Raw genomic sequence first — 243,793 nt, 5'->3', positions numbered from 1 at the left:
TGGGAGTCCTGATGCCAAGCCATGTCACCCCAGTGGGGCACCTTTGTAATTATTAGCACAAAGTCATCTTATGAGGTACATCAATTACTGTTCCCATTTCACAGATGTGACTTGCCTAAGGCCACACCCCTGCAGACGAGGCTCTGGGTGGAGATGCAAACTCGCCTTTAGGTTTCCGTAGAGGGGTGGGTCTGCACAGGCACAGGTACCGTGTCGCTGGGACAGCTCTCCCAGCGCCATTTTCCAGGTGGGAGGAGGGATCCCCAGAGGAATCAGGGCATCTGTCTGGAGTCACGCTGTATGTTGATGGCATGATTCCCATTTTAATACATTTTTTCAATAAATGCTCAGCTTTCCCCCCAGGCCTCTCCCCCCTCAGAAACCTCTCCCTTTGCCCGCGCACCTCTCTTCCTGGGCCTCTCAGGTGTGTTCTATACATGGCCCTTGGCACCCTTTCTTAGCACAGGAAGACAAGGGGTGCTGGGGCTGTTTTTTTCTATGGAGTTCTGCGGGTGCACGACTCTCCCTCACCTGTGACCTCACTCACACAATGGAGCCAATCGTTGTGCCTTGTTAACCTCGGTGTGTATGTGGGGGTGCTCTGAGTATCACGGGGCACTGGCAGAATGGAGAACCACGGCTACTCTCTGATGAAACTGCAGGTTAACCCAAATTCACCTGTTCCTTCCCTTCCTCTCGGACTCTTCCGCCCTTTGTGGAATGAGAGGTCCTGCCTAACGGCTCCTTCACCAGATCTCAAAAAAAAAGAAAAAAGGGGGGGAAAAAAAAAAGAGGCAGGGCCCCCACAGTCTGGAGTTGCATACATGTTTTAATTGAAAGAAGTCAGCCTCCTAAGTATTGCTTTTACAGGTTTATCAACATCAGGTATGCATACCACTCACATTTTCAAAAAATATTTCCGGCCGGAGGGCCGACGTGGCATTCCCCCGGCGTGATGTCTCAGTTCGGGCAACTTGATGAAGAAGCAGCAACTTGAAATGAATAAGTCACACCCGGCCCTCAGCCTCTGTCACCGTCTGTGGCTTCTTTTCCTTCTGACTTACTCCCTGAACTAGTCATTGCGTCTAAGACCAGCCTGGGGCCCAAACCGGCTGGGTTGCGGGCTCCGCGGCCTTCAGAAGGAGCTGGGAGTGGCTTCCGTGTGTGTCCGCGCTTTGAAGTATTCTCTAGGAAGATGAAGTGGGAGAAGCAGGTGCAGTCGGGGGTGAGGAGCGGCGAGGCGGGCTCTGGCTGGGTTCTTGTAAACATCCATCGCGACTGTGAAAGGTCATAAGCCAAGGCAAGGCCGTGTGTGCGACGCTGCGGGCGGGGGAGGTCTTCGGACGCCCTTGACTTTCCCCTCGGGCAGGGGCAAAGGCCTTCTGGGCTTCCGCTCTCAGTTTCAATCTCTCCGCCCCACCCTCCTGGGTCTGGACGGAAACCTCTCTGTTGGCACGGAGCTTTTGGGGGAAGCAGGCCTAAGCAAGAAGGGAAAAGGGGTGTTACCAGCACAGAAGCACCATCCCACTGTCACCCTATAGGGTGGCCTCAGCCTTCCTCCCTCCCATCAGAAACCCCAGACAGACGCAGGCTGGGCGTGTTGTCCTACAACTTTTATTAACTCTTTATAATGAATTTGGTGGATTTCTAAGGACCCTGGACTGGACAGCCAGTGCAACTGCATTTGGGAGAGGAAGGAGGGTCCATTCCTTGGAGGGAGGAGACGCATCCTGGTACCCGAGGAGGGAGGGCTTGCTCAGGGGTCAGGCAGGGTCTGCTGGCTGACCTGAGCCCCAGGGCAGCTGAGCAAGCTCGGGGCAGTGGGCAGGGCTTGGCAACACCTCCCAGCTTGCCCGGAAAATGCTTCGCAGGCTGTGGCCTCAGCCAAGCCATTCAGCAGCCCTGCTGCGCTGGTCCTTCCGGGACATGGCATCGTCCACACTGCCACGTTTCCCGGGCCCTTCACTTTCTGTGTCTAGCTGGGTGCCAGAGGCTCTGCAGTATCTTAAACTCCCAGGCCTAGCCACCTGCCCTAGCTCTTTGCCCCTCCATGGCCAACTCCGATTACACGTTCTGCAAACGTCATCGTGCACCAATTAAAACTTGTGTGTCAGATATGCAACATGCGCTATCATTCACGGGCCTTTGGGGCAGAACAGTTCTCCGGGGCAGGAGGCCATTCTGGGCACTGCAAGACTGGGAGCAGCATCCCTGGTCCCCGACCACTAATGCCAGTGGTGTTCCGGGGCACGGTGACAATGAAAAATGTACCCTCGCCCCACTTCCAAGGGGCGCATTGAGGGGGCAGAACAGCTTCTGTTGAGAACTGCTCATCTCCCCAAGGTTCAGAGAAGCCAAGTGACAGGCACAGCTGGTGCTGGAATGGTGACAATGGTAGAAACTGTTACTATCAGGTAGCCACCACCCCCTGCCCCAGTCCTCACCCCCATGAGGGCACGCTGATCGGGCGGCTTCCACCTGTGGGGGACCTGCCTCCAAAGCCCACCTGTCTCCCCAGAGCTGACTTCCAGCCAATGACGACCAGGAAGGTCAGCACCCCATCAGCTGCACCCCACAGCTGACTCCCCACCTGTCCCGGCCCCTGGAGTTCCGGATCAGGACTGAGCTCAGGGCTGCAGGGACCTACTGGATGACAGAACCCTTTCCTGTCTGTCTCACTGACCCACTCCCTCCTGGTAGTTCCTGGGATGACCTCCCCAATAAATGACTTGCATTTGAACCTTTGTCCCAGGGTCTGCTCCTGGGAGAGCAGACCTGAGAGGCAGCGTTACACACACCATGTCATTCTGCCCTCCTAAAACTCCTGGAATGACATACTATTAGGATTTTCATCTTACAAAGACATGAAGGCTCAGACACGGTAAGACGGGGCGAGATTTTCAGCACTACCTAATTTCATCCTTCCTGCGTGCCAGGCCTAAGCTGGGTGCTGGGGACCCCGTGATACATGCAGCCAAGCTTTTGAGACACAACCTGGTGGGCATTCGCAGCCCAAGGTAAGACACCCGACAGGGAGGAGCACAGGGGCGGAGGGAGCTCAGAGTGCGGGAAGACTGCATGAAGCTGGCAGGCTGGCAAAGAGGGCACAGCAGGCCCTAGTTTGGTACAGGGTGGGGGAAGGGAGCAAGACGGCAGGCCACGGTGGACACACCGCTGGAGAGAGGAGGAAGGACCAACTCAGCCAAATGTCTTGTGCTACCTGCCGGATTCACCTGCTTGAGGCCAGCTGGGAACACCCCCTCCCACTGCGGAGACCTTCCCTCACTTCCACTGATGACACGGGCCAAGTCCTTGGGTCCTGGGCCAGAGCACTGGTGAGCTATGCCCTTTAGAAAGGCATCCATGGCTTCCCCTTGCATCCCACTAGGCATCCACCTTCTGCTAATCGTCTGCTCCAAAGAACCCCTGGGGATCCCTGTGGGGGTTAGTGCTGGTACCCCTGAAAGCAGGGCTCACTCCAGACATCTCCAAGGCAGCGGTTCATACTTAAGCCCATTTCAGACTTGTGCAGACTGGGCGGGCATCAGAGAGGACAGAATCACCCCCAGCAGGGGGACCCACTCCTTACCCAGTCTTGGTGTCTGCCACCAGCACAAGCCGTCAGTCTGGCTGGAACGCGTTTCCGACATGCGCCAATCCCCGTCTGGCCAGGCCCAGGGCCCCACAGGCGCCGGCTCCAGCTGGCCCTGCTACCGCTGTCTCTTCTATGCCATCCGCGGGGTCACCTATTTATGGTGAGGCCAGCCTTCCACTTCTGAGAGTAGCACCAAGCCCCTGTCCTTTCAGGGCGCTACTTCGCTTTAAAAAGCTCCCGTTGAAAGAAAACAGTGACACAGATGGAAATTCAGACCACAGAGCCGAAATTGCTGGCAGTGTCACAGGGGCTTTGGGGAACCCTGATTAGGGTTCCGTCCCACTCCTTCTACAAAGCGCCCGGACAGGGTGGGGATCTTCCCTGAGTCATACAAGCAAGGAGAAGACAGCCCTGGTTTCTGCGTCTTTGGCTAGAGGATGTCCTGAGACCACTCACCTGTGCTGCCCACTCTGGCTGTTCATCACTCCCGTTGCTCCTTAACTTGCAAGTCTGGCCTCACAGCAACCCCTGCTCCCCACCCCACCAGGAGAATCCTGAGAATCTCAGAAACAGGCGGAATTTCCAAGCACTCTACGCTCGCCTTGTACTATCTGCTTTTACTCCTGTCCTAGCTCATGTATACCTCAGAACCCCGGGGGCGGGATGGGGGTGGGGTGGCAGGCTCATCATTGGGAACTTCAGATGGGGCTCAGAGAGGCTTCAGTCATTGTTGAAGGCCACACAGCTTGCAAAGGGCAGAGGCGGGATTTGAACCTCTGTGGTCTGATCTTAGGTTCATCTCTTTCCGTGCAGGCATCAAAAGCCTCGGGCTGAAAGCTTGCAGAATCCAAGGTTGGGTTCTCCAACCTTCTAACACCTTTAGAGCATGACTTACAATTCATCAGCCATTGGCTTTATTTCCCCCCACCCCCTTCCTCTTTCTTTGGGAAACTGTAACCTTTCATTCCAGGCTATTCCTGAGAGCTGGACAGGGGGAGTGGCCGGCTGACTCATTTCTGTCATTAAGAATGACAGCTGGGGCCCTCGATCCATTTTAAGAAGCAAAGTCTCAGCTCACTGCCTCTGGGGAGAGGCTGCCTCGTTTGGGATTGGCCCTTGTGTCTTAGGGGTTCTAGGGGCTGATGCTCTGGACAGGCGTCTTCCCACGGTCCTCCTCAGGGGCAGTCAGGGCAAGGCCTATCTGTGGGAATTCCGGTGCTGCCCCTTCTTAGCTGTGTGACCTCAGGCAAATGACCTCTCTGGGCCTACTTTCTTCATCCGAAAGAGGAGAACAGTGCCCACCTCATTAGGCTGTTGGGAGGACACGAAATCACGTCACGGGAGTGCCTACAATACACAAGGCATCAGTCCGCAGTGGCCCCTCGCCTCCTCCCAACCTGTTCCAGCCAGCGACCGTACCAGGCAGGGGGACTCCTCGGCGCTCGGGGCCTTCAGAAAACAGGAGCCCTGTTGCCCTCCAAAGACCTCGTGTGCTGGAAACCCATTGCTCGTTCCTCTTTCCCATCCACCAACCGACCAATGCAAGTGGCTAAAGACAGATGTCACCCAGAGCCAAATGGCCCCATGTGCCCACTGTTGTCTCAGTGATGGGCCGTGTGGCAGAAGGACCTCTGCCTCGGCCAGTCTGAGAGGTCACGGCCGGAGGGGGATGGGAAAGGAGCTGATGCCCGGCTACCTGGGTCCCTGATAGAAGTCAGTGTTCTGGAGAAACGAGGATTGGTTTCTCCAACCAGGATTCTGCTTTACATGTCAGCTGCTGACATGTACCAGCTACGGGTTTCGTGAAGATTCTCGGTCCAGAACGTGTCTCCAGCTGGTCCGGGGCCTCAGCCTTAGTGAGGCCCTTCTTAAAGATTTTGTTTATTTATTTGACAGACAGAGATCACAAGTAGGCAGAGAGGCAGGCAGAGAGAGAGAGAGGAGGAAGCAGACTCCCTGCTGAGCAGAGAGCCCGATGCGGGGCTCGATCCCAGGACCCTGGGATCATGACCTGAGCTGAAGGCAGAGGCTTAACCCACTGAGCCACCCAGGCATCCTAGTGAGGCCCTTCTGAAGGGCAGTGATTGCCCATGAGTCCTGCCACGTCTAAGAAATACCCAGATGATGGTTTATTCATTATTTTAAATCAAGGCACCTTTTTTTTTTTTAACTCCAAATTTTTAAAAGGGACCTTTATGTCACTATCATGCATAAAAAACAGAATCATCTGGGGTGTCTGGGTGGCTCCGTCGGTTAAGCGTCTGCCTTTGGCTCAGGTCATGATCTCAGGGTCCTGGGATCGAGTTCCGCATCGGGCTCCCTGCTTGCTTCTCCCTCTCCCTCTGCCCCTCCCCTCAGCTCATGATTGCTCTCTCTCAAATAAATAAAATCTTAAAAGACAACAGAATCATTGGTCATAAAGAGAAGGGAACGCTAAAAACAAGTATGATGAAAATGGCACCATTAGCTCTAGCCGGATACCCCTGGCCTGCAAAACTGAGCCTGGGCCTGGTTTCTCTGGTCAGAAGGGGAAGTAGCAGGTGCCCAGGAGCGACAGAGCATCAACAGTCTGTTTTAGCAGCCTCCCCTGTGGCGGAGGACCTCACTCCAGGAAGCCTTTGGAGCGGGGCTAGGAGGCCCAATGGGCCACGTCATAGCTGGGTATCCGGGGTGAGTCACTGAACGTCCCCAAGCCTCAGTTTCCCTCCCTGTGTAATGGAGCTAAGGAGCCCTGCCCCACCTGCCTCATGGATGGCGTGTAGGGGAAGCTAGGAGATGTGGGAGAGGCACTTATTTTTAACCACCTAGCCAACCCCCCCACCCCAGGAAGGAATCCCAGGAATGAAGCCTTCCCTTTCTGGGGGAGGGAGGGTGTGGAGCTAGAGCTCACTCCCCAGGCTGGGGGCAGGGGATGGCAACTGTGAGGGCCCCAGATCACCGGACTCACCGGGTACTAGTTATAGCCCTGGGCTGCTTCTAAAAGCAGAGCTGAGGGGCACCTGGGTGGCTCAGTGGGTTAAGCCACTGCCTTCGGCTCAGGTCATGATCTCAGGGTCCTGGGATTGAGTCCCGCATCGGGCTCTCTGCTCAGCAGGGAGCCTGCTTCCCTTCCTCTCTCTCTGCCTGCCTCTCCATCTACTTGTGATTTCTCTCTGTCAAGTAAATAAATAAAATCTTAAAAAAAAATAAAATAAAAGCAGAGCTGAGGTCCGAGATCCCATCCAGATCCCCCTTTGTCTTAAAGGCAGAGAGAGACACATCCTCCTTGGAAATGGGTCCCCAAGAGGAGGAGGCCAGCATCGGAGGAAAGGGGAGGCTTCTGGGGCTGAGTCCCCTCTGGGTCTGACACACCGTCAGACAGTGTCGTTTGTTAACGGCCACACGCCATTCTTTTTAAAAACAAATTCACATAAAAAAGTAGATTTTTGAAAAACAAAGTACTAAAACTAATGGATTTAATCGTAACTCCAAGTTATAAAGGGAGAAATAGTCACCTTTATAGCGGAGAGACCTGGCAGACACCACCTTAGCCAAACCATCCAAGTTCACATCACCAGCAGTGGGACAGACAGATGTCATGCGTCTCCCAGACGCCCTGCACTCCCTTCTCTGCCCTGCACTCCCTTCTCCGTGGGGTTCCTGCCAACAGTGCATCATCTGAGCCTAATCTCCAGAGTAAACATCAGATAAACCCAAACGGAGAGATAGTCCACCAGATGCCAGATTTGAACTCCTCCAAAACTTCAAGGTCATGAAAGATAACAATGAGATTGACGGCAGCTCAGGAGATAATTAAGGCAGAGGGTGATCTGGGTGGTGGGATCCGGGACCTCAACACTGCCCTTTTATTGTGAAAGGTGGCTTATTGGGACAACTGGTGAGATCTGCAGACGTCACAGATTAGGGTGGTTTGGGCTTGCATCAGTGTTAAAATTTGCTGATCTTGACCATTGTGCTACGGTTACGGAAACGAATGTCCTCCATCTAAGAAGCTATGCAGGGAAATATCTGGGAGTAAAGGAATGCAATGTCTGCAATCATTTTCAAATGGTTCAGAAAAACAAGCTATACATCGGTGTGTACGTACACACGCACGTACACGGCACGAGAACACACTGCCTACCTGCGCAGATATGGAAAAATGTCAATCCGTACAACTGGGGACCCTGGGTGAAGGGTGGGGGGACTTCTTTGCACTCTTCTTGCAACGTTTGTATACTTGTGAAGTTATTTCAAAATAGTTTTATTTAAGAAACTCAGCAAAAAGGAGTGAGCTCTGTGCAGCAGGCCTAGAAGAGCCGTGAGCAGTATTCTGAGATAGGATTTGGGGCCCCTTCCCGGAGGCCCCCTGTGGCTGGGTAAGCCCGGCACTAGGTTGGGGAGGGGGTCTCTGCTATCTCAGTCAGCTTTGCTTCCCTGGCCCCTCACTTCTCCTTTCTGGGCCTCGGCTTCTTTATTTGTGCGATGCGGATAATGCTGTCTGTCCCTTTAACTGTGATCTTGATTTCCCACAAACAGGCTAAGCTTTCAGAAGTTCCGGGGGAAAGACAGCAGATAAATCAGGAATGCGAATGGCCAAGTCGAAAGGAGGCCTTCATTTTTTTTTTTTTTTTTTTTTTTTTTGACACAAGGACTGTGAGGGTCCTTCTTGGATGAAACCTCCGGTTTGCATACCTTGGGGCCAAGGGAGCTGAACGGCTGGCATCCCTTGAGATCCCTAATGGGGCCTTCTCCTATCCACAGGGGCAGCCAGCACCCATGCGCCCTGTGCCCAGCAGGCTTCCAGGTGAGCCTTGCGTTAGGACAGAGCTAGAAAGTCAGCCAGGCCTGGGGTGCACCTGTCTCTCGTCTGGACCCCGGCTACGGGAGACCGCCTGACGTCCCCCAACTACCCTGACTGCTCTTCTTCCCCTCACTCCCCGCAGGAGCTCTACCAGCTGCCGGTGGGCTCTCCCAAGACTTCAATCCATGGCCCATGTCCCTGCAGAAGGTCTGGGTTTCTGAGTGGGGCAGTGACACGCCAGCCAGGGTATTCTGCTGCTGGCACAGGCTGCATTCTGGTACGGAGGGACCAGGGCAGCTGGATCAGAAACAGCAGCTGTGGCTCTGAGTCAGGACCGGGAAGCTGAGAGACCCTATAGTAAGCAGACTTGATGGGTCCGGTTACCCTAGCTCGGTATCTGAGCTACACCAGGCACCGCTGACGCAGGCGGCAACGTTCTGCAGGCTCTCGGTTTCCGGTGCACTCAGGCTCTCTCCCACAGCCCTCCCTCACTCTGTGCCAGGAGCAGGGACGGATCAATCCAGCTGCTCCGCCTCCGCATCGGAAGTGCTGGGATGTGAGGACGCTCCCTGGCTCCCAGGCCAGCCGCAGTGGCCCTCCTGGGAAGTGGCCTTCCCTCCTAGGAAGAGGGAGCTCCTGATTCCCCACTTCCTGCCCCCCAGGCAATGATTAAAACTCTAGGAGAACTGCAGGGCCGACAGGGCTCCAGAGCTGGTGGCCTTTGGAGACCACAGGCAGTGGGAAAGGTGCCCCGGGGGGTCCTGGGTCGAGAGGGCAGAGCGGTAGTCTTTCCCAGCCGTCCACACCTGAACCCGCCCAGCACTCAGGCAGGCAGTCCTCTTTGGCTCATCCGGGGATCTAAGTGTTCACTCGTGAGTGCACGTGCAGTTTTATATACTTGCAAGGACCCGAGTGTACACACTTTCCATTGTATCTGACTGTTTATGCCAGCAGTGGTATATTACTATATCACTTACTGTACATAGGAAGGTCTGCGAGCTTTATATGTATCTCACTCAATCTTCTCAATGAGGAACATGTCATTATCCCCATTTGGGGGAAGAGAACAGTGACACGGGGAGATATGGAACAAGCCCAAGGTCACAGCTGAGATTGGGATTTGAACCAGGTTCTTGCTTATGATCCCAACCCCAGTATCACCTCCTTTGGTAAGTGCTCAACAAACGTTGGGTGGACGGTACTGTGCGGGCACACACCAAGAGAAAAAAAGAGAGAGAGGGGGAAGTGAGTACACCCTGAGATCCACCTCAGTCCCCACGACCAAGCATGCCCCATACCCTCAGCCAGTGCCTCCATGACCTTCTGGTGTGTAACATGAGAATATGTCCACATGAGACCAAGCCAGAAATAATGAGATCTGACTACTGAGGTTCCTTCGCTTCCAGAAAGGGGCCCGGAGCTGAGGTACAGTCAGACCCTTTTTGGAGCTCTCCCAAAGGCTTTGCCTGCTGCTGGCCACCCTTCCCCTCCCCCAGCCTGGGCCTCCCTGGTTCTGGGACCACCCTGGCTTGGCTTTTGGATTGGGCGAGAAGGAATGCTGTGCGTGGCTTCCCCACTTCTTCAGGCTTGAGTGCCGTCCCCAGCCCGTGGCCTCCCTACCTCCCAGCTCGGGACCAGGCCCTCTGACAGCTTTGCAAGGGTGTCCCAGCTTTGCAAGGAAGGGTGTCCCTGAGACATACTGCCTGGCGTTTCTGTGCAAACAGCCTCTGCTGCAAAGTTTGTCGGAGCATTTGGGCTTCAGTTTTTGGTTCAGAGTCTGCCAATGTTTTCATTTGGAAGGGGAAGTGTTTCTGTTGATGTGGTGAAGAGATAAAATAAGACACCGACATACACTGTCTGAAAGTCAAACGCTTGGCTTGGAGGCAGGGATTCATTTTGGGATCTGCAAGGCCTAGCACAGGGCCTGGTAGAACAGCACGCAGAAGCGAAGTTTGCTGAACAGCTGACTGAGTAATACGCAAAGGGCCTAGAACAGGGCATGGGCGATGATCAATACTCAGTCCAGGTTTTGAATGGATTCCTCAGGTTCTGCCTTCAAAAGGTCTTCTCAGTCTGTGTTTCTCCATCTTTAGCAACCTTGCCCTATCCAGGCACCCGTTACCTCCAGCCTGAGCAACTGAATAGTTCCTAACTGGCTTCTCCGCTTCCATGCTTGTCCCAACAGCCGATTCTACCCACAATGGCCAAAGTCGGCTTTACAAATTGTGAATTGAAATTGTGTCACCTCCTGCTTCCCACTGCTCATGGCCATGGCCTTCTATGTCCTTTATGGTCTGCCCCACCCGCCCCACAGACCGCTTCCTGGGCTGCTCTTAGCCACACACTGGCCTCTTCTTGGTTGCTGCAAAAACCAACTCTCCCACCTCACAGCTTTGGCTCTAGATTCCCTCTGCCTCGACTGGTTTTCCCCAGATCTTAGATCTTCAGTCTGGCTCCTGCAACCAATTTAGGGCTCAGCGAACTGTGTCATCTCAAGGGACCTTCTCTGGCCCCCCTCCCCCTTTCTAAAGCAGCCCATCTTTATTCTTCTGCTTCGCTCATTCAACAGACATTTATTGAGTGTCTACTAGATGCCAGGCACTGCCCATGTCCTCGTGGCTCACAAAAGATCTCATCACCTTCTTTGGGAATTTGCTTGTCGTTTCTCACCAAGTGCCAGGAGGTCACACCTAAGTCTCTCTTGTTCACTGTGTTTATCTACTGGGCATAATAGGTACTCCATAAATATTTGTTCAATCAAAGAATGGATTTATGGATGGATGGATGGATGGATGGCAGGCAGACAGACAGGCAGACAGGCAGACAGGCAGGCAGGCAGACAGGCAGGCAGACAGGCAGGCAAGGAGACTGGGTAGGTATGCAGGGCAGCTGACCCACTCTCCATCTGGCACTTGGTTCTGGCTAAGGTCTCAGTGAGCTCAAATGAAGCTTTTATCAAAGAAATCTCACTGTCCACCTCTCAGGGGGAGCCCCCAGCCCTCAGCCTACCTCTAGCAGGTCCTGCCCCACCCTGCATTCCCTCTGACTATGGTCATTTTGGAAAGGGAAGGCCACAGAGGAGGGGCGTTAACTCAGCTTGCTTGGGGGAAGTGGCATTAGTGTCCGTCTTCTAGAAGGAGCCCTTGCCATCTCAATCCTCCCACTCAGGCCCTGTGCCTAGTGACACTGCACACTGTCCAGTGGAGGGGCTCAAAGAGTGCCTGCAAGTCCCATGAACCTCACCAGACCCAACAGCCTGCCTCTCTCTCTTTCTCTCATCTTGTTCAGCTGCCTCTCTTCCCAGCCCTGAGACTTTGGCCAAGTCCCTCTCCTTCCTGGACCTTCATTTCCCTCCCAGCAACACACAGGGTGGGGCAGAACACACAGCCGCCTGGTTGCAGCCTAGAACACCTCAGTGCAAAGATCCTGTGGTCCCTACTCCTGCTGGCCCAAGGGTTCCTTGAGGCCTCGCAAACACTGCAGGCAAAGCCAGCCCCCGCCTGCCTGGTCTGCGAAAGGAACCTGCAAAACTGGCAGTCCTTGCAGATGCAAGCTGCAGACCTGCCGAGCTGGGGCACTCTGAAACCCGACTCCCAAGAAGCAGCAAACCCAAGGCCAAAAGGAACTGCAGACTTTGCAGAAGGAGGTTTCTCCTCTCGCAGCTTCAGCCGGGGCCCTTACTCTTGAGTCTCTACCCCATCCCCTAGGGGCCACAGGACAAAGGTGGTCACTGCCTGGCTTGCTACCTCTTCTGACACTCCAAGTCTTTATCCTTCCAGGACTATGGGAATCCCCAGCAAGCCAAGGTCACCACCAAGCCAGACTGAGGCAGAAGGGAGAAGCTGAGAGCTCTGCCTCAAAGGGACCTGGGTGCAAAGGCTTTTCTACAAGCTGTGGCAGTAGGTACCGTACCATGGCTAACCCGAACACCCCTTGGGCTCTGCCTCTCTTCCCCTCTGCAACAACTGTCACCTTCATCAGGGGGAGCTTTCCAGCCCCAGCTAAGGGCCTGACAGGGGTCTGGCCATTCCTGGCATCTGAATGCACCTCCAGGAGCCTGGGGGAAGGGTGCGTGTCTGGTCTGCAGATGCCATCCTCTTCGCCAGCACCCCTAACCCACACTCATCTGGTGCAGAGAGGGCACTTACAGGTCTTGGAGGCCGGAGTCGGCCTCGTCCTGGGGATTCCATCCCTGGCCCGACGATGCCCCCAACCAGCAGCGGCGGCATGATTTGGGCGGCTGGTCCAGGCCGAGGGGTGCGGGTCGTTGGGGGGAGGGGAGGACGGTAGCCAAGCCTACTCCAAGTAACCATCGAAGACATCGAGCTCAGATTCGGCATCGTAGAGGCCGGAGCCGGGATCGGAGAGCACGCCCAGGTCCACCAGCGCCTGGTCCATGTCCTCGGGCAGGAAAACGAGGCCCACGTTGAGGACAATGTACTCCATGAGGAAGGCGTAGTACAGGATCAGCACATTGACGAAAAACAGGCCCACGTAGAACATAGAGGGCAGCAGCGACGGCGGCACGTAGGGGACCAGGGGGCCCAGCGCGTCCAGGTGGGCCGCGACCCGGGCGCCGGGCATGCAGGGGGCGGCGAGGGCGGCGGCCCGGCGATCCCAGCGATCTCAGCCGCTGCGGCGCCCGGGCGGCCGGCAAGGGGGCAGCTCAGCCATCCAGGGGCGCCCCGGGGGCTCGACCCAGGCGGCGCTGGGCCCCGGCGGTTGCCCCGCCGGTCTGCGGCGGCCTCTGAGGACGCGCCCCGGCCCCTGAAACGTACCCGGCGGGGTCCAGGCACTCCCAGATGTGCCCACAGGGTCCTCTCGATCCTCCCGGCGGCCAGGCAAGACCCCCCCACACTTGATGTGGCCGGGGACTGTCCGGCTCCTCCGTTGCGCCTCGCTCGAGCTCACAGGCCCTCGCAGCGCCGGCGGGGACCCCACCGCGGCTCAGCGTCGAGGGCCAGTCCCGGCGGCGGTCTCTCCAGCCCCGCCCGGCAGTTCCTCGAGCCCCCTCCGCGCCCCCGCAGGCCCAGCGCCCATGGCTGCGGCCGCCGCGTCGCCCTCCTGGTCGCGTTCCGAGCACCGCCTCCGGAGCCGCCCCGCGTTCATTGGCCCGCCGCCCCTTGCCCGCGCTCATTGGCCCACTCGACTCCCGCGCTCATTGGCCCGAGCCGTCCGGGGGCGGTACCGCTTCGCTCCGCCCCTCGGGGGCGCTGGCCTCTGAGCTGCTTCCCCGGTTCCGGGCTCCGCCCAGGTCTCAAATCCAATTGGCTCTGGGCATCCCCCATGGAGTAGCGGGAGGGGAACGACACAGAACACAGTTCAAAACTAGACAGATCCTGAAGGTTAAGGTAGCAGAAGGGAACCCCCCCGCACCCCGCTCCAAGCCTCTTCAGCAGCCTTCTCTGAACTTGGACATGGCGTCACGCCTCTTTGGAACTCAGTTTACCTGTCAAAAGGAGGCGGGGTAGGGGAGCGGTGAATTTACCGGTGAAAACCTAGGACTTTCCAAAGTGGCAATTTTCCATGGTGGGAAAGATTAATCAGGGCCTCCTTCGGCTCTCCAAATTCTGGGTGCCAGAAGGTCCTTAACAGGTGCATCGCGAGGAGGTGCATAACAGGGTTCAGGGACCCCCGAATAAAGAGATTCCCAGGCAAGTCAGACCTGTGGCAGTGGGGTTGCTTCCTGTTTTTGCTTTGTAAACCATGTTTGAAAGAGGACGTGGTTAAACATTGAAACAGCCAAGAATTACATAGAAAAGTGAGTCTCGCACTCGCTGATTCCCCTTTTCATGAGCAACTCTTGTATATCCTTCAGGAGACTGATCTTGCCCAAAGGGCCTTCCAGAACAGTTCCACAGATCGTCCATATTTTTCAAGGATTTGATTTTTCGAGTAATCTCTGCACCCAAAGCGGGGCTTAAACTCACAACTCCAACATCAAGTGTTGCATGCTCTGCTGACTGAGCCGGCCAGGAAAGACCTTTACATCTCGGGTCACACTGAGCTGGGTGTTTTACACACATCGCTTAATTGCAGCTAGACGTGGCTGTGTAGTGTGCTAGGCCTTTTTACAGATGAGGAGATCTGGGCCCAGAGAAAAGGGAAGGCCCCGGAAGGCAGAGGCTAAGTCTGTGTGTGTTTGGAGATCAGACCAGCCCTTTTTCCTCCATTACTGTCTCCTTGCCCATTTATTTATTTTTATTTTTTATTATTTTTTAAAGATTTTATTTATTTATTTATTTGACAGACAGAGATCACAAGAAGGCAGAGAGGCAGACAGAGATAGAGGAGGAAGCAGGCTCCCTGCGGAGCAGAGAGCCCGACGTGGGGCTCGATCCCAGGACTCTGGGATCATGACCTGAGCCGAAGGCAGAGGCTTTAACCCACTGAGCCACCCAGGCGCCCCTCCTTGCCCATTTAGATCAATTACAGCAAACCATTAATTCTCCAACTGCCTAAGGTGAAACAAACCTCCATTCTGTCAGTCATTCACATATGATGTGCCAAACTTTGTGCTAGGCACTGGGGGAAAACATGGGTCCTTAGCCCAACTCTGAGCACAGCTAATGAGACACAGTAGTCCTTAGATAACTCCGCGGTGCAGAAAGGAACGAATGAATGGTGAACAGGGCAGCCTTGCCTCCAGGGAGCTTCTCACTCCTCCTGCAGGACAGACATTTAGATACATCTTCCTGACTCATGTGGGGAGTTGGGTGTTTCTTTTCTTCTAATTCTAATTCTTCTCCTCAATGTGGTAGTTTTGGGAATTGCTTGGATTTAGGGTGAAGACTAGAGAAAATCCTCTGAAAGCACAGGATGTTCAGTTTCGGTACACTGTTGCCCGAAGACCTTCCAAAATCTATTTTTTTAAGTTGAAGTGGAAAAAGAAGAGCTGTAAAGACCGTCAAGACCATTACCGATTTGGTACAGATTAGTTTAGGGGGGCATAAAATGTAGGTGCCAGGGTCTGAACCATGCACTTACTAGCTGCATGACCTTCGGAAAGTCAGCTCCTCTGTGATTCAGTTTCCCCGTGGGTAGCGTGAGGATGATAGTACCCACCTCATAGGCTGGTTGTTAGCCTTAAATATCAGTCTATGTAAAGCGCTCAGGACGGTGGCACATAGTAAAAGCCATGCAATAGCTATTCCGATTCTTGTCATACAACCTAAAGATCGTGAACACTGCGGTTACTTTTAAGCACCCAGCCTCACCGATTCCCTTCCCAGGGGTGCGCGCATAGGTTTCCCATTCCCGCCCACCGTCCGGGATACTGCGGGCTCTCCTCCTCCTCTCGCTCCGCCTCTTCTCCGAGGCCGCAGGCCCGCAGTTGCGCAATGCACGCCGGGCCTTGTAGTTCGTTTGCCGAGTCCCGTCGGCAGGGGCCTCGCGGGCGAACTGCACTTCCCAGCGTTCCTCGTGGCGGCGGCCGTAAAGCGCGGCGGTCGAACGGCCGGTTCCGGCTGAATGTCAGTGCGGAGCTGTGGGCCGGGAAGGAAGGTGGTTGGCGGTCCCTCTACCACCTCCGCCGCTGCCTCCCCCGCTTGTGCTGCCACTGCGGGCGCCCGGCCGCTCGGCCGCTCGGGCATGAGACCGTGAGGCGGGCAACGGGTCGGGACCGCCGACATGTTTGGCCGCTCGCGGAGCTGGGTGGGCGGGGGCCATGGCAAGTCTTCCCGCAACATCCACTCCTTGGACCACCTCAAGTGAGTGTGCTGGGGGCTGAGGGGGGCAGGCCGCGGGGCTGGACTTGGGGATGGGGGCGAATAGCTCCGGGCCGGGGGCTCTGCGAGGTGTCAGAGCGAGGTGGAGGAAGGAGAGAGACGTCCGGGAGAGGCTGTACGATGGTTAAGAGCGAGGGCTCTGGAGTCAGGGTGCCTGGGTTCGAACCCTGACACCATCGCTCCTCGCTGTGTGACCTTGGGCAAGTGGCTTAGCTTCTCAGAGTCTCAGTATCCCGTTTGTAAAGTAAGGGGATAGATTTCAGCTTACGGATGCACCCTTCGTTGTTGCCGGGGAAGCGGTGGGCACCAAGCTTCCGGGGGTGGTACTTCTTCGGCTGGGCAGTTTAGGGGTCAGAGGTCAGGTCGGGGTTCGCATCTAGGTGTGTGAATTTAGACCTCAGTTTCCTCAGTTGTAAAGTGGATATAGTGACAGCATCTACTCCCCATGATTGTTTGGAGGGTTGGTGAAGGGAATGCACATAATAAAACTGGAAGCATGTGCTAGTGCTCAATAAAGGGCAGCCGTTTAAAAAATTTTTTTCCCCTGGGAGAGTTTAAGGAGGGGACTATCAGAAATAGAGTTCTGGGGGAGGGCAGGTGGCTAACGTGGTCCTGGGAAGCGGGAGTGCACAGAAAGGCCTTGCAGTCAGACCTGCATTCAGATCCTTGTTCTGCCGCTTCATGGCTGTGTGACCTTGGACAAATGACTCCTTGAGCCTCTGTTTCCTCATCTGCAAATGGGGTTGATGTACACTGTGTGAGAACTCAATAATGTCATGCATGGAAAGAGATAGATCCAGTGTCTCTTACACAGTAGGTGGCTAATGGTGGAAGCAGTGTTTATCAGCTAGGTAAGGCCTTTCCAGACCACCTTACCTAAAGTGCTTCCCCACTTCAATTCCTTTCTACCTGATCTTTTTCTGGATTTCATTCAATGCATATCTCCACTATCTGCATTTAGCCTCTTTGTTTTCACTCCTTTTCTATCTGCTCCTAAACTGGTACTTCCAGGAGAGCAGAAACTGATTTTTGCACTCACAGCTGCATTTCCAGCATCTAGCGCTGGGCCTGCACACAGTAGGAGTTCAGTGGGTACCAAAAGAGTAGGGGAAAAAAGTGAGTGAATTGGGAACAGATGCAGAGCGTGCTGACAGACCTAGGATTTTTGGGCGGGGGGTGATGGAAAAGAGACTTTTGTGGAGGAAATGACTGAAGGGAGGAAAATCTAGTGTGTGTGAGTGTGTGGCAGTTGGATGGGGAGTAGGCATTCCTTTGGTGGTAAGAAATAGGCTGGTTTCCAAAGGGAGCTCCCAAGATTACTAATGGGAAGGAAAAAGGATGGGGGTGGGGCAGGAGCAGTAGAAGGAAGACTGGGGCCCAGGGAGAGGATTGGTGGGAGGGAAATTAGATAGGGTTTCTCATTTGGCAAGGGGTCATGGTGTTGTGCCTCTCAGCTATGTCTTTTCTAGCACAGAGCAGGTGCTTCATAAATGTTGGTGGGTCTCAAAGAGCTGGAGGGGTAGGAGGGATCAGTATGTAGTGAGGAATGGTATTGGGGGGGTGATGAGAGAGGACACAGGGAGGAGGAGGCAGAGGACAGGATGGGGGTGTTTCAGGAGGTCAGGAATCTTAAATGGGAGGGCAGCCAGACTGGAAAGGGAGAGGCAGAAGGATTTCAGGAATTTAGAGAGTGGGTGGTTGTGGCTGAGAAGGGGAGGATGGTTGTTTAAAGGAGGCTGGGCCTCCTGCTAACGTCCAGGCACCTGCAGGCTCCCTGCCTGCCTCCAGTCCTTGTAAAGTACTTTAATCATTATTGAATGCATTTTTTGGTGCCAGGTACTTACTGAGGACTTCGTGTGTGCTATTTCCTTTAGTCCTCACAAGTCTGTGAGTTATGGGAACTGTTATTGTTTTCCATTTTATAGGGGTGGAAACTAAGGTCCATAGAGGTTAAGTCACTTGCCACAAGGTGACAACAACTGAAGCGGTCAAAGCCAGGGTCTGACTTCAGTGCTCGTACCCACTGCACTGTCTTTCTGAATGAAACTGCCTCCTAGTCAGTTTGGGAAGACTTTCAACTTGGTTGAGTCTCTCTGGCCGATGGGACATCTTTACCCACCAGCCAGCCAGGGAATGGTAAAGGTCCTCAGATTTCTTTGAAGTATCTGGGAACTGCCCTGGCTCATTGTTTAGGTTAAAAGGCCATTGGGTGCTTTTGGAAACCCGAGCTGCCTGTGTTGGAGCTGCCTGTCCTGGATCAGGCGGATCAACTTTAATCCATATTACAGTCTAAGGAACCTAGCAATTTGCAGACGGCTGTGGGGCTTAGAAGATCCCAAAATGACTTGGAAAAGATGCCATAAACACCTAGTGCTCACCCCAGCGCTTGTGATGTTCTTCATTTGGCTCTGATGGTTAGCATCTTGGGTCTTGGGTACAGAACAGCTCATTCCCCGAGGGAGTTCACAGGCTGGTGCAGGAGACAGCCATAAAGCCAGTGACTGTACAGCGTGACAAGTGCTGGGATCGGTGTAGGTTCAGGATTCTGTAGGAACCCTTGGAAGCCTTCTGGGGGAGGCAATGCCAGAGCAGAGGCTTTGAGCGCAGAGCATCATGTGGGTCTGCAGGAAGTGGGAGGGGCCCCTGGGGTTTGTGGAGTATTGAGATGGGGCTGGTGGTTGTGGGAAGTTAAGGCTGGAGGTAGAATGTAGCTTGGGCTTCATCTGACATGAAGGGTGACCAACCATCCCGGCGTGCCTGGGACAGAGAGATTTCCCAGGACGTGGGACTTTCAGTGCTAAAACTGGGAAAGTCCTGGTCACCCTAATAGATTCTTGGCTTGACCTAGGGCACTGTGAGTGGAGAGGAAAGAATAAATAAAAGAATTTAGAGTTGAAAAAAAAAAGGTGTTTTTTTTTTTTTTTGACATGCAAAGCATCTAAGAACCCTCCCCGTTTTAAAAATAGACCTTATTTTTAAGAACAGTTTGAGATTTAAAGAAAAATGGAGAAGATAGTACAGAGAGCGGGAATTGCTTTCGATCCACATTATTCTTCCTAACATTCTCAGCTTTCAAACTGGAAAGGAACCTTTGTGTTAGACAGGGTTGTACTTTTGCTAAATAATGGGAAACTACGTGCCTGTGGTCCTTGTGTGCTGAATCGAGTCAGGGATTCAGTGGAGACAGACTGAGATGGTGAGAGGTTATTGGCTACATGTCAGCGGTGGTTTATTGCCCAGACTAGTGGCAAGGCCGTGACATTGACTAACCAACGCCCACCAGCAAGCAGAACCTTTACTGATGGAGTTGTGTGATTGCTTCTGAAAGATCACCTTTCGCAGGAACTGCTAGTCCACAGACCGGTAGAATCACCTTTGTGTGTGGGTCAAGATTCTTGGTTGCAAGTGGCTGAAACCTGGCTGGAATTGCTTTCTGCCCCACATGGAATGATTGGCTCCTGTCCCTAAGCAGTCTGTCCTAGCTAAGCCATGGCCAAGTCCAGGTGTTCAGACAGAGGGGTCAGCACCTGTCTCTTTGCAGTCCTTGTCTCCGCTTTCTTCTGTGTTGGTGTCATTCTCAGCAGACTCCAGGCTTCTATCGAATCAGTCTAGCAATCCGTGGGGGAAAAGGTAGCTTCCTTTCTAAATATTGTCCAGGAGTGAGTACAGTTGGACCAACCTGGGATCTCTTGCCCGACCCTGAGCTAGTCACCATGGCCAGGGGCATGGCGGGCTCTCATTGACCCTTGCCTGGAACCAGGGTGGCATCAGTTCCCAAGCTAGTGAACAGGGAATGAAATAAAGAGGTGGTTTCCCCTGGGAAAATCCGGGTTTCTTACCCAAAGAGAAGGGGAATGTGTATCTCGCAGGCAGATGCTCTCCTGTTTCCACTTTAATCAACTTTGGCCTAAGATAACCCTGATTATTATTTTTTAAAAATATTTTATTTATTTATTAATAAATAGCACAGAGAGATAGATCACAAGTAGGCAGAGAGGCAGGCAGAGATGGGGGAAGCAGCCTCCCCGCTGAGCAGAGAGCCCGATGTGGGGCTCGATCCAGGACCCCAAGATCATGACCTGAGCCATAGGCAGAACCTTAACCCACTGAGCCACCTAGGCGTCCCAACACTGATTATTATTATTTTTTTATTTTTTTAGATTTTATTTATTAATTTGATAGAGAGAAATCACAAGTAGACGGAGAGGCAGCCAGAGAGAGAGAGAGAGAGAGGGAAGCAGGCTCCCTGCTGTGCAGAACCCGATGCGGGACTCGATCCCAGGACCCTGAGATCATGACCTGAGCCAAAGGCAGCGGCTTAGCCCACTGAGCCACCCAGGCTCCCCAACACTGATTATTTTTAAGGGTATAGTATTGCCAAATCGATTTTTGGGGGGATATCATATTCACCATATCACTTATAATGAGTCTGAGGCACCCATTATGTCAAGTCCAAGTTCTTCCAGGCCTTCTGAGTACTCTAGACTCTGTTGTCATCCACCTAGTTTTAGAGCACAGGTCAGGACCCTCTAATGCAGGCTAGGGAGTCAGGAGCATCCTTGTCAGGCAGACACCCATTTAAAGGGAGGTCTAAAGGATGAGAGGTGTGCCAGACTGTAGGGGGGTGGTTGAAAGGGAGGATCCTGTAGGCAGAGGAAGCTGTGATTGAGAGGCCTGAAGGAGAGAGAGGCTCAGGTCGTTCAGTGAGGGGGTGCATGTTGGGGGAAGGGAAAGTGTAGACCCCAGAGCAGATTGGTGAGGCAGGAGACGTCACAGACACCTCTCCTTAAACACATTAAGGAATTTGGACATCAGGCTGGAAATAGTGGGCAGCCATTGAAGGTGTTTTCTTGTTTTTTTTTTTAACCGGAGTGCTGTGGTCCAGCCGAAGTTTGGAGGGTGGGTTGGGGGAGGGCCCGGCAGGAGGTGGACATCCAGTTGGACTGCTGCCACCTTCTGGGAAGTGAAGGTGGCCCCTAATCCAGGGGTTCGCATTGGTGGTTCAGTGGTAGAATTCTCGCCTGCCTAATCCAGGGGTTCACCAAGATGGGTCTTCTGTCTCCCTCTCCGTGACACATACCTCACACGCCCATCTCCCTGCATCATTTCTCTCTCCACTTGAGCTGCCCTCCTCTTGCTGCCCATCCAAATGCCCACTGTATCATGGAAGTACCAGTTCTTCCATAAAAATTGCCCTGGTCACTTCAGCCAGCAGGAAGCTCTGTTGTTGTCTCTCATGTCACTTCTTGTTCCCACTCAGTTAACCCATTGTCATGTACAGTCTTCCTGTCACCAGAGATAGACCAGCTGTTAGATGCTCTGGGTTTTTCTAGCTTTATCCCAACTGTGAGTTAGAGCCCCAGGAAGCCGCCCAGGGTTCCTCAGGCTTGTCCTGTTGCTATCAGAAGTGGTCTTACTTGAGCATATGTTGTCTCTGCCAATTTGAGCACAAGCTTCCTAAGGACAGAGAGCTGGGTGGCTTGTTCACCTGGGAATTGTCAGATGCTGGCACAGGGCCTGGCACACCATATGTGTGTTTCAGTAACTATTTGTCACAGGATGAACAAAAGGGGCAAGTTTTGACCAGGCTTTTTTTTTTTTTTTTTTTTTTTAATATTTTATTTATTTATTTGACAGAGAGAGATCACAGCAGGCAGAGAGGCAGGCAGAGAGAGAGGAGGAAGCAGGCTCCCCGCTGAGCAGAGAGCCTGATGCGGGACTCGATCCCAGGACCCTGGGATCATGACCTGATCCGAAGGCAGAGGCTTAACCCACTGAGCCACCCAGGCGCCCCTGGCCAGGCTTTTCTTAACAACAACCTGCTCTGGCCAGTTTGGTCCCAGCATCCACACTGGAGCTGTGACTTTGTGTAGAGTGCCTACACCTCTGTGTGGTTGTCAGCATCCCAAATCACAGACCTGGTCTCACTGGCTGGCCCAGTTTGACATCTTTCTGGGCTGATTCATCAGAAGCACTGCCTGTCACACCTGTCCCCAATCCTCTGGTCTCCTTGCGCCCCATGGGGAGCTTCTCTTTGTCCTGCTGACCAGAGGGCCAGGTACTGACCACGTATGGTTCCCAAGGCGTGGAGTGGATGCTCAGACCAAACACACAAAGGCTCCTTGTCCCTCTGTCCCCCCAACATTGTTAATTTGGGATGTGTGCTTTTGCAGGGAGTGGACTTCTAGTCTCCTTAAGCCTCTGCCACTCCACTTACCCTTCTGCACACTTTAGCTTATGGCTAAGTTTCAGGATCTTCTGGTAGGAGCACCCTAAGAGGCATATTATGATGCAGGGTCATGAAACTTGTATGAACTTCGTGTGTCTGTCTCAGAAGTGGACATAGTGATTATTGACTGTAATGGTTTAACCTGTGAAATAAGGGACTCTTGAGAGAGCAGGGTCTGTGGGGGCAGAATTTATTTACAGTCCATCGTCCTTGGCGAGAAGCCGCTGTTGTCCACTGGCAACAGGCTATGGTTTTCTCTCCAGGCATTTCAGACTCTTTGGCTTATCGCTCAAGGAAGAGTTGGCGCGTGTGCTGGGGTCTGATACTGAAACCCTACGTTCTTCAGAGCTTGTGCTGGAGATAAGATGATGTTGCCTGTTTTCTGAAGAAATAGAGTAAGGGTCAGTTATAAGGACTGACTTTAAGATTGGGAATTTTCATGCCTTTTTGGTTCATTGTTTATCTGCTTGGTTTCCTTGCATGCTAGGCATTCATTCATAACTTCATGTAAATGTTTGGCTAATAATAGCGTTTACTTGGCTGTTTGCATTTCCTATCCTATCTTGGTTATAAGCAAGGGGTGTGGAGTCCGACTGCCTGGGTCCTCTGCATCGGGACTCCGGGCAGATCCTAGCCTCCCAGAGCCTCAGATTCCCGGGGTTATTTTAAGGGTTTACTGAGTGAAGGGTTTACATCTAGAGCACTCAGAAGAGGGCCTAGCTGCAACGGTTTTGAGGATGATAAAGTGTACACACAGAGTTTGAGAGAAAAATGTTTTCATTGTACCCGTGATCCTTGTAAGAGAAAACTCTGGCCTTCTGTCCTTGGAAACTTATCTGACATAGGGACACAGCCTTGCACACCAAGGGGGCCACGGTAACATTGTTGATCTTCTAAACAAGGAGGAATCCTCATGTCCAGCACAAGAGTTACCTTGTGCTTGTCCTGGTAGCTGTGTAGCCATTACAGATGCTTGCAAATAGCTGTCAGTAACAGAAGCGCTTTTATTACTGGAACATGAAACACGAACACCGAACTCGGGGTCGGAAAGATGGGCAGTGAAATGGATCTACAGCAAAATCTCAACAATGTGAAAACCCACCACAAAGAACAAGACCCAAGGAAGTACAGCACATTCCATCAGTGCTCATCTCTGGGCAGTGGCATAATTGGCATTTCTGTTTTGTTGTTGAAGCAGCCAACCTTCCTCAAATGAGTGTCGCCCTCAAAATCAGAAAGTTATTAAACTATATTAATATCTCTAGATAGTTGAATTACTTGATCTTCCAAAGCTCTGGAAATGGATACATTAAAATATTAAACCTTAATCTGTTTAGCGCCAGTGCATTGAAACAAACATGTATTGAGTACCTCTTCTTTCTTTCTAAAACATTACCTAAACGGTGTGCTAGGGCATTGTGGGCGTGAAAAGATGGGCAAAGTGCATGAACAATCATAGAAATTTGGAGGTTGAGGGGCGCCTGGGTGGCTCAGTGTGTTAAGCCTCTGCCTTCAGCTCTGGTCATGATCTCAGGGTCCTTTGATCAAGCCCTGTATTGGGCTCTCTGCTCAGCAGGGAGCCTGCTTCCTAACCCACCTCTGCCTGCTTCTCTACCTATTTGTGACCTCTCTCTGTTAAATAAGTAAAATCTTAAAAAAAAAAAAAAAGAAATTTGGAGGTTGAGATGTGGTGGGTATTTGCATCTACCAACAGCAAACATTTAGAAAATGAGTATTTCGGATGCTACAATTTACAACAGCATCAAAAAAACAAAAAACTATCAGTTACCCACAAATAAATCTAGTGAAAGATGTGCCAGACCCTATCCAGCCAACACTGAAAGAAATGTAAATGTCGTGTTACCTTATTGTAAAGATGTCAGTTCTCTCTATTTTTAGCTAGAGATTTAGGGCAATCTTAAAAGAAATCTTAGCACGTATTTTTGTGGAAGTTGAGAAGGTGATTTTAACATTCATATGGAACTGTAAAGGGCCAGGAATAGCCAATATAATAATGAAAAAACAGAGGGGGAAAAGTTCGAGGACTTCCATTATCACACAGCAGGATTTCTCAAAAATCTGCAATAATCAGTGTGATATCAGGAGAAAAGTACATGATCATTGGAACTAGAGCATTCAGAAAGAGTTTCCACACGTGCAGTCATCGAGAAATGACAGAGGTGACATTAGAGTGCATTGGAGAATTCAGGACCTTTTCATTAAATGATGCTGAATCAAGCAGATTTCCATATGGAGAAAGTGAATTTTGGCCAGTGTCTTACACCGTACACAGAAAGGTCAGTTCTAGATGTATGCTAAGTCAAAATTGCAAGGTGAAACAGACTTCACAGTAACAGGTGCTTGCTACCCTGCTGTCTGTCTCCTGCTCCCGTGACCAGGGCTGGAGAACTGCCCATCCTCTGGCTCATCGCCGGACCCCTGGCCCCCAGCTTCTGAGATTTGTAAGGAATAAATCTTGTGACTCTCCTTCCTTTGCATGGGTGTATTGAAACGACGCGTTTGATCAAAACGACCCCATGGGTTTCACTTCCTCGTGTTCCCGGAGGTGGGAGCGCCTGTATGAAGGGAGCTACCTGCTGCCCCCGTGTGGGTGGCTGGTGCCTCTTCATTCACCTGCATATCCTTAGTTCAGCACACCTGCCCCGCTTCTCAACACAGGCGTTCCCAAGAGATGCCAGGAATTGAAGTCAGGGCTGGTCCTAAAGACTTTTTTTTTTATTTATTTATTTGACAGACGGAAATCACAAGTAGGCAGAGAAGCAGGCAGAGAGAGAGGAGCAAGCAGGCTCCCTGCTGAGCAGAGAGCCCCATGCGGGGACTCAATCCCATGACCCTGAGATCATGACCTGAGCCAAAGGCAGAGGCTTAACCCACTGAGCCACCCAGGATGCCCTGTACAGGTCCTCCTGTAATTCATCCAGGTGCCCCTGGTCTTAAAGACTTTTAAGCCCTCCTATCCCTTTTTCGGGGGAGGGGGGTGTCTTCGGAGCCATAAAAGCCACCGCCTCTTCCACCGGGCCAGGAATGTGTTAGTGGGGTGCTGTAGATGCCATCATCTCCCCAGAAGGAAATGCTGGAGTGGGGAGGATCTGCCCTCCCCCTCCCCTCACCCCCGAGCTGCCAACGATGCCTGTCCAGCAGAGTAGGGGGCACACTGTGGGTCACATGCCGAGTGCCACTGACGGCCATGGGGTGAGGTGAGTGAATGCAGCGACGCTGAAACCTTAGTGGGAGCTGGTTCAGAATGCAGACTTGGGGCCCTGCGCCCAGGCATCGGCTTCGGTGGGTGTGTCTGGGGTGGGGAGTTAGAATCCGCAACTGAAAGGGGGATTCTGATGCAGGGGACCCTTGGAGCACAATTTGGGGAAAACTCCGCTCTTTGAACTTCTTGGGGAAAATGCATGGGAGGGGAGGTGGAGGCAGAGATTCACGAGTGGGTCCTCCTGTAATTCATCCAGGGTGCCTCGGCGCCGTGGAGGCGATTTCACACAGGGGGAAGCTGGCCGCCATGCCCGGGTGCAGCCCTGCTGGTGGATTTGGACACAGGTCCGGGAGATTTCTGTATTTGGAGAGCTGTGTGGAGTTACTGTGTTGAACGTTGCGTGAATCTTTGATTCAATCATTAAGGGACTCATTGTTTTGTCTTTAAAATATAACAAAGAGCAACAATTTTCAATAAAGCCCACCCCCCCCAAAAGCAGTTTAGGCCTGACTGTGCCATCTGCAAGGTTCTGTGTCTGTATACCCTACCCATTTTCAGAGATTTTCGATGGTAGGATCCTGTCTAGTCCCCTGCCTTGCTCTCATCAGCCCCACCTCCAAAGTGAAGGAAGCCATCAAACAAGTCAGAAGGTGACTCCTCTCCAGTCAGTCCCTCTTGGAGTCCCTCTTTTCCTCCCAAACCAGGACAGCTAAAGTCAGTCTGGGGACCCTGGAGATGCTTTTTATTTTATTATTTTTAATTGTTTCTTCAAGTTTTTATTTAAATTCCACTTGGTTAACAATGTAATTAGTTTCAGGTGTAGAATTTAGTGACATTGTTCATCCCCCGTGTCACCCCTCCCCCTCCACCGCCTCCCATCTCCCTCCTGCTAACCAGCAGCGTGTTCTCTAACGTTAAGTGTGTGTTTCTTTGTTTGCCTCTCTTTTTTCCCCCGGTTTGTTTTGTTTTTTAAATTTCATCTAGGAGTGAATTCCTATGGTATTTGTCTTTCTTTGACTGACCTAGTTCGCTTAGTGTTATACTCTCTAGCTTCATCCACATCAGACACAAAAATATTGAAGGGAGGGGGCGCCTGGCTGGCACAGTCGGTGAGATTCTTGATCTCAGGGTTGTGTGTTCGAACCCCATGTTGGTTTAGAGATGACTTAAACATAAAATCTTTAAAAAAAAAAAAAAAAAAGGGATGACCCTGAGGGAGGGGCGGCAGCACCTTTGGGAGCCGGGGTGTCCACATCCTCAAGTCTCCTTGGAAGGGATACATGCACCCCGAGATTTAGGGCAGCATTATCAACAACAGGCCAATTATGGAAAAGAGCTCAGGTGCCCGTCGCTAGATGAATGGTGTATAGACACAGTGGAACAGGACTGCGCCATAGAAAAGAGGGAAGTCTGGCCATTTTATAAGGACGCTCTTAAAGCTGTGTGCGTGGTACTCCTGGGGCATCTGGCCAGACTCTAGTCCCCACACCACCCAGGATGGGCCTCAGTGATTCTTCCGGTTGCGCTGACACCGGTAGAGGCTGGAGGGTGGGACCGGTCCACCTGCCTCTACCCCAGCAGTACAGGTCTGGAGCCGAAGAGGCCTCCCAGGAGAATGTGGGTGGGTGAGGCTCCGTGCTGTAGCCTCCCAGACCCACCTCATAGTGGGTACCCGGCAGGGGAGGTCAGTGCCTTGAACTGCGGGTAACCCACTCTGTTTGAGCTCTGAGTTCTGATGGGCATTCCAAGGGTTGTCTTTTTCTTTTCATTTTTTTAAGATTTTATTTGTGACAGAGAGACACAGCAAGAGAGGGAACACAAAGCAGGGGGAGTTGGAGGAGAAGCAGGTCTCCCGCTGAGCAGGGAGCTGGATGCAGGGCTCGATCCCAGGACCCTGGGATCATGTCCTGAGCTGAAGACAGACACTTAACGACTGAGCCACCCCAGATGCCCTATGATTTTTTTTTTTTTTTTAAGACTGACTGACTTAGAGAGAGACACTGTTGGCATGCGTAGTGGGGGGTAGGGCAGAGGGAGGGTAGAGTCTTAAGCAGACTCCTTGCTGAGCCCAGAGTGGGGAGATCATGACCTCCACTGAAACCCAGATTGAGATGCTTACCTGAGTGCCCTACCTGGTGCTGCTGCTGCTGCTGCTTCTTCTTCTTCTTCTTCTTCTGCAGAGGGAGAGGGCCAGACTCCGAACTAAGCACAGAGCCCAACATGTTTGAACATGGGGTTCAATCCCACAGCCCTGAGATCATGACCTGAGCTAAAATCAGGAGTTGGACGCTTAACTGACTGAGCCCCCCAGGGACCCCCCAAGGATCGTCTTGATTGTACGCAATCTTTGCCCCAACAACCGGCTTTGCGATCTCCTCTCCCTATCTGAGCCTCCGTCTCTCTAAACCTCTGCATCAGCCTGGCTGAGGGTTTTATACATGATGCTCAGCCTGGGCCATGTGTCTCCTGTGGCTGCTCCAGCATTAGAGAGTCCTGATGGTTCTGAGTCTCCGGGTGGGCTCCAGTAACCCACTTTATCCAACCATCTAGGTGATTATCTTGCACACTGACGCTTGAGGATGGCTGTCTTCAAGAGCTCAATGATTCTCTTACATCTGTTTGGGTCAGCGTGTGTCCAGTTAACATTTCCCAGCATTGTCTGCCTTTTTTTTTTTTTTTGGGTGGCGAGTTATTTCTCCTCTGGATGAGAGTTGGGCTAACCACATCCGAAAAGGCACAGCCAGATTATCCCCAAAAATCACTAGTAGTCGTTGAGCCTGGTGTGTATTTCGGTCAGTAATCCTTAATTTTCTTTGCTTTTTTTCAGGTATTTGTATCATGTCTTGACCAAAAACACCACAGTCACAGAACAGAACCGGAACCTACTAGTGGAGACCATCCGTTCCATCACTGAGATCCTGATCTGGGGAGATCAAAATGACAGCTCTGTATTTGAGTAAGAGTTTCCCATGTTTCTCGTTTTTTGCCTCTCCTTCCTTTGAATATTTTCCCAAATGTATGCCATGAGTCATTGCTGATGACGTCAGGATTTGACACCCGTTTGGGTCTTCTGCAGATTTCTATCTATATCTGTATAGAAAATGTCCTTGAAGCACTGGAGAAACGTAAGCTGACAGTGGGAACCTCAGGGAAATGAGTGTCCCAAAATCTGAAAACATGATGGATAATTTTCTCAATAGTGTCCTGACAGTCTTCCCAAGGGAAGGAGAAAAGTTAGCTTCTAAGTGAACTGGAGGGACCTTGCCCTGGAGAGACACGAAGAGCTCATCTTTATTGTGTTTACTACTGGGCCCAGTGCTGAGCTCTCCATGAGATAATCTAAATCTCCCTGCTGCCCCGGGGGTGGGGGCCTTCGTGTCCTGACTATCACCATTTCTGCTCAGGGTCGCACACTGGTAAGCCGCGAAGGGGCTTCTCCTCATTCGTGTACTTCCTCGGTGAGCAGTTGTAGGCCAGCCTCAGTTTCCTCATTTTTTTAAAGGGGGGAGGGGCAGAGAGAGAATCTTAAGCAGGCTCTATGCACAGGGTGAAGTCTGAACGCAGATTTGGGTCTCACCATCCTGAGATCGTGACCTGAGCTGAAATCAAGAGTCAGATGCTCAACCGACTGAGCCCCCCAGGCGCCCCTCTTCATCTTCATAGAGAAAGTTCCTGCCCAGTGCCTGGCACAGAGTAGGCAGTCAAGAATTGTTAGCCCATGATGATTTATAAAGAAATCTGCATTATGGGACAATTCAAAAGTCCAGGCTAGAAGCCGTGGACTGCTGCCCCAGCACACCTGTCTCTGTGTCTGAGTACAGAGGGATCTGGGTTATGACAGCCACCAAACACAGATTTTATTTTTATATCAAATAATCTCAACTCTCAGTATTGAGGCCACTTAAAAAACCCGACTAAAACAAATAAAGGTGTTCTGTCTCCCGCCTGGCTTCTTATTAGATATTCTGATTTTCCAGCTAGCTCTCTGTTTTCATCAGTAGGGTTATCTAAGATAAAGCTATTTTTGGGAAAATCAAACCTGTGACACTGGCCTTTTCCCCAAAGGAAAACACGAGTAAGGAGGGAGGTGTTGTGTTGCAAATGCCACTGGCTTCCTTTGCAGATGCACAGGGCATTGATTGGTTGGTTGGTGTGTGTTTTGGAAATGTGAATGACCTTTGGGTTAAAGATTAGAAACCGTGTTCCCCTTGACCAGCTTGGACTTTCTGAGCCCATCTGTTGTCTCAGAAAAACTGCTGAGCCCAGCAGTTCCTAAATGGTTCCCTGATAGGGTCCCCAGGAGAATTTATTTTTCTTTTCTTTTTTTTTTTTTAAGATTTTATTTATTAATTTGACAGAGAGAGAGAGAGATCACAAGTAGGCAAAGAGGCAGGCAGACGGGGAGGGGGAAGCAGGCTCCCTGCTGAGCAGAGAGCACCATGCGAGGCTTGATCCCAGGACCCTGAGATCATGACCTGAGCCAAAGGCAGAGGCTTAACCCTCTGAGCCATTCAGATGCCCCGAGAATTTATTTTTCATCCATTTCTTTATTTTAGAATAATTTTAGATTTATAGGAAGGTCACAAGGATGGTACAGGAAGTTTTCAAACAGCCCTCTCCTGTCTTCTGCCACTGTCCATGTTTTATCTGACTGGGGTGCATTTGTGGAAACAGAGAAGCTAGCCCTGACGTGTTCATGTTGAGTAAACTCCAGACTCGATTTGGATTTTGCCAGTTTTTCCATGCAGAGCCCCTTGCTGCTCTCGGAACACAGCCCAGCTCCCACAGTGCATCTCGTTGTCACATCTACCTGGCCTCTGCCAGCTGTGACAAATCTTCAGTCTTGTTTTCCTGACCTTGATGGTTTTGAGAAGTCCTGGCCAAGGGTCCTGTAGAAAGCCCCCTGCCCCCGTCTGGGTTTCTGTGATGCCTTTCTCAGGATTAGCCAGGGGGGTTGTGGGGGAGAAGACCACACAGAGGGGCAGTGCGCTTTTCATCCCATAGTATCAGCAGTCAAGATGTTCCCTTGCTCTCTGGTGAGGTTAATCTGATCTCTTGCTTAAGGTGGTATCCGGCTAGGTTTTTCTGCCCTAAAGCTACTCTTCTCCCCTTTCCCTGCACTGTTCTTTGAAAGAGAGTCCTTCAGTTTAGCCCACCTGGGGGTGGGGGGAATTTAGCTCTACCTTCTAGAAGGGGGTGGTGAGTATCTACATACATTATTTGAAATTCTTCTGCATGGAAGACTGGTCTCCTCTCCCTGTCTATTTTTCTAGTCATTTATTTGTATTAATATGGGCTTGTGGATGTTTGTTCTATGCTTTGGACTGAAGTAGACTGTGGATCCAGTACTGTTACTAAACATTGTGTTACTAATACTAAATTACAACACAATGCTGTGATAGACTTTGTGATCCCGTACTTTGCTATTTTTTGTGTTGTTCCAGGTCTGTCTCTGGGCACTTGGGGGCCCTTTGGGGTTCGGGTCCTGTGTTCCTTGCCACACCCCATCCTTCTGGTTTTTTTGAGCACTTCCTTACTTTCCGGCACTCTAAGATGCGGCACGCTCCTCTTGTGTTTTCCGTGCCCCAGATCTAGAATTAGCCATTTTTCCAAGGAACCCCTCCCTCCTCTAGGGAGTTTTAAAAATCCAGGCTCCTGGATTTCGCAATAGACCTGCAGAATCTGCCCGTGTGGGCCAGATCTCGATATAGACATTTTAACAAGTTCCCAGGTTGGTCACGGTGCCGCAGTGAGCCTGCTGGGGTGTGCTTGCGAGTCACTGATTTCTTCAGCCTGAAGCAAAGGAAGACAAAATAGGTCAAATGATAGCCATGTTCTGAGGGTCAGCGTGCATGGCTCTTTTAGGTAGGCAGGCTCCCAGAATCAGAATTGGAAAAGGTTTGCGTTCATGTTTTTCTGGTTTGCTTATTTGTTTACCTTTTCATGAATTCAAACAGAAGTTATGCAGCACTGAGCGAGAGCCAGGCCCATGATCCTGCCATTGTGGAGCTGACAGCCGACGGGGGAGAGAACCCCCCCACTGGAACCAAGTGACAGACACTTGTCACTGCAGGGACCTGTTCCCAGTCATCCAGATGAGCAGTTACCTGGTCTTAGCTAGCACACTGAGAACACATAACTAGAAAACACCATTTTCTGCCTTTCAAGAAAGGCATCAGGGTTCTGTCTCCATTGCAAGACTAAAAGAGCCAGCACGTACCCCCAGAAGTCCATGTCCCCAGGCTGCTTGTGGACAGATGTCCTGTCTAGAACAAGAGAGGCAGAAGCTGACCTGGGGGCTGGGTAGCCCCCCAACCCCTTCAATCCCTTCCAGTTCTTTCCCCCCAGATTTGGAAACTCTTATTAGCATTGTCTTGAGTCTTTGTAGGTAATTCTAGGTGGTGCTGTTTAACATGCAAAGATAGGAAAGTAAAGGAAGGAGACCTAGTAAGGAAAACTAAGAAAAGAGAATATTGGATGGGAAAAGCGGCCTGGCGGGTTTCTCAGCTCAGGTAGGTAACTGCGTCATCATTTAGCACGTAGAGATCTTCCCCTTTCTGCTTCCGCGGATCACTGCTGCGCTGTCATTGCAGGGAGAGAGTGCGAGAGCCCGTCTTTAGCTTGGGGGGATGATGGTGTCCCCCGGGAAGCCAGGGCCTTGCAGATGCCTCTGGGGGTCAGGGACGGTCCGCGCCGTGTGCGGCGCACGTGATCAGCAGATGATGTGTATTTGCACGTGTGGAAGCAGATCACTGACGCCTTCTTGTTCTCTCCCCAGCTTCTTCCTGGAGAAGAACATGTTTGTTTTCTTCCTGAACATCCTGCGGCAGAAGTCAGGCCGCTATGTGTGCGTTCAGCTGCTGCAGACCCTGAACATCCTCTTCGAGAATATCAGTCACGAGACCTCCCTGTGTAAGGACAAGCCCTTCCCCTCCCACCGCTGAGCTCTGGCAGCGTGGGGCCCGGCGTGGACTTCGTGTCGCCTTTTGCATGTTTGTGCTTCCTGTCCGTGTCTGTGTGCTTGGGCTCCTGTAACAAAATGTCCTAGACTGGGGGCCGAGACCACGGAAACTGACTTTGTCAGAGTTCCTGAGGTTTGAAGTCCAAGACCTAGGTGCCATTGGGGCGGTTTCTGGTGAGGCCTTTCTCTCCTGGTCTGTAGATGACTGTCGGTCGCCTTGTTACTGGTGTGGCCTATCTTTTCATGTGTGTGCATGGAGAGAAAGTTCTGGTGTCTTTTCCTATTCTTAGAAGGACAGGAGTCTTTGATCAGGGGCTCATCCTAGGACCTTGTTTAACCCTAATTACCTCCTTAAGGCCGCTCTCTCTAAATACACTCACAGTGGTAGGGCTTCCCAGCGTGAATGGTTATATCGTGCAGTTCGGTCCATAACACTGTTTATGCCTGTGAAGGGCTGGGGGTGCTCCCCTCTGCTCTGTGACTCTGGGCTGTTCGCATTTTTCTTTATAATTTGCTGGGATCGCTGAATCATTAGCCAATGGAGTAAGCTCTAGAAGAAGCAGGGCAAGGAAAGAATAGCCCAGGGCTTGCAGGGGGTGGGCTTTGGCAGCTGACTTGCCTGGGGGGCAAGGATGTGGCTCCTGAGCGGCTTCTCTGCCCTCACCAAGCCTGAGCTCTTTGTCTGAAACAGCCGCCCTTCCAGGCAGGTGCTGTCCGTTTGGTGCCCAGGGAGTTCCATTCCGCAGCCTGTGGGGACCGCTCTAGCCAGGCCAGAATCCAGAAGGGCCTCAGGCCAGCGGAGGTAGTTCAGTGGTCCACAGCTGGGCGTGATTGTGCCCCCGGAGGGCATTTGTCAGTGCCTGTGGACATTCTCGGTTGTGGTAGGGGGTGGAGGGGTGTTGGCATCTGGTGGGTAGAGCCCAGGGGTGCTGGTAAACATCAAACAGGACAGCTCCCCACAGTAAAGGATTATCTAGCCCCCAATGTCAGCAGAGCCAGGGGCAAGAAACCTGGTTAGCTCCTTTTCCTTGCTGCTTGACCTCGGCTTTATTACTCCAAGACGGCTACGCAGGTCCCAGGCCCTGCCCGCCGGTAGCAGGGAAAAGAAGACAAGTGACTGAATGTCTGTGTCAAAGGCAGGCTGTAGGTCCCCAAGACGGGTTTAGAAAAAGTTTCGGTGCAGGGGGTTGGGGGAGAGGAAGGAGGTAGAGATGGAGGTAGAAGTAGAGATGGCGGCATTCTCCCTCAGGAGGAAGCAGGGAGAGGCAGGGAAGGGCTGTGCACGCGGCTCCGGGAGCAGCCACTAGGTGGCGCTGCCGCCCCAGGAGTCTGCTCACGCTTCCCAACGAGCGAGAGTTGACACATGAGTTGACTCACTCTCCCTGAGTGGTTTCCCGCGTTAACAACTTTTGTTACCCTGGATATAAATTGTGTGCGGTTTCTGAGAACTCTGAGCGGGGAAGACCCAGCTCGGGGGTGCAGGCCCTGGACTCTGACCCACCAGGTCCCAGGCCCCACTCTGCCACATCGGCCTTGCATGTGCTCCGGGGGTGGACTCTCGGCTCTCAGCTGCAGCTTCTGTGAAGTGGAGATGATCTTGTATCTGGAGACTGTGGTGTTGTGAGGGTTCAGCGTGACAGTGGCTGTGCAGAACGGAGCCTGGGGTCTGGCAGGTGGAGGTGTATACTCGAGCTGCCTTTTTTTTTTTTTTTTTTAATATTTATTTATTGGACAGAGAGATCACAATCAGGCAGAGGCAGGTAGAGAGAGGGGGGGGGAGGCAGGCTCCCCGCTGAGCAGAGAGCCCAATGTGGGGCTTGATCCCAGGATCCTGGGATCATGACCCGAGCTGAAGGCAGAGGCTTTAACCCACTGAGCCACCCAGGCGCCCCTCGAGCTGCTTTTATCCTGAAATCCAGCGTTACCCCAAATGTCTGTTCTCGGGTAACCCTGTCTTAGCCCAGCTAGCTTCAGTAGTTGGGACGGTAGGATATGCTGGAGTTTCTGGATCATAGCTCTTTTTGAATTAGGACTGGACAAGGGGGCCGTGCTGTAAGAAACGCAGGCACACGCCGCTGTCTTTAGGGAAAACTCACCGGAGCACTTTCCTAAACCCTGCAGAAGCGGCACACACATCACCGCCTTTTACAGCACTTCGATCTGGGGCGGGTGAGGAGGACACGTGACTTTGGCTTTTATTTTTATCTTCCAGTCATAGGAAGAAAACGTCCTCATTCTAAAACAACAAAAAAAATCAAACGGTACGAGAATATAGAAAACAAAAGTTCTACCGAGCGTCTCCTTCACGGTTCAGTGGACACAGAGCATTTTGCCATTTGTTTTCCGTTTTCCCAACTTGCTGCTGTATCTTAGATTTTCATGCAGCCCGTTCACGTGCCCCCACTTAGTGGGGCTCCCCGGCTGCGTCTTGCTGAGCCCTGCGTTCTTCAGCCTGCCCACGGGCCTCAAGGTGGTTTCCGGGTTTTCATTATTACCAGCAGCCATTTCACGAGTGCACCTGTCGCCTGTCGATTTTGGTAACCTAAGTCACAGAGGGCCCGAGGGAGTGAGATTACTTAGAGACTCCTGGATTGAGAAAAGGATACCACAGAAAGTCGGCCACCCAGGGAGGGGGTAGGCAAAAAATCCCAGCCCAATAATAGAGGCACCTCGGCTGCCCCCACAGTGGCCCTCACCACCCACAGAGTCATCGCGTGGAGACCCTGGAAAAGTCCCCACCGGGGAATGATGGGAGTGCGCGGCTTTTCCAGCTCGAGTGCAGCCCGGAGGCTCGTGGTTGTAGTCTGAGCGTCTGTGCCTCTGGTGGCCCGGAAGCCACCAACCGGTCACAGTGGGGCTCCCCGTGACATCACCGTAGTCCGTCCTCCTGCCAGCTCATTCATCCCCAGCCACAGCCAGAAGGACAGAACAGGGAAGAAGGCCTCAGCATCACCTGGGCTACTTGTTACAAGCTAAAAGTCCAGGCGGATAGGTTGTGGACTGTGCAAACAATAGAGCACTGCATAGCCAAATGGAGGAAAGGAGTGAATTAGTGCCCTGCTGCGTGAGGCAATGCGGGTACCTCTCAGATGTGACTGGTGAGAGCAGCCAGACATGGGAAGCTTATCCGTGATGGTCCATGATTATGAAGCTATAGAGCCGGCAATACACGTCTGCGTGATCCCAGTCAAACGGGCTTGTGGGCAGGGGAGGGGATTGGCTAGCCTATCAGGGGGTTTCTGCGGAGCTAGACATGGGTTCTTTCTGATCTGGATGGTTCTTACGTGGTGTATATGTTTGCAGAAGTTCATCAAGACACCTAAGATCTGTAGTGTGTAAATGTGTGTGTTTGTATATACATATGTATACACATACATATATGTATTTATTTATGTGTGTATATGTACACAGACTGTATTTATATACATAAAAGTACTCAGGTATTTGGATTTAAGGTTCACCTTTCTGTACGTTTCCCCACATATCCAGCTGTACATGTAAGAGTTGTGATACGTGTAGTGTCATTTTTAAACAGTTAAGTCAATCAAGATTCTCAGGACTCCCAGCCCAGATCCACTGCCTCCTCTCTTAGAGCCCCATGATTTGCCTCAGGAATTGTCAGAATCAGGAGGTACTGAAAACCGTGCTAAGACGACAGACTGCAGGACCTGTCTAAAGCCAGGAACACCCAGCATGCTTTCCCGAAGGCAGTGGCTTTCCTGAGGGCTGGCTCTGAGGACACGACCCAGCGGTGGGCCCTGTTGGCCCCTCTCACCATGCCGGGCCTCTGGAAGGCTCCTCGGGGTGCATTAGGTGACGTCAGCCTTTTGAGCTGTACTTTGGTTTAGGTTGGATACCTCCTTGGGACCAAGTAACGGTCTGTTTCCTGCCCCCCACCCCGAGAGCAAGTGTGCTTAGTCCTGGGGGCCGGAGGGCCCGTGGTGGAAATTGGGAGCCTCCGCCCGGGAGCACTAAGACGAACGGTGGCAGCTGCCATCACGGTGTGCTTGCTTTGTGCCCCTCGCTGTCCTTAGTGCTCCGTCTTCTTTAGCTCTCACAGCAGACCAAGGAGAAGGTACTGTTACTCCTGTTTTTAGATAAGGGGACTGGAGAGTGGGGCGGGTGAGTGGCTTTTCCAGGGTCACCGGCTAGGAAGTGGCAGGGGTAGCGTGGATCTAAGTCCCCATCAAATGCGAGGCCTCTGAAATACGAGCGCACCCCCCCTTTTTTTGGTAAAGATTTTATTTATTTGAGAGAAAGCACGAGCTTGAACTTAAGTGGGGAGGAGAGGGAGAAGCAGGTTCCCCACTAAGCAGGGAGCCCGATGCAGGGCTCGATCCCAGGACCCTGGGATCACGATCTGAGCCAAAGGCAGAGGCTTTACTGACTGAGCCACCCAGGCGCCCCATGAGCAGAGCTCCTTAGCATGCGGAGTGTACTGAGTCCACCGCAGAGATCTGAGTCAGGGCATGGGGCTGGGGCCCAAGATGCCTTGTGTCTGACGAGCCCCATGTGATGCTAGGCCGTGGGTCAGTAGCCAGGCTCCCAGCCACCGAGCTGCACCGCTTTAACCCTGTGTGCCTGCAGGTACGGTTGTCGATCCCATTCTGTCTTTAACCATGGAGGGCAGCGAAGGTGGGATGGTGCAGAGCTCACGGGCTGGCAGCCCACAGTAGTGGGGAGCAGCGCCCGCTTTGCAGGGTGGCTGGGGAGGACTCCGAGGCTTGTTTGGAGAGGACCCAAGGCCCGGATCGTGAACTGCAGGCCCCTAGGTTCCAGCCCACTGTCCGGCACGAAAAACTAGCTGGTCCCGCGGCCACCATTGCAGTCGGGATGCAGCCTTCGGATGTCTTCCAGCTTCCCTTGCATAGCTGGAGGCTCCCCCGGTGCTGGGCCTGCATTTCTGCAGGGGCTGGGGATTTGGGGGGTGGGGGGGTGGCTGTTCTGTAGTTGGCCCCCGTACTTTAGGCCCTCACCACCCAATCTTCATTATTGGGCCCCATTAGTGCATGACATTGACACACGCTTTGAACTAGTACCTGACTTGCAATCCCAGCTCTGGGACTAACGGTCTGTGTGACCTCTGCAAAGTTAATCAACCTCTCTGAATTTTTTTTTTACTTCTCTGCAAAATGGGGAGAATGGGACCTGCTGGGCTGGATCGGATTGTTGTGGTGACCATGTAAAGCCCTGAGCCTGGTCCTGGGCGTGTGGGAGGGATTCTGCATCAAGCAGCTTTTAGGGAATCACCTTGCTGTATGGGGAGAAAAAAAAGTCCCATAGCCCTTTGTAGCATTCAGGGATGGCAGTGTGACTCTTGCTGCCAACATGGGGCAACTTTTCATCAAATACAGTGTTTTCCCCTCATCTGTGGGTGGTTTGTGAAAATACCCATACATCTTCCCTACCCCCGGCTCTATGCTGAACTTCATCAGGAAGGAAAAAAGTGTTCAGAGGTTTTTTCTATTTGGTGTAGGAGGGAGGGGTAGCCTGGGTCTTTCTCTCCCTTGGCTCTTGAACTTGCTTGAGGCTGCACCTAGTGGCTGCCTGATTTCTGTGTTGCCTAAGGGTAAGGCTGCTCCCAGTTGGCCTGTTAAAACCCCAGAGACCCAGAGGCTTGATGGCTTCGAGCACAGTCAGCCCTCTGTTAGCTGACTCTGTCTGCTTAGCTTTCCTCCAGCACGAATTAACCTGTTTTGCTTTGTGTTTTGTTTTTTTTTCCCCCTCCCTCCAGATTATTTGCTCTCTAATAACTATGTAAATTCTATCATTGTCCATAAGTTTGATTTTTCTGATGAAGAGATTATGGCATATTATATATCATTCCTGAAAACACTTTCGTTAAAACTCAACAACCACACCGTCCATTTCTTTTACAATGAGGTAAGTGAGTTCCAGAAAGGTACCGTGCATTTGGGGTGTCAAGCTAGCCGGTCAGAGTGGAACCTTTGGGCTGGGTGGCCTCAGTCTGTTTGACAAAGCACTTGTGTGCTCACCGTTACCTGATTTTCATAATGACACTGTTTGACCTTGACCTGCTTTAAAAAAAAAAAAATTTTTTTTTTTTTTTAATTTAGAAGTCCCCTCTCTGTTTTGAATGTAAAAATCAGTTTGTGCTACCCGAGAGCATTGCGTTCTCGGCAGGGAGAAGTGCCTGAAAGTTAACTTGGGGTTGTGCTGCCCCATGGGAAAAACCGGCACTGTGGTCAGCCCCGGCTTTGCCACATCCCTGCTGTGTGACCTCAGAGAGGTCTCCATCCTCTGAGCCTGAGTCTTCTCATCTGAGAAAGGGGATGGTCATCTACACTTTACAGGATTTTCCAGGGGTTGAATGAAATGAGATGATGTCTTCAAAGTCCCTAGTATAAACCAGACTCTTTAAAATCATACCCACTGTTGTCCTTCACAAGCTAACGTCCCTGGTATTCCTTGGGAGAATTACTAGCAATTTCAGCAAATTAATTGTTGCTGTTTTCACAGTGGAAAGGAACTTGATAAGGTCAGTTGATCTCACATACCAAAAGGTACTGATGCCGGCTCTCCTGGGGCTGGTTCATCCTGTGGCTCAACTGCTTCATTGAGGACGCAGGCTGTTGATCTATCTGCCTGTTCTGTTGACCATACAATTGGCAGCTATCCTCAGGGTCGACTCCTCATGGCTCCAGGATGGCTGCAGCAGCTCCGAACATCACATACACACCACTGCCACAAGTCCTGAGGAGATCACTTCCCTTCTTGTGTTCCTTTTTAACTTCCAAAAACACTTCTTTTCCAGAAGTACCCCCAGCAGACTTCCTCTTGTGTCTTCCTGGTCAGAATTAGGCCCCATCTCCCCTGTGGGGTGTCAGGAATTTGGGAGCAGCTTCGCAAGACAGCTCTGCTCAGTCTTTCACGAGACTGGATGTGAAGGCTGGATGGGGCAGGGGGATCTGCTTCCAAGGTGGCTCATTCCTATGGCTGTTGACAGGAGGCCTCGGTTCCATAGGCTTCTCCAGTGGCTGCTTGAGTGCCTTCATGGCACAGCAGCTGGCTTTTCCCAGAATAAGCAATCCAAGAGACCAAGACAAGCTTTTGTGACCCAGCCTCAGAGGCCACACACTATCTTTCCTGCCATATTATTTAGGTCACACTGGTGGGCCCTGACTGGGTGTGAGAGGGGATGACAGCACGTGAATACAGGCGGTGACAGTCACTGGGCCATCCTGGAAGTGGGCTGTGACATGGCCACATGCTGTCTGCATGGCAGCTGTCTTCTGATTGGTGGTCATGTATGCCGCACAGCCCTGCTCTAGAGTCAGACCTTCCTCTCAATCATACCGTTTAAGTGTGGGCGAAACCTGTCCAGCTGTCCCCGTGGGAGGAGGCGAGATCAGCCTGAACCTTGATCTTCTTTGTCTAGATTAGGAGTGGGGAAGACCTGGGCTCAGAGGGAGGAATTATTAGTCATCACCCACAACCACAAAATGTGTAGCATTTTGAAAAATGACCATCCCGTGGCCCAGTATCTGCCAGATGGTAGGTGCTCGGGTCCAGGGACATGTCGATGGTCTTTGCCAGAGGCTCTCCCAGGCAGATGAAATTCAGACCAGAGAGAGGTACTGCCACTCAGGGGCAGCCTGGGCTGGTGTACACTGGGTTGGGACCCTGAGATTCTGGGACCAGGGCAGTGCTTCTGGTAGAACATCCTGCTGGTCACCGGGAGTGGGCCCAGTTCCCTCTTGTATATTTCCAGTGCTGTAGCTGCCACTTTCTAAGGGCACCCATCTGGTGCTCCCAGTGGCATTGCCCTCATTAGACAGATGTCTCCTTGCTGGGGGTTGGCTGGTGCCTCTTCCCGACACCCTCAACTGCCCGTGGGTGCCCTTGGAGCACAGATGCAGAGCTGTGTGGGAAAACTGGCCAGGAGAGGGCAGCAGAGCTCGCCTCACGTGGCTCTAGGCCCAGAAGCCCTCCTGCTTTTTTCTCAAGGCCCCAACAGAGCAGTTCTCTGCTTCTGAACTGTTTTGATCCCTTCTGATGATATCTTTTTAATGCCAGCAGATTCCCCTAAATCCTTCTCCTCTATGGTAATGTGTCTACTTTTAGTGTTTCTAAATAGAGAAACATGTCCTAGCCAGAAGAGATTCCAAATGTCGTAAAACTTCACACTGGCACCTTCATTAGTTTAAGTGGCTTCTAATAGTAACAACCAGCCTCAGTGCTGAGCGCTTGTTAGGTGTAGGCTCTGGCCCCTGCGGTCATCTCGGGGATTCCTAGCAGCTGTGAACTGGGATTTGTTATCCCCATTTTGTAGGCGAAGGCTCAGAGGCTTAGAAATATTAGAACCCAGCGCGCAGCTGCAAAGTGGCAGGATGGACAAGCCCAGGCCCGGCGTTGTCAGGACCCTTTCTTCTGTTTCTTCTGGGATAGTCTTGCCTCCCCATTCCTTCCCGCATTCGCCACTGGGAATGAACCACTGGCTTAAGGTTCAAGGGGGATAATTTTTTTTCATTTTTTGCAGAAGTCTGTTAGGATTCAGGAAGCTGGGTGGGGGGAGTCCTGCCCTTTGGGTTTGTAACCTATTTTTGGTACTCCTTTTGTTTTAAGCACACCAATGACTTTGCCCTGTACACAGAAGCCATCAAGTTTTTCAATCATCCTGAAAGCATGGTTCGAATTGCTGTAAGAACCATAACTTTGAATGTCTACAAAGGTAAGCTTCCTTGGGCGCTCACACCTCATCTGATTCTAACTTGACAGCTGGGATTTGCTGTCATGAGTCCGTATACACAGTTCTCCGGTGGCGGCCAGGAGTTCATGTAGGACAGCTGGGGTTGCATGTCTCATGAAAGACTTACAGTCACGGAACATTTAATAGGCCCCTTCCGTGAAGTTTTGTGCCACTGCCTTTGCCTGTGCTCAGTTCTGCATGTCGAAGTCTCCGTACAGACACGCGGTAGCAGTAAGGTCCTAAGAAAGGTACATGTGGGGCTCCAAGCAGCCATGTGATACTTAGATAAAGCCTAGTTGTCTTCTAAATGTTATTGATATTTACATTTTTGTGTCGCAGGCTGTCAAATGTACTTAAATACAGCCGGGGGTTATGGGATCTTTAAATAATGTATAGAAGTATTTCATGTCACGAACGGCAGAGGGCAGCATTGTCTTCTCAACTGCAAAGCCCAGCAAATTCCCCTTTTGTCACGATGTACTTAGTTCCCAAAACTTCGCCTCCGGGAGAAAACCCTTGCACTGGTTCCCGCCCATCTTGGCACAAAGGCTGGCTGGACACAAGTTCCTGGCCTGGAACTGCCCTCCGAGGGCACGCCTTCTCTGCCTGACACTGGGGTTATTCCCTCCGGAGTCACCGCACTGGAGCTGGGACTCTATATTCTCAAGGACTAAAGGGTTTTGACCTTCACGGGTTATGAGTCATGATGTTATTACTTGCGATGACCCCTAATTGGGGTGAGGGGAACTCCTCAGGGACTCACTCCAGCCTGGTTCTGGGATTGCTTTAAATTGAGGAGCCTAAGAGCCAGGTGGACTCCCCCCCTCCCCCCTGCCGGGCCTGCACACCAGGGTTGCAAACTGAGGGCTGGAGAGCTGGATCCAGCCCTCAGATGTGTTTTGATTAGCTTAGGTATTCCGTGAAAAGATACAGAGTTGCCAGTATTTAAACAGGGGGAGATCTTGGGTCACTTTCTGGATTTCTGACTTGAAAGTAGAGACTTGGCTGCTCTGGGCCTACGGGCTTGTAAGGCAGTGGTGGGCCAGCACTGAGAAACAGCGCCTCTCCCTGGGGCTGAGGCCCAGGCTCCCTAGTTCACAAGCGGGGGAGGGTCGCCCTGCCTCACTCACTGAGTCACCAGCCCACCCAGCCGGCTGCTGAGTCTGTGCCCTGGTCTGAGCCCCAGTTCTGCTGCCCCTGCTCGCTCCTTTCTCTTGTTCTCTTCCAGCCCGTATCTTTAGATGCCTCCTGCCCTCGCCCTCTGTCCTTCTGAGCAACTGTCTCACCATCCCAGTTCCTAACCCTGTTAACTGTTGTCTGTTTTTTGCCTTTCCTTCAATGACGATTCCCGTGTTCCTTATTCCAGTGTCATGTAAGTTATTAACTTCTGGTTTTCCGCTTTCTTAACTTATCCTTATGTGTAAATAAAGGAAACTTGCCTGAGAATGGTGTAGTTTCCATTGTAGTCACTCTAAATGCACTGCTGATAAGTGGGCTTTCTGATTGCACTATTAATGTTTAGCCCAATTAATTCATTTTGTTAACTATAAAAATAGCATAAGCACTGCCTTGATGTGTATGGTTTCACGATTAAGATAACCATTTTTCTAGTGTTCCCAGGAAAGACAGAAACGGTTCAGATTATAGCAGAGAGCTTTTTCATTGTGGTTTTGGTATTTTTTTTTTTAATCTCCCCAGTTATTTTTGGTAGCTTGACTTTTTTTTTTTTTTCCCCCCTCCTTCTTCTTTTGTGGATTTTCTCAGTGGATAACCAGGCCATGCTGCATTATATCCGAGATAAAACTGCTGTTCCTTACTTCTCCAATTTGGTCTGGTTCATCGGGAGCCACGTGATCGAACTTGATAACTGTGTGCAGACCGATGAGGAGTAAGTAACTGCCTTAGGGCAAGGGGGGTGGGTGGGCTTCCCAGGCAGAGGGAGGAGTTCCAGGAGAATTCCATTTTCATTGAGGAAGAACAGAACACTAACGCAGAACCCCCCTGTGCGACAGCAGAATGTGGACTTACGTCCTCTGAAACGTTCCACCCACCCGTCCACTTTTTATAACTGTGGAAAGTTAGTAACGACTCTCATACCTCCTGGCGTGGAAGAGGGTCACTAACCTCACACCTGTAAATGGGGCGCCAGGCAACTGGTAAAAAGAGTGAGGTGATCCGCCACCTGGTGAGCAGTTAAACACAATGGTAGTCGGCAGTAAAAAGAAACAGCTGGCACGCTGTCCTTGGACCTTGAGAGCATCATAATCAGCGATGGAAGCCAGATGCAAAGGCCCACGCTCTTGTGACCCCATTTTACATGAAATGCCCAGAACAGGCAGGTCTGGAGAGCCTGAGTGTAGACTAGTGGTTTCCCAGGGCTGCTGGAGGGTGTGTGTTGAGGGGAAAAGGGAACACGGGGCTGTTTAGGGAGGAGGGGCTAAAAATATTCTAAAGTGGATCAGGAGGAGGGTTGGACAACTCTGCGAATGTATTAACAACCATGAAATTGTACCCGTTAAGTGGGTGAATTTTATGGTATGGGAATTATATCTCAGTGAAGCTGTTTAAAAAAGGCAAACAACATAGCAGATTAAGATGGTAATTTGGGCCCAGAATGATGAATCCAAGATTCATCAGAGCAAGATTCCTCCAAGTCGGCACTATTGATCTTTGGAACTAGGGAATTCTAGGTTCTGGGGGGCCCATCCTGTGCCCTGTAGGAGGTTTGGCAGCATTGCTGGCCCCCCCACTAGATACCAGCAGTGCCCCTCTTCCAGTGGTTTCAACCAAAAACGTCCCCAGACATCGCCAGATGTCTCCTTTGAGGCAAAATCGCCATCCGTGGAAAACCACTGCCCCAGAGTGACAGCTGAGTGGAGCCCTGGTGAGAGAGGCTCCCCTGGGCGGGCTCGGGACGATAAGGGCATCCAGGAAAGGGTCTCCTGGGGGACGGGGCTGAAGCCATAGAATAAGAGCCCTGATACTGGGAAGGAAGCAAGGAGAGGTGGGCGGCACATCCAGCAGGGCATTTGGGAAAACCGGGACCTTCGTGGAGATGAGTAGTCCTGGATGGGACACATAAAGTGGCACTGGATTCCAGAAAAGGCAAAAAGTTATTCCAGGAAGGAAGCGGACTTCTCATCGTCTGTGTGGCCCTCCGGTGAATGGCTGGGGTGATGTCAACACCGACTGTTGGTCACTATCAGGGGAGGTGCGGAGGGAACGTCTAGGGTTCCGGCAGAACAGGAGGTCGTTATATGATATCTAAAGGACTCTATTTGAAAACAGACGACCTTGCAGATTTTCTAGAGGTTATTGGGGTGGGGAAATGTCCACAGATACAACTCAAAAGTTAAAAGGTGCCTTCTCTGGAGAGCAGGCAGGGGTGGGGGAGGCTGGGCCAGGGCTGTTGTGTTTTATCATCAGCTTTTTGATACCTTTTAACTTTTAAACCCATCTACATATATTTTAATATATAATAAATATGTATATTTAATATATACTTTTAATATATAATTAGTGTGTAATGATTTAAAAAGTGAAGTGTGTGAACTGTCTTGCTGAAGAAAAACTTCCACAGTATCTAATTAAAATTAAGTGGAGGAAAAGGTTACAGAACACAGTCTCAGGTAGGTGGGTGGTGGGCTTATAGGTACTCACCATACTGTTAGCCTTTACAACATGTATTTGCTCTGTATATTCATTAAATAGCTTTTTAGAGTATAATAATTTTTAAAAATTATGTGAAAGAGGGATGTGTGGGTGGCTCAGTGGGTTAAAGTCTCTGCCTTCAGCTCAGGACTTGCATAGTCCCAGGGTCCCCGGATCGAGCCCCACGTCGGGCTCTCTGCTCAGTGGGGAGCCTGCTTCCCCCTCTCTCTCTGCCTGCCTCTCCGCCTACCTGAGATCTCAGTCTGTCAAATAAATAAATAAAATCTTAAAAAAAGAATTATGTGAAAGAAACAAAATCCTATTTTTACTTAAAAAACAACAACAACACCACATATGGTTAGAAGGAGAGATACATCCTTCCTACATTTAGATGTGGTTATAGGGGGACATAGAGATAGGAATAAGAAAACAGACTGTAGGGACACAAGTCCCAAAGTGTTATCTCTTAGTGGTTGGACAGGAGACCTTAATGTCTTTTGCTTTTTCTTCTTTAATTTCTTGTCTTCCGAAATGACCATCTGTTACTTGAGGAATAATTATAATACACACAAAATGTCTTACCACAGCTGCATGCTCTTTGCAAGAGACATGACTCCGGGGGTAGTGCAGGTATGCCTGCTGGCTGTTTTGGGGGTTCTGTTCTTGGAAAGTGTGACACTGATGAGCTGTGGGGCCCAAGCAGCATGCTTGTTGTTTTACTGGAAGGAGACAGAGACCTCCTAGGGCCTGAGGTCAAGTGTCACATCCTCGCGCTGTCCCTCCCCAACCCCCCCCCCCCGCACTCCCCCTCCCACCCCGCCATATGCTGGGGCCAGGGGATTGGATGTGGTCGCCGCCGAGATCTGCTTTTCTCTTTGGAAGCCCTCTGGAGCATTTTAATCAGCGAGGATTTATTGCTCCAATAATACTCCTTATCTTGGGAGGCGTGGGATCTTGCCACATTGACTAGTGGTCACTCTTGTGGAATGGCTGCTCAGGCAGCTGGGTTTTGCTTTATTTACCCATTTTGTTTTGGGCTGTGGTGGTGGTGGTGGTGGGTGAGTTGTCGTGAGCCCCCCGCAGAGGGTGGGGGGACTCCAGGAGTCCCCTGCAGTCGATTACAGACCACCTGCCTGTTTTCCCTTTGTGTATGTCGCCAGTGGGGCCAGTGTAAGGGTCCCTCGAGCCTGTTTGCTGGGTGAATATTTGTTGCGTGAATGAAACACTCCCACTGACTTAAGTCCTTCTTCTTGGCAGACACCGGAACCGGGGGAAGCTAAGTGACCTGGTGGCCGAGCACCTGGACCACCTGCACTATCTCAACGACATCCTGATCATCAACTGCGAGTTCCTCAATGACGTGCTCACGGACCATCTGCTGAACAGGCTCTTCCTGCCCCTCTACGTGTACTCGCTGGAGAACCAAGACATGGTGCGTCTGGCACCTGGTCCCCACCGTGCCCCCCCTTGAAGAGGACCAAACTTTGCTAAGGGACCAAGGCTTTGAGCTTGAGATGCCTTTCAAAGTGCACTGGTTCTTCTTTCCTTTTATGTCCTAGGGGTGGAGGGGGAGGTGGAGAGAGGGAAGCCTGGGAGGAAATGCGCATGTGCGTAGGGGAGCGGAGCAGTTAAAGTGAATGAGGAAAGAACATTGACGCCAGAAGATAAACGGGAAACCTCTATGAATTTAGGATTTTGGTTTCTCTGCATCCTTCACTTGAGGTATTCTCATTCCTGGTGATTCTTTCTGATAGTCGCCAGAGTGAATTGATCTGCAGAAGATCCTGGCAGCCACAGAACTTGCACAGAACGATGGGAAGGGAGGGGCTGCACTTCGGAAAAGATCCCAGAGCAGTGACTGTCCAGTTAGGCTCAGAATCCCGTGTGGAGGTTGAAATGCACATCCATGGGGACCTGCTCTCTGTCTCAGGGATTTTGGCTCAGTGGATCTGTGTGGACCACTAGTCTGCAACTTTAACCTGTCCCCCAGGTGGCTCTGAGCTGGCCTTCTCAGATCCCACTGTGAGAATTTCTGCCCAGTCCTTCCCAGGGTTATGAGGCAGTGACCTCAGCAGGAGGCAGGACAGGGCCTGTTGGCTATTGTGCAGGGGGGGGGGGGGCAGTCTTTGCAAATGTGCCCCAGGGGGTTATAGCTTTGTTTTTGGAGATGGAACATGGAGATTCTTTCTAAAAACCAGTAAGTAGGAGAAAATTGCAGCTCTAACTAGATCTGCCAGAGGCAGCTCTGGGAGGCAGAGGGAAAGCATGGAACTTGGAAATTTCAGACCTGGGTGTAGATGCTGCTTCTTCCCTTTCCTCCCTCAGTGGCCTCGGCCACGGGAGCTAACTTGCCTGAACCAAAGCAGGGCCCTGAAGGCCCTCTCGGGTTTGACACAGGATGGAGCACGCTGGGGTTGCCTGCAAACGACGGGCTCTTCCAAGGCCAGAGGACCCCAAGCCCTCCTTGCCCATTTTGAAAGCTCTTCCTGAGCAGAGGCCTCTCCGCGGGGTGGCGGGCTCTGTGCCGCAGCCGGGGGGACTTTCTCACTCCTGATCATTTAAGGAGCTAGTTCATCTCCTGGACCTAGCCTCTAATCCGTGACTGATGCTCAAGGATTTCTCAGGTGGAAAAACAGAGGCCGGGAGAGATGGTATTAGATGGGCTTAGATTGCGAATTTATCTTGCAGAGTGGCCTTCCCACAAGTACCAGGAAAGAACAGCCTTGGGGGCACGGGGGATGTCGGGGACAGGGCGCCTTGCCTTCAGACAGGTAGCTTTTAGCGTCCTGTGTTTTGTGCTGCTCGTGTGTGTGACGTGGACTTCTCTCTGTCTCTTTCCCCTAACCCTCCCCAGGGAGGAGAACGCCCGAAGATCAGCCTGCCGGTTTCTCTCTATCTCCTGTCGCAGGTATGCTTATTCCTCTGCGTGTGTGCCCAGCCACGCTGGGGGTCTTTCGGAGGACCAGGCCACATCATCCCATCTTCCTTCTGGGTCCCCCATCTTGAAGCAAAACAACAATAAGGAGAAGGCGGGTGGGGGTGTTCTATTTTCCAGACACTCAGTAGCGGGGCTGGTATCTTCTTCGTGGTAGTGGGTGGAAATTGGAAGAAAGATGGAAAGTGAATCAAAACTGGCCTGCTTGGTTTTTACCGTGGGGACTGGGATTTTCAAACAACCAAGGAGTGTTCTAAATACCCCGGAAATATGGACGGCGTGGGTCTTATTCACAGCATTTTGAAGTAAGCCCCTGACCGTAAGACCCGGTGTGTGTATCCCTGCGGCAGCCTTGCTCTAAGAAACTTCCACTATGAGGCTGTTTTTAAAGACTTTTGTCATGGTTGCAGTTCCCAGATTACCTTCTGGAAGGTACCTCCTAGCGGCCTCCATTCCCAGATTTGCGTCTTGAGCCAATTTGTCTGCTCCCCCTCCTTAAACAAGCGTGTTTCCTTCTCATAATTATGTAATATTTACAAGAAGGGAAAAACTCCATGGTGACCCAGTTACATAACTTGAAAAATATTTTTATTACAAGCCGTCCAGACTTTCGGGCCATCTCATTAGACTGTCAAGTAGTCGAACGTTTGACCAGAGCTCTGTTCCCACTTCTGCAGCGGCCCGGGTATTTACTGGCTTTGCCGAGAGAATGGCCTTCTGGCTTGGTCCCTGGGCCATTTGGAGATGGAGGCAGAGCCGAGAAGAGTCGCAGCCCTGGCCTCTCTGTGCTGGCCAAGCCAGCCGGGGTCCACACGTGGCCTGCTGCTTGCTCCCCGTTGGAGTCTCGTCCCGGGGGCTCTGTCTGCCTGGAGCCCTGCACCAGTGCCCACTCCTTCTGAATGCCCCTCTGTGCAGCCAAGCGCAGCACAAACCCCAGCTTCCCTGGCACCCTTGTCCGCTGCCTCGTTACAGATCTGCCCGAACCTCCTGCTTGGGATTCTGGGAGTCTGGGCGCCAGATGCGCAGCCACAGGAATCCCAAGGAGAACACTCCCAGGACCCCGTAGCTGTTGGGGCGCTGCGTGGACAGCGTCCCATCTGAGGAGTGTGGGCTCAGGCCGCGCCCTTTCTCTGAGAAGCCCCTTGCTCCTGAATCCTTAGAGGAGGCCTATCGGCTCACGCACCGGATGACTTGTGCAGTATCTCATGAAAAGCAGAGTGTGCGATTCAGCATCCTCAGCCGAAGTGACAGGGCCCGCTCTCCCCTGCATTTTCAGTTAGCTTTTTCATAGCGATGCCCCAAAATGTGTGAAAACCTCCAATCAGGTAGAAATCTCATGTCTTTGGTCTCTACGTCAGAGCATCCTTACAAATTATTTGATAAGCACAGCTACGAAACCAAGAAAATTCACGTTTACCATGTTAATTTAGTGTGACCGGGGATGCTGTCCTTGGAGAAGTCTCCCTCTTACTCCCGTCCCCAGGCACCCGGTCCCATTCCGCAGGTGCAGCAGTGTTCCAGTGTCTGGCAAGGCTTTCTCTCCCTCCCTCTTTCTTTCTTTCTCTCTCTCTCTCTTTCTTTCTTTCTTATCCTTTTTTCTCTTTCTTTTCTTTTTCTAACAATGTTTATGTTTGTAATAAATTCTTTAAGTTAAAAAGTTCAAACAGGTAAAAACCGAGTTTCCTTCCTACTTTTGGTTTGTCACCCGATTTCTGTCCCCAGGGACAAGTACAGTTACAGGGTTTTCCTGTGCCCTTCCAGAGATGTTGCCTGTGGAGGCGGGGAGGTTCTCAACTGGGGGTGATTTTGCCCCCCCACCACCCCAGGGATGTTTGGCAACATCTGGAGACATTTCTGGTTGGGAAGAGGCCAGAGAGGCTGCCAACATCCTCCAATGCACACGACAGCCCCCCTGCACCATCCCCCCCCCCGCCCCTGCAACAAAGAATATGGCCGGATACTAGTGCCGGGGGTTTAGAAATCCTGTTCCGTGTGTATGTAAGCAGATGCAAATGTGCACACACGCCCTTTTTCTGTATAAATGGTGGGTATGTCCCAAGCTGTGCTGTACCACTGGTATGGTCTTGGTATTTTAAAACAAAGTAGCAGGTGTGTCTGATCCAGCTTCCAGCACCCCGATTCCCAAAGCCGTTCTGCTGAAGGTTAGGCAATAGGGTGGGGCAGTAGGGCCATCCCAGACAGCCCCGCCCCTGCTGATTCTGCCTGCTGGCACAGCTAGGCCCGACTCTGGCTCGTGTGGCTTTCCTTCCCCGCAGCGTCCACACCTCCCAATGCTGCCATGGCATCTCGGGGGTCAGAGCTCATTCCAGTGATGGGATCTCTGGGCAGCCGACCCTTTGCCAAGTCCTTGATTGGAACAAGACTCGCCAGCCCCTTCTTCCCGTATAACTGAAATGTTGGGCCGGTGCCTTCCAGTCTTAGCATAATCAAATTTGACACTAAAATGCCTGTGGAGAGGAAGGAGTGTGCTGTTTTGGCTTCTGCTTTCCCACATTGCTCCGCTTCAGCCGGATTTGGCTTCCCCCAGCCGTGAGGGACAGTCTTGCTTTAATGCACTTCCTTCCGCTGGGGAGCAGCCAGCCAAATAGGCAACAGTCCGAACAAAGGAGGGGCTGACCCTGGAAGGAGAGAGGCCTGGCTGCTTTTGCCTAAATGGGACCCATTCTTTGGATTTTGCTTCATGGGGAACGCTGCTTAACACAGGGATGAAGTAGCCTAACCTAGTTGTTTCTGATCCAGGAAGGAAGAGGTAGATAGGGAGCAGGCTTTAATGCCAATCCTATGTCTCCTTTCTCACCAGGTCTTCCTAATTATACATCACGCACCCCTGGTGAACTCATTAGCTGACGTCATTCTGAATGGTGATCTGTCTGAGATGTACGCTAAGACTGAACAGGATGTTCAGAGAAGTTGTGTAAGTCATTAGCGTCGGGACTGTTCCTAGACCTTGATAAGAAGCCGCTGCCCGTTTTGCTCACGCGTGTGTTTCTCTAAAACCAGAAACCAACCTTCTGCCTCTGTGGCAGTGATGATGTGTAAGCTGGTCGGGGATTCAAGGAACCTAATCAGTCTTTATTTTTTTTTTTTTTATTTTTTATTTTTTTTAAAGATTTTATTTATTTATTTGTACCCAGGCAAAGGCAGAGTCAGGGGAGAGGCAGGCTGGGGGCAAAGAGCCCGACGTGGGATTGATCCCAGGACGCCGTTATCACGAACAGGAAATCTGCTAACCAACTGCTCACCCAGGCCCCCCTAATCAGTTTTAAATGTATCTGTGGAAAACGCTGTTGGGGACTGATTATCACATGTTATTGAACAGGAAATCGTACTGCTCTGGGCCCACAGTTACGTATCTGTGAGACGCTGTTACTGGGACGGAATGAGAGGGTACCTTGTCTAAGACACAAATACCTACAGAGACTGGACAGAGAACATCTATGCATGATACGAGAGAGCAGTAGGGGAGGGTGGGGACTGGGGCAAATTGGAGAGCATATACGTCCTTAGCAGCTACTGTTCCAGCTCTACCTGTAGTTCAGTAGGAATATGGATGCAGCAGTGCCTGCTTTCCTCATGATTCCAAAGAAGCTGGAAATCTGCATTTGGATGCAGACACTCCTACATTTTAAATGATCACCCCCAGCTGTGGCCTAAATAGAGCACGTCTGTGGTTTGTGTGTATTGGTGCATTTTGTGCTCTGCTAAAGGAAGACTCCAGAGATCGGTATCACGATTTCTTCCAGGGTTTTCCTAGCATGGCCCATGTGTACTTGCCTGTCTTCCCTCCTACCACCTTGCTCCTATGGCCTGAGCTCCAGGGTTCCTCGGTACTGGTCCAGCTTGCTTTTTCCCCAGCACGCCCCTTGACCCTGTGCCTTTTCCATACCTGCACCCTGGAATGCCCTTGCGTTGCTCCTCGTTCCTTCTCCTTGAAGCAGCTTTAGGCGCCTCTGGCAGTCACCTTGTCTCCCCATATCTGTTGCAGCTGGGATTTGGCCTGTGTATCTGAGACGAGCACAGTATTTCACACAAAGGCAGCTTCGTGAGCGCTCTGTGTCTTCCACTGGTTTCTTGGGCAGTAGGCACAAAGGTAACAGGGCTAGATTTGCCCTTGGGCAGTTAACTCTGTTGCCATACCTGAGCTTGGAGGCTGGTGGATTGTGGTCCCATAGCCTGAAACTCCCGGAACGCCCAGAGTGCAGTGACGGGAGTCGCTGCCGTGCTGGTTTTTCTGGTGTGCGGCGGCTCAGCCGGGCCATTTTGCTGTTCAAGGGAGTCACAGAGCCTCTGAAAACGTTCCCAGAAACTTTCTGTCCTTGTTGGTGGTGGCACTAGTTCAGCTGAATTGAATGGGGCCCTTTCACGGCCCCTGTCTGGCCTATCCCTCCTTTGATTCATTCAGCGAGTGTTTATTAAGCCCTTTCTTTGGCTCAGGCACCGCGTTAGCACTGCGGACATCCTAAATAGTCTGTCTTGTTGGAGCTTTAGAGTCCAGTGGGAGAGACCGATGTTGATCAGATAGACCAAGAAATGCACTCTCTCCAGTCTTATACAAGTGCTCTAAAGGGAAGGAGTTGCTTTTGGCAAGAGAACGGGGAACCTAGAGGTGACGGGGTGATGAGTATTGAACCGGGAAGGACTCCCCTCAGGGCTTGTGCCAGGACACCATAGCGAAAACGTGGAACTGACTTGGTGTTCGTGGAGCCAGAGATGTTTCTCTGCAACTTTCTTAAACTCCGTCTTGTGACTGAATGCCCGAGGTGCTGCGCTGACTCCGCAGAGTCCCCGGGGCCTCCCGAGCAGAGCTGCTGAGGGCTTGCCCGAGGCTCCCTTAAAACACAGTGTTTCACCCCATTTAGAAAGCAGGGAGGGCTGGTCCTTACCCCGGAGGACCGTCGGTGAGGACGGGAGGGAACTCTATCGAAAACGTACCTGATGGGTCCAGCCCAGCCCTCAGAGCTGTTTGGTTTGGTGTTTGGAGTATTTAAAAGAAAATTTTATGAACGACCAACTCTAACATTTAGGAAGTTGCACATAAATGCAGATTTCGGGATTGTGTTGAACAGTCAGCAGGCCTGGTCCCCATTACACACGTGTTTCTGCAGTAAGCTTCTCCACCGCAACCCCCACCATCAGATGAGGCATGTGTTTGCCATCGGACGTGCCCACTCCCCACGCCGCCTCTGCAGCCCCTTACGGCATCAACATTGGTAGCAAGCTGGGATGTGCTGAATCCCTTTGGACTTTCTTTGGTCGCCACTCAGGCTTTGTCCCAGAATGTCTTCCTGTAAGACATTTGGTGCCAAAGTCCGACTTGGTGTTCAGAGAGATGATGCAGAGATCTTTGGGGTGCTGGGGTTTGCAGGGTTTTTCATTGCGACTAATGGGCATGCAGTTGTGAAAAATAATCATACCCTTGCCCTGGTCATCCCCCAGGGGTCACATCTTGCAAAACTCTGGTACCCTGTCACAGCGGGCTACTGGTCTCAATGCTTGGGGTTTGCGATTTGAGCAAAAGCAGATGGCACAAAGTCCCTGCTGACCTCTCAGCTTGGGATACCCACTTCGGTCGAACCCTCTAATGAGAGGGAGCATTTAGGAGATCTGTTCTTTCTCTCTCCTGCCTCCTTTGGAGATGAGGCTCCTGCCTCCATTGTGATAGGCACACAACGGCTCACCGCAGTGGACGCCTGAACCAAAAATGAGATTGTTTTGAGCGTGAGAGGAATTGCCAGCCCAAGTGAAAGTGTCAGCTTTCTGCTTCCGGCTATTGCCTTTCTCTGGGCGCAGAATCGAACTTTGTTGTGTTCTGATGAGTGCACTTGAAACTTGGGCCGAGTGGAGGTGAACCCCATTTATGACTTGCTTGACAGGAGTCCTGGTAAGATTCACCTTTCTTCCCTCTGAGCGAGAACGGTCTCCTATTGTTTCCTGCCTAACTCGGATGTGGTTTGATCATGCTTGTTTTAAGCTTCTTGATCTTTTTTAACCTACTTTCTCCTTCCCGTAATTTGTAGATAAGTTACTGGTATTGCTTCATTTTTACCAGCAGACCTTTCACAAAACCAAACCAAAATTGAAGAGAGAGAAGCAGAGGGAAGAGCAGAGTTATTTGAAAAGTCTATAATTTAGGGTGAAATTTAAAACACATGAGCATGTTTAGGTAAATGTCGAATTGAAATTCATCTGTGCATTAAAATCATATGGTTCCTGCTAAGGGCCAGTTCTTGCTATAATTCTAATGCAGAGCAGATCCTGTTTCTTGTCGAGGGAAATAGAAGAGGAACACTAATCCTGAAACTGCTAACGTCTCATTATTTTTGCAACATGAAAATCTAGATGAGGTGATGGGATATGCATCGTTGCCTACAGGTGCTTTTTTTTTTTTTTTTGAGGGCCTATTTTCATCTTCTGCTTCTGTGGAATAGTTTCCTTCATTTTGTATTCATTCGGTCCGTTTCTGCATAATAAAGACACAACCCCCAGCCTTGTTGGGCTTCCTGTGCCCCGCCAGCAGATGAGGCCATGTCCTGGAGATGCTGGCATCAACCCGGGCCATCGTGGGCTTGCCGGAGATGCTCACAGGCACTTGCTACAAGAACAAGCCAGTCGATGAGTGAACCGGGCGTGGGGTCACAAGGGCTCTCGTGATGTTCTTAATGACTCTCAAAACAGAAATAGCTTCAGAGCCTGACGCTCACATGCCACCTTCTCTTTGCTCCGTGGCGGGCTTGGAGGGGGAAGCGTTAGAGCGGGTTGCTTTGGGTACTGCTCTGCATCCCATCTTAAGGGACAGTCTAGTGGAGTGGACTCTGGAGTCAGGCTGCCCGGGCCCCCCAAATTCTGGCTTCTGCTCTCACTAGGTGCAAATCAGGGCAAGTTAGTCCGCCTCCCCAGGCCTCCGTTTCCTCCCTTCTCCAATTAGAATAATGGACCCAGGCCTGCAAAGAGGATTAGATGCAGGGTAAAGTGCTTCTCCTGAAGCTTAGTGCCCATCAAGTCTGAATATTAGATGTTGACGTTACAACGATCTTAGTTTCTGAAGGTGCGCAACAATCCTGTGTCTCCTACTTGGGACCTCCCTTCTTGGGATGATGAGGGTAGAGGCACACTTACAGCACCCCTCAGGGGGGCACCTTGTGACCAGACACGGAGGCACCAAGGGCCAGGTGTCTGCAACAGCGATAGCAGTGATAACACTAATAGTGAACTGTTGCCGTTTGGTGGCAGGGAGCTGAGCTCTTTCATTCGTGGACCTGCAACTTAGCTAGCCCCAGATTCGCTCTCTGGAAAGTGCAAAGGCTTAACCAGCTTAGGTGTGTTTCTCTGGTTGGCTGGCTATGAATTCAGGATGGGGACTGAGAATCCTGGGGGCAGAATAGACTCATTTGTCCCAAAGCGAGGATGTCGACCACCCCTCTGTAGGAACCAGTTCGGCTAGTTGGAATGGTTTCCCTGTGATTCTCAGGGGATCCCAAGAGTGCATGAGGGCACCCCTAAAACATGAGCCTCCGTGTCCTCTCTGCATGACACCTCTCTGTCTTTCCTGGGAGCTGGGTCTGCTGCCGGCCGAATACTCCTCTGCTCCTGGCCTGTGGAGCCCGCAGCCGAGAACCTAGCAGCCCGACTCCTCTGCTTCTGTGTGTGCAGAGGCAGAGCACTTGTCATTGTCTTGGGTCCCCTGGTCGCTGCTGCAGGACTGTCTCTGCAAACCAGGCTTGAACCAGACGGCGGCGGAGCCTCCTGCGTATTGAATGCAGCACGCAGAGTAGCCTTCTCTGCAGCCCGAATTAGAGCTCCCCTGAGTCTTTCAGTGACCCTGACCTTACTCGTGATCCCTGGCTAATCAATTCTGCTTCTGAAGCACGCACATTCTTCTTCCTGAAAGTGGTAAGAGGCTTCTGGGAGAGAGTTGATGGGGCACACTGAAGGAAAAAATAGACCACCATAAATCAAGGGCCTTCATTGGCACAGATACAAACATTCCCACAAAAGAATTTGAACTCATTGTGTCTTCTCCCTTTCTTATGGGGCTGTTGTGGTCTGTCCTGTAATCCCTGAATGGAATGCTCGGTCCTAGTCACCACCATGGCCTGCAGAAGGTTGGAGTGTGGTGGTGCTGATTCATGCCCAAGAGGATGTGACAGAATCAGAGAAGCCAGAGCGTGGCTCCTTCCACTTAGTGAGTGGGGCGCTGTGGATGAGAGACCTCTTAGAACAGTCACCTCTTCCTTTCTCCTGGGCAGGTGGGGCTGGACAATTGACAGAAGTCCCATAGCTTGGATGCTTGCGGTGGGAGAGCCTTTAGCAGGGCTGAGGGTGATTGCACCTGAGGGCCAGGGAGGCCAGTCCTAGTCCAGTGAGCCCGAGAAGGGCCAAGGGTTCTTGGAATGGCCATATGTTGGAGGAGACAACAGGGAAAAGCAGAGCCATCTGGGGTGCAGTGGGGGTGGAGAAGATGTTATGGCTATGACCTTGGTGGCTTTTCTGTAATTGCTGGGCAGCATGACACAGAGCGGGCTGGGGTGGCCCCAGTGCTGGAGACTGCTTGCTCCTTGATGTGAGATATTCTCATCTTCCCCCACTTTCCCCCAGTGTTGAATGGGGACCATCTAGTCTGCGTTGAGCCGTTGGTGAATTCTTCCAGGTTTCTGTGAAAAGTTGGAAAATTGGGGGTGGGGACAGAAAAATGAGGCACCCACTGCTCTGGCATCTCTGCCCTGAGACTTGGTTTTTATCAGCCGCCTGGCCCCTGTGGGCATTTGTGTTTTTTAACGAGATTCTGAGTTTTTTTGAAGCCTTGTCAGAATTAACTTATTCCTCTACTTAACAAATAATTGTTGGACAGGTGCCACATACTTTTATAGGCACCATAGTACAGTAGGGAACTAATAAGGCCCCGGACCTGCTTGGAGCTTCCAGGAGCTTCTGTCTTCATGGGAAGAGAGAGAGCAACAACAAAACTGTTAGTAAACATTGTTGCATGTTAGAATGCGAGAAGTGCTTTAGAAAAGCAACAGTAGTAAATTAGAGAAGGGAGAGAGGGCAGCACTAAAAGGCTTGAGAGGGTGCAGTTCTCCACAGAGTGGCCAGGGTAGGGCTCATTGGGAAGATGAAGTTGAGCATAGATGTGAAGGAGATGAGGAAGTGAGTCATATAGATTTCTGCAGGAAGAGCGCTTCGGCTGGAAAGAGCAGTCAGTGCAAAGGCCCCGAGGCAGGAATGTGCCTGGTGTGTCAGGAACAGCAAGGAGCCGCGTGGCAAGGCATAGTAGTAGGGTAAGGTCAGGGAGTCATCAAGCCTTTGAGGCATATGGTGCCTTGGGAGCCATTGGGAGACTCTGGAGTTTAGATCAGGAAAAATGGGAACATCATAACCTTTGTGGCCCCAGGTTTTAGCATGGCTCCTACAATAAACATCACTTGTCTTGAAATAGTGAATCTCTATGAGGGAATTGAGTACCTTGTCTATAACGAGCCAAGGAGATCCAGTCTTGGTCCATGCCAGGGTCCTCCCACCGGGAAACTTGGTTTTGCTCAGGGTGCTTTGTCTGACAGGAGGCGGGGGGGCCACACACAGGTGACAAAAGGGCCACTTTGTTCACTTCCCTTTCCAATGCCCCAGCGGTTTAATGACTGGGCCAGGAGGGGACTGGTGTGAATCAACTCATTGTCCAGCTGAAGACCCCAAACGAGGCAGGTGGGTGTAACTCAAATCCCGGGAGACAGTCGGTGGGGTTTTCCCAGGGAGTTCAGAGTTCTGGCTGTCCTGTGATTATGTACTCGCTGACCACTTGCTGTGATGCTCGTAACCTTACTCCAGGGGACCCTGCTGGAAACCTCCAGCTTCATGAACAAAAGGAAAGGAAAAGAAGGCTTCGGGGCATTATTGGCTCACATGGTATTGCCCTGGTCCCACTACTGCGATGGGTCATTCCGCAGTAAGAGCAGTGCCCTTCTGTTGAGCCCTCCCTGTGTGCCAGGCTGGCTGGCTTGCTCACCCCCCTGCCCCCTCCCACATGTGTTTCTGGAGCACCCACACATTCTAGACAGGCACTGGGCTGGCCTTGGGATACAGGACGAACGAGACAGACGAGGTCCCTATCTTGACATTCTGGTAGGGGGAAGCATAGTACATAAGCATGTCGACACAGATTGAAGATTTGAATCTGGGAAGAAACAAACCAGCTTTGAGAGAAGAAGGTGAGGGAAGGCATCCCGGAGGAGGTGGCCTTGTTGGGTGGGGGACTGAAAGATGAGGAGCTGACCTGGGGGTTGTGAGGGCTAGGGGTGGGTTGTGATGGGCAAAGTGTGGAAAATGGTCAGTCAGCATCTTGGTGGGGATATACTGGCTGGGATCAGAACAGGCACCCCTGTGCAAGAAATACCAGATCAGTGGGAGAGAGGGCGCGTTTCTCATCTTGTTCATCGCCTTTGACGTCTCCTTTTAGGCTCCTGAGAACCCAGAGAGTGGGGAGGTGTTATCGTTCCATTCCGTGCATGAGCAAGCCGACACCCCCAGAGCTTAGGTGATCATCCTGTCCTCCCCCAGCACCAGGGGACTGCAGGCGTCCAGCCCCAGACCCGCAATGCTGCCTCTGATTCATGCCCTCCGTCACTGTCTGCAGCGACAGTCACTCTCAGTTCAGCATGACATGTGGGCTTCTGAGCCAAATGTTTAGGATGCCTGGGAGTTCCCACTATCCCACAGCTCCTTCTTCCTTGAGAATAAGTTCCAGTAAAACACTCTTCCTAAAGAAATACCCCATAGGTGTTTGGTGTGTTGTCACTGACTGAGCGAGTGTGTTTTATTTTGCATGAGCCTTGAACACGCCTCTTGCCTCATAAGCATCTTGCAGTTAATTTCTCCCCCAGCACTCATTAGCTGTTGGTCGAATGCCAGGCACAGCACTGAAGGGGCAGACCAGTCAGCGCTAGGCGTGGAGTGGGAGAAGGCCAAGGGAGGAGATGAGGCTGGTGTCTCCTGGGCCTGGCAGCACCCAATTTTGCTTCCTGGGCCGTCCCAGCCCCATCTTGCTGCTACCTGCTGCATCTCATCCGGGCACGGTGCCCGGCACAGGTGCAGTGCACATCCTCGGAGCTCCGAGAGCGTTCTGGTGCCAGGTCTGTGGGCATCTCTCTGGTTTTTGCCTCTGCAGCTGTAAAGTCCCTGATAATTGGATGTTGCGCTCCTCTTGTTCATGGAACTGGCCTCTTACGTCTTCACGTTTCTCCTGATGGGTTTTATTTTCTCCCTTACATTCGGCAGTGCTGTCCAATTGCTTCACGGACGTGGTTGTGCATTCTGGACATGTGCTGGCCTCAGTTCCGCAGCCCCACATTACTCGGGGTCCGGCCTGTGGTGTGTGCACCCGGGGGCCAGCCTAGTGCTTTTGCCCTCTGATGTTTGCTTGCTGGTCCCCGCCTTGTGGAGCCAGAAGAGGTTCACTCTGCAGTGGCTATCTGCCGAGCTTCCCTTCACGGCCGTTTGCAAAGCCGAGTGCTTTTGGTTATAGTTGGTGCTGGCCTGGGTCTCTGTCACCCCCTGTGACATTCGGAGCCTTGTGTGTACGAGGCAGACTGGGGAGTAATTACACATGGTGGGCGGCTGTCATGATGGTGAGGTCAGGAGGCTGCCTCGTGAGTGCTCTGTCATCCGTCCCTGAGCTTTCAGGGCGTGTGTCCCCATGCCGCTCTGATTAGCATTTGCCCTGCGGGAGGCCGGGCCCACCTTGGCAGACTTGCCAGGTGCTTATTGAAGGGGATGAGTGCCGAAGCGGTGCTGCAGAATCATCAGGCCCCTGGGCACTGAAGCCAGACTCCCTAGATCCAAATCCTGGCTCTGTCTTCGGCTCTGCCTTTGCTGAGCGGGTGACCTTGGGCCAGTCCTTTGCCCTCTGCAGCACCCTCTCCTCCCTAGTCAGCTGTTGGAGGATAACGCGAGTCTGTGTATATAATGTGCTCACAGCGGCAGCAGTGGGTACACTTCTGTTGCCCACGGAACCTTAGTGATAGTCGTTAGTACCTGGAAACAGGTTGCAAGGAGATGTGCTACATTCTGGCACTGGCCTGTGGGGGTGGTGCTGCTATGAGGCCCATTTGGTGCCTGTGGGAACCGAGGCCCAGGGAGGAGGTGGGGAGCAGTGGGACACTGGGCCTGGGCTCTGGCTTTCCAGCGTCCCCACCGGTCCCAGCCTGCCTTGGTGCTTTTCCTTGCCATTCCCAGTGAACCATTGAATGGGTACAAAGCAAGCCTCTCTGCAGGTTGGATCTACCAGGTACAGAGGCAGAGGTACCCCAAGAGCTCGTCCTAGGCCATGGGCACCATGAGGTCCATCAAGAGCCGGGGGCTGGAGGGGCCGCCCAGTGGGCCCAGCTCCACCGCCCCACTTCCGGTGTGCCTGCTGCTCCCTGGAGGAGATGGCCAAGCACGTCACCAGGCGCCCCAGCTCCAGTGGCCCTGGCCTTTACAGAAATAAAGAGTGAATGGCCAGAGCTCTGAGCTGGCCTTCCTACCATTCTCCTCTTCTCCCAAGCTGCTTCTGGTGAACTCCGGCTACCTTGCCGGCTACTCCGGCAAAACTTGGACCAGTCATTTCTTTCTCCGTGAAGCCCTCCTGCACTTCCCTCTTGCCTCTGCCTCCCCTGGCTGGCATAGTTCCCCACTCCTTCCTCCGTGCCCCTGGTGTCCACGTGGACACATGGCGGAGCACTGCCCGCTCCAGGCTGGGCTTTGGGCTCTGCACAGGCAGCCCCAGGACAGCCGTGCTCTTGGTGTTTGGTCTGGCTCAGTGAGTGAGGTCAGTCCCCTGGTGATGGCTGTGACTCCAGCCTCCAGACTTGTCTGAATTGTTCCTAGTTTGTATTTAGGGCATTAGGACAATGAGATTTCCTTGAAAAGTCTGTAGGTGAATTTTTTTTTTTAATTTTCTATTTTTTTATTAACATAGAGTGTATTGTTTGCCCCAGGGGTACAGGTCTGTGAATCGTCAGACTTACACACTTCACAGCACTCACCATAGCACATACCCTCCCCAATGTCCATAACCCAGCCACCCTCTCCCTACTCCCTCCCCCTGGCCACCCTCAGTTTGTTTTGTGAGATTAAGACTCTTTTATGGTTTGTCTCCCTCCGCATCCCATCTTGTTTCATTTTTCCTTCCCTACCCCCCAAACCCCTCATGTTGCATCTCCACTTCCTCATATCAGGAAGATCATATGATAATTCTCTTTCTCTGATTGACTTAGTTTGCTTAGCATAATACCCTCTAGTTCCATCCACCTTGCTGCAAATGGCAAGATTTCATTTCTTTTGATGGCTGCATAGTATTCCATTGTGTCTATATACCACATCTTCTTGATCCATTCATCTGTTGATGGACATCTAGGTTCTCTCCATAGTTCGGCTATTGTGGGCATTGCTGCTATAAGCATTCGGGTGCACGTGCCCCTTTGGATCACTACATTTGTATCTCTAGGGTAAATACCCAGTAATGCGATTGCTTGGTCCCACGGTAGCTCTATTTTCAAATTTTTGAGGAGTCTCCATACTGTTTTCCAGAGTGGCTGCACCAGATTGGATTCCCACCAACAGTGTAGGAGGGATCTGCTTACTCTGCATCCTCGCCAGCATCTGTCGTTTCCTGACTTGTTCATTTTAGCCATTCTGACTGGTGTGAGGTTAGGTATCTGCTTGTGGTTTTTGTCTGTATTTCCCTGATGCCGAGTGATGTGGAGCACTTTTTCACATGTCTCTTGGCCATCTGGATGTCTTCTTTGCAGAAATGTCTGTTCATGTCCTCTGCCCATTTCTTGATTGGATTATTTGTTCTTTGGGTGTTGAGTTTGATAAGTTATTTATAGATTCTGGTTACTAGCTCTTTATCTGATATGTCATTTCCGAATATCTTTTCCCATTCTGTCAGATGTTTTTTGGTTTAGTTGACTGTCTCCTTTGCTGTGTAAAAGTTTTGATCTTGATGAAGTCCCAGTGGTTCATTTTTTCCCTTGCTTCCCTTGCCTTTGGTGATGTTTCTAGGAAGAAGTTGCTGCAGCTGAGGTCGAAGAGGTTGCTGCCCATGTTCTTCTCAAGGATTTTGATGGATTCTTCTCTCACATTGAGGTCCTTCAACCATTTTGAGTCTATTTTCGTGTGTGGTATAAGTAAATGGTCCAGTTTCATTCTTCTGCACGTGGCTGTCCAGTTCTCCCAACACCATTTGTTGAAGAAACTGTCTTTTTTCCATTGGACATTCCTTCCTGCTTTGTGAAAGATTAGTTGACCATAGAGTTGCGGGTCTATTTCTGGGCTCTCTATTCTGTTCCATTGATCTGTTTCTTTTTTTGTGCCAGGACCATACTATCTTGATGATGACAGGTGTGTAACAGAGCTTGAAGTCTGGAATTGTGATGCCACCAACTCGGGCTTTCTTTTTCATCATTCCTCTGGGTATTCGGGGTCTTTTCTGGTTCCATATAAATTTTAGGATTTTTTTGTTCCATTTCTTTGAAAAGAAAATGATGATATTTTGATAGGGATCACATTAAACATGTAGATTGCTTTAGGTAGCATAGATATTTTCACAGTATTTGTTCTTCCAATCCATGAGCATGGGACATTCTTCCATTTCTTTAGGTCTTCCTCAATTACTTTCAGGTGTACTTTATAGTTTTCTGAGTACAGATTTTTTGCCTCTTTGGTTAGATTTATTCCTAGATGTCTTATGGTTTTGGGTGCAATTATAAATGGGATTGACTCCTTAATTTCTCTTTCTTCTTTCATGTTGTTGGTGTATATAAATGCAACTGATTTCTGTGCATAAATTTTATATCCTGACACTTTACTGAATTCCTGTACAAGTTCTAGAAGATTCGGAGTGGAGTCTTTTGGGTTTTCCACATAAAGTATCATATCATCTGCAAAGAGTGAGAGTTTGACTTCTTTGCTGATTTGGATGCTTTTAATTTCTTCTTCTTGTCTGATTGCTGAGGCTAGGCCCTCGAGTACTATGTTGAATAGCAGTGGCGATAGTGGACATCCCTGCTGTGTTCCTGACCTTAATGGAAAAGCTGTCAGTTTTTCTCCATTGAGAATGATATTCGCTGTGGGTTTTCATAGATGGGTTTGATGATATTGAGCTATGTGCCCTCTATCCCTATACTGTGAAGGGTTTGATCAAGAAAGGATGCTGTACTTTGTCAAATGCTTTTTCAGCATCTACCGAGAGGATCATATGGTTCTTGTTCTTTATTTTATTAATGTATTGTATCACATTGATTTGCAGATGTTGAACCAAACTTGCAGCCCTGGAATAAATCCCACTTGGTCGTGGTGAATAATCCCTTTAATGTACTGTTGGATCCTATTGGCTAGTATTTTGGTGAGAATTTTCACATCTGTGTTCATCAAGGATATCGGTCTGTAATTCTCTTTTGATGGGGTCTTTGTCTGGTTTGGGGATCAAGGTAATGTTGGCCTCATAAAATGAATTTGGAAGTTTTCTTTCCATTTCTATATTTTAGAACATTTTCAGGAGGATAGGTATTAATTCTTCTTTAAATGCTTGGTAGAATTCCCTGAAAAGCCATCTGGCCCTGGGCTCTTGTTTGTTGGGAGATTTTTGATGACTGCTTCAATCTCCTTACTGGTTATGGGTCTGTTTGGGTTTCCTATTTCTTCCTGGTTCAGTTTTGGTAGTTTATACGTCCTTAAGAATGCATCCATTTCTTCCAGATTGTCAAATTGGCTGGTGTATATAGTTGCTTATAATATGTTCTTATAAGTATTTGTATTTCTTTGGTGCTGGTTGTGATCTCTCCTCTTTCATTCATGATTTTATTTATTTGGGTCCTTTCTCTTTTCTTTTTGGTAAGTCTGGCCAGGGGTTTATCAATCTTACTAATTCTTTCAAAGAACCAGCTTCCTAGTTTTGCTCTACTGTTTTTTTGGGTTTTTTTTTTTTGTGTGTGTGTTTGTTTCTATTTCATTGATTTCTGCTCTGATCTTTATTATTTCTCTTTTCCTGCCGGGTTTAGGCTTTCTTTGCTGTTCTTTCTCTAGCTCCTTTAGGTATAGGGCTAGGTTGTGTATTTGAGACCTTTCTTGTTTCTTGAGAAAGGCTATATATTATAAAGTATTGCTATATATTTTCCTCTCAGGACTGCCTTTGCTGTGTCCCACAGATTTTGAACAATTGTGTTTTCATTCTTTTGTTTCAATGAATTTTTTCAATTCTTCTTTATTTCATTGTTGACTCATTCATTTTTTAGTATAATGCTCTTTAGCCTCCATGTATTTGGATTCTTTCCAACTTATCTCTTGTGATTGAATTCTAGCTTCAGAGCATTGTGGTTTGAAAAAATGCAGGGAATGATCCCAGTCTTTTGGTACTGCTTGAGACCTGATTTGTGGCCCAGGATGTGATCTGTTCTGGAGAATGTTCCATGTGCACTAGAGAAGAATGTGTGTTCTGTTGCTTTGGGATGGAATGTTCTGACTATATCTGTGATGCCCATCTGGTGTGTCATTTACGGCCTTTATTTCATTGTTGATCTTTTGCTTGGGTGATCTGTCCATTTCAATGAGGGGGGTGTTAAAGTCCCCTACTATTACTGTATTATTGTCAATGTGTTTCTTTGATTTTATTATTAATTGGTTTATATAGTTGGCTGCTCCCATGTTAGGGGCATAGATATTTAAAATTGTTAGATTTTCTTGTTGGACAGACCCTTTGAGTACGATACAGTGTCCTTCCTTTTTTTTTTTTTTTTTTTTAAAGATTTTATTTATTTATTTGACAGAGAGAAATCACAAGTAGAGAGGCAGGCAGAGAGAGAGAGAAGCAGACTCCCTGCTGAGCAGAGAGCCCGATGCGGGACTCGATCCCAGGACCCTGAGATCATGACCTGAGCTGAAGGCAGCAGCTTAATCCACTGAGCCACCCAGGAGCCCTACAGTGTCCTTCCTTATCTCTTATTATAGTCTTTGGCTTAAAATCTAATTGATCTGATATAAGGATTGCCACCCCAGCTTTCTTTTGATGTCCATTAGCATGGTAAATTGTTTTCCACCCCCTCACTTTAAATCTGGAGGTGTCTTCGGGTCTAAAATGAGTTTCTTGTACACAGCATATTGATGGTTTTGGTTTTTTATCCATTCTGATACCCGTTGTCTTTTGATTGGGGCATTTAGCCCATTTACATTTAGGGTAACTATTGAGAGATATGAATTTAGTGCCATTGTATTGCCTGTAAGGTGACTGTTACTGTATATTGTCTCTGTTCCTTTCTGGTCTACTACTTTTAGGCTCTCTCTTTGCTTAGAGGACCCCTTTCAATATTTCCTGTAGGGCTAGTTTGGTGTTTACAAATTCTTTTACTTTTTGCTTGTCCTGGAAGCTTTTAAACTCTCCTTTTATTTTCAGTGGTAGCCTAGCTGGATATAGTAGTCTTGGCTGCATGTTTTTCTCATTTAGTGCTCTGAATATATCATGCCAGCTCTTTCTGGCCTGCCAGGTCTCTGTGGATAAGTCTGCTGACAATCTAATATTTTTACCATTGTGTGTTACAGACTTCCTGTCCTGGGGTGCTTTCAGGATTTTCTCTTTGTCACTAATTCTTGTAAGTTTTACTATTAGATGTCAGTGTGTGGACCTATTTTTATTGATTTCAAGGGGGGTTCTCTGCGCCTCCTGGATTTTGATGCTTGTTCCCTTTGTCATATTAGGGAAATTCTCTACAGTAATTTGCTCCAGTATATCTTCTGCCCCCCCCCTCTCTCTTTCTTCTTCTTCTGGAATCCCAATTGTTCTAATATTGTTTCGTCTTATGGTATCACTTATCTCTCCAATTCTCCCCCTGTGGTCCAGTAGTTATTTGTCTCTCTTTTGCTCAGCAGCTTTATTCTCCATCATTTGGTCTTCTAAATCACTAATTCTCTCTTCTGCCTCATTTATCCTAGCAGTAAGAGCCTCTGTTTTTTATTGTACCTCATTAATAGCTTTTTTGATTTCATATTGGTTAGAATTTAGTTCTTTTATTTCTCCAGAAAGGGGTTTTATTTCTCCAGACAGAGTTTTTCTAATATCTTCCATGCCTTTTTTGAGCCCAGCTAGCACCTTAAGAATTGTTATTCTGAACTCTAGATCTGACATATCACCGAGGTCCTTATTCATTAAGTCCCAGCCTTGGTCATGCCTCTTGTTCTCTCTTTTTATGGTGAGTTTTTCCACCTTGTCATTTTATCTAGATAAGAATATATGAACTAGAGAATAAAATACTAAAAGGGTGGTAAAGACCCCAGATAAATGTGCGTTAACCAAATCAGAAGAGACCCCAAATGGGGGGGGGGGGTAAAAAGAAGTTCAAAAAAATTTTTAAAGAGAAAAAAGAAAAAAAAATATATATATAAGACTGATGAATAGAATAGAGCCACCCACTTGATTTTGGGTGTATTTTGGTCTCAGAAGAAATTACGTCCCAGAATCTTAAAGAGAGAATAACTTATATATTTACAAAAATAAGGGTAAACATAATGAAAGGATGGAATATGACTGTAAAATGAAAATTTTTAAAAAATCTAAAAAAGGAGTTGATAAGTTGGTATGGAAAAGAAAGAAAAAGAAAGTGGAGAGAATTTGCTCAGGCTGGAAACTAGAACAAAGCCATGTGCTAGATTTAGAGTATATTTTGATCTATTAGAAGAAGTTGTAGCCCCAAATTTTTTAGAAGAAAAAACCCTATACATATACAAAAAATAAAATTAGATACAATGAAGGATAAAATATGACTATAATAATGAAGACTTAAAAAGATTTTTTTTTAGGAAGGTATTAGTAAGATAAACTAGTTAAAAAACTTTAAAAGAGGAAACAGTAAAAATTTAAAAAATTAAGATGAAAAAAATAAAATTAAAAAAATTTAATTAACTTTGCAAGACTAAAAAATCATGGGGAGAAAACCATGAATTCCATGCTTTGCTTTTCCCTCCTCTGGAATTCCGCTGTTCTCCTTGATCAGTGAGCTTGGTCTTGGCTGGATGTTCTTGCTGATCTTCTGGGGGAGGGACTTGTAGTGATTCTCAAACGTCTTTGCCTAAGGTGGAGTTGCGCTGTCCTTTCCAGGGGCCGGGCTGAGCAATCTGCTCAGGTTCACTCTTGGGAGCTTTTGTTCCCTGAACACTTTGTGTGGAGTTCTGGAGGACGGGAATGACAATGGCGGCCTCCCCATATCCAGCCCAGAGGAGCTGAGACCTTGGGTCCCCACTCCTCAGTGTGCCCTCAGAGAAAAGCGGTCAATCACTCCCATCTCCCTGCTCTCTGGCCGCACTTCGAGCTCACCCGGAATGTGACCAAGCGTTTCTGTCTCTGGCACACACCCCCGTTTGGAGCCTCCAAACCCAGCAGATGCCTGTCGCACTGCTCTTCTGGTACGTCTCCCTGGATCTGCCATTTGTGGGGTCTGTGCTTGAAGAGCAGTGGCCCAACTGTGCTGTGGGTCATGGTTTAAGGTAACCCCGAGCTGAGAGCTCCCTCCTCGGCTCCGTCTCTGTAGTTGGCTTCCCTGCTCTAATACCTGCGAGCTCTGCTATACCCAGACACCCCCGATCCTTCTTTGACCCCGTGGAACCTGAGACCACACTGTCTCCACAAGGGCTCTACCACCGCTTAGCCTCTGGAGTGACATCTCTCAGTGGAGCAGACTTCTACAAGTTCGGATTTTATTCTCCGTTGCTCCACCATTTGCTGCGAGCTGGCCCCTCCCCCAGCGGTCTATCTTCCTGTCACTTTGGATTTACTTCTCCGCATGTCCTACCTTCCAGAAAGTGGTTGGTTTTCTGTTTCTAGAATTGCTGCTCTTCTTCTCTTCCATCTCCTGTTGGATTTGTAGGTGTTTGGAATGGCTTGATAACTATCTGATTTTCTATGACCCGATGTCATCTCAGTCTGCTACTTCTCTGCCATCTTGACTCCTATCTCTAGGTGAATGTTTTTTAAATCGAGGGATAACATAAATAAAGTGCAGTGATTGTCAGTGGCTTTGTGCTTAGAATTACATTTGTGCGTACCTTAGGGCAAGACAGAAGACATTTCTGGTAGCTCGTCCTCAGTCTCTAACCCCTCCCCCTTTCTAGAGCTGCCTTTTTAAAAAAAATTGTGGCGGAATACATCTAAAAGTAATGAATTACCTATTTTTTTTTTTAAAGACTTTATTTATTTATTTGTCAGAAAGAGAGAGAGAGAGAAAGCACACAAGCAGGCAGAGAGGCAGGCAGAGGCGGAGAGAGAGGCAGGCTCCCCGCTGAGCAAGGAGCCGGATATGGGACTCGATCCCACGACCCTGGCATCATGACCTGAGTCGAAAGCAGCAGCGTAATCCACGAGCCACCCAGGAGTCCCTGGATTACCTATTTTCAAGCATCTAGTTTAGTGACATTAGCTACTTTCTTTGAAGGTACTCATTACATTTAAATGGCATTGGTAATACTTTTTTGGGCACAGGGACTGGACACAAACAACTAGAAGAGAAAGTGAAAGTTCCCCCAGCTTCACTGTCTTCTTTAGAAGGGAAAACTATATGGAGCCTGTGGAGCCTTCCAGACCTTGCTGTGTGTACTGTTATGCCCACTTCTCTCCACACAGGAAAGCATGATACAGAGGGCCAGGTTTTAACTGATAATTTTACTTTTTTAATTGTAACCAGAATCCCGGATTGGTTGCTCGATCGTGGCTCGCTTTCTCATGTGCAATGTGCATGTGGCCTTTCTGGGGGTGGGGGGCACTCCTGGACCTAACAGAGGACATTCTGTTCGACACCTGGGGCATTGACAGTGCTGTGTCTTCTCCCGTGTCCAACACCTGGGCCTTATGTGTGTTTGTGTCCTCCTTCCTGAGCCCTTGCTACAGACCCCTCTCGCTGTCCATGCAGAGCCGGCTCTCCTAGTTACTCCTGACCACTGCGGAGTCCCCTTCTGGAGTATTTACACTTTGCACAAGGCTGGAAGCCTCAGGGTGGAGGAGTGGAGGCCAGAGTGAGATATGGTTAGCCAGTGGGCAGAAGCACTCTAGGGAGCAGTTCAGCCCTTGGGCCATCCCTAAAATCACATTGACTCTGAAGTGAGCTTTTCCCTTTCTTTTGGTTAGTTTCACCATCCTTGCTCTTGCTCCGTGCTAAAGTTAACCTTCCCAGGCTGTCGGACTCCTGTTTTCTTCCATTCCACACTTTTCTTTGTTCTTCTCTCTTTTACTTTGGGTGCAGTGTGGGCACATACCACGCAGCCATGAATTCACTCAACAGCAGCCCCCTGAGGCCCTGCCTTGCTCCAGGCACCTGATTTTGTGTTGAGAGCATAGCAGTGCGGGGCGGTGGGCGTTGCGGGGGTTGTAAGGTGGATGGGCCCTGCTCCTGTGGACTTGCCATCTGGAACTCTGGAATTGTCCACTGTCACATGGAGAGTCCTGAGAGGCCAGTAGCCAGAAGGCTCTTGACAGGAGCCACAGGAACAGTCATGAATCTCTGTCCACATTTCCCAGCCAGGCCTTGTCAGCTTCTTCATGGTAATGGCGGGGTTTTGATGCTGTCGGTATTAAGAAAAACACAGGCTTTTGAATATAAAAGAAAAAAAAAGGAACAATAAAGTTCAAAGTTCTAATGTCCAAATGATTCCTGATTAATTTTTTTAAAAAGGTTAACATGCATACCAGATTAGAAATTTCAGACCAGATGGAAAGGTCTAGAAATGAAAAAATGCAAGTGTGCTTGTGCAGGTACAGGATCAGAGATGAAATCTTTTATCCCCCAGAGATGAAATCCTAAGATATTTGTAGGCCGCTTTCCAGGAAAAGCAGTTCACAGCATCACATGGAGCCTTTGAAGAGATTTACCTGTAGGGGGCCTGCTGAGTTCCCTGCTCATGCTTCTCCACCCTGGTACCAGTTTGGAATCCATGCACATAGCTACAAAAAGACCTGGGTCTCCTTAACATGTTCGTGGATTCCCATTCTATGGGCAGACCGTAATGACCTAACCACTCTCCTGTTGATGGACATTTAGGTTATTTCCAGCTGTTCACTGGGTAGGGTTGCATTTTAAAGGTTTGAAATTTCCCCAGTAAACACGTCCTCCCAACACCTGACCATCGAGAAGAGCAGATCCCTTTGGAAAGTTTTTAAATTTATTTTCACAGTTGACTCTTACCTTTTTTTTTTTTTTTTTTTTTTTGGTAAGGAGGCAGGGAGAGGAAGGTGACTCCTATGTTGGATGCTTACTGAAAGAACTTTTACATCCGTGATTACGTTTAGTTCTAGAAGGCCAGAATTACCTACCCTGTGTATTAGACAAGGTCTCTGATGCTCAGAGAGGACCCACAGCTCATGGCAGGGTCCAGCTGGGGATCACACTGCTCTGAGCAGCCCTGGGCCTCGCACGCTGGTTCGCTTCCCTTTGTTCTGCCACTTCTGTACATCTGAGTTCACACGGACCTCGGGGAGAGGTTTCTACATCCATCCACGTGAAGTTTTACTTAGACCTCCTAACCGGGCCATGTTTTGCTCTGCGTCGGTCTCGGTTTTCTGTTTCAGAAAGCTTTGATTGCGTCTGGGAGTAAGTGGTGATCAGAGGAAGCAGTGACTTTATCTCAGGACCCTAATTTCCTGGGTTCGAGTCCTTCAGCAGAAGATGAAGGGGCTGTCCAGGGCTGTGTTCGATCACACAGCATCCTGAGTGGGTTCTGATGAATGCTGTCTGTCCAATGCGGTACCCCCGGGGGGCTCCCATCTCTGGGCTCCCACTCGTTGGTGTCTGTAATGCACTCAGCGTTTCCTGGGCAGTAGAATCCTATCTCAATTTATCTGTCATTTTTGTGGATGAATAATCTAAAATGAGTAAATAAAAATTAATGTTTGGATTTGGATGCTAATTTAGCTTCCAATTAGGTTTTGTTTTGAGCATTATTGAAATTAATCTGTGCTTCTTGAGCACATTCCACTTACTGGCAAGGTACGGTGGCCCCCAGAGTACGGTGGGTGGTTGGTTGGGGGTAAATTCAGAAGATGGATAAACCATATCAAGATAATGGAAACGTTTTCTTTAAAACTTTTTCCTTTTTTAATGACAAAAGGATGTCTGGACATCATCCAGACCCTGAAAAGAGAGAAATACTTGAGTCAGAATCTGCCCCAAACAGACTAGTTTTCTTTTGTCTTTTTTTTCTTGCTAGACCCAGTCCATTTGCATGTAAACACTGTTTAGAGGGTACTGAGCCCAGAACTGAGTTTGAGCTCCTGAGGAAGCACCTGTATTTCAGGAGGAGCTTGGGTTTTGAGATTGGGCAGTCTTCAGTTCCACATCTGACTCTTGGCTCAGGAGCTGTGTGACCTGGGCATGTCACTTTGTCCTTTGGAGTCTCTGTTTTCGTATCTATAAGATGGGAGTGGCCATCCGCCTATCTTATGTTTGTTACCTGGACTGGGACACAACTCAGTGTTTCCCACAGGCCTCTTTCATTTCTCTTAGAAAGCCTCCTGACTTCTCAGGGGAGAACTTCTTTCAGCTTCCTTTGGGAACAAGTTTAACTCCCTGCTGGTACTTGCCAAGCCCCCCTTTTTAAGAGCCAGCATTTAGCTACATCTAGTGCACCTTGCTTTTCTTTTCTGTTACTTAATTTTACCACAATAAGAGACACTGGTATTCCTTGCCCTATAGCAGTATACAGCTTCTTTTAACATACATTTATTTAAATTAGAAGTTAGGAATGCCTGAGTGGCCCATTCGGTTAAGCATCTGCCTTTGGTTCAGGTCATGATCCTGGGGTCCTGGGATTGAGCCGAGCTTTGGGCTCTCTGCTCAGCGGGGAGCCTGCTTCTCCTTCTCCCTCTGCCCCTCCCCTGTGCTCGTGTGCTCGCTTGCTCTCTCTCTCTCTCTCAAATAAATAAAATCTTGAAAAAGTCAGTAACAGCAGCATGCCATACTGAGGAACTAAACTGGGTGGATGGTAGGTGGGTTTTCAGCTCGGAGTTGGTCCGAAGGTTGTGGGTTATTGTTAAGCTGTTTAATATTGTTAAGCTGAATCTCAGATCGGCTACCTCCTGGCTCTTTGACTGTGGTTGGGTCCTCTACCACCTCAGAGCCTCTGTTTTATCATCTATAGAGGGAGGGAAATGATAGGAGAACCTCCTGGGGTCGTTGTCAAGTTCAAATGAGGTAGTGCAGTCAGGGCCCTTAGAACAGCGTCTGGCACATGCAAAGTACCCTAAAGGTGTTGACCAGAAGGGCGTTTCCTTGACAAGCGATGGCCTTTGGGAAGCCCACGGCTGGTGTTGGTAAAGTGCTGAGTTTCTGACTTAGGGTGGTGGGCTTGAGTAGATGGTAGCTGGTGCTCTCGTTCTGATGACTTAACTATGGTGGTGTTCATCATCGTCCTGATGACGAAGTAGGAGGTAGACTTTTTTTTTGTTCCAGAAATAGAATTTCTTGGGGCAGCAACTCTAGGCAGCTTGACGATGGTGTCGGGCGAGATTCCAAGGTTCCAATCCGTGTGTTGACTTCCCTAGGCCAAGCCCAGCATTCGGTGCTTCATTAAGCCCACCGAGACGCTTGAGCGCTCCCTTGAGATGAACAAACACAAGGGCAAGAGGCGGGTGCAGAAGAGACCCAACTACAAAAACGTTGGGGAGGAAGACGAGGAGGAGAAGGGGCCCGCCGAGGATGCCCAGGAAGACGCTGAGAAGACTAAAGGTACTGAGGGTGGTTCAAAAGGCATCAGGACGAGTGGGGAGAGTGAAGGTGAGTGCGCCCGTGAACGCCACCCTGCCGCCTGCGCCGCGAGCCGGGCTGTCCCTTGTGTCTGGTCCCCCTGTGTGTCCATGGGCACTCGTGTTCCTTCCCGACGCCAGTGTACCTCATTCTGCAGGCCCAGCCCTTTGCAGGCAGCTGTGGGCAGGTCCCCTGCCCTCATCGCACGGGTGACCCAGAGCAGGCTTCATGACTCGGAACCCTGTGCCTCAGTTTCTCCTTCAGTAAACAGAGGCTAGCAGATGGTATTTACTTTGTCATTCTGAGACTGGAGTGAGTGAATACGCATACCGTGCTCGGAGCAGTGCCTGGCCTGGGTCGCAAGCACTTGATGCTGTTACCGCTGTTGTCAGGCTCATTGCAGTTCTGTTCGTCCCCGTCACCTGCCATTCTGGTTTTTGACGCGGGTCGTTGTTTTCAGTGCACTGCAGGAAGAAAACCCATGTTTAATGAGATTATATACCTTTAAGACAATTATGTTTTGGGAGGATCCAATAATCAGATATCACTTCCTAGATTCTTACGTTAGGATTTGTCTGAAGTCTTGTCTTTGGACAATGAGCACAGTCTTTGGACTTGTCTTGTCTTCGGACAGTGAGTGAGGTACACCGGGGTTCGGGGCACATGTGCTCAAAAAGCCAATCATTCGTTCCTCTTTCTCTTTTGTATTGGGATGATTCTGGGTGAATTTCCACCTTGCTCTGACTCACATACTAACACTTTCTCGATCTGGACAACGGTGTGTGCTCTGGAATTAGGCAAGCTTCAGCCGTGCAGGCTCTCTGGTGGCAGGGGTTGGGTGCACAGCCACACAGATGGGGTCTCTGGCCACGGCCCGGGCACCCGGGGTGGAGCAGAGCATGGGGTAGAAATGGGATCGGGGCTCTGCTCGCTGGAAGTGAACTCCTCTGACACTTCCTGCAACACACGCACGGGCTGTCCTCAGCTCCCGCTGTGGGCTGTCCTCTTGGGTGCGGGGCTGGTTGTGGCTGCTCCAAAGCCAGCAGCTGTCGTTGGCCCATCAGTCTGGACTGTGGGAGTCCCTAGTCTGGGAGGGTCTGAAACTGGAAGATGGAGGAGCTCCGTAAATCCGTGGCTGGGAACTCATTTGATTTGGGCAGTTTGCTGTGATTTCGGAGCCAGAACCCAACCCCGTCTCCACCCTGCTGGCCCCATTCTGAATCTCTTGGCAGTTCTCAGGAAATGCCAAGATCCCATTTTGATAAGTCTAACTGAAGTATCTCTCTGGTGCCGCCCAGCCCCCTTTGTAAGGCTGAGACCCCCGCATGCTTTTATTCCTGTTCAAAGTGTGCAGGAAGCGCTTTGACAAAGGAATTCCTATTTGGCCCGGGACACGATGCCAACAAGTATGTCTTTGGTGGGGAGGTGAGGGGCAAATGCAAGGTAAGCAAGCCATCTTAGTTGGCTTAGTTGCATCTTTTCTCTCTCTCTCTCTCTCTCTTTTTTTTTTTTAAACTCAGGAGAAAGCTGTCTGGGTAAAAACCCTGGGGTTTAGTTGTCCTGTGGCCACACTGGGGTAAAGGAGGAGGATTTCACCCCATTTTGTACTCTGTGTTCCTGTCGATTTTGTTTTGGAAAGATGCTACCTCTTTCATTCCAATCCTTTTAAGGGCTGCTCTCTAACCAGGCCTGGCCATGACTAACCCTGGTGTGGACAGGGCAGGCTTGGCCACAAGCACACAGGCAAGTGAGTCAGCCCGGCCGCCCGGTCCTGGCGTGCGGGGCTGCAAGCGGCTTGGCTGGGCTGCCTGCCGTTCCAGCTCGCTGTTGGGATGGAGGTGATGACTCCCCAGATGCTGAGCCTGCCTGTCCTCTGCCCGGGGCAAGGGGAAAAACATTGACCAGCCCCCAAAAACCTGTTTCCTGCGTGCTTTCTCGGCCAGGTTGAACCAGACAGGGCCCCGGCATCTCCCCCAAAGGTTTTGCTTGGACAGTTGATGCTGATGTTAGAACTTTAGTTGAACATGACTCTCAACGGTCGCCCCCACCCTTGACATTTTGGTGTCCTTCTATTTTCTCGAACACACAGTAGTCATTCCAAAGTATTATGGACCTCTCATTTTCCCACCCAGCTCAACATAAGTAAATACAGCTCCCACAGGCCTGTCTAGCAATGAGATACCTCACTGGGCGGCGGCAGCTCAGGTGAGCGGGGCTTTGTGTGTGGTGAATTTGACTCTTGCTTATTCTTAGATTTCAGGTGTGGCCGGTGGGTATCCTCTCCTTAGACTGTGTCTGTGTGAAACCAGGCAGCTGTTAGGTCCTGCGACTTGGAAGGGCATCAGGCCACAGTGTCCATGTGGGATGTGCTAAGAGATGGGATGCCTTGCAGTCAAGTCTAGGTTTATTGTGAGCCTCGACTGGTCTCCCCAAGCTCTGTACCTCAGTTTCCCCGTCTGGAAATTGAGTATTAAAAAATGTAATTCACGTGGTGCTTTTTTTTTTTTTTAATGAATTTATGTTAGGATTCTTGTGGTTATGAGAGTCAGAAATTCAACTCTGACTGGCTTCAAAAGGGTGACTATTGTTCATGTCGCTGGAAGGCCTGGGCAGGGCAGGCCCCGAAATGTAGATGACCACCGGCAGCGCGAGGCTCGCATCCTGCCCGCCTACCACTGAGTAGAGAAGGAGCTGCTTCTTCCCGTCGGCAGCTCCAGTCTGGGGGCCAATGCCCTGTGACACTGATGGGCCTGGCTCACCCGTTGCTGTAGAAGGGTGTTCTTTGCCGACTGGTCACACTTGGGTTGCTTGTTGATCCCATGATAATGACTCCCTTGGTAAAAAAGAAAATAGGGTGGGTCCATCAGAAGAAGGGGGCATGGGTGCTGAGCCAGCAGAAACAGCAGATGCTCCCCGAGAAAGCTGCACTATTTCTGTGTGCTCCTTTGCCCTTTGGAGGTGGCTCTGTGGCTCTTCTCCCCTCCGGATGACTTTTCTCTGGCGGGCTTCTTGTCCTGTCCCTGGATCTAGAGGCTTGTTGACATCCTGCTTGTAATCAGCGCAGGCGGCTCTGGAGTGAAGAGATGCCGGCAGCAACTTCCCCTGCAAACCCCTGGCATCCCCGCACTCGTGGGGGAAATCTTGCCTTGGTGAGGTGGCAGAAGGCACAGGCATAAAAAGGCGTGTGGTCACAAGTCACAATTTTGCCATGACCTGATTTAAATGTGGCATTAACATGTTCTTTTTCTACAAATGCAACCAGAATTCACACCTCCTCCACATTGAAGCCCAGACAAGGAAGTAGTGTGAAATGAGTGTGTGCCTCTGGACCCCTCTGCTTGGCTTCGGGTCCCAACTGATGAGTGACTCATTTTGAAACTGAGAAAATCACAGGGCCCCTACATTTGCAGAAATTGCACACTAAAAGGAAAAAGAGGGGTACCCTCGTGCCTGTGGCCAAATAAGTGTTCACTCGATGCATGTCAGTCTGAAAGGACAGTTGTCTCTTTTTGGAGCCACTCAGAGCAGTAATTTAATAAGCAGACCTAGAACAAGAGAGCGAATTGTTTTCACTTCTTGTCTGAAAAGTAGGATGTAGTTTTGGTGTTTGCCTATGGAAAAAGTAGGCGCTGATTTCATGTCCTCAGATTAAAGACCTACTCTTTTCTTGAATCCCAGCAAGGGCACGGAGTGAAGAGTCCATCCCCGATTTTGAAAATGCCAGGTCAGCTGGGAGTTGAGGGGTGCCCAGATGTTGGGAATCCCAGCTTTGCCTGTTTTGTTTTGTTTTTGTTTTTTTTCCTTTCCTTCTTTTGAAGCCTCCATTGAAATAAAATGGAATCCTGGCCTCATTTCTGGCTCCTTTTGCAAAGCCAGAGCCAAGCCCACGGCTGGCAGAGTTTCCTGACTGGGACGAACTGTGGATTAGTGGATTAGCCACTGGTAGGTGAGGGTCTGACTCCTAGACCCTGGAGAGGCTGCTCCTGAGCAGCTCTGTGACCCTGGGCAAGTCATTGCTTCCCCATGGGAGGCTTCCCAATGCACAGCCCTCAGGCTGACGGAAATGAGAGCATCACTGTCTCAGCATTCAACCATGTGGCCCAGGAGCACTGCAGAGACAACCTGGCCAAGGCGGAGAGCAGAGTGAGGAACTTGGAAGGACCGCGTGTGTTCAGGCAACCCCCTGCCACTCCCTACTGCGAGTTTCCACGAAGCTGGTTCTGTTCATTTGTCTAACGAGTTAATGAGGTGGCTGTGTGGGTGAGTGTTGAGGGGGGGCGGGGGGCGGACATCAGGAAGGGAGGGAGGATTAGGAGGCTGGGCCACCATCGCAGAGACGTGAGAGTGCCACCTTTTCAAATGGGCTTAACTAGTATAAGGAACTTCCTAGAAAAAAACATTTGGAATGCAATCTTGTGCTGTTCAGTCAAGGAAAACAACAAAACAAAGGAAGAGGTTCCCCCAAATCCCCAGCTCATACACACCCTGTGGTTGCCAGGTGCCTCTGGAAATTCTGCTCCAGGGCCGGCCAATCACATGCAGGCCTTCCCTTATTTCCTAGGTAACCAGCAAGGGCATTTTTTCCTCCTTCCCTGAACGTTCTCGTTAGGGCCTTCTTATTCTCCCCTTCCCCCTTTTTATTATCTGTCCTCATTTTGATTCCTGGAATGTAGAACACAGAGGGCAACTCAGAAAATCCTTGAGTCTGTGAAGTCAAAGACTGTCGGGAGGTCATGCCTGCCATTTCCCTGAAAAGCACTTCATTTACCAAATATTAATCAGACTAGAATGTACATCATCCTGGGCAAGTTGATGGATCATTGCTTTTTTATTTAAAAAATCAGAGTGTCAGAGCATCAGGGAAGCTCCCGGGTCTGGCCAGAGTTGTCACTTGGAGGGGGAGAGGTTGACATCCTCGGGTGCTGGGGGTCCTTCAGGCTCGTCTGTCCATCCACACTGTTGTGCAACCCGCACCGCCGTCCATCTCCGTAGCTCTTTTCATCCTCCTGAACGGAAACTCCGTCCCCCTTAAAACACGTAACTCCCCGTCTTCCCACCGCCCCTCTGGCAACCATCTTTCCACTTTCCAACCTTCCAGTTTGGTCCTCGTGACTAGTGCTGCTCTGCTCTGCCCATGGCTACGCAAATCCTGTCCTGTTCTGGGGGCTTTTATGCAAATGACAAGAGGTTGAGGGCCGTGGCAGGGCCTGTGAGGCCTGAGGAGCTGGAGATTGGGGTTCCCAAGCTGCCCAGCCTCATGAGGAAGGTCCTCGACTCCCAGAGGCTCAAGGCTATAGTTGTGGAAAGGGGTTGTACCACCCAGGCTGGGGTGCAGGAGCCCTTCACGATGGTGGGTCCAGGGCCTGGTGCTGGGACTGTAGCCACACAGGAGCTCCTTGCCAGGACGTGGCTGATGGGCTGTGCCGAGAGAGGAGCCCCCCCAGCAGCGGGGCAGAGGCCCACCTCCTCGATCTCTCTCTGCCTCAGTGTGCCCTCCTGTAGAATGCCGATGTCAGGCCAGCTCAGCACTGCTCCAGCTGTGGGGCGCGGGGGTGTTTGTAAGTGGGATGGGGCGGTGAGAAGACTCTTGTTGACATCAGCCATCCGCTGCAGCCCAGCCGCACGTGCTGTCCCTCACGCCTCCCTCACGTCCCCACGCGCCTCCACTCCCCCCCCCCCCCCCCCGCCGTCCCAGTCCACAGCAGGCCTCGCTCCTGGTTGTTCCCTCATGGCGTACGCTTTCACACTTGCTTCCTATTTACACCAGCTGTATGCTTAGAGGACTAAGGAGGCTTTTTTTTTTTCATTTGAAAATAATTTCAGATTTATAAGAATTAGGAGAAACAAAAATAGTATAAAGAACACCTGTTTACCTTTTACCCGGGTTCATCTTGTAACATGTTATGGCCCATTTGGTTTCTTATTTATGTTTTCCCTCTCTCTGTCCACACACACACACATACACACACACACACACACACACACACACACACACACACTTTTTCTGGGTGAGTTGCATCTATCCTGTCGCTTCGCTCCTATGCGTGTGAACACCCAGTTGCTAAGAATTGGGCTTTAGCTTGAATGACCCCAGGGCAGCTGTCCACGCCAATGTGGGTTTCTGCTGTCCCTGTCCAGTTTGTCTGTTGGCCCGATAATCTCCGTTCTAGGGTATTTCCCCCACCAGCCTGGGGTCAAGTAGTGCCTTTAGTAGTCCCGTCTCTCGGGCCTTTATGACCCTGGAACATCTTTCCACAGCCTTCTCTTTCACAACCGTGACATCTTTGAAGAATGCACAACCTCTCCCTCCTTTGTTTTAATAAAATACTCCCTCGTCTGTCTTTGGTGTTTTCTTTGTGATTACATGGAGGTTACGCATTCTTGGGTGGACTGTGGTGTAGGTGGTGTCCTGTCTTTCTCAGAGTGTCCCACCCGGAGGCATGTGCTATCCCCCATACCCTCACGGGTGACATGAATACTGGTCACCTGCTGTGGTGACCCTTCTCTCTGCTGTATAATTGCTTTCTCTTTTCTTTACAACTAATTCACAGGGAGGCACTTAGAGATCATACAGTCATGCTGTGCCTCAGTACAGTGCCCCTGGGAGCCCGCATTCGCTGATGATACTCGCCTGATCCCATCTTCACCAGACTGGTGGCAAAACGGTCATTTTCCAACATCAGCCCTCTCTCCGTGTTTAAAAATCAGCCCTCAGCATTCCATTGCAAGCAGGATTTCTCCCTTCTCCCCCATTTCTTTATCAGTTCTTGGCACAGACTCAAGGATTTCAGTTTTTCGTGGTTTGTATTTCATTACTGACTGAATTCATCCAATGCTCAAATTGTCCCAGACTTGGCCTTTGGGAACCCTTTTGCACTGGCTGCTGTGTCCTTGTGCTAAGCTCCCGTCATTTCTTTTGAGCAATCCTTATACTTTCTGGCTTGATAAGGTATTCCACGTTCATCTTGGAATGGTTGGGGAATGCCCATCCCTGACACAAGCCATTTCTCTGGAAAACCCTGCTTCCGGCACCTGGGTGGCTCAGTGGGTTGAGCCTCTGCCTTCGGCTCAGCTCATGGTCTCAGGGTCTTAGGATTGAGCCCCGCATTGGGCTGTCTGCTCAGCAGGGGAGCCTGCTTCCTCCTCTCTGCCTGCCTGCCTCTATGCCTACTTGTTATCTCTCTCTCTGAAATAAATCTTAAAAAAAAAAAAAAAATCGCAGGGATTTGTTGAAAAAAAAAAAAAGAGAGAGAGAAAAACCCTGCTTCCTCGCAGTGGACAGTGGTATTAGAGGCCAGGATCTGGGTGCCAGAAGGGCTGATGGCTATGGGGGTGCCTTGCTTTTTGGCCCTTTCAATGGACAGATCTAAAAAACGGATGCCTGTATATACACAAAATATACATTTACTCGTGCATACCTGTATATATGTACAGACATGCATATGCATGTGCATATTTTAAAAATCATGAATGCGTAGCAATACCTCCAGTACTGAGACCAACGCAGATCCGTTCCCAGAGCGTTCTTTCTTGCCTTCCCTCATTCCAAATCCGTGTGTCACTTCTTCAGCGAGAGCTTTGGCTCCCAACAATGTCCACACGTTTGTTTGCTCAATCCTATAATACACCTTAAAAAGTTTCAGTTTGTTTATTGCTTATTAAACAGGAGATCACAGTGAGCCCACCCCTGCATGCCTCATCTGTCTCCCCACTGAGGGTATACGATCCGGGAGGATGTTTGTAGCTCCTTGTTAGTCTGCCCTTTCTTTGTTCTTTATTCCCCATCAGGATAGGTATAGCATGCATTAGAAAAAAATATTGGTCCTTTTTTTTTTTTTTTGGGGGGGGGGTCTGGTAAGGGTTCTTCCTTCTCATTTTTATAGATATAATTTCTTCTTCTTCTTTTTTATTTAAATATATGGGTTATTAACAAATTTAAAACCGCGCAAAAGGGTAAGTTTAAGCAGTGTCCCTTTTTCCATATTCCATCCCATTTCTCTTCCCCTGGTAGATAACCAACTTGGCTGCTTTCTGGAATAGCCTTCCCACGTTTGTTTTTGCGAGAATAGGAGGATCTATAAATGCTTGCTTTTTTTCTTTTTCCTTTTAATATTTTATTTATTTGTCAGAGAGAGAGAGAAGGCACAAGCAGGCAGAGTGGCAGGCAGAGGCCGAGAGAGAATCAGGCTCCCCGATGAGCCAGGAGCCTGATGTGAGACTCGATCTCAGGACCCTGAGATCATGGAGCCGAAGGCAGCGGCTTAACCGACGGAGCCACCCAGGCGGCCCCGTTTTCTTAGTCTCCCTTCTCTCTTACACACAGGGTAGCACATTGTAAACACTCTCTTTTTTCTTCGCTTAGCGGCTTCTCTGGAAATCACTCCGTATCAGTTCACTGAAGTCTTCCTCATTCTGTTTTACAGCTGCTGTGTGTGTCTGTACCAAAGTTTATTCAACCGATCTTTACGCTTGGACAGTTAGGTAGTTTCCAATATTTTGCAATTACAAGTAATACTTCAGTGAATTGCCCTTGTGTGTCTGCATTTTTATATTGTAAAGGGGTGTATCTTCCAGATAAATCCCTGCAAGCCGGGTTGCTCAATTGAGGGGTATAATGTGATTTAACGCCCCCCTCCCTTTTTTTCTTAAGTTTCATTTTTTTAAGTAATCTCTACACCCTGTGTGGTGGTTGAACTCTCAACCCCAAGATCACGAGTCACACCCTCCACTGACTGAGCCAGCCGGGCGCCCCTCAAGTTTCCTTTTAAAGTGTATTTAAATCAAAAGAAAAAAGTGAGATCAGATAAAATGATGAGATAAATAAAAAATAGTATGGGCAACACATAAACTTGGCGAGCATCCAAGAGGCGGGCAAAGAACTGAAGCTGAAACAAAACTGAGCTGGGTTCTTGCCACCTTCCCTTCAGATTCCAAAATAGAGACCCAGATGGGATGAGGGCTTGTGGTATGTTGTAGCAGGTTCAAGTGGAGTGGGAATTCGGCGCCAGAGCCCGAGTCCTGGCCTCCGTGACTGCCCATGGAAATCCGTGCCCACAGGCTCACTGATCTGCTTTCCTTGGTGGTAGCAGCGTGGTGTGTGTGTTTACCCTGGGCAGGGAGCAAGTCTGCACCGAGACAGTCGCATATCCATAGGAGGAGTGGGAGCAGGGGCTCAGAAGGCTCTGCAGGACCATGCCCCACGTTCTGGTCTGGCATAAAAAGAAGGTTCACTTTGACCCTGAGTCACCAGGAAACGAAAGGTCAAAGCTTCTTTGGCACCCTCTTTTAAAGATGATTGTGGAGTCCGTTTTAGAATAGTGAGAATCTGGAGAGACCGTCTCCCCCAAAACTTATTACATCCCCCATGCCCACATGGCATTTTACATACAGCTTCAGGGAGTTGACAGATGCTAGAAAAGAATCACTACTTTTAAGAGTTGTTTGGATAAAATTGTTAAAAAGAGGGAGGCAGGGGAAACCTGTGTTGGCACTGGAAGGACTGTTGTACATTCATCTAGAGAATTCATCCCTGTGGAACTGCTCGCTCCCTGACTGTGCTGGCCAGATGAGGATACAGGGGGTGGGATACGGCTGTAGGAACCAAGGGGACAGAACTGAGGTTCAGAAACCTCACTGTGGATGGAGAGACCCTTATGGGACTGGTCCTGCATGAGGATGGGACCTGGGAGTGGGAGGGCAGTGATCCTGGCTTTTTGGGGGTACTTTTCTAACTATGCTAATTGTCACTCTGCTTTTGGGCTTCTGTTTCCTCATACACAGTCTCCAGGACTGAACCGGTGGTTTTTAGCAGTTTTGTGTGAAGCCCCAGAATTCTAGAAAGGAGCTTCAGGGGCTTCTGTAGGGTGCAGGAGGAAACCCGCGGCTGGGGGTGTTTGGGAACCCACCCACCCTTTACCCGGAGCAGCTCTGCTCCCATCTGTGGTAGCGTGCTACGGGAAATTGTCATTCAAAATTAATAGGCCACTCCTTAACTAAGTTTGATGAGCACTAGACTGGATTATCTTTAACTGCCGTCTGCTCCAGAATTCTGAGTGTTCAGGGAGATTAAAAAATTAAAAAGGAATAATCACATCACCGCAGCTGCATTCTCTAGGCTGAGGCACTAGGGCTTGGCCCTGGGACCTTGGGGAGTCCTTGAAGCTGAGTTCCTGCCTTGTCAGCCAGGCTGGGAGGGAGGGGAGCCTGCAGCTGGGCAGGAGGTGTGTCAGAGGTCCCAGGGTGGAAGCCAGAGACTGGCACCATCGTCCTGCTTGGTAGCCTTCAGATGTTTTCAGTGGCACGCTCTGTCGGTAAACACAAACAATCAAATAAATGTCATTTACGCAGGCATCTCCCCAATATAGATGCATTTATTGTAAATTACACATATTTGTATTGCTGTACCAAGGTCAGATACATCGCAAAACAAAACAGATGGTTAAAAGATGAGGATAATTAAAAATAAGAGAGGTGCTGCCCTGTGAATCATCTCCTCTCCCCGCAGAGAGGTCCCAGTCGTGGGGAGGCAGCTGGAGGAGGTTGGTAGGGGTAAAGGTGCAGGCGCAGGAAGGAACAATCATTCTCAGACAGCGTCTGCACCCCGCTGCCGCGGCCATGCTGTGCAGACTGCTGTTGACTCAGTAGCTCCCTGTGAATTGACTCACTCGGTTTTTTTCCCCTTAAATTTCACCTTCTCCTAAGCAGTGAGGTCTGCAGAAGAACAGGTTTTCCATGCAGTCTGACTCTTTTTAAGGCACACTGGAATAAACACAGAACAACACACACAGAACCTTTGTCCCCATTGCCCTTGAAAATCCTGGGTCAGCCCCCACCTGTGGGATGGCCCCGTGGGAGGCTCCCGTCCACCCTGGGAGGAAGGGGCTGGTGGTCTGGGCCCATGTGGATGGGTGGGGGGTGTGCTCCTCCGTGCTGGAGGACAGGTGCAGGCACACAGCCCTACCTTGCAGAGCTCCCCAGGGTGGTGGGCATGCGTTGCCTTAGGGTGGATGGGGTGGAGCCCTGGGCTACCCACTACGTGTCATAGCAGCCGTGTATCACGGCTGGCCTTGTCTGATGCTGGAGCTTCCCGTGCTGGGCTCGCCCAGCCATCTGTCTGTCCATCCCGGTGGTAAGCACTTGCTGCATATGGGGTGCTGGACTCGGCACTGGAGTTCCAGTGGTGAGCAGAACAGAGAAGGCGGCTCCTCTTAAGAAACCCCCATTCGAGTGGGGGAAGGCAGGCAGCAAATAAGCAAGCCATAAATAGAAAATAGGAAATCCTGGCAGTTATAAATGCTATAAAGTAAAATCGATATAAGAGGGGGAAGGGACAGGTGCGCTTGGGTGGCTCAGTGGGTTAAGCCTCTGCCTTCAGCTCAGGTCATCCCCAGGGTCTTGGGATGGAGCCCTGCATCAGGCTCTCTGCTCAGCAGGGAGCCTGTTTCCCCCCACCCCACCCCCTGCCTGCTTCTCTGCCTACTTGTGATCTCAGTCTGTCAAATAAATAAATAAAATCTTTAAAAAAAAAAAAAAAAAAGAGGGGGAAGGGAAAGATTCAGCCAGAAGAATTTCCAATAATTTATGTAGCTACTCCCTCCAGGAGGCAGAGTATAACTCCCTGCTCCTTAAGGGGTGCTGTGCTTAATGACTTGCTCCCACAGAGTGTGCCGGGAGAGAGGGGGGAAAGTCACTTTCCAGTGGAGAAATCTGGCTGGCATTCGCTTGGCCCAGTGGCACAGACTTACCATTGGCGGTGATCGGGCTGTGTCACTGGCCCGCATACTTGCTACATCGGGCCGCGAAGAGCACTTCCCGGTGTGGGCTTCCTCCCAGAAACCTCTACCCCAGTCTGTTGATCTGAAAACATCAGACAGACTCAGATAGAAGAACATTCTGCAGACTACCCGACCAGTTCTCTTGGCTCGGCCCCTAAGGTCACCAGAAGCAGGGGAGTCAAAACCTGTCCCAGCCAAGAGGAGCTTAAAGGGGACATGACGACTAGATGTAACATGGTCCCTGGGTTGGGATCCTGGAACAGAACATGGACAGTGGGGAAAAACTAAGGAACTATAAATAAAATCTGCATTTTTAATCAAAATTTAAGGAGGTAAACACCGGTGCAGAGGGAGTCTGAGAGGACATCTCTGGGGTAGTGGCATTTGAGGCTTGAAGGGTGTCCTTGAGTCAGGCCAGGGTCGGAGAGACCCAGGGTGAAAGCATTCCGGGCAGAGGAAGCAGCTGTGTAAAGATCCTGGGGCAGAAATAAGCTTGGGCCCATCAGAGAGCACGGAGGAAGCTCAGCACAGGTGGAGAGGGGTGTTGGGGAGAAGGCCAGGCAGGGAGGTCAGAGGTGGAGAGGGACCGGGTTCCACAACAGGCCGCCTCGACACCGTGGAGGGCATGTGGATTTCATCCTCCGTGCGATGGGAGGGCAGTGGGGAATTCTGAACAGAAGGGCGGCATGGGCTCATTTCTACTTAAAATCACTCGGGTCTGTGTGCAGAGCGAAACTAGAAGGTAAGGGGAGGCAGAGCCAGCTGGGAGGCCTTTACCGGAGTCCAGGGAAGAGCATAGATGGCAGGGGTCCACCAGAGTCCTGGGCGTCGTCGCATCCCTCCAGATACAAGTGCAGCTTTGCACGTCAGCATCCTTTTCCCTACGTCTGTCTCCTGAAGATGAGGGCAATGACCTGAACTCCGGGTTCCGAGAACTAGCTAATTGAAGGTCTGCACCTGCATGTCAAAGAACTCTGACAGGGACCCCTTAGAGCCAGGAGCGAACCATCTCTCATTCACCTGTGTTGGTTCATACCTTACCTCCTGAAAACTAAAAACGTACACCAGTCTTATGTCGGTTGCTCCACGTGGCCCTTATTTAATTGGGAGAAATACAGTGAGCTCCCTGACCTCCCTCTGCCTTCTGGAGGTTGTCAGCCAAAAAGGAAAACAAAAGGCTTCAGCCATGTCAAAGCCTTCGCTAGAGTGTAAACAGTTTCAGAATCTTCTCCGTGAACTTGGTTATGCTTTCTTAACCGCATATTATTTTTTGTCTCTGCTGCCTCCACTCCTTTGGGAAGGAAGTGTGATGTCAATAAGTACAATAAGTGCCTTAAGAAAACATATTTGAAATAAAATAAATTACTGCAATTTGCACTTTTTTATTAAAATCAGGGCCCCGTTTCTTGGCACTGGCAAGACAAAAGGAAGAGAGGTTCTGGCCTCTGTCTGATTTCTCCCCAGCTTGTTGCTGATGCCCGGTCCCTGCTGGCCAGTGCTTGCTGGACACGCTAGGAGCGGTCCACTCGGGCTCGGGCTCTGGCTCTGGGATGACTGTGTCTGTAAATCTAGGGCTGTGAGGCTGTCCGGGCTCATCCCCGTCTCTGTATTTGCTTCCAGAGATAGAGATGGTGATCATGGAACGTGGCAAGCTCCCGGAGCTGGCGGCCGGCACCTCCGTGCAGGAACAAAACACCACGGACGAGGAAAAGAGCGCCGCCGCCACGGGCTTGGAGAGCGCGCAGTGGAGCAGGTGCCGCGGGCGGGCCCAGTCCTCCTGCACTCACGCTGGTGCCATGGGGAGCACGGGGTGGGGGGCAGCTCGGAGACCAGCCTGCCAGTCAGGGTGGGGGGTGCTGCTCTGTCGCTGGGATGAGGAGGTGGGCTGAGTGGTGCTGGGGGGTGTGGTGCTCACCAGGGGTAACCAGGGGCCTCTTCCCACCACCCAGATGGCCTCTTCGGCCTCTTAGCAAACTTGTCCTGCTTCCTGCCTTTCCTTGCTTCTCCAGCCCCTCTCGAGAGGCCACAGGGACAGAGCTGGCACTCAACTCTGTCATGCTCACCCCCAGAAGGGCAAGACGGAGACGTGGTGCCACCTCCCCCAAGCCCTTCGGTGGTGGGCCCTGTCCTAAAGAGTGTGGGCCGCCTCGCAGCCTTGTACCGGCTGCCCCCGGCAGTGCTCTGCTGCTCCCAGGAAGGATCCCCTTGGGGCCTGTCTGATTCACTCACTGCCACATTCCCCCGCCGGCCGGAGCCCCTGCCTTCTTCTTGGCTTGGCTTAGCCTGCGCGATTTCGTGCTGCTGACCGCCTTCGGCTTTTTGCCCGAGTGTTCATTTCACTGATGGCCTGCTGCAGCTACACCCTCTTCAGCCTTCGAGATGCCACGTTTCCTGGAAACTGGCAGCACCAGCCCTTCTTCCAGACTGGGACTGGGTGGCAGGCTGCTTCCAAAGTGTGCAGGGAACTGCCAGGAGGATTTTTTTCATTTCAGAGTTATTTCCTTGCCAAGCGGCCCCACTGCAGAGACCCCTGTGGTAGCCTTATCCCACTGCAGTGTGAATACACACAGGGCAGCGGGGTTCCGCTGTGAGCCTACCAGCGTTCACTTCCTGAACCCTCAGGGCGGAGGGGCTGGAACACATACATGCCCCCTCCCATTTCTTAGTCGAGCTCCAAGAGTTGAAGCCCACCCGTCTTTGCCTCCACCGCTCTTTGCTTGGCAGCTGTTTTAGTTATCTAACACTCAGGACTAATTTCTATCAGATGCACAAGGGAGCCGCTTCTCGTTGGGTTTAAATTAAAAAACACCGGAGTGTGGTGTGGGCTATCTGTTGTTGGAACTTACAAAGACTCTTTTGATTTAGCTTGGCAGCAAAAAACACAACTCCTGACGCCCTGAAAAGTCAGGAAATCATTCTAAACACAGAAAGGGAGGGTAAGACAACCTTCAGTTGCTTGGCACAGCATTAGCGAGGATATGAATAATTGGAAAAACCACCAATGACTAGTAGTGGGGGGTGTATCAGCAAATGGGGGGCGTCTGCTTACTAGAATAGGAGCTGCTACTTTTAAGTGAAAACTGTCAGGGGTGTTGGGTTTCTTAGGATCTAATAAATGGAAACAAAACACATATTTTATGTAGTGTGTAGTCATAGCTTTGTTAAAGGAAGAAGTATAACCATGTATTATTTAAAAAAGAAAAAAATGAACAGACAAAATGTTAGGTTTGAAGGTTGGGTTGAGACTTTTTTTTCCTGATTTTTTTTTTAGTAAAGAGAGAGGTTTTCTTAGAGTCTGTTGAAATTGTTTCTTTTTTTTTTTTTTTTTAAGATTTTATTTATTTATTTGATAGAGAGAGATCACAACTAGGAAGAGAGAGAGAGAGAGGGAAGCAGGCTCCCTGCTTAGCAGGGAGCCCGATGTGGGACTTGATCCCAGGACTCTGAGATCATGACCTGAGCTGAAGGCAGTGGCTTAACCCACTGAGCCACCCAGGCGCCCTGAAATTATTTCTTAACTTTCAGTGACTTTAACTGACATCTTCCACCGCATGGCTTATAAGGGAAGCCGATCCTTTTGCCTTGAGCTGGGCCCACACACAAGCTTATGGCCCTGGGACCCTTGAGCCAGGCCTCCCCTCAGCTCTGAGAGCAAATGCCGGCAGAGACTGGCCCAGGGCGAAAGCTGCCTTCTCCTCTGCGAAGGTGTTGAATTGTTGGTTGTCGGGAACAGTGCCACGGACTTCTCTCCTCCCAGTTCCAGGCCCCGAGTGGGAAGGACAGCACTCTGGAGAAAGGAGAGGGCAGTGTGTTCTCCTTGACATGAAGTGGATCTTGACATTGGTCCGCTTGAAGAAACAGCATAGTACAAAGTGTTCTCCTACTCCTTGTGTGTCGTGGGCTGTGTCTGCATTCACGGTTAAATATAGGCCTAAGAAACTGAAAAATGTCTAAAGCATTCCTGTCTTTAAAAAAGAATTATAAAAGCAACACACATGCAGAAAATATAAAAACATTTTGAAAAAAGCATAAAGAAGGGGAAAAGGTCTCCATGCTGCCAGTGTTCCAAGCAGCTGTCCCTCACATTCCAGTTACTTCCTGTCAGTCATTTCTCAGTGGGAATGGTACCCTCCTTGCCCCCAATACATACACCATACCGTGCCTGTCATGTGTCTTTTTTTTTTTTTCCTGCCTCCTACCCAACCCCAGCCATCTTTTTCACTTTCCTGTACACTCAGTAAACGAAATGCCGACGGTTTCACACTACTTCGTCTCTTCGAAGATGTTGTGTCTGCTCAGCCCTCCGTCCGCTTCGGCATTTGGTAATCTGCATTGCTCTCGAATGAAAACACAATCCACATTCCGGGTGGCTGGTTACAAGAAAACGTTTTCTACTTCATCCTGCACTTGGGTTGGAAGTGGTATCGCCAGGCACTTAAAGAAACCCAGATCCCTACCTGGCAGAACTCTTCACGCATCCAAAAGGTGCCTGATCTGGGGCCCTGGAGGAAGAGCCCGGGGGTAAATGTCCCCTTTAAGGAAAGGCTCTTCCTTTAACTTCCCGGAGTCACCTGTTTATTTGCAACATTATGACAAGAACGTTTGCACTACTTTCTCTTTTGCATCTTTCATTTTAATATTCTGAGTCACTGGTATGTTCTTGAAATTCAGATTTTTTGAAAAGTGTAAGGGCGATGCAGTGAGTAGTCTCCCCCTTTCTTGGCCAAACCTCTTCACTCCCCCTCGACAGTGATGTTGATAGTGGCTTTGCGTCCTTCTGGGGGTTACGTGTGCCCTCAGTCATTCCTCAAGGTGCTCTGCTTTCTTGGCCTCAGCCTGGCCTCCAGAGCGGCAGCCGCAGGTGGTCACGGGCTCGGAGCCTCCTGCCAATGGGCCAGACCCGTGCATATTCTATTATCCTGGTGATGAAGAATCTTTTCCAGGCCAGGCCCTTAACCTGGAAAGGCAGCCTTTGGGGTGTGTGGTTTGTGATATCTGCAGCCACTCTCTCGATCTCTCCCACAAAGCATCAGAGGTGAACCCTCCCATCGATTCTTACCCGTCAGGGAAAGTCAGTCCAAGAAATTGCTGAACCAGGACCCGCCAAAGTGGGCTCCTGGAGAAGTGCCCTCGGAATGCTCGAAATAGAAATCTGGTCATAGTTCCCACGTGTCCTTCGTGCTGTGCCCCTGGCCCTGTGCCAGATGCCTTTCCTTCATCGTTTCGTGTTGAACCCCCACCGCTCCCCCAGGAGTCCTTCCTGATGGGGAAATGGAGAGGTTTTAGGTAGCTAACCCAAGGGTTCGCAGCTCAGAAGAGGCAGAATTGGAATCCAGGCTCCAGGTCCCCCATTCTGAGATTGTTCGGGCTTGTCGGTGCCTTGTCTGCTGTTAGCCTACTATGCTGCCTGGTTCTCTTCATCCTCTTGTTTCGGTTCGAGGTGATGATGTGGTCTGTCTGTTCTCTGGCATGGGAGTGCCCCAAGAGCAGGGACTTTGCATCATTTACCTCGCAGTGTCTGGAACAGCTGGGCCATGGTTGTTGAGTGATTAAGTGGCCCGTTCCTCAGTTTCCCCTGGAGTTAGCTTCCCACGGGCAGAGCCTGTCCTCCATACCCGGTGCTGGACAGAGCCCTCGATGGACTCACTGCAGGCTGGGGGCAGAGCTGTCAAAGGCAAAGGTGGCCAGCACTCTGCGGGTAGGTGGGAGAGGAGAGCTGTTCGCCGTGCGTGCCAAGAAGCTCATGCACGCCCCACATCTTTTCCAGACCCTTCCTAGATATGGTGTACCATGCCCTGGACAGCCCGGATGACGACTACCATGCCCTGTTTGTTCTCTGCCTCCTCTACGCCATGTCTCATAACAAAGGTAAGCCCCCTCGCCTTGCCTGCCTTTGTGACACCCCTCTATGGCTCGCGGAACCAAAAGAGGAAACCACTTTCCTTGAGGAATGTCCTTTCTGGTTTTGGCAAACTCCCACAAAACTTCTCTTTGGCCTTGTTAGAATTTCTCAGGTGCTTTAGTAGAGACCAAAGCCATAGGAATTGGTTACTCAGGCAGCATGGGTGGGGTGGGGTGGGAGGGAAGGTCCAAGTGACTGTCTAACCCAGTATGGCTACATTCACGCTGTGGTTTTCTTTCGACCCCTGACTTTTATGGCTGACTTACCTCCGACCTCTGTTCCTAACGTCAGAACTGAAATCAGTCAAATTGTAATCTTGGTTTTGCTATTTATAATAGCTGATGTTCAAGTTCTGGGTCGAGGGCTAAAATAGACTCTGGGCAGATTGGGTGGAAGCGCAGGTTTCCTTTCTGGAGAAAGGTGTGGTTCTCTGGCTTCCCCCGTGGAGGCGGAGTGGTCAGGACCAGAGACCTACAGAGCTGACAGACCTGGTGAAGATTCATTCCCTCACTTCCTCACTGGGGACAGCCGCTGGTGTATGCCTCCACCCAGCTTGACACGGGCACGTTCTGAAACCCCCACATCAGAAGTTGTTCAGAGAAGAAATCGAGAACATTCTTCCTGGCCACTGTCCAGAGCTAGCCTTGGCATGGATGAGACCCTGCAATGTTTTAGTACGTTTTTCATAAGCTAATTGGGAGGTAGGTGGAGGTGGGTTTTATTAGACAGCCTATGTCCAGAGACACTTAAAAGACACTTAGCATAATAAATAGTTGTTCTTAAATCACTAATCCTGATAAATAAGTGGGCCAGTGGCTAAAGAATATACCAGAAAAAAGCCTCGCCTCCCTTCCCTGCCCTCCACTCCACTCCATTCTTTAAGGTGGTTCATCTTAGTATTCTCTTGTGTGTCTTTTTAAAGATAATCCACGCAGGGGCTCCCAGTCGGTTAAGTGTCCAACTCTTGGTTTTGGCTGAGGTCATGATCTTGGAGTCGTGAGATTGAGCCCCGAGTCAGGCTCTGTGCTCAGGTCTGCTTGGAATTCTCCCTCTCTCCCTCAACCCCCACCCCCCCACTCTGCTCTTGCCCCTCTCTCTCTAAAATAAATATATCAGTCTATTTTTTTTTAATATTTTATTTATTTATTTGACAGACAGAGATCACAAGTAGGCAGAGAGGCAGGCAGAGAGAGAGAGAGAGGAAAGCAGGCTCCCCGCTGAGCAGAGAGCCTGATGCAGGGCTCGATCTCAGGATCCTGAGATCATGACCTGAGCCAAAGGCAGAGGCTTTAACCCACTGAGCCACCCAGGCTCCCCAAATACATCAGTCTTAAAAACAAAGAAAGATATCCATGGAAACCCAAGTATGAGTATATATGATTTTATTTCTACAACTGTCCCTACTTAAACATGAATAGAGGTATCCCTTATTGTCTGTTCCTATCCTGTTTTTCTCACATCATCATGTATCTGCACATTATTTCTCATCCCCAGAGAACTGCCTTGTTCTTTTTTTTTTTTTTTTTTTTTAAGATTTTACTTGAGAGAGCGCGAACAAGCAGGGGAAAGGGCAGAAGGAGAGATAGAGAGGGAGTCTCAAGCAGATGCTGCACTGAGCATGGAACCCAGCACGGGGCTCGATCTCATGACCCTGAGATCATGACCTGAGCCAAAATCAAGAGTCAGATGCTCAACTGACTGAGCCCCCCAGGAGCTCCTGCCTTGTTCTTTTTAATCCTTTGTCTGTGCATCATTTATTCTGGCATCATCCCCTTGTTGAATGGCCCTGAAACTCTTTCGAGGCTTTTCCCACTGTGGTTAGGATCCTCCGTGATGGCTCTTCTCATGTTAAGTCATTGTGCTACATACAGCTCCGTAGTCCTGGCTTAAGACCTCTAAAAGGAGCCCAGTGGGCTCTGAATCCTGCTGATGTTTTCCTCCAGTCTCCTTCCCCGCCATGGCTTCTATAATCCCCTCTAGCCCCTGGCCTGGTGCATGTCAAAACTAGACAAAACTAGATGAGACTGACCTGTGCCCAGCCAGGGATTGCCCACCACTCCCCTGGCCCCTGACTTCTGTCTCTCTGCTGGGTGCCTACTGGAGACTCCCACCCAGGTGTCTCAAGACCACCTCGAAACACTGTGCTCATCCCCCTTCAGTATACCCCGACCGCATCACATTTCCTGCCATTTCTGCTTCAGTTGAAATTGCCAGCCAAGGTTGAAACCGCCCTGACCTTTAGTTCCTTCCCTCCTTTGATCCCAGCATTTAGTCATCGGGTTTTGTCAGTTCTCCCTCTTCAGCTTGTCTGATCAGCAGAACTTAACTGAGTGCAACTGGGTACCCGGTCCTAAGCTAGATGCTGGAGCTGAGAACCGGAGGCATGAGAGCAGGAGAGATCCGGGCAGAGCAGTCCAGTGGCCGTTATCCCAGCCTCTCAGGGGGTCAAATGTGTGGCCATGTCATAATCTATCCTCCATAGCACTGCCTGGTGGTCCTCTGGAAGGCTGTGTTGACCATGTTCCTCCTCTGTTCAGAAGCCCTCCGTGCCTTCTTCTCTCCCTTAAGCCCTACCCTCCTCTGCCTATCTTGAGTGTCCAGATGGCACCCCCCGTGCCAACTTGATCTGTTCGTCCGACTTCCCTTCACAGACCCTTGGCTCTGGGTTCACATTCTTACCTAGGGACAGAACTCTTTCACAGAAACTTGGGGATGCTGTTGTGGTACTCCCTGAACTCTTTAAAGTTCTTCCGGTTAGAAGCAACAGAGAGTACTTCTCATTAACTTAAATAAAAGGGAAAGTTTACAGGAAGGCCCCTGGGGCAGCTCCCAGGATCTGACAAGTTGCTGAAAAGCTGAGGGAAGGGCAGGAACCAACCAGCTCCGGGGACTTCCCTCAAGGCAGATCACGATTTGGCCCCAGCGGATACCGGGCTAGGAGTCTGCCTCTGTTCAGGTTTCAAATTCTGGTTGTTCCAACTCAGTGGTGTGTCTGACTCTGGAACATGCATTTATGGCTGGGGGTCAAGGGTCACATAGCGCAGACTTGGCCTAAGGGGCCTCAGCCCTGAGTCCGGGACTATTCCCAAAGAGAGGAGCTTCCTTGGAATCCTGGCAGCCACCGCAGTCAGTGCCAACATGCCTACCTGGTCCGGGCTAGTCTTCTACCTTCTTGTATTCACTTGCGTTTCCTCCTGCCATTTTCCTTTCCCCAAGGTCACGACCTCTTGATCTTTTGCTTGCCTGTCAAGGGTCTGCTCAGAAGTCACCTTCTCCAGGAAGTGTTTTCTGATCCCTTCAGGTGATACTCACTTTGGGTTGGTACCATCTAATGTGGCGGGCACGTTTCATACCTTGCCAGATTTGATTTGCTTAGACTTTTGTTAAAAATGTTTGCATTTATGTTCAAGAGTGGTACTGGTTTATGGACTTGTAATTCTCTAGTTCTATTTGCTTTCAGAGTTATGCTTGCCTTGTGGAATAAATTGTAAGGTATTTCCTACTCCTGGATGATAGGGAGTTTTTATACAGTCGGTATTATTTCTTACTTAAATATTTGGTAGAATTCACCAATGAATCCATCTGGGCCTAGAGTTTTCTCTGAGGGAAGGTTACTAACTACTCGGATGCTTTTTTTTTTTTTTTTTTTAAGATTTTATTTATTTGACAGACAGAGATCACAAATAGGCAGAGAGAGAGGAGGAAGCAGGCTCCCTGCTGTGCAGAGAGCTCGAAGTGGGGCTCCATCCTAGGACCTTGGGATCATGACCTGAGCCGAAGGCAGAGGCTTAACTCACCCAGGTGCCCCAATTACTCAGATTCTTAAATAGATATAAGGTTGATGAAATTTTATCTATTTTTTAAAAGACTTTATTTATTTATTTGACAGGGATCACAAGTAGGCAGAGAGGCAGGCAGAGAGAGAGAAGGAAGCAGGCTCCCCACTGAGCAGACAGCCCGATGCGGGGCTTGATCTCAGGACCCTGGAATCATGACCTGAGCCGAAAGTGGATGCTTTAATCCACTGAGCCACCCACGCGCCCCTAACTTTTATCTATTTTTGTGTGAGGTTTGATAGCTTGTGTCTTTCAAGGAATTTGTCATCACATCTAAATTATCAAATTTATTGGTATAAGTTTGTTCATTATATTCCTTTATTATTATTTTAATGTGTGTAGGGTCTGTAGGGATGTCCCCATTCTATCTCATGGTATCGATTGTCTAAGTATTCGTTTGCTTTTTCAGTTTGGCTGGAGATTTAACAATTTCTTATTTTGCTCATACTCAAAGAATTATCTTTTGGTTTCATTGATTTTTGTCTATTTTTTTTAGTTTTATATTTTATTTCTGTCCTTTATTGCATACCTTCAGCTGCTTATTTCAGATTTGATCCACTCTTCTTTTTGTAGTTATTAAAATGGAAGCTGAGATCATTGATTTTTTTAAGTAATTAGTTTATTTTTTTTTTAAATTAATGCGTAGTGACACTAACCTTTTTGTGTGTGTAGTTGTATGAACTTCAGCCCAGGTATGGGTTTGGTCAGAACCAGCATGATCAGGAGACATTATAGTAGTTCCATCAACCAAAGATTCCCTAGTGCTGGGGGTGCCTGGGTGGCTCAGGTGGTTAAGCATCCAGCTCTTGGTTGCAGCTCAGGGCCATGGGATGGAGCCCCGAGTTGGGCTCTGTGCTTCCAGTGGCGTCTGCTTGGGTTTCTCCCTCTCCCTCTACCCCCACCGCCCTCACTTGCTTGCTTCATCTCTCAAATAAGTAAAGAAAAAAAATTTTTTTTTAAGAATTTATTTATTTGAGAGAGAGTGAGAGAAGGAGAGAGAGCACAAGCAGGGGGAGCAGCAGAGGGAGACGGGGAAGCAGGCTCCCTGCTGTACAGAGAGCCTGATGCGGGACTCGATCCCAGGACCCTGGGATCATGACCTGAGCCGAAGGTAGAGGCTTAACCCACTGAGCTACCCAGGCACCCCAGTAAAAGAAAATCTTAAAAAACAATTCCCTTGTGCTGTAATTCCTTTTCAGTCTGTCATATGGTCCTTCCCGTACCACTCACTGATTTTTTTAAACTTTTCCTCTTTTGTGATAAGAGTTTGACATTATACATCTAAGCATTGCTTTTTGGTGCATGCAATACAATTTGATATACGTGGCTTTATTGTTATTCAGTTTAAAATATTTTATCATCTCCCTTTGATTTAGTCTTGTCTGTTGTATCGTCTGTGCAATTTCTCTTATGTTTCTCTTATGTCTCTCTTATGTTTCTTTTAATTGATTTTTCTCCTGTTTGGCTTTTGGACTCTGTCCTGGGTCACGGTTAAGTTACTTGGAATCAGTTTGATCCTTTCGAGGCTTGCAAGCTTTGCTGGTGCTGGTCCAGAGCGGCCTTTGGTCTCAGGCTCACTTGGCTCCACTCCTGAGGCAGTCCCTTTCTGAGGATTCTACTTGATGGGCCATGGGTGGGTGGTCTTTCCATGCTGGCTGCTGGGAACAGGAACCCTTCTCAGCCTGTGTGAGCCTGGGATTGTTCCTGAAGGTCATTGCCTTCCCTCTCATGCATACACAGAGCAGGACTTAGCTAACGCCTCAAAGGACCCCTCTGTAGCTCTCTCTACAGCCCCCTTCTTTCCGGTCCTCCCCCTCTCCGGTCTTCCTCCTCTCAGTTATAGTCGCTCAGCCCATCTGACCTCCAAACTCTGCCTTCTCATCTCAGAGAGACAGTGGCCTTTGTTGATGGTTTCTCTCTCTGCCGAGACCTGGAGGCTCTTCCCGGCCTGTGAACTAAAGCGGTCCCTGCTCCCACTGCCCTCCGTTTCTTCTCTCAGTCAGCACCCCGCTGTGCTGCTTGCTGCCCTGCCCAGTGTGTCATGATCGTCACTGGATGTATTTTGCCTAGTTTTCTGTATTTGCCTAGTTTTCTAATTGCTTGACTCAGGAGGCTACATCCCATCCGTCTTGGCTGAGGCCCATGCTGACTGAAAAAGTTTTATCGTGACTAATCAATATGCAATAAACTGTGCACATTGAAAAGTGTACACGTTGATCAGTTTTGGCATTTGTGTACACCGCTGAAACCACCACTACAATCAGGACAGAGTACATATCCATCACCCCAAACACTTCCTCCTGCCCCTTTGTCACCCCTCCTCCCTATCTGCTCTCACCCCTCTTCCCAAACAACCCTGGGCTGCTCCCTGTCACTGTAGACTCATTTACTCTTTCTAGAATTTTATGTAAATAAAATTAGGTACTATGTACTCTTTTTTTTCTTTTTGTACGGCTTTTTCCAATGTTTGTAATTATCTTGAGATTCATGATGTCCTGTCAGTGGTTCATTTCTTCTTACTGTCGAAAGCAGTCCACCCTGTGAATGTACCACAATTTCGTTTATCCATTCATCTGTTAATGGGCATTTGGCTTATTTCCAGTTCTTAAGCATAGACTACTTGGAACACTTATGTACAAGTCTTTTATGGACATATATTTCCTTTTTTATTGGGTAAATACCAAGGAATAGGATGGCTGAATCATCTGATAACTGTCAATTTGTTTGTTTTCAAGAAAAACTCCAAGGGATTCGCGGGTGGTTTGGTCACTAGAGCCTCTGACTCTTGATCTCAGGTCTTGATCTCTGTGTTGGGAGTTTGAGTTCTGCATTGGGTGTGGAGCCTCCTTTATTTAAGAAAAAAAAAAGAAGAAGAAGGAAGGGAGGGAACTGCCAATTTTTTTTCTGAAGTAGTTGTATAATTTATATCCCATCAGCAGTCTGTGAATGTTCTGGTGTCTTCACGTCTCTGCCAGTGCTTGTCTGGCCATCTTCTCAATGTTAGCCATTCTAACAGACATGTAGTAGTGTCCTACTGTGATTTTACTTTGCATTTTCCTAATGACTAATGATACTGACTTGCTTTCTGTATGCCTCATTGGCCATTCTGCATGTTCTCTTTGAGGGGGGAGTATTACTGTAAATCCTTTGCCCATTTTTCATGGATGGTTCATTTTCTTATTGTTGAGTTTTGCAAGTTTTTTTTTCTTTATATGTTCTGGATACAAATCCTTTATCATTTGAGTATTGCAAAGATTTCCTCCCAGTCTGTGGTTTGTCTTTGCATTTGTTGAGAATATCTTTTGAAAAGCAGACATTTGGAGGCACCTGGGTGGCTCAGTGGGTTAAAGCCTCTGCCTTCGGCTCAGGTCATGATCCCTGGGTCCTGGGATTGAGCCCTGCATCCGGCTCTCTGCTCCGCGGGGAGTCTGCTTCCCTCTCTCTCTTCCTGCCTTTCTGCCTACTTGTGATCTCTCTCTCTGTGTCAAGTAAATAAATAAAATCTTAAAAAAAAAAATTTTTTTTTAAATTTCCATGGGATTCCTGTGACACTTTTTATAGCTCTTTTTCTCTCCATTTTTTCTCTCCTGTCCTGGATTGCCCAGTGTCTAGAGGCAGAGACCATGTGTCTCCCGATGGACCCCTGCAGTACCCAGCTCAGCTCCTGGGCCCCGGCCAGCGCTCAGCCAGTGTGTGGACTGGTCACCTCTCAGGCGTGTGGCAGTTCCTCTGGCCACCCTTTATGGTGGCCTGTGCTTGGGGCCTCAGCTGGGAAGGTCCTGCTTTGCAGGAAACAGTGCCAGGCTCGAGAGGGCCAAAGGGCACGTGAGTGAATTCTTTGTCGTTCTGGTGGCTGGTTTTCCTGGGTACCCAGGAGGGAAGTCCTTGCACACCGCAGCTCCTTCATCCAGGGCTGTGTCCCAGAGGGACCAGCCTCCTGAGGTCCTGCGGGGCGAGCCTTCCTTTCTTTCTTGCGGTTGGCCCCCTCCCCCTCCTCTTCCTTCTCTTCCTCCTCGACATCTAAGGCGGTTTCTTCTTGAAAGAGTGGAAGTGTCTAATTGAGGGAATTTAATTCCTTCTTCCATTTCGCGCTAGTGCTGCTCATTTATTTACTCACTCAACCTTCTAGCAGAGATTTCTAGAAGCCTCACTTATTTGATGCCAGGCACTGTGGTTAATGTTGAGAACCCAGTGGTGAACCAGACTCACATTTTCAGGGAGGTGAGCGTGGCTGCTGTGGAGGGAGCACGGCGAGAGGGGTGGAAGGTGAAGGCAGCATGGCAGGCGAGCGGGGGTACACGGCGGGGACGCGTGGCGGTCAGGAGCTTTGATGGTATTCTGACACAGCGGGAGCTCTGAAGGTTGTTCAGGCAGGAAAGCATTGTGCAATCTGCGTGGCTTCCGTGTTTACCTTCTTTTGAAAGTGACTGCTTTGTCTGAAATCGCCTTTGGTTCCAGAAGACTGCGTCAATCATGAAGAATTTGTGCTTGAAGTTTCTCAGTTATTCATGTGGGTCCCGCTGCGTGCCAGGCAGCGCGCTCAGCCCAGGGGCCGTGAACTCCAGCCCACTGAGGTTGGGATCGCGGTCCGCTCGTTGGGCGGGTGGGCGGTGTGTGATGGTGGGCAGGCTGTGCTCTGAGAGGTGGGCAGGTTGGCGCCCGTGGGCAGAGAACGGGTGGGCGGTGACAGTGAACTGCTGCGTCAGGGATGCTGAAGGTCGGTGCAGCCGGGAGCCTACTGGACCCATCTGTGTCCCTTGGACAGGGTGCGCCTTGGTTCTGCCAGAAGACAGGCAAGATGGAAAGATAGGGGCGGGTATGGGCAGTGTTGAGGTGGCGAAACCAAAGGGCTTTCTTGTCATCCGAAAGGTATGTGCTGTACACTTACCGAATGCGAGGCACTGCCGTGGCTGCTGGAACAAGCCTCCATCAAGTGTACAAGGAAACGAGACAAAACCGGGTCATGGGCTGGTGGGGTGTGGGGGTGACTAGCTGGCAGCTGGGGACGCTGCCTTGAAGAATGCCATCAGAGCAGGGGTCTGAAGGGTGAGAAGGAGTCCCCTTTGCCAAGATCTGGGGCATGAGTGCTCCAGGCGAAGGGAACAGCATGTGCGAAAGCCATGAGGTGGGAGGGGACTCACTGGTTTGAGGAGCAGACAGCAGGCCAAGCAAAGTGAGGCATTGACCAGGTGATCTGCCCAGATCTCAAGGGGCCTTGAAGGCCATGGAAAGGAATTTAGATTTTATTCCAAGTGCAGTGAGAAACCCTAAAGGGCTTGTTTGTTTGTTTTAAGATTTATTTATTTGTTTGAGAGAGAGCAGTGGGAAAGGGCAGAGGGAGAGAGAAAATCTCAAGCAGACTTCCCGCTCAGCATGGAGCCAGACACGGGGCTTGATCCTAGGACCCTGAGATCATGACCTGAGCTGTAATCAAAAGCTGGGTGCTTAACCGGTTGAGCCATCCTGGCACCCCGGAAACCTGGCGCCCCAAAACCCGGAGACTGAAGTATTTTTAAGTAGAAGAGTGATGTGGTCACAGGGGTATTTTTGAAGAAGCAGTCAGGCTGCTGGATGGACGTTCACGAAGGGGGTGAGGGAGAGAGTTGCAAATGGGAACGTGAGAGGCCCAGGAGGAAGCCGTTGCAGGAGTCCAGGCAAGGGATAATGTGGGTTGAATCAGCATGTTGGCCGTAGAGCCAGCGGAAGCTGGAAGCGTTCATGATTTGTTTTGGCCCTGGAGTCCAGACGAGCTGATGGGTTGGATGTGGCAATAGAGTGAAAGGGGACCCCGGGCAACTGTGAGGGGCCATGTTCGGAGATGGGGAGACAAGGAGAGGAGTAGGCTGGGGGAGGGGAGCCCTGCTTGGTTCGGATGCGAAAAGGCACCGAGGGAGGAGTTTGGGTGTGGCTGGTGGTGCCATTTCCAGAACCAGCAAGCATGGGCCATGGAGCAGGTTTGGAGAGGAAGCTGGAGACTTCAGGTTTGCCTTCTGGGGGCCCCAGTGCCCGGGGGACCCCCAAAGGACAGTGCCTGGCATGGAGTCGCTATCTGATTTGGGCTCCAGTTGTCGCCTGTGGGCACAGGTCTGTACTTGGTGGGCGTCTTTTCTTATTCATGGTGGTTGGTCAGTTGGTGTTTTGGTCAGGCAGCAGGCAGTTAGCTGCCTTTAACCTTCAGCCTCTCTTCCCCAGATCCGTACCCTGCAAGCAGGGCCCCTAATGAAATGGTCTCTTTCCGATAGATTTTTCATCATAAGACAATTTTAACATAAAAGCCATGTTAATAAAAACCAAATGTTAGCTCAGGCCTTCCAGTAAATCATAATAGATGAGATGCTGCACCGAAATGAAAATCCCACTGTGGAAAGGGTTGACCAGTTGGAGGAAGGCACTCGTTGTGATTCAATTGGGCCACATAATGAATTCTGGTTCATATCTGTAATAGCATATGCAGCCTTCTCTCCTTTGTCAAGTCTGCAGAGGCCTGGCTCAAGGGAGGGGGGTGAGTTCCGCAGCTTTCGTATTCTTAAAAGTTCCCCCACTCCACCCATCATCCTCTTGCCCCATCCATTTATCATTGTTTACCCAAGAGGAATCTCGGGCCTTTTGGGTTTTGTTTTGTTTCGCTGAGAAGTTACTGGAACACAGATGAGAGGTATGGGAAGGGTTGAAAGGTAATAGGATAAAAGGAGGCTTTTGCCATGCAGAGAGCTGGCAAACCACCATTTTGGATTTCGACTGACACATAATCAGAACTAGAAGTACATTGGAAATCAGCCCAACATCTGGTTAGCTTTCGAAATAGTTGGTCTATAGTTTTCCAGAGCTGGCCATGCTTGTGTGACTACAGCCAAGGAGACCTCGTGAGGTCAGAACAAAACACATTTTTTTTTTGCCCATCATTCACCTGGTGCCATTGTGGCCTCTTTAGCTGGTGTGGCTGTCTACGTCTTTTTATGTAGCTTTGGTCTGGGTCTTTTCTACTACTCTCTTGGGTGGGGGCTCCTGCTAAGGAGGCTGAATCCAGAAGTAGAAACTTAGAAGGGAAACTTAGGAACTGGTTCCTGACATCAGGGAGCCACACCCTTCCCTTCTATTTTGGATTCTTTGAATTCATTGGGAGTTCCACTCCCGCCTCCCCCTGAACCCTGTGATCACTGGGTGGAAGCGATGCAGAGGGAGACCCTTTCTGAGTCACTTGGACAGAGCAGGATCTGACCCCAGCGGGAAGGCATTGAGGAAGCATGTGGTCTGCTGGAAGTCGGAGAGTCCTAGTGCATCTTCCCAGGCCATGTGAAGTACATCTGGGTTTCTTTGGAATTTGTCTGTTGCTCAGCACTTAAGGGTTGAAGCAAATAAGACAATATGTTATCCACAGTGTTTATTTCAGTCAGAGGGAAATGGCTAGCAAAGAAACTCAATCAGGCTTGCAACAAAATTATGCCTTTCAGTGCCTAAAAACCTGTGTGTGTGTGTGTGTGTATGTGCACGTGGGCTGTTTCCCTGGTCACATGCATATTCTTGTCATATTGTGACATTGACCTTGTTCATTAACAAGGCCACTAACTTGTTTGGACCCAGAAGAACGCCTCGAGCTTTTGAATAGCTGCACAGGCCTTGAAAGCCGAGGGCTGGAATAGGATCATTCAGAGTAACAGAGGGGGTTTTCGAGGCTGCAGTGGGAGAGAGTTGGGGGGAGGCACTGAGGCATCTGGCCCAGGAGGAACTTTGGGGAAAGAACAGAGATGCTCAAAGGGTTTTTGTTTTTGTTTTTTAAACAAAGTTTTTCCATGTGTTGCATGGAGTTGACCCTGTTCTCTGTCTCCCTAGTGGCCGGTGGTCAAATCCACTTCACGTAGAATGCGTTGCAATACCAAGTTGGTTTTGGGGAGATAGAGCACCTTGAGGGGTTGGGGGGCAATGCAGACCATTCCAGAGTAGGCATAAGCACAGCCAGATCATGTCATGCCCTCCCAGGATCTTGGCAGGTAAGCCTTGCCCGTCCCTTTCCCCCAATGTCTGCCTCATCACTTCCTTCCAGAGCGCCCCATCCCTCACCCTCCCTAAACCCTACCACACTCCTTGCAGAAGTTCCTTGGGCAGCTCGAGGCAAATTCTCACCCATCCTTAGACTCCTACCCGAGCAGCTCATCCCTGAGTCAGCCCCCAAACAGCAGAGCACCTGGAAGTTAGCTGGGTCCTGTCCACCTTTGGAATCCTTCTAATTGTGCTTCCAACTTGCTCTGTGACCTTGCAGATGTGACTTAGCATCTCTGGGCCCTGATTTCTGACTAGAGGAGGAGGTTGCACTGGAAGCCAGTTCTGTGAAGTTCTTCAAGGAAGTGTTTCTGTCCCTCGGGGTCCCCCTGTTCACAGAGAGTGGAGCCACTAGTTGAAGGTCAAGATAACCTTGGAGTGTTTTTCTTCCTGTTGAGAGATTTTGCCACAGATTTCCTCATTTTTGACAAAGTCTCCGGGAGTCGGGGCAGTCCTAGGAAAGGGACAAAATGTGGAAATTGAAGACGTGGTTCAAGTCTCAGTGTGTCCCGGTCGTGCTGACCACCGCCGCGTTCCTGAGGGAGCCAGAAGCTGGGCCCCTCCCACTGGCCTCATTGAGGGGGGATGAGAGATGGTCCCGCCGAGGAACAGTCTTTCCACAGAACCTCCAACTGACAGCTCCCAAAGGGCCAGAAACGGGAGGACAGAGAGATGTGAGGCTGGTGTTGACATCTCTGGGAAAAGACGCAGCCGCCGAAAAGATTCACTTGGTGTTCTTCTTGCCATTTAATAAACCAGGATGCTTCAGAGCAGGACATGGGAGCATCAAAATGGGATATAGAATCCACAAATTAAATTTTCGCTGCAATCGGATTTTTCGATGAAGCCACGCTGGAGAGGCGCGTGCTCAAGCTCAGCCCAAGCCCTCAGGCCGTCCCTCACCCGTGTCATCTCCTTGGCATGGCTCAGCCTTTGGTTCGGAGCTGGAAGGAATTCAATAAAGCAAGATATATTGTTATGGTTTATGACGTCAATGTGTGTGCGTAGGAGTCACTTAGGATCCAGACAGTCAGCCCTTCAATGCTCTCCTCCACTGTTTTGTCAAGGTTCTAAATGAAGCGTCATCTAGTACTCAAGGGGCCGTATTTCAAGAGTTCCGAGAAGTGCCACCTTCCCCCCTTTTGTAGAATAACAGGAAAAGACGTGCTTTCAGCACAAACAATCCATTCAGCTCTCCAACCTTGGATCCAGTGAAATGTTTGTTTCTGGGAGCGTATTTTTTCCAGAGCCACTTTAGAAGAGAGAGATAAGGGTTTGGGGGAACCCTCACCCCACACCTGGCCTGCCGAGGTAGCCCGCACAGGCCCTCCTGCCACCCTGGCCCCCAGGTTCTGCTTTAAGGGAGCCGACCCTGAGTTCACAGTCAGACCTGTGTGCACGCCCGTTCTCTTCTGCCCAGCCGCCCACCCCTGTCTCGGCTTTTGTCTTTGAAAGGCTCTTCGCCTTTACTGGCAGAAAAATGATTCCTTCGCCTCTTTAAGAGAGACCCACACTATCGGCGTCTTTGTATTTGCTCCTTTCTGTTGCAGGATGTGGCCTGATGGCTTTTTGCCAGCGCTGCCCCTTGCCCAGTGCAGCACCTGCCCCTGCCTCTGCGTTCCTCGAGTGGCCGGCCCGGCTCCTTGAGTTGGCTGCCAAGATCTTGAGGTGCAGCTGTTGGGCATGACTGTAACTTCCTTTCCGTCTGATCTGTTCCTCTCGGTCTGCGTTTCCCCCACCGTGGAATGCATCTGATCTGGGGGTGGCCCCTGGTGGCACACGGAGCTGGCATGGGACGGCCGGGCAGCCACCGTGCCGAAGTTCCTCCTTTAGTGTCCCTGTTCCGAGCCCCCCTTGTCACCATTTGGGGCCGGCACATCTTTCCCACCTCTGAAGTACACACCAGTCTCCCAATGGTCACAAAGATGGTCTTGGACCATGACAAGTAGTAGCCAGTCAGTCAAGTCTTTGGCTGAAACATCTTTTTCTTTTGTACAGTGACTGCCAGTGTTGCAGCAGTGCCGAGTCCCCATTTACAAATAGTGACAGAAAATGCATGTTTTAGTATGTGGGTTTAAGTTCCGCTCGCAGAGAAGTCTGCCGTAAGCAGGTTCGGGCAGCGCCGGTCATGGCGGAGATCCTGGAGCCAGACCTCGGCTTTCGGGATGAGCAGTGTCCTTGATGAGGGGACTCCACTGACAGCCTGCCCCTTTCTGCATTCCAGGCATGGATCCTGAAAAACTCGAGCAAATCCAGCTCCCGGTGCCCGGTGCAGCCGAGAAGACCACCTACAACCATCTCCTGGCCGAGAGACTCATCAGGATCATGAACAACGCGGCCCAGCCAGGTGCCTAGGGCGGGACTGCTCACGGGGGCAGTGGTGGGAGAGGGACCAGGCCCCCGTCCATGCACCAGGAGTCGTAGGTTCCAGACCCGGCCTTTCTGGGAATACAGGCTGGTCTCAGCCACTCCCTGGGCCGTGCCTACCCTGGGCCACCCATACCATCCTGTCCCGCCACATCTTGACCTCAGGGACTCCTCCTCTTTCCCTCGCCGTGAGTGTGTGCAGGACCCTGTCCTTCGTCTCCTTCCACACCTAGCCCTTCTTGGACCAGCGGTGCCCGTGTCCCCAGCCTTCCTCTCACGGTGGCTGAGGCCACATCTGAGCATGAACTAGGCTGAGAGCATGTGTGAGGGAAGGCTGGAAGGTTTGAATCAGGGGCTCTTGATAGTGCAAGACATGCACAGCGTCAAACACTTGTCAGCCCAGGTCTGAGGTTTGGGCTGAGGATCTGCAGCCGGGACAAGGGCTAGAAACAGATGGAATGAGCCGGTATGGCGTTTCTTCACTGGGGACAACTTTGCCCCCCCCCACCCTGGGGGGACAATTGGCAACATCTGGAGACATTTTTGGTTGTCGCAGCTTGAGGAGGGTGTGCTCCTGGCATCTCGGGGCCAGGGATGCCGCTGAACATCCTTAGCTCACTGGATGGCCTCCAGTGACAGAGGATCACCTGACCCAAACGACAGCTATGCTGAGCTTGAAAGACCCTGACGGCAACGCCGGTTCTCTGTAGAGGCAGCGAGAGAGGCCATCATGGTGTGAGCGAGGGTATAGAAAGGGGCCTGACGGAGACATGGCCTCTTTGAGAGAGAACCACTGAGTTGCACAGTAGGAACGGTGTGGGGTTGGGCCCAGGTCAGTCTCAGGAGAAGGGCATGGGTGGGGGTTTTGGTTGAGGCCAGGACTTCAGAAGTCACAAGGAGTGGGCTCTGCCAGGCAGCCGGAAACCCAGTCTTTGGGGAGAGAGTACAGAGGCTTGGGGAACAGGGTCCATGGACAATGTTTATCGAGTACCTCCTGCCTGCCAGCCGCTGTGGGCAAATGATCAGGGTACAGGAGGTACAGGACAGTTATGGCTCCTGCCTTCCAGGAGTTGCAGCTGGGGGTGTGTGAAGTCCCAGGGGTCTGGGACTCCATGTGGAGATAGATGCCAGAGCTCACATTGTGGAACACACAGACATATGGGTGGTTCTGGAAGCCACAGCAGAGAAGAGAGGACTTCTGGGACCAAGCCCTGGGCCACTGCAAGTGTCCTCAGGTGGCATGGAAGGGGGAGCCAGCACAGGAGACTAAGCCAGGTCCCACATGGAGGAAGAAGGGGCAGCAAGAGAGACAGGTGTGGGCACCTGGTGGGGTCAGTTTTCTACTGAGAGGTCTAGCGCAGGGAGCAGAGCTCATCCCTGAGGATGGTGGCTGAGGGCTATTTGAGGACATGTGGCCCAGTGTGAGGAAAGGCAGTACCTGGCCTGAATGTTAGAGAGGAGCCTCCAGGGTGGGGAGGGACAGCCAGCCCCTTGATGGGGCCAGTTGGGCATGTCCACACCCAGCAGGAGCTTGCAAAGGTCTTGTTGGAAGATTACACTCCCCTTCCCTGGAGGCAGCAGCAGGGGGCTCGTGGCTGGGCCACTGGGGTTCTGCAGAGGGGCAAGCAGGAGTGAGGTTGTGCCCCAGAGAGCTCCAGGTGGGAGGCGGGTGGGCGCAGCACAGAAGCAGTGTTCATGCTGGGCTGAGGGGGCTTAGCTCCGTGGCTGAGACCAAGCAGCCTTTCCCTGCAAGTGATCCCCTTTCTCCTGCTTCCCACCTGACACACGAAGCAGGGAAGGGTGGGGAGGGAGGCGTGCGGTGGTACATCTGCCTTGAGTGTTTCCTAGTTTCCCATCCCAATCGCTGGGGTTTCCAGGACCTCAGGACTGTGGCCTGGAGACGTCTTCTTCTTCCACATTGAGACATCTCCCCAGCAGTGCGTTCAAAGACCCAGGGAGGAGTTTGCCTAAGAGCAGGTTGCCCACCTGTCAGGCAGCCCCAGATGCTTCTAGGAGCAATGCCTAATGTGGGTCTTGGCATTCAGAGCCCCTGAATGCCATTCACCCCCCAGGGTGAGACTTTGGACGCATCACTTCCCCTGCCCAAACTTTAGCCTTTAGAGCACCCATTGTAGTGGGTTTTCCCAGAGACTCCTGGAGGGAGGGTCTTCGACGTGCCCAGCACCGTGCCCGGCTCACAGTAGCACAGCAGGTGGGTTAGTCAGAGCGTGGCTGCCGGCGACAGAAACCCAACGTAGACGGGCTGAAACAATGCAACCAAACTGCTGACTTGTGCAACTTGGGAGTCTGTTGGAGCCTGGCTTAAGGCACAGCTGGACTCAGAAGCAGGAACAATGCTTTCGGGACTATTTTTGGGCTGCCCCGCTTTGTGTGTCAGCAGGATGACGGCCAGCAGCAGCCCCAGCCACCCCTTTCCCTACTGGGGTGCGGGCCTTGCCGCAGGAGGCAGACTCTGGGTGGTCTGGTGGGAAGGATGGGCTTGGACGAAAGGTGGGAAATGCAGGCAAGGGTGCAGAGGTGGCTCATGCGGACTATCGGGCTGGTGGTCCTGAGGCCCGCTCGTGGCCCCGGCACTGCAGAGGCGGCTCATGCGGACTATCGGGCTGGTGGTCCTGAGGCCCGCTCGTGGCCCCGGCACTGCAGAGGTGGCTCATGCGGACTATCGGGCTGGTGGTCCCGAAGCCCACTCGTGGCCCTGGCACTCTTCCTATCCTGCCCTCAGCCCAGCAGAAGGAGAGTTGGTTTTGCTCAGGGGTCCTGGAGCCTTGTGGAATTGAGCCTTCTTGGTTCTGACTGGCCCCTTTGTCTGTCTCCTCCCCAGTCACTGTGACCGGAGGAAATAGAGCACGCTGACCAGCCTGGGTGATGGGCCCCTCCCTGGGGCAGAGCAAAGGGACCGGCTCCACCCAAAGTGGGGTCGGTGAGTCTCCAAAGGAAAGAGAGGTGCTTGTTCCTAAAAAGGGGAGGGAACCCGGCCAAGGAATGCCACCGCAGATGGCCACTTTCCCAGCCTTCAGGAATAATTAGTAATCCTCCTCTTCCTGCCTCCCCTCCCCTGATAAAGGGAGTGCAGGGAAATATTCGGGGTGGGAGGTATGGATGGAACATTCTATTGTAATTGGGAAGGGGTTGGCGTGTGAGTTCCCTCTGTGGCCCCGCTGGATGTTGAGGGGCCGTCAGCTGACTTGTTAAGCTCAAAGTAGGCAAAGCAAGACACTGTTTCACGGCTTCCCATCAGGCTGTGCGAGGCTGACTCTGCCTTCCCCCTGTAGATGGGAAGATCCGCTTGGCGACGCTGGAGCTGAGCTGCCTGCTCCTAAAGCAGCAAGTGGTGACCAGCACGGGCTGCATCATAAAGGACGTGCACCTGGCCTGCCTAGAGGTGAGGGCCCCGTCCTGTTGCCCAGGTTCCGCGCACGGCCGAGGGAAGGAAGATGCTAGATCTAGATGGGAGCCTCGGTCCTGTGGTCTGCAGCAACCCAGTCATTCCAATGGAGCAACCCTTCCTCAGAGACTGGCTTGAGGAGCCCTCTTCACTATGGAATTTCTGTAATTTCTGTGACAATTAGTGGCCCTGTATTTGTTAAGCAGAATTTTATTATTTTTCTTTGTGCATTAAAAAAAATCTTACACATATCGAACACATGTATGCTTTTTACGTATTGATGGTTTACTGTGCTAATATCTACACTCATTTTTAGTTTTTATTGTCTTCCCTCTTTTCAGGTTTATTTGAGAGGGATTTATATATTGTATTTATATATTTATATCTTGTATTTATTTAGAGAGTACAAAGGTAGAAAGGAACAGCTATCGTGGACACTTTGGTGTGTGTCTTTCCAGATACGCACACACTGACACATTGTAAGAGTCACCATAGCCCTAGTTTATAACCCACTTCCCCCACCTAACTGGATGTTAATAACTTTCCACGTCACCCCCCCGGGGTCTCCTCTCCTTTGCCCATTTTTATTTTGAGCCCCTCCTCCTTCCCTCCCTTCCTCCGTCTGTGTTACAAACCACTTTATAGATTGAAGGCTATGAGCCCCCCTCTCATCTGCTTGGCATGCACTCAGATTCTGGAATTGGTGACTTCCCCAACTCAGTGGCCTGCCTCACACCTTCCCTCTCTCAACAGGGTGCCCGAGAAGAAAGCGTTCACCTAGTTCGGCATTTTTATAAGGTAAGTGGCCAAGGCGCAGGGGAGGCTAGCTTGGTGTGTGTCACAGACACAGAACTGTCGTATCTAGGCGTGCGCACATACCGATCACAAGTTCGTGGTGCCTTCTTGTACCCCTGCACACTGAGTGAGCACACGCCGGGTCCAACCCCCGAGCAGCAGGCCTGGCACTCTTCGGCCTGTGCTTGTCTTTGCAGAACCCCTTCTGAGCACTCACCCTTAGTCTGTGATAGTTTGCTTATCCAATGATACGTGAAATCGGTTATTGATGAGGCTATACATAAGTTGCAAATTGCATGCATGCACAGGGGTAGATTACTTATGTAAATCAATACATTCGTGAGGTGTCCGTGTTTTTCGTATAAAATAACTTTTGAGTTACTCACACATTCGTGAATTCTACGCGTGTGTGTCGTTTACAGACATTTATGCCAGGACGCCTCATACAGGCTTCTAAATCTTCGTCATTGAGTTTAGTGAGATTGTGTAAAGGACCACCATGACTCCGAGTCACCGAGGAATTTGTCGATGTCCTCTTCAGATTCCAGATGGTTAGTTTTGAAACCTCTGGCTGTGAAGGTTTTGTTTTGCTCTATATCCGAAGCGTGATATACTCTTAGGGAAGTGCATCATCTGTCAGCAGGAGATGGGTTAATCCACATTCCCATGGGCCCCATGGCTCCCTGAGATTTTGACCTCTGTGTCTGGTCTCTCCAGGTCCAGTTAGCTGGAGTTTCCCCTCGTCATTTTGCTGACGCGGAGAACCTCCCTGGAGGAGGACACGTGTTGGCGCTGCCATCTTGTTATCATTCAGCCCCTTTCATTATCTCTACAAACTGCCGTGAATCTTAGGCACAGAAGCACCAGACCCGTCTTCTTTGCAGGAAGCTTTTTAAGCTGCTATTATTGTCAGTGTTCGTGGGGAGAAAACGAGGTCTTATCACCTGGAAATCCACCTCGGCAGCCACAGATGACCCCATGCACCTGCCACGTGGTGGCCACGCCCAGATGAGGGGGGACCACTGTGGGACCCCACACATGGGGGAAGAGATCCTAGGCTCCCGTTAGCAACCTGAGGGGCCTAGCCTCTGAGCGAGAATACAAGACCTCAGCAAAGCCCAGAAGACAGCGGGAGAGCCTCATGGCTGCATTAGTCATCTTTCAGTCTCTTTCCAGGATAACTACTCTTAGTTTGTTCGCTCTACCCCCAGAAAGACAGAGATACATAGGTAGGCATTTTCCCAGAGGATTTATCTTTAGCCTAAGGAGAGCTGTATTTGAATTGTAGCTCTCTTCCCCCTACCCAGGTTGTTCTTTTGTCCTATAAGGGTTATACCCAAAGTAGAATATCTCAGAAGCTTTTGCATCTTCTCAGCGTTGCGATCTCTGTGGTTCTTACATGGTTCTTATTGCCATGCAAGAATATTCAAGTTTGGGCTGCCTGGGTGGCTCAATGGGTTAAGCCTCTGCCTTCAGTTCAGGTTATGATCGGAGGGTCCTGGGATCGAGTCCCGCATCAGGCTCTCTGCTAGGCAGGGAGCCTGCTTCCTCCTCTCTCTCTTTCTCTCTCTCTCTCTGCTTGCCTCTCTGCCTACTTGTGATCTCTCTCTGTCAAATAAATAAAATCTTAAAAAAAAAAAAAAAGAATATTCAAGTTTATCTGTAGTTCTGACAATTGTAGAGAGAGAATTAGATTCAGGACTCAGGAGAGAGGACAGTTTGAATAGCCATGGTGCCTTCAACTGCATCTCTCCCTCCCCCTCCTGGGCTGTGCTCCATCCAGGGGTGACCATAGTGACCACGAGTGCTAGCATTTACCAGCCCCGACCCAGGGGCAGGCTCTGCAGCCAGCACTTCACTCGGGCAAACCCTCACATCCTCACAGTGACCCGCATAGATGTGGGCTGTCATTCCAGTCTTGCAGCGAACCAGAGGGGGGTTTTGAGAGGGAGAGCTGCAACTGGGCCCCTGGTTTGTGAGTCTCCGAGCCAGAGTCTTACCCACCGCAGCCCTGCAGAGCCGTGGGGCCTCACGGGTGTGCCTCAGAAACGACCAGGGTGAGCTGTGTACTTGCAGCGTTAAGTATGCTTCGTTACACGCCGCCTTTCTGAGGTGGGAGCCCCACGGATTTAACGTGGCCCCTGAATCAGGCTTCTCATTTCTCCACCTGTTCTCAACACGCAGATGATGGAGAAACACTCGTAACTTCACCCACTTTTGTAGTTTCATTACGTATGGTGTTCTTTTTGTTGTTCTAATTCACTGCCTTGACAGAAGGACTCTAACTCTACATGCTTGAAAAAGAAAAGAGAGAAATGTTGAGCAGTGCCATATGATATTTGGGCTTTCGTTTGAGCGTGTGTGTTGGTGTTCGTGTGTGTGTCGTCCTTCCTGGCGATTCACGAGAATCACTATTGAGAAGCAGATGGCCCCAACAGCCGTGAGCTGGGGTTTGTAATACTTTGGTGTGTACGGAAAGAAATATGCATCATCTCTCTCCCTTCCTCTCTTTTTAGGGAGAAGAAATTTTCTTGGACATGTTTGAAGATGAGTACAGGAGCATGACAGTAAGTGAGGGGCTGGGACGCACATGGGGGCCCACGCACTCGTCCTGCGGAACTGGGAGAATACCGTCTAACTGGGGTCTTTCCGGCTGAGATTGGTGGGGAGGTGAATCAGAAGCGGTGCCTTTTGATCCCCACCACTGGTGAAATTTCACATGGTCCCCCACTCCCCCTCTGTGGGCTGTGCCAGAGATGGGTTGGGAAGATTCCCTTTGATACGAATCAGGAGTGTAGAGCACATTGGATGTGTTCATTCTTTTACTGCTCCTGTCGCCCCGATCAGGAGGCAAGAATCAGAGAGGTTGAGTGAGGCCCCACATCTGCCCAGCCAGTGAGGTGCAGAGTCAGGATTCCAAAGCCCAGCAGTTCACCTCCAGTGCCCTTTGCCGTGCCTCCAGAATGTTCTAGCGTGTTGCTTGTCCTTGAGTCCACAGCACCGGCTCAGCATCAGCCCTATCTCCTCCATCCATCAGGCACAGTCATGGGAAAGAATCAGTTCCAAAGATGACAGCTTTCTCCATTTTGTTCATTTCCATGCATCCCTGTCATCTGACCCTTAGTTGGCACTCAGTAAATAGAGGATAAATGTCCTTTTCGTGGACATTGCTCATCAAAGAGGGGAGTGATTCAAGAAGTTTGTAGTAAACCTAAGTGTCACGAAGACAAAAGCGCTTGCTCTAAGTGGCTCGGGGCTCCCAAGCTCATCTCACCGGGTGTGGACTGCTGGGTCCTAACCACGTCCTCGCTCTCTGCACTTCCAAGGCCTCTGCAGAGCCTGTTCCAGGGAAGACGTCAGTTGGCATAGATCATCTCCAGAAATACCACAGTAGTGCCCAAGGCCTGCTCTGGTGGTGTACGGGCCGCTCAGGCGTGCCTCTCACCTGGAGATGGTCACTGCTCCCCCTTATTCCCCCAGCCCCTGGGAGAGTGTGTCCGTCTTCTACTCTTTGGACCGGTCGCTAGAGGGGAGTGGATTCGGGGGTTAACTGCTGTGGTGCTTGTCCCTGGGACGTCCTGTTCTGCAGCACAGTTCTCCATAGTTCGGTTTCCTGTTGGAAACATAAGGCTCGTATGTCACTTGACGATGTGGAAAAGCTCAGGCTCCTAAACCTCTGCTCAGTATCTGCCTTTTTTAAAAATGGATTTATTTGAGAGCAAGAGAGTGTACACTCAGTGTGCAATCAGGGCGAAGGGCAGAGAGGGAGGGGCAAAGGGAGAGGGAGGGAGTCTCAAGCCGACTCTGACCCAGGGCTGGATCCCACAACCGTAAGATCACGATCTGAGCCCAAACCACGAGTCTGACACTTAACTGACTGAGCCACCGAGGCGCCCCTCTGCTGGTGCTACTTACTAACTGCCTGACCTCCGTGGGTTGCTTACGTTCTCAGTGTTCATTTTTCCGGGCTGTGAGATGGGTCCCGCACCCGCGCCTGGGCTCTGGTGCCCAGGAGATGCCCCCCGGAGAGTGTATGCACTACTCATATCGGCTTCCTCTCCCTCCCGCCATAGGCGGCTTCCAGGTTGTGGGGGGGCTGCTCGGGAGCGGCGGGCAGGCTGGAAGGCACTGCCGGAAGGTGATGCCAAGGGTGGCCCCCGATGTAGCTCAGGGCTCCACCACCCAGCCCTGGGGTAAAGGGATTTGGGGTGGGGCACCCCAGGCTTTGCAGGAGATCTGCTTACAGAGGCCACAAGAAAAAGGCAGGCAGCATGCAGTAAGTGTCTCCTCGGCTCCCTAGCCCAGACAGCGGGGCCCTCATCACAACTGTCCTGGGTAGTCAGTCAGCTGTATGTAGGGTGTGGTAACGATGGAAGCCCACTTTCTGAAAAACAAAACAAAAAACAAAACTCAAAAGGACACACAAAAAAGCATGGAATGCTTGAAGGAGTAAAGTTAGTTCTTTAGGAAATTTACCTTGAGAAATGTCATTCCTTTATGATGTCAGGGAAATGAAGTGTCCATGTCCCAAAACACGTGGATATTCACTCTCTGTATTGATGCAGCAGAGTTCCAGAGTTCCAGGAGGGGAGATGTTGTTACCAAATATCATAGTAATCAGAGACTTCCTGGAGGTGGTATGGAAGCAGGCAGACAGTTCTGTTCCCATGTGGCCCAGAGGCTGTGGGCTGATACCCTTCCTCTGAGCTCACTGACCCCTCTGTAATAAGGAACAGCATCAGCAAACAGCGCTGTCCAGCAGGAAGTGAGACCTGCTGGCACCTGGCACTTAGTAGATGCTCAATAAGTGGCTCTGTCGTATGATCCCAGGTAAAGACAACAAGGCAGGGAAGGGGGATGGTGGTCATGTGGCAGGAGTCAGTTCTGGAGCAGGGCAGGCCTGGGTCTGTGTCTTAGTTCTGCCGCCCACCAGCTGAGTCACTGTTTTCCCATGAGCAGATCGGGAAACATCCCTTGTGGAGTCCTTGGGCGAATTAAGTAGGATCATGCAGACAAAGCCTGCAGTTCGCCGCCTGCCCGCAGTCCGTAGTCCACGATAACTGGGGGCTGCCATCACTACGTCTGCTTTCGTCATCCTTGACAGCACAGAGAGGGAGGCGGGTTGCGATCAGGGCCCCGCTCCTGGCCGGGTGTGGGGGAATGAGCCGGTGGGAGACCACAGCTTTTCACAGCACAGAGGCAGCTTCTCGGGAGTGTCTGAGCTGCCACTCAAGGGAAGGAAAAAATCCGTGTCTTGGGAAACAAAGGCTTATGTCTCACACTCCGGGCTGCCTTGAGACCTCACGCCAGCCTTCTCGTGGGCTCACTTTATTCACTTGCCGTGCGCGGTGCAGGCGAGGGGCTTGGGTAACCTGCTCCGTCCTCTTCCTCCCTTTGGTGAGGTTTCCTTTGACGTCTCTCTTCTAGATGAAGCCCATGAACGTGGAGTATCTCATGATGGACGCCTCCATCCTCCTGCCCCCCACGGGCACGCCACTGACTGGCATCGACTTTGTGAAGCGGCTGCCATGTGGGGACGTGGAGAAGACCCGGCGGGTGAGTAAGCGCAGGCGGGACCCACCTCTCCTGGGCTGCCATCTGACCAGGTCAAGAGCCTGTCTTTCAACCCACTTTGGGACAGGGGCGGAGGATACCACCCTGCACCAGCGTCCCACCACTGGGAGGAACTTCCCAAGGTGAGCTGCCCTTGGCCGAAGCAGGATTGAGATTCCCCTGTGTGAGGGCCAGGGAGGCTGCCTTGGCTGGTGCAGAGCAGAGCCCCAGCCCCCAGCTCTGGGGGCCCGCCTCTGAGTCTGGAACAGGCGAGGGCAGGGGAGGCCTTGGTGTGAAACTCCCTCCCAGAGGGGCTCGGGACCCCCAGAGACGGTGCCACAGCACCATGGTAAGATATCTGAGGGCTCTGGGGGTGAGGCACACGCACTTGAGACCGTGACTCTAGCCAGCTTGCTCCCCTGTGTGAAAAGCAGACGAGTTCTTAGAACCCTGTGGGAGTGCGCGTCCCTTATCAGCACCGTTTTTCTGAAGCTGGCTGGCGGGCTGTTCACGGTATTTTATCTCTCGTGTAAGATCAGTTTCTTTCTTAGAAAGCACCATCACCTCTTCCTAGAAAATCATTCCCTGGAGACATGAATGGATGAATTAGATGAGTTCCTTGCCCTCTGCTGCTCAGCTAATCCCCATCTGACCAGAGCGGCCGAGGTGTTAATTTGGGGATTTTGAGAAGCAGGAGGGACCTGCTGGACTGGCCTCCAACAGGAGGATTCCGTGGTCTTCCTCCACCTGGGCGGTGATTTTGCCTCGGAGGCCTCGGAGCGGGAGGGGACTGCAGAGGAAAGCCGACCTGTGTGTGTTAGTCACTGAACATTGCCTTCTCTCTGACCAAAGCCACAGACCTCATGGCAGGACCCACCCCGTCTGAGCCAGTGACACCCTCCTTCCTCGGGCTCCCTGGCAGCCCTGCAGGCCCCGTGGCCGGGCCCACGAGTGTGTTTGTGGGTGGCACTGTTTGCACTGGGCATCATGGCATCAGACAGTACCTTAGGACCGGTTCTGACAAACACAGGTTATGCTGGCAACTTGTTCACAGGCGGGTATGCTCACCCTTTGGTTGGCCTCAGAGATGTTCCCTGGCGAGGCTAGCACAGAGGTCCTGTCCCCGAGGCCCACCTTGTCCCCTGAACCAGAGGCCCGGAAGGCTCTGGGTGGTGAGAGCTGCTGTTCTGGGTTGCACTCTGCCTTCTTTTTTGGTCTCCGGGGCCCCAGTTGCTCAACACTTAGATGAGCTCATGTTTGATATCACATGTGTCGTTCATACCAGTTCTTTGTCTGACCCTCCTCATGGAATTCTGCCACCGTTCTAGGAAGTTGGCATCATAGGAACCTATCTTGCAGAGGAAGAAACTGAGGCATGATGAGATCAAGTGATTTGCTCACGGTCCCCCACCTAATAAGTAGCAGAGCCAGGACTCCGTGCAGGCAGCGTGGCCTCCAGAGCCCACACTCTTAGCCGCTCTGACCTGCTTCTTCCCACTGCTCCCTTCATTGTATCTATTAGCCCTACTTGGTGCTGGACACCAGGGACATAACATACACTGCCTCAGTCCTCAAGGAGTCCACGTGCAGGGCAAGGGAGGGAGGGTGTTGCCAGTCTGTGTGGCTGAGGCTGTTGCTAAAGGAACATGAGGTCAAGCCCCTCATCCTCCCTGGGGAGGGGGGCAGAACAGGCAACAGCAGGATCGGTTGGGCAGCAGGGGAGGCAAAGGCCCAGACGGATGTGGCTCATTCCGGCTCCCCTAGGGAGGGGACATGGCTGGAGCCCAGAGTGAGGGAGGCTTTTTGAGAAGTGATGAGGCTGGAGGGGGCCAGGCTCCCGGGCCTTAGAGCCCACGGAGGACCTTGGTCTTGTTAGCTGATCCCGACATCAGGCCCTGCTGGCTTGGGGTGGACGGTCCTGATCCACAGGAGAGGATGGGAGAAATTCAAGGCTAAGGCATATGGCAGAGGGAGGGTCGCTTGGGCTCTGGGGCTCCTTTTCCCATCTCAAAGCAGCACATACCTGCCTTGCCAGAGTCAGTGTGGAGACTCAGTGAAAGGCAGGGCACAGAGGCTAATAGTAGTTCTCAAGGGTAGGGGTTCCCTTCGTCCCTTTGGCCCTGACATCTCACTTGGTTGTAAGTTCCCAGGGCTGTGCCGCCCACCTCTCTGCCTGAAACACAGGCCGAGAGCCCTTGGGCTTCCCTGGGGTCTCTTGTTCAGCCTTTGTTTGTCCTACGAGTTTATACAATCAACCCTCAAGTCTCAGGGTCCCTGGGTTTAGAGCCAGAGAGAAGGTGGCAGGATTTATAAAACGGCCCTGACCATCTCAAAGTGAAGCCATCTACCTGAGAGAAACTTCCCTTTGCTTCTGAAGGAAGATTTCGGCCACTCACCTCAGTCCGGTTCCTGTTCCAAGGCAGCTGTCTAGAATCGTCCAGAAGCTTAGCTCCTGTGTCCCTTTCAAACACAGAACACAGCAGTGTGCTTTGAATTTGAGCTGAAGGAAGTGTATGGTTTAGCAAGCAATTGAGGGCTTATGTGGTTTGTTTCAAGTTCTTTGCTTTCATCCAAAGAACATTCCATTTCATCTTTTTGGATTCAAAGGTTTTCTTCTTTTTCTTTTTTTTTCCCCACCAAGCAGACTTTTAACTTTCAGGAGGCTGACACTTTTCAGAAACCCCACCTTTTATTTTCTTTAAGGGCTTATTAAAGAAGTTCAAACACCCCTTACTAATGCATCATTTCTAACTTGTAAAATATCCTCCATTCAATCACCAGAGAGCCCCTGGATGCCTACTAGATGCTAGATGCTGGGCCTGAGGGTGCAGAAATGAACAGGGCTGAGGGCTCAGTGAGTGCCGAGTCCCTGAGACGCAGAAGAATGTAGCAAGTTCAAGGAGCAGGGTGACAAGTGAGTGGAGGGGACAGGAGAGGAAGATGGTCAGGCCTTGCAGGCCACAGGGGGGCAACTGACACCAAAAGTCATGACATCCCTCCTGCATTTTGCAATTTATTCTCTTCCTTCTTTCATTTGATGTATTTGTTGAGTGGCTGTCTAGGAGCCAGGCACTGTGCAGAATGCAAGAATAGACTGTGAACAAATAATATAAAATAATACCCAAATGGCAAGAGTGCCCCTGAGCCATGCTAGCTGCTAAGGGGAGTTCACATTGAAACGAAGGTCATGGGAACTGCTGGCATCTGATGAGAACATGGAAACAGAAATGGGGATGTGGCTCGACCTATCCCAGGGGCAGCTGAGAGAAGCAGTTAAGAAAAAGCCCAGGCTGGTGGGACCAGCCAAGGTTCAATGCCAGCTCTAGCTTTGTGCCTTTGAGCAAGTTGCTTACCTTCCCTGAGCCTCAAGTCCTCATGTGTCTGATCTCTTAGCTCCTGCCCAAAGTAGACAAGAAAGAGGGCTGTAAGGTGCCCGGCAGGCCCGAAGAGTTTAGGAAACGTTGGTTAAACAGGGGTAGAGTGGTCTAGTGTCCCAGGAGGGAAAGAAAGAGAGTTTTTAGCCATCTACTGAAGTTCCAGGGTAGAGAAGAGTTAGGGAGAGAAATTTCTGGTGAATCTCAAAATCTGAATGTAAGCCACCGGCCATCTTTCTGTGGTAATCTTGGAAGCCATTATGAAATAGAGTCCCGTGAAGCTTTATTTGTCCCTGACTTCTGTTCCTTGTTCCCATGTAAAACCACCAACAGTTTTGGTGTTGATCGCTCTTGCCCGCGAGGAAATAGGATCTATTTCTTTATTCTTTGGCTGTGTGTTTCACATTAAAGAACATCTCACAGGGTTTCGAAAGTAGAAGGAAAGAACTTCCCGTGATTTCATCACCCTAAACAAACAAGGCCTCGTCGCTTTTCGGGTCTCCTCCCTGTCTTTGTTCAATCACGTCTTCTCATGGTGGCAGGAAGAGTGTCGTGGTCTTCCTTCCAGCCTTTCCTTTCCTCTCTCCCTTGTACAGCGAGAAGCTTTCCGTGCTAGGACGCAGTTTTAATTCAAGTCACATTTCTTACTGTAAGAAAGTTTATCTGGCGACTTCTGCCATGACTTACTCAGGCATTTTCCTGCTGCTAGACATTCTGGTGCTCTCAGGATTCATTATTTTCAACTAAACTGTCGTGAGCAGGCTTCACGAACACAGGGTTTCTTTCTTTTGGCTTAATTCTTTCGGAAAAGTTCCCAGAAGTAGAATTTCTGGTTCGGGGGCATGAACATTTACTGCGTGACGCTCTCCATTTTGCCAAAGGGGTTTTCACAGCGGGCTGGGCCCAGGTGACCCTGCTTCGGCACCCACTTAGGAGTGACTGGTTTCTCACAGCCACTTCCGCAGCCTGGTGGGCTCCTCATCCGGGTGACAGCTGCCCGAACTCCGTGGCTTACAAATGGGACAAGGGAAGCAGAGAGAGGGCTGGACCTGAGTGCTCAATCCAGGGCTGCCCTAGGGTTCTGTGGGCGCACCTCCGGGGAGGCCCCGAGATCAGGGCCGGTGGGTAGCCCATTCCCAGAACTCAAGCCCAGGCGCAGGGAATTCACGTGATTTACTCGCATGGTCTGACCCTGAGGCTGTCCCCCCCACCTAGGGGGCTCCTTCCCTACCACACAGCTGCAGGGCTTGCTCCCAGGTACCTTGGAGCACAGGGGATGAGCATTTTGATTATATCCGAGCATGCTCAGCTGTCACCCCTTTCCAAAACTAATGTGCGCATCCGGAGTCCGTCTTCCTGGCATTGTGGGGAAGCATCAGAAAGAGCAATAATTCCTTCTTCCATTTTAATACTTTTTAAAGTGCATGTTTATTTGGCAGAGTAAAGAGCAGCGCTCAATAAAAGCCTGGGTCCCAAGCCTTAAATCTTTTGAAGGCAAAGGCATATGGCTGGAAGAACAGACTTTGGAGTCCGGTTATTAGCTGAGTCACCGTGGGCAGGCTGCCTTACATCCCCAGCTTTTGGTTTCCAGTCTGTACAATGGGAACCACAGAGGGTCATTAAAACGCTTTAGGGAGATGACACGGTCCAGCCCTGCCAATCCCTGGCAGGCCTTGGGTAGGCAGGGATGGGGTGCTTATGGTTTAGGGGTCTGTGCGATGGATTTGAGGACCCTCATCCTGTTGTTTAATCTCTCTTTTGTGAATTCTCAAAGTTGTGGGGCTGGTCAGTGTCTTCCATATTCTTCAGATTTTTATTGTTGTATTGTTGTTGTTATTATTATTATTATTTTGTATTTCTACAAATATCTTTCATGTGTTGCTTCCAGAACAAAAGCTATGTTTTACCAAAAAGGTCTAAATTAGGAGCCAAATTCTGAACTCCTTTCTTTTTCTTTTCTTTTTTTTTTTTTTTTAAGATTTTAAAAATTTATTCAACAGAGAGTAGGCAGAGAGAGAGGGGGAAGCGGGCTCCCTGCCGAGCAGAGAGCCACTGTGGGGCTCAATCCCAGGACCCTGAGACTATGACCTGAGCCGAAGGCAGAGGCTTAACCCACTGAGCCACCCAAGCACCCCTGAATTCCTTTCCTGTTGGAGGTTTCTGGTTCTCAGAGTGATGGTGTGCAGAAAGCCACACATGTTTCTCCTTTTCTCACCCCCTACCAAGGGTCCTGCTTGATTTCCTTGCCTTTAGAACCTTTGAGAGGAGTGGATTTTTGACACTGAAATGAACCATTCCCTCTGTTTGGACCTGACCAGTGGGCCTTTCCTCCTCGCATCCAAGGCCATGACTTCTTCCTTGAGAGCTCAGATGGCCATATCTTCAAGCCGCCCCCCGACATCTCAGGCTTCCTGCAGTCAGGCTGGTGCAGGCATGGGGGTGTTGTGTGCTTGGTTAAGGGGCACATGCATCAGATACCGCTGCTTCCAAGCCCAGCGAAGGCAGCCCCAGCCACATGGACCTGGATGGCTCTGCCCCTCCCGGCTCTGTTTCTTACCATATAGCAGTTCCCTCTTGCAGTAAGATGCTCCCGGTGCCTGGCACACTCTGGGCGCATAATAAATAGAAGCGGTTTCGATTTTTAAAAAATGGAACGGCACTTCTTTTTCTTTTGATTGTTGCAGATGTATTAGGAAGGCTGTACTGTAAAAAAAACTAAGGACAATTAGATCAGTGCTAATCCCCCCCACCGCTCCGCCCCCCACATCATTATACTACAAAGGCTTATCTTTCCCTAGTGCTTCTGGTGGACTGAGAGGAACACGGGGCCTCAGGATACATCCAGGAGGTAGAATCGTGTTCTTCCAGTTTTCTCCATTAGGAGAGGGAGGCGTTGGCTCAGGTCTCCTGACAGTTCCAGGCCAAGACTGGATTTGGGTTTAAATGTCCTGGTGGGCATCCTTGTTGCCTGGGTCAGCAGGAGCCTGTGCAAGGCCTGTCCCCCGCTTTGTTTTGGGAGGCACCTTGTCCTAGGAAGGGTAGCCTCCCCTCTCCGTGTGCCAGGCCTGTAGCCTTGGAACTATAAACAGGAAGACCAGAAGTGGGCTGGAACTCATCGTTGTGTGGCTCACCAGTGGCGACAGTGGTTTGTCCCCATGCCCTCCCCCGTGCCCAGCTAGTGGGTGGCTGGAGGAAAAGATGGTTGCCCACATGCTGGGGGCTCCCCACTTCCCCCAGCATTCTCTCAGAGTCTCCTAGCAGCCCTGCGGGGCAGGGACTGCCGCCCCCATTTCACAGATGTGGAAATCGAAGCTCACGGAGGTCAGGGGCCTTGCCCAGCAAGTCCAACACAGAGCTCACGTGGCCGACTCCCGGGCTGCTTCCCTCAGGCTCATGCAGAAGCTAGGCCCATCAGCTGTGTGGCAGGGCAAGTGGCATGGAGGTGGCCTCTCTGAAAGGCTGCACCTCACTTCCCAGTCTGTCGTCAGTGGGCAACTCAGCCCCAATCTAGAACCCAGGGGTGGGATGCTCTCAGAGCATGCTGGGTCCGGGGTAAAAGCTGTTTTCTACACCAACTTCTTTGGGTCTGGGCCTGGGAATTCTGCTTTTTTCCTGCTCTCTGGGAATGTCCAATGGCCATACTGGATGCCACCCAGGCATCTCTTCCATGGGCCGGGAATCCCTGTGCTGACGGAGCTGACTCTGCCTCCAGAAAGCTGGCTGGGCAGTCTGAGGGGCACTTGGAGCACTGAAGTCACGGCATACCAGCCAGGCTCCAGGGCTGCTGTCCCATCCACAGCCTACTCGCTGTGGTAAGGCCCAGGGGCTAAGACTGTGCTGCAAACGCCCTCACTCAGGGAGGGGCAGGGGTAGGATTTTCATGGAGTCTGGCTGGCTCTGAGTCATACGAGCATCTTACCCTCTTCGGCCTTCCCTGCCCCTGCATTCACTAGGCGGGACATTGGAACACTAGTACTTGTGTTTTGGATTTCCATATTCTGTGCCTGTTTACTTGGAAGAAAGAGTTCTGGTTCTAGTCCCCCCAGATGTGTGGCCTGGGGCAGTTCAATGTGCCTCCTGGGGTCCCAGTGCATTGTCTGCAAAATGGGGCTGCCTGCTAAACAGGGGTGTCATGAAGGTCACATGGCACTAGGAGAGAGCTCCTGGCAGAAGGACAGGTGCTCAGCTGAAGTCAAGTGGTCCAGACCTGTGCAGAACTAAAAACTGCCTGTACCCTTCGATTATTTGTTTATTTACCTTGCTGCGGAAACACCAGGGCCATGATACTGGGACAAGTGGACTTTGTTTGGTTTTGTTTGTATAAATCAAGAGTTCCTGTGTGATTTCTGCACACAGAGTGCTTCCCCTGAATAACTACAGTTTCGTTCTCCTCTGCTCCTGAACTGTCCACGCAGGCCATTCGGGTGTTCTTCATGCTCCGCTCCCTGTCACTGCAGCTGCGAGGGGAGCCCGAGACCCAGTTGCCCCTGACGCGGGAGGAGGACCTGATCAAAACGGATGACGTGCTAGATCTGAGTGAGTCCCTTGCGGGGGATGGACGGGTAGGGGCAGGGAGGGATGCGCTCGCTGCCGCACTGGCTCTGGTGTCACGGGGAAGGTCGGGGTGTGACCTGTGTTTGCTTCCGCCGTTGATCTGTCCCAAAAGCTAACAGAGTGTGCACGTCCTGTCAGACTCAAAGAAGGGCCCTTGTTCCTGGGCCCCTGGCAGTCCATCTGCGGGCTCTGCTTACCAGAGCCCAGGTGGAGCTGTGTGGGGGGAGGGGGAGTCGTCCCTGCCCTCCACATAACCGGAGCGTGATTGGTTTGTGTAGTAAGGGGTCTCTGCTGGATTCTAGTGATGCAAGGCCTCTGCTGCGGAAAAGGGGAGAACTTGCAGAAGTGCAAATCACCAGCCTGGAGGTGAGGCGGAGTTGGGGAGGCTGGAGAAGTGTGTGCTCAGCCTGCAGCTGTGGGCTTCGTCCCTAACCACACAGTGCGCCATGCTCTCCTCAGCAGCTTGAGCATGAGGCTGTGATTTAAAGTGCCAGTGGGCCAAAGCCCGGTCGAGCCCCTGTAATCCGCCTCACATGCATACCACTCTTGTTTTCCTCCATTTGCTGAAGGGCAGGTGCACATGGATGGTCAAGGTGGTTTTCTCTTTCTTAGAGGCATTGTGATATGGTAGGATTCTTTGGTTATAAGTGACAGAAATCCCAACTTGGGTGAGCTTAGGGAAAAAGAAAGGGGAACTGGCTGGTGTCACTGAAAATTCCAGGAGTATGTCTGCCTTCAGGCATAGCTGGATCTAGGTGCTCAAGCAGCATCATCAGGAAGCTGCCACCCTGTCTTGTTTCGGCTTCCCTTTGTTCCGGCTTCATCTTTGGGAGGGCTCTCACCAGGTGGCAACAAGGTGGCCATCTGCAGTTCCAAATCCTGCTGAACCAGCTAAGCAGACCTGACAGAAACAGAGCTTCCTTTTCCTGTGGAAGTCCACAGCAGGGCTCTCTGGCCTGGCATGGGTTGGTGGGCCATCCCTGAACCAGTTGTTGTCAGAGGAGTGTGATTCATCAACTGGGCAAGGCCAGGGTCATGTGGCGAACCCCAAGCTGGGAAGTAGGGGCCATTTCTTGAGAAGTGGGGCCCTCTTCATGTGAGAGGGAGGAGGGAGGTTGCCGTCAAAGGAAGTGCACAAAGAGATGGAAGCTGAGCAGGCAGGAGCGGCGGATGGCCACTCTCTGTGGTGTATGGTGAGGACAGGGTCCCCACAGCTTTAACTCAGCTTTAGTGAAATACAGTTTACACCCGACAAAATTCACTAAGTTTTAGTGTACGGTTGGATGAGTTTGAACAAAAGTGTTCAGTTGTGCGACAAGCAATCATGATCTAGACCACTGAGGGTTGGCATGTGACCCCCATGCCGCCTGCTGTGTATTCACAATGAATGATCGAAACCCCTACAACTTCCATTTCCTCACTTGGAAAATGGTGATGAACTTCCTTATATGATGGGCTTCTTTTGAGACTTGAGCAGAATATAATATGAAATATTATATGACAGAGCATAGTGTCTAGCATCTGACTGTGCTCAAGAAACCGTATGCTGTGTTACCTCTAATTAAATGTGAGGCATAGAAAGAAGAGAGCATTCTCCCCAAATAGAAAATTCCCTGTAATTATTACGGGTTTTACCCTCTTGTCTAACTTTTTTTTGTTTGTTTTTTAAGAATTATTTATTTAGTTGAGAGACATGGGCAGAGAGAGAGAAAGAGAGTCTCAAGCAGAAACCCTGCTGAGCTCAGAGCCCGACTCGGGGCTTGATCTCATGACCCTGAGATCATGACCTGAGCCAAAACCAAGAGTTGGACGCTTAACCAACTGAGCCTTCCAGGTGTCCCTAATTTCTTCTTGCCCTCTCCTATTCTCTTTTCTTCTTCTCTCTCGGAGGAACAAAGAAGCTGTGTCCCCTTTGTGCTATCTGTGCTTATCTCCTTTGGTCCTTTCCTCCGTGAGAAATTGCCATGAGGATTTCTCTAAGGGTTTAAATTGATTGTGTTGGCTGCGGAGAACCATAAACCAGTCTTTCTCTGATCTGAGTCAAGGGAAGAGGGAAATAGCTTTCTTTCAAAGGGACCTCTCCATGAAATGGAATTAAATTTTATGCTGGGAATTCACATTCCTTCCTTCTCTGCACCAGCCCCCCAGGAATAGCCTGCTGAAATAAAGGTTAAAAGTATTTCACTTATCAATTTTAATTGATTAGATTGCTAGTTGAGATCACTTAACTGAGCCTTTTTGGGTAGTTGGCCATTAAGAAAGTAATGGCTGTCTGTCTTTACCCAGCCTGGTCACAAATTATGTCTTTGCTTAAGAGAGTGCCATCCAGAAAGTACTAGGAATTATGGATTTTTTGAGCACATGGTACTAGAATAAGATAGCATGTGTTGTCATTGGATTTTGTGTTCTTTTTCCTTTGTATCTCTCTCCCAGTGATTGTTCTTAAATGCGGGAGCGTCTGACCTTCCAGTGAGGAAAAATCGGTATGCCTCGTATGTCACAAAATGCCCTCTAAGTATATAAAATAACCAGCAACATCGTAATGTAGGCAAAGGCATTCATATTTGCCGAATGATTGGAAGCTGGGCATGCTTCTCATGAGCGCCGTGATTTGAAGAAAGCTGACTCAGGGAGAAATGCTGGGAGCTGGTCGGCTTTATGGCAGGCGACGTGATGTGGGCGGACAGGCTCAAAGGCACGCCGGCTCTGCACCGCCAGGAGAGGTGACCTAAAGTGTGTTTACTGAGCTTGTCGCCCTCTGATAAGAAACCACGGTGTACGAGTACACAGAAGCCACGTCACGTGTCTGCTCACCAGCCACGGGCCTCTGGGCAGGTGTGCCTGGTGTGCTCGGACAGGGTGGCCCTGGACCAGGAGCATGCTGGAGGCCATCGTCCCCCGCCCCCAAGCAAAGGAGGCAGAGCTGACTGCTCGAGCCTGTTTCGCTTTCGCTGGGGAGGAGCATGGTGTGGGGCCCATGTCAGGGCCTGGCAGTCGTGAGGGAAGGGGGTGGGGAGAGAAGGCTAGCTTGACGGGATAAAATAGATGAGACTTTTAGAGAGAATGGCACCGTGAATCTCCACGTACCCCGCCTTCAGCTTCAAGGGTTATTAGTCTTGCTCTACGTCTCTTTCCATCTGCTCCGCCATCTCTCTTTTCAGAGTACCTCCCCACCTCGGCCCTCCTCGAGTGTAGGAAAGCCAATGGAAGACATCTTGTCACTGCATCTATAAATACTTCTCTCACAGAGAAGGACCTGGGGCTGCTCTTTGTCACTAACTGGGTCCCTGCCGTTCTGGATCATGCACTTCCCCGGCCCTGCTGTGGCTCTGGGTGGAGTTGGAGCAGGAGGGAGGGCTGGCTGGCCGCACTGACACCCGCCTTGGCTGCCCCTCGGGTAGTTGGAGGTCGTCGGTCTTGTGACCCAGCTTGGGGCCTTCATGTTCCTGAGGCTCAGTGGCCTGCCCTTGAAAATGGTTCTCAAAGGTGTGCAGAGAGAGCCACTGAAAATCAGACGAGATCACGTTGGTGATCACTTGGCGCGTAGCAGGTGCTCGGGGGTGAGAGCCAGCCATTGCCCCCATGCGGCTGCCAGATCAGTGTGTCCAATGTGAACTGCTGGGCTCCGGGGGTGGGTGTTTTCTGCTCTAACAATGTTTGGAGGAGCATATCCTGACAGCATGGGGCTGCTTGGGCCCAGAGGAAGGAAGGTGCTCCCCATCCAGGTAGGGCACTCCTGTGTGTTCCCTCACGGGCCTACTGGCCAGCAGTCCCCGGGCATGCCCTGAGGACAAGGCTGTGAGAAGAACCCAGGTTCCTGCCAGCACTGGCGTCAGAGCCTTCCAGAAGGAGTCTTGCCTGTTTCTAGAAAATACAGCCAATCACAGCCGGGAGAAATTCCTCCATTATCTAAATATCCTAAGTAGATACCGGGCATGCTCAGGAAACTTCTGAGTCCCTTTCCCAGCCTCTTCCCAGCCGGCAGGTGCGTGTTGTCCCCACACCACGTGCTTCCCACACCTCATCTTGTATTCGGATTTTCTAAATCCACTCGTGAGAACCATTCTGTAAAACCCGTGGCTCATTCTGCTACGTGTAGAGCACCTGTTGTATGCCAGACCCAGTGCTGGGAGCTGGGATGTCACAGGGAACGAGCGGTGTGATTGGTTTCCGCTCCGTGGTGCTTCTGCTTTGCGGGGTATGGGGATGGGAGGACCGCCAACAGGTATTTATGGGTTGTTTGAGATGGTCCGTGGAAGTGACAAACAGGGTCTGTGCTAGAGAGTAACTGGGAGGGAAGATCTCCCACCCTGGTTAGAGAAGGCTTCTCTGGTTAGCTGCCATGTAGGGAGGGACCAGAAGATTCTGAGGAAATGCAAAACTGAGGCCCGCCAGTTAGAGGGGATGGCAGAGGTAAGGCTGGGAGGTGGGAGAGAGCATGACCTGAGAGCTGGGTGGGGCCAGTGGGTGAGGAGTCAGGGGGAGAGGGGCTGAGATGAACCAGATCTCAGGTCCAGGGAAGTGGGAAGCCATCTCAGGGTTCCCAGAGACATGGATCCTGAAAGTGTACTGGAATGGCCAGGTCCCACGGTCCCAGCAGGGGCCTGTGAGCCATTTCGAGGGGCTAGGAAGCCAGACTTGTGCCTGGTGAGAAATCCCAGCTTTACTCTTGTAACTTGCCAACCTGTGGCCTTTGACAGGTACCTTAATGTCTTGGTGTCTCAGTTTTGTCATCTGTATAATGGGAGTAAATGAGTTAATATACGTGAAGTGCCTGAACAGTGCCTGGTGTGGTAGCTAGGAGGCCATTTAGGAGGCACAGCAGGGTTCGGGGGGCCAGGAACAGTGCGGAACGGGGGATGGGACCACAGTCTGGGGATGGTATTTTCTGGCGATGCTGGAGACCCAGCTGGACTCTGGGTTCTGGGGACAGTGCGGGCAGCGAGGAATCAGGAGACAGCGATTTTGTAAGCCAGGGGGACAGCCCTGGAGGAGGGGCTGGTTCCAAACAGGTGAGGAAGGTTAGTTGGGTGGGCCGAGAAGAGGTGCTGGGAGGTAGCCCAGCCGGGATGTCCCGGGAGAGGATCGGAACCCTCTCCACATTCTCCTCAGAAGTGGTTTTCCGCAGACAGTCATGAATTTCAGAGTTCCCGTGTTTGGTGACATTCCATTGGCTGAGCCAACTCCTGTGACCACTGCATAGCTCTTGGCATCTCCCCTTGTACTGTGGCACAACAGCGACAGCAACTCCTCACTAGAGCCCGTGGTCTATGTGGGGGGATCCCAAGCCTCCAGAGAAGTGTCGGCACATAAACCGGTCCCCGCACTCCAGGTCTGCTTCCTCAGCCAGGTGCAGGCTTCCTTGTGAGGGGGCCTGGAAAATGTCCCTGTAGGATAGAGTCCGTCCCTGTAGAATAGAGTCCTTCCCTGTGGTTCCCCGACCTTGGGACTGTACAGCCCAGGGAAGTGTCAGAACAAAAATAAAATACCACACAACCTCTGGGGACAGGATTGCCAATTTTTGTGTTACCAAGTCTTTTTTTTTTTTTTTAAAGCATTTATGAACTATCATTTCATAAAAGAAAGGGCGTTGTTAATCCCAGATAAGTAGGAAGGGCATCACTTCTGAACAAGGGACAGACTTTCCAAGAAATAAGCCTCTGTGTCCTGGGCTTTAATGGGGTCTGTTCCTCAAATAATTCAAGTGCAGACCAATCTCTGGAGCAGAAGCGTTCTCTTTTTTGAGGTCAGTCTTGTGGGGGAGGTGAACACCGATGACATCATCACACAGAGCAAAGGCAGACCGGCCACTGTGCCAAGGAGCTCAGGTAACAGGGGTTGACCTGTCTGGAGGTCAGGGAGACTTCTGGGGGAGCGAGCACCCATCTGAGGGCTGGAGGTAGGGGCAAGTGCTAGCATCCCAGGGTGTGGCACTAGCAAAGGTCCTGGGGTTAATGGGGAGTTAAGGAAGATGAGAAGCAGCAGTGTGGCCAGGTAGGGCAGGGTGGTGAGGTGAGATTGAGATTGCCCCAGGGCCCAACATGTAGGCCTCATAGGTGGATCAGGGACCTGGGGCTTTCTTCTAAGAACAGTGACAAGTGTTTTTTACCTGGTGAGAAGATCCACGTGTGTATCTCAGAAGGGGCCTCCCTGGCCTCAGTATGAGGGTAGGTTTATGGGGTCAGGGACAGCATTCCAGCAGGGAGCCCTGTTGCAAGGCCAGGCCTGTGGGACCGATCCTGCCAGAGTATTGTCCGAAAAGTAGTACCCAGCGGCCTCTCGCATACCCTGGTTTGCCCCAGCCAGTGGGTTTCAAATGCGCCTGGGTTCTGCTTTATGGCCCAGGCACGTGGACTGTTTATTGCATGGAGACCTGTCCTGTTTGATTCAGCTAGTTCTCTGGAACCCAACCCATCAAGCCTTCGAAGCTAATTATTAACAACAGTAATGCTATTTCGGCTGTCCTCATCTCCTGGCAAGGCAAGCTGCCCTGGACCTCCCATCAGCTCTCCCCCTGCTGTTTCTAGCCCAGGGCCTGCCTCTTTAATAAGGGAGTGAGTGTATGGAGGAAGCCCCGGGTCCCAGAAAAATACAGACTCAGGAGAGGATGGACCTGGCCTCTGCCAGCTCTGCCTCTTCCTCACCATGCAACCTGAGACAAATCGATGTACATGTTGGCCTCGGTTCCCTCATTGATAAAGTGGGAGTAGCAGCACTCACCTTTGCCTGATTATTGTAAGGCAGAGCGAGAGCGGTATAGAGCGGTTGCAGACTGCTGGCTCTTAGGCCCACAGATGTCCTTTGGTGTCTGGCAATCTTCCGTGAATTGCAACATTTTAAAATCAAGACATCTTGTCGCACAAACCCAGGTAGCTCCCACCTTGAATCTGAAATGGTCTGGTCCCTTGGGGCCGCAAGCAGCATTGGGCTGCTTCCTCCCAGGGGCGGACGTGCTTCCCACCCACGTGCTGTCTCCTGCCGCGGGCCCCCACTTAACCCCAGCCGCCCACTCAGCCCCTCCTGCTTACGCCAACACAGTGGGGCTCGAGCTTCCTCACAGACGTGCCCCTGCAGCCTGCCCATCTCCCGGTCAGTGGTAGCCCCATGCAGGCCCTAGAATGTTGGGCTTATCCTCGACTCCCCTCTTTCTCTCCCGCTTGCCTCCTAGTCGGTCAGCGCCACTCTGCAGCCCCTCTCTCCAGCCGTATCCAGATCTGACCACCCCTCTCCACTGCACCCCTGGCCCTTGGTTTGCCTGGCCATCTGTGTCACCTACATTGTTGTAGTAGCCAGTCTCACAAGCCAGTCACTTGCTTCTGCCTTGTCCCCTCCAATTTATTCTCAACACAGTGTCCAGTGTCGTCTTCCAAAACATAAGTCAGATCATGTCCTCCCTTGGCTCACAGCGGCCTCCTTCCCACTCTGACTGTACAGTGACCGAGAAGCTGAGTGTTGCCTTTCTTCAGACACACTGGGCACATTCCCACCCCAGGGCCTTTGTTCTGGTTCTGCCCCCCACCTGCAAACCACTCGTTCCCCCAGAACAAGTGCAGCTGTGGGCACTAACCTGTGTGACAACCGTACCCTACCTGTACTTCATCTGTGTTTGAATTTGGGCCAAGTCCCCCCTCTTTCTTACCTTTTTGTTTGTCCATAGATATGAACATGAATGATATGCGCGACCTGGCAGTGTTCCCCGTTTCCACAGGTCCTCGCACTCTGCGTGCTTCACCCCCTTGTCCTGACAGGCGAGAGCTTGTAGGCCTTGTGGAGGTTCCTGGCTAGTTCACCTGACTGCTGAGATGCTGTTCGCCAGCGACAGTATTCTGAAGCTCCGCAAGCAAGTGGCTTGATTTTAAGTCGCGAAAATGTGAGCTCATTGATTTGCTTCTCTTGCAAGGACAGTGATAGTTTTGTGGTTCCATCTGTCCGTTCTGGAAAATTCTCTATGTTACCTTATTTTGTTGATGACTTGATCGTTGTTACATGCCTCATCCTGACAAAAACAATTAGAAAATTGCATAAATGATAAAGAGGGAAAAAACACTGGGGAGGGGGCCAGTTCTAGATTATCGTTCTAGATGATCGAAACAGAGGAGGAGACAGGACACTGTCCACTTGGATTGGACCTTGGGTGGAGAGGAACAAGTCACTTTTTTTTTTTTTAAATGAAAACAGAAAATTTGCATGTAGATTGTGACTGGATCGTGTAATTTGAGGTCATTATTGCCTTAGTGTGATAATGGCACTGTGATTCTGCAGGAGAACGTCTTTGTTTTTAGGAGGCACAGACTGCAGTGTTGAGTACATTGTCATGCTGCCTGAAGCTCTGGAATGACTCACAAAATAAAAATGTGAGTGTGTGGGTATAGTGAGAGAGGAAGCAAAGGCAGCTAAGTCCTTAACAGTCGGTGACTTGTAGGTGGAGGGTACATATATGTTTGTTGTGCTCTTTTTTAAACCGTTCCAGAAGTTTGAATTTTTTCAAAATAAAAGCTTAAGAAAGTGGCAGGAGAGAAATCGAGTCCCTGAAAATCCAGCATGTAATTCAAGGAGTGTCACGTTTAGGGACCGGGCCTTGGATTCAGAAAAAAAACGGAGTTTGAATCCCAGCTGTGTGACCTTGCGCAAACCAGGGAACCTCTCTGAGCCGTTCTTCCTCTAAGTGCTCCCGTCAGGACTGCTCTGCAGATCAGAGAGAGAATTCCTGCAGAAATGCTCGGGCTCACCTGCCGTGGGTGCAGGCTTTCCTCATAGAAACAGTCACCAGCATTCATCGCCCACACTGGGCGGGGGATGACTTGTCCCGCTAGAAGGTTTTCTGTAGGAGTTCTGACGAACCAAAAGCCCCATGACTCTTTCTGTCCATGGGATGCACTGCGAAGTGGAGGCGGCCACGCAGGCATGCTAGATAGACAAGTCTCATGGAAAGATGACTTTTAGGAAAGTGGGTGCTGGCTGCTTGGCGAAGACCCGAAATCAGCAGGGGAGGCTTGATTCAGACCCCGATGGTTCCTTGGGGGCAAGTTAGTTCAAGTGCTCGGCTGCGGAGCCCCAGAGAACGGTCTTGTTTGTTGCTGATGCCGACCCCCCAGAGGAGAGTGTGGGGCTCTCCAGCCCGCCTCCCCCCAGGGCTCTTTGTCCCTAAAAGGTGATATGGTGCACACGGCGTCTCTGCCCGTGGACATCCCCACCTGTGCCTCACCTGACCTGCAGCCTGGGGTCCTGCTCCAGCCCCGCGGTCGGGGGGTCTCCCATCATCTCCCTGGTGCGCTCACACGGCGTCTGGCACATAGTAGGCGCTCGGAGAAGGCTCGTTGGATTGAACCGATTAGAGCTTTAGCAGCATGTTTAATTATTCATAAATGCTTAAGGCACTTTCATTAACATGAAAGTGGCATTTCTAAATGTTGTCTTGAGTAATTTGAGGACGTTGGATCGTGAGTTAAGAACCATGCTTGTCCATCACTACCAGACATTGGGATAGTCAGGCTCCCAGTGCGGACCACCACCCCTGCCTTGAAACTAGACCAAGAGTCTTAAACTGACCCAGGTGCTTTCTGAACATGTAGATGATCTTCATTTCAACAGTTGAAATACCCCACATCATTTTACCTAAGAACTAAAATGCTGCACTCTTTTCCACTGGCTCCTCCTGGTTCTCCAGGACCCTGAACGAGACTGATCAGAGAAAACCATGTTCAAATTCAACTACCGATTCTCTAAGAGGACAGAAAACATGGGATTAACAGCATTTCCCCCCTCTCTATGAATTAGGCGGCTCCTCCGTGTGCTTGATGAATAATGTTGCTGGCCCCTTTTCAGAAATGAAGTAGAAATATGGAGAAATGAAATTTGTATCTTATAAAGTGACTGGAAATGTGATTATAATACAGCTGTCAGTTTTGTTCAAGTGGAAAATTTTAAAGTAAATCCAATTGCAGCATTATTTGGTTCTCTTAAAGCAGGGTGATGTAGCTGTTTCCTGCGTATTGATTATTTGATTGGTACCTGTCTGCTGAACTAATTTTTTTTTTCTTAGTAGCGCTCATTGATGTGGTTTAATGTATATTCCTGTAATCTTTCCCTGTTTTATAAACTTACAATCATAATTGAGCTGCATTAGAGAGACACATTTTGCTGAAATCACAAGGTCATCTAATGGCTGTACCCTCTGTTGTCAGTTATGTATTCAAATAGTCCTAAGACAAGTTTTTCTGGAAAAGACAGAAATTACGATTTTTTTTTTCCCTCTATGAAGCAGAATTTCTCATTTCTACTCGGTGCACTGGGAAATGAGGTATTTGAGTGGAAGAGACTGGTTTTGAGCTTTTTCCTTCCTTGCCTATAAAAATGGTATATTTTTTCTGAAGACGATTTACAACATAAGTGTTTTTCCCAAATCCCAGTCCTTCCCATGTGTTTGAAAATGGGGCCACAGTTTTGTTTCCCCTGATCAGAGGGGACCTGGTGGCTTAGATTTGCTCAAGGAACAGTCTCTTGGGAGGCATGGCACGGCCCCTGGGAAGCGGATTGATTTTGATATGGCTGTGTCCCAAGGCCGCCAGGAAAGCCGACAGGGCCCTAGCACTCTCAGGCTCTGTGACCTTGGCATGTCCCCTAACCTGGGATTTCTCCATCTGTACATCACGGGGCTGTTGGGAGGGAGGGACGGTGCCTGCGGGGCAGGGGCCTGTGGTGACTTGATTGGGCCTGGCCAGCAAAGGCCAACAGCGAATCTACTCAAACGTGAGCGTCTTTCCCAATCAGTAAGTGGAAAGTTCCATCTGTGCAGTCACTCAGGCCAAAAGCCTTGGAGCAGCCCCTCTTCTCTCTCTCTCTCACCCCTACAACCACGCTCTCTGCAAATCCTGCCACTTTGGGCATGAGGTAGATTCGGAATCTGGCCCCCACTGGTGCAGACTCTGGAAACTGACCTCTCTCTGGTTTGCCAGCTTCCTCCACTGCCTTTCTCCCCCAACAAGAGCCTGGGGCGTCCTTTCAAAGTGGCTGTTAAAACCCTCCAGAGACAACCTCCCCACCCCGAATCCTGCCTGTGACCTGTTGGGCATGTTCCTGCCCTGTATCCCCGTCTGTCCCACCTGTGCTGCTCCAGTCAGGGGAACACAGAAGAGTCTCACCCCGGACCACTGGCTTCAGAGTGGCTCCTGAGCACCTCCCCACCAGCCCCCGCCCCATGGTGCTGCTGAAGCCAGCCTCCTTGACCACATGTGGCTGACAGGCGGGGGCAGTGAGCTGCCACGGGAAACAGGAATTCGTGGAGGGCGTGGGGTTGAGGGTTAATGTTGAGTTTCAAGACATCCCTCGCTCCAGCCCACGCAGTGAGACTGTCTGGGGCTCTGCCTACACAGGGTTCCTCAACCTAAAGCTACGGGTTTCCCCGCCCACCACACACCCAGCCCCATCCAGCCACCAGGGACAACACAGGACTACGCAGGCCTCAGGAGGGGAGGATTGGCTTCTGGCCCCGAAACCTGATCAACCACAGAGCACCCAAAACAAATCTCTGGGGAGACCCACGCAGTGACATACAGTGTGACCGTCATCAAAGGGCCACCAGCCATGTACCTCTCTTCTCCCCTAGGCTGGGATGCTGGTGCCACTTCCCCCAGCATGGGTCCTGCTACCAAGCCCGTGTTGCTTTCACCTGTCCTCACCTTCCAGCTCACCCTCGTCCCCACTGGAGAGCGCAGGAAGCAGGGAAAGGGGACAAGCACCTTCTTTGTGCTCCCTCCCAGCGGGGAGATGTGTTTCATTCAGATTAGTGTTACCACCCAAATTCCTAAGTAGAGGTCAAAGTCAAGACATAGGAAGCACTTGACCACTGGATCTCTGATTTAAGCAGATGTCAGGACGTGAAGACTTGAGGGCAGTGGTGACAAGGATTGCCCTGTTTCCCAGTGACCATCGGGTTGTGGGGCACCGTAGGTGGTCTGGACTGATTTTTTTCTTCAAGTGAATGTCAAATGGTGTTTGCTCTGCTAAGCCATCAGTAAGTGTACAGAGTAGAAATCCTGTGACATTCAAAAGTTGAAATTGTCATTTCATTTTGACCTGCCTGAAAATAGAAGTGAAAATTGGTTTTCTGCACTGCCCTTCATGCGTCTTTGCGTCACAAGAATGGCTTCTGGGCCCCTTACTTATGCCTAACTCCCTAGGGCGGGTGGTGGGTGGGCCAGTGGCTTCTGACCTCGGGCTCCCTCTGTAGAAAGAAGGAGACCGTGCAGATCCTCCGTCTGTGTTATGCCTTAAAATGACTTGAGTAGCTTCAAACACTACCTTTGTCCAGGCCCCACTCCAGAAAGCTCTGACTCACTTGTTCCGGGGATAGGGCTCTGGCATCTCTAAATGCTTCCTGGAGGATTCTGTTGTGCAGCCAGTGTTGGGAACCACTGGGTTAAACCGAGGAATGTTCCAGAAGTTAATGCTTTGTCTTTACTTTGCTGTTCCCCACAAACTCCAGTTCCCTCTTGGAGCTCTCCTTGCTCACCTCCTGATCAACCAGCTGTTGCTGGGGAGGCTGACTTTGGGGGTGTGATGCAGCGGCCACATCTCTCTAGGTTCTGATGTCCGTTTCTTGAGTGCAAACCTCATCCCTCCCAAGTCAACCTTACAAACCCCTCTGGGAGGTGACCTGTTAGGAGCGTGATGTCTCTGAATGAGTCTGACACAGCTGGTCTTCACTCCAGGGCTGAAACTGTCCATGTCCTTGAGCACCGGAGGAATTGGGCGTTAGCTGTGCTGCGGCTCTGTGAGAGTGAGGATCTCTGTCTGGCCAAATTCTGCTGGCCACTGGAAGGGGTCCTCCGGGGAGAGGCAGGAGGAGCTGGGCCCATGAGGGAAGCCCGTCTGCCCCTCGGGCTCACTGGGGGCGTGCGCTGCTTCTATGGGAGCAGCCTGTAATATTTAAGGCCTAACATTTCTCTGTCCCTTCCCTTCCTGAGTGCATGCATTTGTGTTTGTGTCCATTAACTGTGCGTGCGCTGTGAACGCAGAGTCCAGCCTGCATAGAGGAGGGACCAGGGTTCTAGGCTGGACCTCCCGGAGCATCCCCATGGCCGCGCTGCACGGCCCGCAGCTACACAGATGCCCGAGCAGCGCCGAGCTGGAGCTGTGCTTGGCCTGCTTGAGGAAGGACGCGGGCTGCGCAGGAGCGGACAGTGTCTGCAGCACCGCAGCCCCAGCCCAGCCCTGGCTCTCCAGTCGCCCTGAACCAGCACCAGGCCTGGAACTGGCCTGCTCTGTTTCAGGCAGAATCATAAAAACGTCTCGGGTGCAGACAGTCAGTCCAGGAGGCTTAGAAGTCCTTGGAGCCAGGCGTGCCTTTTCCAGGTCTCCCAAATGTTCGCAGGTCATTTGCTTCGAATGACGAGCTGAAGGTTTTCATCCTGGCTTTCTTCCCTTCCTCCCTTGGTCTGCTTGGGGCCACCCTTTCTTATACCATGTTCAAGGGAGGATAGACCTTTCCTCTCAATGCCAGCTCATCGTGCAGAAGAGCCCCATGCAGCTTCCTGGTTTGTACTTTGGTGTGTCCAGATTATCGTGTGCCTTCCCTGTTTTCATCACCCGTACCCAGGCCTGCAAGTTTGATGATACGCTCTGCATTTTGCTAAGTGCAATCGGGGTTTTCCAGAGCCCTTGCAAAGCCAGGAAATATTTATGTCATTTCAATGACTCCAGTTAACCTTTACCCTTTAACTGGTTGTTCACAAAACTGGCCTCTCTGCAGTGATAGGTTGAACCCCCTCCACCACCACCACCCCCAGCAGTAGAACTGATGAAAATCTACAGCTTTCTCTGTTCCCTGCTGTGCCCGCTTCCCTCTGCTGCCCCCACTCCGCTGAGCCCCACGACGGGACTCTCAGAGAGGAAGCCGGAAGTAGAAACAGGAGTTCCAGGCAGTGTCTAGGGAATGTTCAAGGCTAGATTTGGGCAGCCTTGTCACCTCTCCTGGAGGTGTCCCCAGCCCCGGGACCCAGCTCCTGTCCCCAGCTCCTTCCGTTCCTGTTCCAGCACCCTCTCCTGGATCCCAGGGATGAGAGCTGCAGGTCACAGGTCCATTTCTTCCCTCCAGTGAGCACTTCGCGTGGGTTAGCGCATTGAACCCTCACGACCTGGCCAGGTGGGTCCTGTGACTATCCCACCTTACAAATGAGGAAGTGGAAGCACAGAGAGGTCGAATAAGCTGCCCAAGGATGCACCGCGCCTCCAGGCAGCGGGAAAGCCAAGACACACACAAGACCGAGCAGAGGTCGGGCTCCTCCGCTCGCTCACCACCCGCTCACCTGTCCATCCATCATTCCCTGAGCGGGCCCCGGGCTAGGTGGTAGGACAGAGAAGAATCAGACACAGCCCTCCGTTCGGACAGCTGCTGGTGTCCCAGCAGGGGCTATATCAGCAGGTGGATGGGAGTGCTTTGACAGAATCCTTAAGGTGCCACGGGGAGAACGAGTGGGGGTACACAGGGACAGGGATTGCTCCTGGGAGCCCCGGGCTTTGAGCCCATCTTTGTTCTGAGGGGTGTTCAGCAGGCAGACAGGCTGGGCAAGAATGTCCCAGGCGGCGGGCGTTCTGAGCGAAGACACAACCATGCTTGTGGTCACCTTGGTCAGTACCCCGTGTCTAGAACCTCAGGTTGTGTGATTGTTTCCTGTGTTTTTGTGACAAGTTTCTACAAACTTAGTGACTTCAGACAGTGCATATTTATTATCTTGTGCTTCTATAGGCCCGAAGTCTGGCATGGGTCTTAGTGGGCTAAAGTCCCAATGTCAGCAGACCTGCTTTCCTTTCTGGAAGCTCAGGGAAGAATACATTCATTTCCCTGCCTTTTCCAGCAGCTAGAGGCTGCCTGCATCCTTTGGCTCATGCCCATCTCCCATCTACCAAGGCAACAATGGTTGCCTTGGTCTTACATGACTCTGACTTCTTCTCCCTCCCTCTTCCACTCTTAAGGACCCCTCCTGATTAGATGGAACCCACCCGGATAATCAGGATAACCTCCCCATCTCAGGGTCTGTAATTTAATCACACCTGGGAAAATCCTGTTGTAAGGTAGCACAGTCACTGCTTCCTGAAATGGCATCTTCGGGGCCCTTCTTCTACCTGCCACTGGTGAAAAGTGGAAACTGGCAGCAGATAAAGATAGAGAGATGGGGAGGAGCTCTGCCTGACACCCCACAGTCGAGGAGTCCCCAAGAACCAATAGCAGATGCACAGGCTAGGGACGTTTACCCCTGGGATGTTCTTGGCTTGTATGACTGGGCGCTGTCCCCCTGCCCTGTCCTTGGCAGACCCATCTGTCCTTCCCGCCCCACTGAGCGCTGAGGCATGCCCAGCAGGGCCCTGCTTTGGTGGTGAAGGTTAAGACCCTCCTCTCTCTACCTCCCTGCTGCCTGCCACCGTCCCCAGGATGTCCCTGCTCTTTGCTTGCTGATATTCCCCAAGCCACCCTCCCCAGTTTCAGGCCCCCAGCAACTTCCTGCCCTTTCTGCCCGTCTTCTCTGCCCTTCCCCTGGCTTCCTGCTGCTGAAGCTCTTCCTATGGTTGGTGCTTTCCTGGACAACCGAGCTCACTTCTCCCCCAAACTCTCTTTCGGCCCTAAAAAAGCTCAAGTGTCAGACCTTCACCCCCGCACACAAACACACACAGAAGGCCCCACTCCCTTGTACCCTCAGGCCGCCGGGGCCCCGACTGTTTCTGCTCCCACACCAGTAGTCTAGGACAGCAGCATTGAGAATGGGGGTTCTCTGTAGCCAACTCTGGCCAGAAGGAATTTTTACCCAATGTCCCAGTTTGGTTTTGAGAGGGTCCTTCCTCCAGGAAGGGATTAGATAGTTCCAGTCATTAAACGGTCTGTTGCAGAATGTTAGTCATTGACTAAAGTGGTTGGATTTAAAAATGAAATAAAATAAATATGTTTTGTTTTGTTTTGCTTCAAGAAATGAGAACATTGTTGACCATGATGGAAAAACATTCTGGTTCAGGCCTTAAGTATATGTATGGGAACTGAGGTTCGGCGAATTATGTAGATGGCTCCCTCGACTTTGATGGCTTTTGCTCAAACGCAAACCCACAGTAACCATGGATACCATGTGCGCATGTGTGCATGCGTGTGCGCGTGTGCACATGTAAGGGGAAAGCGCGGGAGCCTGCTTTGTGGAAATCCAGACCCCCTCGTGTATAGCCGCTCACCCCTTCGGGCCAGGACTATGGGCTCATGGGTGGCACCACTTCCCCATCCAGGCCACCCTTCCCCAAGACCCAGATCCAGGCTTTCACTTCTCTTCTTCCTGTGAAGAAAGTGTTTTTCTCAAAAATATTTGACGTTTCCCGTCCCCACCCCCTAAATGATCAACGGGGTGACACCACTGACAGGAATTCATATGGATGAAACTTGAGGGTTGACAGACGTGGCAAGGCCTAACTTGATGGGTTTGCTGGAGAGTTGGGAACGAGTCTGCATGTGACCAGCAGCCGTTTGCTGCAGCCCTACTGTGTGCCCGCCGGAGCCCTGCCGAGTCAGCTGTCTTGCCTCTTCTCATGAAAACAAAGGGACACAGCCCTCCAATGGCCAAACTCACTCACCGCTGGGTCCAGGATAGCCGGTTCCTCCCACCCTGGACATAAAGATTGAACACTTCCCTATTTGGCAAATCTGTATCCTGGTTTTGCTGTCGGGTTGTGTGTGGGTGTGAGATTGCCGTTTAGCTTTGGAGATTGTGGGAAGTGCATAGTCAGCTGCACATCAACAGCTTCTGTGCCCAGCTAGGGAGAAAGTGGGAGCCCCCCCCCCCATCAGTTTCACCTCCTCTCCCGGCGAGGCTTCAAGTTTTCTTCCTGGTCCCAGCCCACAGCAATAGCAGTGACCCCCTGGAGAATCCAGTCAAAGGCTCTGAGAAGTCCTACAGACTCAAAGCCAGCCTGGCGGGTGGCGGTGGCATGTATGTCAAGCGCTGCCTGAGGATTTATGTGTACAGGTCCCTCAGCCACCTGAGGGTCCCAGGGTCCCACCAGCACCTAACCCCAGGCCTACGAGCTCCAGCTCCCAGCCTCCCACCCGGCAAGCCCCCAGACCTCCAAATCTTCCTCATACCGCCCAGCCGCTCTCCACCTGAAGCCTTGTTCTTCTGCAGCGTATGTAGTAACATCTCCGGCTTCCCTGACTCTGATTTTGGCTGAAGGTGGTGCTACGATCCCAGCATAAACACCGTGCCCTAGCCCTGAGTCCCAGTCCTCTGTCCTGCCTAGGGAGCTCCTTTGTTAGAGGGGAGGGCCAGTCAGGCTGTCTGAGGGGGACATCGTGGGGTCTGCTGTCCTGAGGGAGAAGGGACAGCTCTGAGCTGCTTGCATGTGTAGTTTACTCTGCCAGGGATGGGCTTTTTCATCAGTCAAGGAGGCAGGCACAGGTGGCCTCTGGCAATGGCCATACCCAAGCTCCACTCCCCGTTCCCCTTTGCTGGTTTCTCTGTGCACTGGCAAGGTCTAGGGCACCAGGGCCTGTGCAGTCTGAGTCTTAGTTTCTCTCTAGCTGCACTGCCTTGACTGTGCTCCCCTCTGCTGCTGACCCTCACACAGCCCAGCCCCTCAGTCTGGGGTGAGCTCTTCAGCCATCATGGTTGCCTTTGCTTGGCCAACTCCCTGACATCCTCCAGGCCTCCGCAGACCGCGGAGAATAACCTTTCTGACCACCAAATCTTGTGCTCTTCATGGCACTGGCCACCCTAGGTGATGTTCTGTCCTTGTGTGGTTCTTTGATGGACGTGGGTCCCAGGCTGTTTGCAGGAGCGGGGAAACCTTGACTCTTCCCACTTGAATCCTGGGGCTGACAGCACAGCAGCTGTTTGGGGAAGATTTGCTGGATACGAATGAAAGGAAACGAGAAAGCGACTCAGGAACAGCGCCCGTCACTTAGGACACTGGCCTCGTTTTCAAAAACTACACCGCGATCCCAGGGCCCAAGGGCATCGTTGTGAACTTGCCGTCTGACACACTATCTGACATTCTTCTTTAGTCGGTCTCTTTGCTCAGTGGGAAGTTGGACTTGAGGTCAAGACTGGATCCGAGGGCCCAGCCTGAGTCTCCAGAACTTGCCCGGAGACACGAGTCATCGCCATTGTGCACAGAGGCGATTTGAAACTCTAAAGGTCAATCAGGACATCAAAAAACCTTAGTAAATCATACTGCCTTCTACCTGGTGCTCCTTCCCGTCCATCCAAACGCCCGCCCTTGTGCAGCACCCCCGGAAGGTGATGCTTAGGAAGAAGCAGCCCAGGCGCAGCTGGTGATTATCTCGAGGAAAATTAATACCGCGCCATCAATTCTGAAGGCTGGAAGGGCCCGCGGCCAGATGGCTGCCTGTCGGCTGGATAACTCACGACCATGTGGGCCCTGGTTTGGGAGGCCTCTCCTGGCCCTGTGTATAAATCAGTTCTTCTGCGGAGAGCGCGAGCAGGTGCCTTTGTCGGGTGGGGGAAGGGATCCAGCCCCAGAGCCCCTCTTCCCAGAATCTGTCGCTGTCTGAGGGCTTGAAACGCACCTCTCCGGCACCCGTTCTCTGCCAGCCCAAGCGTTGGACTCTGAGACAAGGCTTTGAGGCCCCTGTCCTCATTTCCGGTAGGACCACGGGCAGGGGCTTTTGTCCTGGCTGTCAGAACGGAACGTGACAGACCCATTTTCACAGTGCAAGCCTTAATTGGATGGTCAGAGGGCACATCTGTGGCTTGTAAAAAACCAATGCCTGACACTCTGTGGGAAGGAGAGGAAACTTGCCTCAGACAGAGTCCCTGGGATGGAGGTGGCCGGACGGCCCCAGGCTGGTGACCACAGACAGACTTGGGCCACGTCCCAGCTTTGTCATTCCCCACAAAGCCTCAGCTGTCCCTTCATCTCTACAGTTCTCTGCTTCTCCATCTGTAAAACGAGGGTACTGAGGCCCAACAACATGACGTAGGGGCGTCAAGAGGAGATGGTGGGAAAGTACATTTCGAGGTGCTCAGCACATGTATGTTACGAGCGCTTGGCTGTCAGTGCCATGCTTGGGGTGCCAGACCCCAGAACGACTTCCTGGTTTTCTCTCAAGTGGCTTCATCTCTCTGTGTTTAGGACCCCAGCATGTTTGGCTTGCCATCCTACCGCCTCCCTGGTTCTTGGCTTGGGGAGCAGGTGGGGGGCGGCTTCTTGGTGCCGGGTAAATGTCTCGGCCAACCTCAGGTGTGCACACGCTCTGTCCGTCCCCGGGGGTGAACGACAGTGCCTAGCATTTGGGTATTGGGGGATCGGGGGCACCCAGGCCCTCATCCACTGCTAAGCTAGGAAGAAAAGCTGAGGCCCTAACAGTGAGAGAGGAGCACAGACAGACTGAAAGAGAAAGGAAGACCTTGGTGAATGAGGGTCTTGACCCATTTTGAAATAAGAGGCAAATTTGGGGCTGGGCTGAAATGGACCAGGCCCGTGGAGGCAGGAGGACAGGCGGGGCGGATGTAATTTGCCAGTGGTCATGTTCCTGAACCATCCCTGTTGCTGGCTGACCGGCAGGCCGCAGAGGAAGCCGCAGAACTGACCTGGGGGGTACCCCAGCACCCCGGTATCACTGCCAGCAAAGAGGGAGGCTGGGAGAGCGTGAACACAGTTGGGATCAGAACTGGTTGAGACCCAGGGAGCTAACAGCACAGGCAGCAAGGCTGAAGCCATGTGGCGGGGGAGGCTGCGAGAGAAGTGGGTGCGAGTGGGAGCTTTGGGGGCCGGCTGGCCTGGGTCCTGTTTTGGCCTCCGCCGCTTGGTGGCTGTATGCCGCAGGAAGTAGCCTCTCCTCTCGGGTCCTCAGTCCCTCCCCCGTGCAGGAGAGAGGGCAATAAATAAGGGCCCCTCAGCAGGAGTGTCACAAGGCTAAAAGAAGACCGTGTGTGTAAAGCCCAGAGCCAGTCCTTGTAGGAAACGCACTCTTTGATCGCCGTTATGGTTGTACATGGTTTCTGTGAAGATTCGGTCCGGGGCTGTGCACAGAAGCACAGAAGCCAAGGACATGGCACAAGTGGGGGCACCAGGCCCGCGCCCTGGCCTAGCAGGTGAGGGCTGTAGGTGTCGTGGTTCAGAGCACTCGCCAGTCCCACCCACTCACTTCCTATCCTTGTGTCCGCAGCAGGTTACCTGACCTCACTCATGCCACGGGAGCAGTCACCGTTTCCCCCTTTCAAGGTGCCATCGTGAACATTCAGTGAGAGAGTCTATGCTGTCTTCCCAGTGCTTTGCTGGGATATGTCCTGGGGGTGGTGACTCCAGGGTAACTGATGTCCCTGTTGAAGACGTCGCCAAGATGGGGCGAGGTCAGTTGGTGGTGGCCGCTGGGTCACTTTGTACTGCCGCCTGAGAGAGCTGGTGTGACGGCCTGCGTGCCTGGTCAGCCCCTGTTCTTGCCTTTCCAGAGCCTGATGCCCTCTTTTAAATCACGCTACCCTGCCTCTTCCATTCGATCCATGTCCACCTCCGCTGAGCGGAGACATTTCTGTGGCGAGGTACCAGGACTCCCCACGTGGGAGGCATTCGGGTACCACACCTTGGTCAAAGAGCCAACTGTACTGTCATTTATTCAATATTTTTCTCTGAATGTCTTCCCAGTTTCTCCCTTTCAGGGCCAGGGTGGAGTTAGGCTAAGCTAATCCTTACCTATACCCGTGAAATCGTGGGATCCATAAGCTATGTGTGTATTTTCCTCACTGAACCTGAAGGTAAATATAGAATGAATATATATATATAGAGAGAGAGAGAGTGAGAGTGTAAACATTCACACATGTGCCTTTGAAACCATCTCCTGTCTCCATGGTCTGCACACACTGTGTACTTGTTCATCGCCTCTAGGACCCTGCCTGTCCATAGAGCCCCCGACTGGTCCCCTGGAGCGTCTAGGAAAGCCTTTCCGTCCCTAGGAGGTGGGCTGTTATTTTCATCCTGGAACAGTGGGACAGCAAGGCAGTTTATAAAACCACATTTGATGTTCAATACTGTCATTTTTAATTTAGCAAATAAATCTAAATTACTTGTATTTTTTTAAAATATCTACCTATAGATATTAAATGTGGACAGATTCTTCTTGGTTAAGCATCAATTTAGAGGGCTGGGTTTAAGTCATAGTAAGATTCAATCCCAGATTCCTTGGGCCATGGGGAAGAAAGTTCTGCTCCTGCCTCATCAACCGTTCTTCTGGGAAGGCAGAGAATATATACAAATTATGTATCCCAGTCACCAAGGGTAGGTAATTAAAATGCCGCTCAATTTGCAGGGTTGCATTTGGGGCAAAGTTCCCAGGCATCAGTGGACATACCTCAATTCCTTGGTCCCCTACCAGATGGGTTCACTGAGATGGGGGGGGCAGGCATTCTTGGGGAATCTTCCTGTATCTTTGAAGCAGGTGACAGCTTTATTTTATGTCTTTGAGGATCAAGGCTCACATTGGCACAAGGGTGCATAGCTAGGACATAGCAGAATCAGCCACCTACTTTCAGCTGGGGAGTGGGTGTAGACCTCTATGGGGAGCAGAATGGGCCCAGAAAACCTCCGGGGTGTTTTCTCATACCCAGAGGGGTGCTGGGAGAAGGTCCACAGTGATCCCCTGCTCAGTGTTCCCAGGGGGTCCTTTGCCTTCTGCCGCATGGCCCCGGGCTTCTGAGCTTGCCCACAACTCCAGAGTAGACCGATGGGCTGCTCGAGTCTGTGCCCTGCACACCTGCGCTTTCCAAAGGGCCTGAAAACAAGGCAAAGTGGAAACCTTGGCGGTGGTTGGAAAATCGGCCCATTCGTCATGCCATCTTGGTCCCTTGCGCACCCACAGAGTGGGCATCTGTCTTGGGCCCAGTCAGGCAGGGGTCCTGCCATGAGTCCGTGATTTCATGTCACACGTGATGCAGAAGTCTGTATCTCACACTGTAAGACCTGAGAGGGTATAGCGTGTAGCATGACGAGTGAAAGGACCCCGTCCACTTCTCAGACACCCTGTGGCCCTCCGTGAGCCCACCGGCTGGTCGAGCAGTAGCCCCAGCTCAGTCTCGGCTCATGTCCTTCCAGACCCTTTCTCTGCACTGGGGCACAAAGACGTTCGTGCTCGTAGACAACAGACATGTCTCACTCACCACTGTCACTCCGGCCCGGCCTGGGACCTGGCACTTCGTAGGCATGTGATAAATATTTATCACATGTGTGGGCCTCCCGGTAGCTTCTGCATGAATGGGACTGTGTACATCTTGATCCGCAGCTTGGTTTTTACAGTTAAAAGTGGGGCTTTCCTGTGTTGGGAGATGTGGTTGGAACTCATCTACACGTTGTTGCGTTAAATGGACATGCCCTGAGCATCACGCTCACGCAGCCACCTCCACCATGGGGCTTCTGGGCCACTTCCGGTTGTCCACTACCCCAAAGAACATAGGAGAGTCGGGCCTCCGGACCAGCTTCGTGCACACGTGCCGTGTGGGGGTGGGAGGGAGTCCTAGCTGAGAAATCATTAAGTGAGAGGTAGGTATCTTGTTGTGTATGAGATCTACTATCGTATTGGCCTTCTCAAACTCAGCTGTACCCATGGGGGAGAGTGTAGGGGCCGCCCATGTCCTCACCTCTCACCCCCGACCACCGTTGGCCTTTCTCATCTGTGCTAGCATGACGGAAACAGATCTGTCTCCTAAGCCTGTCTGCCTGCTTCGGTATTCAAAGGGGGCTACAGGAATCCCACCTTCCAGATCCCAAGTGACCAGCTCAGAGGAGGGCCCTGGTGAGAACAGCAAGGCCGCTGGCTGAGGAGCTCGGGCTCACTCCCCGCCTGGGTTCAGCCCACCCAGCCCCGTGAGGTACTGTCCAGACCAACCAACCCTGTGCCCTGCTCTGTTTCTCCCATCCCTGTCTTGGCACATCAAAGAGGTTCCAGAAAAGACTTCCTGACATTGGAATTCCTGACTCTTTTTATCCGTGTTACGAGGACACACAGCTGTGTTCTCTCAAACCCCGACCATACTTCACACTCAGAATCTCTGTTTAGACGTTCCCAATCCTCTGCCTGGCAGCTGTTTATTTTAAAACCGTACCAGAAATATGCCTGGTTCTTCGCCAGATTTCTGTCTTATAAAAGAGTGTGGGGGCGCCTGGGTGGCTCAGTTGGTTGAGCAACTGCCTTCGGCTCGGATCATGGTCCTGGAGTTCCGGGATCAAATCCCGGCTCCCCAGGGAGTCTGCTTCTCCCTCTGACCTTCTCACCTCTCATGCTCTCTCTCTCTCTCTCTCTCAAATAAATAAATAAAATCTTGTAAAAAAAAATTTTCAAGTGTGTCCCCTGTGTGAATCTGGTTCCTCAGAAGTGCTGAAGTAGGGACTTGCCTCAGAGGACTAAAGCCTCATTGGTCCCTTGCACGACCCGTCACCATTCACTTCAAAATGCTTGGTTTGAGGAAGAGCTTTAGAAATGTTTCATTCCTTTCCCGTCTTGGTGGCTTCACCCGATGATCCTTGGGAAACTGGTTGCAGAAGAGACCTTGGGGGACCAGAAATTGGGAGTTCTGATGTGACAAATGTCCTCAGGGAACAGAGTGCGACGTTGGTGGGCATTTCACATACTTGGTCTGCATCTTATTCCCACGTGGACCATTTCATAGTGACATCGTTTCCAGTACCTTCCCACCCGCTGGCCCGCCCCGCCCCACCGCTGTAGATTCTCTTGTCCTGTGTCTTACGGGCTCGGGTGGATTTTGCTTTTAAAGCTTCCCCCCTCCTCTCTCGGTGAAGTCCCTCGGTAAGCACTTTTCCCTTCTATGTTTGTATCTGCACCGCGCCCCGTGAACTGCTTCTATTAAAGGAAACAGGAGACTGAGAGCTGGTGCGGAGGAAGAAATCACTTGCTCCAAAGGGGAGAAGGGAAGTTGTGTGTGGCTTTCAGTAAAAGCTCTGGCCTATTCAGTGTCCTTCACTTGGGGAAGAAGGCTGCTTTGGGGTGGTGCTTCAGAGTCCGAGAGAGCCTTTGGAGGCTAGAATGCTGGGCCGGCCCTTTGGTGTAGGCAGAGCTGTGGGTCCCAGGCCCCCACCCACCTCTGCAAGCCCCTGGTCCAGAGGCAAGAGGAGGTGGAGGGCATGCCTCGATGGACACTCGAGTGACCGCCGAACCTGGTTGTCTTCTGGGGTTCCCTCCGGGGAAGGAGCGCAGTGACAGACTGGCTTTCTCTCTGTGCCCATGCTGCTTCGCACCAAAGAGCCACCACATAAATCTCTCTTAAAGTAAGCTGATTTCTGCAGGAGTAAACATCAGGCATTCGGGGCTGGACAGGAGCCTGCCTGGCCGAAGACGCAGCACGGCCAGGGAAGGCCAATGCGCGGGGGGACTGAGCATTGTTGGATTCGAGTGGCGTGCGGGCGGGAGAGCGGGGGGTTGTGGTCCCAGCTGCAAGAGGGGACACCCTCGAAGGCAAGAGAAGCTGTGCCTCAGGTGGAAGGGTGATGTGCTGGGATGCGTCACGAAGTGACGCAGTCACGAAGAGCTTAGGGCGGAACTAGGGGTGGCAGGCAGCTGGGGGTGGGGGTGTGCCTCCCGTTGCACTTGGAGCGAAAGGATGATGGCCTCGCTCCCCGTGGGTAGAAGAAGGAGTGGGGACAAGTGCCTTTGGATGATAGGTGGGCAGCCCCCCAACCCCCGGCCCAGCCCACAGAGGGCCATGGTGGTTTAGTTCTGTTTTCTTTTATAACAGTGCCATCAGAAAATAGGACTGACCCCATTCTTCGAAGTGATGCCCCATGCGCAGCCTTTTCCCTGCGGCACCTGCTGGCTTTGTAGGGCCCTTCCCAGCCTGTGTCCTAATGAACCACCTTGTAACGGGCCCTGCTGCTGTGTCACCCTTAGATGACAAAAGATGCAGGCTCCAGGGCCTCAAAGGGAAACTGAAAGGTGATGTGAGTCAGAGGTTCCAGAGGCTTGACCCAGAAGGTCCATGGCAGTCCCAACCAGGCCTTGCCTCAGAAGTTTCCAGCGTGAGTGTGTGATTACAGTAAATAGTTCGAAGGGCCCCTACCCGATCCCTAAAGGCCCGGCCTCCCCTCCAGGTGCAGGCTTTGTGGGAGGTCGCTGAGAGTGCTCTTGTGGCTTTCGGGGCCCTCCCGCCTGCAGCTGCTCAGCCTGGGGCGGCTGACTCCCCCAAGGCCTTCCCTCTGAAGCTGGAGGCGTTTGTAGGCACCACCTCCCCACCCGCAGGCCAGGTCTCGGGTGCCACAGCTGACCACACATGCCAAGCATTTCCCTTCCTGAGAACTGACCTCGTACATCCCGTGTGCATCGGAGTTCTTCAGAAAGAATCCCTCCCCTCCGTCACTTTGGGGCCCTGCTTGCCTGCCTTGGGACCGCACTGCCCAAATGTGCCTCCTCTCATTTCCTTACCCCTCTGCCGGGGAGCTCATAATAGAACTCCAGTGTAAAAAAATGAGCTTTGCATGGCTGCCATGAATTTTACATGAATCACATTTAAATCAATAAAGGCTGTAGAATGAATCAAGTTATCCTTATTAGGAAGAAGTGGGGGCCAATGTGAAGGGGCCCGTGGGCCTTTAAACACAGCATCCCTTGTCAGGGGTGGAAAAAGTTGTCCACCAGGGGGTCTGTGAGGGCAAAGCACATAACCTTTCGTGGCTCTGGGCTCCCTTTGAAGTTTCTACTTTCTTCTTGGGAGGTGTGATAGAGCAGAACCAGAATGAAAGTCAGATTTTCCATGACTTGTTTCTTCTCTGAACGGTTGCTAATCTTTTTTTTTTTTAGTTGGTAATCTTTAAATGACATTCTGTTTCAAATGTGTGAGCTTGGGATCTTTGATGTAAATAGCAGGAAAAAGTGGGCGGTAATGTTATGGAACATGGAAAGCTTGCCTTTTCTAGGCCACACTTTAAGAGCGAAACCCAGAAAGAAGGCAGGAAGGGGAGCCAAGAATGCACAAGAAGGAGCAAGAAAAAAAAGCCCCGGTCAAGGCTGGAGGCTGGGTGGACCCTAACCCCAGCCCGACCACGCTGTGTTCTAGCACCGGGTCTGCAGCTCTCCCTGCCTGTCCGCCTTCACCTTGATTGGACCTGGCATCCTCTCCCAACAGAGCTGTGTGCTGGGCAGAGTGGGGAGCTCGGAGCAGAGGCCTGCCCGCTGGCCGCGTGCCACGGGACAGTTGAGCAAGACAGGAGCTGGAAACGTAGCAGGGGTCTAAGACGGGCACCAGACAGGGCTTGCACTTACAGTTACAGTTTTCATTAACTTCTAATGACACAAATACCATACAAGTACATCGTCCTTATAGGAAAGCAAAACCAGGTGATTCCTGTCCCCAGCCCCACTTCCTGGGAGATAACCAGTTGTATCCTTCCAGACCCATCTTCCAATAAGCACATAGGGACCCACAGGAGAAACATAAGACCACTGAAGTTTAAAAGCATGTATTTTTATTATAAAAATATTATCGGTTCGCGGTAGAAAAGTTCAGAACTAGAGATACCTTGTAATTGTCCTGTAAGCCAAAGATAACCACACGAGTCTGTTTTACATGAAATGAGGTCCTTCTGTGCACCCTGTGTGGTACCCTGCGTCTTCCAGCCAGGCCAAGGGGCACACATTTCTGCCCCCCGCCTCAGCTGCTTTTCTCAGCTGTGCTTCTCAAGGTAGGCTCTGGGGTGAGTGGGACTGGTGCCCCTGTGTGTCCTCCAGGACTATGGTGGTGTCCCTGATTAGACAGTGCATGCTGATCTTGCACTTGTGGAAATGATACAAAGTTTCCTTTGAAAGTTAAGCTAAAGGGGAGGGATGTGATTTAAGGAAAACAGCAAGTAAGTGGAGGGGACGGTACAACTAGGAAAAATCCTTAGGCGAGTAAAGAAATGAAACACTGTTTTACCAGCATTTTCCACAATTGTCTATGGAACACCCCATGGTGAGGGTCTGCCAAGATTAAATTTCCTTCAATTGGGTGAGTTTTTCCCTATTTAAGCCCCCCCCCCCAGCACACACACACAGCCTCTCTCTCTCTCTCTCTCTCTGTCTCCCTCCTCTCTCTGTCGGAATATCCCTGTAGCTGAATCTCAGCATACAGTTCTAGAAGTGGACCCACAGGTTCAAAGGCAAGCCCAGCTGGCAGGTTTTCTTTACCCGTTGCCAGGTTGCCCTCCAGGAAGGCCATGGCAGTTGTGATCAGCCGGGTGAGGTAACCAGGAGCTATTTTCCTGATTTACGTTCAGGCCTCTAAGCAGATTGCCTCGTGCCACTCACCAGTTCCCCTATTTGAAAGATTTCATCAGTCTCCTCACCCCTGACAGATTTCACATTCTCACTGTGTTCTGGGGGCCTTTGTAAGTGCCTTTTAATATTTCCATTGGGTGTGTTAATCTTTAATTAGAATTTGATGTATCAGAAGTATTTTTAGTTGGCTTAGCTCAATTAGTTTCATTCCCTTCCCTATTATTTTATGTCTTTCTTTACGTGAATCATTAACGGCAGAGAGCACTGACCCACAGGACGGAGTTCAGGGCTGTTCTCGTCAATTGCCAAGGATGCTGTAAGCAATCCATCAGACCGAGGATGGCATGACCACGGCCTCCTATATTTAACTGCATTTTCTCAGCGAACCTCCCTGCGCCTGAGAAGCTCAATGGCTTTCTGGTCCCGTTGGACATCTCTTTTGCAAATGATCTGGAACATCTTCCCCTGGGGTCTCGGTGTCTCAGAATAAGATGAGGAAAGGGATTTTGTGTTTTGTTTTGCTTTGACTTAGCAGTGGGCCGCAAGTTTCTTGCATTCGAATAGTGGGAGCGTAAGCCTCTTCATCAAGGCTGAGCTGCTCATTGGTCAGGTGCGGCCGTGGCCAAGTCCATCTCCCCAGCTGGACCAGGGGGATGGGGAGGGGTGCCAGCCTCCTCAGGCAGGCCGTGGTCTGCAGCTTTGCTGCCAAGTAAATTTCCAGTGCCCAGCTCGCACCCCACACTGGTGAAATCCTGCTGTCCAGGGTGGGAGATGGTATCAGTGCTTTTAAAAATCCTCAAGTGAGGGGCACCTGGGTGGCTCAGTCGGTTAAGCATCCAACTCTTGATTTTAGCTCAGGTCACAATCTCAGGGTTGTGAGATTGAGCTCTGTGCTAGGCTCCACCTTGGGCATGGGGCCTGCTTAAGGTTCTCTCTCTCCCTCTCCCTTCGCCCCTCCCCCCTCTAAAATATAAATAAAAATCCCCGAGTGATTCCATGTGCAACCGGATTTGGGAGCTGCTATTGTAAGGTTTAACTGAGGCCTCCTCGTGGCGACTGACAGGATGTTCAGTGTCCACCCTCAAAATAAAAGCCAGCTCAGGGAGCTGGTAGAGTGCCAGAAGCCAGATCGCCCTCAGCCTCCTGTCTCTGGAAGGGCCAGGTGAGCCTGCCTGCTGGGAGGGTTGCCTGTGTGTGCCCAGGACAGGAAGACCCAGGGACAGTCAGCCTCTTGTTCTCAGTGCCACCAGATATCTCCATCCTGTCCTGTGTTGCTGCAGAGTCCCCTGCCGCTGGGAGAATGTCAGGCTCCTCAGTTAAGGAAAGTGGGCCCGGCTGCAGCTTCTCGGTGAAGAGCCGTGAGTGCTGAGCCTCAGTGTGGCCGTTGTAACCATGTCGGGGCTCTGACAGGTCTCCCAGGCCTACCCCTGAGTGCAGAGACCTGAGATCTGCACTGACCCCAGTGTCTGGGGGCCCGTGGCTCTCAGTGGCCCTCACCGGGAGCAGAACTGGGGGCCTCCCTGGGTGATGTGTCTTCCTTGCTACCTCTTCCCTTGGTCCCTCCCAAGTGCTAGGTGTGTGATGGTACCTTGCAGCTCATTTCCTCCACTGGCCTTTCCTGCCCCCACACTGTGCCCTGGCCCCATGTGGGGGCCAGGACACAGACACCCAGGCTGTGAAGACCCAGAGGCCTCGCTGGAGAGAAGCAGGCCATCCAAGAGGGGCCTCACCCAGAAGTGAGGTGAAGGGTGTAGTGCCGCCGCCTTATAGTCATCCCTTGTGCTCCAGAGAGCTGGGTGGGGTGTGTCCCTCCCTTCAGACCTGCAGGGACCATGGGGCCAGGATGACACGCGGGTGCTAAGGCTCCTACACTGAGTGAGCCGAGAGCCAGGAGTGCATATGGCCAAAGCACCCCATTCTTTCTAGATCGGGGAGCACCCGCCCCCAGCCCAGGGTCACACTGCCACCTATCACCAAGCTCCCCTGGGACAGGTCATTTTCACACAGAGCTTTTAGCCAGATTCGAAGCGGGGCCATCTCAACAGCCCCACATAGCTCAGGGTTTCTCTTTCTCTTTGGTTTCCACTATCTGCATATAGCTATCTCCCTTTCAATGGCCAGGAATAACCCAAAGATGAAATAAAACGAAAGACCCCGTCCGTCTGCTGCACTAGTGCCCACGTAGATGCTCGGTAGTCCTGAGTGGCTAGCACAACGTTCTCTTTTATTTTCATCAAAATAGCCACAGGTGGCTGCTGGCCCCGTGCCAGACAGCACAGATGCAGAACATTCCCGTCATCGCAGAAAGTTCTCTGGGGCAGCACTGTCTGGCAGGTGGGGCTCAGGTCAGGAAGCAGGAAAAGCACTGGTTTTGGAAGCTTTCCGAATCCTGGCCCCCATGTTTTTAACCTTGCCGAGGGCTCCCGTGTTTTTAACCTTGCCGAGCCCTAAGTGCCCTCCTCTGTGGCCCGGAAGAGGTAAAACAACAATGCTGATGGTAACGGTGCAGATTGCTGGGCACTGACCCTCTCTCTGCTGGTTTGCTCCCCAGGGCCCACAGCTCAATGCTCTTAGCACCCCTGTTTACAGATGGGGACGTGGAGGCTCAGAGCCTGGACTGTACGTAAGCACCCAGCACAGGGCAGGTAGGAGAAACAGTGGGGGTGTGATTCGTCGGGGGTGAGGGGCACAGATCTGGAGCTGCCCCTGCACCCATGCCTAGCATCCCGGCAGACCTCCGCAACCTGGCCCCTTCCTTCCTCCACTCGTGCTTTATCCTGACCAATGGACAGCCTGACTAGCTTTCACATAAAGAAGGCAGTGCCTGCATTTTCTTTTTCTTCCACTGTTGCCTAACAAGTCTGGATCTCTGGCATCCTAATCCTGAGAACATTCTCTGTGCATCAAACTCAAGAAGGCACGGCGTTTTTAGCACCAACCACGCTGTACCAAGGAGGTCGGCATGTGAGGCTCTCGGCTCCCAGGAGCTGGGCTTTCTCGCCGCGCCCCCCTTCTATCCACCCCTTACCGTCCTGCCAAGACCTCTGTCTCTCTCTAACCTTTCCCTGGTAGCAGAGTTCCTCTGCCAAGAACTTGGCGAAGCAGACAAAGGCAGTGATGTTCGAACAGCCTGGTCAAAATCAAGCCGTGGGAGGCGCCTGGGTGGCTCAGTGGGTTAAGCCTCTGCCTTCAGCTTAGGTCATGATCTCAGGGTCCTGGAATGGAGTCCCTCATCGGGCTCTCTGCTCGGCGGGGAGCCTGCTTCCTCCTCTCTCTCTCTCTCTCTCTCTCTCTCTCTGCCTGCCTCTCTGCCCACTTGTGATCTCTCTCTGTCAAATAAATAAAATCTTAAAAAAAAAAAAAAAATCAAGCCACAGCAGCTGTGTCTTAGTCAGGCTGGCGGTAAGACACAGTCTCCTTTGCCCGTCCTGACTCGCGTAACTAGTGTAGAGTGTGGCCCGCAGAATCTGTTTGGTACTGTCGGGGGTTGGTTTCAAGTGTGCGGAGGAATTTGGACCTGACTCACTCTGGATATTTCCTGCCTGGCGTCCTGGGAGCTGACCTGACTGAAAATCACAGCAGCACCACCTTGGGCAAGTCAGGAACCCCGTCAGGGTCCTCTGTGTTCTCGTCTGTGACCCACAGGAAACTGTTCCCTTCTTCCTTGGATTGTCCTGACGGCCCAGCACAGAGCCAGGCACTTATAAAACTGTTGGATAAACTGTAACCGTCATTGTCTGAAACTAGGGTAGGTACGTGTTTGTCAGTGGAACCTTTGAAAAGTCTATTTGCAGGATTTCCAAATGGAACTTTTGAAACCAGTCTCTAACCGTAGGATTTGCAAATGAACCTTTGAACAGAGTTTCTGTACAAGCAGGTTGAGCATTACCTTCCTATTGTGTTAGCACAACTCCTACTAATAGATTTATTTTGGTTTTGTGTTGGTGGTCTGTCACCAGACTGTCAGTTGCATAGGGCAGGGACCTTTTTTTTTTTTCACCCCTGCATCCTTAGTGCCTGGGACCATGCTTGGCACACAGCACAGACCAGTAAATAGTTGTCGAATTAATCTTAACAAAACCATGATCGGGAAATATTGTTAATTTTTTTATATCCTTGGTAAGCCCTTTTTTCATGTGTACTCTAAGACCCAGACTGGCTCTTAATTACATACTACCCATTAAAGACCCGCTGGAAGTTTCAGTAAATAACCACCGGCAAAACCTTTGGTTGCCATGACAACTCTCCTTTAGTTCCCATTTCCTGGATATCTGTTTATACTACTTGGCATGACCTTAATAAACAGCCCTGTTTATAAATAAACAGCCTCGGCAGGCTCCACCTCCACTCCCCCCCCCAGTGCCCACTGCCTTGTTCCACACACCCCAGCCCCACCGAAGGAGGGAACTTCTCAAACTCACTGTGTTCTCACCTGTCTTCCAATTTGCATCCCATGCCCTTCCGGAGTCTGTGTAAGGACCCACTCCCCTTGAACGACTAAAGTAAAATGAATGAATGAAGTTCCCTTCTTTATTTTATTTTTCATGAATTTAATGTCATAGTTCATGTCCAAGTTCACTCTTAAAAGACTCAGAGGGAAAAATAGTTGAGATTCTCGATTCTTAATTTGGCTTGAAACCACTTAATAATGTAAATATGTCCATCTGATCGGGCGCGTTGGGTTCTATGGAGGGAGGCTGATAAGACTTGGTTTCCCATTAACCATATCACTTTGAATCATATGCTTTGGAAATGTTGTTCCAGGGCCAAACATTTACTGATAGCCAGTTTGAGCACTAGAGATGAAAAACGTGAAGCAGACAGTTTGGTGTGTGAAGTATACAGCTTTTGTTTAAGCCCAAAGGTATGGCTTATCTCCACCAGAGGTCTCCCATATTTTACTTTAATGTTTGAAGTATACTGAATTCCCACAAGCTAATTAAAAATCAGACTGCTATGCCGGTAAGCATTCACTCTGTGAACTAATTTCTGCCAAACGGCCGTAAATGTGTCCCCTGGTATGAAATTTAGACCTTCTTTCCCATCAGAAAAGAGGCATGTGGTTTAGTCCCAACCTCTTCGTTTGAGAGAGGAGGAAACTGAGGGCCCATCCCCGAAAAGGTCAGTCGTCTCAGCTGAGGCCCGGCGGCCTCCCAAGTGCCCAGCTGGGGTTCTTTTCGCTCTCAGCCCATGCTTCTCACCAAACCCCGCTTGCTCTTGCGGGGCTGGATTCAGAGCAATTCTCTGATCCCTAAGAGCCCAGCATTATTCTAGTGCTTTCTGAGTGTTGCTTACTTCTCGTGGCAGCCCCATGGGGAAAATGCTGTTATCACCCCATCTGCCGGCTGGGTACCTGAGGACCAGAGCGGGGACAGCGGCGTGCGGAGGTCCCTCACCCGTGCTCTTCACCAGGAGGCTATGCCTCTCTGGGATGCGAAGAAGAAGCATCCAGAGAAGGGACGGACATAGAGGGAGGACCCAAGTGATAGGCAGGGAAATGGGTGCCATTCCAACCAAAATAATGCAGAGCCTGGAAACCCCAAAGGATTAGTGGAAAACGGGAAGCTAGTCCCAGGCCAGGAAGAGTCAGAAAGTAGCAGAGGAGCCCACAAGCCCTCCAGAGAGGGGCAACAGCTTGATTTGGCCTGAAATGCCTGGCCAATTTCTGGGCTTCTTTCAGAATCCAGTTAAAATGTCGCCTCCTACGGGAAGCCCTGACGCCTGAGATGTGTTGGCGTCCCCCTTCTGGCCTTCTGCACGACCTTTGCCAAATTATATGTAATCGTCACTTGCTTGGTCTCCCCCGCTCTCCCGCAGGAGTTCCCGAGGGACAAGTCTTGCCCATCTCTGGGGCCCCCTTTGTCAAGCACAGGGTCTAGCATGGAGGAAAAGTGCCCCAGAAATGTCTGAATGCAAAGTCTGAGACAGTGAAGAGGAAAGTGGGTGTAAGTGGTTCCATCCACAAAGCCATTTTTCGTCCTTCCACAACTGGCCTGGTTGGATCCAGGGTCTGGGTTGGATGTTACCAAGAGAGAACATTCCCCACCTGAGAAGGACCCTGAAGGTCAAGCTCAGAGCCACTGACCAGAAGAGTTCACTGAAGTCTAGCCAGCATCTATGGGTGCACGGATGTCTCCCAGATGCTTTCCTTAGTGTTAACAGTATAACTCCCCTCCCCTCAGGTTTTCATACTTGGGGAAAAGACTCTGGCTCGTGTTTTCTGCCAGAAGGATCCTCCCTAGCCTAGGGTGGGAGAATCCATTGAGCTGGGTGGGAGCTGTACCCTGGTGTACTTCCCTGTTGAAGTATCAAGGGAAAGAGAAGATTTGTCCCTATCTTCCAGAACCCTCTGTCTGGCGGGAGGAAGATACACTCATGTAATGGTTCATAAAGAAAAATCACAGCACTTTCCTGTACCTCATCTCCTGTGGTCCTTACAGGATCCCTATGAAATAATTGGTCAGCCCATTTGCCAGATGAGAAAAACTGAGGCTCCGAAAGTCACCCAGAGCAGGCATGTGTCTCCCTCCTTCATCACTCCACAGGGATATATAACCCAGTGCCTGGTACCTCGTAGCTACCCGGCAAATACTGGGTGAAGAGGCAGGTGGGGGAACAGCAGAAGGAAGGGAAGGGCAGAGCCTTGATTCGAGCCCGGGTCAACCTGACCACATCCTGTGGAGGGGCCCAGAGCAGAAATCATGGCAGCTGGGGGAGGGGGATGCTGGGTGGGGGCACATGGGCTCCTTCATCAGCTGCCAGGCTGCTGAGTAGCAGGAAGGAGGGAGCCATGCCGAAAGTCAGAAGTCAGTTCTGTGTTACTTTATCTTGTCTTGCATAGTGAAGACCTCCAGTATTCAAATCTTTTCTTGGAAATCTCAAGTATTCCATTCGGCTGCCTCAGAGTTAGGTAACTTTATTTACTCATGCTAAATAGGGCCATTTTCAGAGAGGAAATTATGCAATGTGCTATGCAAATGTGGCATTCTGGGGAGAGCGGGTGTAGAGATAAGTGTGGTCACCAGGGCATTATAGAGATCAGATCCCTGCGCCTCTGGTGGCAGCCTGCGTGTTGCTTGATAAGACGATAGGCCATGCAGTACTTGGAATTGCTGCTCACTGGGATTCTGCTTCTGGTAATTATGGGTTCGCCAAGCTGTGCGTCTGCGAACTTTGTTTAGTACAAAGAAGGAACGGGGAGTAAAGCTTTGGCAAGTGACAAAAAGGTCCTTATGGGGACTGGAGCAGTCACAGGGCTCTGTCCCCACACACACATCTAGACAGAAGGGAACAAGAAATAGCAAATTCTCACTCTTTGTTCTCCCAAGAACAAAGTCTCTTGAAATCCTCGAGGGGTGGGGGGAGATGAAGACGTGATAGGTTTTCTTGACCACTTTGTGAAAAGAGGTCACATTCTTCTACTAGGCATGGCATGTGCTTTTCAAGCAAGAAAAAGGAAGTAGCCTGGAAAACCCCTCTTCTGGAAGCAGATGGCGCTGAGCCCACGCCCAGCACTATCGCTAGCCCGTGGGCACCTGAGACAGAGGGCTGGCTTCCCTAAGCCATCGGCTTCCCTGTCTGAAAACAGCACCATTACCTTCCCACTGACAGGCACCAAGACACTGACCCATCATTCCTCAAATAACTGCCAAACGAACACATGACCTATACCATGACCTTTATCCACCAGACCAACAAGTCAGCACCCACATAGTGTCCTTGCTGGCTCTGGAATGCACAGGGTGGTGTGAAAATTCTGCAAGATTAAGAATCCCTAGAGAGAGCACCATAAGTAACTCTGGGTCCAAACTCTTCCTGTTAACCCCCCGCTGTTCAAATGCGGGAACCCAATGGGTTTTCACAGGGAGGAAATCCTAGAGTTAGCACACAGAGTGTGATCTACAGGAGGGCAGAGTGAATGATTGCATCCCAGGCGCCGTTGTCTGCCCGGCCCCTGGTGTCCTGGGCACTGCTGTGCGCTTGTTTGACTTTACTGACAATTCTAACAGGTCCGTTCCCCCTGCCCCCACCCCGCCGCCATCAACATTTCATTTTGAAAGGAGTCAGGGGTACCACCAAGTTGAAAGATTTGTACAGTGACCAGCCTTCTGCTCTGCCTAACACCAGTGTTCTCCTGCTCACATCTTCCTCCACTCATTTTATCACGAATCTACTCCATCCATCAACACTTTCTTTTCTATTTTTGATGCATTACAAAGTCAAGTAAATTGCAAGGCATCAGTTACCCTTCTCCCGAAACACATCCACTCACATAGCACAAAATGGAGCTATAAAGCCATTCTGTGGGGCGCCTGGGTGGCTCAGTGGATTAAAGCCTCTGCCTTCGGCTCAGGTCATGATCTCAGAGTCCTGGGATCAAGAGAGCCTGCTTCCCTTCCTATCTCTCTGCCTGCCTCTCTGCCTACCTGTGATCTCTGTCAAATAAATAAATAAAATCTTTTAAAAAAATAAATAAATAAGGCCATTCTGTTACCCTGGCCTACAGATGAGACAAGCGAAGCAAAGTCTCATGCCCAGGGTCTGCACACCTGCAAAGTGGCAGAGGAGACCATGCTAGGATTTCTAGAAATCCTGGAGCCAGCACGAGGGCCCAGTTTCCCTGGGCAACTGGATTCTAGCCCACGTCCTAATATCTGTATCCCTGATTACTCTTCCCCTTTGCAAATCCAAAGACCAGTCCCAGTACATTTTTTTTTTTCCTCCTCTCCCCTTGGAGAGAGCTCACTCCTGTGCCTGGCAGTAGAAACGTGCCAAGACCTACTCTCCATCCAGGAAGCCTCGCACTTTACAACGGCCCCCAAGCTGTGCTGGGAAGGAAAGCTTTAGGGAGCTTCAAAGAAGACAGAGTAATTGATTGCTACTTGGAGCAAATAAACCCATAATCTGTCCGTGGGTTGATGGAGAAATGGTTACTTAATTTTCTTCAAAGGATTGATCTGCTTGTCAGGAGAAGCAGCCAACCTAATTGAGTGTGCTCGTTCACACCCTAAGTGGGAGCAATTGAGTCGCGTTCCTGGTCGGACTAAAGAGCGTCACGGGCCGGGCCTGGAGTGTCCCCCTGGCATGCATCAGGCTCGAGAAGGGCTGGGGTTGCTGACAAGATCACTGTCCTCGGATGGATCTGTACCATTTACCAACGCCTGGTTCCTGTCTCCCCAGGACACGACCCCCTTTTCAAAGCCCTCGGGGTGGCTCCCGAGGAAACTTGGGTGAGCAACTTCCTTTTGCCCCGAGACAGCTATCATTGTCGTTTTGGTAGTGGATGTTGATGGAGTAGTGACGTTCGGGAGATGGATCGCCCCTTCCCACCGGGCCTCGGATGGACCATCAATCGAGGCCGCTGCCTGCCTCTGCCCCCAGACCTCCCAGAGAGCCACTCAGAGCCCAGTGAGTCATCAGTTGCTTCCCAGTCATGCCTTACTGGCCAGTTACGGCCTCTCCCCTCGGTTGCATTCTGTCATTAGGGAGCCATTCAGAGCTGGCTTTCCCTGGAGCTGCCATCAAAGCTTTATTCACTGCCCCCAGAGTCCCTTCTGTGTCTCACACAGGCCCATTCCCAGAGTGCTGGGAAGCTCCAAAGGACTGCCGTCTGTCTATGAGTCTGGAGGTTCCAGGAGGTCCTGGGCTCGGCCTGCCTTGCTCTGCCTGTTTCCTGCTCCCAGACAGAGCCTGAGGGGGAGGCACAGACACCTAGTCTGAATCTTCCCTCTGTGCCAGGAAAGGGAACCCTCAGGGGTGGAAGAGAAGCAGCTCTTCCCCAAGCTAGAGAAGGGCCTAGGTCTGCCGGGGCCACCAAGTGCCCGGTGCAGGGGAATCTGTCAGGGACAGTCCAGGAGCACATGGCAAAGTCAGCCACCGTGAGATCAGAACCCCCCGAGGCCAGCCTCTTCAGATCTCGGGCTGTTTGACTGTCCTCCTGCCAGAGCCTGCTGGCATCCTGTGTTCTCAAGAGCCAGCCTGGGTCAGGCACACCCCCTTCTCAGTGGAGACGAGGCTCAGTCCTCTCTTGGGCGCCGTCCAGACAACTGGACCCCAGGTTACACTCACATTGTTCAGGTCACATGGGCGCTCTGGCTTCCTATCTCGCCGTGTCCTTAGCAGCCGTTGTGCTCTTGGGATGGTACTATCCTGTAAGGTGATCCCCCCTCACAGCATCTGGGGAACATATAGGGGAGAGCTCAGCACCGGGCATAGAGCAGTGCTCCGTATAGGTTGTTAGGGTGCCGGCAGCAGTCATAAAACTGGGATCCCTTATCCCAAGTCTCCTTTATCCAAAAAGCCAGCCCCGACAGTCTTCCAGGATGTGGTTGCAGAGAACCAAAGCTGCTGTGACACCAGATCCCCACTGGACAGAGCTAGCAGCTGCGGGGAGAGTCCATGATCCTGTTGTCTTAGCGAGCTGTGCGAGGGCCCGTAGGCCAGTACGGGTTTTCCCTCCCTAGCCCCAGGCACACCTGCTGTTCCCGGAGTAGAAAGCCAGCCCACACTTGGATGGACAGAGGGAGCAGAACCACGCATTCCAGGCAAAAACGGTGGATGGCTGTCTACGCACAAAAGAATCCTGGTTTCCTATCAGCTGTGAAGTCTGACAATGAGACTGGTATCTAGGAATCCCAGGGTGGCCTGCCCTTCTCAAGGAATCCGGATTCCCTGTTCCTAAGTCCTTCCTGACCTCCAGTTAACAGCACGCGCCTGGGAAACTCGGTAGTGTTACAGAGTTGCTAATCTAAACTCCAGCTGTGGTGGTATTCCAAGAATTGACCCTAAAGCCCAGAGTATTGGATTTCAAAGCTCTGGAAATTCAGCTGGCCTAGAAATCCCACTGTAAGGATAAAGACTTCGCTTCTAAATGCATTTGGAGCCACCAACGCCAAGACTTAAATTACGGTATTGGCATCCATATTTTATTATGAAGGGATTATTTAAATACAGCAAAAGTCAATCAGCCCCATTTATCGCTCGGTAATGAGCTACAGCTTGTCAGAAAGAGCTGTGGAGGAAGGCCTCAGCCCTGAGGCTGAAATGACAGTGGTTGGGAAGTCTTCTGTCTCTACATGGGGGGACCAAAAGTCATTAGAGCCCCTCCAGCTCTTCGACAGATACTTTTTCTTTGCCTCCTGCTGCCCAGAACCCTCCTGGGGGTACAGCAGTGAAGAGACCGGCTGGGGCCCTGCCCTCCGGGGCCTTCCAACCTGGAAGAAAGGGCGGATGGGAAGTTGGGGACTGGCGGGCATTGGGGCGCAGTCGGGGGTCAGTTGCATAGACACGGTGGAAAGAGATGGGGTGGGTTGAGGACCACAGATGAGGGATCAGGGCGGGGGCCCCTCGGAGAGGGGCATTGGGGCGTAGTCGGGGGTCAGTTGCATAGACACGGTGGAAAGAGATGGGGTGGGTTGAGGACCACAGATGAGGGATCAGGGCGGGGGCCCCTCGGAGAGGCCACTGGCCTGCGTAGCTCACCTACGTATGACCCCACAGGAGTTCTGAGAAACACCCAAAAACCATGAATCATTTTCTCCCTCTGAAGAGCCTTGCTCAGTCTAGAGCCTGCATTCAGACAGCACGACCTTGCCCCGGGCACAAGGGCCCTGAGTAGAGAGTCAGGGCTCCAGAAAGTTAGGGTGCGGCCAAGCCCCGGCCACGGCTGGTGAGGGCCACACGGCTTGTGTCCATGACGCTCACTGGGCACTGCATGGGGCATGGCCTCTCTCCGGTCCACTCGACGGCCCCACCAGGGCCCAGGTCCAGTGTCATAAGGGTGGAACCCAGGACCCAGAGAGGGGAGTGGCTTTAGGGTCCCATCATCGTTAGGGCCAGAGCTGGAATTTAAACCCAGGCCCCACGGCGCCAAGCCCAAGGTGCTTTCCCAAGTCTGCACGTCAGGTCAAGGTGGCTCCTTCATGCTTGTTCTTCTCTCCTGTTCTCTGTCAACGCCTTAACCTCTTATTGGAAAACGGCTGCCTTTCCTTTCCCTTCATCCCAGGAAGCGCTGCAGAACCTTTTCTGCATTCCAGACGGCCAGCCCTGAGCTCTTTCTCCAGATTAGTCTTCCATGACGTGGTGCATAGCCCCGTGGTGGTGCCGGAAGAATCTAGCATTACAGGGGAACCCAGGTACAGCACTAAAGTACAGTGAATCACAACAATGGCTTTTTGCAATTCTCAATCACTGAGTAACAAACCACCTCAAAATGTAGTGCCTTAGAACATCTAGAGTCATTCATTTAGCTCTCAGATCTCTAACTGGCCCATTGGGGCTCGGCGGCATATCTCTGCTCCGTGTGGTTTCAACTGGGGGCTGGCAAGTTGGGCCTGAGGTCTTGCTTTGTCCCTGCACGTGTCTCTGTGGCTCCTTGGACTTCATACGGCGTGGTGGGCAGGCTGGTCCCAAGCATTTGGTGACCTCGCCTCGGAAGCTATGAAGGATCACATTGATGGGTGCTCCGTTGGTCCAGGCAATCACAGAGGCCCACCATGTTTCCAGGACTGCAGCATCTGATGGCAAGAACTCTTCCGCTCACTCACGTCTGGCCAGTTTGGAAATATGCACACCTGTGTACCAACGGGTGCTATTGGAGAGACCCAGCTTCCTGCCATGGCCCCGTTTGTGATAATAGTCACCACCTTCCAGATCAGGCAGAGCCGGCTGGTCTGCAGCTCAGCCAGGGTCCCAAAGGACCCGAGGCCCTTTGTGCAGGAGTGTGGAAAGAGATTCACTTTTCTCTTGGTTGAATTTTAAGCGCACAGACAACACACCCTTTTCCTTTGAAAAATCAGAACACTGCATTTAAACTCTCATGACCTTGACCTCCCCAATCCCACCTCATCCCCTCCAAAAAGGCGATGGCTGTGTACCCTGCCATACATTTTCTTAACTTTCTCTTTTACACCCACATGCAGGAACCCATAGAAACCTGATAGCCTGGTTCCGTGAGGCTTGATTTTACCCAAATTGCATTCTACTCTACGCGTGCTACTGCACGCGTCCTACTGCGACGTGCTTTTTCCACTCCGCCGTGTGTTCTTGGGGCTTCACCTGAGTGTTGAAATAGCCAGAGATCTAAGTCATTCCTTGTTCTGGCTGGTTGTACACTCAGTGGACATGCGCTTTTCATTTTTTTAGGCTTTCTCTTATTGTGGGAGATTTGGGTCACTGTAGACCCAAATCCTGCTGTCAACACCCTTGTTCATGCCTCTTGGTGCTCGTGTTTGGTTTTCTTGGGAACATACGACTTGCCAGGTCATATGGTGTGAAAGTTTCAGTTTAAATAAACAATGGTAATGTGCCCTTGAAAGTGGCTCTGTTAGCCTGTTCTCCCGCTAGCAGTGTTTGAGAATGCCGGCTTCTCCGTGTCCTCACCAACACCTTCCTTTTTCCCAGTCAATGGGTAGAAGGTTGAGACCTTGTTTAAGTTTTTTTCTGGTTTTCGTGTGAGGTTGAACACCTCGGTGTGTGTTCATTGTCTGTCTCCGTTCTCTTGTCTGTGAATGGCCTGTGGGAGTCCTTCTGCAGGATCTTGCTGCAAGATCTTCTGGCTCCTGGAGATATTTTCCAGTTGTTTCACTGAGTCTGTAAAGTCATTTGTTTTATGTAAGTTTCAATTTTGACGTAGATTCCCCATCTCATATTTATTTTTTTGGTACATGTTGATTCTTTCTTCTTTTTTAAAGAAACTCCTCCCTGCCTCTGAGATCGCGTGGAGATTGTCCTATATTGTCGTCTGGCGATTTGCTGTGAATTTTTAAACTAGAATCCTAGGCCCTACCCCTTTGGAACTGAAGTTGGTGGGGGAGGGCCCCGGTGGATTCAGATGGGCAGTGGGATCTGGGCGGCGCCAGTGTGCAGGCCACAGGCCACTCCTGGGAGTCAGACAGGGAGGCTCATGAGGCTGTCACACACCCTGACAATCCTCCCCATGTCCCCACGTCCCTCCCAGTACCTAAGCACTGGCCAGGCTCCTCTGTCTTAGAGCAAAATCCAGGATGCCCACATAAAGGGACCAGGCATAGGACTATTCTATGGGCAGAACTGGGTTCTGTTCAGTAGGTCTTCCTTGGGTCCTCCTCCACCCAAGACACCGTGGCCATCCAGAGATGAGCAGAAGCCCTGTCCCCAGGGCTCCTGTCCATAGCTAGCGTGAGAGCAGCCAAGGCCCTAGGTGGGGAGGGGAAGGAGTTCTCCTAGATGACATCAAGAGGCTCACAGATGAGCAGCCCCCCACCCCCGCAAGCATTCCCTGGTCTCCCAGGAGGAAGCCACCTTTGTTTTTCCCTAAATGCTCCAAAGTTTCTGAAAAGCCAGAGGCTCCCTCATTGCTGAGGTCCTGCTCCCTGGGGACCCTTGCCTTTTAGTTTTCTTATGAAATCCCTAATGGGGGTTTGATGTCTCAATTGCATTTCTGAAAGTTGTTCCCCTTTGGGGTTTTGTCCTTCCTTTTTTGTTCTTAGTGATGGAGGTGGTGGGTCTTTATTCCCCCTGGTGCCTTTAAGGTCCAAGGGGTTTATGAGAGGTTGCCTACCTACAAAGCACATTGACCCCTACACGCATGGCTCGCCTGCTTTCCCTGATCACATCCTCAGGGGCCCATCTCATGTGAAGGGGGAAGAGAAGAAATCCTAGGAGTCCTGCTTGGAGAGGGGAAGGTGAAAGCGGGAGTGGGGGAGGGAAAAAGGAAAGAAAAGGCATCCTTTATGGTTTTGTTTTCTATTTAAAAAGGTAAGAGGTTGTCCTTGAGGAAAATGTGTTAAATTCTGCGTAAAGAAAATAAACCACGTGCCCCAGAGAACATGCTTGTAGGAGTGAAGAGACTGTCTTCACTTCTGATTACAGAGGGCTACCTATCTGCCAGGAGGGCACTCACTGGACATTCTGGATGACATAATTTTTAGAAATCTTTGAAGGTCCATGGTTGGGAAAGGGAGGAAGATTCCTGCCACGGAATAAGAAGACAACACCACCCAGAGAGTTAATCCCTCCTGATGCTGGTGTTTGCCAAGGTGCGGCTGGCCGTCCTAGGCGCGCAGGCCCCGGGCAGAACACACAGAAGGATGGAACCCTTAAGAGCCCAGAGGGTGCACCCAAAGACGTACCCGTGAAGCTCCAATCCCAAGCAGATTAGCCTTCAGATCGTTAAACGGAGCTGTATTTGTGGAGGCGGTGCCGAGAGAGGCGAAAGACTTACCTGTCCTCTGTAGGTCTGAAGGAAAAGTAAAAATCGGGATGGGGATGGAGAGTAGTGGAATCCTTGGGGAATACCAGAGCCCAGGTTTGTCCTCATCAGCGTTTGGGGCCAGGATTTCTACTCTCTGTATTGCCTTCCCTCCCCTCCCCCACCCACCCACCGCCAATACATCTAAGTCACATACTTGGTTACAACGCTGTCGATAGACCTCATTGGGGTGACACAAGTGTCCCACAGCTGGAATGCAGTGATGCACAGCTGTAAATGTGCCAGAGCTCCCAACTGTCCACTTAAAAATGCATGTATAAATTATGACTCATTCAAGCTTTCCAAAAAAGCCCACCTAGCATTCTTCTAATCAGAAAGTCTTCATGTTTCAGTTCTATTTTCTGCACTTGCATTTGCTTTGTAGGGATACTTTTTTTTTAATATAGTAAAATCACAATAATACAATTTTTTTAAAGGTTCTATTTATTCATTTGACAGAGAGAAAGAGAGATCACAAGTAGGCAGAGAGGCAGGCAGAGAGAGAGGAAGGGAAGCAGGCTCCCCACCTAGCAGAGAGCCCTATGCGGGGCTCAATCCCAGGACCCTGAGATCGTGACCTGAGCTGAAGGCAGAACCTTAGCCCACTGAGCCACTCAGGCACCCACAATCATATAATTTTTATCCTTCAATTAAAATTCTGAAGTCTTCTTCAACATGATTGCAATTATTTATATATAGGATTTTTTCAACTTGGGTTTTTAAGAGGTACTTGTTTTTTTTAAGATTTATTTATTTTAGAGAAGGAGAGAGAATGCGCTGGAGTGGGGAGAGGCAGGGAGAAAAATCTAAGCAGACTCCCTGGTGAGCATGGAGCCCAGCATGGGGCTCGATCCCAGGACCCCGAGATCATGACCTGAGCTGAAATCAAGAGTAGGCTGGCTGTTTAGCTGACTGAGCCACCCAGGTGCCCCTAGAAGATTTTACTTTTTTTTTTTTTTTTTTAAAGATTTTGTTTATTTATTTGACAGACAGAGATCACAAGTAGGCAGAGAGGCAGGCAAGAGAGAGGAGAAAGCAGGCTCCCTGCAAAGCAGAAAGCCCAATGCAGGGCTCGATCCCAGGACCCAGGGATCATGACCTGAGCCGAAAGCAGAGGCTTTAACCCACTGAGCCACCCAGGCACCCCTAGAAGATTTTACTTTTAAGTAATCTCTATACCCAGCATGGGGCTCGAAACCCTGAGATCAAGAGTCACATGCTTCACTGACGGAGCCAGCCAGGCGCCCCTGGTTTTTAATAAGTACTTCAAAAGTACGTCTTGAGTACCTTCTCATTTAAAAATAATTTCAAGGAGTACAGTGGTATATGGTACAAACATTTCCGTTCTCCCACTGATGCCCCCACCCCATACATGCATTCCCACCGTGAGTTCTCACTTCCCTCTCCCTAGGCAGCCACTGTTCAGAGTTTGGTTAAACATAATTTTTAAGTGGGCATATAAGTTTGCATGTTGATGGGGGAAAAAATCATAACATTTTCCCCCTATTTGGGGACATTTAGGTTGTTTCCTGTTTTGGCTTTTTTTTCTTTTCTTTTTTTAAACATTGGGGCAGAGGATTCCATTGGAGCAAATACAAAGCAGGCCATAGATTACATGGTCCTGTGTTCCTCTGGTGACTGTGAAAGCCATCAAGGATAGGCACTAAATTAGATATCGAATTAGGGGGTAATTTCCAAGTAAGAGAAGGGGCCCAGAATACAGTAAGGATTCTATGTTACATGCTTTACCGATCTGTTCTCCTTTAAAGCACCAAAGGTCTCAAGAGAAGGGAGATCGTTCCCATGTTACAGATGGAATACTGTGGTTCACGGGACCTTGCCCGAGATTACACACCCTATAGTGCGAAACTCAGCTCTGAGTTGCCAGACACCAGACTGGAAGCTTGATGGTTCTGTAACCAAACGGGGGACTCTTGTTTTCCTGTCTCTGCTTAATTTAGGCAAATACCATTGCAACCGTCAACCACCATTCGTCTGCAAGGAAGCACTGAAATGTTACACGGATTCTCGGTTATTATTGTTTTTAGCTGCAGTTTGAGCGCCTTGTGTTTAGTAGACGTTGTACTAATTGCTGTATGTACTTCATTCAGTTGTCACCTTGAAAGGGGTAGGCATTTACCAGATGAGGAATGTGAAACCCAGAAAGGTTAAAAAAAAAAAAAAAAAAAAAAAGTTGCTCAGTATGACTTGGGGGCGGTGGGGGGGGCACTCAGTCATCGCGGTGTGTAACTCCAGACCCGAGCGCTGACCAGACTCTGCTGCCCACCAGACGGCAGATCCGCCCTCTAGCCTGTCTCCCTCAGGCTGGGCCACCAGGCAGCGCCTCATTTTGTTCTCCCTCTTCCTTCCCCCAGACAACAGCGACCTGATTGCGTGCACAGTGATCACCAAGGACGGCGGCATGGTCCAGCGCTTCCTGGCTGTCGATATTTACCAGATGAGCCTGGTGGAACCCGACGTGTCTAGGCTCGGCTGGGGAGTGGTCAAGTTCGCCGGCCTCCTGCAGGTATGACGTCCGAGGTCTCCGGAAGTGCTTCTTGGTCAGCTCTAAACCAAACTAATTTCCGAGGATACAACGAATATGTGAACAGACTGTCACTGTGAAATACTACACAGATAAGGGTCAAGTATTCTTTGACCCAAACCCTCAGTTCTTTAAACTTTCTCCTGCATGGTCGCTATGGTCCTTCCCAGAGCTGGTGCTCCCCCAGATGCACATATAAATACAATTACATGTACTGTTTATAAACATGGTGCGCACATACTTGAGAGGATGTGTGTGTGTGTTTTGTAGTGTCACATGGCACTCATTCTAAACTTTCTTTTTCATTCAATCTATGTCTTAGAGCTAACCCTGTTAGTATATGCAGACTTCCTAGTATTCTTTAAACTGCTGCATGACCACACAAAGCATAATGACGTCAGCCAGCTTTTTTACCTCTACAAACAGTCCACCATGAACGGAACCATCCTTCCTTCTCGAGCAAGGGTTTCCCTTGGCAGCTCTCAAGAATTTGGGGTGTGCCTGTTTTCACTGTTCATAGATGCTGCCAAATCCCTCTCAAGTGATTGTCGTCACCGGCAAGGCACGAGAGTCCCCTGGCCCTGACTCCCTCTGTAGCAGAGATGAGCTCTAAAAATGCCAAAACACCAAGTTGGGACTCGGGTTTTCTTAATGTGTGTCTGTCTGCTGGGTGACGAATGCTAGCTCGTTGACTGAAGGGAGCGAAGAACCAGGAGGGGACAGCCTTCCAGCTCCTGTCCCCTGTTAGAACCCCCACTCCCTGAGCATCCAGCCGGCTCTCCCTGGCCTGAGGTGTGCCTGGCTGCGAGGCAGCCCATTTCCTTGCTGGGCGACTAGTCTGGTCGCTGGCAGGGTCTTGCTCAGGCCTGCCGTAACATCTAGCCCTGCATGGTATGACGCACAGGCAACATCCCACTCTCTTAGGGAGCCACCCATGTATTTGAAGATGCTGTCGGAACCTCCTCTTTTTCCAGATCTTTCCGTGTAAAAAATGTCTTTTACAGAGGATGATGTGAAAAACTATATGAAGAATGTTTCATTTTAAAAACAGACTCCCGTGTAAGAGGCTGTCCGTTAGATGACTTAGTGCTTCTTATTTATCTAGACTTAGGATCAATTTCCTTTGGAATTTAGTGTCAGGAAAGTGTTTTTCTCCTTCGAAGGATTAATACATGTCCTCCATCAGACAATGAAAGGCACATAAACCTTTCCTTTTGGTCACCTTCCAGTAGTTACTATTTATTTGTCAGGCACATTACTGTGTGCCAGGTTCTCCGCTTTCAGTGTGTAACATCTCATCTAATCCCCACCGCAACATTCCAAGGCAGATTTTCTTTCCAAAGAGCCCATGTCAGACTTCATGCTTACAAACAGTAACCATCTCACTTAGGAGCCTTTCCCCCAGCTCCTGTAGCACCTCTGACTTCTGCATCTGCCTCCTGTCTCCTGCCTTCATCTTGTGTCGCCTCAAGCTCTGGTGGGAAGCACTCTTTGCACAGAATCCACTCTGGGGTTTGCCAGGGGATCTGTCTGTAGCACAGTTGCTGTGCTTGAGTTTTCTTCCGCGTCTTTCTTTGCATGCCTGCGGAAATGGCCCTCCCAGTCCCTTTCTTGGTGCTAGCGTTTTCCTTTAGGGACCAGAAATTCTTCATACACACACAAATGGATGCCAGAGATGCCCCCTTCTTAAGAGAAGCCAGGAAGAAGCTGGTCAGTGGATGGGTGAATAGATCTAAGATCAGGTCAGATGGCCATAGGCATTTTTGGCTTGTTATCTGTTGTTTCTCAGAAGTCAGAACTGCTGGAGTCCAACCGTTTGAGTCCCCATGCCCCGTTGATGAAGCTGGGGCACCATTTATTCACTAGCTTACTCAAGTTCTCATGGGTAGGGCCCCAGCCCCCACACCCAGCATGGGCTCCCTTGGTGTGTCCTCTCCACGTGTCCTGGTCTGGTGTGTGCCCGTCCTCGACTCCAGCTTGGGAGGCTGCTCCTTGAGGGCAAAAGCCTAGTTGAATTTGGGGAACCCCCTTCTTGACGAGATGCTGATCCACAGCTTCCGAGCTGCTGCCCTCCTGCCGAACCTCACGAATGGCCTTTCTCTGGCCCCTTCCGTAGGACATGCAGGTGACGGGTGTGGAGGATGACAGCCGTGCCTTGAACATCACCATCCACAAGCCTGCGTCCAGCCCCCACTCCAAGCCCTTCCCGATCCTCCAGGCCACCTTCGTGTTCTCGGACCACATCCGCTGCATCATCGCTAAGCAGCGCCTGGCCAAGGGTCGCATCCAGGCAAGGCGCATGAAGATGCAGAGGATAGCCGGTGAGTGCTGGCCAGCCCTGGTGGCCGTCCTTGGAGCTCTCGGCTCTCACGCTTCAGACCCCCAGAAGAGGTCATCTGGGGTCTAGGAGCTCACTGTGTTCTGGTGAAAGGACAGAAAATCTGCTCAGAATTCCCCATCCCCCAGGTGTCTGATTCCTAGAGAGCTTCTGGGGCTTCATGGAAGAGAATCCTCCCTAACCAAGCAGGAGGCCACGAGCGCCCAGATGTCCATGTGGGTGTCCCGCACACAGGAGTCTTCTAGTTTATACTTAAAAACGCTTGGACATTCCCCTTCCACCTTTGATCCTTAACCCTTAAGATCAGTAGGGGCTGTTCTGCCCACTGCTCAAAAGAGTAAACTGAGGCTCGGTGACTCCCCACAAAGTCACACAAACAGCTAGTTGACAGAACCCAAATGCAGAACTTCTGACTCTAGAGCTCGTCTCTTCCCCCCTCCCTCCTGCTGTCGTGAGAGGCAGCCCTGCTTGGCGAGGGGGGCCACAATGACCCAGCACTAAACTCGGAAGTCGTTGTACGCGTCATAGGCACTGTGGTGAGTTTGCAAGGAGGCCTAACGCTGCCCCTTGCAGGAAGGCTCGTGCTTTCTTAGAAATCAGGGCCCTAAAACGAGGGCGTTCCATTCATCAGGGCTGACAGCTTGGCATTCCCGGGGGTAAGGCAGTCTATCAGCTTCTCAGATTATAAATAGTCGCCCTCCAGACACCAGCGCCTCTCAGTCCAAGCACCGATGGTCATTCTGGTGTGCTCGTTGGGAGGACTTCCAGCCCACTTGGGGAGGAAGGGCGCCTTCTAAAGGGATTGCCGAAAAATAAACATTTGGCGGGCTGGGTCTCTGGATGTCACGGATTGGGTTATTGACTGCGCGTGCCCTGTTGGTTCGCCCAGGCCTGCGTCCCAGGCGGTGCCTGTTTCATTTCTCACTTAACAGAAACTTGGCCTATGAAATCATTACAGAAGCAGTTTGTAATGTGCAAAGTGACTTAAATCATTCAGTCCTTTCTCTGAGGATTTATTTTCGGAAGGTTTTTTGTTGATGTTGTCGTTGTTGTCATTGTTGTTAATGTAAAGCAATTTCTCACTGCTGGCACGAAGGCTAAATATTTCATTTGAAAATTGAGAATTATGCCGCAAAGTGGCTGTTCGAAGTAACGCCTTGGGTATTCCTTAAATTGATTTTAAAAAGCCCCTCCAAATTGCTCTATCATGAGATTTGTTTCCGGAAGGGAGGACAGCAACTGTGACAGATACACACAGGCTCATAAATACACGTGCACACACGCGGATAGGTTCGCCCTCAACACACTTCCCCACGCGCACATACACATGGGAACTTTCGGGGCAGAATTGGCCCCATTTATTCTGGGGACTGAAATGACCCCCGCGGTGAAGCCCGACAAGGGTCTTTCACGTGCGGAAGCCAAAGGTCCAAAGTGGAGACTGGCCAGCATCCGTGTCGGAAACCCTTGCTAGGCGCCGGCTGCATTTTGAGCTCAGGCGTGACCTCTGGGGTCACGCCGCTCTCCCCAGCTCAAGGCTGCCAGCTCCCCACTTGGCACCATCCAAGTGATGCGCCCAGCAGAGCCGCCGCCACTCCAGCTGCGGCCCACCCCATCCAGAGCCCCGTCACCTTCACCCCCAGCCCGCGCGATGAGCATGAACCACGGTGTTGTTTGAACATAGCCCTCCTGGACCTCCCGATCCAGCCGACGACCGAAGTCCTGGGGTTTAGACTTGGCTCCTCCTCTTCCACCCAGCACCTGCCTTTCCGTTTCTACGACCAGTGCCGCCGGGGCAGCAGCGACCCCACGGTGCAGCGTTCTGTGTTCGCGTCGGTGGACAAGGTGCCAGGTAAGCCTCCCCCAGCCCGCGCCGCCTCTCATCCCCTCCTGGGGGTCCCGGCTTGCTGTCCCAGGAGCCTGCGCGAGCAAGCTTCCCTTTCCCCTCGCGGAGTCCGGTCGGCTGGAAGCACCCATTTCTTAGAATTCGTCGAAGCATAGCACAAGATGAAACATGAGCCCTAGAAATAAACCTTGGCTTTCTCTTTGGTATTCTGCCACCTGGGTTTGGTTTTCCAGAGATTTTCTGGGGATGTGGAAGAACTTCTCAGAATTAAGACTAAGAAGTTTCTTGGAAATTTCTTGGAAATACTTAGATTGCTAGTAATGAGGTTGTGGGGGAGTAGTTTCCTTCTCGGTGTGGGATGACTAGAGAGATGACATGCATGCTTCCTCTTAGAGCCGCTGGAGAAGGGAGAGCTCCCCACAGGCCGTGACACGGTCTCCCATCTCGGAGCTCCTCTTCCCACTCTCTCTCAAGCTCATCTTGAAACCACCTCCCTCCCAAAAAGAGAAACATGAAGAGAAAGTTCAAAGGCAGCTTGCTTCTCCAGAAGGGCCGGGGGGCTCTCCCCTTCCTGTCCTGGTGCGTCCGCCTTAAATAAATCCACGTGCACGCCGATCCCTCGAAAGAGAACCTTGCCCTTGATTACAAAACTTCCGAAAGTTGGCCAGTCTGTCCCCTGCAAGCGTTTAGGGTTTCGAACTTCAATTGATAAGTTGCAAAATGTGTCTGAAAGCAGTTATCAATTTAAGAACAGCTGTTGATTTTAAGTGCCGCCGTAAGGACCTGCCCCAAATCAGGGTCCTTCTTTTCCCCTCACTCCGTGGTTGATCCTTTCTTTGTTCTTTGATTTCATTAATGTATTTTAGAAATATATATATATATACTGTAAGTATATATGATATTTTTAAAAAACCCAAACAGGACATGATAAAATGAGACATGAGTCACTTTTGCCCCAGAAGGAATCACTGTAAACAGTTTCTTGCTTATCATTTTAGAAGTGTTCATTTTATGCCCTTTATGCATTTTCTTATCTTTTTTTACACATGGGGTCTTACCAAATGTGTAATTCTGCACCTTGCCTTTTTTTTTTCCACTTAATTTGGTGTTACATGTCATCTAAATTATAGATTAACTTCACGTTCATTAATAATTAACTCTTGTATGGTATTTGATTGTATGGCTGGACCAGAAAACCTTTTATATTGTGTTGCGTTGATGGACGTTTGGGTCATTTCCAGTGTTTTGCTCTTCTAGTATTGTAGAGAACATCCTTGGGATGCCTTGGTGTAACCATTGCAAATCTTGAGTATCAGGGGGATAAATTCTCAGCAGTGGCTTGGCTCCGTCCAAAGGGAGGCTTTCCTTCCTGACATATGTAGTCCCAACATGCACTCTGGAAAAGTGTACCAGTTCATGCCGTCACCCACTGCCTGTGACTCTTCTCATCCTTAAAACCAGTCATAGTCTATAAGACCCACTGTGTCGCCACCTCTGTTTTCAGCTATGAAATGTGAGATGATTTCTGCCTCCTTCAGGGCCTGGACAGTTTTTTTTTTTTTTTAAGATTGATTGATTGATTGATTGATTGATTTGAAAGGTGGGTAGGGGCAGAGGGAGAGGGAGAAGAGAATCTCAAGCAGACTGCGCTGAGTGCGGAGCCCGACACGGGGCTCGATCTCACAAGATCGTGACCTGAGACGAAACCAGGAGTCGGACGCTTAACTGACGGAGCCCCTGGAGGATTCTTTTTAAAAAGTATCGAGTCTTCTTTACATTCTGTAGAGATGGCTGTTAAGTAAATATAAATAAACGATGGCCAGGAGTCTGGGTTAAACATAGATTGGCTTGGTAAGAAATCATTCCTTTTTTTTCATTCAGTCTTTTTTTTCTACACACAGTTATAATTTATTATAACATTTCTATAAGCACTGCCTTGTGATTTTTGTCATTGAGCTATAACTGACATATAACATTTATTAAGAAATTATTTTCTTGGGGCGCCTGGGTGGCTCAGTGAGTTAAGCCACTGCCTTCGGCTCAGGTCATGATCTCAGGGTCCTGGAATCGAGTTCCACATCGGGCTCTCTGCTCTGCGGGGAGCCTGCTTCCTCCTCTCTCTCTCTCTCTCTGCCTGCCTGTCTGCCTACTTGTGATCTCTGTCTGTCAAATAAATAAAATCTTAAAAAAAAAAAAGAAATTATTTCCTTAGGGTCATTGGGATTTCATCTCGGGAGTGAACGGGTTAAGGAGGAAAACCACGCCCCTTGTTAGCGTTCCATCCTTTTTGGAACAAGGCAAGTGTAAATAAATAAATAGAGCCAAATGTCACATTCTTCGGCATCTGCATAATCGTGTCTCTGTTTGCAGAAGGCTTTACAATGCCTGATTGCTAACTTCTCCCACCCTGCCTGGGCTCCAGGGGAGAAGTGAGCTCATCCAGTGCTGGGGGTACGGTCCTGTCTGCCATGGCCTGGGCCTGCCTGGCAGGGGGTCCTGCATGGCTGGAATGCCTCCATCCTGTTCTTGGGCCCAGGGTTGGGTATTTGAGGTTGAGCCATTTGAGACCGTGGCATGGCAAAGGTAGTCGCCGAAGCTGGCTGTCTGCCCCTTCCCTGTCCCTCGCCCCCGGCAGCCCCTGGAAGTACTGCTCACGTGCGGGGTGGGGAGTGGGACTTTCACCCTCATGTGCCCCCAAGGGCGAGTGCTCTGGACCCTTGGGGAGAGAGGCCTTGCTGCCTTCCCGCACTGGCCTGTGTCAGAGATGGGACCTAAAGAGCAAGTGAAACCCAGGAGCCTCGGCATGACTCAGATGGAGGGAGGGGAGCTCTCCCCGCCCCGCCCTTCCTCACCACCTACTGTCTCAGTAGCCTGCCCCACAGCCGCCCTCACCCTCGATCATGCAGGACTATCTACGGGTGTTTAGACATCCAGCCTCACCTCTTCCCTTTTGGCCAGAGAGATCTTTCCAGAACATAGATCACACCGTGCCCCTTCCTGCAACCTCTAGCAGCTTCCCGTTGCACTTGGAATACAATCCGAAGCTCTCACTCTGGTCTTGTGTGGTTGTTAGGAGATTGGCCCCAGCTGGCCTCTCAGGTGCAGCGCCCCCCGCCCCCCCAACTTCCTTCTGTCCCATACCCCAGCTGTACCAGCCCCTGCTGCTCCTCTGAGTCATGGCTCCTCAAAGTTTTGGCCTCGGGATCCCCTTTAGATCCTTGAAAAAAGTACCAAGGGGGGCACCTGGGTGGCTCAGTGGGTTAAAGCCTCTGCCTTTGGCTCAGGTCATGATCCCAGGGTCCTGGGATCGAGCCCCGCATGGGGCTTTCTGCTCAGCAGGGAGCCTGCTTCCTCCTTTCTCTCTGCCTGCCTCTCTGCCTACTTGTGATCTCTGTCTGTCAAATAAGTAAAATCTTCAAAAAAAGAAAAAAAAAAGTACCAAGGATCCCAAAGAGGTATAGCTTATATTGTTTATATTTATTAGTATTTCAGGTAGTACAAATTAAAACAGAAATAAACTTTATTCACATATTTTTTTAAATAAAAACAAACTCCTCACACATCACATGTAAATATAAATAACAGTTTTTAATGAACAATAACTGTTTTCCAAACAAAAAACAAAAAACCATAAAACACAAAACCTCATGTTTTATATTTTTGCAAATCTCTGTAATATCTGGCTTAATAGAAGGCAGCTGGACTCCTGCATCTGCTTCTGCTTTCAGTCTGTTGTCATAGCATATGTTTTGTGCCCTCTGGAAAGCTCCCCCATATACTCCTGGGAGAGTGAATGTAAAAGGAAAACGCTGTCTTACTATTTTTATGTGAGTAGTTCTGACCCTGGAAGGCCCCCAGGGTTCCCCAGACTATGCTTTGAGAACCACTTCTCCAAGTCACTGGCCTCTCTCCTGCTTTAGGGCCTCCTCATTGGATGTTCTTCCCCAGATCTGTGTGTGGCTGCCTCCTCCTACTGCACAGGCCTCAGTCTGCATGCCACCTCCTCCGAGAGGCCTTTCCTGATTTACCCCTCCTTCCTCCATCTCATTAGCCTGATTTATTTTCTCTGCAGTTCTTTACCTGGGTGACCTATTTGGGTACCCAGCTGCTGTCTTCCGAATGGAGAAGACCGCTCCCGTGGAGAGCTGGTCTGTCCTGTTTATTGCTGTACCTCAGCACCTAGCCTTATGCCTTCATTCAGTATTTACTAGATGAAGGATGAGCCCACACTTGTGCTTTGCACAGCTTGGCGCAGTTCCCACTAATGCCTTCTTCCTGCGTGAACACCAGAAAGACGAATTCTCTCTGGGGCCTTAGACCTTGGATTTTTTAGTCTGTGGTGCTTGGACTAGGGAAGGGACACCAGGGAATGGAGCCCCCAGAAGAGCTTAAGCAGAATTTCCTCACCCTCAACTTGGAAGTTTTCAAAAAACCAAAATGTGGGGCCGGAGAGGGAGGGGGGAGGTCATCAGAAGCACGGATTAGGTTGGCCTCTGATGCTACGGCATCCACCGCTGCTATCTGGGCCCATGAGTGCACCCTTGCCACCCCAGCCGCACTCTGGGAATGGTCTTGCTCTGTGTCCCTCACTCTAGGCCACACAGATGCGAAACCCGGGGCCATGTGGGACCGCCACTCCAGCCTGGGGGATAATTCATGGTGGAGAAGACAGTTCCGGCCGCCTGCCCCGGGGTGGTGGCTGGAGGACCTAGCTCCATTATGACGTATCTTCCGATGTCATCTGCAGCCCAGGTGGTCATCACAGAGCAGTTTGACTTTACAAGCTGTAAATGATGATATTTGATGAAAATGTACCTTCCATTTCCTTGGAAGAGATACTAAAGTAGAATATAAATCAGGCCTCTTAGCCACTGTGGTATATTTTTCTTTTTTCACTGGGCGTGGAGAGAAATCATAAATTCTCTGTATTGGCCCATTTTAGATTCATGGCTCTTGCCCCTGCAGAGTGTCCTACTCCCAAGGGTAGAGGCTCAGGTGTAGGCCTGGCTGGGGCGTCTGGGGCATCAGCAGATAGTGTGTCCAGGTGCACAGGCATGACCAGCTCTAGACTCGGCCTTTGAGATGCAGCCTTCCATGGTTCGTGCCCTCAAGGACTTGTCCCACCAACCCACAGTGACAGCTGACTGCCGGAATCTGCCAAGGGAGGCGGAATGTCTGAAACTAGACCACTGAGGCCTCTTTCCACAAACACCAAATGGACCAGAAGCTGTTCCCAGAATTGCCCCAGGGTGGGGGTGGTGGCGGCATAGGCAGCAGTCTCCAGACAGAGGGTCAGGCTCTGGCCTCCCAGGGCAGCCTTGACCCCCTACTCTGGACTCCTGGCCCAGAGGCCACTCAGGTGTTCACCTGGCAGGTCGTGGTGACGTGGAGTGGGCATCCCTCCTGCTCAGTCCCTCTCCTGCTTCCCAGCTCTAATCCAGACTTCTGCCTGGAGCCCTCTGCTTGGCTGGTTCCTTCTCAGCATTCAGGACTCTGCTCAGAGACCTGCTCAGGGGAACTTCCACTGGGGGCCCCAACCCACCCCAGGACTGCTCTGTGCCAGGACTGCTCTGTGCGGCAGATGGTTTTTATTTATTTGAGGTGAAATTCACATAACAGAAAACATATTGAAAGGATACAATTCAGTGGCATTTAGTCCATTCAAAGTCTTGGGCCGTTACCACCTCGGCTGGTTCCAGAATAGCTTCATTGCCCCCCATGTAAAAGCCCATTGAGCGCGCACTCACCATTCGCCCTTCCCCAGCCCCTGGCAACCGCTGCTCCGCTTTCTGTCTCTGTGGACTTAACCCGTTCTGGATGTTTCCTATACATCCTGTGTTGCATGGCCTTTTGTGTCTGGCATCGTTCACGTAGTGTTGTGTTTGCGAGGTTGCTTCACGTTGTAGCGTGTGTCCGAGCTAGCCATTGTGTGGCCGGACCACATCTCATTCATCCGTTCTGTCACCCACTGATGGCCATGCAGCTGGTTCTGACCTCCAGGTGACCGCAGAGCTGTGAGCGTACATCTGGAAATTTTTATTTGAACACCTGTTCCCAGTTCTTTGGAATATCTGCATCAGAGTTGGGATGGTTTTTCCCACAGTCACCAGAGCCCTTGCCATTAGCCGAAGTTTGACCCATTTGTCGTCTGTGTCGCTCGCCCTACGCTCGCCGGCAAGGCCCTGGGGTTCCTGTTTGTCTTGCCCTCAGCTGCTGACACTTAGCGCGCAGGTGCTCAGTGACTCTCGAATGCAGCTGAGGGACACGGATTACTGGATGGAGGCTGGGCTGGGTGAACCGCTCAGTGCCTCATTTCCCCAGCGGTCAGTAATCTCTGGCAGCAGGGGCGTTGCTGTCCTGCTCCGCCCCGGCTTGGGCTCCTGCACCTGTTGGCTCAGGTGCCAGCTGGACAGTCCGACTTCATCCGGCAAGGGCCAAGCTCTGCTTTACTCTCTTCTCGCCGCAGCTTCATGTCCTCCTGGATCCAGGGCACCAGCTGCCTCTGAGCAAACATGCAAATCCCCAAGCACAGGGGGAAGGCTCTCCTTTCCACGAGCCTTATCTTTATCAAAGGCAAACAAACCAGTCCTATCAGTCACTGACCCAGAACACTTAATAGTTCTGTGGAAAGGCAACACGGTTCCAGAGCCAACCCTTGGCAGCTGAGTAACTCAGGAAGAATGCGAAGATGACAGTGTGCTCAGAGCCAGCTGAGCTGACCACGAAGCCTCGGACTGACAGCCAAAAAAAAAAAAAAAAAAATCAATGTTTAATTCATAGAGCTCAGTCCTGACTTCTCTCATGGGATAGCGTACTAGGTGCTAATGTCATCTCATGAAAGTGTTTCCCAGAAACTAATTTTTTAGGCCCATTCTTTTTCTTGTTTCTGATGATAACACTGGAGCCGGTCCTCTCTTTCCAGCTCCCCAAGGCAAGGAGAGTGCCCTTTCTGAAGACACACGGGATGGAGAACCTTCCTGCCACCTTCCTCCAGTGCCCCATGTCCCCTTCTTCCCCGCTTCCAGCCTCTAGCTCCCAGCCAAAGACCCTAGCCCCTGGATCAGTGAGTAACAGAAACTTGATTCTGACCCTGAGGTCTCCTTCTTTTTTTTTTTAAGCAAGATGTATTGAGCTGTTAGGCACTTTCTGCAATTTTCTCATTTGCTCCAACAACCCTCAGAAGGGAGGTTTTGCCATTTTCCGTTTGTGCCTGTGAAGAAACAAGTGCCCCCAAGGTCACATCAGGTGCCTCCCTACCCCCCGCCAGTGAGGCAGTGAACTCGGACTGGCCTGAGTCAAACCCTGACTGGCCACTGCTGCCCCCACCCCCACCACCTCTTAGTTCCTGACTCCGTTTGGACACATCTAAAATGAATTCTCTCTCTGATTTTAGAAATAAAGGCCTCCCCACAGCCACCTGAGGCCTCCTTGGTATCAGGCAAAACCACATTGTTGGCTCCCAAAGGGGTTGTGTTTCAGACAGACAGCATCATCTGCTTTCTGGGAGCACAAAGTAGATCTGAATGGAAGAATGAACTGTGCCAGGCCCTTGGTGTGCACCGATTCTCTGCTGTGGGCAGTGCTGGGAGCTGGGAGCGCTTGTCCTGATCCACATACAGGAAGCCAAGGCGTGGACCCAGGCTGCAAGGCTCCCATGGGGCAGGCCCCGAGCCATGCCTCCAAGCCTCCAAGCCCCTGTTCGTCTCGAGGCCGGCGCTGGTGGAGACCGAGCCCTAAAAGCTCTACCACCCACCCCCGATTGTCAGGGGTTGGCGGGACAGACCCCCGTTAGACAGGCGGCTGTGGCGGCGCTAGCACAGGCACAGCAGTCCCGGTCCCTGTCTTCTGTGCTCCACACCCACGCGCTCGAAGCCCCACCTTTGCAGGGATAAACCTGCAAAGCAGCCATATGCAAGGACACTCTTCTTCCCCTGCAGCCACCACTTCCAGACGGGGTAGAGCTCGGGGTCACGTGAAGGCCCATCCTCGTACAGATTCATGAAGACCAGAAAAGCAGAAATGAGACTTTAAATCTTGCCAGTGCAAAAGCAGCAGGATGTGAGCTCTCTTCAAAGCTTTCTGGCAGTCACATCGAAGACAGCAGCCTCCAGGCCAATGGGTCGGTAATGTAGGAATCAGGTTCCATATAAAAACAATCCCTGAGCTGAGTCCTAAGTGTCCCGCTTTCCACGCCTCTTCTGGGGGCCCCCAGGGCAGCCACGAAGAAGGGTGTGAGCACACAGCCCACAAGGAACCACGTTCCTGAATCAGGGCCCAGAAGGTTCCCTCACCTGGAATGTGCCCCCAGATTTGGGCTCCTTCCCAATCGACACTCTGTGCCTGAGGAGCACTCTTGCGAAACGGAGCACACAGCAGGCACAGGCAGCCTTCAGGTCCCAGAGGAGCCTTTCTGGGGGGTGGAGACCGAGAGGAGGAGAAAATTCCAAAGAATTGAGTGCTGTGTCACCTTTCGGGGTCATTCCCCACCTCAAACTGTCAAAGTGACTGTGTGCCCGGGAGCCTCATGGTGAGAACAGCACGTCGGGGAGCAGGGAACACGGCCCAGGTCGCTCATGGAGCCAAGAGCAGAGAGCCTATGCTAGAGCTCGGGAGAAGAGACCAGACCCCAGCTTCACTCTGCCCTTTGACCTTGGCTGCACTTGGAAAAGTTCTGTCGGCTCAGCAGGCCCCCGGGGGCAGCCTAGCTGGCAGCGCAAGACGGGCAGGCACGTGTCAGGGCAAGTGGCACGGCGGCACACCCGTGCCCGCCCTGGAGAATGCAGCTTCCGTTGGCTCTCGGGACCGTCAGCCTTCCGAGGACAGGTCGAGCCCCTGTATTATAGGGCAGTCGGGAACAATGGAAGAGCACCAAGAAAAGACGGAAGGCACTAGATCTCTCCCCAGGTGACATGTCCGTGAAGCAAATCCAGTGTCGTTTCCCGTCGTTCTCACCTCTTTTCTCAGCAGCAGCATTTGCACAGAGGAGAGTCCGCAGAAGCAGGTGGCTGAGCCCAGCCCTGGAACAGACAGTTCGGGTTCAAGTCCTGGCTCGACCTTAGACTCGTGACGTGGCCTTGGGCCGGTTGGGTCGCCCCCTGTGCCTGTTTATTCATAGAACAAATGTGAATGTGCTTAATACAAATCTTAACATGTATTTTTACCACAATTCAAAAGAAAAAAAAAAAAGGCAGGGTTGAAAGTGTCACCCACCTCATTAGGCTGTCATGAGCGTGATAGGAATTAATTCACATAAGTGCCTAGCAGGATGCCTCACACGTGTGCAGTGTGCAGCTAAGGTTAGGCTCTCAGTATTTTTCATTGTCATTGTTATTAGTCAGGCCTGACCCCCGGGACCCTAAATAATAGGTTCCCTTTCTCCATGTTAAATCGGTTTGCGCAAAGTTAATCACCCACGGCTCCTTCTGCTGTAAATAACAGAGACACGGCCATTGCGTATATTTGCTCATTCAGAAAGACTTTTCATCAGGTGCTGATAAAACACTAAGGCAGAACTGACCTCCTGCCAGAGGGCCATGAGGACTGTGGCTCTGGTCTGTGCCTGAGGCCCCGTAGCTCGTAGAGGCAGATCCAGGGCCCGAGAAGAGCAGAGATCTCTGACCGAAGCCCAGAACAGGCCCGCTCCCCACGATACCACCGTGGCTAATTCCACATTTGCCTGAGCGGGGCAGTTCCCGCACGACCACGCAAACAGCCCTGGGAGGCAGACCAGGAAACCTGAGCTCGGGGGAGGGACAGCGCCTGGCCCGCTCCATGAACCCGCGTGTTCAGCGTCGAAGATGACTGGGCGGTGGACCCCTGGGAATCAGGTGTGCTTTGGGCACCCCGTGAACTCTTGTATTCCATCCCATAGCATGAGCCACGTGCATGGAAACCAGCAAAGAAGATGACCGTATTCTGTGGACACAAGTGCGTCCAGAGGAGAAGCCCATAAAATTATTTGAAGAAACTTTATGAGCCTTTTCCTATAGATGTTTATTTTCTGCTGCTGAGTCATCTGTCCTACCAACCGCAGGCTCTCGTTACAGATAAGTGATAGCAAACGGCAAGGATTGAAGTCGGGTTTGAGGGGGTAACACCTAGAAGCGGAGAAGACCCTAGTCCTTAATGGTATCTGTGAATTGGAAAAAGACCACCTTGATTTTATTTATACTTTAAAATATCTCTGAATTAGCGTAAGGAACCCCAGGGTCCCCCCGGAACTGGGTTTGAGAACCGCTGTACCACTTCCAAAGAACCAGTCATAATGCTGGCCTTGGGATCCCAGAGGGTGCAATGCCAACCAGGTGGCACTGCTGAGTGTGCAGACGGCTAGGGGAAGGGGTTGGGAATTCATGAGGCCTCTCCACAGCGTGGGAAGAACCAAAGCAGAAGCCAGGCGCGGGACACGAGAGCAGTGCTGCGTGTCCCCAGAGCGGCGTCAGTCATTGGTCCAACATCGGTCCCTCTCCTTTGTGCCCATTTCTTTGTGGCCTCTTCAAAACGCAGCAGCACCTAGGGGCCAGAGAGGGGACCACCAGGGAGAGAAGAGGAGGACCCCAGGTTTACGAAGGAATGGGCATTTTTTCAAAGAACTTCGGGAGTTCCCAGGGAGTTACATGACAGATACACCGAAAGGTCAGGAGAGAGGATGTGTGCAGCAGGTGTTTCCGGGGGTCTCTGAGGAGTCAAACGAATGGCGTGCCAAGCACACCAGACTGGACGGGGGGAGGGAATGGGTGCACGAACAGTTGTGCGGCCAACGAGGTGGTTGTGGTGATGACAACATGCACGGAAGGCAGGAGGGAGCAGGCGACCTTTGGTGGCATGGCTGGGCGTCGGGCAGTGATGGGGAGACAGGCTGCAAAGCTGGGTGGGAGTCCTAACGGCGGGAGACTTGCAGCCTGCCGAGGGGTTGGAAGTGTACCCTGGGAGCAGTAGGAAGCCCTCGGAGGTACTAAGGCCAAGGAGTGGGGAGTCAGGGGACTTGGGTTTTGCCTCACTGGAGTCAGGAAGGGCAGAGGAGAAGAGGGTGGGCGGAGAAGAGACGGAAGGCCTGCTCCGGCCTCCAGCGGATGGGCTGCACCTGTGCCGTAGATGGCGCCCTGCCCTTGGCAGGGGTGAGAAGCAGCCTCTCTGCGGAGGTCCTCCCTTCCTCAGCTTGCTCTGTCTCCTTCTAGACCTTTCTGTCTATAGGTGCCTATTGTGCTTGTGCTACAGTGTTGCATGGCTTTTGTATTTTTTCCACACCGACGATTACTGTTTTCACTCAACAGCACGCCTTGGATTTTTTTTTTTCTTTCTGTTAGTTCATAAAAGCGCTCGTTTTCATTTTTACTGCTGCTGAGCCGTCCGTCGTGTGGGCAAACCAGTGTTTATTTAGCCAGGTCCCCACTGGCAGGCATTCAGGTTGGGGCCAATTTTTGTCCTTAAAGAATGAGCGCTCCACGCACCGTTGCACAAGGATTTCCCTGGAGCAAGTAACCGTGAAGTGTCTAGGGCTGTGGCCCTAATGGGACTTGGTGACCAATGAAATATGTGGGTGGAGGAGAGAGAGACTCCCAGGGCCAGTTACGGCAGGCCATCAAGGAGTCCCACTTTCTCTGTAGATCTTCTGTGTGTGTGTCGCTTCCGGGGGCATTCTGATGATCCCAAGTTGTGAGCTAGCAAAATCCTTGTTACTTGTGGATGTCATTCTGTCCAGGAGGCCTTCAAGAGCTGTGATGACTGGAAAGGTTCCCAGGAGTGGGCGTAGGGCCCCCGAGGGCTGGCCTGCCCTCCGTTTGGCTTGTCATCGCCGACAGGGTGTGATGGCATGATGGCACCCCCCGGGGGTTCTCCTCTGACCTCCTGGCTTCTCCGCTGGGGTTCGGACTGTCTTCAGTTCTTTCCTCTCTCTAGCCAGCATCCCATGACTCAGGACAGCTTCCTTTATCTGCGACTGTCTGGCCAGGGCATTTTGTATGAATGTGCTTTTCTGCAGAAACACAGAATATTATTTGTTCAACATCTCAGACTCCCAGAGGGCCAGAAGTCAATATTAGCCCAGTGTGGCAGGAATGGCTGTGTTGTGACATCGCTTCACACTTCAACAGCCTGTTCCTAGACCTGCAGAGTAACTGCAAAAAGATAGCCTGAAGCCCATCGAATCAGGGGCAGATGACTTGTTTTACTTTGTCTCCATGGCTGCCTGCCTCGAACTCCAGCCCCTGAAATCACCGTGAGATTTGGGCATTAGATGCTTCAACTGCATGAAATACGAAGTTTGTGGGGTGATTTGCACTGACTTCTCTGAACATATGTGCCAGTTTGGTAAGAATTCAGGTGCGTACCATGTGTGGTCTACTTCTAACTTCACAGACCTTATAAGGCTCCAGGATCCCCTTTTTTGAATACCTGCTATGGGCTTGCTAGACCCTCAACAAGTTGCTTTTTATAAAATAAAGAGAGAAATGTGTAAAAACTTTCACATCGTTAACCTCACCTTTGCAGCTGGGACAAGCAAAACTCAAATGCAGACCCTCTGCCTGGGGTCCCAGAGAGCTTGAGCCTGGTTTCAGACTCCAACCCTTTGTAATGCTTCTGCCTGCTTCCTGAGAAAAAGGTTATCTCTTGCTCAGTGTTCTTTTCTTTCTTGCTAAATCGACTTCAAGGTTCTTCAGCGCTTCTGAGATCAAGTGGCCTTTTGTTGTGGCTTTCTGAGTACGTTGACTTCACAGGCTGACAGTTGGGCCTCAGGTGCTGGGTACGACGCACACTCCGGCCTCTCAGGCAGAATGGGTCCTGATAAATCCTGGATTCAGTCCAGCGGCAGGAAGAGTCCGTGTTGACAGAATGAGCGTCCCCCCCCCTACCCTTAGTATCCTGGAGAATGTTCTGAGATAGTTGACATTCATAAAATCTTGGGCATTCTGGAAAAATGCTTTTTAAAAAACAAAAACAGGGGCGCCTGGGTGGCTCAGTGGGTTAAGTTTCTGCCTTCGGCTCAGGTCCCAGGGTCCTGGGATCGAGCCCCACATGGGGCTCTCTGCTCAGCAGGGAGCCTGCTTCCCTTCCTCTCTCTCTGCCTGCCTCTCTGCCTACTTGTGATCTCTGTCTGTCAAATAAATAAATAAAATCTTTAAAAAAAAAAAAAAACATTCCCAGCCTGATGCCCAGGGAGCACATTCCACAGCTGGGAGCAGCGTTCTGTTGTCTCGAAACAGTGTCCGTGCGGTGGGGGCATGGCCTGCTCCTGTGCCCTCTCTAACTTCCTCCCTCCACCTCAGCAGAAAGCAGATGCAGAAAACACCCTGTACCAACTTGTGTCCCCACTGCGTCAGCAGAGGGGCCCTTTGCGCATGCTGAGACACAGCTTCAAGCAGCTTAAAAACTCCCACCATTCGGGCATCCTTACTCTGTCACAAGTATGCCCCCACATGCTCTAAACCATGCTCCAGCCCTGCCAGGGAGCTCTCGCCATGAGGAGGGTAGGGGCCTGTGCCCTGGAGTTAGCCCACTTAGCTTTTTCGGCACCTACCCATTGGTAGCTGTGTCCTGTCAGGAAGATCCAGAAGGGTCCTGAAGGGTCATTTTCTTCTTCTATAGAATACAGCCTTCCCTCCCAGGGCAGGAGCCTATCCCTGGGCCAGCACTCTATAAGGGCCCTCACGAGGTCCTTGTAAGTAACAGTCTCTGATGGAAGAGGAGGGAGCCAGTGCCCCGAGGACTAGAGCTGCCCACGTTGACCTTGGGGTTGATAGGCCAGTACTTTCGGCCCTGCAGCTGGGGCTCTAGCCCCTCACAGGGCTGCTGGCCCAGCTCACCCAGGGCACTCACAAGCAGTCCTGCTGGTGCTCTCAGGCTCTGCCAGCCAAGGTGACTTCTGGGCACCTGCCTGGCGAGGGCCACCAAAGCCAGCACCATCTCAGCCCTGTGCGTTCTTCCGGCAAGCAGGCACTGAGCACCTCCCACAGCTCCACGCCTGGCCCTCGTGCAGCCGGCAGCCTATGTGGCAGAAGCAGATGTGGAAATGGGGTGTCCTCTGTGCCAGAAGTCATGGCGGGGGGCAGGTGGAGACAGCTAAGCCGCCCAGAGGCCCGCTGCTGCTGGCATGCAGAGGGTGAGGGGTGGTGGGTAGAGAAGATCGCTCCGGGGGGAGGGGCAGGCTGGCGGAAGATGTGGATTTCATCCGAGCTTTCTGGACTTCAAGCCGGCGAGGGCACAGTGGATCCGCGTTTGTCCGAGCACCTTGTGGCCGCTGGGTGGGAACAGGTTAGAGACAGCAGTGCAGGGCAGCTGCTAGCACAGTCAGTGACAGGTTTGGGAGCAGCTTGCCTGGTTGTCACAGGTGTGCTCCTGAGGATCACGCGATCCCCTGATGTTCCCGTGTGGCACGTGCGGGTCCACAAAGCACTTGCCATTCACACTCTCAGTAATGCCAGGAGGGGAGGGGATGGGGAGCCGAGACCCTGGAGTGGAGGTGACCAGCCAGGTCAACCTTCAGGAAGCCCCAGTGTGCTTTGCCCTCTACCCCTCAAGCTGTTGGGAGGCTGAAGTGGCTGAACCGCTCACCTGCCACTGAGGACCATTTCCTAAGGCTCACCGCGTCGCCGGCATCTGGCTGAGTGTCTCCACGATCCAGGTCACAACAGCCTGGGGAGGAAGGCCCTGTTATTATCCCCACTTCATAGCTGAGGAGTGTGGGGCCCAGAGAGGTTGAGTAACTTGCCCTAGGTCGCACAGTGGTCGGGGGTGCCGCGAAACCCACTCCTCTGCCCCTCACACCCTCATCTACTCAGGGCCTGGAGACCCAAGGATGTTCTCAGCCTCGCCCTGGGGGAGCCGCAGCGGGTAGAGGGGACGCCATGATCTCAACCACAGCCCCTCACACGTGGTCCCTAGCCTGGCTTCTCTCCTGGGCCGAGAAGGGGTTTCTGCGCACGCCTATCACAGCGCACTAATCAATCTGGCCCAAGATGCCCGTGTGTGGCGGGCAGCACTGAGTGGCTGTCTAGGCTTCCCCAGGCCAATGGACAGCTGCCCAGTAGGTGTGATGTAGCAACAGCTTTTCTCCTACTTTTTGCAGCCTGAGCTGGCTCTTAGCCAGAACTCTTTTTACCAAAAAAAATATATATATATACATATATATATATTTTTGTTTTGTTTTTATGTATATATATATATATATATACACACACACACACACACATAGCACTGACCTGCAGTGTGGGAAATGCTCGTGTGCCTGCTGAGCACGGGAGCCTCTACTGTGGAGATGTAAGGTCTGCTGGTCCAGGGTGAATTTAGAGACTCTCTGGAAGGTTCTAGGGCTGGCCCAGCCCATAGTTAAGCTCTTCAGGGACGTGAGCTTGGGGAGTTCTTCAGCTCGTGGCCGTTGTGGCCCCACACAGACGGGATTCCGTGGAAGTCCTTTGTTTAGCTTATGTGTATTGAGCATCTGTTGTGTGGCAGGTGCTGGGCTTGGCTATGAGGTGACACCTGTGGCCCCGCCACGTGGAGCTTGCACTCTTGTAAAAGTAAGAAAATTTTTCATATAATTGTACCAGCAGATGATTAGCTGATAATGGGGCACCTGGTCTTCTCCAGTGGGGACCGGGGAGGCTTGCCTGCGTCAGTGGTATGGGCCGATACGGGAGGACTTGCTAGAGCAGACGGGATGGGAGGTGACAGGGGCTCCAGGCAGGGGACAGCATGCGCAGGGAAGCTGAGCACGGAGTGAGGGTCTGTCTCCTAGCTCGCCATCACTGTGATACTCATATTGGTCCCCTCGATGGGCCATCTTCTGTGCTTCCCGCTCGGTATCAAGCACGTTGCATGGGTTAATTGTTTCACCTTCCGAGCCTGCCTGGGGAGAGGCAGACGTCCGCCCATTTTGCCGTCAAAGTTTGCTGAGGCCCAGGGTGGTTGAGGAACTTACCTAGCCTTACACACAAGTCGGCGACTCCAGTGTCCATCCTCCCTCTGCCTGACCCCGGCCCCTGCTCTTGCCGGCCTCCCTCTCTGTGTTCTTATTTTTACACTCCTAGCCTACGTTGTTACTGATAAGACCCAGAGGCCTGCCAGGAGAATCAGCGCCCCATAACTAACAAGCCCATGGGGTGATAACTACTTCTGAGTTATTGCCCTCCAATGTGCAAACAGCCAGAAGCCCCAAACTGCACTTTGCAAGTGCCTCCTGTCCCTGGTGTGTGGCTTTTTTCCAGAAAACCCCTCGAGTGACTGACGCCCAGCCCTGCTTCATCCACCTTCAAGTAAGCACATCCCTGAGCCTTGGTGCAGGACCCCATCCAAACAAGGCACAGCAGTGCCATCCCCAACGAGCAGAGGGGCTGAGTGTGCTGGGCAATGTCTGGGGGTGTTCTTCTGGCCTTCGGCTACAGAGTGACCTCATTTGCCTATTGCGGGCGGCGATAGGGCCTGCTCAGCTCAGAGAGGGCTTTGGGCCAGCTCCTTGCTCCTGCAGACAGGTGGACCTGTCCTTTTGTAGTCCAGTACCCCCACAGCTTCTGGGAGATAGCCACCTGAGTGATCAGAAAGCCAGTCAACTGGGACCCTTCTCTCAGCCAGAGGATCCCGCGAGTCCTATCCTCATGGTTTCCTGGGGGCAGAGGCACAGCCTTTTAGAAGCATGGAGTCCGAACTCTTGCAAGATCTTCTCCAGCTAGAGGCCCTGGGCCAAACCAGCCTAATAACCCTGCCTCTGCCGCCCCAGCTCTGGCTTCACATTTCTAGAATCACCTTGAGAGCATTTGAAAAGCTTAGTGCCCATTAAATCTGGGTGAGGAGAAGGGTCGCTGGTGTTTTTTGAAGCTCCCTGGCTCGCTCTTAAGGCCATCCAGTCTTGAGAACGCTATTAGAGACGAAGAGATCTCTTAGGTGGCTTAACCAGAGGGTCAGGGTGACCACTGGGGTCAGATGCTGTGGCCTGATTGTCATTTCTTTAATCTACAAATCTTCATCGCACTCCTACCATTGGCCTGTGCAGCATGGGGTCTAGCGTGACTGAGATCCCTTCTCTGTAGATCCGATGTGCCCCTGTAAGCAGCCCCGTCAACTATGGCCCAGAAATGGATGGACAGCCTGGTGGGCAGGGGTCATGCTTGGGCAGGCTCTCTCCTCCATCGGAGCAGTTCCTCCTTAGTGAGTTTGGAGTATTGGGACATTCAGGGTTTGGGAGCACATCTGTCTGGTGCCCTGGGCCCAGTGTCAGGAGAGACCAATGCTCAGCATGCTTTCAGGACACCTATCATGGGCGCAGGTTTACACCATGCTCTGCCAAGGACTGGGGAGTAGAAGGTTCTGGATGGGCCTTGCCTTCCTGGAGTTCCTGATATCCTGGGGAAGACCACGCCTACGTAGTCTGATCCCTGCCATAATGGTGTGGGAGCCCAGGACAGGGACGTCTGCCCAACCGGAACTGGAGGGCAAGGAGGTTCCAGAAGAAGATCTTGACGGATGGGCCAGGTTAAACAGGGGGCGTCCCAAGCAAATGAGGGCAGGCTCTGGGCTGTGCACACCATGGTATGCATGTGGGTCCTGCAAGCTGCCTTAGATGTGTGGGACAGGAGGCAGCAGGAGATGAGGCCATGTGCAAGTGACCTCCCGTGCAAGGTCCACTGTCTTGGATTTGTGGAGGAGCCCAGGGGGCGCTGCTGAGGGGCTTCAAGTTGGGGCAGGAGGGTGCTGGTGCTAAAGGCTGCCCTCTAAACTGACCACACACCAGCCTGGCAGCCGGAAGACAGGGTCATTCACAGGGGTCGGCTCCAACCCGGCTGCCCATGGGTTGGGATGACTTACACTTAGTTGGAAAGAAGCAGCAGCTGGAGACCCAAGCGTTCCTCCGCTCCAGGGCCAAAGCTCACCAGGCCTGTTAGGGCACCTGCGAAACGCGGTCAGGATCCAGTTCCTCCCACCACTGTACCCCATCTGCTAGGCTGGGATTGGCTCACTTTTCTAAAAGGTCCCGGTTGTCAATATTTCAGGCTTCACTGGCCGTATGCTGCTTGTCACAGTCTCACTGTCTCTACCAGTGCAGCCAAACAGCCCCTGATAATATGTAAATGAGCAGGCGTGACCCCATCCAGTAAAACGTCACTTAGAGAAACAGGCCCACGGCTGGATTTGGGATTTGGTCTGCAGGATGTTGTTTCTGACTCCTGACCTTGGCCTTCAGAATTGTCCTGATCACCTGCCAAACTCCGCCCACCTCTCCATCCCCAAACCCACACACCCAGGCCTCTGAAGAGTCAGTCTGCTCCCAGTGCCGTAGCTAAAAAGTCCTTTTCAGGTATAAGTCAGATTATGCGTGTCTTCTGCTTAAATCCATCACTGGGTCCCTTTTCATTCAGAATGAAAGCCCAATTCCTTATGGTGGCCACGAAGATCCCACACAGTCTAGATCCTCAGGACCTCACATCTTCCCACTGCCCCCTTGGCCAACTCCAGAGCAGCCACAGGAGCCCCCCTCCGCTGAGCCTGCCCGCCTTCCAGTCCCTGCACTGAGCGTTCTCATCCCAGGTTCCCGTGTGGCTCTCTCTTCACTGCCTTACGGTTGTTCAGCAGAGCTCTCCATCTCGAGGCTCTTTCTGACCATCACATAACTCACAGCCCTGCCCCCCGCCTTCCCGGCACCCCAGATGCCGCTGTCCTGCTCAATTCTCTTCATAGCACTCCTTTCCTCCCAACGTTCTGCATTTCTTCATTGTCAGCTCACCCCACGCCCTATCCTTCCTCAGCCCATCATTGAACTTCAAGCTGCAAGAGAGCAGAGGCTCTCTTTTGTTTTCTGCCAAATGCCCAGCTCTCGTCGGAGCGGCACTGGGATGTGTGCCATAAAGATGGTTCTTGGAAAGTACTGGATGGGTGGGTAGGGAGGTGGATGGTTGTTGAATGGGTAGGTAGATACAGAGGAAGAGAGAGAGAGATTGATGGATGGAACCAGTAGATCTTCAGTACCCACTTTATGTGTTTGACATTGTTCTCTGGGGACTCTGGGTGTATGCTGAACACACTAGTCCCTTTGTAGCTCCCAGGTCCTGTGGATGCCATAGATGTCAGCCATGATCAGGGCCTTGAAGAAACCAGCTGAGAGCTGGGACGTATGCCACAAAGGGATCTGACCTAGACAAGAAGTCTGGGAAAGCATGTCTTGAGGAAGGGTTGTTGGCCTAGGAGGAAGTAAAAGGAGCCAGGCTGGGCAGGAATCCATCCCAGACAGGAGAGCACACAGATGGACTTTGATGCCTGGGCCCACAGGCTGCCCAGATCCCCAAGGAATGAAAACATCGTTCTCCAGGTGATAACCTGCCACCAGTCTGTACACAGAATTCTCCTTTGTTGTCACTTTCCTCCCTGGCCGGCTAAGTGGGGCACAGAGCCCAGTCCTGTTTCCTAGGAAGGGGTTCAGCCCAGCATTCCCAGCAATGACCCAGGTCTCTTCCCGTGTGAGTAAAGAGCGTGAAAGGAAAAATTTGACCCAGGATGTGTTTCTGATGAATTCTTTTGGAATAGAAGTTCCAGCTCAGGCCGGACATGAAAAACAAAGTGTTTTATGCCATGTGCAAGAGAACAAATGGTAGAGTCTGGAGTGGGAGGTTGGGTTTTGTTTTTTTTTTAAGATTTTATTTATTTAACAGAGATCACAAGTAGGCAGAGAAGCAGGCAGAGGGAGAGGAGGAAGCAGGCTCCCTGCTGAGCAGAGAGCCCGATGCAGGGCTAGATCCCAAGAGCCTGGGATCATGACCTGAGCCGACGGCAGAGGCTTTAACCCACTGAGCCACCCAGGCACGCCTGGGAGTGGGAGGTTTAAAAGACCAGGTTCTGGACTCATTAGTGTAACTGGGGATAAATGTGTTTGTAGCCCCCACTGCAAGTTAAAATCACAACTAGTTAGAAGGGGGTCAAAAGTGCTCTAAAATTGATTGTTGTGATGGATGCACAGTTCTGTGAATAGACTAAAAACCATCAGATTGTACCCTTTTAAATGCATAGATTATATTGGATGTGACGTGTATCTTGAGAAAGCTGTTGGGTATTTGTTTGTTTGTTTTTAAGGTTTTATTTATTTGAGAGAGAGCATGAGCAGGGAGAGAGAGAGGGAGAAACAGACTACCTGCCTAGCAGGGATCCCAGTGTGGGGCTCAATCCCAGGACCCCAAAATCGTGGCCTAAAACAAAGACAGATGTGCAACCAGCCGAGCCGCCGAGGTGCCCCAAAAGCTGTTCTGTGTTTAAAAACAGTTCTAAACTAGTCAGACTGTCACAAAGCTGTCATCTTTTTCTAAAGACCAGATTATCTCATTTGTATCTTATTTCGATCATAAAGTAGTCCAGTTCGTGCAGCATTTTCCTTAAAGCCGTCCAGATGTGGGAGAAAAAAAAAAAGTTGGAACCCGCAACACAGGAATAATCTGGAAACCTTGATGCAATGCAGACTTACCTGGCACCCCTCCTCTTCCCTAAAATGTGCCTTTTTTTCCATTTATTTTCTGACTTTGAAGAAAAGGCTCTGTTCTTACTGGTAAAATAGTCTCCTGTTCGCTTTCCTTTCCTGTAAATTATGAGATAAGTTTGCATTTCATACCTTTCCAGAAGTCTCTGTTACTTGTGGTCTGACCTCAGAAGCAAGGCTTCTGGGAAAGAAAGTTGGTATTGAAATCGCTGCTCTGAGCATTTGTTGAATGAAAACCTCTGAAGAGGGCAAGCGATTTGTGTTGTGGAGTTGAGACGGGAAACAGGTGAACAACACCTGTTTGTCGCTCCGGGAGTCCCCTCTTGGCACCAGGAGTTTAGGTGATGTGCCGGCCGCTCTGTCCAGCTCACTCCAGGGATTAAAAAAAAAAAAAATGTGATCCCAAAGGCTCCATGTTCCTTCTTAGAGATGATTAAGGCCAGTTGCGCTCCTCTTCTTGCATGGTAGAAACTGATGAGTTTGTGTGAAGAGAAAGGCTCAGAGCCGTGGCTCGAGCTACCGCTTAGCAGTGCCTGCTGCTGTTTTATTGGCCCATTGCTACGGATCGGTCCCAGCACTAGGCGTGATAGTGCGTGAGGTAGGGATTACTGTCTCCCTATTGTATCCCAGGAAATGGAAGCTCACGGCAACATAGGCCAGCAGCAGGAGGCTGGGATTTGAACCCATCTGTCTGTCTCCAAAGCTCACACTGTAACTCTTATCCTGTCCCTGTGTTTCCCTGTCCATACCCCAGCGCTCAGTACCCCAGCCAGCACCAGCCAGTCCTGCCTGGCCCCTCCCTGGGATAGCTGGGAAAGTACAGCAGTCCTGGTCCTGGAGGGCTGGAGCGGCTCCCACACTGAGAACACCACTGGCACCCTCCCCCACAGCACGGCGACAGACCGAAATGCTCTTTCTCTGTGACAGGTGATGTGCCCTTCACAGGCCCAGAGGAGCCCAAAAGAAACGCTCCAGCCGTTCTGTTCAGGAGGCAGGATGTGCTCTGTCCAAAGAAGTGCTCTCACGATTATTTATTAATTGTGAAAGGGAAGAAAAAAAGAATAGGGTTTCCTGGAAAGGGATAAAAGTTCAATATGATAAACTCCCGAAAAGCAATCAAAGGCCAATGAGGGCAGAAAAATAAAGGACAGAGAGAGTAAGAGAGATGATGAATCAACGTGGCCAGTGTGAGCAGCGCCCCGGGAAAGGGCCATATCTCATGGTGATGGAGGCTGGAGTCTGGGAGCAGGAGCAGCCCGGCGTGGCTGTGGCAGCCAGTCCAAGAGCCGCCCTGTGAGGTGACCAGGGCCCTGGGGGATGAGCTGATGACAGGGAGGGACAGGACCGGTCACCAGTCAGCTGTCCCGCCATCACCACAGGCCCACTCTCTTCCTCCTTGCGCTCTCGTGCCCAAATGTAGAAGCTTATCAATAGAAACTGGAAAGGTACCAGAAAAAAAAAAGTGCTACAGTCTTCCCACCCCAGAGAAAAGCATTGTTAATATTTCTGCTTTCTTCTCATCTGTGTCTTCTCTCTTTTCCCTAATTTTTTTAATCACTGAAGAAATACATGAGTTGATTCTTCATTTTAAAAAGTAAAAGTTAAGGAGCGCGTGGGTGGCTCAGTGGTTTAAAGCCTCTGCCTTGGGCTCAGGTCATGATCTCAGGGTCCTGGGATTGAGCCCCGCATTGGGTCTCTGCTCAGCAGGGAGCCTGCTTCCTCCTCTCTCTCTCTCTCTCTGCCTGGCTCTCTGCCTACTTGTGACTCTGTCCATCAAATAAATAAATACAATCTTTAAAAAAAAAAAAAAGTAAAAGTTAAAAAAAAAATCACAAATGGGACTTAAGTCCCCTCAGAGGAGTACTCTTTCGTATTCTCTCGCTTCCCCAGACATTCGATGGTTTGGCTTCTCTCCTTCCAGATCCTTTTATGTGCCATTCCATTCTCTCCACGTGCCCACAACCAGCAGACAGGAAGGGGCCACAGCCCCCTTCTCCACAATTCCGAAGTCCAAGCAGCACTGAAAATGAAAAGATTTTTCGTAACTCACTTGGCGGCAGACCCTGCCCTGCGCTGTTTGTAGGCCATTTGTAAGAGCTGTATATGCCATTTATTGTGAGTATATGTGGGTTGTTGTCATCGTTGTCATCCTGCAGAAATGCAATATTTTGGGTTTTAGCTGCCAGAGACCAGCTGAGGGTGTGCCTTAATATGCATGTGTGTGCGCGCCACAGGGCCTCAGCCTTAAAGACTAAATTCTTTTTTTTTTTTAAGATTTTATTTATTTATTTGTCAGAGAGAGAGAGGGAGAGCGCGCAAGCACAGGCAGACAGAATGGCAGGTAGAGGCAGAGAGAGAAGCAGGCTCCCTGCTGAGCAAAGAGCCCAATGTGGGACTCGATCATGACCTGAGCCGAAGGCAGCGGCTTAACCCACTGAGCCACCCAGGCATCCCTAAAGACTAATTCTAAGGCATGTGTAGCCTCAAAGGTTTAGGAGAAGAGGTCATGGATCTGTAATTGTCTCATGGTTTGGGCTGTGCTCCCCCGCTTTTAACCTACACAGAATTCTGCAGAATTCTTCTGCAGCCTGATTTTCAGACACCACTGTGAGTAAAAATCCTCCTGTGTTAAGGAGTACAGGTTTCACTCATTCCTTTTCGGGGCTGTGTGGTATTCCATAGTGTGTGTGTGCATGGATGTCTTGGGCCGAGCATCTGTTCCATTTCTAGGTTTTCAGTGTCCCCGACTGCACTGCAGTGGACATCCTTGGTCTGAGTATTGGCTTCTCACAGCTGCCATCACTAAGTGCTGGGGACATAGTGGCCTGGACAACAGGGATGTATTGTCTCACTGTTTTGGAATCTGGTGTCGGCAGGGTTGACTCTTTCTGAAGGAGGTCTGGAGGAGCCGTGCCTCTCTCCTAGCGTCGGGTGGTTTGCCGGCAGTCCTCTGATTCCTTGGCTTGTCCAAACATGACCCCAATCTGTGCCTTCATCTTCCCATGGACCACCACCACCACCCACCCCCGCGTCACCGCACGCCTTGGTGTCTGCATTTCCCCTTCAGATAAGGACACCGCTGACACTGGATTCTGGCCCCCACCCCCATGACCTCATTTCCACAGCTTCCGTCCACAGAACGACCTTGTTCCCAAGTGAAGTGATGTTCTGAGGTACTAAGGGGTTACTTCCACATTAGAATTTGGGGGGAAACACGGTTCAACTCTTAACAGTCTGGAGTTTCACTGAAATTTGCTTTGCCAGGCCACTTCTGTTGCCTTCTTACCCAGTTCCTGCTGCATTGTATGCCTCGCCTGTGGTAAGCACCCTTGCACAGAAGTCTTGGTCCATGGTTCCCGTTATTTCTTTGGAAACCACTTCTCGGGATCAGCAAGAATGCCCGTATCTAAGGCTCTTGATAGCATCTTGCCAGGTTGCTTTCCAGAAAGTAGAGCGGGGTGGGGGATATCCGACTGACCACACCTGCACCCCGCCCTCTGATTCAGTGGGGCCCTCCAGAAACACCAGCCTGCTTGGCGCTTCAAGGCAGAATTCCTCCCCCACGGGCCCGCCAGCAGGGGCACGTACTTTCTTTATCCCCGGGTTCATTTTTATTTTATCTCTTATTCCTGCCGAAGAGAGAGTCCACGGGTTAACAGCACCACAGAAGCCGTAGCTCCAAGTGTCTGTTTAGGGCATGTTCTCTTGCAGCTGCATATACAAATAAAGATTTCAGAAATCCTGGGCTTTCTGGGCATCGGGCATTAAATCAATCAGTGAAATTTCACTCACAGGGCGGCTTGCCAAGCCAGAGCAGGAGACAGAAGTAAGTTCTCTGCTTTAGTTCAGTCCGTGAAGCCCACAGCAGCTACATCATCCCACTACTTCGAAAGACAATCAAATAGTGAGCCCTCAGCCACTTTGGTGGGGGGCGGGGGGATGGGGGGACAGCCAGGGAGGGGATTCTTAAGAGCCGGTCCAAGCCAGCCACCCCACTGGCTTTTCAGGGCAGGTGGTGAGAGCTGGGACCAGGTAAAGAGCTCGCGACTTTAGAGAATGAGGCGGCAGAGGAATCTGGGGAGAACTGGGAATTCGGTATGCTCGGCGAACAAAAGGACAGGCTGGGGCTCCATGCTTGTGCCCTCCCGGCGGCGAAGAGCGAGTGTTGTACAAGACAGACAGTTCCCTCAGCAAGGCCGGGCCCACGTGGCCTGCCAGCCTACTGCAGAGACCAGAGAGTAGTTGCAGGGAAGGATAAATTTAGCCAGCATTTCAGGGGAAAACATCGATCTCCAATGTAGTACGGTCTTTTAAAAGAAAGTGGAAGCCTGAGGCTGGTCATTTGGGACAATTTCCCTTGAACAGATAAAAGCCCAGGGGAAAAAAAAAAAAAAAAAAACGAATGCTTACCACCAGCTTACCCTGCTGGCAGGGCCAGAGAAAGGTGTCCTCTGGGCAGGAGGATGGCCGCTTCCTTCCTGGGCATGATAGATGCTTCACCCTGGCCACCCCCCTTTCTTGTTCCCAAGAAACGGTGCTGCCTTGTGTGTTGGAAAGGCTTGAGGTTTATGTTTCCAAACCCAAAGGTTCCTCTTCACAAGGAGTGACGCCGGGCCCGGCTCTGAGTTCGCTGGCTGCTCGCCCAGGCTGCTGACATCCAGTGTGCCTCGTGTGTCAGAGCAGGGTCACCCCCAGCCTCCTCCTGTGTGTCAGGACTGAGCAGGGGACATCTGGTAGCTGTAGACAGAGTTCTTGGGGTTTTTTGGGTCTTTTTGTTTAAAAAAAAAAAAAAGGGCACTTCTGACATTGGCACCGCGGGCACTGTTGCGACCTGGGCAAGGCTGAGGGACCGCGAGAGAACAATGGAGCGCCTGTCTGCATGACGTTTGCACAGCCTACCCGGTCCGGTGGCCACAGCATCTCCCCATGCGGCCTCCCGCCGACACCGCTCGCTTGTTGGGAAGGGGAAAAAAGTCCGGTCTGTCAATATTTGGGGCACTAATCATCTGCATTCGGGCGCCGGGGGTCATTGAAAGGCTGAGACGTTTCCAGGAATTCATGGCTCTAAAAACAAGCTGACCGTAAAGGATTTCCAGCGAGGGTATGAAAGAAAAAAACCCAAATCTCAGCCCTGCCCCCACTCGCCAGCCCCGAGCTTTGTCCACTGGGTCATGGATTCTTGGGAAGAAATGAAGTCAACATACATCGTGATGTGGGTCCAAGTTAATAATAAATGTGGAGGAAGGAGAAGAAAAAGGATGTTCAATATTTAAACATTTCGGAGCACTCCATTTGGCCTGCCAGTTACTGCCCTGGGCCTGCTTCCTGGACAGGTTCTGCAAAACTGGGCGCCCTTTGCCGGTCCCTGCGGCCAGCCTCTGACCCCGGTGCTCTGGATGGGGAGCAAAGCAGAGCCTCTTTGAGGCAGCCCCAACCCGGCAGTATTTCTTCTTGCTTTCTATAGGCTTTCTGAAAACAGTGTGAAAACCGAGGCTTTGATGCATCCCAGGGCGCTTGCAAGGAGTTTTAAGCTTTGAGGTCGTGTCTGAAGTTGTCTTAATTGTCCCATACTGGGTTCTCTTAGAGCTGTCTCTTTTTTTTTTTTTTTTTGAGCTGTCTCATATTTTGATACAAATTTTGTGCTCTGGCTCTTACCCCTAAAAGAGGAAAAAGCTTAACAGAGTGATCCCGTGGGCACGTTTAGGAGAGGTCTGTCCAGTCTTCCTCCTAGATCTGTTCCTTAAAAGTTGCCTATAAGGCAGAATTCTGTGAATCAATGCCTTTTTTCTTCCTGACACACATTATATAAAAGGAAAAGCATTCCTTTGGGGTGGGGGGAGGAAAAAACATTTGGCCCCAAGATATAATAAAATCATGCTTAAGGATGCAGCAAACTTTAAAGTCTCTTAGTTAAAGGAAATCAATACTTTTATGATGAAATATTAATAATACTAAAAAAACATAATAAGTGAAAACTACAAACGTAGAACAGCCGGGTGATTTCAGCGTCGAACACATTAGCTTAGCATTTGCAAGAAAGCACAAAGGGAACACAGAGGGCACTGGGGCCCATCTGAGAAGCCTCTCCAAGGCCTCACAAACCCCCTCGTTGGGGGCTTTCCATCAAGAAGACACACACCTCCTTCAGTGCCAGCATCATTTCCAAGCAATTCATTGAAGCGATGCCTTCTGGAAATGAAAACACCAGACTAAACTGGAGAGGGGAGCACTCGTGTGTGTGCACACATGGAGGTGCACATAGACACACACAGGACGCATTGGGGCCTGAGCATGGAAGACCTAGGGAGAGCGACTTGTTTGAATGCACAGCTGGCTGTCACCTCCCCCTTCCTCCATGGGTCTGTCCCAGTGCACGTCTTTAAGAAGAACGCTTTCATTTGTGTTCCACGCAGTACATTCAACCCCCTAGCCAAGAAACTCATAAAACACATTCTTGAGCTGATTGTAACAGGTAACAAAAGCACCGCCTTCTCATATACTGTTGTTTTGTTTTATTTTGTTTTGTTTTGTTTCGAAGTAGGCTCCACACCCAGCTTGGAGCCCCAGGGCAGAGCTTAAACTCACAACTCTTGAGATCAAGGGTTAGACTCCGACCTGAGTGAGACGCCCAGGCCCCCCCCTCCTATACTGTTTGCATGTAAATCCCTTAAATTTCGCCATTCGTCTCTATGAACTCCTAAGACCTTCGCACAAAAGCGCTCACACTAGAAAGAATCTTGCTTTGCGTTTAGCGGTTTCTTCTCCCACATACCCAAATGTGTAGAGACACATAAAAATGAAAATCCCCAGTTCTTGCCTCATTGGACCCAAGTGCCAGGGACCACACGTGCCGGTTAAATAATTAAAACAGCTGGCTAACCGAAGCTTCCACTCTGCACCTCCCTCAGGCCTCACTGCCGTGTGAAGGGAGCCGTGGTCACCCCCTTGACACATGGGCATACACCGGCTTGCAGCGTGAATGGGTCCCTTGTGGTCATGTGCCCACATGGGGGGCCTGACCGTCCCCCCAACCACCCCCACGCACTTTCTTCACCCTGGTCGCCTGTGCCCAGAGAGGGTGGGAACTACAGGCCCAGAGCTACTCATGTACCCTTCTCAAGGCTCCTCCCTTAGAAGTGGCAGAGCCGGGCTTACAGCTGCCTGATTGCCTTGTTCCGCCGGGCTGCTGTGACAGAAGGTGACAGAGTCCTATCTCCTGGAGGACCTCAGCTAGGGCTTTTGAAACTTGTTCTGGGCTAGCATTCATCACGATCTTTTTGCGGCTCTGCACACACTCCCTGATTCTATCTGACTCACGTAGTTCCAGATAGTATCTCCAGTTCTTTTTGTAGAGGATGTGTCATAGAATGTCATCATCTGTTGGTCTGGCCTGCCCCCAGTCTGTTAAAACACACAGTAGGAGAGGCTTCGGAGACGTGGCCCAGCTGCAGAAGCTAACCATCCCCAGGGGTGCCTGGGTGGCTCAGTCAGTTAAGCATTTGCCTTCAACTTGGGTCATGGTCCCAGGGTCCTGGGATCAAGCCCCACATCTGGCTCCCTGCTTAGCAGGGAGCCTGTTTCTCCCTCTCCCTCTGCCTGTTACTCCCCTTGCTTGTATGCGCGCTCTCTCTCTCTCTGTCAAATAAATAAATAAAATCTTTAAAAAAAAGGTTAACCACCCCCACTCTGTAGAGCCCAAGACCTGGCAACCACAGGTACACGGCTCTGCTCCAGGAGCATGTTAAGTGTGCGCCTACAGCATATGCCTTCTGCCAAAGATCAGAACTGATACCCTGGCCCCTTTGCACACTGCCACTTTGAAGAACACATAAGGTGGGCACGGAGTTTCTGGTGAGAAACTCACCAGAAAGGACCAAGAGATCCAAAAGCTGGCAAGAACCTCTGGGTGGGGAGTGTTGGGGGGGTGGGGTGTCCTTTGCAGGCAAGACTGTAGCTCACCCACCCCAGCCTGCTCCGGGCCAGTGGTCCCAGATTCTGCCCCCTTGGGTGCTAGGACCACAGGAGTCTGGGGTCAGTGACCCCTCTGCCCTAACAGCTGTCTCCCTCTCGCTGCTCTTTCAGCCTTGTTTCCTGCCTCAGCAAAGGGGCAGCCAAGATGGCCACTGCTGAGCTTTCTAGTGCCTTTGCTGAGAGACTGTTGTGGAGCTCTGTGCTTACTAATGTACAGACGGTAATGCCCCCGGAAAGGGCAGGGGCTGGGCAAGGCAGGGGCCTGGGCCTCGGGAATGACACCCAGGTCCCAGCAGAGCTAGGCGATGCCACCAGAAGTGATCCTCGGAGACCTAGTCCACCGTGACCCCCACCTGCTGCTGAGCCTCCGTGGCCTGGAGAGGGACCCGTGATCAGGGCAGCAGGTGGGTGCCGTGCTGCTGTCCACGCCACCCCGCTGCATCCTGGCTGCCAGAGGGACCCAGAGGCCTTGGCGCTCCCACAGGTAGCAGCCCCTCTCGGGCAGGCCTCACCCTGGAGCAGGCACATTGGAGGGGTTAAAGCTGGGACAGAGATGGCCCCAGAGGAAAGCAAGATACTGAAAGACCATTTTTTCTCTTCTGCAGGTTTTCAAGTATAGTCCTTAAAATCCAAGAGGATTTGTCCATGGATTAAGAGCTTTAGGCTAAGAGATGCTGCAAGTTTTCAGCTATTTTGTATGTTGGGTGTGTTTTCCCTTTAAAAGCTACCTGAAATAAAAGCCTTTAAGCATTTTGAGGTGCAGCCCGTCCATGATCTAGGGGTAGGTAGATGGGGGGAGGTTGCCCAGGCCTGGCCAAGGGAGGCGTTAGAAACGCCCCCTTTCCCAAGTGCCTGATTTGCACCCCCATCCCCGGCACCGGCTGAGACAAGACGTGCACATGAAGAAAATCAGAAATGGCTTCCAGCAGCCCCTTGGGGGGAAGCCTGTAGATGGCCACTGAGGCCCGGAGTTTTGTGCACACCCCCTGAAAACACCACCTCCTATGTGGCTCCCCAGAAAGGGAAACTGGAAAGGTCTCTGTGCAGGTTCCAGAGCCTTCCACCTTCTGGTTCACCAGAACCTCAGAGTCCTAGCAGTAGGGGAATGGACTGTGGGGGACCACCCCCAGGGGTCCTGCACCCGTGTTGGTAGATTTTTGTGTGAATTCCTCAGGGGAGGCCTGGATGAGCATCCAGGCCTGGCCTGGTGTGGGGCTCGAACCTGAAGCCTGCCCTCTTAGCCCCCCGCGCACATGCTCTTTGAAGAGTTGGTGGGTAATTCGGCGTTTCCGGTGTGGCCTCCGACGCCATGGCCTCTGGCCCCTAGAACCCGTGGGCATCGTGGTGCTTTTGTTTGGGGGGGGGGGCTGGCTTCAGAGTCAGACTCTTGAGTCCAGAGCGTGGATACGGGAGCTCCAGGTGACCTGTGGGCCCTGGAGACTGCAGTCTGTCCCAGTTTCTGCAGGCTGAAGCTCCAAACTCAGCCCCACTGACCCTTCTCCCACCCTGGGACCTGGCTGACGGCCCTGGGAGGGGAAAGGGCAGAGCCGGGGAAGGAGCCATCGAGGGAAGGCATTAGGCCAAGGCCGCTCCTGCCGTCTTGGGTTCCGTGCCTGAGGTCACGAGGCATATTGATTTCTGCTTCCCAGCAGCGCCGGGGTGGTGAGGAAGCCGGAGCACGGCATCGGGAAAACCTGAGCGGCAGTGGGCGCTGTGAGTTTGCCAACACAAGGCAAGCTCGGGCAGGGCACCTTTGCCCTACAGGCCACACTGACACTAGAGACCGCGGAAGAGGCCCAGGTTCTTTCTCCTGCCTCAGCAGCCCTCAGCGGGCTTTGTCCCGGCTTTTCAGTGTGGCAGGAACCCAGATGAATGTGGGCTTTTGCTAAGAGAGGCGGCTCTCACCTTGACATCTTAGAGCTTTTGCCTGAAAGAGCGCTCTTAAAACCCTGGCTCCCCGGAAGAACAGCCACAGGAGACCGAGGCAGCTCAGAGCCACATACTTGAGACGCCGAGGCCATGCGTCCCTTGCTGGGCCCGAGGCCTGGACGCCGACAGCCCGCCGTCCGCCCGCAGCAGAGGCCGTGCACTCATGGCCCATGCAGACGGGAGACACGCTGGGGTTGGCTGGCCTGGGGTGCCCTGCCTCTCAGGCAGAAAGTAGAATGTGAATTAAGTGGCCAGCAGTTTTAAAAATCAGGCAGTTTCCATACAATCCGGATATCCAGCTTCTCAGGAAGAACAGGAAACTGTGGCCACATGCAGGCCCTTGCTCTCAGGCAGCGGCCGACCTGCCTGCTCCAGGCTCTTGACCGGTGTCTTCCGTCCACCTGACACAGAGGCCGAATGTCCATGGGCCATGTTTATTTTCCTGACAGAAGGGAACTGTTTCTGAGTGCCTGCGTCTGAACCAAATAAGGGAAAGCAGACGGCGGACTGGGACGGCCGCCCTCCCTTCGCTCGGGGCCTCACCTCGTTCGCCGACCTTACCGGCCCTGTGGTGCTCAGCTCTTCAGCCCAGGGGGCTCAGCCTTCCTGGTACCTGCTTGCTGTCTCTGTAATGTTCAGAGGGTGGATCTGTAGAGGGTTCTGGAAAAACCAGGAGAAGCCCATCGCCGGTAGGGCACCCTGGAGCCAAGACAGTTCCATTTTTAGCTCGTGTATAAATGAGAGTTTCGCTGCCCAGAAAAAAGCATTTGCAGAGCGCAGAGAGATGGCCTTGTTTCCAGATTAGGGCCCCATCTCCGGGTGTACAGCTGTGTCTTCCAGGAGGGTGTAGGGACAGCATGTCATGAGAACGAGGTCACTCAGGACAGTTTTCCTTGAGGTCTTCGCTCCCAGGAAGCACAGAACCAAACAGTGATGTCTGCTTCCCGTCGCTGGGGACTGTTCTTTGAATTTTCAGTTTCCAGCCGCATTTCGTTGTTGGACTCTCGTCATTTCGTTCGTGTTTTGGTGGCTGTCAGTACTCGGTACCCGTGGCATGGTGGGTTTGCGAAGTAAAATCAGATCCTTCCTGGAACCGATGTCCTCAGAGGAATTCCAATGTGCCACACAGCACAAGCTCTGGGCAGAGGACAGATGTCAGCTGGGCCTCCCCGCCCCTCAGAGACTTAAGAAACCTTTGGGTCAAACCCCCCAGTTCTGCCACACACAGGCAAGCCTTCCCACCCTCTGGTTTCTCGCAGGCCCCACCATTTTGGGGTCTTGGCCCTTGTGCGTCATCTCTGTATGGCCTGGTGGACGGAAACTCAGTCCATTCCCTGGTTTCCCCCTAAAAAGTCCACTTACACCACACAAGGAAAGAGTTGAAGGAGCATTTCCTAACGATTTGGGGGCGGGGGGTGAGGAAGGCCGTCTCCCCCATCTCCGTTGCCCCTTTCCTTCTTTCTCTGCACTCCACCCCTGCAGAATTCCCCCAGAAAGTGCAGGGCAACTTTCCTTACACCAGCCGTGGAGACCTGCCAGTCCCTGTCCCCACAGAGCTCAGCTCACATTCCTACTTTACCAAAGCTTTTTTTGCAACTGTCCATTAAGACCAAGTTCAACTATACAGTAAAGAAAAACCCGAAAGAGATGTTCATTTCCCTCTCCAAGTAGAGGAAGCCTGGATGAAGGTCGTCAGGTGCTCCACAAAGCATGAGGGACCCAAGCCTCTATCTGCTCCATGCTCTGCCATCCCTAATATGTGACTCCTGTGGTCCAAGATAGCTGCTGGAGTTCCAGCCATCACATCCATGTTTCAGGAAGCATAATGGAGGAATGCATACCCCTTTCCTTTTAAGACGCCTTCCTGGCAACCCAGCATGCCACTTCTGTGTCCTTGTCTACAAGCTCGCCACGTGGCCATGCCTAGCTTCCAGGGCCTATAACGAGACAAAGGGAGCATAGGTATTGGGAGACAGTTCAGAAACACTGTCCAGACCCCTCTCAACCCCAGAGGATCCCAGGTGTTAGCTGTTCAAGTAAGGAAAGCTGTTGTACAGACCACTAACGCGTCTTTGCGGTGAAGTTTCCTTCGCCCTCCGTGGGAAGGCCAGCTTCCTCACAGTGGCCAGGCAGGCTGCTGGAGCACAGAGGTGAGAAGGAGTCACTGCCCTGGCGCAGAAATTCTTGGCCCAAGCTGGCCCTGAGCTGCATGAGCCTTCAAGAATGGGGAAGGGATTTATGGAGACGGAAGAGGCAAAGGAGAATTCCAAACCAAGGGAACAGCCCAGCTGAGGCAGAAAGCAAGTGGTTCTTGCCATTAGGCAGGTGTCCCTGTCTTGAAATGCCCTGCTGGTGATTCTAGGCGGTGGGGTTTGAGGCGGAGGACAGCACGAAAGGTCTCTGGGGTTGGGAATTTTCCTCAGTGTGGGGATTTAACCAAGAATCTAAGCATAGACATTCACAGCGGGGACACCTGGGAGCACCAGGAAAGTCAGGGTGGGAAGGGGAAGGACTCTGCTCTCTCCCTCTCTCTAGCTGCTGTATGTGTGGGAGTGGAGCCCAGGGATGCCAGATCCTTTTATATTTTAAGAAGCCAGAAGTCCAGATTTGGGTATTAAAAATCTCCCAATGTGCAAATGAGGGTTCCAAAATGAACGGTCCACAAACATAGCGTGAAACCCCTGGGCTGCTGCTGGCCAGCTCTGGACCCTGACCCCACACAGCATCCTGGGTCTCACAGGGAAAGCTTTAGCAAGTATTCTGAGAGAAGGGGTGCATACAAAGTGTCCTCAAGGTGCATTTCTCCTCTGTGTCCCTCCCATAAAGGTCAGAGGGTTCAAATCACATTCAGATTTGTAGGTAAAAAGAAAACTATTGGCCGCTGAGGCCAAGAGAGCCTCACTAACTGTCTTCTTTTTCCACATCAAGACGTGGAGGCCCGTAGAGGAGAGGAGCCTTGTCCAAGATCACAAAGCCATTTGGGCAGCGCTTGGACCCAGGCTTGGGGTTCTGACTCCCAGCCCAGTGCTCCCTCTATCAAGGGGCCTAAAATAGAAGGCTGACCTTTTTGTGGTATTTCTTGCTTGACACATGCCAGAGAGTTACTCATGAGTTCATTTTCCCAGAATAAATGGCAGAATGGGGCCAGAGGGCAGCAGGAAGACCCCGGACTGCCCTCTGTGAAACCCACACTCCTGGAAAGCAGGGGTTGGGGGGGCTGCTGCCAGAGCGCCCAGCTTAGGGGAGGCTCTTTGTGAGCCCCGGGGAGAGGGCTCTGGAGGCCAGAACAGATCCTAGGTGTGTGTTAGGGACCCGAGAGATTGAGCCTGTCCAGCTCGTGCCCCTGTCTTCATTCTCCCTTCTGTTTCTGGTACAAAACAATAACCATCGTAGGAATCTTGAAAAAATTCGGACAAGCACAAAAACTAAAATGAAAACTCACGTTGTAAAACCCACCCGGTTTTCCTATGACTTTAGCTCAGATCCCTGCAGTCTGGTCCACTCTGCACAAGGAGGGTGGCAGAGCCTGACTTTTTCCTTTTCTTTCTTTCTTTCTTTTTTTGTTACAACAACCAGGACACGTGGGACATGCTTCTTCTAATCTTTTCTCGTTTACTGCCGCAAGCGTTTTCCTGTGCGCTTAATCCCCCACCAGCGTTTTTAAGCCCCCGCAGAGGATTCCAACACCTAGAAATATTCTAATTCATTCGGCCCTTTTCCCCCACCACGGGGCACGTGGGCTCTCCAGCTCCCCGGTACACACACCAGTGCTTTGAACATCGGTGTCGTGCACTCTGGGGTCCGTCCACAGTCTCTTCCATAGCCTAAAGTTCTAGACGTGGACTCCGATGGCGTGAAAATGGTATGACCTTTGTTACACATTTCACAGGCTGGTTTTGACACACACTCGGGGAGAGCCAAGAATTTTATCTGCTGGAGAAGATCTCAGGGAGGCCTCTCCGTCTGTGCCCTTGTCCCATGATCTCGGCTCATCTGTGTTTACAAATACTTGGCAGTCCGTGTGTGTTTGACTCGTGCCAGAAAGCCCCTTGGCACCTCCACCAAAGCTGGTTCCTTAAGAACCGCCTCGCCGGGGTGAAGCAAGAGCCGGTGGACAGGCCACAGGCATTGCTGAGTTCTTTCGAGAGCCCTCCTGGCCCCTCTGACTTGTCAGACCAGCTAGCACAGTGGCTGCCACCTCACCTTGGGAAGGGGCCCCTTGAAATGACAGGAAGAATCTGGGCACCTGGCCAGAAAAAAAAAAAAAAATCACGGAGACTTTCCGGGTTCCCAGTGCCATGGGGGAAGGGAGAGGAGTATAAAGTGGGGAGCAAGGAAAGGGGGGTGTTGGCAGCAGCCAGAGAGGGGGGGGGACGTGCTTAGTTGTCTCTTCTTAGCCAGACCCCAGGACCAGGTGATATCGGAAGTTGGTGATTTTTTTTTTTTTCCTATTTATTTCTCAGCACAAACCAAAGGTATGTGCTGTGGCCCTCATCCATTCCCCAAACCAAGGCATGCTAGTCTCCTGGCCACGGTTTTCAGCCTCTCCTTGGCTCAAACACACGCCCGGCCCCGGAGGTCTTAGAGCAGTAAACCAGGGCTCTGGAGAGCCTGACGGAGAAGACTTGTGGCCGACGAGAAGGGGTGGGTGACCACCTTGGTGACAGCCACGCCATCCGTCTGTCCCGGCTAGGGCGTTGTCCGAGGCATAAAAGGCTTGGTCCCAACCCTGTTACCACGCTTGGCGGCCCCTGTGTTCATTGCTCTGATAAATAAGCAGCTCGGGGAGGGGGAAAAGCCATCTTGACATTTTGATTTGTTAAGACGTGATTCATTTTCGAGTCAAGTTAACAGCTTGTAAACTTGGGGGTTTACCACTTGAAGTGATTAAGAAGTAAGCGGCCATAAAGCCGGTGCTCTGGGGCTGCGGCTGATCGCCCTCTGGGAATCTTCCTGACTGGTATTCCGATTTGCCTCGACGTTTGCCGTAGCTCATTCGAGCCTCCCCCTCCGCTAACAGTACATCATGTAAGGCCTCTTCTTGGGAACTCCAGCTGGTCAGTCCTGCTGTTCTCACTGCGGACGGACGTTCTCACTGCGTCCGCAGTAGCTGGGGGAGAGGAGTTCTGCCCTCCACGAAAGATACCCATCCCGCTCCCACAAGGCCTCACGTCCCCTTGCCATTAACGTTGCAAAACTCAGAGGGCCTGGCTCGGGGTATTAAATGAAGACGCCGCTTGCCCAGGCGAGGGGGGGTGAGGGAGATACAGGCCTCCAGTTAAGGAATGAGGAAGTCACGGGAATAAAAAGCGGAGCATGAAAAACAGAGTCGGTCATACTAATGGTGTTGTCCTGGGACAGATGGGAGCTACCTTTGGGAACACAGGGTAATGTATAAACTTGACAAATTGCTAAGTGGGACACCTGAAACTAATGTCACGTTGCGTGTCAATGATACTCAAAAATAAAAAAAGAAGAAAAAAAATTTTTTAGTTAAAAAAATACAATAAAACCATAAAGACCTGGCTTTTAAAGAGCTAATCTTGAGACAGAAATTACTTCCCGCAAACATTAATACAAAATAGCCCCTCCACATTGGACAGGTGTGGGGTCCCACTTGTCCTGAGCTGGGAGGGGGATGAAGCCACAGGTCGCCACCCCACCCCCCCACCCAGCCAGGCCCATGTTTGCCCACCGGTCTGTGAAGGGGGCTTCAGATAGCGCAGGGACTTGCCCCACCGGCTGGTACGTGAGCAGATCAGGGAGAGAACACAAGTTTGCGTGGTGCCAGAGCCCAGGCTGGGTATGGGATCCCTCCCACTGTCAGCTAGGAGGAAGACATGTCCCCCCACCACCACATCCCCACCCCACTTGGGCACCAATTCTGAATTACAGGGCAGAAGCGTCAGGCTCCACAGAGCACCTTGACTGTGGTCCTGCCCAGCTTGTGGGGGCTGAGGCAGAAGCCACCACGGTCCGGTCCTCGTAGCCCCTGAGATCCTCAGGGCTTTTGTTCCCTGGAAGCTTTCCTGTATTTAGTGAATAAAATCAGAAGTTACGGCCCTTTAGGAAAGCAGGCAGTAGAAAGGACAGAAAGCCGTGGTCTGCGGGGAAGGGGCTCCAAGATGGGCTCGTTCATATGGGCTTCCTTTCATCCTAAAGGACACTCCCAGTGTGTCAAGCCCTGTGCCCCCACCATACCCCCAGCAGAGTGCAGTGACAAGAACTTAGTGATGACACTCCCAGCTAGTGGGGTTGGGCGGGGAGAGTGCTAGGTACGCGTTCTGGTGTTTCTGCATGGGGAGCCGAGCTTGCCCAGCTCCGAGTGTCTCCAACGCGTGGGGCTCCCCAACTCCCTAGTGCCTGGAAGGCCGCTGGCCTCGCAAATGGGCGGTCCTCGTCTCTGAACCCAGAGTTGCTCCAAGGGCATGTGGAGCTCTGCAAGCAGGAGCTTTGGTTCCTCCCGTACCAAACCCACCAGAGCCTCCAGAGCTAAGCAGAGCCTGTGGCAGGGAGAGACCCGCGGGCCCCTCCCCTCCTGCCCAGGGCCCTGCCTTTGTCAACTCGGGCACGTTAGCGAAGGCCCCAAGATTTTGCTAGGAGGCTGTCCCCAGTCCGTGTGTGAATTTCACCAGCATGTCTCTGAAGCCCCAAGGCGGCGTGTCCCGTTCAAGGGCATGGCATGCGCTTCGCCAAACCAGAGTCAGGCTCTCTGATTTATGGCTCCAGGCCCTCGGCACTCTGGCTGGCTGCACCCTCTTCCTTGAAATGGCTTTGAAGTGTGTCCAGGTCAGGCCCATGGCCAGCGAGGTCAACTGGGGACTCTTCGAGGGACTGGGTTGGGCTGGGGGTGGGGGGGTAGCCATTACATTAAGGTCCCCAGCACCACCTTTGAAGTGCAGCTTGCGCTGTGGCGTCTCCCCCGAAATCGGGGTGTGTGGCCCTCCTCCTGCTAGGCCTTCTTGTTTCCTCCTCCTTGGTCACCTCTCCACCTGTCTTGCAGGCTTTGCCGTGGCCCAGTGCATAAACCAGCACAGCTCGCCGTCCCTGTCCTCAGCATCTGCCAGCGGGAGCCCCAGCGGCAGTGGGAGTGCCAGCCACTGTGACTCTGGGGGCACCAGCTCCTCGTCCACCCCTTCGGCCACCCAGAGCCCATCAGGTATGGGCCGCGTGACACGGTGTGGGGTGGGGATGGCAGGGGGACCTCGGGGAACTTTGCGATCGCTCCGGACGGAGACCGCTGACCCCCGCCCAGCTCCTCCTTGCCGCCGTGTTTGGGGACACCGCCGCTCGGGGTTCTGTGTTCGTTCTGATGCAGCGCTGCCCACATGCCGGCTGGGTTAGCTCCCAGCAGGGGAGGACCACTCCTTTTCCAGGCTGGCCCGCCACCGAGAAAGGCCTTCCCTGACTGCAGAGCTGGAGGGGATGGACGGCTGCCGAGCCTGCCTCTGCCCCATTAGCACCTCCACAAGGAGGGGTCTCCCAGACCGGATGCTTTGAACCTGGCAGAAGCATTGTGTCCCTGCTAATTTGTTCTTTCCTTCATAACATACCAGTTCTCTCTGTAAACATGCAGTGCAGTCCATCATCTGTGACCCAACGTATACCTTTTGAGAGTCTGTCGGAACGTGCCAGAGTCCCGTCTCGCCTTCCGGGGCCTCAGGCAAGGGCAAGCGTTGCGCAGACGGACCCCATGAGTAGGGAGGCTACAGGGAGACGAGGGGGCGCCCCCTGTGTTCTCAGCCGCCCTGACCCCTCACTCACAAGCGCCTCACTGGGCCCGGTGAGACCTCAGGGGCAAGGCACCAGGGTTTTTTTGCGAACCCCATGGCTCTACAATGCAGCCAGAGGGGCAGGGCCCAAGCAGGGATGTTGGAGATGGGCTTGAGGATGCACGAAGCTTCATGCCCCAATAGCACGACCCCCTGTATCCAAAGGGCCCCTGGCAGCTCTGATTTGGGAGGCCCCAGGGACTCTGGTCTGCACCCTCATTTGGGAACCCTCCGTGTCCTTTGCTGTTCCTTCAAGGTCCCATCCATACCTCTGACCCATCCTGCCTCAGGGCGCCTGACCAAGCTCTTGTTCGGTGGCGGATCAAGGGGGGGGGGGTCATGATAAGAGCCCCATGCAGGGCACGAGCCCCAGCGCCAAAACTGAGGGCCCCCAGTTCTCATTCCCTCAATGCAGGATCTCCGTCAGTGCCCTCTCCTTTCTGGGACTGTCAGCTCCCACATTGCCCAGCGAAGGGTTAACCCCGCCTGCTCCTGGCAACCCCCCACCTTCCTGCCAGCATCCATCTACCACAGGCTCCAGGGTCATCCTCCCCCCGCCCCCTCCCTGCCCCAGCCTAGGGGAGGAGGCCGCCTTGTCTGAGCGTTTTTGGAGCCCCATCTGAGGTTGGCTGCAGGTGTCCCTGCAGGTCCCAGCCCCAGACCCACAGTGGGACATTAGCATGGCTCTTTCTCCAGAAGCTGAGAAAAGCCCTCCACCCTCCTCTGCAGCCTGATCTCCCGCTGGCTGGCTCCGGGACCGAAGGGCAGGGCTGTGTGTTCATGGGCTTGTGCGTGCGCCCTCATGCCGCCTGCATAGACACGCTTCTGTATCTGTGTCGTGTGCACCGAAACTCACACAGACTTACGATTGCATTTTGGGGGAAGGTTTCTTCCCGGTGGAGCTATGTATGCCTTTCTTTCACGTTTAAAACGGCACAGACAACAGCTTAGCAAACAAACGAGCCATATACTTCTTCGCCTAAAACTGAAACCAGCCCAGACCCACGATGTTCAGAATCAGGTCTGTGTTTGCACATGTTCACGTGAGCGTGGACCCTGGGGCTTCAGCTCTTGCATCTTCCCCCAGAGGCGAATGTCTTTTTCCTTGTCTTTTCCTCAACCCCTCTGTCCCTACCCCCACCATCCCCTGCTCGGTGCCAGTGACCTTCCTCCTCATCAGAAGTGCAGGGGCTGTGAGACTGACTGTCCCATAGCCTGACAGCGCCAGTCGCTAAGTGACAGTCAGGCTCTCCTGAGTGCCTGCCCCCGTTCCGTGCATCCCCGGCAGACCTGCGGAGGCAGGCATGCGAGTCCCCATTTTTTATGCTGCCTGACAGTAAAAGCCTGCCTGTCCGAGTCTCTGCGGACACTGAAATCACTCACCCCCTGACAAAGGGCCGGCCTGCCAGGCAGCCCACACTTCACCCTGAACTGAGGACCCAGATCCTGATCCTAGAAAGAGAGAGCATCTGAACCCACAGGCTGCTCGCTGTCCAGGGGCCCGGCAACAGGACTCCCAGGCCGGGGTGTCAGGTCTTGGGAGGGCCACCATTCCCTTAGCCTCTCAATGGCCAACTTCCAGGCTGGGCTCCAGCTTTCTGAGTCCACCTGGAGCACAGCACAGGAGGTATCCATGTTCCTCCTAAGGGCAGGCCTACACAGGTGGGGCCGCCGTGCGCCTACTGTCTCCCCGGGCTGTGCTGGACAGGAAGTGGGTGCTGGAAGAGAGGTTTTATCAGGATGGGTGCTCTTCGGGACGCCGGCCCGGAGCAGCGGCTCGGTTTTCAGGCTTCTGATGGGCACAGGCTGGCTCCGCGCTGCCTCCTCCCCAGATGTTCTGCCCACGGGGCCCAGCCGCAGTCAGCCGGAGGCGGTGGGATGGGCCTGGACCTCTCCCCGCAGCCCACCCAGCCGGGACAGCAGAAGACAGCTGCGGCCCAGTCAAGGGGCCACTTGTCCTCCCAAGTGGTTTTGGAGGACTCAGTGCTGAATCAGAAGCTTTCTGATCCCTGTCCTGCCAGAGCCGCTGAGTCTAGGAAGTTCCCAGTGGGGAGAGCAGCTGCCAGGCCCTTGGCTGCCAGAATTAGCTCCAGTGGCTTCTCTGCACTCAAAGCCACACTTTGCACGGGCAGGTGTTTGGTCAGGGAAGCAGACGAGAGAGGCCATCCGTCAGGGGACGAGACAGGCCCAGCTTTCCGTGTCTCTGCTGAGACTTGCCACCCTCCACCTTACCCTGTGGTGGAAAACATGGAGGCTTGGCCACGACAGTGCAGCTGGGAAGCGGAGGAGCCCACACACAAGCCCCAGCCTTGGTAATTCCAGAATCACAGTTCGCCTTCTGAAATCACCCCGCAGAATATCCGTGCGGTTCCTCAGTCTGTCTCGGGTGCCTCCATGGGGCCCTGCAGAGCCCTGGGCCTCAGGTCCAGATCCCCATGGGGGGCTACCCCGTGAAGTATATGCATTTCTACTTCCAGTGTACGTGGTTGCTCTAGAAACCACGGGAAAAGCCACAGCCCATTCACAGAGACCCTGGCAACTGTGCCACCCCTGTCAACCGAGGCTGGGCCATGTAGTCCTGGTGGGGAGAAGCCCACGAGTCCCCCAAAATCAGCAACACAGTGGACCCCAGATGGCCCCGTCTCTTCTGACAGCCCATGGGGTGATCCCCAAATGAGGCCATAAAACTCTTTAGATACTCAGTTGTTTTCTTCTCTGACCCTCTGTCCAGCCTAGGGGACCTCAAGTTCTGTGCCTGGGTTTATAAGAGGCCCTTGTTTATGCCGAATACAGGTTTTCTCAGCTGCCCATGGGACCTTGAGTCTGGGTGACTTAAGTTTTGTGGATGTCAGACCTGATCTCACTTGTGTCCCTCCAAGGGTGGCCCTTTCGTCCAGCCTCTGTCTGCATCTCATCACTGCCCGTCTTGGGGCCCTGTCTCTGCGTTAACGTTTTCTAACCAAACAGGTTTTGCTTGAGTCCCTGCTGTGTGCAGCACTGGGGACAGAGGGCAATAAAGGAACGCACAGTCTAGCAGGGGAGGCCGGGGTCCACCAGGTGACCACACAGAAGTGTTCAGTTGAGAACTGTGACAAAGGAAAGGTGCGGGGGGCTCGGGCAGCACAGGAGGCAACAGGAGGGCCCGGTGGACTCCCAGAGGCGGCAGCACCGGAGATAGAAGTGAAGTTTGAGGGGTTAATGAGGACAGGGGTCTGTGGGTCTGTGGGGCACACACAGCGCCACCCCCCCACTCCCCCCAGGCTGAGCCCGGCATATGGCCAGAGACAAGTTGGATCCTTTTCCCTCTCTCCCTGGGGTCTGCCTGTAAATCCTGCCCTTTCCCATACAGAGCCCAAGGGGCAGCCTGTTTGTGAGGAACCGCCCATGTGCCCATGGGGCGGGGGCCTGTGGCCAGCGCTGGCAGAGGGCCCCTTACCGCAGGGGGAAGGGCACCGCCTGGAGGGTCACTGGTTTGCCCTCTGTGCTGGGAGCAACTGCTTCTGAGTCCCCACCACATGCCAGGGACAGAGTGTGGATGCTGGCGAGTGGCTTTTTTCCTGCAAGTGCTGGACCTCAAATCAGAGACAAGAGACACCCCCAAATGAAGGAAAGGTCACAAAGGAAAGGTCACAACTGAATTCCCTGGAAACCAAAGAAACCAGCTAGAAGGAATTGGGAGAAAGGGTATTTTATTTCCATTGTGAGTTATTCACCTGTTAAGGCTGTGCTGTGGGAATTACTGTGCGGTTTTAACAGCAGATGTGCGAGCTGACCTGTTCCCCTTGCCCTTTGTAGGAAGTGCAGTAAACCCGCCAAGGCTTCCTGGGGAGACTGGTGCCCTGGGCAGCGTCCTGGGACCCGGCGTCTTGTTGCCCACTCGTCCGGCCTGATAGGCCTCCGCTGGCTCCCCAGCGAGCCAATGACCGGGTTGGAGTTAGCAGCGTTCTTTTTCCTTAAACACTTGGTCAGGGTTTTGAGAAGCTCAAATTGCAGAGAGCATATGGCGGGGAAGAGAAAACAGACCCAATTTGGAACAAAACGTAGGGCCAGTAGGAATACTTGAGAAAACGTTCTGGGTTACAGCTGACACACACACGCAAACGCATGTTCACACGCACCCAGCGCACATGCCCGCCCTTGTGTGCCCTGCGTGGGGCTCAGCTGGGAGAACGCCTCAGGGTAGAGAGCTCTGGGACCGGCCCTCTTGGGTCTCATGTGTGTTCTGGGTGAGCTGCTTGGACGAGAAAAGACAATTGTTAAAAAATGCAGTCGGCTCTTTCCGTCGTCTGTTTTTAAGGCCTGTGGAATTATGAGCACTTGGACCTTCTCTTAGGGTTTTATGGGGAGAAGGAAGGGTTCGTTGAGGCCCAGTGTTGAAGCCTGGCAGGGGCGGGGTCCTGCTCTCCCCATCCTCACCTGCTGCCTGGGCTGTCTGAACATGGGACCTTCCCCCCAGCGCTTGGTCCCTTTCGGGCCCAGTGGGAGCCAGACAGCCCAAGACTGACCCGCGCGTCACCAAAGTCAGTTACCAGTCAGGCGGGACTTTAAGGACAGAAACCCTGAGCAAGACATGTTCTTTTCTGCCTTTTCTGCCTAGTTTTCTCCATGGCGTTCATCTTTTTTTTTTTTTTTTTTTTTTTTTAATCGTGATAAACTACACCTACCATACAACGTACCGTTTTAACGACTTTTAAGCATACAGCCCCGCGCAGCATTAGCTGTATTCCCGCTGTGTTTTGTGGCATTAATTTTCAGCTTTGCTCAAATCCCAAGGTTGTGTCCGAGAGTACGGTTCCTTCCTTCCCAGGGAGATGCTCCTAACTTTTTTGTTTCAGCCGATTAGAACCCAGCCTTGGCTGCTCGGCACCTGGTTTCAGGCCTTCCTGCTGTGGCTTGGTCTTGGTCTCCAAAGGTTCAGAGCAGCCGAGTGAGTGTCTTCTGGAGAGCGGCACCCCGCGGCTGGGGAGGGGTCCAGGGCTTGCCTAGACCTCCCTGAGTCGGGCCGGGCCGTTGGCTTTAGTGTGGCGACGTCAGGAACCATGGGCCTCATCAGTCGAGGGTCGGAAATCTGCTTATTTCACTAGCCGGCTGGGCTCCCCTCCCCCAACCACACAGCTTTCCCTCCTCAGATGGTCCCTGGGGTGCAGGGCCCTTGTGCTCACCGCTGGTTCGCATGTGGAACTGTCCCTGGAGGTTTCTCACCGACAGACACCACGCGTTGCCGACGACCCCCAGTCTTTTCCTTTCCAACAGGACTGAACCTTCGCTGTCTTGACCCTCGAGTGAGCCTCACGAGTGAGCACACGGTTGGGTCCCTAGCTGTGGTGACAGCACGTCGCCCTGGTGGGGCCCAGTGGGGGCATCACCTGCTCAGAAGGGCCGTGCCCCCCGCAGCTGTCCTGAGCGCCCACCGAGGCCCCGTCCCGCTCCGCTCACGCTCTCGTCCGCGCTGGACATCTGCCACTGTTCTGCACCCCTCTCCGCGTCCCCTTTCTTTGTCCCGTTATTGAAGGCTCTCTCTGACCTGTCGCTGTGTTTCCCTCTAGTCAGGAGTGGCAGGAAAGGACGCCGGCGAGTGTTCAGCCTGTCGGAGGCCGACAGTCACGGCGGCCACTGGGTTTAGTGCTTCGAACGGCAGCTGTCACGGCACCTCTCACAGGCGACTCAGGCAGGTCTCATCCGCTAGCCTGCACGGCCCACACGCCCCGCCGCGGCCTTCCCGGGCGGCGGGCTCTGCACCGCAAGCGGGGCCTCGCTGGGCCTTGGGGGACCAGGCCTGGGCCACCTCCTCCAAGCGGCCATCTCCCCAACTTCCCTGAAGCCCATTCTTGCATTCCCCTCCGGCCTCCCCTGGGCTGGGGGGGATCCCTGACCCTTGAGTCTCGGGCAGCCTGGAAACACTGGCCTTCTCCATGGACTGCCCAGCTGTGGGGGGTTCTCCAGCCCAGTCCCCCGAGGGGCCCCCCGGGTTAAATCGCAAGGGTTGAACAGTAGAATTTGCAAAAAGCAACCCAGAAGTCAACTAGGTTCTCTTTTTCTTTTCCTCCCCCGCTCTCCCCCAACCTTGCTCAAAGCTCAGGAGTGGATTCAGTCCCCTCTCAGCCAGGGCCAAAGCCATTTCCCCCACCTCTGCAAGGCCCCTCCATCATCCCCAGACTTACGCGCTCCAGGTGGCCGCCGACCCGTGCCAGCTCCCGGCGCAGGGCCCCTCGCTGCTGCCTGCTCCCTGCGATCCCTCCCGCCTTCCCCACCTTCAGGGTAAACCTCAGGGTTTCCCTTGGGGGCCTCCTACCCCCAGGCAGGAGCCTTTTGCCTTCTTTTGCATTTAAAGCTGCTTCTTCTGAGCTCTGCCCTCCGCCCTGTTATGCTCTGCTGACCCCCTACACGCGCACACAAACACACCCATTCGAGCGCACTCACTCAGTCCCACTCTCCCAGTCTGAGCACAGCGGCCGCAAACCCAAAGTTTTCCTGGAGACTTTCACTTGGCAAGGGCCAGCCCAGCCCCTGCCCCAAAGCCAAAGATCAGCTTCTGGAGGGTGCTGGCCAGGGACTTTGGGACCTGCTGCGTCGGGAGGCCAGGCATCTCTCACGGAACCCTGGACGTCCAGAACTTCCCGCTTAGGCCGCCGCTCTTCTCCCTAGCTCCTGGCCAGGAAACCAAAATGTTCTCCAAATCTCTCATTTTCAGGGCCAGGCCCCTACTTGTGGCCTTCCAGCCAAAAACACCAGCAGGGAGACAAAACCAAGGGCTCAGCCCTGGACCGGAGCACGTGTCTTCGTTGGGTTATTTTCCCCTGATGAAAAAAAAATCTCCTTTTTCATTCCCCTTGGAATGGATATATTTATAGATCACATTCAGGAAGAAATTTTTAGGTTCAAAAAAAAAAAGTGTTGTAGGTGATGGGTGAGGGGTTATTTGTTTTTCTCCTATAAAAATTGAAAAAGGCTATTTTTAAGCGGAAAAAAAAAAAAAACCCAACCCTCTTAATAAAAATTGTTGATTCCTTTCTTAAAGAAGAAACCAATTTTGTGCATCATGTGTAGTGTTTTTTTGTTGGTTTCTTGGTTTTTAAATATATTTGAGGGCAAATTGTCATATCCTCAATTACGCTCATCCCCCCCCCAAAAAAACCCATTAGGGATCAGGGAAAGAGGTTTGCCAGCTTTTTTGAATATCTGCATGCAAATGAGCAAAGAGGGAACTCTTACAAGAAGTTTCGAGAGAACATGAAGGAAATGCTTTGGGGCAGCTCTGTCTCCAGACGGCACAGAAGTGCCATTTGGAGAATGAGTCATTTCTGAACTGCCTTGTCAGCAGCTGAGCTTATGTGGATGCGTTGGTACGCAGGCCGGTAGCCGTGCCCGCCCTCCCCGGAAGCCAGGTGGAGGCCGCCAAAGCAGGTGAGCCCCCAGAGGGACCACACGCTCTGGTGAGCGGCAGGTAGACCGCGTGAGCCCAGATGTGAGTCTGCGTGTGCGAGGCAGCCCGTGCTTCGAGGGTGTCCTCGCTGAGCGGAGCGAGTGCAGGGAGGTGCAGAGAAACCAGAATGCGCGTGGAGTGTTTATTCAGCGTTTCTGGGCTCAGCTCACAGCCTTAATCACATTTTCCGCTAGTGCTCACCGCCACCCCAGCCCGGGAGCCAGGACAGACCCAAAGCCCCATGTAGTGGTTTTCTCTGGGCCTTATTTCTCTTTAAAATAAATAAATAAATATATATATATATATATATATACACACACACATACATAGTAATAATGAAAAGAAGGAAAATAAAAAAGGCCTTAAGAAGGAATTTTCTGGAATCTTTGAGAGCCTGTCTTGCCCAGGAGCCTTGGGGGAAGAAACGCCGTCGTATTCTCTGGGAAACTCAGTCCGTTGCTTGTGCTTCCTTTCCACGGTGGGGAGCCTCTTCCTCTCCCGCATCCCATTCTCTACGCCCTTCGGTTTTCTTTTGCTCTTGGTTTTTCCGTTTTTTTGCCGTATGTTCAGTTTGCAGTTCTGTTTTGTTTTGGCTTAACTTAAAAAAAGAAAAAAAAAAAAAACCACTTAGCTTGAATCCCCTCGAACAAAACATGTCAACCATCCTTCCCAGCATCCCGCCAACTCATGGCTCGTCACCCCATCATCAGTGCCTCCTGCTGATGCCTGGTCAACCCCAAAAACCATACAGATAAGGTATTTGCTTTCCAAGTGAGATGCCCTCAGCCTTCTTGTCGATGCTTCCAGATCACCAGCGCTCAGCGTGGGGAGGATGTTTTCCACCGTGAGCGTCAATCTCAGCTGCCATTCCTGTCCAGGCAGACTCCTCACTGGAAAGCAGATAGGCCATTTGTCTGTAATCTAATCAAGAAATTTGAAAAGCACCAAAAAAAAAAAGAAATTGCCACTCCAAAAATAACAGCACTGGGCAGAGCCTCCCCTGCCTTCCCCCTGCCCTGGTTTCTCTCCGTGACCCCCCATGGGGACACTCAGGATTGGACTCAGGACTGGCCCCTGTCTGGGCGCTAACTGAGCTCACAGAGAAGGAGCGGGAGATGAACCACAGCCTGAGGTTTTGTTTTGGCTTTGCAAGCAGCGAAGTTGCACAGAATCCCTTTTGGTTGTTGTTTGGTTTTGTTTTTTAAATACCGCAGCGAGTTCCCCCTTGGGTAAATGCTACCAAATGTAGGCTCTGGAAATGGCCTGAAGCGATAAGCACACCCAAGCCTATTTCCTCCCTAAACACGTATTTACTCACTGGGCAGGTGGTCCCAGGCTCTCCCTCCTGCGGAGCCCGCCCAGGCGGCTTCCTGGCGCCATCATCTGCCCATTGATTTTGCACAGGCCCCTAATTGTTCTCTCACACCACAAGTCAGGGTAGTCCTGGGCCCTGACAGATTTCTCCCCAGGCCTAGGGAAGACTGGATTTACCAGCTCCTGTGTCCCCAGAAGGAGGAAGTGGAGACAAGCTGTCCCCCCAGCACCACCGTCTCCCACCCAGATGTCCCCGGGCCTTTGTGCAGGACGGGAGCAGAGGGTACCGACAGGAACAGTGTCTCGGGACTAAGTGTACCCCTGTTCTCTCTCCCCCCCGCCCAGATGACCCCATAGCTATGGAACAGCCTCAGCCTCATCTTCCCAGCCAGTTGGTGATCGTCAACGAAACGGAAGCAGAGGCCAGGCCCAGCAAGAGCCTGGCAAGGAGCGCAGACGCGGAGACAGTCAGCCTGTCCCCCAGCCTCATCCCCACCCAGCAGCCCACCATCTCCCTGCTCTGTGAGGACACTGCCGACACGCTGAGCGTGGAGTCGCTGACCCTCGTCCCTCCCGTCGACCCCCACAGCCTCCGCACCCTCACCGGCATCCCCACGCCGCCCGCACCCGCCGCGGTGGGCACAGCAACGCCCGGCGAGGAGGCCGCACCCCCGGAGCCAGCGGGCCCCGCCGAGCACTGAGTGGGCGCCGAGCGGCCTCCCTTTGTGTGTGTGGCCCCGCTGGCAGGGACCCAGGATAGCCGGCTCAGAGACACATCGGGAGCACCCAGGGTCCCGTGGCCCCAGGAACCACCCCCGCCATCTTCTCACCCTCCTTCGCTCCGTTTGAATTCCCGTTGCACTGTACACGACTTGGAGAGCAGACGACCCGGTAGAGACACCGCAGTGAGCCCCGATGACCAGGCAGCTGCTTCGGGGCAGAGATCGGCCTCCTGGTCTCTGAGCCTGGTGACCCTGGGGTGGCAGGACCCCCGCCCCCCTCTCCACCAGCCAGCCGCTCCACAGTCTAGAAGCTCCCCGGCCACCACGCCCAGTGCGCCTGGAACAAATGGACCAATTCACACTGGGTAGAAATTTGTAGAGAAACAAACTTCGATAAGCATCTCCTTTGGATATTTATTTCCACTTTTGGCAGCAGACAAAAAGCATTTATTTAAAAAGCGTCTATTTAAGAAAAAAAAAAGGAAAAAGTCCAAAAAAAAGAATCCTCAGCCCTTAAGGTCTGACGTCATGTTGAAAGCATAATAGTGCTGTTAAGATTTCATTTTCATTTTCCCTTGACACCCCAGCGTTGTGTCCGAAGCTCTCAGTCTGGCTTTCCCGTTCCCTTACTCCTCTCCCACTCACTAACCCTGCGAACCTGTGGAATGATAAGTACCTTCCTGGAAAGTTGAGCTTATTTTTTAAACAAAGATAAGGGAGATACATGTATTCTCAGGTACACACAGAGCGGAGAGGGCCAAAAGTTTCTCTGTGGTAGTAGCCAAGGCGCCTTGCGTTTCCCGAAAGATCTCCCCAGGAAAGGGGCCATGGCAGCCAGCTCCCCCACTCAGGACCCTTCCTTCCTCTCTCTGGACTGAAACCAGTCAGGATGGCTTCCCAGCGTCACCTTCGGTTCTCGCCACCTCCCTTTGTCTGGAGAGAGCCATTTGGGACCGTGCAGACTCTGGCTTGTGGCCACAATGGAAAGAGGAGGTCACGGAGGCCATCCTCCGCATGGCCGGGGCAACACCCAAGGGCCAGGTCCCGCCTGCCGCAGGGACACGTCCCATCCCAACCAGTTGTCCTGGGAGCTCAGGTGTGCCGCTGTCCCTCTCGGCTGCCATTGCAGAGACACAAGCTGATTTTTTAAAAATGAAAACTCCACCGTTGCTTCTCCCTTTGGGCCAGATGTGCCCAGGCCGATTCTCCCAACGTAGCCCATCGAGCACCCGCACCGTTCCTGTCTGCTTCACCAGGCAAGGTGACCATCACCCCTCCTGGGTCAGCGGCCAGACCTTCCACACCTTCCTCTCCTGTGCCCACCCGGAATGCCAGCACACACGGGCCCGGAGACCGTCTGCCTGGTCAAGGACCGCGGGCCCCATGGCCTCTGTCACCCTGCTGCTGTCACAGAGCCCGCTGAGGAGGGCCTTGGTGCCCGTGGGGACAGGGCTGTCCATCATCAGAGGCCCTGGTGTAGACGTGCTTCCCCACTTCAACAGGGGAGAGCCCCGGGCCAGAGAAGGAGGCCTTGCATGCAGAAATTCCCGGGATGAGCCGTGACCATCCACAGAGCCCCCAGGAAGAAAAGGCAGGTGGGATGCGAGAAGGGGTCAGGCGGTCCCTGACAGGAACCGGCATGACATCAGCCATAGGGGCCAGCAGCTGGCCACACGTCTTACCTGATCTTTGGCTTGGACAGAAGAGCAGGCTGGCACTCTGGCTTTGCAGGGGACTCTGGGGCAGCAGCATGACCGAAGGCGAGCAACTTCCCAGCCCGGTGGCATTATCATAAAGAACGGGCCCCTGCAGATGGACCCAGGTTCCCCTCCAGGACCACCAGCCTGCACTCTGAAATTCAGTGGCTCCAGCCAGCTTCACGTCTACCGAGCCACGAAGGAGACGTTGGCAATGGCTCAGCGGGAGGTCCTACAGCAGGCCTGTCCCAGAGGTGGGCTTGCAGTGTTGGTCCTGCGGCTTGCCTCAGCGGGACGATGTGGGTATGGGGTGGGGGCGGGTCTTCCTTAACCAGGGCCTACTTGTCGCCTTGTGGGTGAGGAGGAGGCCTGCATCCTTGTAGATGGTGCTAGGTCGTGACCATCACGGCGGGAGCGGGCGCGTCTTCAGGAACACCCCGCAAACCTAACAGCAGGGGCCCTCGGAGGCAGGCCGGCCCAGACAGGGCAGCGCCAGGACTCCAGGGTCAGGCAGAAAATGCTAGAGCCGGGAATCCTTGCAGAGCAGCCGGGGGGACTGTGTCCTTCTGGGGTCACACTCGCCAAGCCCACCCGGCCTACTATTTCCACGTCCCCGCAGAGAGAAGGGGCAGGCCCACCCTCCTCAGTCCCTTGGGCCCATCGGGCTTACCAAGTCAGGGGCAGGGTTGGCCCCATGAACCCTCAAACCTTAGCTTTGCAGGTTGCTGTGAAGAAGCCTAGGTCCTTCCAGTTCAGGGACTCAAGCCAGCAAGGGCACCTCTCACTGAGGGTCAGGCAGGCTGAGGCCAGGAGCTCTCCAGCAGCAGCTCCAAAGCCACAGTGGGAGTGTGGGGCAAAGACCACCGTCCCAGGGACGGGCGAGAGAAGGGCGCCTACCCCTGCAGGCCTTCCCTGCTCCCTTTCCCTGCGCCCAGCCCGTCTGTTCCCTGCTCCCTGCTCCCTGCAGAAGGCAGCTTACCCCACCCCCCCACCTCAGCCCCTGCATTAGCAACCCCCGCCCCCGGGAGGGAGTGAAGACACATACCTCTTTAAAGACATACACTAGATTTCTCTAAGGTCTCCAGATGCACTGTTAGAAATAAAGGCACGGCGTGAACGGAGTCTCATCTTCTCTAGACGCAATAAATAAGAAATATTTAATGTAGTTATGTCAACATTGGGCATCAACTATCAGGGTTCCTTATGTTCCCTCTGAAGTGAAAATATGTACATAGTTCTTGTCCCACAGAGGAGCAGGGGTTGGGAAACCCTCATGCTTCTGGACCAAGGGACGGTTCCAGGGAAGTACCTGCTCTCGCCTGTGTGACTCATGCTCTGTGGGCACCGAACACGAGGGTGGAAATGAAAACTGGAACTTCCTGGTAAATTTGAACTTGGCAATAAAAGCGAAAAAGTTACCAAGAATGTGGCTGCTGCTCTGTGGCGCTGTGGTAGGAAGGCCATGGCCCGGGGATAGGAAGGTTCTCTGCGGCCTGACCCTGTGGCCCGTTGCAGTCGCTGGGCCTCTCCCTGCCCCCACCAGGCCCAGGTTTTCCCCAGCTCCTGAAGGGGGTTGGGGCGGGGCTGGGAAAGCTCACTGGGAAGGTTCTGCAAGCCCAGCTGGGTGCAGTGAGCTCCGACCTGCTGTGCTTCCCTTCCACGGGGCCGGGAGCTCTCTGTCTAAGCCTCAGGTTCTGCATCTGTGGAATGGGCTGTTAATGGGACAAGCACAGGGTCTCGCACTGGAGGGCCGGGGACAGGAATCCTCTGCACACGTGCTGCTGGGCTGGGGTACGTGGGAAAGGTCCCCACCGGGAACCGAGTCCGGTGAAGTCTGTCCCAGGTGGCCACAGTTCTGGAACACACGGACATGCACCTACATGAAAATCCCTGGAAATGGGGGTCACAGGTTCTCCAGCTTAAACCCGGCGCAGAAACAGGCAGGACCTTCTGGGCCTTGAGGTAAAGCCCAAACTGAATCCTAAACATAAACAGGGCACCCGCCTCATGCCAGGAGTTGGGGCGTTTCTGGTCAAAGGCGGAGACGCTGCTGGGGGTGGGACTCAGTTCCTCAGAAGTCTGCCCACGGGGCAGCGAAGTCATGGGGGTCCCTGGGTGGAGCTCGGATCCTGCTCTGCACCGCGGCCTGCTGGGTGCTGCCTCACCCTTCCCCAGAGCAGCCCTGCCTCGCGGGCACGTGGGCACGCACGCATTTCGGGGACTTCAGTTCTGAAAAAGGAACTTGCTGGAAGGATCTTCCAGGAGAAGGGGGAAGATGGGCCTGGGGAGAGGGGGTGTGGCGCAGAACTGGGGACAGCAAGTGGTGGAGGCTCCCTCCAGAGGGTCTCTCTGGGCCAGCCAAGGCACAGGCACCCACGTTGTGGAGTCGGGCACTGGCAGTGAGGGCCGAAGGGGGCCGAAGGGCAGGCGCCGGCAGCATGGCACCGCCTTCATACAGATGAGGAAACTGAGGCCCGTGGGGCTCAGCAATGTTCCCAAGGGCCCTGGAGTGCAAGTCCAGGCCCGTGTGTTTTGTACTGCCCGCACCACCTGAGACCCGAGCTGCTGGGCCAAGTGTCCTCAGGCCGTTTACAGGAAGGAGGAGGTGGAACAGTAGTTCTCAAGTGAATGGGTGCTGGAACTCTCTGGAATGCTTGTCCACAATCACAGCCGGGCACTCCCCAGATCTAGTCCCCGAGTCCCCGAGATGTGGTCTGGCTGAAGGCCCTCTGTGCCGTGCATGAGCCTCCCGGCTCTCAGGGAAATGCCGTCTTCTCTTCAGGAGGCAGAATCCGGAGCCAGACTCTGGCACTCAGCAGCCTTGCGGCCGTGGCCATGGCCAGGTCACCTCCTGTCCTTGGATCTCCTCATCTACAAACTCAGGACAGATCTGAGTCTTGTGGGTCATGAGGCCAGAGGGAGTCACTCATGCAAAGGGCTCAGCTCAGGGCTGGAGGCCTGGGGAGCTCTGGGCATGACTCCCTCCGTGGCAGCTTCCCCCGCCCCCTTCTCAGCCCAGGCTCAAACCCGGGAAAGGCCTTGGGCTTGTTTGGTGGCCTGTGACTCGTCACTTTGCTCTCCTGTCTCTGGTTCCTGTCTGTAAGGCACGCTGGGAAGCACCCGCACCAGATTCAAAGGCTTCACCAGGATCGCTGTGTGCCCTTGGGCAGGAAGGGGCCACCTAGTGCCCGGCAGGAGTGTGGGGGGGGGGGATATCATCACTGGTGCAGGTGCCTGGCCAGCCTGTCCCCACGTCTTGTGATGGCACCTGGCAGGTGGAGGGGCAGGTGAGCGTGGGGAGACAGCATCCTGCCAGCGAATGACCTTGGGTCCTGCCTTCAGGGAAACGGCTTCCTGCTGGAAACCCCCTTCCCTTCCTATCCTGACACCTCGCGGCACTTCCAAGCGGTGGGGGGAAAAAACCCTCCCCGTCTGATGCGCTTCTCTCCAAAGAAAGACAGGTCTGAATCACCCAGACGGGAACACATGGGGCTTCCCAGGAGGTGCCCCCCCGCCCTCCAGGCACCTCATCCACCCCAGAACCTGAGCGCCATGGCCCTTAGCGCCCCCCCCCAGCTGCCGGGCCCCATGGCACCTGGCTCGGCCTGCTTTCCCTCCAAAAGGCACCCGCCTCAGCACACCTGGGCTGTCATTTCCTCCACTGTCGACTGACCTTAAAAATTCAATGTGCTCCAGAAGCGAGAGACTTTACCATTGGAAACCAAAACACAAAATCCTGCTGACTGTATTTGTTCCCCGGGGCCGCCATAGCAGATGACCACAGACCGCGTGCCTCAGATAACAGGAACGTATCTGCACTGTTCTGGAGACCAGGGGTCTGAGGTCAAGGGGTCAGGTGGGCTGGTGCCTTCTGGGGGCTCAGAGGGAGCATCCGTTCCCCGCCGTCCCCTCCAGCTTCTGGTGTTGTGGGCAGTCCCAGCAGTCTTGATGTGGGTCCTGTCTCTGCCCAGACCTTCTCACGGTCCTTCCTCTGTCCCCCAGTGATGTCAGATCTCCCTTCTCTTAGAAGGACACCAGTTGTTGGATTTGGGACCCCGTCTGATCCAGGATGGTCTCACCTGGATATCCTTCATTCTATCTCCAAAGACCTTATTTCCAAATCAGGTCACAAATTCCCAGGTGCTGGGGGTGGGGACGGGGACACATCTTTTGGGGGCAGGGAAGAGTCACCATTCAACCCACAATTTGCTGGAAATTAAAGATCCCGTACAAGTATGTACCATACAAGTAAATCCGTATGGTTGAACTTGAACCACCTCCCATGATTTGCCCAGGGCTCCGGGCCCAAGGCCCGCCCTGCCCTGTCTCTGAAATCCGGAGACAAGCTGGAGTTAGGAGACCTGCAAGCACCCAACCAAGGCTTTCTCTCGACAGGACTGATCAAAGAGAAGCAGCAGCTCCCTCTGGTTTTGAAGTCTGTGTTCCTGTACCTGTTAAAAATCTCCGGATCCCCAGATGGGGGCTGCTGCTGTAACACACACGCATCATAGGTCAGAAGAGCTCTCATAGGGCACAAACCCTGCGTTCGTTTTTTCGCTTTTATTGTTTTGTTTTGTTTTATTCATCTTCCTTCTCCAGTAGACTCACCTAAAGGCAAGGTTTGTGTCTTCTTTGAACCAGTTTCCGCAAGGCTGGACACAGGACCTGGCCTTCTGTGTGCTGTCTCTGAATGTGGGATGGACGGACGGGTGGACGGACGGACGGAAGGGAGAGAGGAGCCATTCCTGGACAAAGTCCCACATTCCCACAGCCCGAGTTCCACTCATGTGTCTGCGCCCATCGCCCCGGCCTTGAGGCTCCTTCTGTTTCTCTTCTGTCTGGTATCTTCCAGGCCTTCCCAAGGCTAGCCGGAGACCTTGGACAGAATCTAGTCGGTTCCATTGACAAGGACAGGAGCAGCTGAGGGTTCCACTCTGCCACCATTAGAAATTGCATCCCCCAACCCTCGCCGGGTGTCTGAGCTGGGGCAGCTGCTGCCTCCAACGAAGCCTCACATAGGACCGGGTGGCTTCAGAGCCAGCAGACCAGGTTCAAGTCTCCGCACTGTTACTCCTCAGCCACCCGTCCTGGAGCACACGGGTAAACCGGGACCAGCCCTGGGTGGGGCTTCGGTGGTATCGTGGGGACAAGGACGCCAAGCCCTTGACGCCCGGCCTAACCTAGGGTCACCTCGCTGGTGGTCCTCACCAGCAGCCCAGCTAGAAGCAAAGAGGAGCTTTGGGAAGTACCCGCTGCCCAGGCCCCTCTCAGGTGCCTCGAGCCAGTGCCCCTGGGGTGGGGCTGAGCCATGGAATCCTTTTGTGGCCCTCAGGTGACTGAAGGGCAGTCAGGATGAGAATAAGCCTTGGCCACGCTCTGTCCCTCACTGCAGCCACATCCGGAAGCCCTTTCCTGGGACAGGCCCTGTGCACCCACCTTCCTTCCGAGCCACCCTCCCCCACCTCAGCACCTGCAGCAGCTACGCCTCTGGTCACCCCAACACAGCAGGCTTGTCACCTGCCAGAGCCCATTCCAGAGACAGCCCCCTGCTTTTTTCTACCAGTGTCCACTGGCTTCCTTCCTGGCACTTGGCACACCTCGAATTACTTTCATTTAATACATTCCAAATCCCATTGTTTTCAGTTTGAAGAATGCTGAGAGCAGAGCCAGAGACAAGGCCGTGGGCACCAGCTGGGTTTCCAGGTGGTGATCCACACGCAGGAGAGCTAGCAGAGAGAGCGCCCTGACGCCCAGGCCCCACTGCAAACCACCCCCCCCCCGAAGAACCTCCCAGAACCACCTCGAGACTGCATCCTAGAGCACAGAGGTCAGGAGGCCAGCCACAGACTCTCCCTGTGGTTGATTTGTGCCCTGGTGAGAAGGGCCTGGCTTCAGGCAGGGCGGCTGTGGGCCCATCGAGCTCCCCAGCCCCCGTCAGCCAACCCTCGTTGGGACTGGGATGGAAGATGGGAGACCCTGCAGGCCCTTGAGGGCGGGAGCTGGCAGGGCAGGGGGCCTGGCCTTGGAGGTGGCTGCGGGGGATGCTGCTGGGCCTCAGCCCGTGTACCGCACCAGCAGCTTCCGTGCCGCCCAAGTGGGCTTTATAGAGAAATTGAGCCAACATCTTCAAAGCGGAGATCGCCTATGAGTAGCTGGATTGATGGCTTCTCTCTAAAAATCAAATCGAGGACCATGGGCCCACGTTCCTTGTGGGGACCGTCACTCAGAAATGTGTGTGTACTAGCCACTGGGCAGGTGTGGGCCCCCGGAGACACGGATACAAGCTGGACACAGTCGCTGATCTCACAGGGACCAGGCTCTCCCAGCAGACGGACTCACGGACAGGCAAGCAGGCAGGCCATTCCTTTCCAGCCCTCCCACTCGCACAAAAGGTACAGGAAACAACTTCTCAGGCCTCTATCTCCTCATCTGGAGAATGGGTCTGATGAGGGTAGCTTCGCCCTCAAGGGTCCCCGGGTTGGTCTCCGGGGTTCCCTGTCCACACGTACTCCTCCCACGAGGGTAGAAACCACCTGGCCAGTTCATTCCAGGCACTACTCGTGCCGAGGCCCCGCTCTGCAAGGGTGGCTTCTGGGCCAGGCTGGGCTCAGCACAGACAGGTGATGGTGAGAAAGACGGATAGAAAGTCAGGTGTGTGCCCTGACGGGAGCCTGTGCCCAGAGCGTGGCCCTGTGTGGCCACCCGAGGCTCCTAAACCTGGCCGCTGGGAGCAGTAGCAAGCGCAGGAGGGTCCAAAGCCAAGAAGTGACAGATGGGACTCTTTGCAAGAGATCCCTGGGCCTACGAGGCATCCACTGCAGCACGGAGGGGCCACAAGAGAAGCAGGTGACCCAGGAAGTATTTAGGGGGTAAAACCGACCGTTGCATTGGGCAGAGCAGCCCACTACCTTCTCCCTCCTCCATTCCTTCCTTCTTTGATGTGTTCAATTTTTGTCTTTTTTTCTCTTGCACCAATTGCCAAAGGATTGCATAGCTTTGGTGACCATCCGGCAAAGTACCCAAAAGTAGTATTGTCCATAGTCCCACACTAAGGGTCAGCTCTTGGCAGGGAACCCTCTGCTGACAGATTCCTTTCCAGTCTTTTCTCTATGCCTTTGAGCCATTGAAATAATACGGTGGGTGTCGCTTCATGCCCTGCTTTTGACATTCAGCTCCCCCCCAACCCAGTGGTCTCAGCATCTCCCCGTGTTCCCGGAAGCTCCGTTTCCGAAAAGAGTATCAAAGGTCCGCTGACGGGATGTGTCCCTTGGGGTTGGCTGTCGCCCATGGGTGGACCTGGAAGGTGTTTGTACTTTTATTATTTTGACTCATCCTGCCGAACAGCTTGAGACATAAACCTTTGTCCACATTGTATATTATCAATCCCTGGGAGAGGTTCTGAACCTGGGGATTACCCATCTGGTAGAGATAGAAATCACTTTAAGGCTCTGGCTACAAATTAACAGTTGGCTTTCCTGAAAGGCCAGAGCATTGGCGCCCTCACCCCTGCCAATCCACCCCCGCCACCGCCCCCCAGCATCCCCAGCACAAAGCGCTGTCAGTTGTAAATTCCTTCCCATTTGCCAACAGGGCTCAGAACTAACTCCTCTGGGGAGAGCTTCCTCACACGTACCCTCTCCATCCTCTGCATTCCTGTGGCGCTCGCTCCCCTCTCTCTACCTGCTCCTACTCCATCCCAGCTTCCCAGCTGGGGTTGACTTTGATCTTACCATTTGTGGTGGGGCAGGGGGAGGGGTCAGACCTCCTGCGAGGCACATGAGCCCCCCCTCCCCCGCCACCCCACCGATATCCAGCCTCCCAGCAACCTGTAAGGTCAGCATGGTGCTCTTTTACAGAGAAGCAACTGAGACCCAGCCCAGAGAGGCGGAGTGACTTACTCAAGGTCACACAGCTGCTGAGTGGCATGGCAGGGGCTAGAATCGCAACAACTCCCGATTCCTGGGCACTGCACACGTGCCGACCCCAGCTAAGCGATGTACATGCCTGATCTCAGTTTATCCTCCCCAAACACCACCACACGCTGGTGCTAGCATTATCCCCCTTTTACAGATGAGGAACCCAAGGCCCATAGTCACCCAGCTCAGAAGTGGAGGAGCCTAGGGTCTGTGAGGCTCCAAGCCGTACCCTTTGCCTGTTAGAGAACAAGGCTGAGAGTCCCCACGCCACTCTTCCCATGGGCCTGAGCAGGGCCCTGGCCAGCTCCAGCTGCCTTGGCAGAGGGAACCCCCCCACACACACCTGCCCAGAGAATTCACAGGAACTTGTCTAGAGCATGCCCTATCTCACTGTTTTCTCTTGAACCCGCTTATCTCCCTCGCATTAACAACTCTGGGCTTCTTGCCAATCTGCCTGGGTTGGAACAGTCCTTTGGGGGTAGCTCCTGCCAAAATACCCTGGGAACTGTACCCTGCCCTTGGTGGCATCTGTCACTGAGAAAAGGTGACTGCAGAGCCCACCCCCCCTGCCGCTATCTGGGAGGCCCCAGTGGGCGGGGAGGCAAGTTTCACTTTCCCCGTCGCTGGAGCATTGGTTCAGCAAACATTGATTGGACATTTACTGTGCACCAGGCACTGTACTAGGCACTGGGGAGGCAGTTGGGAACAAGTCAGACAAAACTCCACACCGTCTGCAGCTGAGCTCCTGGTAGGGGAAGGCAGACATTGAAGAAAATAAGCACATGAATCCCACAGTGACTAGCAAGTGCAGGTGCACGAGAAAGCACAGAGAGAGCTGAGGAAGGAGAGTCGGGCCAGCCGGGGGAGGAGAGGAAGGGGCGGCAGCTCTAAATAGTGATCGGGGAAGATTGTGTTTAGGAAGGAGAAGGATTGAAGGAGGTTGGGAAGGGATGTCTGGGCAGTAAGAGTATCGCAGGCAGAGGGAAAGGCCAGTGCAAAGGCCCTGGGGCATGTTGGAGGGACTGTGGAGGCTCTGGAGCCACTCAGACCTCTGCCTCCCCTGCTTCCAAGCCGTGCGGGGGCATTGGTGAGAGACACAGGAAGACGTGCACCCTGAAGGCTGGGCGCAGGGGAACATGTGCTGGCTTCTTCATCCTGATTCTCTTCACCTTCTCCTTCATCACCGGTGTCTTAGTCACTAGCCTGTACCGAGCACCGCCTCTGAACTGGGAGTAGTGCTAAGTGCACGGTCATGATCCATCCCTTGTTGCCTCTCAGCCCTGTGCAGTGGGCGCCATGATCTCCCATTTTCCAGATAAAGAAACCGAGGCACGGAGAGATTAGGAGTCTTGCCCAAGGTCGCTGATCTAGGAGACAAGACTGGGACGGATCCTCGATAGACCTACCCCAGTACCTGCACCTTGCCTCCAGCCCAGCGGGAAGCTCTGCACCCAGACCCTGCAGGGGTGGATGGTCACACTAACTTCCCTTCCACGTGTCCCAGCGTGCTTGTCCTCAGTGCAGGGGGCTCAGCCGTGTTTCCCAGAGGAGGCAGCCCCCTTCCTACACTGCATCCATAGACCACCAAGGGGGCAGGGTGGCAGCCGGGGAGCTTGGGGCTTCCTCCAGCCCAGCCCCCAGCTCCTGTAGGGGTTCTCCACACGCCTGCCGGGGCTTCCCACGCAGAAGAGATGCCTTGAGGGTCTCGCGTGACCTCAGAGATACAGGGGATAGAGCCACCCCTCCTGCACTCCCTTTTGGTCCATCACATAAAGGGAAAAAGAAAGTCTCCACGGAATGCTTCTCCATTTTTAACAGCCTCTTATCTTTTTTTTTTTTTTTTTTAAGATTTTATTTATTTATTTGTCAGAGAGAGAGAGAGCACACAAGCAGGGGGAGCAGCAGGTAGAGGGAGAAGCAGACTCTCCGCTGAGCAGGGAGCCTGACTCAGGGCTCGGTCCCAGGACTCTGGGATCATGACCTGAGCCGAAGGCAGACACTTAACTGACTGAACCTCCCAGGCACCCCTTTAACAGCCTTTTTTTTTTAAATTATTATTATTTTTTTAAATATATAATGTATTATTTGCCCCAGGGGTACAGGTCTATGAATCGCCAGGTCTTTAACAGCCTTTTAAACATGTGCTGCTCCCCCCTTTCTGAAAAACCTAGAAGCACCCCCACGTCACCTTCAACAGGCCACCTCTGAAGGCAGAAGTGACAATTTTCTTTGATTTCCGCTGTACTTCTTCCCTCTTCCCCACCATGCGTGTCCGGCCAGACTAGTGTTCCGCTGGGGCCGGTATCACGAAATGTCCCTTTCCACGAAAATCCCTTTTTCAAAGTGTGGGGTTTAAAATAAATGTGTTCACCGCAACAGGGTACCCCTTCCCAGCCGCCGTCACGAAGACCGGAGACCGAGGCCGGCAAGGACACGAGGACCCCGGGGCATCGTGCTGGGAATCCAAGCGCCACGCAGGCACCACGGAGAATACGGCGCTTCCTTGAAACACGGTGAAGAAAATCACCCGTAGGCTCCAGCAACCCCACTTCTGGGTGTTTGTCCAAAGAGAGGGACATCGCTCTGTCCAAGCGGCATCTGCCTCCCTGCCGTCACGGCGGCATCAAGTCACAAGACACGGGAGCAGCCTGAGGGACCCCAGTGGGTCAACGGGTAAAGAAAATGTGGTGTCTACAGCCAGCCATAAAAAAAGAACCCAGTCCTGCCATTCGTGACAGTGCAGATGAACGGCGAGCGTCTTGCGCTCACTGAGATAGTCATCGGGAGCCCGACGGACACCATTGATCTCACTTCTCTGCAGAACCTTGAAAAGAAAAGAGACTGCGTAGACACGGGGATCCTGTTTGTGGTTGCCGGGTGAGACCACCCCGGCTCAGTGCAGGACGGGGGGATGGCTGTGGGGCCGTGGAGACCCGGACAGGCTGGAGGGGCCCCAGCTGAAAGCAGAGGAGCCTGGCAACCTGCTTCTTGGTGGAACATCCTGGAAGCGGACATGGCTGAGAGACCCACGAGAGCTTGAGGGGGCTTCCCTGGCCAGCTCCGTGGGTCGGTTTGCAGGCGACAGGGGACACCTGCTCACATTCCACGAGCCACTGCAAGGCCCAGGACCCACAAGGTCACTGCAAGGCACAGTGACCCGCACCCGGGAGGAGAGGAGAACCGGGCATCTCGGTGAGAGGTGGGGGGCTAGCTATTTCCCTCACACCCCAGGGGACCCCCAGACCTGAGCAGCCTGATGCCGAGAAGGACAGATCCCAGTCCTGGGCTCCCAGGGCTGGGTGGGGACCCAGGGACTGTCAAGACATGCAGAAGATGCTCTCCCTCCCCCTGTCCCTGGGGACACGGATAGAGCTAGGAGGAACCACAAGACAAGAGTCCTTGGAAGGGTTACCCCAAAAGGGAGTGCATTTGCCCCAGAAGAGGCTGGCAAGTGACGAGAGAAGGGTCTCTGCCATCAGGAGGGGTGAGTAGGAAACTGCCCGCTGTTGGCACGTCTGGGGGGGTGACCACAGTCCCGGTTAGCTCCAGCAGCCACGCCACTGCCCTGCCCTGCTCCGTTTTGCACGCAATGGCTCCTTTTCTCCTCCCGAGCCTATGAGGAGACCCCATGTCACTGAGGAGGAAGCTGAGGCCCAGAGAGGCTGGCGTAAGGATACCCACAGGGTCTCTCTCTCTCTCTCTCTCTCTGGCCACACCCCACTGCATGCGAGCTGTAATCCACCACGTTGCACAGATGGGCAAGCCAAGAGCCAGAGAGGGTCGGTGACCAGCCTGAGGGCCCCTGAGTGGCTCAGGGCGGAGAAGGGGCCAGGACCCAGTCCTTCTGACTTCAGAGGCCAGGATCTCACCCTCTGGCCGCACATCCTCGCTGGCAAAGCCAGGAGGCTCAGCGCTGCTGCCTGCATAGCCCCAGCCCAAGGAATGGCCCAGGCCCCAGAGGGGGGGGGGTGCAGTGGCCGTGATGGGCAGGACCTCACCCACTTCTTTGAAGGAAACCTCCAGGCAGCCTGTTCCTCGAAGGAAGGACCACACCCGGTGTTTACCCGCTGGGCACCCTTGCCAGGGGATCATGGCAGATCCTGCCACGTGTCCACTTCTGGGGAGGGAGGGAGTGGTCAGGTGGCCTGGGACAGGGTTCCTGTGGGTCCTGGGCCTCTCCCTGGCACCCAGGCGGTGGGTGGAGCAGGAGGCGTGGACCCCAGGGCCCTGTTTCCCCCTCCCCGTCACACCAGGCAGGGCTCCTCCTGCCCTTCCGTGCCTCAGTGTTCCCATCTGGTTCGTGGGCATAGTCATACTTCCTTCCTGGAATGGTGCAAATCAAATGATGTCCAGTGTGGGGCTGGCAGAGCTGTTGCAACGAGGCTGGGCTTTATCCCTGGGGGCTCTGGGTAGCCCTGTGGGGAGGGTGCTTAGGGGGATAAGCTCAAAAGAAAGAAAAGGAAATCCCAGGACCCAACAAGAAAGAAGGAATTCAAGGTAAACGAGACACGTGGGAAGGTGGGCTCTCTTTCTGCCCATCTGACGCCCGGGGATCTGGCCATGGAACAGAAATGTGCAAGGGAGGGCAGAAAAGGGACTGGGATGAGAGCAGGACCCCAGAGAGCTCCCCCTCCGTGAAAGAGGGCTTCACTTTGCTCACTGGGGCTGGGAGCGTGGCCACACGCAAGGGAGGGAAAGGAGTCTCCCGTGAGAAACTGAAAGTCCATGACAGGAATGGCAGGGGTGGGGTGGGGTGGGGCAGGGCCGGTGGGCGGGGGGCGGGCAGTCTGGGGTCTGTCTGGATCGGCTCCACGCCACTGCGCTGCCATCTCAAGCCATCTCAAGCCAAGGCAGCAGTGGTAGGAAGACCCATCTCCGGCTTGCGATGCCCTCGGAGCAGCTGCCAAAGTGACCTGGGCAGGACCCAGGGGGGAAACTCCCCATCCCGAGACCAGCACATGCCCCGAATGTCCCGGCGGAAGAGGAGCTCACAGAGATTCTCCGAAATCACCGGAGAAATCCTACCTTGCAGGACCCCCACAACCTCTGCCTTCCTGGGGTCTCTATCAGAGCATCCAGCCCTCTGCCATCCACCATGGGCTGTCAGTCTGAAAGGGGTTCCTGCTGGCCACCCCCTTCCTTGTCTGCTCCCTACCCCCAAACTCTGGGAAACCCGTCCTTCTCCCAAACGCCCCGTGGGAATGTGGGTTTGTGCGGAGGCACTGACAGAGGGGCTGAGTTTTTCCACCCGGGTCCGGGGGATGAGGAGACCGTGGGAACCCTGGACGTCTCAGAAGTTCTCCAAGAGCGGGAGGGAAGGTGCTGGCCTTCCTGGGGGGTTGAGGGTGGTGAGCACAGGTCCAGGGGGTCTTACATAGCCTCCAGGGACGGTTGGCCTTCATGAGGCCAGTCTCCAAGAGCTGAGCACGAAGAAGCCTGTGATGGGCCCAGGGACACGGTGGCCAACCAGGTCCCTGCCTCTGGGGCAAAGCTGATCTAGACACGCCTTACCTTTCCAGAGGAGGGGTCACCCGTCCAGAGGCGGGGAGGGGAGGGCATGGCTCGAGAAGGACAGCAGGCAGCAACAGCCCTCCTCCTGGGCCCTGGGAGGATCACAGGCAGCCGCCGCCGCCGGAGCGTGGCCCACAGAAGGGTTACTGGGCTCATTACTAATGAATGAATGGCCGGCCCAGCTGATGACTCGCCTGAATGAGCCACCGTGATTGATCTAACTCCGTGAATGGACGGATGAGAAAAATGAGTCCGTGAATGAAAGGCGCAGTCCCTGCCTCCCCAGCCCCTGCAGAGAAGGGGCCTGGCCCCCCGGGGAGGGGAGGAGAGGCCAGCCCTGAGTCAGAAGGAGGTCAGAGGCCGGGCGATGAGTCGCCAGGGCGCATGGCACACGCCGTGACTCCACGCTTAATCACTCCCGCCACGGATAACACACCAAGGGCCTGAGCAGGGTTCCCCTGAGTCACTGGCCATGAAGGCGGCCTCGGGTGCCCCTCCTACCCCTTCCTGGGCCTTGCAGACAATGAATCAGGGCTTTTCGGGGGAACTGTGTATCAACCATTCAGCAAGGAGTGTCCAGCCCCGAGAGGGAGCCCTTGGGCCCCGGGGCCCATGGCTGCTGGGGAGTTTGGAGATCCCGGGGAGGCGGGGCAGGGGTGGTCCTCCTGCACCCCCCAACTCTGGCTGAGCTTCTGGGGGGCTGAGACCCCACCTCGCAGCCAGCCCTAGCACTGCAGTAAATAATAGCAGTGACCGTGAACATTTGTGGAATCGGGCCCCATGCCAAGGTGGGGGGGGGCTAGACTAGACTCCTCCTGTAGTCTTCTTGCACCTACCAGGAGGCGGGTGGAGGATGGCCTCCTGCCCACGACCTTGTCCACCTTCTGTCTGGGTCCCACCTGCACAACTGACCATCACCAGCGCCACTGCCTCTGATAGTCTCACTGGCGGCATTTTGCAAGAAACAGTCTCAGAGCAGCTGAGCAGCTGGGAAAGGGGCTTGTGGAGTGGGCAGCCTTGGGTCCCCGGGCTGGGAGATCCTCAGGGAGCGCTTGCATGAGAGAGGCAGAAATAAAGGGGGCATGTGGCAAAGACTCTGGGCCAGAGGCACGAGGCTGCCTCCAGCCATCCCTGCAGGGGAATTTGGGCTGGGGATGTGAGCCATTGAAGGCTGAGGCTGGGGCTTTCTTGCCCTCTTGCTGGGCTCCCCCTCCGGAGTGGGGAGATTGTACCTCCATCCATCTGCCCACCCATCTGGGGACCCTTCGGTCCCCAGCAGTGACTCTCGCCAGAGGGTCTGCAGAGCCTCGTGGGGCGCAAATTGCCCATGAAAAGGGGAGGGAGAGGACAGCACCAAAACAAAGGAAGGGGACCGTGGAGGTGGGCTGGCGCTCAGGCCGACCTGAGTGGGGTTTTCTCCGCCAAGGATGACTTTCTAGGATGCTGGGACTCGTGGGGCAGAGGCACACATGTCATCACCCTGTGGGTGGACCAGTCCCAGTCGGTTCTGGGAATCGGGAGACCAGCCAGCCTCTAGGAGGTTCAGCCGTTCTTTGGAAGGGGTGGGGAGGGGGAAGAGGCAGCTGGGAGCAGTTTCTCCCTCTGGGTCTTCCTCGCTGTAGTCACAAGCGAACCCTTTACCACCACCACCACCCCCAGATGGTGAATTCAGGGCTGGCTCAAGTCACACCACCAGCATCACCCCTGAGCCCCACCCCCCGCCGCCCAGACACCACGGATGGGACATCTCTTGTCCATCTGTGGGGCACTGGCTCAATGAAGTACCTGGCACGCAAGTTGTCCAGGATATGTCACTACAAGAAGCTGTGCTTTCCTCATCTTCCAGGAAGCCGAGCATAACCAGAGAGGTTGAGTAACTTGCCTAGAGTCACACAGCTCTAGGAAGTGGAGTCAGGATCAGCTCTCAGAACGGGTTCTGGGCTCTGATTCTTTTGCCCACTCACACCTCAACTGCCGCAGGAAAGGTTTGCTGGGATTACAGACTCGCTTAAGTTCGTTATAGTCCATCCCTACCATGGACCATCCCCAGCCATGAAAATGGTGATTGGGAATATCTCTTCCTTTGGGAAAACGTCATTGGTGTGTACTTAATGGGGAAAAGCAAGCTGCAAGAGTTGGAGGACGACAACCTACTTTTGTTCGTTTAGGAAGAGTTTTCCTAGAACGATGGACAGATGAGGGGATGTTCCAGGCTAGCTGCAGAAACCCCGGAGGACAGAGGGCAGGGTCCCATGGGGAAGGATGGGGCCCAGCCCTCCAGGCGTGGTGCCATCAAGCTGTCCTGCCTTCTCTGTGATGGTGGCTGCCATGTCGTGGGAAAGGAGTGTCTCCACTAATGAGGATCTGAAGACCCCAGGGCCAAGGGCAGAGAGGAGCAGTGGGTAGGTGAGGAGGCTCGGGGCCCTGTGGGGTGGGAGGGAGGAAGGCAGAGCAGGTGCCCGGAATGATTCCTCTGCCTGGCATGCCTCCCTTGCCACCCTCGTGGTCAAACCTGTCAGTCCTCAAGACCAGCTCAGACATCCCCTCCTCCAGGAAGCCTCCTAGATTTCCTAGCCAGCCAGGCATTTTCCTTCCTCGGTACTTCTCCAGATTCCTTGTATAAGACTTGGGGCTTCCAAACTCCTCCCTTCAACTCTGATCTCTTTGAGGGCTCCCAACCCAGCCATCAGGGTATGGGGGGGCCCATTTTGGTAACGCTAGCCCCTCCCACGGGGACTGCTGCAAAGTGGAGCTCACCACCCTCTTGCTGGGGTCCCTGACCACCTCGAATTGCACTTCTCTCCCCACCAGGGCCTTGAGTGTCATATCTGATGGGGTCCTTACCACGCCTAGTTTGGGGGACAGTAGCACTGTGTATCCCTTCTCTACAGCCGTGGAAACCAAGCCTCAGGGAAGCTCAGGGGCTTGCTAGGCGGCGACACAGCCAACGAGTGCCAGAGCCGGAATCCAAGCCCGCTTCAGGCTGTGTCTGCAGATCGTCTCAGAGTCTGCCCACCTCCCTCTACTGTGCTTCATCATATGTGAAAATCTGATTTCTCTTTCAACGGCTGCCACAGAGAGGCCCAGGGCATGGCCACCGACAGGCAGAGGTGAGTCCTAGAATTCCAGTAACCCAGCTTTCCTGTGATGCCTCCCCATGCCGGCTCTCCTTCCTGCTGATGGTGCATCCCTGTTGGGGTGGGGGAAGACTGAGGCCCAGGAGGCCCACGGCTCCCAGCCCACCTGGCTCCGATGACGCCAAGCCCTGGCTGGCCCCCACACCCCTGGTTTCTGAGCCCGGCTGAGCCCATGAAGGTCTGTGCCTTGCCTGGAGCTTCCCGGAGGGCATCTGAGAAATAGGCTTCCTGCTCAAAGTCCGGCCAACTTTCCGGAAAGGAGCAGGGGAAGCTGGGAAGGAACACAGAGGGGACCAGGTAGCTGACAGGCACGCTTCCTGCAAGAGGAAAGTTGACCCATCGCTTCTGGGAACTGGGATGGCTCCGTGATAGCACGGTGCCCTTTGACACCACCCCCCCCCCCACCCAGGGGAGCACCCAGCTGGAGCTGTTGACAGCACCTTCCTCCTTCCCAGGGAAACACAGCTGGACCGCTTGGAGTCTCCACGTCTGACACCCAGGTGTGCCTCTCCAGCCACCTGTCTGGCTGCCACCCAGGGCGCCCAGCTGAGGGCTGCGGGGGGGCGGTGGGGGGGTGCCTGCCGCCCAGGCTGGGTCATTGGAGCTGAGCCGGGAGCTGACTGGCGGGGCCCAGCCCGGCTGCTGAGTCCTGCTTCCTGTTCCCGCCGCTATGCAAATGCAGGGGTGGGGGGGATCTGGGCCTCTCCTGGGGCAGGCTTCCCGGAATGATGGCATCGATTGTCCTGAGAAACCTGGCCCCCCCCCGGGGGGGGGCCCTCTGTAAGAGGAGAAGGCTGTAAATAGCTGAGATCCCTTTTCCTCCTGGGGCAGCCCTGGACATGGGAGCCTGCGTGTGAGGCCGATGGGGGCAGCCGTACCTGCACTGGCCTGGTGGGTGGGGAGCGGGAAACAGAGGTGGCCTCGCTGGCTCTCCTTCCAGGGCCCAGAGCCCGCCGTGCCCCGTCCCCTCTATTTACACACAAGGAAACTGAGGACACCAGACCGGCCCGGGACCTGCCTGGGTGTCGCCTCTCTCCCACTCACCAGGCCTCACCCCAGCAGCGGCGGCACATTTCTGCTCGCCATTATTTCTCTTCCAGCCCCCACGGCCTTGGCGGCCTCGGGTCCCAGCCCGAGCCTGGCTGCCTGGTCTCCCACCCCAGGCCCTGCTGTGCAAGGAAGGGGTCCTTCTTAAGCGTACAACGGACCATGTCACTCCACTGCCCAGACATCAAGCCTCCCTCGGATCTGGGCGCCACAGACTGGTGCATCGTCAGACCCCCACCCCAGCCCCCGTGTGGCCTCCTCTCTCTGCACCCCTGCCTCACACATACCCCAAGTAATGCCACAATTCTTCTTCGGTGCTTGCGCCTGCGCCTCAAGGGCTTAGCTCAAGCTGCTGTCTTTTCCTGGGATGGCATTTTCTCTGCGTAGCATTGCCACCTCCAGGAAGCCTTCCTGGATGCCCTCAGGAGGACCAGGGCCTCCTGTGGGCCCCCACCTTCTGCATGTCCCCCTGTCGTGACACAGAGAGCTTCCATTGTCCCTTTAGCGTCCATCTGCTTCCCTGGTCCGGGGCCTCCTTGAGGAACCAGCTCTCAGAAGAAGCCAGGATGGGGCAAAGCAGATGGACATTTCACGTGTACTTAGGACATCGGCCTACGGGGTGGAGGAAGGATGGCCTCTTCCCTCCCCACCACCCCACACCCTTCCTGGGAACATGCAGAACCCTCTTCTTGGGTCTGCTTCGAAGGACCTGACCATGAGGACAGTTGGTGATCAGACTGGGAAGGCCAAGAAGAAAGGAGAGGCTGAGTCCAGGCTTTGGCTCCTGCGGCTGTCCCGAGACCGGGTGCGCAGGACTGAGGTCAATGAACGGGGGCAGGTGCTACGAGACAAGTTGATATGTCGTCCATGGCACCCTGGGCAAGTCGCCCTCCAGAATAAATGGGCCTGCATCCCAGCAAGGCCCCCCTACCCAGCCAGGGGCTGACCAGCCTTTTCCTGGCCCCAGTTGGATGCACGGAGGCCTGGACATCTGCACTGAGGGGCCAGAAGGGGGCCTTTCTGGAAAGTGCCTCCCGGGGGACAAGGCTGGTCCCAGAAGTCATGACTCATGAGGGAAGCAACCCAATCAAGCAGCTCTCCCCCATCCAAGGCAAGGGGTGCCTCCCAGGCGCTTGCCGCCGAGGGGCGCAGCCTCTTGTCGTCCTCAGAGTTGGGATGGGCATGGTGACCCCTCCCATCTCTGCCTTGACCTCAGGCCGCCCGTGAACCCCACGGGGCCCAGGGGCCGTGGCCACTGGGCGGATAGGGGGCCGAGCTCTGGACTTGGCAAAGTCATACTGTGATACAGAGCTCTGGCGCAGCCTCTTGACACCTTTCTGCTCTGCGAGGCCAATGCCCAGATTTCCCACACGGGAATTCCCCAGGTCTCTCTCCCTCTTCCCCCCACACCCCGTGGAGTCATCACAGTGTGCGGGTACCCGTCATCCAAACTCTCTTCCCAGCACCAGCGTGGGAGAGAGCCAAGCTCTGGGCAGACGGCGGCTCAGCCCTGGGGCTTTTCAGCCCCTACATGTACCCCTCACCCCTCCCATGCCTCCGAGGGATGCTCCGTGGTCCGTGGGCCCTGCCTTGCCTCTCCTGGCTGTGAGTCCTGGGGCAAGGCCAGGACACAGCCCTTGGCATGCCTCGGGGCCCTGGGTGGGGCTCCTCTGTGGCTCCCCCCCCTTGCCTTTCCCATTCATAAACCCCTGTTGTAGGGCCAGTCATGCACACTCAGGAGGGCCTTCTGGCCGCTCGAGAGAGATCTGTGCGATGCATTGCAGCCACCACTCTGATGGCCTAAGGTTTTATTTACTTATTTGACATGCAGTTGGTCTTTTTGAAAATTTGGTTCAAGTGCCAAAGGGGCCCAAGAGCCGCCCCCCCTCCAACCAGACCTCAGCCACCCTGCTCGCTCCGTGATACGAGTTTCTGTTTCCTTCAAGGAGACTTAGAGCGGCTACTCCAACCTATCCACAGCTACAAAACGAGTTACCCCAAACCTAGCCCCTTAAAATACCAATAAACCTTGATTGCCTCACTGTCTGCGGGTGGGAGGGATTTGGGAACAGCCCAGTAGGGGGGGTTCTGGCTCCGAGTCTGGCACGAGGCTGCAGTCAAGATGTCAGTCGGGGCCTGATCATCCGCAGGCTCGACCGGGGCCGGAGAAGCCGCTTCCAAGATGGCGCCCTCCTGTGGCAGAGGGCCTTTGCTTATCACACAGCTGCTCCAACGTCCTTACAACATGGCAACCGGCTCCCCCCCCAGGATGAGGGAGCCAAAAGGGGAGCAAGGTAGAAGCCACAGTAGCTTTTATGAGCGAACCTCGGAAGACACACATTCCCGCTGTATCCTTTTAGTGACACAGATCCACCCTACTTAGTGCGGGAGAGGACCAACCATACCAGGGCACGGGTACTAGGAGGTAAGAATTAAAAGTGTCCCCTGGAGGACGCCTACCACATGTACCATCCTACACCTTGCTTTTTTTTTTTTTTTTCCACTGAACAAATCTCCAGAATAGGTGCATGTTAATGCACTAGAGTGACTTGATTTCTTTTAACTGCACAGTATTCCTTGTCGGGGCACCGCAATGCATTTACTCAGTCCCCCCACTGGGTCCTCTATCCGGGTTATTCTTAATCTTTTGCTCTTACAGTTGGAGCTAGAGTGACCGCCTTCGTACAGGAATGGTCTCCTGCCTACATGGAGGGTTAATACTCAGAACGGGATGGTTACGTCAAAGGATGGGGTCATTTGCAAACATAGGTGTAAAGTCTTTGCTACTTCCTGGATTGAGGTATGAGGCCCATTTGTCTTCCCCTTGAACTGGAGTGGACTCTTGTTTTTTGTTTGTTTGTTTGTTTGTTGAGAGAGAGAGAATCTTAAGCACAGGCTCCATGCCCAGCACAGAGCCTGACGTGGGGCCCAATCTCATGACCCTGAGACCATGACTTGAGCCAAAATGAAGAGTCAGATGCTTTACCGACTGAGCTGCCCCGATGCCCCTGGAGTGAACTCTCAAGGACTTCAGCAGAGAGATCGCCACGGAAGGGATAGTATGTGACATCTGAGACTGCATCACGGAAGGTCACACAACTCCCACCTTGTCTGCTGCAACTCTGCCCTTGGTGCCTTGAACGGCAGGGGGAGGCTGCCGTGATGTGGCAAAAGCCAAGACGTGAAGACCTTGTGTATCTGCCCATTGGTCAACAGCCCCAGTGACATCTGGCTTTTGAGTCCTGCCAGCAAAGGTGCCAGTCACCTGAGCAAAGAAGTCTCCAGACATTCTGAGTTACTTCCCGGAGGCCTCGGACTTCACGAACTACACACCTGGAATTAAAGGTGGGGGCGTGGCTTACCTGTACCAGACACATAACACACATGTCAGCTCATTTCACCCGCTCAACGACCCCTCGGGGCCTGTGTTGTCATCTCCTTGTTTTAGAGATCAGGAGACCAAAGCTCAGAGAGGTTCAGCAACTTGCCCAAGACCTCACAGGCAGTGACTGGGGAACTGAGATGCTCATTTGGGTCTCCCTGACTCCAGAGGCCCCCCTCCCGCCAGGCAAGAGTGGTCGGCAGAAGGAGGGCGCCGGGCACCTTCCAGAACGTGCCGTATGGAATTTCAGCCATACGGAATTTCTAGATCGAAGGGACACACCGCGTTAGATCAAAAGGCCCATGCCCTGGGACCGCTGGGAGCTATCTTTGGCAAAACACACTTGAACATGATGCGTTCACTTTCCCTGCCAATGTAGTTTAGGCAGAAAGGGAAACGTCAGCTCTCTCCTCTTGCCAGGAATTCTGTCCACTGAGAATCTTGACTGGCTGGAGGTTCTCATCAGCCATTCATGACGCCTGCTGACCAGCAAATTAACGAAGGCATTGCTTCCTTCAGCAGGAGGAAAACTTCTTGCAAAGGAAAATCCAGTCAAGGCAGTTTGCGGGAGAGCACGTGGGCCCTCCCCCCTGCTGGCGGTGGGTGGAATTGCAGCTCAGCTCTACTAGACAAAGGGGACCTGGAGAGAGGGTCGTGCACCAGGGCCATTGCAGGAGCGGGAGGCATGCTTGGAAGGACAGCTCCGGTCAGAGGCAGCGCCACGTCTTGGCTAAGCCTGCAGTCTCCAGGGTTCGATGACCTGAGTTCAAATCCCTGCCCCGCCACGTCTTGGCTAAGCCTGCAGGCTCTGGGGTCCGAGACCTGAGTTTAAATCCTTGCCCCGCCACAGGTCGGTTAGGGAAACAGAAACCACAGCTAGTATTTCAAACAAAGGAAAATGGTCGCCTGATTTATGGGGCCACTAGAGGTTAGCACCCCTTTTCGTCAAGGGGAAGAGGAGGAGATAGTGCCCAGGAACCCAGGAGGTGGTGCCCCCTGTGGAAGCAGGAATAGCAGTGGAACTTTTATCTATTTCTTTAAAGATTGTATTTATTTACTTATTTTAGAGAGAGAGAGAGAGCACGAGCAGGGGGAGGAGAAGAGGGAGAGGGAGAGAGAATCCCTAGTGGACTCCAGGCAGAGCACAGAGCCCAGCGCGGGGCTTGATCTCCGGCCCCTGAGATCCTGACCTGAGCCGAAACCGAGAGTCAGACGCTCAGCTGACTTAGCCACCCAGACGCCCCAGCAGTGGGACTTTTAAAAGAAGGGACTTTCCGGGACGCCTGGGTGGCTCAGTGGGTGAAGTGTCTGCCTTCGGCTCGCGGGTCATGATCCCACACTCCCGGGATCGAGCTCTGTGTTAGGCTCCTTCCTCAACTCTCTGCTCCCTCTCCCACTGCCCCCGCTTGTGTGGGCTCTCCCTCTCTCTCTCTCTGCCAAATAAATAAAATCTTATTTTCTTTTAAATAAAAGAAGGGACTTTCCCACAGGAGCTGGTGCCACAGAGGAGTCCCCACTGTGGCCCAAGGTGCCCCCCAACACGGACAGAGGGAGGAGTGCCCTGCTTCTCCCTTCCTGTCCCCCACTGACAGGATGGCCCCCACGGGCCAGCAGCCCGCGGCCCAGCCAGCCTCGGAAACGTGGCTCCTGTCCAACCGCACAGAAGTGAGCAGGGCGTAGGTCTGAGAGCAAACGAGCAGACCCACGCCCTCCTCCACGCCTGGCACCTCCATTCCCTAAATGACACCCCGAGACTGCTCTGGGCCTCAGTTTCCTCCTCCTTAAGACAGGGATAACATCCTCCTTCATGGACCCTCTGAGAGGGTCTCGAGAATGAAGCCAGGGCCGAGCTCGGGGCATGGAGCTGGGCACCAGAGAGGTAGGCACTGAGGGACCAGGGTGGGGGGCCCCTCAGCCAAATGCTCGGCCCCACTAGAAGGTGCCAGTGCTGTCCGTGGGGATTGCAGCCAAGCACCCACATCAGATGTGAGGATGGGGGGCAGGGGGGGCAGCTTGGCAGCCACGGCCCTTTACCGACCCCCTGCCTTTCGGCGGGGTGTCCCAGACGAGGCTCTGCTTTCTGAAGCCTGCCTGCGTGCGTGTGTGCATGTGGTGCGCGTGCGTGTGTGAGTGTGTGTA

At 52.4% G+C, this 243,793-nt stretch overlaps 2 protein-coding genes across 15 annotated transcripts; one reads left to right on the top strand and one right to left on the bottom strand.

Moving 5' to 3' along the window:
• Positions 1-811: 811 nt before the first annotated feature.
• DEXI (Dexi homolog) lies at positions 812-13,481 on the bottom strand. 2 transcript variants are annotated; one of them, XM_004750383.3, is made up of 2 exons: positions 12,527-13,480; positions 812-1,478 (listed from the first exon to the last, which is right to left on the bottom strand). In XM_004750383.3, exon 1 carries the CDS (start codon positions 12,960-12,962, stop codon positions 12,675-12,677), a length of 288 nt encoding a protein of 95 aa, XP_004750440.1. In that variant the 5' UTR covers positions 12,963-13,480; the 3' UTR covers positions 812-1,478; positions 12,527-12,674. The 2 variants fall into 2 exon arrangements, with proteins under 2 accessions (XP_004750440.1, XP_044928225.1); XM_045072290.1 differs by lacking the exon at positions 812-1,478 and adding an exon at positions 10,230-10,365 and having other exon boundaries at positions 12,527-13,481.
• Positions 13,482-15,797: 2,316 nt separating this feature from the next.
• CLEC16A (C-type lectin domain containing 16A) lies at positions 15,798-231,783 on the top strand. 13 transcript variants are annotated; one of them, XM_004750380.3, is made up of 25 exons: positions 15,798-16,087; positions 28,385-28,513; positions 32,336-32,469; positions 38,253-38,401; positions 41,105-41,210; positions 42,595-42,600; positions 42,993-43,116; positions 46,137-46,311; positions 47,734-47,787; positions 50,636-50,749; positions 72,383-72,614; positions 85,979-86,111; positions 90,126-90,226; positions 104,358-104,480; positions 107,794-107,903; positions 108,660-108,704; positions 111,218-111,268; positions 114,129-114,257; positions 122,044-122,164; positions 167,031-167,182; positions 169,317-169,521; positions 171,223-171,390; positions 208,737-208,892; positions 215,052-215,173; positions 218,588-218,715. In XM_004750380.3, exons 1-24 carry the CDS (start codon positions 16,008-16,010, stop codon positions 215,126-215,128), a joined length of 2,874 nt encoding a protein of 957 aa, XP_004750437.2. In that variant the 5' UTR covers positions 15,798-16,007; the 3' UTR covers positions 215,129-215,173; positions 218,588-218,715. The 13 variants fall into 13 exon arrangements, 11 of the variants coding, with proteins under 11 accessions (XP_004750437.2, XP_044928073.1, XP_004750435.2 ...); XR_199257.3 differs by lacking the exon at positions 218,588-218,715 and having other exon boundaries at positions 171,297-171,390; XM_045072138.1 differs by lacking the exons at positions 215,052-215,173; positions 218,588-218,715 and adding an exon at positions 230,957-231,783.
• Positions 231,784-243,793: the final 12,010 nt, after the last annotated feature.

This window comes from Mustela putorius, unplaced genomic scaffold, assembly GCF_011764305.1.
Source record: "Mustela putorius furo isolate JIRA1106 unplaced genomic scaffold, ASM1176430v1.1 tig00004007_pilon_pilon_pilon, whole genome shotgun sequence".
Classification (NCBI taxonomy): Eukaryota; Metazoa; Chordata; class Mammalia; order Carnivora; family Mustelidae; genus Mustela; species Mustela putorius.
The sequence above is the reverse complement of the archived record's forward strand: the minus strand, read 5'-3'. Positions and strand labels throughout refer to the sequence as shown.

Coding starts and splice junctions, on each gene's coding strand:
- DEXI (XM_045072290.1), bottom strand. CDS start 12,962: ATGCCCGGCGCCCGGGTCGCGGCCCACCTGGACGCGCTGGGCCCCCTG.
- CLEC16A (XM_004750374.3), top strand. CDS start 16,008: ATGTTTGGCCGCTCGCGGAGCTGGGTGGGCGGGGGCCATGGCAAGTCT. Junction 38,402..41,104: donor TCCATTTCTTTTACAATGAG/GTAAGTGAGTTC, acceptor TTTTGTTTTAAG/CACACCAATGACTTTGCCCT. Junction 208,893..218,587: donor GGCCACCCAGAGCCCATCAG/GTATGGGCCGCG, acceptor CCCCCCGCCCAG/ATGACCCCATAGCTATGGAA.